The 286592-nt window shown below is 46.9% G+C and overlaps 10 protein-coding genes across 19 annotated transcripts; 7 read left to right on the top strand and 3 right to left on the bottom strand.

The window, feature by feature from the left end:
* The first annotated feature begins 50873 nt into the window (after positions 1-50873).
* On the top strand, positions 50874-78142 carry LOC8035045 (STAM-binding protein). Its single transcript, XM_029992638.3, has 10 exons — positions 50874-51431; positions 52285-52494; positions 54900-54975; positions 55062-55154; positions 57215-57537; positions 65063-65261; positions 66615-66752; positions 67814-67926; positions 72530-72632; positions 77400-78142. The coding sequence occupies exons 2-10, from the start codon at positions 52286-52288 to the stop codon at positions 77460-77462; spliced, it is 1317 nt and encodes a 438-aa protein (XP_029848498.2). The 5' UTR covers positions 50874-51431; position 52285; the 3' UTR covers positions 77463-78142.
* A 74132-nt stretch (positions 78143-152274) lies between these two features.
* LOC121837100 (protein SpAN-like) lies at positions 152275-158167 on the top strand. Its single transcript, XM_042292549.1, has 3 exons — positions 152275-152685; positions 155548-155578; positions 157911-158167. The coding sequence occupies exons 1-3, from the start codon at positions 152554-152556 to the stop codon at positions 158165-158167; spliced, it is 420 nt and encodes a 139-aa protein (XP_042148483.1). The 5' UTR covers positions 152275-152553.
* Positions 158168-158891: 724 nt separating this feature from the next.
* On the top strand, positions 158892-171826 carry LOC8031972. Its single transcript, XM_042292548.1, has 5 exons — positions 158892-159003; positions 159497-159763; positions 167282-167515; positions 168252-168377; positions 171672-171826. Exons 1-5 carry the CDS (start codon positions 158892-158894, stop codon positions 171824-171826), a joined length of 894 nt encoding a protein of 297 aa, XP_042148482.1.
* A 2233-nt stretch (positions 171827-174059) lies between these two features.
* On the top strand, positions 174060-182513 carry LOC121832914 (cubilin-like). Its single transcript, XM_042292547.1, has 4 exons — positions 174060-174381; positions 177859-177996; positions 179711-179947; positions 182077-182513. The coding sequence occupies exons 1-4, from the start codon at positions 174060-174062 to the stop codon at positions 182178-182180; spliced, it is 801 nt and encodes a 266-aa protein (XP_042148481.1). The 3' UTR covers positions 182181-182513.
* Positions 182336-197845, bottom strand: LOC8031971 (lysine-specific demethylase 8). The gene is made up of 9 exons (XM_042292294.1): positions 197586-197845; positions 196781-196953; positions 196583-196711; positions 192395-192564; positions 191546-191681; positions 189263-189313; positions 188296-188442; positions 182919-183011; positions 182336-182764 (listed from the first exon to the last, which is right to left on the bottom strand). Exons 1-9 carry the CDS (start codon positions 197710-197712, stop codon positions 182600-182602), a joined length of 1191 nt encoding a protein of 396 aa, XP_042148228.1. The 5' UTR covers positions 197713-197845; the 3' UTR covers positions 182336-182599.
* Positions 197846-198031: 186 nt separating this feature from the next.
* On the top strand, positions 198032-201388 carry LOC115330720 (E3 ubiquitin-protein ligase RNF181). 2 transcript variants are annotated; one of them, XM_029992651.4, is made up of 6 exons: positions 198035-198254; positions 198334-198384; positions 198470-198552; positions 198657-198766; positions 200019-200093; positions 201271-201388. In XM_029992651.4, the coding sequence occupies exons 1-6, from the start codon at positions 198175-198177 to the stop codon at positions 201328-201330; spliced, it is 459 nt and encodes a 152-aa protein (XP_029848511.2). In that variant the 5' UTR covers positions 198035-198174; the 3' UTR covers positions 201331-201388. The 2 variants fall into 2 exon arrangements, with proteins under 2 accessions (XP_029848510.2, XP_029848511.2); XM_029992650.4 differs by having other exon boundaries at positions 198032-198254; positions 200019-201388.
* Positions 201322-207158, bottom strand: LOC8031970 (RNA-binding protein squid). Of its 7 annotated transcripts, none has more exons than XM_040502315.1 (8): positions 204911-205019; positions 204766-204856; positions 203604-203662; positions 203404-203531; positions 203178-203330; positions 202834-203095; positions 201979-202179; positions 201322-201668 (listed from the first exon to the last, which is right to left on the bottom strand). In XM_040502315.1, exons 1-8 carry the CDS (start codon positions 204945-204947, stop codon positions 201580-201582), a joined length of 1020 nt encoding a protein of 339 aa, XP_040358249.1. In that variant the 5' UTR covers positions 204948-205019; the 3' UTR covers positions 201322-201579. The 7 variants fall into 7 exon arrangements, with proteins under 7 accessions (XP_040358249.1, XP_029848506.1, XP_029848509.1 ...); XM_029992646.2 differs by having other exon boundaries at positions 203604-203644; XM_029992649.2 differs by having other exon boundaries at positions 202924-203095; positions 203604-203644.
* A 1138-nt stretch (positions 207159-208296) lies between these two features.
* Positions 208297-251551, bottom strand: LOC8031974 (protein lin-54 homolog). Of its 3 annotated transcripts, none has more exons than XM_029992640.4 (14): positions 251462-251551; positions 247218-247831; positions 245515-245910; positions 241902-242165; positions 236663-236852; positions 233283-233431; positions 230358-230555; positions 229325-229575; positions 226784-226852; positions 225809-225954; positions 224357-224451; positions 219134-219327; positions 216587-216762; positions 208297-208529 (listed from the first exon to the last, which is right to left on the bottom strand). In XM_029992640.4, the coding sequence occupies exons 1-14, from the start codon at positions 251478-251480 to the stop codon at positions 208441-208443; spliced, it is 2850 nt and encodes a 949-aa protein (XP_029848500.2). In that variant the 5' UTR covers positions 251481-251551; the 3' UTR covers positions 208297-208440. The 3 variants fall into 3 exon arrangements, with proteins under 3 accessions (XP_029848500.2, XP_029848501.2, XP_029848499.2); XM_029992641.4 differs by lacking the exon at positions 208297-208529 and adding an exon at positions 213395-216138; XM_029992639.4 differs by lacking the exon at positions 208297-208529 and having other exon boundaries at positions 213395-216762.
* Positions 251552-251721: 170 nt separating this feature from the next.
* On the top strand, positions 251722-273036 carry LOC115330718 (COP9 signalosome complex subunit 4). The gene is made up of 11 exons (XM_029992642.4): positions 251722-252111; positions 252520-252599; positions 253815-253966; positions 258260-258363; positions 261647-261800; positions 262767-262917; positions 264975-265059; positions 268273-268358; positions 270986-271101; positions 271687-271771; positions 272843-273036. The coding sequence occupies exons 1-11, from the start codon at positions 252035-252037 to the stop codon at positions 272974-272976; spliced, it is 1224 nt and encodes a 407-aa protein (XP_029848502.2). The 5' UTR covers positions 251722-252034; the 3' UTR covers positions 272977-273036.
* Positions 273037-284416: 11380 nt separating this feature from the next.
* On the top strand, positions 284417-286211 carry LOC121837376. The gene is made up of 3 exons (XM_042292988.1): positions 284417-285833; positions 285897-286003; positions 286127-286211. Exons 1-2 carry the CDS (start codon positions 285052-285054, stop codon positions 285994-285996), a joined length of 882 nt encoding a protein of 293 aa, XP_042148922.1. The 5' UTR covers positions 284417-285051; the 3' UTR covers positions 285997-286003; positions 286127-286211.
* Positions 286212-286592: the final 381 nt, after the last annotated feature.

The raw sequence follows: 286592 nt of genomic DNA, 5'->3' as shown, positions 1-286592 counted from the left end.
TAAAACAAGATGACCGCTGTGCTACTCATTCGGGGAGCGGACCGAGGCGAGCTACACCACGCAGGCCTGTAATCTGCCGTCTTCGCCGACAACAGTGTAAGAGGACAGCGACTGACAAAGCTGGGGCAATAAACAGCCCGAGAACATATCTTATCTCTTGAGCTGCCACAGATCGTCCCCGCCCCTTGAACGGAAGGGAGCAGTTCATCTGGCCATGAGTCATGAATATTTTGCACTGCAGTGCAAACCCAGAATGGTGTTCAGTTGACATCAACGTGTAGATGTCAGAGATCCGCTACAGTACGCCCGAGATCTCGGGCGTTCTGAAAGCAGACACACGGAACATATTAGATAGTTTTATAATTCGCAACTTACACGACCTGTAGGGGGCGCACTGGCGCCTATCAAAATGGCTGTCATCTGGATGATCGTCGTAGAACAGCAGTACGAGACTGGGTCATGCGACGCCCAAGTAATTCTAGTTTTGCTATATACGAGCAGTATTAGGGCCTTACTTTATTGTTTAACCCCAGGAAGGTGTAGGCAAGCATCTTTATTGTGAATCCCATCATCCAGGAGCTAGGGAGCGCGATTTCCAAACCGCGGTACCACCATCGCTGAAAGTTGCGAATAGGGGCACTTTGGGTCTCCCCCAGAAGCAAGGCAGCTAGTGAGCACTGGCTGGTAGTTCAATTCTGCTTTTCTTGTCTATGTGCATGTGTGTGTTTGTGTGTGTGTGTGGGTGTGGGGGGGGGGGGGGGGGGGAGGGGGGAGGGGGGGGGGGAGGACGGTATGCCACTGTCAGCTCGAACCTTCGTGATATCTCTATCGGAAAACGTTTTGTCTTCCTCAGTGTAAGGGGTATATATATACACCAACTCAACTCTCCTACGTCACGCCGCGGTGGTGGCGCGTCGGTCGCACTTCCGGTCTGGGTGGTGGGCAGAAGTCGCGGTGCGAGACATGTATTCCCGCGTTCTTTAGGGATAAACCAGACAAAAAACCTACCTTCTCGTCAAAATGCTGCGACGGGGGCTGTACCAAGAATGTCTGGAAAGGTTAGAAGATCAGTTTTCATGTGTTTCTGCCCGCTCCGTTCGTCCGAGAACGTGGATAGTAGCCGTGACAAGGGCAAACCAGACGCTGTCGAACTACAATTGCAATGCTTGTGCGGAAAACACTTTGTGGTCGCCAGATGTATTTGTTTTGTTCCAACATGAGCGAGACAAAACCGCCAAGGTGTCCGGACAACCCGCGGGTTCAGGGCGTTTTCAAATTCACACGGCCGCCTGATCGTCTGCTCTTTCGAACTTGTCTGCTTTTTGTCGTCTGCTCGTCCAAACAAAAGCGGCCCGTAGACCAAACTTTGACCCGGTGATTGCAATAAGCTGTAATGGCAGGCCTCAAAAGACTTAAGTTGGCTCGGTGTAAACAGTAGATACAAGATATTGATCATTGGTACCAATGGCCATCACCGACTTGTTAGGCTTGGTCTGTCCCCGCTTCCGATTTTCAGTATCGACGTCGATCATCGCCGCTATCTTCTACACTTTTGCAGCACGAGCGACGTTGCGACCGAAAATAGCTAGAAGAATCTCATCATGGCTTTGGCGTCCATTCTGCGGCGTTCATGCGAATGAATCGCCGCACCTCAAATTATTTACGCAATGTTTAGCGGCGTAACGAACCTTGATAATTTCGCTCAGGCGATTAAAGTGGTAAGACATTGCTATGAGGACGTAAAATCGACACTTCCAACCGGAAAAAAGAGTATGCAGACTCACACAGATGCCGACAGCGTGACATTCCAATGGTTTGTTGACGCGGGACGCGGTGCTTCTTGCCCGCACTGCGCACCCGTTTGAATTGTCGTCTGCTCTTTCAAACTTGTCTGCTTTTTGTCGTCAACTCTTTCAAACGACAGCGGCCCGTAAACCAGACGTTGACCCGGTAATTGCGATAAGAAGGAAGTGCAGGCCTCAAAACACTTTTGAAGGTTGGTTGGGGTAAGTAGGCTAAGTGTAAACAGTAGATACAAGATGTTGATCATTGTTACCAGTGGCAGTGGCCGTCACCGACTTGTAATGCCCGATTCTACTTGCGGTTTTCAGTATCGACGTCCACCATCTCAGCTACGGTCCACGCTTTTGCAGCCCGAGCGACTTCGCGACTGAAAATAGCGAGATAAATCTCATCGTGGGAGTCAGGCTTTAGCGCCCATTCTGCGGCATCCACGTGAAATGAATCGCCGCACGTCACATTATTCACGCAAAGTTTCGCGGTGTAACGAGCCTCGTTAATTTTGCTGAAGCCGCTCAAGTAGTTAAACATTGTTAAGAGGATGTAGAATCAACAATTCGAACGCGAAAAAGTGCACGGGGACTCACACCGACGCCGACAACAACGCAATTCAATGGTTTGTTTATGGGCGACGGCGAACTTCTTGCCCACCGTCCACCGCGCATGCGCGGCGCCCGTGGCGTCCGCTAGGGGCGCTCCGGTTTGTTTGTAAACATGAGTTGGTGTATAAGAGGTATATTGCCGCGCGCAGGGCCGAGCAAGCCCTTTTCTAGGTAGTGCAGTGGAGAGGAGGAGAGCCCGTGCACAGCTTTATTCAGCGCTCGAAATGGGAGAGGGAACGCGTGCCTGTACCCTCCGCTAAATTGCCAAGAAAAGTTGTCGCCGAGTATAGGAGATTCGCGTTTATCCTTACTCGGGACGTAACTCTCACCATTTTGTCCTGCTTACTTGCTCTCGAAAGTGCCTGGTCATTCTCACCCCAAAACGCTCGACGGTCGAACCTTCTGGGCAGAATTTTCAAAATGCTGACGCAGACTAGATAAGGAGCTGCGCGGAACCTGGTCGAGTCAGTCTCGCTCTCGCTTGCTGTTACGCCGCCAAATCGCCAACCACTTTTCTCTGCCTCGACGCTCGTTTTTTATTTTGTTTGGCACAAGTTCGCCCATTAAACTTGCAGTTTCGACGCTTCTGCTCCTGTCTTTCGCGACAATATTATGAGATTCCTTTTTCCCGGAGAGTCCACCATGCCTCGTGTAGGACTGATGAAGATTTTCAAATGTCGTCGACTCTTGCGACAGTTTGGTGCGCCATCGGGGCATTATGTGCACTGAACATTCATTATACCTCAATTTCAAGAAAATGACGGCTTGTCGTTCTTTCATATCGTCGCCACAATTATGTGTAATAAGGCATAAGTAGACACGCCTTACGTTTCTTGAACTCTCAGGGACTCAATATTGGCGACGTGCGCGGCCAAAAGTGTCCCTTCACGCCAAACGCCCATCCTTGACAAGATCAAGCCTACTTCTGTAAATAAAAGGGATGTCAGACCCTCGGCTTTGGCGGTTTAAGACGCGAAGAACAAAAGCTTCCACCGTGCTTTTCACATGCCTCGTAGAAATTGTCGCTGGCGATCAGTAATCCTGGTCGTGACGTCACAAGTACATAAAACATAAAGCCGGGGTCCCGCTGCTATCATACAAACGACAGTCTGCAAACACAAGTCACCGCAATATACGCGGTTCGAATGCCGCGTACCCAAGTTTTCTCCTTGAACTCATTGCCATGTAGCATTCGAAGCACGGATCTCGCGGTGACGCACGTTCGAACCTTTATGCAGATTCGAACCTTTGTATGATGTGTAAGCAGTGTGACTCCATATTAAGAGGGAGCCATCGAAACATATCGTCGCCAAAAGGGTACCGAGTTGGTGCACTGGGGCAGGGTTGTAAAGTACCTAGGTACAAGTAACTGTAAATCGGTATCTAGGTACTTTTGTTGTACCTGAGGTACAAACCTAGGTACTTTAATTTCTCAGTATCTGTATCTGTATCTTAGGTACATTTTCCAGTAACTTGTAACTAAGTGAAGTTACTTTTTACAGGTACTTTCTATTCACTTCGTCAAAATCGTAGAAAATACAATATAACATATAACTGAAAATAAATTATAATTACAGTCGTAAAACACGAGGTGTTTCCACTCAATAAATCAAACTCAAATTTTACACTTCACAAAACTGAAAATGTTTGTGAAGAAAAAAAACTGGGTGTACGATTAACCTTCGCCTTTAAGAGTTGAAGGCGATAGGGTTATCGGGCCCCGTTCGCATGGCCTTCTCAATCGCTTCTCATGCTCTTGAGTCACACAACGACCTAGTTTTTATGATACAACACTCCCGGCGCCATTGAGGAGCTTTTGCCAGTGCTTTGGATGCCATTTTACCCCGCAAGGTTTATTTATGTGTTTGCTCGGCACGCGCTAACAACACTCGATGCGATAATGCCTTTACCCTGACACAAACAGACATCGAGGCACTCTAATGACGGCAGGATCGCAGTGCCATTCCCAAGCCCTCCGTTGCCTAGTCGGTATCATGTCTGGCTCGCAGCCGAAGAGTCGTGGGTGCAATCCTGCGTAAATTCTTCAAATTTTTTTTAAGGCAAAAGAATCAGTTTATTAAGTGGGATCATTTGAAACATGCTGCGACCATTAATTCGTATGTCTTTAACCACCTTCATTCCACGCGTGACGTCACGCTTCACATGAGCGTTGTGGGTTGTTTGAAATTCCCGCGCGAAGTCATGTGGCTGTGACGTCACGACCCTATCGACCATTCAGGAATTTTCCGTCACGCCACCGACACCACCGACATCCGACGGATTTTCTGTGACACGAGCTCCTAAACGCGCTCGCGTTACAATATTCTCTTCCTTCCTAAAAACGAAAGAAAAAACGTGAAAGCTTGAAGACTTTCGCGCGTCGTTGCGTTGCGAAGGTTGGGTGCGTGTGCACTCGACTCTTCGTTTCTCCACGCGGCCGTCGTCTTCAGGGCTCGCCGATGGCTTCGATGCCAGTGCTGGCGCTGAAGGGCAAGCCACGTCAACAAGTGAGTTTGAGCGGGACGTCGTAAACAGTGGAAGCTGTGTCCTCGGTGAGCCAATTGGATCGTGAGAGTAAGGCACGTGAGGACTCCACTCCGATCTGGACATCTGTGCAGCGCCGTCACGTGCCTCGCTCCAGTGACCTTATTGGCCCCCCGGGCCCTTCTGTTTTGCCATGTGCCAACTTCTACCGAGTTGGAGGCTCCTCCGGTGGCTGTTTCTCGCCGACTGTACAGTACACCAAACTTGCTCCGACAAGAAGTCTGGACTGTTTCAAGCACATGCCGCTGCTGAAAAGCGTCTTCTTAAAATTCAACACAGGGCTTCCAGCGGCGGTGAAGCGCGTTTTTAGCATAGGAGGAACAATTGCTACCAAACTGCGATCGAAGATGTAGGATGACCATTTCGAAGAGTCCTGATTCTGAGGTCAAATCGAGCACTCAAGTGAAAAAGGCAAAGTCTTCGAAGGCTCTGGTGAGCGTTTTGCGTTACTTCTCCCATTGACACCAATAAAGCACGTTTATCAAACTTGTTTTTGTTTACATCCCAGTATACAAAGGATTTATTCCAATAATAATGTGACAAATTTGAGAAAAATACTTTACGTGAAAATAAAAAAAGTACCTTTGAAGTAACTCTACCTGTACCTAGGTACATTTTTAAGCAAGCTAGATACGCACCTAGGTACATTTTCGTATGAGTAACTGTAACTGTATCTTAGGTACATTTTTGAAGTAACTTTTACAACCCTGCACTGGGGTTGGCATTCGTCTCTTCCTTCTCGAGTGGTTGATACATGTTCGAGGCGGCGAGGCCACAGCGTGCCATAGACTTTCGTTCGCGAGGTCTATCTTTGCGGAGCAGAACCGTTCACGACCTCATTACAAATATTGTCTTCCCGTCAGGCACGTAGCCAGGATTTCGGTTCGGGAGAGAGGGGGGGGGGGGGGGGGGGGGGACGCTGATGGAGAATTGGTGTATGAGGAGAAATTCATAAAACTCCTGTAGCCCGAAAAAGACCAAGTCGGAAAAATTTTGGTGTTCTTTTAAAGGCGTCTCTCATCAACAAAAGCGATTCGTGCCGTCCGTCTGGTGGCCGTAGGATGTCAACGAAGGAGTGGGAGGATACGAACCGGAAAACGCTCACATCTACGCAAGCGCAGCACTGTTCCTGGTATCGTTATGGCGCGTCGAAGGAAGGCGCAAGCGGAAGAAACAGATGATGACGGGCGGTCTACAGACGCCCCATTTCACCTTAGAATGAGCCTTAGCGGACGCTGGAAGACATCTCGGCCAGCAAATCCAGCACACGGAACATATATTACGTGATTTCGCACCTCGCGCGGCTTTTGAAAAGTTTCGTTGCCTCATCTTCTACTGTCTGTCCCATCAGAAACCGAGCACATCTCCCAACACATGTTCGAAAGAACCCTTCAAAAAGACTGCTCCATGGCATGACATACCGCGTGCGATTGTACGTATGTCTTGTCCATAAACCGCGGAGCGCGCTCTACGAGCCATCTACTGTCGAGACCGGTTCTAACGAAGTCAACGAGAATCGGAAATCACTTCGCTATATCCGCTATTTCGTTATAACCGACTTCGGTTAAAACGAAGTGCAAAAGGGAATGGGAAATCGCGATCGCTTCGCTGTAGCCGCTATATCGTTATAATTGACTTCGTTATAAACGGTCCTGACAGTAGAGCCAATTCGATGCTGTGCGTGTGTCTCGTGACCTTCTGAAAAGCTATATACAGCGACGAACGCGCGGGCCGCGCATATACGTTCAGAGCGTAGGACAGACTTGGGAGGGCTCAACCGTTGCGGTCTCCGGTTATCTGGGTGCAGCTGGAGCGGCGAGGAATGCGGCGGTGCTTCTGCAAGGGAGGAACCCTTCCGCGGCGTGCCGTGCTGCCGGGCCACGCACAGCCGGTCCGTCCGACGCGTCTGGCGCAATCGCGGACGGCTACATCTCGCTCGGACGGCAGGCAGCGTGCGGGTTCGACGAACTCGGCCTCACGCACTTTCTTCTTTGTCTCTGCTCCCCTCTTTTTCTTTTTTTCTGCCGTGGTCACGCCAGGCACAGACGGCGAAAACGTGAGGACCGCCTACTCCGTGTCAGCTCCAATTTGTCTGGCATGCGGTCGAACGGCGTAACGCTCGACGACGCAACTCTAAGACTCGGCGCTCCTCCCGTAACCTAGTTTACGTGCACATTCGTCTATTTTTTATTTTTTTTTTTTATTTTTCATGCAGGATGTATATAACGGGTATGATAGCTGGACGTTGCGTGACAGCCGGGAGACAAAGTTGAGGACATACATATGGGCATAAAGGAGCAGGAAGGTAGAACCCGAGTTTCTACTCCTTACTGGGTGTGAACCTTCTTTTATGCATGTCTGCTAAAGCGGTTCAACGGAATATTGTGAACGTGTAAAGATGTCGGAATGATCCCTTCTGGGTCTTTAGAAGGTCAGATATTTTTATTGCTTTGATCTTTCCAAAGCGCCTTCTCGACTCTTCCATTGGCACTAAGACATTTGAAAGTAACGGATTTTCTTAAAGCTCCGAAGTGAGGACGCTCTAACTTGGGCACGGATGCGAGCAAGCACGCACTGTGGCAATGCATCATCAGCGAGTGAGTATAGTTGCATATCCTATGACATAATAAAAGTGAATGACTCGCCATGATTCCTTGGTGGACCTGCCAGTTTTTGAAGAAGCATGCTCCAGCCAAGGTCTGGAGAGCGAGGTTAGGATCTCAGTCTGTGAACCTCGCAAAAATTGAGAGAAAACGCAGCCAGCTCACGGACTTCTGCGGACCGCAGGCGTCGCAGAAGGTCAGATCAAATATGCTACTTGCAGTATTCGAGCGAAGGAGTGTGCGTATGTGTGTAAGGATTTTCACTTTGCTTCGATCTTAAGTACTCATGTCCCTCCTCCCTGGTCTTGTGCAGTGCCGGACTTGGACGCATGCGGTGTTCAATTCCATCTTCATTACTGCTCTACTATTTTTTTTCGTCTGTCGGCTGAAGTTAACGCACTGCGCGTCTATCGGCCCGACAGCCCGGTTGGCACGATGTCAGCTCTTCCATGGCGTGCCGAAACGGCGTCAACAAAGGCCCAGTATTCGAGGTCCTCGAGGACGCCTCCTCGTGCCATGCGCGATCGATCGTGCCGATCCGCGCATATTCGGAGACCGGATCGGACCGGTTCCCTGCGCCTGCCCTCCACCACCGCTATATCGCAACCGGAGTAATCGACCAACAAAAGTGAACGAGTCGAGCAAGAGATGGAGACGCCGGTTTTTATTCGTTGCCGTCGGGCTAATCTGCCTAAAAATGTGTTGGCAACGAGCGGAAGAAGGGCCGCGCGCTTATCGACGTCGAGGAATCTCGTTGCCCCTCGGCGTGGCGTTTTTGTGCTTCTGGTGTGTTACTTGGCTGCTGCCTAGCTGTCGACGAGTTCATAAATTCACCTTCCCTCTTTCAAGATCATCGTAGTCGTCGTAGATCCGGAATAAAGAAATGTTCACATTCCTGTGGTCCCCATGTGTACTTGTAAATTTCTTCCGCTACTCGTGCGGCGACCGCGTTCAGAATTGGTTCTTCTTTCGCCTCCGCGTGTGCGTTCTTGATGCCTAAGTTAAGCAAGCACAAGCTAGCAAACCTAACCGTCTAAAAAAACAAACAAATTTAGGATGTTGATTACAAGTTATGCCATCTTCGGGCGACAATAAACATCAATCAACGCCACCGTTCCCCCAAAATCCGCAGGATGAGGAACATATGTCCCCCTTATATCCAAACCAAATTTGACTTCTGTGTTTATACAGCTTTTAAGGTCGGTCTGCCCTTGAGAAGCGGCGACACTGGCTTACCCTGTAGGTGCGAAATGTAGCAAGTGCAATGCTCATCCAGATCGAAACGGGCATAGATGGAGATTGAACCCGAGATCCACAGGTTCTGCAGAGGGAGCTTTCGTTCCACGTGCTCCGAGCTGGTGAGCCCACTCGGCCACCGTAAATGAAGCCCCTCGATGTGTTTGCGTTTTATCGAGTGAATTTTTATCGTGAATTTTTATAGCGAGTTTTATCGAGGGACTTTAGGCAACCGACCCCCTGTATCATCTGTCCGGAACCCCGTCCTCGCAATATCTTTTACTTCAGATTATAATAACGCTATTCCAGCGTCTTTAGCTTAGAATACACCCAGCAATAAACCTGGGCCGCGCTCTGAGACGCGCTCCAAACAAACGACCAGAAGCGTGATCGGATAGCGGTGATCCAAGGAAACGCCGCCAGAACCAAGTTCCTTCATCCCGCATCTGCATTTCCATTCGCGAGGAGAAGCGCGGAGAAAGGAGGTTTAAACGGATCGTGCGGCGCCACGTGCATTCCGAGGATCGCGCTGCCAACTTGGCATGGGCTCTCGAGTCTCGCCCGATGTCTCTGGAAGATTAGCCCAAAATACCGCATGCAGCGGCTTCTCAAGCCGCGCCTCGTGTACATAATACGTCCCGGAAGTTGTTGTCACGGCGCTCTCGTCGCCTTTACCCTAGGGTGCCTGCATGTCTGTCTGTCTCAGGGTGAAGACATCCATTGTTGCACTGAATGTGCCAGCGCGTGACGCTCTCGCGCACTCGCTGCATGACTTGGGCGGTAAAATGGCGTCTATGCATTAGCCAAAGCTACGCGCTCGAGCTGAGTGACACCGGATTGCGCGCACTTCAAAAGGCATGAAAAACAATTGAGCGGAAAAATGGCTGAGATGTCACCACTCAAGCAAAGGCGCGCGTGTGTATGAAGGCACTCTACTTTACCCGAGGTAAACCTCGGTTTCCCGAGGTTCAAACACTAGTGGCCGGACGGTGGTTTTTTCATTCCAACTTGCTTAGGAAGGGTCTGAGGCTACTCATTATAGGAAGTATTCACTGGCGGCCATATCCGTGTGCGCTGCTGCTGAGCGCGTGCTGACGGCGAGCTTCCGCAGTCCTTTTGGAGCGTGCATTTAACACCATCAAGGTTGCCGGTCTTAGCAGGCTATTAATGTGAGCTCGTTCTGAGCATGCGCTCTAAACATCGCCCTCAAATACGGCGTCCAGTGAATACCTCCTATACCACCGGTTTGTTCAGCGACGATCAAAGACGACTCCGAACGTTCATCACGCCGCTCGATTGCCCACACCAGGTTTGTGCATTGCGCGTGCGCGGAAGCCAGATTTGCGTGACGTGAAGAATCTGCGCATGCGCTGTGCCGACAGCAGCGCCTCCGCCGTGGCGTGACGTCACCGAGTTGAGTTTGTGTACATAAGGCCTTAGGTGTACACCGAGTGAGTTTGGCGAATGGGCGGGGCTTAGCGGAGAGAGAAAAAATGCCCTCCCCCTCTCACCCCATGCGTCGTCTGCTCCGCTGAGTGGGCTGTACCTAACATCCGGCTGACGTTCAAACTCGGTTTAATATCGCGTCATTTTGGAAATTTCAAGCGCAGATCGATGCGCGGATTTTGATATGCAAGTATCGTGTAATGCTATAATAATACTAATAATATACTTTATTTTCTAGTAGTGTTCAAAAACGGCCACGAAGGCCTACTTATTGGTACACTATAAACAAAATAACCATCACATTAAATATGCATCTGTCTGTTGAGGCACAGGTTGAGGCACAGGTTAATCAATACTAGCCACAAAACTAACAAACGCAATACACACATATATCAAGACGCTACAGATAACACAAAGCGATAAAATCAAAAGAAAGCACAATGCTATACTCGAGGTCAACTTTCTGTGGCAATGCAGCCAAAGCTATAGGCGATAATACCCTCGCCCACTTTGAGCGCTATCGAAGCTGTGAACGCGCTCTCTTCCCTTCTTCTCTTATGCCACAGAAAATTGACCGCGACTATAGAAACAAACAAAATTTCACACTCTATAAATGCTTCGCCATTTTTAAAAACGTATCTGCGTACATGTCAAGACCAGGAAAAGAAAGCTGGTTATAAAGGTGGTGAATCCTAGACATTGGCGAGGCATGGTATTGCCGCGCGCAAGGCTGAGAAAGCAACGCTCGGTCACGGTCCTCCAGAAAGTTCCCGTTTATTCATGTACCGCACGTAACTTCTATCATTTATCCCTGCTTTTGTTTAAAAAAAAAAAAAAAAAAAAAAAAAAAAAGGAGTAATGCCGCGCGCAAGGCTGAGAAAGCAACGCTCGGTCACGGTCCTCCAGAAAGTTCCCGTTTATTCATGTACCGCACGTAACTTCTATCATTTATCCCTGCTTTTGTTTTCTAGAAAGTGCGTGTTCATTCTCGCCCCGATCACGCGACGCTCGAACCGCTTTCGCCGAATCTTCGAGATAGCGGAGGTCATCTCAACACACCGCCGGAGGTCATCTCATCACACCAGTCGGGAGATGCACTGCTCGCGTCGAGATCCACGGTGAAACGTGCCCTGTCAAGTTCGTCGTTCTGCAAGACTGTTCGAGGGACGTTATCCTCGGAATGGACTTTCTCTGCGAGTATGGCGCCGTCATCGACCTCGGAACAAACCGGCTGACGCTACGAAAACCTGCTCCACCAGCGGAGGAACCCGAAGCGACGTCACCCACGGTCCGAGTCCTCGCAAACCACGTAAACCTACCACCGCGGTCGAGTGTTTTCGTACTTGTCGGGATCGATGAAGCTTCCTGTGGCGAAGTTCTTCTCGAGGGAAGCCTCCAATTGCTCCTGGGAAGAGGCATAGGCGTCGCAAGGGGAGTAGCTGAACTTCAGGATGGGCGGACTGTGGCCCTCGTGACGAACTTCCGAAACGAAACGCAACACCTCACGAAAGGTGCAGCCGTGGGCCACGTCGAGAAACTCCGAAACCCCGCCGAAATCACTGCGATCACTGACGAATCCTCGCCGCCCCAGCAAGACAGTACGTCGCCAGCGCAGCTCGACATTGACCCTAAGCTTCCGGACCCTGAACGGCGTCAGCTGGTTAACCTCCTCGCCGAATACCGCGACTGCTTTGCGACGTCGTCGAAGGTGCGCCAGACCGCGGTTGCCAAGCACCGCATTGTTACTGAGGACGACGCGCGCCCTGTGCATCGATCGCCGTACAGAGTCTCCGCTAAGGAAAGGGAGGTGATCCATCAGCAAGTTCAAGAGATGCTGAATGACGACATAATCCAACCTTCAAGCAGTCCATGGGCCTCTCCAGTCGTGTTGGTTAAGAAGAAGGACGGAACTCTTCGGTTCTGCGTGGACTACCGGCAGCTAAACACGGTTACGAAGAAAGACGTCTACCCACTTCCCCGCATCGACGACACTCTAGACCGGCTGCGCCACTCTCGATACTTTTCATCGATGGACCTGAAGAGCGGCTACTGGCAAATCGAGGTCGACGAACGGGACCGAGAGAAGACAGCCTTCGTCACGCCGGATGGACTGTACGAGTTCAAGGTGATGCCCTTCGGACTATGCACAGCGCCAGCAACTTTCCAGCGTGTCATGGACACCGTACTGGCAGGGCTGAAGTGGCAGAGTTGTCTCGTCTACCTTGACGACGTCGTAGTATTTTCAGCTGACTTCGACGAGCACTTGAGACGACTCCGAGCTGTTCTTCAAGCCATTCAGACCGCCGGACTCACACTCAAGCCGTCAAAGTGCCGGTTCGCCTATGACGAACTGAAGTTCCTTGGCCACGTGGTTAGTAACGAAGGCGTCCGCCCAGACCCCGAGAAGACTCGCGCCGTCGCGGCATTTCCAGCGCCGACAGATAAGAAGGCCGTGCGAAGATTCCTTGGACTTTGTGCCTATTATCGACGCTTCGTTCGGGATTTCGCAAGGATTTCCGCACCACTTACGAATCTCACGAAGGACGCCAAGAAGTTCGAATGGGCCGAGGAGCAACAGCAGGCGTTCGACGAACTGAAACGACGACTCCAGACTCCTCCTGTGCTTGGACATTTCGACCAGGATGCGGAAACAGAAATTCACACGGACGCAAGTAACGCGGGACTGGGCGCAGTACTAGTCCAAGTGCAAGAAGGCATCGAGCGAGTCATCGCCTACGCAAGTCGGACATTGTCCAAGGCGGAGAAAAATTACTCCACAACTGAGAAAGAATGCCTTGCGGTCGTCTGGGCAATAACGAAGTTTCGTCCGTACTTGTACGGCAGCCCGTTCCGTGTAGTCACGGACCACCACTCGCTCTGCTGGCTTGCGAAGCTGAAGGACCCGTCAGGACGCCTCGCTCGATGGAGTCTTCGACTACAAGAGTTCAACATGACTGTGGTTTATAAGTCAGGCCGCAAGCACAGCGACGCCGACTGCCTGTCCAGAGCCCCCGTCGAAACCCCTTCCGGCTGCAGCGACGACAATGACGACGAGTGCTTTCTAGGAGCAGTGAACACCGACGATATGGCACGACGTCAACGGGACGATCCTGAGCTGCGCGCATTAATCGAGCACCTGGAAGGGGGCAGGAGTACCGTGCCACGTGTCTTCTCACGAGTACTGCCGACCTTCGCCATCCGACAAGGTGTACTCTACAAAGAGAACTTCGGCAACAACAACACACCTTGGTTGCTGGTAATCCCGAGTGACCTTCGAGAGGAGATCTTCCAAGCCTGCCACGACGACCCGACATCCGGACACCTTGGTTACAGCCGGACACTGGCCCGTATTCGTGAAAAGTATTACTGGCCGAAGCTCCCCAAGACCGTCCACCTATACACACGATCATGCCACGAGTGCCAGCGACGCAAGAAACCGCCGACGAGGCCGGCCGGACTTCTGCAGCCCATTTCTCCTCCAACTACACCCTTCCAGCAGATCGGAATGGATCTACTTGGTCCTTTTCCGCCTTCGACGTCGGGGAACCGCTGGATCATCGTCGCCACAGATTATCTCACGCGGTACGCCGAAACGAAAGCTCTTCCTTCAGGGACTGCTGTGGAAGTCGCCAAGTTTTTCATCGAGTCCATCGTCCTCCGGCACGGCGCTCCCGAGGTTCTGATTACAGATCGCGGATCTTCGTTCATGGCCCAGCTGACGCAAGAGATCCTTCGTCTCAGTGGCACCGGCCATCGTCGAACCACTGCATACCACCCGCAGACCAACGGACTGACCGAGCGACTCAACAAGACAATCGCCGATATGATCTCTATGTACGTCGACGTAGAGCACAAGACGTGGGACGAGGTGCTGCCCTACGTCACGTTCGCCTACAATACGGCGGTTCAAGAGACCACTGGATTCACCCCTTTCCAGCTGGTACATGGTCGGAAGGTAACGACCATGCTGGACGCCATGCTGCCCCATGAGCCATCTGACAACGAGAGCGACGACGCCCAGGCGGTTGCTCAACGCGCCGAAGAAGTTCGCCAGCTCGCCCGACTCCTAATTCAAGACCAGCAACGCGTCGACGCCGGCCGCTACAACCTTCGTCGCAGGGACGTCCACTTCCAGCCCGGAGATAGGGTGTGGGTATGGACGCCCATCCGTCGCCGCGGCCTCAGTGAGAAATTGCTGAAACGATACTTTGGACCCTACAAAGTGCTTCGTCGACTCGGGGATCTGAACTACGAGGTGATGCCCGACGGAACACGAACATCGTCACGCCGCCCACCACGACCTGAGGTCGTCCACGTCGTGCGCCTGAAGCCGTACTACGCTCGATAGGACTGTGGACCTTTTGTGCTCCAAAAGACTCTTTAGTTTATCGTTCTTTTTTATTTTGATTTGTTTTACACTGCATCGGGGCGATGCACTTTTAAAGGGGGGAGTAATGCCGCGCGCAAGGCTGAGAAAGCAACGCTCGGTCACGGTCCTCCAGAAAGTTCCCGTTTATTCATGTACCGCACGTAACTTCTATCATTTATCCCTGCTTTTGTTTTCTAGAAAGTGCGTGTTCATTCTCGCCCCGATCACGCGACGCTCGAACCGCTTTCGCCGAATCTTCGAGATAGCGGAGCACTCTAGATAAGAGGCCGCCCGCGACCTTGTCGGGTCAGTCTCGCCCCAGCGCTCGATTCTGCTGACACGCCGACTTCGACGCCCGCGACGCTCTGCTTTCTTCTGTTTCCTTCTTTATTTTTTTGGCACAAGTTCGCCACATTAAACGTTTATTTCTTTCTGTTTATTTCCTGTTTTTTGTTTGGTCACCACCCGTGACAGTATGGTGTGTTTCGGTAAAATTGCAAAAGAAATCTACGAGTACGAAAAGGTACATGAAAGTTCACAGGTGATAAGAGTGAAATACTATCAATTCTGCCACAGACAACTTTATGCAAAGACGACAAATCACGAATGGGACGCCATTTACTTAGCTCTCGTAAGTTAAGATATTTAAGTAATGATTCGTAACTATAACAACAACGACGATTAAAGTATCTATCGTATGAAATTCGGACCAGACGCTCCTGAACTCTTTCAATTTCTTTGCAGTGATTCACAGAAAAGGAGTTCCACACTACGGAACTGAATTCAAGTCTTGGTCGAACCAAGGAACAAAACAAATGCTCGATAAAAAGACTAACCGAGTCTAATTGCGATGTTACCTGCGTGTGAATAAAAAACAATTATGGAAAAACTGTGTCGAAGTGGCCGGTCCCTCCGGCAAAAAGTAAATCCGGTTGCTGTAGCTATTTTACTATACGAAGTTTGTACTGGTGTAGGCCTTTAGCGACAATGAGTGGAAGTCATGAATAATAAATAAAAACATGATTTCCTAGCGCAATAGACGCAGTGGTTAAGTTGCCGGCTGACTCCACTGCTATTGCTGAAGTAACGGAACAAAGATACGCTGGTTGACCATTTCTTGAAATAAAACAACAGAGCGCTAAAGGCTGATTTTGGAGTAGCCATAACTATTCTAAGAACGCGAACCACTTCATAACGGCCGCCACGAGCGAGAGTTCGGTGTTCGGTAGAGCCCGCCGGTACAGCCCAAAGATGGAGAAAGGCAACCTCCCGGTTTGTCGTCTGCTAGCAGAGTCGGGCGCGTGCGCACTCTCTCGTTTTAGCCCACCGAACCCGCTGAACTTCCCGGATGTGGGGAGAGGGCGCTGCGGTCGAACAAAATGGCGCCGCCCGAGAACGCTAAATGGGCAGAAACGCTTCTTACTGCAGAACAGTCTGCAGACAGTGTCTGATGCGTGTTTCTTCCTTGCATGACAATCACGTTGGCCATACAAAAACACACACACACACACACAAAAAAAAAACGGTTTCTTCCGAGCATATATACATTTTATGCATATAAAGAAAACATGCTCGAAGCGGGTTCGTAGATAATTCTTTCAACGTGTCTGTAGAGAAACTCCGTGTCTCTTGTACGCCGTATGTGAGCAGTGAGATTGCGACCTAAAGCTATGAGGGTACACGTCACTTTGTGATACAGCGATGGCGTTAGTGTATATCACTACTCTGAGCTAGGCGCGCACGCGCTAACAGCTATACAGCACTGGCAAAATGTCTGATCTACAGCGAAACCAGCGTCGTCGTACTAGTTCAAAGGCAGACGAACGCTATACACCAACTCATGTTTGGATGGATGGATGGATGAATACGGCTGAGCCCTTTGGATCGGGCGGTAGCTTACGCCACCTAGCCATTTTGTTTTACCATTTAAGCTTAGAATATTTAAATGTGAAATCTATATTCACTCCGCAGTGCAAAGAAAGTGAGGCTATGAAACCCCCTTGCCATCAGTGGATAAGAAAATACCTAGTTTTCTCTCGATTTCTGCCACCATTCACTTAATCTTTGCTTGGTAATCTCTACAGTCTTGAAATCCACTCTCCCTTCGCTGTCTCTAAAACCCAGTGACTTTACTAAATCTATGTTGTCTTCGGTAGGCATAGGGTGAAGCCCTTTACAGTAGAGTATCAAGTGTTCAGCCGTCTCGTCCTCCTCTCCACAAGCAGTGCACACTGTATCAATTTCCTGGTACTTCACTCTGTATGTTCTGGTTCGCAGAACACCCGTTCTTGCCTCAAACAGCAATGAGCTTCCCCTAGAATTGTCATAAATGCTTTCTTTGGCAATAACTCTTTTGTTTAATCTATAAATCTATCCATTTACAAACAAACCGGAGCGCCCCTAGCGGACGCCACCGGCGCCGCGCATGCGCGGTGGATGGTGGGCAAAAAGCCCGCCGTCGCCCATAAACAAACCATTGAATTGCGTTGTTGTCGGCGTTGGTGGGAGTCCCCGTGCTCTTTTTCGCGTTGGAATTGTTGATGCTACGTCCTCCTAACAATGTCTGACTATTTGAGCGGCTTCAGCAAAACTTTGCGTGAATAATGTGACGTGCGCCGATTCATTTCACGTGGACGCCGCAGAATGGGCGCTAAAGCCTGACTCCCACGATGAGATTCTGCTCGCTGTTTTCAGACGCGACGTTGCTCGGACTGCAAAAGCGTGGACCGTAGCTGAGATGGTGGACGTCGATACTGAAAACCGCAAGTAGAACCGGGCATTACAAGTCGGTGATGGCCACTGGTAACAATAGTGATAAGCATCTTCTTGTATCTGTTTACACTTAGCCTACTTACCCCAACCAACCTTCAAAAGTGTTTTGAGGCCTGCACTTAGTTCTTATCGCAATTACCGGGTCAACGTTTGGTTTCCGGGCCGCTGTCGTTTGAACGAGCTGACGACAAAAAGCAGCCAAGTTTGAAAGAGCAGACGACAGTTCGAACGCATGCGTAATGGGGTGCGGGCAAGAAGCACCGCGTCCCGCGTCAACAAACCACTCGAATGTCACGTTGTCGGCGTCTGTGTGAGTCTGCCTACTCTTTTTCGCGTTGGAATTGTCGATTCTACGTCCTCATCACAATGTCTTACCACTTTAATCGCTTAAGCGAAATTATCAAGGCTCGTTACGCCGCTAAACTTTCCGTAAATAATTTGACGTGCGGCGATTCATTCGCATGAACGCCGCAGAATGGACGTCAAAACCATGATGAGATTCTTGCAGCTATTTTCGGTAGCGACGTCGCTCATGTTGCAAAAGTATAGAAGGTAGCGGCGATGATCGACGTCGGTACTGAAAATCGGAAGCGGGAACAGACCAAGCGTAACAAGTCGGTGATGACCACCGGTACCAATGATCAACATCTTGTATCTACTTTTTACACCGAGCCTACTTAAGTCTTTTGAGGTCTGCAATTACTTCTTATTGCAATCACCGGGTCAAAGTTTGATCTACGGGCCGCTCTTGTTTGAACGAGCAGACGACAAAAAGCAGACGTTTGAAAGAGCAGACGAAAGTTCGAACGATCAGGCGGCCGTGTGAATTTGAAGACGCACTGAACCCGTGGGTGGTTCGGACAACTTGGCGGTTTTCTCTCGTTTATGTTGGAACAAAGCAAATACATCTGGCGACCACAAAGTGTTGCCCGCGCACGCAATCGTAGTTCGACAGCGTCTGGTTTGCCCTTTTCACGGCTGCTATCCACGTTCTCGGACGAACGGAGGGGGCAAAAACACATGAAACCTGATCTTCAAACCTTTCCAGACTCTCTTGGTACAACCCCCGTCGCAGCATTTTGACGAGAAAGCAGGTTTTTTGTGTCGTTTCTTCCAAGGCAACACAGGAATGCATGTCTGGCACGGCGACTTCTGCCCACCACCACAGACCGGAAGTGCGTCCGGCGCGCCACCACCGCGGCGTGACGTAGGAGAGTTGAGTTGGTGTATACGCTGTCTAAACACAAACGTTATTTTTTTTATTTTTATTCTTTTGGTTTAGCGACCGTCTAAGAGGTTCTCCAGACGTTCGTACATGCGCAGCATAGCCATTTATACGGCTCTGTTCGTGCATGATTGACCAATAAGTGCAACGCCCGCCGCGTTACCGTGCAGGTCCGTAGAATATTAGTTTTCGCTGCACCAATTGTCCCGGTTCCAAGTGACCGGGCTTGACGTGAGCTCGGCAGGAATGACGCGCGTGCACACGTGTATCAACCTGCCTTTACGTCTCCTACTGACAATGGGTTCGGTTAGGCGTTTCGTGACTAGGAACATAACACCGTTAAGTATACAAGAGCAGCGAGGGATTGCGACATCGTGGAATATGGTCACCGATAAATATATATATATATATATATATATATATATTGACAAGGCAATGCGACCTGGGGCTCTACCAGCTTTAAACGAGATGGACAAAATATAAAAGAATACAAAATGTTATCCTAACTACATGCAGAATACTTGGAGACTGTGTTCTGTTCGGGTCGGTATATATGAAGCTAAAAAGAAGAAAAAACAAAACAACACAACAACGTATAAGGTTGCGAAAAATAAATTCAATGACTCCATTTGGAGGGGGGGGGGGGGGGGGGGGGTGTAGTTACCCGAAGTTTAGAGTCGACCAGCCGAAAATTCGGGTGTATCGCGGTGTGCCGAATACCCGGAGGCATGGGCATCATCGCAACGAACCGTTCTTTGATCGAACGTTTGTCCCGTGCGTGCAACATCCGGTCAAAGCGAAGCGCGGCCGCCCCGCTCCATGGAGTCATGGACTGGGCTGCTGACAATGGTTCGGGTACAATCGGCGAGTCGTCGCTTGAGTCAGGGACGTAACCCGAACCTCTCGGCGTCTCATCTCTCTGCCGCCGGAGAACGGATACGCATGCCAGTCGGCGGGCCGATTGAAACGGGATGCGCCAAACAGACTGGAAACGGGTTCTCGGAACACGCGCACCCGACTCCCAAGACAGGGCCCTGTTGTGCAGAGCGGCAGGCATACGTACTGCTCATACCAGGCACGTAGCCGAGATTTTGTTTCGGGGAGGGGGGGGGGGGGGGGGACGCTCATGACAAAATGCTGTATCAGGGGGAGGGGGAGAGGGTCCCAGCAAAATGGAAAATTTGGAGGGGGGGAAGGGGGGCGGGCGGGCCCCATGCCCCCCCCCCCCCCCCCCCCTGGTTACGTGCCTGTTCGCAACAGAAATGATAAGAATTATGCGCGGACATGCCTCAAGTACCCTCAAAGCATGCTTGTTCCGACCACTTCTAAAGACAATCGTAAGCCCCGAACATTTCTAAAGACAGTTTTAAAGCAGGAAATGCCTTTTTAACGCCGCCCCCCAAATCCCAAAATGTTGTCCGGCTGTCCGTGCATTTTCCGCGAAATTTAGCGGGGATGTCACGTGACCTATACACGAATTCACTTTCCCCGCTAAATTTAGCGGAAAATTTGATGTCACGTGACCTCACGTCACTGGACTTGCAGATCAATTCGGTTTCCCCGCTAACCTTAGCGGAAAATTTTACGTCAAATGACCTATACACACCAATTCAGTTTCCCGGCTAAATTTGGCGGGAATATTGGTGTCACGTGACCTCACGTCACGTGACCTATACACCAACTCAATTTCCCCCTCTAAATTTAGCGGGAAAATTGACGACACGTGATCCGACGTCACCCGGCGTTTACTTCAGACATATTATATATATAATCGAAAATGAGCGAATGAATGAACCGTACGTGATCGAACGAATCAGTTTTACGAAACCGCCGAAAATCAAAATGAACGGCGGAGCGCTCTGGACCTCCCAGTCCTCGGGGAGGGCATGCTAACCACTTTATCTTTCCCTTCAAAGTTCCATAATGCATGATATGCAGTATCTAAGAAGTGATCATTTTAATTTGTTTAAAAGACGATATACATTGTATATAGTCTTCTAAAAAAATAAAATGGTCACTTCGTAAATACTACATTTCACGCATTACAGAAATTTTAATATAAAAGTTACTGCAAATGTTGTTGTTGTTGTTGTTTTTTCTTTTTACTAAAGTGGCAGGACAGTCTTACAAGGAAGAAACACTGCTGGGACAGTTTCTGCTGACTGTTTTTTAGACGACGTATTAGCAGTGTGACGGCGGCTCAATGGTCGCCACGACAGTAAAGCTATCCACGTTCTTCCTAAAAAAACTAAAAAATTTGTTTCCAACATTCAACATCCCGAACAAATGCGAGCAGTCGTCCAAAAATATTTCCCTTATGTCTTATGCATTTTTTTTTTTTTGTTCCATTAGTTTTGAACCCAGAGCTCGAAGGATCGAACCCCAACGAGGCCTCTTGCTAGATTTTCAACGACGCCAAGCGGAGGCCAGCGAAGGGCGCTGATTGGGCACGAGCGCTGCGTCAGCGCTCAGCTGGGTCTCGCGTCCAATCAGCGACAACGGGAGGCCCACCCGAACGCTGCCGCACCAGTCGTGTCCAATCAGGGTTCGATCGAGGTAGGGAACGTAAGGAATCCAGTGCGGCGAGGTAAATACCGAGCTGTGTGGAAAACAGCTTGGACAAAGAGTTCCATAAATAGTTCGATTCCCCCCCTTCCAGGTATCGCTGCTCAATCGTAGAGAGTAAAGCCCTCCTCACACCACGGAGGGCGTTTGCAATTTAATGGCGGACGCCTTCCTGCGCAGGTTGGTAAGAATAATAGCGTTTATTTACCATATAAATATGGTGGGAGCTGAGGAAAAAAGCTGTCTAAGCCGACTGACTGGTCCTCAGCCCCCTCAGAGGTACACAGCGGTTGCAAAAGCATACACAAGAAAGTATATAAAGCAACAAAAAAATAACAATAAAGGCAAACAGCAAACAAAAAACATCTACGAGGGAATCAATGTAATAATTACTTTTGTAGAAAAAAAATTTCCTAATATCAAAGCAAAAAAAAAAAAAAAAACACCTACGAGGGAATTAGTGGAATCACATAATTACTTTGATAGAAAATATCTCCTGATATCACACATGCTACAAGATTTTATATCGAAATTAGACCGGATCATTTTGTTCAGAAGCGAATTGACAGTGTTTTTTTTAATAATCTGTAAACCATAGTCAGTACCAAAGTCATCTACTACCCAGAAATCAGAATGGCGAGTGCAATATTGTCACGAATTAAGGCGACGAGAAGGCGAACAGTTAACTGAAAATAAAGGTTTAATGGGCGAACTTGTGCCAACCAAAAATAAGTAACGAAAGAGCCTCGAGGCAGCAGAATAGCAGGCGGCGATTCGGCGGCGAAACAAAGAGCGCGGGCGAGACTGACTCGACAAGGTCGCGGGCAGCTGCTTATCTACCGTGCGTCACTATCTCGAAAGTTCGGCAAAGAAGGTTCGAGCGTCGCGCGCTTGGGGCGAGGATGAACTGGCACTTTCGAGAATAACAAGGCAGAGGTAAAGCAACGAGGTAGAGGGGCTTAGAGCGATAAACCGGGGTTCCGGTCTGCACTCGAAAGTGACCCCCATAAGGAGGCTGCCATTGTACGCAAATTTGACCACACGTCACATGACCAAACCAAATACGTGACGTCACAGGAAAGATGGCAGCGCCCATGCAGCGGCTGGCCCCAGCTGGGCCGGAGCTTGTCGGATGCTTTGTTGGTTGTCGTTCGTCTCGGCGAGTTGATTTCAGACGCGGAAGCCATCATATGAGGCCGGTCGAAAGCGAGTTCAGAGTTCAGCGTGGTGTTTGACGTAGGTATAACGTGAAAATACGGAGAAACTGTGTGCATTTCGCTGGTGACCGACCGGGATATTGCCACGGAAGAGACAATCTGACCTACGTTGCTCGGACCTCGGATTGATTCGGATACCGCTAGGATAAAATTTAAGGCGACGTTTCTGTGCTCTCGTTGACCATCGGAATCTTCGAGGTTTGCAGTGAAGCGTGTGCAATATATTTGGATACACAGTTTAGCGACGGAAATTGCGTGAGTCGTGCTTGGCGGTGTGCAATCGTGGTGCAGCTTCGATCAAATGACCGAGGGCTCACTTCGGTTGTGCGGCGCACCGGAAGGCTGCCTTGAAGCTGGTAGTTCCCGTGCCGTGCTGAATGATGCTGTGCTGCTTACAAATTGTTCCGGCGTAGAAGTGCACTTTCACGGAGCACAGGTGTGCGGCGCACCGAAGAGCTGCCTTCAAGCTGGTAGTTCCTGTGCCATGCTTTAGGTGATACTGTGCTGCTTCCGAAATTGTTCCGGCGTAGACGTGCACTTTCACGGAGCACAGGTGTTGCAGTTGGTATTGATCCCGCTGGTCAGTCGCACGTTCCGTCAACACTAACGTTTCATCCACACTCGTTACGCGAATTGCAAGCTGTCCGGACATTTCACCGAGCGTGTTACGTACCCAGCTCACGCCGCTTTGTAGCAACAGTCTGCAGTGGCTCATTACCAGAAAAGTGGTCCCACATCCATTTCAGTTCAGTTCGTCCACGGCAGTCGCCAAACCCGAAGGAGAGGATTTATTCGGACAGAATGCCACTAAAGCAATGCAGCTTCTTCAATGGTCAGGATAGATTCTCTTCTGCTAGTTTTGTTATACTGTCACGGATCCTTGTTCCACTCCTATCTTCTATCAATATTCACTATTCTGGGACACTGCAGGTCATGCTCAACTGTAATCGTATGTTCAGGTGGAGGTGCTGGGCACTTTACCCGTAGCTCTTCCCTCTGTGTGAACCCGGCGGCTCTTCAGCTGAGTTACCCGATAATGGGACACGGCTGGCGGACAATTCTGCGTCTTATACCCCTGTCGAGCCGTAGGCAAAGTCCTGACCCGAGCCTGGCAGAACAACCGCAAGACGACCGAGTACCACAAGGAGTAACCTCAAAAATACACCACGAAGCACCTGAAATCCGAGCCAGTTGCTGCTACCAGGAAAATCCACCGGAATTCAGTCTCCTGTCAGCAAATCCGAACCTGACTAAGCCAACAACGTCGCAAATCACACTCCGACGCTTTTTCACGCAAGCTGTATGAAGACGTCAAGGACTGGATTGAACAATATGACAGTGTCGCCCGCCACATTGGGTGGACAGACAACCAGCTCCTGCAGAACCTATACTTCTCATGGAAGCAACTGCCGGCGCTGGTCTGAGAACCATGGATCCTCCTTAACGTCATGGGAAGTTTGCAAGATCAAGCTGAAGCGCGCATCCGTCAGCCAACATCAACGAAAGAGAGCCGCATTCTTGATTTTGCCCAGGACACTGCCCCAATGAGAGCGCCACCGAACTCATGGAGGATGTTTTGCGCTTGATCGAGCGCCCACACCCACGCCCACGCCGACCTTGATGCTACAGAAGACAAGAACCTAAGAATCCCATGCGCCTCACGTGAGGGACAACACCTTCGGCAGCCTTGTCCGCAACCCCCCAACAACAGTCGAAGTGTTCATATCACTGAGGCTTCCAACATGGAATGTGCACTGCATGCCCGAGCCTGCCACTATGAACAACTTCCCGGCGTCTCGACACTCGAGTTGTCCAGCTACTACTTCGACGCCAGCCTCCCAGGCATCCACGACATCACCCACGACGTTGTCTGGGAGGAGATCAGGAAGCTACTTCCTGCCATCAGTTGCCCGGCTTTTATTTTGATTGCCGAGATTGTTTCGGAACAAGTTTGACAGGTATTTCAACCGAGACTTCTGCGAGCGAAGCGGCATCTGACAAACCAAGGGCAACTTACGCCACAATGGCACGACGACCGCCACCGGCTGCCCCTTAGTATTCAATGCCAATTCAATGAGACACTCTAACGCCGAAGCATTCCCGACATCGTGTGTAGGACTGTGCTCAACAAAGTACACCGAGGAAAACGTAGGTGATGCGAATGTGCGACCGAAAACCACTTTGCTACCACTGCATGAAGCCGACCATATCTACCAAAGCAGCCCGTACCAATGAATTGGTCGGCGAGGGTTCGTGCCAAACGACCTTCGATTACGTCTCGAGGAGCGACCACGGGAGATTAAGGATTACCTTCGGCGACCATTGTCCCTGATGCCGAAGGTGCTGAATCGAAGATTCTGAATTCCTGATTACCCCAAAGCTCCTCATGTCCATCACCTCAACAAGAGGTAAGCACGACAAAGCAGGTGAGCGGCGATGCAGTGACAGTGGATTTGGTGTCTGTTGTCGTCCAAGGACAATACCTAAAAATTTGCTGACACCAATTTTCTGTGTCCACTCCACGAAGCACACAATTTCCAACTTTGAGGGAGAATGCCCCTGAGTGACTTGAAGGAATAGAATGGTTGGTTGCTCTCAAAAGTGAACTGCAAGCATCACCAGACTTGGATAGAAAACAAAAATTGTTGCCAGCTTTCAAGTCAACGGTGCAGCAAAAGGCACAGTCACGTAAGCAATACATGCCCGAGCTTGCGACATTGATGCCGAAAACTACCAGGAAAATTTTCGGATTAGAAGCAAGCCCTGCAGCTTCAGTGCACATGACGTATGATTACAAGACAGCATCAGTCGGTCAAAGTTGCCACTTGACCAAACTGAACACCGACGTGCCAGGAGCGTCATCCGACAACAAGGTTCACAGGTACTACGACTGAATGCCTGACACGAGACTGTCGCAGAAAGAACTCGTTATGGAACTATTTACTAAGAATCAATAATTATGTAATCAAGTGGAAATAAAGATATTTGATATACTAACCAGATAAACATATTTCCGCTTGCCTTCGTGCCTTGAGAGTCTACACACCGAGAATTGTGTCCATTGCACGCTCTGGACCTTACGAGGACACTCTCTTCTCTGACCCTTCAATATTAATTAAGGGGTCATACCAGACTGGCAGACTTCTTGCAAGGGGCTGCACTCGTTCAACCTTTCCTGAACATGTGGTGCATCCGAAAACCAACTTCAGTGATGTGAAAATGTTATTTATTAATTTATACCTTCCAGGGGCCTTCGTAGGCATTGCAGAGAGGATACTTAAAGGTACACACATGATAATAGCATTAAAGCACACTGCTGTAACTTGTTAATTGGAAAAACAAACACACTTCTGAGCATATAGTTTAATAGTATGTGTTGATGCATTGTTATATAGCATGACACTTCCTATATGTATGACACAATAGACCCTTTGCAGAACCTTATCAAGCAACACAACCGTCACCATTTTTTTCGGCGCTAAGCACACGAATGGGCCCCAGTTCACGTCGAACGCCAATGCAGCATTCGAGTCCAATAGGTGCTGAGCCGAATTCGCAGGGATGGCGGACATAACATTCTTGTCGAACAAATACCCAAAGTATGAAAGCCTGGGGTAATTACAGTAGTAGCTACTGTAATTTGTTTCATCAGAATTTGGCAGACGGCAAAGGCTACGGTCTCGGTGAGTCAATACACACATTGGAGTGAGGCACATGACAGCATATCACCAGAGTGCTCGTCTGCACAAATTTGTCACACACCTTCGCTCCGTCTCTCTGATTGGCTCGAGGGGGCTGTGGCGGTTGGCCTTTTCCAAGTTACGGTGATGCGAAGTATAGACAGCCCACACTTTTAAAAAGAGTCTATTGAAGAGACCGAAAGGAATGGTAGTCAACATTTTTCAACAAGACTGCTGTCCAGGCAAGGGATGAACACAAATATGAATCATCTTATCCAGGTAATTAGAACAATTAAATAATTGACCGACTAATACAACGCACTCTTGATGGAAAAGAGTATAGCTGCAATAAATCCTACAAAACAGAAAAAAATGCGCAGTTAACCTATGCGTGCACCAAAACAGTTGTTCTTATAGCAAGTCGAATAGCTTTGAAGCAGGTGCCTGCAACGATTTATTCTTCCCCATACTCAATAAAACGCCAACCACGTAGCTGAAAATAAGGGTGCACTTCGCACTCACACACACACACACACAAAAAAAGGAAGAAAAGCGATCGAATGTAGAATCGTGGATTAGCACAAAAGGTTAAAATCGCAGGAGCTTCCTCGCTAAAAGTTGCTATGGTTCTTAGGTGACGGAGGGCTGAAACAACTTCCCTTAGGCCCTAACGCGACGTATACATTTCGCGTAGATTCTCAGATATTTCAACGTTCAAACAAAGCTAAGAGAATGCGAAAATTTCATGTTAAAAGCACTCAAAGTTCTATCGATCCTCGGACACATCCCGGAATCCAAGCACCGGTACGGCGATGCAGAGCTGATGCTGTCTCACAGGCGTTAATATCCAGATGATCCAGAGCGATCTTGCGCAAAAACGGTATAAAGTCTCATTCCTTCATATTTTCACATTATACCTGCGTCGGCGAGCACGAAGAAGCCCGAAGTCGTCGGAAAGCAGCTGCACATCACGGCTACCGCGCACCGAACAAACTCGCATCCGCCAGCTCTGGGCGCTGCCATCTTACCTGTGACGTCACGGCTCTTGGGAGGTCACGTGACGAGTGGTCACATTTGCGTAAAATATGGCGGCAACCGGGGGGGTGCCACTTCCGAACTTCCGGTTTATCACTCTAAGCCCCTCTACCTCGTTGAGGTAAAGTTACGCCTGCTGCGAGAATGACCGGGAATCTTCTAGAAGACCGTGACCAAGCGTTGCCTTCTCGGCTCTGCGGGCGGCATTATCCCCCTTTTAAAAGTGGGTCGCCCCGATGCAAAACGAAAGGAAAACGGAAATGGCTAAAACAATTACGGCGAAACAAAACAAACATGCAGCGTCACAATCCTAACGCGCGTAGAACGGCTTGAGTCGAACTACGTGGACGACTTCGAAAGTTACGTCTGCTGCGAGAATGACCGGGAATCTTCTAGAAGACCGTGAACAAGCGTTGCCTTCTTGGCTCTGCGGGCGGCAATATGTTATAGGTTTGTTTCTGAGGGATGCTAAGCGTATCAAGAAGCTGTTTATATCTCTATATTACCGTTTATATTTTACGCACAGTCTAAAACCATGGTATTGAAATACATTCAGGACACCCAGCCCAACAAAAATTTCGTTAGTATGAAAATTATATGGCACGTTGCATAAGATCCTTAGCACTCTTTTCTGCAGTAAAAATAGTTTTTGCAGATTAGTTTTTGTGGTGGTACTCCATACTAGATGGCAGCAGTTCAGGTGAGATAACAAGTGCGCGTGCGTTGCGTTGGCGCGGGGTGAAAAGGAATGCGGGCAGGTAGGCGAAAACGCTCGCAGTCAATCAACGCTTTTGATTCCTGCCCATAAACCACCTGACCCCGATCGAAGACTTGCCAAACATTGTGCCACCAGACAAACTATCCAGCTCCTCGCTTCTCTCACTCACGTCTCCTCCGCTGGGTGGCGCTGGTCCTTTGGATTCGGCAGAAAGCGAGAGAAAACTAGGTATTTTCTTATTAACTAATGGCAAGGGGGTTTTATAGCCTCACTTTTTTTTAAGTGGGGAGTGAATATAGTTCTCACATTTAAATATTATAAGCTTAAATGCTAAAACAAAATGGCTAGGTGGCGTAAGCTAACGCCCGATCGAAAGGGCTCAGCCGGATTCATCCATCCATTCATCCATCGCGAGTACCGTTTAAAAAAAGTAAACTGTAGAGATGAAGAGAACACATTACTCGAGCCCGAGACTGCGGCACAACGCAAGGAACGACGACAAACACGAAAATGCAGCTTCTCAATGGACCCGTCCCACACGTATGTGACGCCGCCATGACTTAGTCCAGGCTGCACGAACGGCAGGCGGCGGCGTCCGAGGGAGATTGCGTCGGCCCGTGCTCTGTTCGCTCAGACCCACAGTGGGGTCGTCACTTGCGCAGAAAGCCCGCAGTTTCCACGATGCATGCCGCCAGCGGAGGCGTGACGAAACTGGCTAGCGAGATTGAACTGTCAGTTGAGCCTTGAGGGGGTTATGATTTTCTTTTTCTTTCGCTGGCCCTTTTACTTGGACCATATAGACATAGTACGTAGGTGGGGCACAGTTCTTTCTAGAACACCACGGCCTCTCGTGGGCACATGCAGAGGCATAACGAAAGACAGCGAGGGCCAGTCGAAGGTGAAGCCTCTACTTGCCTCTACTGAGTCATCCTGTAGGTTAAAGGCCCGTTCACACACTTGAGCTTGACTAGGACCGACTGAGACAAGACCGGTTTTTAAGCCTCTCGTGACGGCTTACGAGTTACAACCGGCTGCGCAGCCGGTTCTCCGCCGTCGCAAGAGGCTTAAAAACCGGCATTGTCTGAAGGCCCGTTCACACACTTGCGACCCAGCAGGACATACCGAGACCGGTCTTTAAGCCTTTTGCGACGGCGTAGGACCGGATGCGCTGCCGCGGAGCAGGTGCTAAGCCGTCGCAAGAGGCTTAAAACCCGGTCTTCTCTCGGCCGGTCCTGCTCGGTTGCGAGTGTGTGAACGGCCTCCAGTCGGTCGCGGTCAAGCGCAAGTGTGTAAACGGACTTTAAAGGGACACTGACAGGGTATTTAATTATGCTCCCCAAAGTTTTCATTTCTACATTACATACCCAACTGCGCAGAAAACAATTCGCGACTCGAAATTTGCTTTCTTTCCGACCGAAAACAGCCGATGGAGAACTGGCCGGTTTGAGTCGCGCTCACTCTCTTTTCCGTAACCACGTGCCGTTTTTTTTTTTTTTTTTTTTTTTTTTTTTTTTTTTTTTTTTTTATGGTGTAGACTCAACCACCAAATATAGTCAAGTCGTAGGTCATCGAGGGCTCGCACATATTATTAGAAATACAAAAGAAATATGATACCCATTTTTTGTGGCCTCTAAAAAGGTACAAATGCGTTGTTTGGGGGGGGGGGGGGGGGGGGGGGGGAGTATTACAATCACTTGACTTCCGCCACCTCTCTCCTCCTCTGCATTTCTTATTCCTCCCCGGTCCAGTTTCGGTCTCGGTTTCGAGCAGTTGCGTTTTTTGACTTTATTAGAACTATACGTGAATCTGTGGCAAAATATTGATAGGTCGTCTTCTAACACCATAATAAATCGCCTGGTAAAAAATAATTATAAAAAAGGGGGGGGGGGGGGGTGTCAGTGTTTTTTTGAAGTTTAAAGGGATGCTACAACGAAATTTCGGCGCTTATCTTTTGGTCTGTACGTGTTAAAGGGATACTCAATGAAATTTCGGCGCTTTTTTCTCGGACAGTATTCGACGCTTTCTGTCGTTATTCGTGCACCCTATGACCGACCAATGGTATCCGGATGACCGGGGCACTGTCGCCATCGAAGCCCGTGGCTCTAAGTAAGTTTGCGAGTTTAAAACAGAAAAGAAAACGGGAACGAAGTTCGGGCACTGCAAACACCCAACACGGGCGAAGCCTTTCACTCTTTCCACCGGCCCAGCGAGGGGTAAGGCAACGGTAGCCCTTTCCCCTTTTCTCTCTCGCCCTTTTTAACCTGACGTCATCCCGACAGCTCTACAGCCATCACAAGGGAAGAGGGGAAAGAGGAACTCTCCACTCAACGGGACTCTGTTTTGTGCGTCCCAGACGTCGCTACTGTCCCTCTACAAGATTATAGAAGGTTGAACCGTCACTCAAAATTCACACAGAAGCAGCTTTGCGGTTAGTTGCAATGTCCCGATCGATAAGAGTGCTTCGACCGCTTCGGTAGCTGCAACGGCTAGGGCATCCTGACGACGTCAGCACCGCCGCAGCTTTGCCTCATCCCGAGACAGACTACGTCACGATTGCGCCGGATGTGACGTACTCTGGGCTGGCAGCACCCCGAGCGCTTGCTAGAGTGGAATATTTATAACGAGAAATACAGCCATGGAGGCTCAAAATACAAACGTGCGATTGTCATTTACGTATTTTGTGGATCATATTCAGCCTATTTCTGAACACGACGGGTATATTTAAAATTTCGTTGAAGTATCCCTTTAAGGTGGCAGTAAGTCAACAATGCCTCAGTTGAGCGAACAGCCGCGTAAGCCTGCCACGATCGACGTTGTGTATTTTCAAGAATAAACGCATGTTACGACATTCAATTTACCGGCCACGGTAGTAGACGGCGCCACTTATGCTGCAGTTGTTATCTCGCTAATTCCTCTCGGGGCAGGAACGAAAGCTATGGGAGCGAGGTCGCAGCTTCAAAGCCTCGGAAGGTGCTGATGCTGCGCGTTAGTCCGTGCGCGGTGCAAATCAGCGATAGCCTTATCGAACCATATCAGTAGTGTGGACACCTCTCCTCCACCTGCTGTGTGGATACGATAGAATTGATACTTGGCCCACCGGAAACAATGGGCAAAAAAAGAGATCAAATTCCAGCATTATTCATTGTGTCACTCGAGACCAAAAGGGCGCGTGACCGATCAGAATGGAGAGCTGTTTGGACGAGTCGGGCGGGGCTCAAGTTCGTCTGCTTTATGCACAGGGGTTGCTATGATGTCAGAATGCCAAGCTTTTATTGGCTGATTGAAAAAAAAAAAAAAAATAGTGAGTAGACCTAAGGCATCTAGCATTGAGGTCTACTCACTATCCTTCCAATCAAGGCCAATCAGAACTTGGCGTTGTCCTGACATCACTGCAACCCCTGGGCAAGAAGCAGACGACTCGATGTGCGCATAGTCAGTCAGACGCTGCCCCATTTGGGCTATTTCTCGTCTTTCTTTCTGCTTTATCTACCGAATCATGGCAGTATCTCCCCTTGCGATATGCTATATTATAACAAAAAAAAAAAAAAAAAAACTATACTGACCGCTTGGCCATTCTATTATTATATTGACGCTTCTTGGTTCGTGATCTCGTAATTCATTCTTCGGTGTTCTTATCGGCTAAGGTTATAATGTTATTGCCTGCGGAGCGATAAGATGTCCGGCAATCGACATGTCCTCTGCTTCCTAAGAGTTGCTGTTATTACCGAGGGTTTTGATCTTTCAGGTTTATTACATTCATGGTGGACTCTTTTTTTTTCGCTTTTATAATGTGAATTTTTTTTAATAGAAAATGATAATGACGTGTTTTCCCCGATCTTTGTGCAGTGTTCTGTTTATTTTAAGAAAGCGTGGCGTTGTGCACCTATACTTCGTTTCAGCTTCGGTCCGAGCGCGGCCGATGTTATGAGCCGAAGGGCCAATAAACAGCGAAAGAGGCACAACGTCATGCCGTGCTCTCTGCAGTTGATAGGACCAGCCGGTATTCGCCGCCTCCCTGTGCGTGCCCCTCCGCCGGCTAGTCTTATCACGCGCAGAGAGCACGCCATGACGCTGCGCTTTTTGCGGTGTTTGATTGACCCTTCGGCTCATAACATCGGCCGCGCTCGGATAGAAGCTGAAATGAAGTATAGTATGGGTACAATGGTACCACACTTTTGTATTATATTTTTATTTTTTTTTTATTTTTCTAGGCCTTTCAACGGTGGTTTTCCTACCTTGGCTCCCCCTTGGCGGCCGGTAGTATGTGTGAATATTAACTAAGGAGGACCGAGAGCCGCGATTACGAGCGTCGGCGGTGAGGTTAGTTTATCTTCACAGATGCGTCACGCGAGGTGACACACACTTCTCCCACAGATTGATGAGCTGACGGATACCCTGGTCCTCAGTTTGAGTCCGAATATCTGTCCCACGTCGCCAATCACCCGGCCATCGTCAAAAAAAAAAAAAAAAAAAAAAAAAAGCTTTAGCGTGTAAGTACAAGCAAGAGATTTTTTAGATTGTCTGAGGTGCGCTGACTCTTGTTTTCCTTCCGTCCTTCCTTCCAAACACTATATCAACAATAGAGTTCTCCCTCTGCGTTTTCATGCGTAGACGGTGTCGGACATTCGTCAGTACCAAACAAAACAAAAGAATCAAGAAAAAAACTAGGCTGTTGTCTTTACATATAAAGCGAATATATTTAAATAATAACAGTAATAATAATAAGAAGAAGAAATATGTATTGCATCTTTCACATTGTATGTACATATACCGGCACGCTAAAGCATGGATGAGCATGCTTGTCTGCGAGACCTGCACGCTGAATAAAACATTTAGATGTTCGGGATTCACGCCTATGTCCTTGAATTTGATGTACCGTATTTACTCGAGCAATAGCCGCACTATTTATGAACAAGGCCCTTGCGCCTACTTTCCCGCCTCTATTTTTTTACTAGTTACAGGTTGAAACGTTTTACTTTTTTTTCGTCGCCCATACTGGAAGTGACGACAATTCAAGATGGCGGCGCCCTTGTGGAAAAGGTCTATACAGCCAATCCTTGTGTTGCGCACAAATAACATAGCGAATAACCAGATCGAGATAACGAATCTTCATACAAATTCAATCGTCACAGATGGTATATTGGCACGAAGACGTTCTCTGTCCTGTAAACAGCTGGAATCATGCTGTCGATCGCGGTGATTGACAATCTGCGTGCTCCGCAAAAAAGGGAACCCTCGGTTTTTTGTTTTTATTAACAGTGCAGCTATTACTCGAGTAAATACGATATATTAATATATATTTCATGTTTGCATTTTGCAGAGTTTTTTTTTTTACGTTACTTGACCACTTTTTCCGATTTCTCTGAGGAAAAATATATATGTCGTCGACAACCTAAAAAACACAAGACGTGGTCTTTATGGTCGTGCTATCTTGTTTGGCGATTTGTCCGTCGGCGTTCTAATCGGCTATTTTTAACCTCCTTTCATTGACTAGAGCCGGAACATCCTTGGGCAGCGATAATAAGATGCGTCACGTGACAAATAGTTCCCGAGAAGGGGGTGACGTCATCCCCAAGTGTCGCCCCAAAGGAAAGGGGGCGCTGCGAACAATGAACCACCGCGACCCGGGCCCCCGTAGCACCAGGACGCGACCGAATGAACGGTTACTCAGAGCTTGTTTTGTGCGATGTGATTTGAGTCGGAGGCGATCGGTTTGGAATGTGGGGAAACTTGCTATCCGTCCATCAAGTTGGCCTGGAGCCCGCCGTGTGCAAGTGAAGATTACGTCGAGAGGTCGTGCGGCACTAAACATTACGAGTGTGACGCGGGTGCACCTGCGCTTCCGCGTCACCAGAAATATACACTCGGAAGGGCGCGATAACGTAGAAGCAGTCCTCGAGTGAGCGAGTCGTTATCACGAGGCCCATATATCGCTCGCGCACTCCGGTCTGTCTTATCTTCTCCCCTTGTTTCTCCGGGGTAAGCAGTGGCATCCACTTGACCCGGTCCGTAGTCCGCCGACCGACAGAGGGTCATGATGAGTGCGTCGACGCGAACACGTGGGCCAGTCAAATGAATACTTAATCGCCGCCTCGCTCATGTGTTTGCTTCAGTGTTCGTTCGCACAGAACACCTGCCAAGAGCCGCGAAACTTTGTAGACCTCCCCAGATTGGTGCTCCCTTATAAGCCCAACAGTTTGACCCTACACCCTTTGTAACTCTTCATTTATTGAAAGGGTGTAAAAGGGTTGCGACCTATACAGCAACTCAACTCTGTGACGTCACTGCGCAGTGGTGGCGCGTCGGGCACAATTCCGGTCTGGGGCTGTGGGCAGAAGTCCAAATGCCAGACGTTTATTCCTGCGTTGTTTTGAAAGGAACCAGACAAAAACCTGCCTTCTTGTCAAAACGCCGCGACTGGGGCCGTACCAAAAGAGTCGAGAAAGGTTTGAAGGTCAGTTTTAACGTGCTCGGTTCGTCCGAGAATCTGGATATGTGCTGTGAAAAGGGAAAATCAGACGCCGTCGAACAACGATTGGTTGTGGGCGGGAAGCACTTTGGTTTGAATTCACGGATACTTGTGGTCATCAGATTTATTTGTTTTGTTCCAACACAAACACCAGAAAACCATCAAGTTGTGCGGACCATGCCTACGGACTGCGTTCAGTGCGTCTTCAAGTTCAAACGGCCGCCTGATCGTTCGAACTGTCGTCTGCACTTTCAAACGTTTCTGCTTGTCCTCTGCTCTTTTAGACGACGCCGGCCCGTAGACCAAACGTTGGCCCGGTATTTGCGATAAGAAGTAAGTGCAGACGTCAAAAGACTTAAGTTTGAAGGTTGGTAAGAAGGCTCGATGTAAACAGTAGATACAGGGAGATGTTGATCATTGTTACCAGTGACCATCACGGACTTGCTATGCCTAGTTGACTTGGTCTGATTCTGCTTGCGATTTTCAGTATCGACGTCGACCATCTCAGCTACGGTTCACGCTTTTGCAGCCCGAGCGGCGTCGCGACTGAAAATTGCGAGCGAAATCTCATCATGCGGATCAGGCTTTATAGTACATACTGCGGCGTCCACGTGGAATGAATAGCCACACATTAGACAGTTTTAGTATAGCGTTGCTGGCTCTTACGTACGCAATACGCAATAGTATAGCGTACGCTAAAAATGACCTGCTCGGACCGAATTTAGTTGTGTGTTACGTTTTCGAGTGAACACCGCGCATGTTCTTGGTTAGATTTGCTAGAGCTGCAGAATTCCGCGTGTTTATAGCGCAACCTTGATCCTGGAAAGAAATATTGAAAATGAAAACGTGTCCAATGATTTTATTTCAAATTAAACCAAGCCGCAGCTGCCTCGTCAAGCGCGCTTTTCGGCGAGGTACAGAGGCTACGAGCAAAGGCTGGTTCAGACACCTGCGTTTGAGTGCGTTTGACTGCGTTGCGTCGAGAACCGAAAGCGAGTCACCGGCACATCTGTGCTTCGTATAAAGCGTGCAAAACCCAATTCAAAGAATCATCTTAGCACGCGATATAAGTAGCAGGGATGTCCATGGTTTCTGGCTGCCGCAACGCAGTCAAACGCAACTGTCTCAACCAAGCTTAAGAGTGCGTAGCCAAATTCGATCACGGAGCCTCCGTCAATCGTCCCGTTGAAACGGCACCTTTTATCAATGCTATCGCGGAGTGAAATTCATGACCTACTGATGTCCAGTGCGTAGCGAGAACTCCGGCGATTTCTTTTAGAGTCGCTCGTCCGTCGGCGATGAACTGTGCGAATAGGCTTAGCGTTGAGCAGATCGCAGCGTTGACGCACATTCCGAGCGGCGAACATTTCCACTGTGCACTCCTTCAGCTTCACGACGATATGATTTGACCGCGGTAGGTCTCAGAAAGAATTGCCGAGCTCAACACCACGCAATTTCACGTAACACAGAACTTCGAAAACACCACATCGCCCTTGCTGCGCCAGTCGAGGTAACCGCCATCTTGAAACTGGCGCTCTCGTTGGGTCCGAGATCTCTCGACAGCGTCCCGCAAAGCCCGCTAGCCCGCCTCGCAAAATCCCCAGCGTTGCGTGCGTACGCAATACGCTAGCCCTTCTATTGCGTTCTGCGCAAGCGCACTCACGACCCGCAATTTCCTTGCGTACGCAAAGCTATAGCGTACGGTCCACTAAAACTGTCTATTATTCACGCGAAGTTTCGCGGGGTGACGAGCCTCGGTAATTTCGCTGACGCCGCTCAAGTAGTCAGACATCGCCAGGAAGACGAAGAATCAACAATTCGAGCGCGAAAAAGAGCAGGGGGACTCACACCGACGCCAAAAACCTCGCGTTCCAATGGTTTGTTTATGGGCGACGGCGAGCTTCTTGCCCACACCCCCATCGCTCCGGTGGCGTCCGCTAGGGGCGCTCCGGTTTGTTTGTAAACATGACCCGAACCCGACTGGAACCGCTTTGGCAGAGGTGGTTTTTGCGACGGCGTCGGATAAATATCGCCTGTACCAAGACTGTTTCCTGGCATATTATAAGCTTCGAGAAATAACGCTTTATGTAAAATATCGGCGATGAAAAAGAAAAAAAAAAAAAGGGGGAAGGTATTCGTTACCTGGATGAAATGTCAGCTGTCAAGTGTATACTATGCGGAGGAGGAGTCAACAAGGTCGTGACTCTAATGCCATCTATATTAATGTGTTCTCTCGTGGTTGCATGCCGCATGTTAACTGCATATGCATGTGTACCTGAGGAGCGCAGCCGGAGGGAGTCGTAACATGACTGTAGAATATCGTTCGGTGTAGCAGGATTCTTAGAGTTAACACCCTAACTGTGCTACTGAAACACCCTATGGTGTTAGCAACTACAGGGCTCACCTAAACGTGCTAAGGGTGTTAGCATCCACCAACGTTACTATTCGCGACTCCAGCGACCTATAGGGGGCGCCACCACCAAACAAACATGGCGGCTGAGTCCAGGTCGCGTCGGCTCGGCCGGGCCGCCTGAACAGGTGGCGCGTTCCATTTAACAGATTTTCTTTTGTTTAATGCCCAATTTTATAGGTGTTTGAAGTGAGACGGTTAAGTGCAGCCGGTGCAGATAAACTTGCAAAGCATAGTTTTGTTTTTGCCGATGTTTTTTGTTCTTTTTATGTCAAACTTTCGTTTCGGAGATTTCGTTCAAAACCGAAACTATGGGCTCCGGAGAGGCGGTAATATACTAATCGGTTTTGATCATCTAAGGAAAGTGGCAATGACTACAGAATTGTTCCACAGAAAGTAACTTTTCAGCTAACTCGCATGCCTCGACCATGCGACTTATCTGTCCGCAAAATCGAGCTTTTGTGCGTATCAGCTCCAGTCGTCTGCTCGGTCAAGAACACAAGCTGCAGGAAAATTACGAAAATTAAGCAAGCGCTTCTTGAGTCAAGGACTATGTTAACCCGCTGGCGCCCCACTAAGCAGCTGATACTCGTATTTCAATTCAGGTTTTAGTAGCAATCGAGAAGTCATTTTGACGAGCGGGTTATGTATTACATTGCGTAGTATGTCCCACTAAGGTAATATTAGTATATCTTCGGGTTGAAATATGAGCTTAGTTGACTAGCTATTAGGTGAGCTGCTGAATAAAAGTATATTTGAGAGACAGAGAGATACTACTTAAACTTAGCCAAATGGTTCTATAGCCGGCAGCACGGAGACAAACTGAAGAGAGTCTTTATCGAACATTCACGCAGAACCTCTCTGCATTGAACTTTGCTTCGAATCCTGAACGGAAAAAATTAATATTTTTTTTGTGGCCGGTCAACCTAACCAATGTAGACGTATATTGCTACTGGCTTCGACGTCCTCGTAATATAAATATTGGAGGCGCGATAGGTCAAAATGCCGTGACAGCATCTTACGTCGCGAGACTCGTCCCCCACCTTTTGAAAGCAGATAATTTCCCTCATTCATCATTTGCAGCAAGCAGGTTTTCCTGAATCAAGTAATTTCGAAATCAGCCAAACTCCTTTAGTATGATCCAAAGGCTTTTTCGGCGAAAAGCAGCCAAGATGAATAGCCAACGCAGCGACCGGCGTGGGTGGCTCAATCTTGAAGCTAACCGAACACAACCAAACTCAAGAAAAGCAGCTATCGAACCTTTCCATTCACTTGACTGCAACATTGATGTGTCGTCCTGTGAAATGCCTCGTCTGTCGTCCTCAGTCCACTGTTCTACATCCTTATAAAGAAACCACTTATCAGTTACCAAGTAGTCGTCACTTTGAATGTGAATCGAGACAGACAAGAAATCAAAACGTTTTTCCGTGATTCCTCCCCATCCAAGAAATCGAAAGCACGCGACTGTGTGTTGTGGAGTAAACGGGCTTTCAAACACGTGATGGAAGGAAACAATCTACTGAGGCCTCACCACACTAATGATCACTCAGGCAAAGTTAAGAAATATTCAGGCTTTCGTCAAATTACATTAATTGTTCGCCACCGCGCCGACTACACGTCTCCGCGAAAGCCACCAGAGACGCGGAGGGGCGCGGAGCGACCTGGACCGGCTGGTTCCCGGTTTTCCCGCTTGGTGGCGTCCGTTTTGCTGGAGTCGCGAATACCACTCAGTTGGGAAACTGCCATAGAGCCTGCTCAGAAAAAGTGACCCCGATCTGCCCTCGAAAACCGAGCTAATGGCGATCACGACGCCCCCATTTCTCCCACAGCGGCCACTCGAGGAACTGCACGTGACTTGTATTTTGGCTTTCATCGATAACTTTCACGGCGAAACAGATACAGTGGAAGAGGTTACAGGAGTGCCAACCCCGCCTCCCCAGTGGACGCGCCGCGACTTACTACCGAAACTAAGATGCGCCTAGGTCGGCACGCGCAACCTGAAATCACCGCTGAGGCATGGTTGTAAAAAACAATATTAATTCTACTGCAAAACCTTGCAAACTTAAGATTTTAGAAAACATCACGCGCCCTCAATTAGTACTAAACTCCAATAAAAGTTACTACAAAAAGAGCTTTCTCCCGTTGGTTTTTAAGCAAAAACATGCGTCTGAAAGTTCAAGTTTACCCAGTAAAGACAAATGGACAAAGAGTGGCGCTGTTGTCGTATTTAGCTCGGTCTCGGTGGACGCCAGCGGCCCAAGATTCAACGGTCAGTTTCCCAACTGGGGGTTTTAGTAACGTTGGCATCCACCTAAGGGCTCACACCCTTAAGCCTAAATCCAGGGTCACGCTGCTTATACGTCATACAAAAGACAGTCTGCAACCAGTTTTGAACTTGAGTTCCCGCGACATCCGCGCTTCGAATGCCGCACGGCAATGCGTTCGAAGAGAAACTTGGGCACGCGGCATTCGAACCACGGATATGGCGGTGACTCGTGTTTGCAGAGTGTCTTTTGTATGATTTATGAGTAGTACATGACCCCGGCTTAATACATCATACAAAAGTTCGCTGCATACATGATTACATGATTATTTGTTGACACTTCCCAATCATGCTTGAAGCATGTTGGCTTCATACACACGATTGAAACATGCCTAAAGACGGTTTTTGTATGACCAATGTGACCGCCATACGAGGAAAAAACACGCCTCAGACGACTGTCCTTTGTGAAATGTATTAGCAGCGTGTGCCCTTGGCTTAAAGGGGTACTCCGCCGATTTCTTCATGGTCCCCGATTTGCTTGAAATTTTGCTAAACTCGCCAAACAACATTGCCAAAATAGAATCCCAAATATTTGGTCAAAATAAGTTTTTTTCACGAAGTTATTGAATTTACAATATTGGCCCTCAGCGTGTTTTTCAAAGTCTCTACTGGCAACAACGAAAAAGTGACGTAAGTGGAAGTGCAGGGGTTCACTCTTTGGACTGTAGAATTTGTTCCCAACTGATTCGAAGCAGTTTCATGGTGTCAAATGAATGCTTTGGAAGCTCGCTCCAGTCCCCGCGCTCCAGCACGGAACAAATGATTCGCATATTCTATTTTTTATACTGCTCGCCCGACTGGCAAGCTTGCCTTCCACTGACGTCACGGCACAGAAAAGGGCGGGTATATTTGAATGTTGGTTTTTGCATCATTTTCATTTGCCGATTTCGCAATAACTATTATGAATTTCACGATACTAAATAGCGTACCAGAAAGGGTAAAGGCCGGGGAGTCAGAAAATATAGTTAGTTGAGGTAGCTCAAAAATCGCCGGAGTACCCCTTTAAGGGTGCTCGGAACACCTTAGGGTGGGTGCTACACAACACCCCGGGCTGACACCCTGTTCGCCCGGGGTGAAACTGAACTCTCCCCTAGGTGTGCAAAGATCTTTAGTGTGGATTCCCGGCTCTGCTGAATACATTAGCCTAGCGATATGCTCATTGTTCTCGACGCATGTTGCATTACTTCTACCAGACATGCCGCAGCTTTTCTTCTTCTTTTTTTCAAAAGTTTTGTAAACAGTCAGTTGATCCTGTTCCACCATATCGCAGAAATAAAGTGTCTAGTATGTGAGAGCTATTATATTTCCTACAGCGTTCCTTGTCACAAAAAAAAAAAAAAAAATTGCGCATTGCAAAGTTTTTTGTTCTTTCTTGTCGCGTGAAAGTTCAGGTGACTGTTTGGACCACAAACAGAACAGATGCCTCGCCTCGTGAGAATGAAGGACAACAATTATTATGGGTGCTCTTTGACACTCGCCGTGTTCACAACCACACGGTTAGCTATGGCGGATAACGCGGGGCTAATGTCGAGCGTCGGAGCCGAACTTTCCGTTTAGTTTTCTGGTCATGTTTAAAGAAAGAACGCACGAAAAAGTTTTCACCATTTGCGAAACAAATGACGTAGGCCCACTTCTTAGCAAGGAGAAATCACCCATTATCTTTAAAGTTTTGGAATTGACTGGAGTTGCTCTTTAAAGCGGAAATTCCGTCGGTTTTTCGAGCTAGCTGAACTAAACGCTTTTTCCGAATTTCCGGTGTTTACACTTCCCGGCATGCTAGTTATTAGGGACCTTTAGCGAACAGTTGCCGTGCTCCGAGTACGCACTACCGGAGCGTCCGGGTGGTACCTTGACGGCGGGGCGCGCGCTTAAAAGCATGCTTGAAAGACTCCGGTATAGTGCGGTACGCGGATCACGGCGACGGTTTGCTAGAGGTTCCTTTTATCTCTAGATTCAAAATAGCTATTGAGAAAACGGCAAATGAACGTTACGCCAAAACCAACATTTAACTTTAATTGTCCTCTCTAGTGGGGAAACGTCGCAGGTTATTGTGTCCCTACATTACATCTGGGCCGGCTTGCTAAAATCAGCATCTTAGCTTAGACTATAGGGCCATTAAATAAGCTACGCTTCAGAGTAACGACCATTACCCATCTTGGGGCTTAAACTCGTGGTTGACAGCTATCTGAAATCACGGGGAACGCTTTTCCGTGCTCTCACAAATGTTCAAACAATTCCCGACGAAGCAAAGACACTATATAGCTTCCAAACACCGAATCTTGCTGAGGAAGTCGCACTTTTGAATCGTGACGATCGGCAGTTGCGTCTGCTTCGTACAAAGCACCAAGATGGCGGCTCCCACAACAATATCGGGGAGCAGAGTGCCGTCACTCGAAGCATAGCTCTATGAAAAAGCTTAGACTGTGTGAAAAAAAAAAAAGAAGAACGCCAAGCCTGCTGGCGCGCGCGCGCTTGAAGACTCGACTTCACGTGTCACTCTGTAATAATAAAAAAAGAAAACAAATTCTTCGATTCAACGCCTTGGCCAAGCGGAACACAACGGCGTGACGCGTTGTGGCCTTGCCTCCAGCCGCGTTTCCGGAATCCACGGTAATCACCGAGGGGCGGTCTCGGATTGTACAGACCGGAAGGCGCGCCGACATGACAACAACAATGCGGGCGTGTCGCGTCTGTCAAATCAACGTTAACACACAAAAAAAAATATTTACGTTTTTACTGTATCAAATACTCATTTGAGGAGCATTACGGTATAACTCCGCTATTATATACGCTACGCGTAATTGGAGTATATATATATATATATATATATATATATATATATATATATATATATATATATATATATATATATATATATATATATATATATATATATATATATATACAATAAGAAGGAAACAGGTACGTCGGTAAAGTCACTTCAGTTGATAACTATACTCTGTTTCACCTTGTGTTGTAGCGCAGGAAAGGCTACAAGCGCGAGCTCCTTGCACTAGGGCACATCTCGGCGGCACAAGCTCTCGTGCACCAAGGGCAGCTACCAACGCTATGAGCTCGCGCTTCTAGCCTTCGCTGCGGCACAACATAAGGTGAAACGGAGTCTAGTCTATAGACGCTTTACACACGCGCCAGATTGAGCCGCCATAGCCGCCCTTCTCTTGTCTTACCGAGATGCCGAGCCACTGAAGCGGGCGTTGACGGGTCTTCACAAGGGCCTATGCTGGGCACAAGAACACAGTAGCATCTAAAATGGCAATAACCTATCCTGCTGTAGTAATGATGAAGTGAAGCGAACGGAATAAGAGGGAACAAAAACTGAAGGTCATTTATGGCGGCGCCCATGCACAGCTGCTGCAAAGCGTCTATAGTCCCAGAGCACAAAAGAGAGATACTCGATACACTGTCTTGGGCGTCTTTCTTCCTCGCTATGATGGTCACATCGGTCAGACAAAAACTGGCTGCATGCACGCATCTTTGAAGCCTATACATATTGTAGCGGAGCTGCCGAGGCGCGTGCTAGAACCCACCGAGGACGACGACGAAGCGCGTGCAGACTGCGCGTGACACACTTCTAGTCTGGTCTAATTTGGCTAGGGACGTCCTCTTGTAAATTTTAAAAACGTAAAAATATGTCTGAAGCAAACGTGCTTTGAACATTCTCGAAACCATGGCAGAAAATTTTGTTAATAAAGTTGTTTCTTTCTCGTCGTGTGTACAGCGATCTCGGTGTCCTTTGCATGATGTATGCGTAGTGTGTCTGCGGCTTTTAAGCTTTTTTAGCGACTAGACTCTGGGCGTGCACAATATCTTCGCAGCGATTCGTTCTTCGTTCACAACCCTTAATGTCCCTCCGCCACAGTGTTCCGCCACTCCGAGTGACTGAGACGCGCGCCGAGTTGCTACAACGTCAAGAGCGTGGAGGAACAGCACGTGAACGCCGCACCGAGGGCTCTGAGACGGGCCCAGCGAAGAATCAGATTGTAGAAACTCTCTCGTTTCCTTCTGCGCCGACGGCGGATGTACGTGGGATCAAAATCGAAAGCGACCGCTTGCTTTTGTGGAGAGGAGATGGCCGGTCCGGAGCCGTTGAAACTATTCGTTCTCTCAAAATACCACCGAGACAGCGGGCAGCTGCGCTTACCATTCAGATTTCGTGCAGATGGTTTTAGTTGCTATGGGCTTCAATTGCGTCGATAAATTATTGCTCTTAATCCGCTGCTATCGCGTACCAGTTGCCCCAAGATGTACACTCGGCGAGAAAGTCGGCGAGATCACTGACCTTCTCGCCGGCTGTCGAACTCGAAGCCCATGGTTGGTGCTCGCTTCGCTAGCTAATAATAAGCTCATTGAACCGAGCGTTTTTTTTTTTGTTTTTTTTTTCTGTTTTAGTACAATTCATGCGGAAAGGTGGCGGCGGAGTATTGAATATCGTCATCCGAGTTATCGGGACGATCTACTAAAATTCTTCCATCGGAGTAATTTGTCAAACGTTCGAGTGAGGCCCCGACAATCGCAACCAGAATTCACCATTCATGCTCCGTCGCTCATGTACGGAGTTGTTATTGACACTTTTTGACCGAAGACAGCGTGAAACACTAGAACCCGCTCCTTTAAACACACACACACACACACACACGCGCACACACACATAGAAAAAAACAAAATAAAACCATTTAAGTCTTGCTACGACGCAACCCGTCAGATAAAGCACTCGTTGATTAGGACGGAAGGCCGCGTCGAATGATGTAATAAAAAGAAAAATACACACAGAGAACAGACAAACCCGAAATGGAGAGCAAGAGCAGCAAGCGCCCGGGGAAACACCTCCTCTCCCCGCCCGGGCTCCGACTGCTCCCCGATGCTGCTCGATCAACAGCGTGGCCTTGACATTGAAATGTCCCGGAGGGGACACGTGATCAGCAGACCCGAAGGAGAGGAGGCGAAGCCTCGGGCCTTTCTGCACCCCCCAGAGAGCCACAGCTGCTGCCAGGCTGCGTCTGCACCGGCGAATGGAACGAAGAGGAGCACCGACACAGCGACGCCGAAGGCGCTTTCACGCGGGCCGCCAAATTGGAGCTTCATGAAAACTAATGGAACCGGTGCGACTTGCACGGATCAAGCCCCGCCGCCACTCTGACAATCCCTTTGGCGCGACTGTTGCTGCCGCTGCTCGGGGAAACCGCCGCAGCACATTGCACTGGTGACGAAGTCATCTGGGACACATCTCTGCGCTTTGTCCCATTCTACTCGCGGAGTTCATCTACACGTTCAAACAATGGGCAAAAACAAACAAACAAAAAAAAAAACAGCAAGTTTTTGCGTTCATACCCACTGATCAATATTATCATTATTATTACTCCACTCTCCTCCTCTCCCCCAGTTTCTCACCGTATAGTCACTGACGGATTTCGAAATACGGGGTGTGTGGCGAGTGCCGGCCGTCTTATTATCGCGCCACAACTAACGAGTTTGCGTCACTAGCAGATCAGAACCCCGGAGGAAGAACAACGAAGCGAAAACACAATAAGCGATGCCCTGCGTTTGGTAAGCTGAGGGAGAGGAGGAAAAGAGAAAGGGCGTTAGAACCCGGAGCTCTGATTGGAATGATTATAGTGGGCAGTGTTGGGAAGTGCTTTAAGTCCACTGTAATTAAAGTACTACTTCAAGTAGGTTCAGATAACTTTTACTTTACTTGAAGTAGTACATTTTCTGAGATGTAGTTAAAAAAAAATTTTTTTTCTAGTACTCTCCGGGGAAAATACAACTCCCGACTTCGAAGTGCATTTTCCCAATTTGGTCTTGTTAAATTTGTGTCACAAAAAGATGCTTTGTCAGCTCTGAAGAAATACTGGGAGGGATTCTACACTCGCCAGAAATGCGAGCTTACGACGCATCGCTTTGTTTGTTCTGGGGGCGGCTTCCCCGGTAGCTTAATTTGCGAGCTTTCGCTATCTCTTGCTCGGTCAGCGCAAGCGAGGTGGCTAAAATCTCAGGAAGGGACAATTAATCATAATATAACTTCTGAGACTGTGGCGGAGAAATGAAGAAACTTTAAACGACATCTTGTAAACCCTGAGATGGGGAACGATACAAAAACGGACGAACACAACAAAATCTCTTGAGATTTCTTGAGATTTTGTTGTGTTCGTCCGTTTTTTTATCGTTCCCCATCACAGGGTTTACAAGATGTCGATTAATTACCAGCTCGCCTGCACTCTCTCACTGCTCACAAAACTTTAATGTCGAAGAAAAAGATGACAGCGCAGAATGTCTCAATGTTTTAAAATATTCCCCTTTTTTGTCTTTTCCTTCGACCTGAGTTTCTTTACTTCTCCGCACCACAGTTTCAGAAGTTACATTATGATTAGTTATCACCAGCTTGCCTGTACAGTCATTGTTCTTTTTTTCGTTAAGCAGAGGACATTATTTTTACGACAGGATTGCTTACGGAAGCTACAACGAGGTCTGACGTTGTGCTCCCCCTAGAATGTTTAAGGTATAGACGCTTTCAGCGAGTCAGTTACTCGAGCTGCCACCAGTCGGCGCGCCCTTCGCGTGCTTTCCGGGCCGCCATAGCCGACCTTCAGTTCCTCGCCGTTGCTCCGCGTTGTGTGCTGCACAGGCCACTACCGGAGCCTCGTTTTCGTGTTTTTTACGTTCCGCGTTGAAATCTTGTATTTTCTATAGGTCTTTTCTATACTAAGGACTTGCATTTAATCACTTTATATTTATATTTCGACATAGCTCTTGTATTTTCTTAGTTATGGAGTGGAATCGGACAGCGAATGGGTCGACGATACAAGATTATGAGGCTTCAATGACCATGTAAGTTCATCTCATTCTTACGTTTTTGTCGCTAATGAAGGGAAGTCAACACTATTGCGACATATGTAAATTGCAACTGACGCAGTGAGGCTATCGCAGTCGTGCTTCTCGCTGCATGCGCACGCTCGTTTCTGTAAAGCCGACCCGCATATAGCGATCTAGCGTGCGACGAGACGAGCAGCGGAGATTTTTCACTGTCGCCCGTCGCATTGCTCGGTTTTGAGATTTCTAGAAAACGTAGCTCACCGTCTTGGTCGCTTGCTCCGTCGCTTCCATGCGGTTTGCCTCGTCGCGCGACTGACTGAGCGACAGCGAAGCGGGTAGCCGTCGCTTATCTGGTCGCTCGCCAATTCGCTTACATGCGGTTTATATTATATTAATTCCCATTCACACAGCACTTAAGCATTGGCGCTTCGATATTAAGTATAAACCGCATGCAAGCGATTCGGCGAGCAACGAGACACGCGACGGTGACCCGCTTCGCTGTCGCTCTGGCAGTCGCGCGACGAGGAACACCGCATGGAAGCGACGGGAGCAAGCGACCAAGACGGTGAGCGACGTTTTCTAGAAACCCAAAAAATCGAGCGATGCAACAGGCGACAGTGAGAAATCTTCGTCGCTGACTCTCGTCGTTGTCGCCGTCGCTCGTTTCGTCGCACGCTAAATCGCTTACATGCGGGTCGGCTTTGCAGAAACGAGCGTGCGCATGCAGCGAGAAGCACGACTGCGATAGCCTCACTGCGTCAATTGAAATTTACATATGTCGCAATGGTGTTGACTGCCCTTTATTAGCGACGAAAACGTTAGAGTGGGATGAACTTGCATAGTCTCTAAAGCCATAATCTTGTATCGTCGATCCATTCGCTGTCGGATTCCATTTCATAAATAAAACAATACAAGAGCTAATGTTGACATATAGATACCAAATGATTAAATGAAAGCCCGAAATATCGAAAATACCTAAAGAAAACACACGATTTCAACGCGGGACGTAAAAAAACGCGAAAACAAAGCTCCGGTAGTGGCCGGTGCAGCACACAACGCGGAGGAACGGCGAGAAACCGAAGGGCGGCTATGGCGGCAGGGTCACGTGACGCCAAGATGGCGGCGCCCATGAAATGTTGCCTGAAAGGGTCTATAGGCGGCGCCAAATTCAGAAGATTTCTGATTTTACCACCATTTCTGAAAATAAATACTATGTGGCTGGATGTGTGGTAATGGCTATACCCTTTGTAATCGGTGGCAGCTTGCGCCACCTATAGCCTAACATTTCGTCATCCTTTATTTTTCTTTTCTTTTTTTAATTTGTCACTTGACACTTGACCGCTTGACTTTATCCAATGTTCGCCGCCATTTTGGAAAGTAAGGGAAGCACCCCCGATTTCCCCTGAAACGCCGTACAGGGGAACGAAAGGGCATCATGAAAGATTGTGTTAAAATGTACTTGTATACTTAACTTCGAAAGTACAGTCTCCGGCGATATGAAAGACCCACTGGGAGCGCGTGGCCGAGGCAGTGGCTGGCGGGGGCGCTACGAGCGCTCCGGGCAATTCCAATCTGCTTCGAGGGGAGGACGCTCACTCGGGGCTCAGCACAAACTGATAAGCGCGCGCTTTAGCTGAGCCCCGAGAGAGTGTCCTCCCCTCGAAGCAGAACGGAACTGCCCGGAGCGCTCGCAGCGCCCCCGCCAGCCACCGCCTCGGCCACGCGCTCCCAGTGGGTCTTTCATATCGCCGGAGACTGTACATTCTATTTCGTTCTGACGCTCCCGCACGCTGTCTTCTCCATCTTTGCCTCAGTTCTGCCCGCCAATTTTATTCTTACTCGAGGGCCCGTAAGGGAGTTAAATTATCGAAAGTTACTTTATATCCTGAAATATTATATATGTTGCATGATATTAGGTTATATTATAATATGTTATATTAACTTATATTTTATTATGTTATATTATAATATATTATATTGTCTTATATTTTATTATATTATAGTATATCATATCATATGCCAGACGTAACATTTTACAGCATAACTCCGTGCCGGCCGCGCATAGTGCATTTGATTACACCGGTATTTTTTTTTTATTACTTCCTCTGAGCTTTAAGAGTAAATCAAGAAAGAGACGGAGGTAAATCGGGTTTTCCTGTGCTATTTGCCGACCTATACGAGGACTATTTTGCAACGATACTCATTTTCAGCGAAGATGCACCTCAGATGCCGTTGGCAGTCTTAAATTTTAAATAATATAAAAACACATTTTTTAAAAGTTGTTGCGTTATGTCTATTACTTCGGATGCTTGCTTGCGCACCTAATTCTTTGAGAAGCGATTTTTTTTACTGATTTCGTCAGAAAAGATTAGATGCGATCACTACGCGAGGAGGCACGGTGCTATCTGCGCTGGGTTGGCAAAAACATTCGTGTGTTAACTCAAGTGATTATTTTGATAAGTAAAAATAAGAAAAAAAGTTGAAGAAAGGCAGATGACCACATTCTTTGGAAAAAGTGATCGCCTGCCCGTCGTCCTATCCTTGATTACTTTTTTTTTTTTGAAGCGATATTACAGCGATAGTTGTGAGTGGGACACTTCGCGATTTCGCGCCGTCTAGCGCGTTCCATATCAACGCGGGCCATTTTCGCCCCTCCGCCAAAACATTCCACGGGCCGGGCCGCTGATAACAGGATAACAAACAAGCAAGATCAAATGCATGCTTATGCATGGTAGCAAGATAACATGCACGGTCAGTCAAACAGTTTCCACCGGGCAATCTGGCATTGCATTGGGATAGGCGCCCACGTGACCCAGAATTAGGACCAACAACACCTCTCGGGAGATACGCAGATAAAACTGTCTTAGAACTTTAACGATACATTCTGCATCAAAAAGCGAGAGGAAAGCCAGTGTATTAGTGCTCCGCCAATTCGCCTGACATAGACAGAGTTTAATGTCCCAAACAAATAGCCAGAACGATGGTAGTGTGCGCTTGTTTCAACAAACCTTCATTTGAGAGTGCACTTCGCCTTGTCTACTTCCTCGTCCCTGTTTATTCGGCTCTTTTCGTTTGGCATGCGTGACTATTTGTACCGAAGTGACATCCAAAAACACGCTCCCTCCTTACGCAGGTAGCTGAAATGCTGGTTTCAAAACGCTATGGAATTTTCGTTCGGTTTGTTATTCGGATGAATACGAAACGGTCTACTCCATGGTACGCGCTCGCACCTTTACCGTTCATTCAGTCCGTCTGCTACGAAATGGCACCAGCAACTCCGACGTCACACCTCAGCTATCGCTGTGTTCCCCCTACGGGTTGCGCAAGTGTTTAAAAATGTTTAGTTTAACATCATTCTTCTCTTCCCCCCCCCCCTCTCCCTCAAAAAAAAAAAAAAAAAGTTTTGTTTTTATTTTTTATTTACCCACTGCATCTTGTGATACGCTACTCGAGGCTGGCATCAGCACTTCCAAATAAGGCTGTCCAGCGACTAAAATATTTTAGTCGATTGATAGGTGACCTTTCTTTCGATTAATTAATCGGTCGAGCAGGCTAATCTGGAGGCTGATCTAATTCTCAAAATATTGCGAATATATATACATATTCGTAATCGGTTGGACAGTTCCCCTTGACGTCATCGCTGCTGCGTACGGAGTAATAGAACAAACCCGTTGCAGAAATTTACGAGCTATGCATTATATCACGTCAGCTCGCGAACATGAATTTTAAGTTTTTTTTTTTTCGCAAATCTTATTGGTTGAATACTGTAAGAAAACAGTAACGAAGGGCTGATTTTGTCACGTGACACCAAACGTCATCGTGAGTTCATGGCGCCACGTGACTTTCCAGTCCTTCGTATTACGTTGCAGTCATGCGACGACGAGACGTCATGAGGCTACGTGACTCTGTGACGTCAACGTGCACGTGACACCGTGACGTCACGTGACGTCACACAGACACACAACATCTGTCCAGCTGATTCACGACGGATTCTGCGTTCCTCGATCCTTGTCAGCACGATAGAGCCAGTGTAATTTTTTTTATCCACTGGCACCTACAGTTTGTTCCTTAGAGTTTGTTATCTTTTCGGCAGTAAAAAGAAACAAAAGGCTCCACGTGGCCGACGTGTGTCACCTGATAAAGAGAAACATCGCTTCCTCAGTGTTCTTCTTGTAAAGGGAATTTATGAAGATCAAGGTGAGTTGTGATTCATCGGACCATAAAATATGCAAGTTATCGGGCGTAGCTGGCACCATGTGATTACGTGCGTAGAACCTAGTTCGTACCGATGCAGATCTAAAGTTCGCGTTTCTTGGTGTGTCCGAGGAGAGGAGGAGAGCTCGCGCACAGCTTTGTTCAGCCCGTTCAAAGTGGGAGAGGGCTCGCGTGCCCGTGCCTTTGACTGCATTGCCACGAAAGGTGGTCATCGGTTGGGTTATAAGTTAAAGAGCGTGATATTTCCGCATTTATATGTACGGCGTGACTGCGACGCAGTGACCGTGGCAGTAGTGAGTGATGACACATAGGACGTCAGCGGTGTTGGTGAGGCAGAAAACGCAACAGCAGAGTGTGTGATCATATTCGGTTAAATCCTGCTACGCCATTTTTTCTTTGTCTTTCTATTTGCGACTTTATTGCGATTTTATTGGAGCTTTATTAAGGGTGAATAGGGGATTCCCCATGGTAGCTTTCCAGCTGGGCTGAAGGGAGCAAACATTGTTTATGTGCAGGACGTAAGGACACAAGTGGGCTGGTGTATATCAGACATTTTAGCACTTTCAACAGTTGTTCTAAATTGATGGTTTATTCCAACTGTTGGAGTGATTGAAGAAACTCCGTGCCCCCATAGTGGCTAGCAATACAAACTAATCAACTTTTTTTTAAACGTAATTTTATATATTCAAATTTCGCGCCTCAAAACAAGACGGCAACGTGCACTGACCAAGCCACTTCAGTGGCCCCACCTATGAGCATTTTGAAACACACTCACGCTGCTGACACACTTGCCGCCATCTACAAGTTGGTCTTAAAACTAAATAAATCTCGACTTCCACAACAGCCTAGTTGAATTATTAGTGATAAATAATTTCACACTTATCTATCAAATAAACAAAGTAGAGTTTTCACGCTATGTAATCATTCGGTTGCGGCGATCCACTGCGGCGGTCGATGCTACGATTTCCAGGACGATAGGAAGGGGCGAACACAGTGGGGGCGAACGTCAACACTAGATGACTCACCCGTCTCATCATAAGGTCGCGAAATCGGCGAAATTGCGTAAATCGTGAAGCACTACAACGTCCCTAGTAGTAGTTGTGGTGTGCGTAATCAGCAGTATATTTCTAATTACAGTGTTATTGATGGGAGTTCCCAAGGTGCAGTTTCCGCCGAATGTCCCGTTGGTGTCGCATCATTTGCCTCCTGCCCACTGGAAATTTTAAGGCCACCTCCAGCGCCCGTGCATCTCTGCCGGAAAACTGCCCGAGTCCAAGCACGACCTCGATGTGAACGAGCACGACTCTGGGACAGCTGCAGCCACTTATCTTCCCTCGAATCTTCCTTCCGCCTCACCACAGAATTTACGAGGTAAGTATGCTTCGTGCGCGTACGATTCAGTTGCTTGGTGAGCATTCTTGGCAAGCGGTTGTGTGACAGTTGTGCCGTCGAGGGCTTTTTGCATGTGTGGATGGCTTCCGAACGTCAACGGGAACTTGGCCCAGGCTTGCGTTTTCTATTATCTTTGGATATGGCGTACCAAGTCTACTTCGAGGGAGATTTGGTACGCCATATTCAAAGAAAATCGAAAACGCAAGCCTAGTCCAAGCGCCCTTGGACGTTCGGAAGCCACATCTTCCTCGAAGCAGGCTTGGTACACATCAAGGCTATCAAGATCTAATAATGCTTAATCGTTTCCTGTATTCCTTCTCCTCAACGCAAAAAAAACAAAAAACAAACGCACGAGTATACCTGGCTCGCCTGTCAGAACGTTAACCTTGATCCACTTGCACTAGAAGTCTGCGTTTTCTGTTTGTCTTGTTACACCCTTTCCGTGTATTCTTATGCAGGGCTTCAAGACGCAGGTGAGCTTTCGGAAGTCGTGCGTTGTGATAGGCGAGCTAATGAGTTTCGAGGAAACTGAATTCCTTATATTGCTTGCGTTTTTCGTTTATCCAGGTACAAGTTGTTACAACTGAATCAGTGTTTGTGCATCCTGCATTTTAGGATGTCTTTCGTTGTGCCTCTTACACTTCAGAATGCCTTCGGTTGTGCATCATGCATTTCAGCATACTTTCGGTTGTACATATTGCATTTCAAAACGCCTTCGGTTGTGAATCTTGCATTTCAGAATGCGTTTGGTTGTGCATCTAGCGTTTCAGAATGCCTTTGGTTGTGCATCTTGTATTTCACAATGCCTTCAGTTGTGCGTCTCGCATTTCAGGATGCCTTCGGCCAGCAGGGGCTTGGAAAAGTATGACCCCCATGTCAAGATCCGTAACTTGGGGAAAGCCGGGAGTGCCCTAGAAATCGACGAGAGTGTCCCGCTGAAGCGATACTTTGGGTCCGGCAATACTATGCTCAGGATGGCAGAGTCTTACCAGAAGCAAGGGGACCTGGAAAGCGCCTTCATATTGTACACAAAGTACATTACGTGAGTCGCCCTGTCATTTTTTCTTAACAGTTTTCTTCCGTTTTCTGCAAAATGGTGAGATGTCTTAAATGCTGTATGTATTGCAAAAAAAAGAAGAATGCTGTGAGAACACAAAGTAGAATTGTGTGCTGGCCAACAAATAGTCGCTTACAAGTGTGACAATCTCAGTGATTTTGGCATTTGGTTACAATCGTTTGCCAGAGTAATTCAGAATGGGACAGTTAAAGGGAAGCTCGAGAGGTCCTTGAATTTGAACAAACAATAAAAGTTGTAATGTAGACACCATAAAAATTGTGTCTTAAGTTTTTTTTTTTTTTTTTTTTCAATCTTGTTAGTAGGAGCGTTGTAATAGCCAATTAAAATTGCGACATAGACCCGCCCATTGCAGTGTGCTGGGGCAGGAAAGTGCGAGATTGGAGAGAAAAGCTAGCAAAAGTAACTTCATCAGTACGGACCCTTGCTTGCCATTAAGATGGCTCGGGGATGCTGCCAATGATATCACAACGCTCTAGACAGATAACAGGTGGCAGAGAGGATCGCTGCATGCTCGGCGGCGATCGCTGCACATATTTTTCAAAATAAATGCGGTCTACGTTTACTTCTTCCCGCGATAAGTGCGATAACTGAATTCACGGGACAAAAAGCTATAGAAGTCCACTCTTAACTCAGATTCCTTGAAAAGTGCTTCAGCTTCCCTTTAAGGGAAAGTGAAGGGCAGTCTTCAATGGAGCTTTCCTAGATAAGCAAGAAAATGTACCAGATGTAGGAGTGCCAAACGAATTGTTGCATGTGTTTAAAGATAAGGCAATTGAGGAATGAACCTGTTACGAAGGTGTTCTTAGGTGGTGCTCTTCATATTATAAGATTTGATGAGTTGTTAGGTACCATGGAACGATTCTCTTGCTTTTGGACTAATGTGCAATGGAATGCATGTAAGCTCTTTTTTCAATGTGTCGGGGGATAAATAACATAGAACACCGAAGTTGGCTTTTGGGCCAGATATTAGCATTGTTTTTTTGGGCAGACATTGTTCTGTAATTCTAAACACACCTTGAAGTTAATTCTCAGCAAACCCCCGTCCTCAGAGGGAAAACAAAAATGGTTTTGCTGACAAATTTGCATTTTTCATATATAAGCACTCCTCTTTCCTCTAACAGTGCCAGTTTGAGAGAGAGAGAGAGAGAAAGAAATGGGTGCTTTAGATTATGTATTTATGGCATTTACATGCATATCTAGATGTAGAACCAGTGATTTGTTAAGTTTGGTTGTCTTGCAGCAAAGGTGTTGAAAGCTTTGTTCAATGTTTGTTAGAGAGAAAGCATACCACCGTCCTCTGCAGCAGCGGGTCAGTGAGTTTGGCTCTCCTGGGTTCCCGCACCAAACATGTTTGTGGTTGCAGTTGAAAATGAACATTAGCCCTTTTATAACTTTTGTTTACAACTCATATTATGTTGGAATTAGAGAAGGGTATTTTCCCATCTTCTGCCCTTTGGGTGTCTTGTGATGGAATCTGGTCTGCCTTGCTAGTGGCTCCTGTTGTCGGGCCTATTCCCCTCTCCAATTCCCATGTGGAGCCTTCCAGGTGTCCCCGCTGTTTGAGGTCGGAGTCTGATTGTCTGGTTCCCAGGCACCATCCCTGGGAGGCTAGGGCAGCTCAAGTTTCTGAATAGGAAGTCAAACTTTACAACAGCAGAAAATACAAGGGATGGTTATAACTGGACTTTAGGAGTGGCTTATTCTTGTTTGAGAGCTATGTCTAAATGTAGCAAAGGAACAGAAGTTGGTCACATTAACCTGTAGTGAATCCCTACAGCCAAAAAGAGGAGGATGTTTGAGGGGACACAGTCATGGTCCAGGTCTTCGAGGTCGGCTCTCTAGCGGTCGGAATAAAAGCAGTAATTTTAACTTCAAGTCTAACGACTCCCACAAATGTTTGTGAACAAGGCATTGAGTAGGACCAATACATATTTATGTTTTGCACTGGAGTGTAACTGAACACATAATGATGACACTTTATGAGTAGGGGTAATAACAGTGTGCTAACAGTATGTTGTTATGTACATGCATATAGCTGTAGCTATATAACTGTAACCTAAATAACCCTGGTATTGCTTTAATTATGTAGGTTAGTTTGATGTTAGAGCTTTATTTTCGTACCATAAATAGGGCATTTATGTTGCATATCATCCGTAGAGTCAATAGGTTATAAAGCGGTAGCAGACTGTGTTAATTATTGTGGGTGACTCTTTCACATGATACATTTTTCTCTTCACAAACAACATTGTTTTTGGTCAGCAAAGTTTGTGAAGTTTAAGTCGGCACAAAACATGTATGTTGACATTAACTATTCAAGCCTAGTATGACATCTTCTATTACTAACAAAAACTATAAAAACTTTTCTACAGCCTCTTCGTCGAAAAAATTTCCAAACATCCTGAAATGAGCAGTGCTTCTTTGACCGAGTGGAACATAACTAAGAAGGTAACCACGAAATTTCGTATCATTCTATTCTCTGCCAAATGTTACTATACTCATCAACTTAGAAAATATCTTCTTTCAATTTTCAGAGAGTTAAAGAGGTCTTTCCCATAGCAGAGAAACTGAAATCCAAGCTCCTTGAAAAGTACACCAAAGAATATGAGATTCTTTTGAAGAATAAGGTAAGGTTTTTATTTTTATCCCGCTTTAGCCCGAAGCACACTTTTTAATCCTGCGAGTGTGGTGCTGGCAAAAAGATTCTATAAAAAATTAGTGGAGTGGACACGGTGCTCTTTAAGGAACTAGCAGCTTCTGGCAAAATGGCAGCGTGCTGGTCACGTGAATGCGACATGCCGCCAGCTTGCCAGATGCAGAAGGCTTGTCAGATGCCAGATTGTACGCTCGGGTGTAGAGAATTGTCTACCTAGGTAGACAAACGGCACGTAACATGAATACATCAAGCATGGTTGGCTCCTGCATTGCGTACGGATGAATGTACACTGTGCAACACTGTTAACAGGGACGAGCGATCGCCAGTTTGTTTTTCATTCTTCTTTGAGAATCAAAGGGCAGTCGTCACAGCTGCTTGCTGTTGTGGTGACGAGTGCTGAGTCAGGACTCTAAGTTAGCTTTTTATAACCGCCATTCCTTTTTAAAGTAAAATGCAAAAAACTGCCAATGTTCTGTTTGCACTAACAGTTCCATGGAGTGTGCAAAAAGGATCCCATTCAGGCTTCACCTCCCCCCCTTCTCTAGTAAATCTTAGCCCCTTGTCTGGTAATTCTTAAATTTACATCGGTGTTTCCCAAACTGTGGGTTGCAAAGCCAAGGGGTTCGTGGAAGATTCAGCGGGGGTCGTGAAGCGGCTTGGAGGCTCAAACAAATGCGAACCTGGCTTCTCTTTGGTGGCCTCAAAGAAAACAAATTATGGGGGTCCTAGACCCACCAAACAGAAAGTCGGGTCCTAAGTTTAGGGAGCTCACTAATTGAAACCTTGCGACAATCACGCTGCACTTTTATCGCCAAAGTCCAGTTGGTGCGCACTGCAAACTCCCGGCTCTAACTTTGTATTTGACAAGTCTAAAGACCCCAGTTTCAGCTCGAAATTGAACCAGAACCGAGAGTTTCGGTGTCCAAACTTCACCCTCGTTTTGAGAAACTACCGTAAAATCCCGTAAGGACGCCCATCCAAAATGAAGAGATAAATGGTGAAAAACGTGGGGTGGGCTATCTTTCGGGATGCCACAGCAAACCTTTATCAAAAATTAATGATAAGCACCGGGGCACCCGCTACAAACCACGTGACGCGGGAACTGATACCGCAGATCGCGGACACGGCGAATTCGCGTTTCACGATGCGATAAACACGCGGGAATTCGCTACAAACTCGATCCTGTGTCACAGGAAAGGATACCGCAAGTGGCCCACGCAGCAGATTCGCGTTTCACGGTGCGAAGGACTCGCGGAATCCCGCATCTCACGGGAACGGATATCGCAGATCGCGGACGCAGCACATTCAAGTTTCATGGCGCAATAAAGACGCGGGAACCCGCTACAATCTTGCTTGTCACGGAAACCGATATCGCGCGCGCAGATCGTAGACAAAAACACGGGAACACGCTACAAACTCGTATGTCACAGACACAAATACCGCAGATTGCGGACGCAACAGAATCAGGTTTCACGATGCAATATACACGTGGGAACAACTAGCCTGTTACGCGAGCCGATATCACGCGGAGATCGCAGACAGAAAAGCGGGAACCCGCTATGAACTCGCTTCTCGGACAAAACGGTACCCGCCGATCGCGCCGTTGATGCGCGATTCCCGTCGGACATCGCTTGACGTCCAACGGGAATTGGGGGGGTGGGCGATGTGTCGGAATTTTTATGGTACAGATATTTAGCCAGAAAAACGGGATGGGCGATCTCTCGGGAACAAGCAAGCTCACTTTAGTCATTTTTAACAAACATTCCTGCTTGCATGCCTTTTTTTTTTTCTTTTTTTGCAGTAATCAAGTTTTTGTTATTAGTTGGATGTGCTACTTACTATTCATCTATTCATGCACTGAGATTACGGAGCTTGTGGCATCAGAAAAATCCGTGGGGGGTGGTGGAGAGGAAGAAAGGTTGCAATGAGGTGACGCAATATTTTGATATTCCCGGGGATTGTATAAACCTTGAGCTCGCGAAAACGCGGAAAGAAATTACGCGAGCGCTAGACATGGCGTGTCCCCTCCAGGAGCGGCAAGAGGTCGAGGAGGCCGAGGAAGAGCGCCGCAGGCAGGAGCAGCTGGAGCGGCTCATGTACGACCAGCAGAAGCTGTTTGCGCTCCAGTCCGGGCGGTCCCGGCGCACGAGGGAGCCCAGCCCCGAGCGGCCGGCCACGCCCACCCCCGGCGCCGTGTCCCCGTCGGATGTGTACCCGACGCTGCTCGACCTCGAGAACGGGTTTCTGGACCGGCTGCCGCGACCCAGGACGCCTCCGTTCCCTGTGGCAGACGACTTTCAGACGCCCGGCATTCCCTCCCGAGCCACAAAGCCGAGCGCCCCGGCGCCTCTTGAGTGAGTCTGGACTCTTGTTGTCCAACTATACGTGGCTGTCAGTTCAAAGGCTGGCCCACACGCTCGTATTTTCTTTACGACCGTGGTTTTGCTATCTTTACGGCTAGAGAACACACTGGCACCGTCTACGAGGTGACCGTAAACCTGCATTTCACTAGAGCGAAGGTTTTGCAGTAGTTGCAAGATCAAATGTATGTACCATCTATAAGAAATGGTCGTGTATAACATTGATGGAAGTTTTTCGAGCCAAAAAAGAAAGAACGATGCGCAGAAAGGTATGGGAAATAAACAGGAATGGCAAGTGTTTCATGGCTGCCCAATAAATGGTGCCAGTATGTTCTCTCGTCAAAAATAACTCTGTTGTAAGCGGTCACACATGCATGAACCGCCCTTGAAGGGACACTGACGGGGCATTTATGCTCACCAGGGTTTTTATTCGCACATGACACGTGAGAGCCCAACTACCCAGAACGCAATTTGCGGCTCGAAATTCGTTTTCTTTCCGTGCGAAAGCTGCCGATCGAGGACTGGCCAATTTGAATCGCGCTCATTCTCTTCTTCATTGCCACGTGCTGTTTCCAACGGTTAGGCGCAGCCACGAAAGATAATCAAAGTCGTGGGTCATTGAAGGCACACACTCATTACTAAAAATGGACAAAAAATATGCCCGCTTCTTGTAGCCTCTAAAAAACTGCAAATGTTGATTGAAAAAAAAAAAAAAAAAAGTTGCACAGCCACGTGATTTTTGGGAACTTTCTCCTCCTCTATATTTCTTCATCCTCTCTAGTCCAGTTTCGGTTTCGAGCAGCTGCTTTTTTTTTATTTTATTAAAAATATATGTGACGCTGTCGCAAAATATTTATAGGTTAGTCTTCTGACACCGTAATAGGTCACCTGGCAAAACATAAACAAAATGTTTTGGGGGCTGTCAGTGTCCCTTTAAGAAACGCAGCTCAGGAAACGTGTATGTGCAAACGAAGATGAACACTTAGAAGGGGCTCGCCATGCCCCGAGTTTTCTGTCGCTGACCATAAGTTGTCCAGAGCGTGTCTTCAGGAAAACTTTGATACTTAGCAATATAGGGCGCTAAGCATGCCGTTCGGAGAAGCGTTCTAATGCCATAGTCTGACCTAGGTGTTGTCAACTGCAGCAACACATTGCTCGTAATTTTCGTGCATCTCGACCATGATGCTGTTGGTTGCGAGTGACAGCGTAGCAAAAGTGCTTTTCTTGCCGATGCTTTCCCAGACTAATCCTGGTGGACTGCGAGGTTTTAGAACTTGGTAAATACGTAAAGACGTCGGGAATTTCACCCGGCAGTTTGACTGTGGCGAACAACTGGTGCGGTTGTTGCGGATGCAGCACTACCACCAGGCCTTACTGCATAAGTGGAATTTGGTTGCGGGAGAAGATCTGTGTTGCAGTGATCTGGAAGCAATGAAAGGAGGAAGACAGAAAAAGAGGCTGTTTCACAGGTGGAATGCCAAAAGCATGCCACTGTCAGTACACACATGGAAAGTGGGAAGGAGGAGCAAGATTTGCTTCTAGTATTCTATGATGCTAAGCACTTACTTCCTTGGATTGTGAGAATGAAAAAAAAAAAAAAAAAGTGTTACACGAAAGGTAGCATTTTTCTACACCGAGCTCTGCTTGGAATGATTAGTGGGTAGATCTAAAGCTAGCAGCCTTTGTCTCCACTGCACTCGTTGAACCCGTTCAAATGCCAGATGTTGGCGTTTTGCATTCTAACGCGTTTGACGAGTGCAGCGGGGACAAAGGCAGCTAACTTTAGGTCTACCCACTAATTATTCGAGCCGTAATTCGGCATTTTGACGTCCCCATGCGCTCTCGTCTCCTCCTCTCTTTCATTTTCTCGGAACAGTGCAGAGAAACACAGCGTTGTTTTCAAGTCTCGTTGCCGGGAATTTGCTATATTTTTTGCGTGCCTACTTAATTTTGGAGGAGTTGAAGAGTTAGTTCCAGGGAAAAGTCAGAGTCAATGTAAACGGCACCTGCTTTGCAGGAAGTGGCAGAGGCTTTTTTGTACCCAAGACCACGTCCAGTGTGCAGCACTCGACAGGCGACCGCTAAACTTTGTATAGGAGAAGTGGAGTTGTCGTGTGTGATGGAACATATGGTGAGACATCTCGGTGCGAATCGTAGACCTCCCGTGTTGTTTCGAGCTCACACTTTTAAAATGTTCCGTCTAGATCACCGTTTTTGAACATAGTTGGCAGCAGCTTTAGTCTACTTCATGCTAATCGGTCTGTTACTCAGTAGACCCTTTTGATTTTTACAGATATAACTGTTATGGCCTCTTTCCGCCACTGGAAGTGGCGTCTGTTGTTGGTGGTGGTGGTGTTGTGGTCGGCATAGTGAGTGTGGGTGTCCATCGTTAATGTTGAGAAGCTCTTGAAAACGAGTGCCTGCCACCTGCGGCAATAGAACCTGGGTCAAATGCGTGCGAAGCGGAGGCATTGCCACCGAGCTATGCCACAGCGCTAAAAATTCACAGGGTCTCTTATGTTTTCCCTAAGAGGACTTGAAGGCAAAAGCCCAAGCGCCGATGCATTAAAGACAGACACATGATTTACTTAATTCACTTTCATTCCTCTTAATTCACTTTGTCATCCATCTTAATTTCATTGCCTCTCATTCACCCGAGTGGTCACGTAAACGTGATAGCGAGCTTCCGAAGACAGTGCGCTCTCTGACAACGGACTTTTGGCGCCGTTTCATTAGCTCACTCGGATCGTGGCACCGGCTGTGGTCCAGGTGCAGTGTTGCGGAGTTGCCACTCCGGAGTTGGAATGATTCCGGAATCATTCCGCATTTTCGCGACCCCAGAATGGAATGGGAATGGGAATGGAATGGCGGCAACGTTCAGGGGAATGGAATGGGAATGGAATTATATGCCTTTTGCCCGGAATGGAATGGGAATGGAATTAGATGTCTTTTGCCCGGAATGGAATGGGAATGGAATGGGCCACGTTCTTTAAATTTTATTTATTTATTTATTTTTTTACGTTCAGCTATACCGAGCCAGTCAGGGAGTCGGTTGTTCAGAAATAAAATGAGCGGGAAACTGTGAACCCGCGTAAGGCCCTAGCAGACTTATGCGCAAAAGAAAAAAAATGCAATACAAAAACAAGCGTCAAAGCAAAGAACAGAGGGGGGATGGGAGGGGGGGGGGGGGGGGGGGCGGTGGCGCCTTTCATCAGTTAAGTTCAACACATATCCGAATGTGTCTGCGCCTGTAATATTGCACGGCTGGTACGTCATCAGCCGACGTGAACGTGACCTGCTGCTGTGGTGATCCAATACCCAGGAAGGAGGCCAGACGTGGCCTCCCTGTGCGGACCCAGACTTCGTACACTTTCGAGTCGTCTCTAGCGCGCTGTTTCTCGAAGAGCTCGCACCTGTGCCGGCCATCTCAGATCGCAATCCACGAGGTCTCTGTTTGAATGATGCTAGTGAAACTTGAAGACTGCCATTTATGCGTTGTAGGCGGAGAGTCGGCAGGAAGGACCGTCACAACAGGGATGCCACCGTATCGTTCTTTGAACCGTAACAGAAGATGATACATGTGCTTCAGGATGCTTCACGTGGTCCACTTTTTCTTGAAAATTCCAAATGCAACTGCCTGCATGGTCTTCAACGAGGTCAGCTACAACGAAAGTATATATTGTCCTTTCATACAGCAGCGTGGGTAAAGTTTCATGTTCAAGGCAACACCTACAGATTCAAGAATACTAGTTCATCCCACCGTGACGTTATGTGATCAGTGCTGACAGGGGCGCCCTTATTTGACAGGGAAGTGGTGATGTTTCGATGGAATTTACTTTAGAGGTTGAAGTCTTTTCGCATCACTGGTCAGTCAGACAGGATGCTAGGGAAGGGACCGCGGTCAATCCTTGATGGAACGTTTCTTAAACCCATTGAGGACTCTTCGTCCGGAACCACTACCTTCAAGGCGAAGTGCCAAGCCTGCGGAAACGTAATTTCGGGACCAAAAAAAAAAAAGAAACTTCCATTTCAAACTTAAAGCCTCATCTCAGTTGGCGCCTCAAAGAAATTTGAGAAATGTATTGTATTATCAATATTTATATTTCTGCCCTCCCAAAAAGGTGTTCTTGTATTTCTATTTCCAAAGACTTTTTGCCTCTTTTTAAAATGTATTTCCGATACGTATCACGATACATTTTTATAGATATATTTGAGACTTCAGTATCAGTATCTTAGTAACTATTTTCATCTATCCTAGTATTTGTATTTCCAAATACATTTCTGAACATTTGTGCCGAACCCTGCAACGTATAGCAGCTGTCAAGTGACCCTTTCAACGTTTAGGAATTGGAGGAATGGAATGAAGCGACTCAGCCATTCCAGGAGTGGGAATGGGCCCAATGTCCCGATTCCTAGGAGTTGAAAGGAATGGAATTATCGAAAACTCGAATTCCCCGGAATGGAATTGGAATGGAATGGGGGTGCCCATTCCGCAACACTGTCCAGGTGATAGCGAAGCTCCGAAGACGGCGCTCTCTCTGACGACTCACTTTGGGCACCATTTCATTGGCTCACGAGGGGTCGTGGCGTCGGCTGTGGTCTTGGTGATAGCGAACTTTCGAAGACAGCGCTCTCTAATGACATACTTTGGCGTCGTTTCATTGGCTCACGAGGGGTCGTGGCGTCGGCTGTGGTCTTGGTGATAGCGAACTTTCGAAGACAGCGCTCTCTAATGACATACTTTTGGCGTCGTTTCATTGGCTCACGAGGGGTCGTGGCGTCGGCTGTGGTCTTGGTGATAGCGAACTTTCGAAGACAGTGCTCTCTAATGACATACTTTTGGCGTCGTTTCATTGGCTCACGAGGGGTCGTGGCGTCGGCTGTGGTCTTGGTGATAGCGAACTTTCGAAGACAGCGCTCTCTAATGACATACTTTTGGCGTCGTTTCATTGGCTCACGAGGGGTCGTGGCGTCGGCTGTGGTCTTGGTGATAGCGAACTTTCGAAGACAGCGCTCTCTAATGACATACTTTTGGCGTCGTTTCATTGGCTCACGAGGGGTCGTGGCGTCGGCTGTGGTCTTGGTGATAGCGAACTTTCGAAGACAGCGCTCTCTAATGACATACTTTGGCGTCGTTTCATTGGCTCACGAGGGGTCGTGGCGTCGGCTGTGGTCTTGGTGATAGCAAACTTTCGAAGACAGCGCTCTCTAATGACATACTTTTGGCGTCGTTTCATTGGCTCACGAGGGGTCGTGGCGTCGGCTGTGGTCTTGGTGATAGCGAACTTTCGAAGACAGTGCTCTCTAATGACATACTTTTGGCGTCGTTTCATTGGCTCACGAGGGGTCGTGGCGTCGGCTGTGGTCTTGGTGATAGCGAACTTTCGAAGACAGCGCTCTCTAATGACATACTTTTGGCGTCGTTTCATTGGCTCACGAGGGGTCGTGGCGTCGGCTGTGGTCTTGGTGATAGCGAACTTTCGAAGACAGCGCTCTCTAATGACATACTTTTGGCGTCGTTTCATTGGCTCACGAGGGGTCGTGGCGTCGGCTGTGGTCTTGGTGATAGCGAACTTTCGAAGACAGCGCTCTCTAATGACATACTTTTGGCGTCGTTTCATTGGCTCACGAGGGGTCGTGGCGTCGGCTGTGGTCTTGGTGATAGCGAACTTTCGAAGACAGCGCTCTCTAATGACATACGTTTGGCGTCGTTTCATTGGCTCACGAGGGGTTGTGGCGTCGGCTGTGGTCTTGGTGATAGCGAACTTTCGAAGACAGCGCTCTCTAATGACATACTTTTGGCGTCGTTTCATGGGCTCACGAGGGGTCGTGGCGTCGGCTGTGGTCTTGGTGATAGCAAACTTTCGAAGACAGCGCACTCTCTGATGACATACTTTTGGCATGATTGTAAACCTGAGATTGGGACAGGAAGAGAACACAACAGAAGGTAGTAAAAGAGGAGGCAACGTCTCAAACTCCTTACTTTTGGCGTCGTTTCATTGGCTCACTCGGATTGTGGCGTCAGCTGTGGTCCAGGTGATAGCAAATATCTGAAGACAGCACATTCTCTGACGACGCAATTTTGGCGCCGTTTCCTTGGTATCTTTCGTGTCGCCGACGTGTTTTCTGAAGGTCGACTGAACGAAGAGGCATATAAGGCTTTCGCTTTCAAACCTGTCTTATATACGAGGTTTTTGTAGTATGCAATGCCCACTGTATGGCTCTGGAAAAATGCAAAGAAATAGCCAATTACAAAATGCCACCGTAGCATTGTCAATGCCAAGAGCTCGTGCCAAGGACACGCTTTCACGCACTCCAAAAAAAAAAAGAAAAGGAGAAACTACAGCGTTCTGAACAAAATGGTCAGATCAGATGTCCATTTTGTTCCGAATGCTTTTGTTCATGCACCCCACGGCAACATTCTTGGATCTATGAGTTGACAAGCTCCACGAAATAACAGCGTTCGAAATCGGTAGTTTGAAATCGGCGGTGCGGGTGGATGGCGTTCTTAGCACCACTGGCGTCAACTCTTCTATGTACAACTTAACCCCGATAGAATTCTATTCCACCGCAGGTAATCTGCATTCAAGGTTTCACCAATTCCGCAGCTTCCGTCATTGAATGGGCCAATAGTGTAGCGTGTGCCACAGAGCGCACGCGCCACGAAAAGACGGCAGGCGTTCTAGGAAGCTTGTCACCCGACTTTGATCTACAGGGTGAAAGGCTCTTTAAATCGACCAGAAAATTCGGTTTCTTAACCTATCGCACTACGACTTTGTGCAGCGTTGCCCACAGATGGTGCATTTTTTTTTGTAAAAAAGAAAAAAAAGGAAAAAGGCTTAGCTCCTATGGAAACGCAACGACGCCACCGGTCTGCAAACAACACGGCGCCGTTTGCACGGGAGACAAGAGATGGCGCAAGCGGTCGCGACGCCAACTGCCGCCAACGAACGAGCAGACGACGCCGAGAGCCGGCCCTTTTGCAGACAAGGAACTGCAGTTCCTTGCTGTTACCGCGCCCGTCTTTTTTGTTTCTGCGACTGTCGCTGCCTGCGGAACGCGCGCCGCTTTTGAGTCGAAAAGATTGTCTGCTAAAAAGGCCTGCTCTCGGCGCCGTATGCTCGTTCGTTGGCGGCGTTTGTTGCGCCATCTCTTGTCTCCCGTGCGAAACGGCGCCGTGTTGTTTGTAGACCGGTGGCGTCGCTGCGTTTCCATAGGAGCTAAGCCTTTTTGTTTCTTCACTTTTTTCTCAGGTAAGTTCGCTCTTTGCAAATTTTACAAAAAAAGTGCGCCATCTGTGGGCAACGCTGCACAAAGTCGTAGCGCGATAGCTTAAGAAACCGAATTTTCCGGTCGATTTAAAGAGCCTGGCGTCTCCTCGTTTCACCCTGTAGTAATGTTGCCCTGTGGTGCGCAAATGCGGTGCCGATGCCCACGCTGCGACGCGTCGCAGTTGTCGCTGTGATTGTACTGCGGGTTAACATGGGACTGCTCATTTTGGCTCTGGTTCTGGTTTTAGTGTGGTGAGGCGAGCGATCCCTCCGGTGGATCGCAGCACCAAGCCCTCACCGCTGCTGAGCCCGGAGCCATTCTTCCTCGGCACCCAGGGACTGAGGAGCGTCGTCGTCCCCGGCGGCCTCTTTGCAAAGTTCCTGTACCTCTCGAAGCAAAACACCGAGAAGAACGTGGAGACCTGTGCCATCTTGGCCGGGAAATTTGTGAGTCGTGCGTCTTCCCTCTTCAGCTTGTGTTCTACGGGCCAGACTCCTCGAGGCCCTTGGTACTTCCAAACTAAACGAATCAAAATGCGGAAGGAAAATGACTATGCTTTTTTTGTTTGCAGTCACTGACAGGATGACAATGGCAGGGAGGTCTTTCAGTTTCCTGCGCTTCCAGCACGAGCCGCCTACCTTCAACGACGTTTCAGCGTCTTGTGACCCTCGAGGAGGGAATTGAGGCACGGCGGAAGGCAGCACGTGCATGCTGGAGGCCGGACAATTGAAAGAGACACGCCGTCATTGTGATCCTATCTGTGACTATAGTAACGTTTAACGAATTCCGCCAACCATTTTTGTTTGATAGGGAAGGGGAACCTCTCTCTTATTGAGATATTTCCCCTTCCCATGTCGTTGCTCTTCGACTTCAGAATCTTTAAAATCTTTCTTAATAAAATCTTTGGTAGTTTCTCGACATGCTCTTAAAGGGACGCTGGCAGGGTATTTATGGTCACCAAGTTTTGTTTATTTGTACATGACATATGAGAACCAAACTACCCAGAACACAATTTTCGGTTCGGAATTCATTTTCTTTCCGCCCGAAACCCGCCGATCGAGAACTGGCCGGTTTGAGTTGCGCTCACTCTCTTCTCCGGGGTCATGTGCCATTTTCTATGGTTTAGACACAGCCACCAAGGATAATCGAACTCGTGTGCCATTGAACGCACACGCTCGATACTAGGAATAGACAAAAATATGATACCCATTCTTAGCTGCTTCTAAAAAACTGCAAAGAGTTGATTTCAAAAAAAAAAAAGTGTTCAGCCACATGACTTATGGTAACTTTCTCTCCTCTATATTTCTTCTTCCTCCCCAGTCCAGTTTCGGTTTTGGCTTCGAGCAGTTGCGTTTTTTTTACATTATTAACAATATATGTGACGCTTTAGCAAAATATTGATTGGTAGTCTGCTGACACAACAATGAATCGCCTGGCAAAAATTGAGAAGATTTTTTTGGGGGGCTGTCAGTGTCCTTTAATGGTGCATCAGTGGTACATATGGGTACCATTGGTTGTCACTCGTTTATTTGCACCTCTTTTGAACTTTTTGTGGTGCCATCGGTGTTATCGATCGGCTCTTGCGAACTTTAGTAGTCCCACATCTTCCACTATATGGCGAGCCATATTACACTTTGTTGCAACCATTTTACTAGCCTTGTCAGATCCTGATATAAAGCCAGCATATTGTATGACAGTACTAGAAGAGAGACCGGAATTCTGGATAAGTCGACTTATGGAAGTCACTTTGACTGGTTATGAGCATGCTGTGGTGCATAAATATCCTCTTTTGAATGCAGTCTGGGAACCAGCTGAGTATCAGCCACCTTTTGGTGCCCAAGCAGTCGGGGACAGCTGATTCCTGCTCCACAGAGAACGAAGAAGAAGTTCTTGAATACCAGGACCAGAAGGGATTGGACACTGTTGGCTGGATCCACGTATGTAACACCCATCCACCTTTTCATAGCTTGAGCCCAGTCGTCAACACCTGGTCACCTTCAGTTTGTAGCATTCTTCTTATTTAATTTTGGCCTTCGACCGAACTAGTTTATTTATTTTAGGTATTTACATTCACTATCTTGTAATTAGGGCTTAGGGTTTTCAGAAAAATATAGTGAAATGAAGAAAACATTTTTTTTCAATAACAAATTTTAATTTATATCTGGAAAGCTCCGTTTTTTTATGTCCTCGCTGTCAGGAGGCAAGCAAGACTCTAAAATTGGACGTTGCTTCTGAGTAGAAGCTACAATGTCGTCGTACAATGGGATCAGTAATATTATTTTTCGAAGCATGCTTCAGTGCACTACAACAGGATTTTTGGCTTTGTATTATACTGTTTAAGTCTGATGGTCTGCAGCGGTACGTAGCAAATAAAATATATGAGATGCTGTTACTTTTGTCTTTTTTGGTGTTAAATAGTTCTATATCCTTTCTTCTTTTACTTCCTGGGAGAGAAATAATTTTGAAAAACCTGTAGGCCTACTTGTAAGGAATGTGTTAGCAAAGTTACATTATTATATCTCAATTAGAAACAAAGTGGAGGTTGTTTGCATTGTGACAGGGGTAAAAAACGTTAGCCTAAGGCTAACGTTTCGATGCGTATGAGGAAGAAAATAAAATGCGACAGTTCATGTCGTTCAGTCTCCTTGCACATTGTAATGCCTGTTCTTTTTTTTGTCTAACACCCTTAGTATCATAGACATGCCTGGTTCCTTGAGGAACATATGCAACTTCCTTGCACTTTTCTAAGGCTGGTTCCGACACTTGCACTCGAGCTAGACAGGCTGCGTAACGGCGCCTTTCGTTCCACCACGACGCGTTGCGCGGAACTCGGCTGCCATAGCACCCCACTCGTCGTAAGCAGTCAGTCACACCCAAATGCAAGTGTCTGAACCAGCCTCGAAAGCATGGGCTTGCAGCTTTTGTTTGCACAAGTTGTTTCACGTTATTCACGGTGTGGCAGGGTGCTGACAGCTCCTTTCTGTTGCTCTGGCGCTAGACCCATCCGACACAGACGGCCTTCATGTCAAGTGTAGACCTGCACACGCACTGCAGCTACCAGCTGATGCTTCCAGAAGCCGTTGCGATTGTGTGCTCCCCCAAATATGAAGAGTAAGTCTAACCACAAGGCTCCCCGACTATTCTTTGGGGTACTTTCGGCCTTTGGTTTTTGCACTGTAAGATTTCTAGTGGCTTTGCCACCCAAGTGCACATTTTGCTCCCGCGTAATGATTGCACGTTCAAAGTGTCCCTCAGTGCCAAACATATGGAATGGGGTTTTATCGAGTGCCGTTTGGTTGAAAATGTGGAGATTTTATTCAATGCGGTTTCACTGAAGGACAGTCTATCGAATTGCTAGATGGCGTCTTATTGGGTTGGACTGTGAACTTCACAACTCTGAAGGAATTTGAGCAGCTGCTTCTAAAGCTAGTTTGATGCTGCATCATATTGTCAGAAGAAGAACAAAAAAAAAGAGGATTACTATGCCGGTAGCATTTTTACTTGTGTGGAAACTTCTGGTTTCTGACATATCTAGGAAGGAATTCAGAGTTCTGATTGTGTGTACTCTACCTCCTGAAAAGCTGTTGTCCTGGAATTGTCTTATTGTTCGGGCAACATAATTCAGATGAACCGGTAAAGAACTATATTTTGAATTATCAAAAATGTTTTTGAATTAATCTTTGTGGCAATGTGGTCGGATTAAACACAATTTTGTTTATATACCAACTTCATTGAAATGAAAGCCGTGCAAACGGCCTGCCAACCAAACAGGTTGGCAACCATTTGGTTGGGTACAAGTGTGGTGTGCGATGCTCTTATTATGCTAGGTGGTCTATTTATGGAAAAGAGAGGAGAATTGACGAGAAGCATAAAAGTTTGCTTACAATAAATTCTAAAAAAGATTGACCTTTGGGACTTTTCACGCTACATCCTCACATTTTCTTTCATATCTATGCTAGCACAAGTAGACACTCGCATGCATTACCTTACCTTATGTGAAAGCAAAGTGTGAGGTTGTGCAAGTTATGGCAAAATCCAGTGCACTTCCAGCACAAAAGAGCAAAAAAAAGAAAACAGCAATAATAATTTAAAAAAAGCCTACTGGACCCTGGGCGTCGGCGGGATTTTGTCTTGGGGGGGGGGGGGGGGGGGGCAAACTGACAGCCCTTTTTGGGCGTGCGCGCTCGAGGGTAAGGGGGGGGGGGGTCCCACAGTAAAATACGAAAGAGCTGAGGACAGCTTGCAAGGTACTCATATTTTTTATGAAACAATTATTTTAAAAAGTACAATGCATCAGTAATTTCAATGTGCAAGAAAAAAAAACATTTTTATAAATATATACAAGCACAATATTTTTTGTTCTATGTTGTTGCAAAACAACAAAACGGCCCACTTAGTTTATACTTCTCTCAGAAATAAAAGAGCACAAAGATTTTATAGACAAGTATTGGCATCATAAATTTACCATTCACAATAAAATAGCAAGACAGTGCACGAAAGTCACACGCACTGTCTTGCGTGTGACTTGCAAGTCACAGCAGTGAACAATACCTTTTTATTTCTATATTGAACAATATTTGACGTTTATACAAGTTTTAAAAGCTACCCCAAGTTGGCCTGTCTAATTCTAATTTTCTGCACAAATTGTCTTTGCTCATAATATTAATTTGAAGCATTTCCCGGGTTGTGGTCCGTGGAAGACGTCTGAAAGCTGCGTTGGCTGTGTTGGAAAGCTAGCACGGTGGGGCTACCACCGAAGGGTTAGTTACCATTGTAACTTTCCGTATTTCCTCGACGCAAATTCCCTTATAGCTTGCCATGCTCGCTCTGTCTCATTTCGGAACTGGAGTAAAATTTTAGCCCTCTGGTTCTTTTCTTTATATTGGTTGTTATACATCTGATCAAGCTCGGCTCTCCATGAACACTTTCACAGTTAAAGACTAGTTTGACATACCTGTGAGAGTCGAGTTGAGGGCAAAGCCAATGTCCAGCTGACTCTTTAAAACCGGAGGATGCTCAGGAGTGACGGAGACAGCAGGTGCATTGATAGATTCCCGGGTCATGACGCGGCTCTGAGGTCACATGCTTCTCCGTTGCACAAGATGGATTGTCATTAACACTGTCAGCTTTTCGTTCAAAAAAAGCTTCTGATGTCCATTTTTGCTCCTGACCCCCATATCAGCCCACAGTTATATAAAAAAGTGGGATTGGGTGCGGAATGTGACTTTTTCAAGCAACTGGGCGAGGAAGAGAGAAGCAGCAACTGCAAAGTGTGCCCTGTCACAGATATTCAAGTGTCACACGTGTGAACACGGTGGTGTCAACAAGGACGGTCTGACACTCCTCTCCCGCGTGAGTTATGGCCCGGGGGAGTATCGTTGTTGACATGGTGCGAACAGAGTTTCGCAGAACTGCATTGTTCAGAAAAGGACGCCTGGCCCGATTTTGGCCCCCCTTTTCTCCTTTCCCATGACCGCAACATGCTACGGGCAAAGGAGAAGAAAAACCCAAAGGCACATATACAAAACAGAGCACTGGCGTGAGCAGTGGCGTAGGCGGGGTTGGTTTGGGGGGTCGAAACCACCCCAAAATGCCGAAGGTACCCCCCTCCTCCCCCCACGGCCCGCTCGCTCCACTCCTTACGCAGAGGGAGCGAAGGGGAAGCGTGGACTATCTTCAACTCGTAGCTGCGCCAATTTGTTCTGTTGGGCTTCTTGGAAGAATCCCGCTGTGTGAAGATGCTTTGTTTTTGGGGCATTTTACTGACTTTTACCCGAATGCCTGTGATTCCTCACAGCACAGGACTGCGGTGTTCTCGGAAGTGTTCCTCCCTATGTTTTTTTCGTTTGTTTTTTTGCCAGCTGGGCGCGTCTGATTGCAACTGACCGAGGCGAGACCTTATTCTTTTTTTGTGTTTATTGCTGAAGGATCCAAAGGAAACAAAAGTGCGTGGGTTTTATTTTTAGTATAGCTTTTGGTTTCTCCGTTTGCTAGAAAAGCTATTTTGCGACGCCATTCGATCCCCCGTACCCGAGAGAGCTGGGGAAGGGAATGGCGAGGGGCGGGGGGGTGGGCACTTTAACTTGGGGGGGGGCAAGTGCCCCTTTTGTACCCTCCTGCCGACGCCCATGTACTGGAGCCTGCTGCTGTTTGATGAGGCTGTGGTCGATGAAAGAGAATTTGATGAGGTCTTCAAACATCTTACTTCTCAGGATAGTTGTCAATGGCTGGATTAACGGTTTTTGAATTTGTTTAAAGGGACACTGTGCGCCCAGAGTGCATCTTTTAACGCAGAATCGGGCTTCGAAGTCTAGAGCACCACAAAAGGTAACGAAAACGCGATGACACGGTCAGTCGTCTTTACAAAAGACTGCCTCACCGCAGGAATCTAACCACTCGCCTCTGGCTCGGCGACCCGACGTTGTCTTTTTCTTCGCTGTCCACCTAGTTTTTAGACTGCCTGAATAGGCTATATTTGTCCTGAAATCTATTTTCTTCGAAAAGGAAAATTGATAATACAGTATTTGTCTTGAAACACACTTTAGATGTAGAGAAAAATTGGTTTATTAGAAAGACGAAGAGGTTGAGCGAGCCGTGTTGGTTTATTAGAAAGACGAAGAGGTTGAGCGAGCCGTGCATGGAGCATATGGGTCGATCCTCCTCTTTTCCGCCTTTTTGCAGTGTGTAGAGGTTTTGCAGAGGCAACATCACAAGTACGCGGAGGAGAGGCGCACAGAGAACATACCTATCTTCCATGTTGCTTCCAGCCTATAAGAAGCTGACAAAGTTGCTATTTTGAGGTCACCATAACTTGATCTCGAGATAGGAGCTACATCCTTTCAAACCAGCACGCAGAAGCGGAAGGAATTAGTCAGAGCTCGAAGTGTGACTCACAACTTAAATATTGTATTTTTTTTTTATTTCTTGAGAGGGTGGATAAAGTGCATTTTTTGTGACATGTGTGACCCATCCAGGCAGCTTCTAAAAAGCTTTTGATGCTGCAATGCCCTTTTAAGCCTTTCTCACTGTGACCCATGAAATGGTAAGGGGTTTGTCTGAATGGCTGGAATAGGGTTGAAATGCCTGAAATTAACAGTCAAGGGTGGGGGAAAGGACAGGTTTTAGATGTCAGACACAGCCTGTTGCCTCAGGTGTAGGGTGACTCTTGCTTTGGCCGGGACAATCCCGTTTTAGAGGTGCATTTCTGCCTTTCCGTCATTTTGTCTCGATGAAACCTCGCGCCCTGTTTTTGTGGGAATGTGCGTGCATAGTGGTGAAATCACTGCTAAGCGATTGGAAGAAATCTAAAAGAAAACATAGCACATTTTATAAAAATAAGCATACTATAAAAATCTTATCTCCCATAGAGGGTAAATTTAAAACATTCTGTGGTTCCATCTGTCAATATAATCTGTTTACGCAGACGCGTGTTCGGGGCTTTTTTCTATATTGCTATATTTGGCATACTTGGGATTTGTTTAAAATTGAAGAAGAAAGGTGTTTGTGTACTCAACTAAACAAAGAACTTCATAAAAATGTCAATTTGTACAGTGAACTAAATAGCTTCCCACCGATGTCTTGTTTTCTACGCTGTAGTTTGATTGAGATACAGTTTGGATTGTTGCCTGTGTTTTGAAAAGACTATTTACGTTTATAGCAATCCCCATCTGTTTTTCTCAAGTGCCTTTTGTCAACATTGCTCTTTCCCTCTCAGGAACAAGATCTTCAGCTTAACAGTTGAGCATGGACTGCCATTCATCTCCGGTTGCCATGCCACTGGGTTCCATCCTCACCCCAAGGATCCACCACTTTACGAGGTTGGTTGACATGGAAATGACCAATGAAATGACAACAATCATGTATTCCATTCTGATTATGCTAATTTGACTCTAAATATTGTGCCATGTTTGCATTCCCAATTCTTTCAGTCACGTAGCCTACAAGGGGGTGGATGATAAAGCATAGCTGGCAGAGGTACTGGGAGGTTCAAGTGTCCACATACATTTATAATAGAAGCAAGGGTCATGGGTGACACTTGGTATTTCAGCGCCATACCGACAGGGACAAAGTCTGGTATGACAGGTAACGCCATCTTGTGCAGAATTCTTGCAATTCAGAGATGTCCTTTGGCCATAATTATTGGACCCGATCGAACTTTCCTTCGGGTCCACTCGAGCTTCTGAGTGCCCCGCCGAACTCTCACGCAGCCCTCGTTGTTCAATCGTTCGGCGGCATGGCCTATCAAAAGTTGGCCTTCTTCGCCACCAGCCATGCTGACTACCGTATATTGCCGATTATAAGTCGACTCCGAATATAAGTCGACTCCCGAATATAAGTCGATTTGTTCAGACTACGACACGAAAAAAAAATTTTCTCATACGAGTTAGGGAAATTAGAAAAATTTGTTTATTGGCATGGAAGCATATTTACACGCAGAAGTAAACGGTGGTTTACTCATCATCGCTCGACACTACGACGCAGTCACTGTCGCTAGAGTCCGGGTCAGCGCGCTCGGTCGGCTGAAGCGGCGTCGATATTGAGCATTTCGAAAAGGCCTCGCAAACCATGTCATCCGGTAATCCGTACCAGGCATCGTTGACCCAGGTCGCCACGGTGCTTAAAGACGCGCGCTTCACTCGGCCTGTCGGAGTCGTCGGGTTGTCCTCCCGGCTCAGCCACTCGTTGTAAAATGCTCCAACACGATCTTTAAATGGTTTGTTTAAAACCACGTCGAGGGGCTGGAGAGCCGACGTCATCCCGCCTGGAATGATTGCCAGGTCGCAACCCGCATTCGCCACCGCCTTCTTCACGCGATCCGTAATGTGGGCGCGGAACGAGTCTAACACGAGCATGCTCCGGGGTTTCAGGAGCGCACCCGGGCGCCTGCACCAAACGAGGCGAAACCACTCGAGTACGGTCTCTTCATTAAAAAAGCCCTTCTCATTCACTCGAACAATAACTTTCGGCGGAAACACTTCTTTAGTTGGCAATGTCTTCCGCTTGAAGACGATGAAGGGAGGCAGCTTGTGGCCGTCTGCTGTGCAGCACAACATGACCGTGAAACGATTGTGCTCGTTCCCAGTCGTCAGGAGGGGAACTTGGCGCTCTCCCTTGCCGGTGACAGTCGTCCTACTCGGCATGTCGAACCAGACCGGCGTCTGGTCAGCGTTGCCGATCTGGCCGAGCATGAGGGAGTGCTTCGTTCTTACTTCTGTTACGTATCGATGAAATGCCCGCGATTTCTCTTCGTAGGCGTCGGGCAGCCGCTGGCAAACTGTTGTTTTTCTTCTTTTCTGCCTTTGTTGTCTCCATCCCCGCACGCACTTCTCTGAGACACCGAAGTGAGGCTCCGCCGCGACGTTGTTCGCCGCCTCAGCGAACAAAATAACCTTCCTCTTGAACGCCGCGCTGTACTGACGCCTAGCTTGAGGCGGCATTTTCTTCCACTTCGTGAAGGCTACTGAACAGACATGTGACAAACAAGGGTCTGACATGGCCGCGGTCGCGTGCTTTTGCTTGTGTACCTAGGTACAAGTCCCTACGTTTCCTCCACGGAGTCCCTAGATAAGTTTATGATTCAACCGCAAACGCTTTCCTGATACAACTTTAATAGTTTCATGCGACTAAAGGTGTTATAAAGTAAAATTAAGATTTAAAAATATTATAATTTTGTTTTTAGAACAAGTTTATGCAGGTAACGGCTTAGCTGGCTCTCGAGCACCACGAAACTAGTTCCTTGTGAGGAAAAAAAGTCCCTAGGATCTGTCGTTCGTCTAGACGCATTTTTAGGCCCCGCGTATAGGTCGACTCCGCGTATAAGTCGACCCCCCTAATTTGAGATACCCATTTCCTGAAAAAAAGGTCGACTTATATGCGGCAATATACGGTAACAACTGACCGGGGCATCTTGCGTTCACTGCCCTGGGGCTACCATTTGTTTTATGCCATGTGTGCTTTTATAGCTGAGCTGACATATTGTGTGGAGCCAAGAGAATGGGGGCACTGCCCAGCATAATGAGCTTAAACATGATATCGCAAATATATGGTTGTGCCACTCGAAAAAAGAATGTGGACAAGAAGGTATATGGGACGTTTCGGGCGGACGCCCTTCTTCAACGGATAGATGCGAAAAACGGCAAGGAACAAGCAAGGGTCGTACACATCACAAATATAGATGTAGGTGCATTGGCCGAGAGGGAGGGGAAGGCGAAACCGTTAGCAAAGCATGTGCCTTCAGCACCCGGCTTCTTCGAAGTCCCTGGTTTTCAAATTATTCGAGTGAAATACGCCCCATGGCAGTGTTTCATGCGCTGCTTGGATATTGCAAAGCATAGGTGCTGACAACATAAAGCAGCACAAGATATGGATACTGCCATAAAATTCCAAACAAATGTCCCTTTTTGGTGAAGAGATAAATGGTGAGAAATATCGGGCGAGTGATCTTATGAGATACATGGAAAAATTTTATAAAAAGTGAGCGATAAACGTGCGGGTACCTGCTACGAACTCGTCTGACACGGGAACCGATGCCGCTAATTGCAGACACGGCAAACCTGCATTCCACAGTGCTGTTTTCTCAACTTTAATACTCACAAGTATTTGGAATAGCTTTTAAGCTGAAGGCCTTTGTAGCGTTGATTGAACTAGCACATACTAAGTGGCATGAGCACGCTTTAAACAAATTCATTGTCACGAAATTTGTGACTCGAATAATATTGCGAAAAATAGATATGCATTATATTACCCCACGGTAACTGACACATAACATAGCACTTCCAATCGCGAAATTTTGTGCTTACGAAATATTCTTGGAAACCCACACTTCACAAAATTTGCAATATATCGAGCCCGCAAAAATGAGGTTGTTTACAGTATAGTACAGTTTGCAGGATCTCGAGCTGATTTGCTGCTCGAGCAGAGGTCTTCGTCATAAATGTCACAGGAACTGTGTGTAAGGCAAGGGTACAAGAGTGGTATCACAATTCTTATGTGGTGTCTCTGGGAGCCGGAGTCAATGAATTTTCTTTGTTGAGACTATGCTAGCCGGAATTGCATCCAGGTACAAAATACCAGTGGTTGGTAGTCTTCCTTGTGGTGCTTCTCATTGCTACATTTCAAGTGTCTATGGTTGCCCGCACGTGGTCCGGACCTCCCACATCTTGCATGGCAGCACCATTCGCCACCGTAGAGATGGAGTCCGATAGAGGGTTTGCTTCCTCTAACACTGGGATAGCTTGCTTGGCACACCTTCCAGTTCTAATCCATCATAAATGCATTGCCACTGGATTCAGGGGCACGAACATGCGAATTCGGCGCCATTGTTCAAGCCTGTTTGTAAAAGACAAGGAGGGCGAGGTGTGCCCGTCTTCCACGGATAGGCAAAATACATGCAAATATGTATCGAAATACAAATACAAAATACTTCGCCAAAAATGTTTTTAATTACAAATCTAATTACATTTCCAAAAAAGCATTTAAGTGCAAGATACAAATACAACCAAATGTATTTGGTCTCCTCCAAATACTTTTCGAAATACATTCCTCAAAATTTGCTTCAGCGACTTCAGGGCACCTGCAACGGGTTTCTGGGTATCTTATTTTAATTTTGCATCGCACACTCGGGAGTTAGTGTGCGAGGCTCTAGTAACGTAATAGAAATGTAATCACAAAAAAATGTAATCAGCTTGGCCGTAGTAGGTGAAAAAGTACAGAGCTTCAAGCAGCTTTTTTTGTCGATTACATTTTGGTATAGACCAACAAAGAACCGAGACGACCAAGACGCGCAGCACTAGCTAGAGAATTTTTTATTGTTGCTACTCGCACCAGTTACGAAAATCTGGATGACCCGCGCATTCAGAATGTTCCAGGCAAAAGTATAGTTGGAAATCAGGCTGGAAAGAATCACAAGTTGTCACAGCCACTTATTTAGCCAGTCTGCCTGTGAACGTAGATTTCGTCACTATTCTTGCCCTGGACCAGCACCGTAATCACGAAGTCATTAAACGCTTGTGCTTGATTGAGAGATACTGCAATCGGTGCAGAACATAGTTTTCTTTCTGCTCTGGACACGTCTTAGGATGAGCAAATTGAGCCGTGACAATAAATTTGAGGGATGTATTTTCGCCCACAAAATTGTATTTAATTACAATTGTATTTGAAATACCCACGTTTTAGTGTTTAAATACACACATCAAATGCATTACCCAATTTGTAATTAAATACAAATGCAAAATACAAAAAGTATTTGAAATACGTATTTCAAATACTTGTATTTGAAATACTGCCCATCCCTGCCGTCTTCTAAGAGATATTAAGTTGTCAGTTTCAGCCCATGTTACACCTTCCCAGTCTTTGTGTCATGCCTTTTGTTGCTATTGAGTCACAAATAGAAGCAGTAACTGCACAGAAATGGCTATCAAGTTGCTCGCCACTTCATAGATTCATTCAGTCGTAGCACAATGAAAAACAAACTGGAACCTCTGGTCATGCGTCCGATGTACCACATGTGTTTTGACTGTTTCACCCGACCGAGGTATAGGTTGTGGAGTGTATTTTTGGAGATCTTACAGGTGCCTTTCTTGCAGGAATGTAAGCATGTTCGAATAGACGACAAGGCTCCGGTGACTGTGGTAGATCTTCGAGCATGAGCAAGATCTGCAACCTTCTCTCGTGGGACGTTGGAGAGAATACTGGAGGAATAAGAAAAAAGAGTGAACAGGATGCAACCTCTTTTCAAAATATGACCTGTAAAAATGGATGTACATTTTGTTTTGCTCCATGAAGAGCTCCTCTGTCAAAACCTTCCCGATGTCCTGGAGATTTTTTTTTTTTTTCTGCTAGTCATTGTTAGCTGGTTTTGGAAAGTGTGGCTATGCTGTTAACAGTAGTTGCTAACCTTATCTGGACGAGCGTAATTCAAATCGCAGAGTTGCCTCAGATTTACTCCTGATGGACGGAACGTGCCTCAACGTAAGGTTGTATTTCGACACGAGTGCACTTAAATTATTTAAGCTTGAAAGTTATCTTCACCTGCCCCTGATAAGCTATGTAGCTAGGAAGTGACTGACCAATGTAGAACAAGAAACTAAACAATGGCATTGCAGAAATGGTGATTGACAAGGAATGGTTAATAAACAGGGGTAAGAGTCTATTATTGATGCCGCTGTTGAGCTCAGAGAAGAACATACATTTTTTGTATGTCTAGAGTACAATCAGCAGTTCATCTGTTTGTGTCTACAAAGGGGTATGCTTTCTTTTTGTCAAAAGTGGATGGGTCATCCTATCTGAGGAAATGTGGTTGGAGAGAATAAAAAGAAATGCAAATCAATCAAATGGTGTTTGTTTTAGTGAATAATATTTGAGTGAATGACGGCAGGCTTTCTTGACTGACATTGTTTGTGCTGGTAGCACAGAAGATTCTAAAGGAAATTAAAGTGTGTGAATGCCAGTGCCTGAGGCTCTTTGGTTGAAAGGGATGCCGAAGCGAAATTCGGAACTCGCAGAATAAGGCTGGAGCGATAGGCGGGACGGTGCAAAACCCAAAAAATATCCCTCGTACAGCAATATCTCTAAGAGATGGCTGTATTTTTGGAAAAGTGCGCGATTCAACACGGCCGACGAGACGTGACGTCGCAGTTCTCATTCCCTCTCCTCATCACTGTTCCCTCGAGCAGGTAAACCGAAGCGAGAATGAGAGGCAAGGTCGCTTCCCCTCATTCTCAACTGCTCCTGGAGTATCATGATGTCACATTCCTCACTTGATCGCTCCCTTTTCCAAAAATACGGCCATTTGTTCGATATATTAAAGTACAAGTGATGTTTTGGAGTTTGTAGAGTCCTGTTCAACGTTTCTGCGGCCTTATTTTGCAAAGTCTACATTTCAGTTCAGCATCCCTTGAACGATTTAGGCGGTAAGTTATGGTGCTGAGTTTAAGTTTTGGCGACGCAGTCCTGTGTATGAAATCTATTATTCAAGCAAAGTTAGACGCGGCGTGGGATGCACGGTAAAACACCGAATCGGGCGGCGCAGGGTGATATGGGATGGTCATCATTTGAGGTTAGGGAAGCTAGTAGTAAGGCAGAAGTTGGACATGGAGGAAAAACGATGGGCATGGAGTTTTTCCCTATTTGTGCATGAAGGGCGTCGATGCGAAGTAAAGGAAGCGAACAAGAAAAAACTGGTCGAAATTTTGTGGGCGATAATATGGACGCGCGGATCAAGAAATGACTGTTAAGGCGCATTCCCGCCGGCGATGTAAGCAGTCGCGCGATGCGACTAGATCACATCGCAATAAAAGCTAGATGGTCACACCGGCGTGCGCGATGAGCGAGTCCAACGCCTTCGTTGGCGAGTCGTCTCTCAAAAACTCTGGCTTCGAACGCCGTTGATTGGCTCAGCCGCTCCGCGACTAGATCGCGTCGCAAAAAAGTCGGGTCGAGTAGCGACTGCTCAAATCGCGTCGCCTTTTGCCCGCGATGGTCGCTTTTGCAATGAAAGTTATCGCGCGACTTGATCAAATCGCCGGTGGGAACGCGCCTTTAAGAGAGTTAAAGCAGCAAAGAGGGAAATATGGTAAGGGGGGATGCAGACTACGTCGTATCTGGGGACTAATAGAAAATATAAGATGGAGATTGCTACGGGAAAGTGTCCATGACAATTCTAGGGGAAGCTCGTTGCTTGAGACCAGGACCGGGGTGTTGCGAACTGGGGAATACAGAACGAAAGATCAGGACATAAATACAGTGTGTTAAGCATGTGGGGAGGAAAAGGAGACTGCTCAACACTTAGTACTTCACTGTAAAAGTTGCAATTGTAAGCTAAAGGGCTTCACCCTGCAGTTGCTCAAGGCAGTACCGATTTACTCGAGGCGTCAGCTTCAAAGGCAGCGAAGAAAAAATGGTCGTTGGGAAAGCGGAGACTACAAAAACAGGTTATCGGTCTGGTAGCATAAGTGAGAGAAGAATGAAGTTTTGTCATTCTTTCCCTTCCAATGCGTAGGGCGATAAGTGCGCGCACCAGTTTGCGAAGGGGCAACTCAGTCAAACGGGTTGTTAACTTTCGCCGAGAACAGTAGCTAGATGAATGTTTTTGCTTAGCGGGGATATGCGATTCTTTGCCCTTGTCCATTAAATCAGAATTCAATCAGAGATTAGTACATTGTTGGAATTAGTAGCTTTGGCTAGGTAATGCAAACCGCCACCCGTAGTAAAAAAAAGTTATTGACACAAACAGTATTTATTGTCTAGACTGTCATTTGTCTTATGCACACGTGTCTTACAAACAATAATTTCCATAAGACAACAAGACACCGAGTGATACGACATGGCGAAACAGTTCCCAGTAACAATGTCGTGCATAGAGAGCCAAAGGATAAAAAATATTGCTTACAAAACCGGTGCCATATTTTTTCAACGAATTGTCTTATTTACAGCGGAAAAAAAAAAAAAAACAGTTTCTTTACTTGGGAGGACAAAACCCCCCCGATTGCCGTGTTTATTGTTTCCAGTTAATTAAAATCACAATGCGCTTTTACTATTAGGCATATATTAACGCTTGTCATTTTTAATCATTTACCTTTCTAGAAAATATTTTTGAGCAAAATGGCAATTTGGCTCAACAGAAACATCAACAGGAGAACGTCGTGAGATGGAAGCCTCTCGACGGAACGCATATTCTGTTAAAAGGCTTCAGAAGCATCAGCTTACCACCAACATGCAAATTTCACTTATGAAGTACTATACTAAAAACTCTCTTGAACAGTACATCTTTGGTGTGGTGTTTTTCTTTTTAACTGGTACCACAAAAAGTACTTGTTAGATTACACTTGCCTAACAGAAACTTACGGTAAGGTATGTTTTTCCCATATTCTTTACAGCGTTTGTGACATTGAAGGGGGGGAGGGGCAAATACAAAATCAACCTGACGCCAAGAGCACATTCTTTTTTTAAAGGGCCATGAAACGATTTCTTAATTTCTTGCTTTTTAGCCTTCTTCCAAGTCACAAATTGGAACTCTTTGGTAAGGCTGCGCGCCTTACCAAAGAGTTCCAAGAGAAAAGAAAGAAGGAACTCCCCTCTTGCTCGGACCCTTGTTTATGATACCCGGACAGAAACTGCTTCCTCCCCCGCCCCCCTCTTTGCTTCCGCAGTATTGCGGGCAACTATTAGGGAGTTTTCGTAGACTGCGCTGCCCCTTCCGCTAAGCGTTCCGCAACGAAGAAGTTGCTACTGCGCCTGCGCGCCGATAGCCTTGACTGTGGAGTTCCCGCTATCGTAGCGTGTTGCGGAGGGCCTTGCGGGACGGCGAAAACGATCTACGAAAACTCCCTATTCTCTGTTCACCCCTAAGATGACAGTGCTGTGGGAACTACGAGAACTTTGGACCAGCCACACTTCTATCTTTTGCCACGTGATCACACTCCCTCGTGCATACCTATGCGCAGAGAATAGGGTCAGGTGATGAAAGGGAGGCGCTTGATTGGTTGGGCAAGCGCATAGCTCCCACCGCACTGTCAGCTTAGGGGTGAACAAAGTAGTATAGTGACGCTGTGCTCGTGTCCAATGGGTGAGCTGGGGCCTGCTGACGTGCTTTGGGTCCCACAGATGTATCACAGTAAAAAGGCGAATAGATTTTGAAGGAAAGGAGGTGTAAAATAGTCCGCTATGTTTTAAATTTTCTTATCGAAAAGCAGGCTTATGACTATCTACCTTCTTTCTTTTGGCCCACAAAACGATATGCTATTAGAATAGTTCCAATCTAAATTCATTTATCACAGCCCAAGATTCATTTCATGGTTCCTTTAAACAATCAGAAAACCGGTTCTTTCGTGCACAGAAGGCGCACATCAGATAAAAGAAAACCAATCCCCAAACCAGAGTAAAATATTTTATGCACTTTTTTACATGTAAAGAGAACTGGCAGTTTGTTGAAAGAGCGAGTATTAGCACTTTGACAATGCATCACACTGGGAGTTTACGTCTTTTGAGACTTGCTTTTCTGGTAGCTGATTTCAGTAAAGTATATACCGCGGGAAAACTCATTCATGAGTGCGCTCACCTCACTCAGTGAGTGAGTTCGTAAGCCTCGAAAACTCATGAGTTTGAGATTGAGTGTAGGGAGTGAGTTCAATAAGTTGGTAAGTTCACGAGTTAGGTGAGGGCGTGAGTTCATGAGTTTGGCAATGCATGAGCAGAGATCGCCATTTTCGGTTGAACTCAACCAGTTCAAAATAAAAAAGTGAAAAACTCACTAACCCTCACCCTCATGGCCACACTCACCCTGATGTCCTTACTAGCGAACTCATGGACTCATCGAACTCATAAACTCACGCACCTTACCGAACTCATGAGCTCACAAACTCACGCCCCTCATTGAACTCACTTCTTCGCGCACTTACTGACGTCACTCACTCAGAAGTATAGTTCTCGCAATCACCGTAATTGTGGCGCTGGCGCTCGTGTTGCACGCGGGTTGCGCGGCTTAGCTGCCGTCTTCCGCCGCCCGGCGCCAGCCGTCACGTCGCCAAGCCACAAAAATGTTTGTCTTTTTGTTTGTTTCGCTTCCACTCCGTCCGCGCGGTGGTCGAGTGCTTGACGGAGGCGCGCTTTGTTGGGGCACAAGGGTGCATCATCGCCAACCTCGTGAAGTATTCTTTACTGCGTGCACTGTTCGTTTCAAATATTCCCGACAACTTCGTGCAAGTAGAGAGTAAGCGTCTACAGCGTTTTTTTTTTTTTTTTTTCAGTTGTGAATTATTTTTATTTAAACATGCAAACATACACATTCGGTTGTGTATTTTTGTTTCGGCATAGAACATTGCTGACTTCTCCCCAATGGTAGGACACTTTGTTGTTCAATTCGTTGTCGAGTAAAACTATTTCGGGACGGTCTGTCTTTATATTCATCGTCGTTTGCACGAATTATTTCTCCTAAAATACCTTACTGGCGGATTTCTTTTTTCTGGAAGATTGGACGATTGAAGAGCTTCGGGCGTACCATATCATTTTTATCGCGTCTCTTATTTTTTGTTGCACCGCACATACCAATTTATTTATTTATTTATTTATTGTACCCTCAGGGGCTTGAGGGCATTACAGAGGAGAGTGGGTTACAAAAGGAAAATCACACTTGAATAACAGAATGACACCTTAAGAAACACGAACATAGTAACCGTTAACTTAGAAAATCGGTTAAACAACGCTTAATGATAATGGCATCTGTTACACACAGAGCTGACGATGGAAGGTGGAACGACTCCAGTTTAATAGAGTCACTTGACTCCTTTTTAAAGAGCCTCCACGACTCCCTTCGGGGGATTTCTGCGCGTCACACATTTGACTCCTCCTTGACTCCGGGTTGTAGCGTCACTTGACTCTTGCTTGAAGAGAGTTCTGCAACGCTCATCACACTGGAGTCACTCCAGGTGACGTATACTTCGTTTCAGCTTCGGTCCGAGCGCGGCCTATGTTATGAGCCGAAGCGCCAATCATACAGCGCAGAAAGGGCAGCGTCATGGCGTGTTCTCTGCGCTTTATGGAACTAGCCGGCAGAGGAGCACGCACAGAGGAACGGCGAATAACTGCTAGTCCTATCAACTACAGAAAGCACGCCATGACGTGCGTTTTCGCCGTTTGATTGGCCCTTCGGCTCATAACATCGGCCGCGCTCGGACCGAAGCTGAAACGAAGTATAGTCAACCGCGACTCTTTAATGACTCTTATCTCACGGTGAAAGAGAGTCACATGGACTCCTTCCTGGTAATCCCCGTGACACTGTAACGAGAGTTGTGAGGACCCTCCTTTTATGAAGAGTCCCGTGACTCTTATGGCAAAAGAATCATGGAAGTGTATGAGCGACTCTCTGAGAGATAGTCAGTACTGACTGCCACCCTGTCTTGAGTATAGCAGCCCTAGTCAAGTGTCAGTTTGTTGAACAAAGGGAGTCATTGTAATCGTTAGGAGACCTCCTGGCGCCTGCAAGATTCAACTTCGATTCCACCTAAAAAAAAAGTAGTAACATCAACTGTGTGCAAGTATAAAAGTTGAAATGGAAACTTTGATTCCACATAAAAGGAGCAGTAACATCCACTGTCTGTAAGTGTAAACGTCGAAACGCAGAGCAAATATCTTGCAATTTACTTTCCTGAAACTTGGAACAACGAATAATGATTCTCTGAATGATGTATATGTCGGCTTATGGTTTCAGATCGCCTTTTATAGTAGTGTGGCTGTGTAAGTGCCACCTTACACTGTAAAAGATTTTCGCCCCATTTTACAGCAAAAGTTGCCGGTTCAATATTGCCGGCGCGGTTCCCCGTTATCCAGAAACTGGACCGTCTGTAAAAACAAGGCATATAATTTCGTAAAATGACGGAACGTCTGTAGATTACATTAAGTACAGCTATCCGTTTTCCATTTCGAGCAAAAGTTGACGGTTCAATATTGCCGGTGTGCTTTTCCCTTATTAAGAAACTGCAACGTCTCTAAGAACAAGGCATATATTTTGTAAAATGACGAAACGTCTGTAGCCCACATTACGGACGGCTATCCGTAAGAAATACGAAAGCTGTCCGCACTAAATAACGAAGCACTATACCTTTCCGCCGTACATAAGGCCAAAGCTACGAGCCATCCGTACTCCTGTACCACCCGCACTTGACGTATCAGAGGTGCAGGATTTGTGCGGATGGCTCGTAGCTATAGCTACGAGCCATCCGCACAAATCCTGCACCTCTGATACGTAAATAAGCTTTGGCCTTATGTACGGCGGAAAGGTATGGTGCTTCGTTATTTAGTGCGGACAGCTTCCATGTTCAAGCAAGCCGAAGTCACGTGAAGCTTTGGAGTAGATTGGTATGAAGAGTTAATTCCTCCGTCATTCAATACAGTAACTTGTTTAATTTTTCATCCTTAGTCAAAACATACAAGAGTTAATGTTTTGCAAAAGAAAAAGAGCACACAATCTGTACTATACACATTAACAGGATTTTGTGTGTGTGAGGTCAGCTGTTCCTATATAGATGACAGCTGAACAGACGAACCAATTAAAAAGTTTCGCCACAATATCTTTATTGGAGGAAGGCATGCCTTGCTTTAAGTTTGGAGAAATTTTACATTATAGTTATCCTTGTGCTGGCCGTCTAGATTCCCCTCTGTGATTGTGCTTATAGCTGTCCTTAAGACCTCTTCGGTATATTTATTGTGCATGTAAGTGCATCTTGATATAAAAAGCAGAAGAGGATTCGAAATCAATACACAATCACAACAAATTGTACATGACATACATGGTTAAAGTCACCAACTAGCCCAGCTCACCACCTTTCTACTGTGCATGACGTATAAAACAAACCTCCTATAAATTGAACCAAAGTAAAATTTTGCTTTTAATTGAATACCTAATACAACAAGTGCTTGAGAAATAAAACTACAAAATTAAAATCGCATAACCTTTCAGTTATATTAAGCACATTCAATTGAGCCACATCTCCTTTAGTGTATGCAGTAGGCTCGCCATAATTTATAACCGGATATTTCACACATCTGGTGAATTCAAACAAATTTCAAAACTTGGGTTGTCCCGCTACGTTTTCAATGCATGCATAAGCCGCTTTATTCGAACGAAATGTTTGTGTAAATATTATTATTATTATTTTTTTTTTTTTTTCGCGGTCCTGTTGAGCGCACTACTTTCCGAGCACCGGTGCACTGCGGAGAAGCAACGCCCATGGAGCTCGCTTCCGCGGGTATTGCTTTCCCGCAATGCACTGGTGCTCGGTAAGGAGCGTTCAACGGGGCTAAAGCAGAGCAGGGCTGTATATAGAGAGAGTTTGGTCAATGAGAGGAGCGGGCAGAGCTACGGCGTGCATCAGACGTGGATAGAGGGCTCGGCATACCCCCTTGGCCAACCAGAAGCCGAAGATAATCCCCTAGTCATGGTAGCGAGAAACAGTTTTAATAAGTGCGTAAGAGTTAAATGTAGTAACTCTTCATGGATGAAAATATGGTGCGCGGGATGTTTCGATAATGCTTATGTAAAAAGATGCAAGAAACGAATGTGCCGCCTGAATTTTGTTTTCTTAAAACGGAGTTTGACCGCTTTGACGGCAGGTTCTCGGCGTTCGGATTACGTTAATCGTTCTGCTGGTCGCGAATGCTTCTTATATCTTTTATATCTTTATATATCTTCTCCGTGATTTTGCATGACCGTGATCGAAACATCACGTGCACCATATTTCCAGTAACCGAAAGCTACTCCGACGCACTTATTAATTTTGTTTCTCGCAAACACCGCCAGGATATTATGCGCGGCTTCTGGTTGGAAACATTTGAATTAGTGAAAACGCTCTGGAGCACGCCCAGCCCACTTTTGGCCAATGGTGCCTCGTCATTTGCCTTCTACACATCCTGATGAATGGTTAAACTCTTTCTATATATGGTTCTCGAGGAGAGGACACATGAGGGACAAAAACGGGCGCCGCGCGGCGGTTTCCATAGCAATTTGCGCGAACGCCGTGATGTGGCGGCATGGCGTAGCTTTACGTCACAGCGTTCACGCAAGTTGCTAGAGAAACTGCAGTGCAACGCCCATTTTCATTATTCATGTGTCCTTACTTACTAGTCCATAAAAGACAACTTATTTGCCGGTTGAACAAACTTAATCTTGTTTTGAGGTGTCATGTACTGTCTAAAATAACAGACCATGATAAACAACATTTTTGAGTGTTGAATAAACTTGTGTCATAGATTTCACCAATGTTTCATGAGTGGCACACCTGCTTATGATTAGTAGTCATGTGTAGAGGAAATCATCAAATATATGTTTTGTATGTGTAGCCATCTATATAGAAAATCATAATTTATCTTGCAACATATTTACATGAACTTCTGATAATTCGAGCTTTTGATAATTCATACAAAATTTGTTGCTTTCTAGAGTTCTAATTGGTGAGAGGGCATTGTACGTCACATTCAAATTAATGGTTTAGCTTCTTGTGCTCACCAGAATCTGAATCTTTCTCCACTGGCAGTGTATATTAAAAGCAAAATAGTACAGCAATGTATTTGCTTTAGTTTCGTGCACTGGCACATGCTTGTGCATCTAAGTCAAACCAGCATTAAAGGGACGCTGAAGAACTTTTTAAAAAATCTGAGTTAGGAGCGGACTTCCATAGCATTTTGTCCCGTGAATTCAATAATCGCACTAAACTTGGGAAAGATTCAACGTAAAGTGCATTTATTTTGAAAAACTTGAGCAGCGACTGCAGCAGGTCACGCAGTGAGCCTCTCTCTTCCACCTGTAATCTGTCCAAAGTGTCGTGACGTCATCGTGGGCATCCCCAAGTGAGCCTATTGGCAAGCAAGAGTTATCGGACCCTGCAGATAATGTCACTTTTGCTAGTTTTTGATATCCGTTCTCACGCTCTGCTTTGCTCGGTGTACCGCAACGAGCAGGGCTACGTCGAAATTTTAAATAACAATTATGATACTCCTACTAACAAGATTAAAAAAAAACTTAAGACACAATTTTTAAGGTGCCTGAATTAAAACTTTCCTTTTTTTTAAATTCAGGAACCTTTCTAGCTTTTCTTTAAACACGGTGCTTTCGAAGTACTTCATTAACTTGAAATACTAGCTCCCTGGAATGAGCGTTACACCTGACATCTCCCCGAAGTTCGAATTATCATCATGCATGACATCAGTGCTTAAAGTCAGGGAGTTTCCGGGGGGTCTCGGATTTTGATCTTAGTGGGTGGTTCGACATCCCCCACGCCATAACCACAGTAAGTACTGAAGTTTGCACCCCGTGATCAGTTTTCTAGCGATTCACGTTTTGTTTAGTAGCCACGTTGAATTAACTTGCGACTGGGATAGAGAGGAAACATCAAAACGTAGAAGAGACAGAAAATAGACAGTACGACGTCTCAAAAGCGTCGTCTTGTCTTTTTTTTTTTTTTTCAGTATTTACTATGGTTATGGCATGGGGAATGTCGAACCACCCACTAAAATCGAAATCCGAGGCCCCCCAAGAACAATGCATGTTGATAATTCAAACTTGGGGGGGGGGAAGGGGAAGGGGGTGTAGATGTAGATGTTGATAAGCAATTTAGCCAGTGCAGTACGTCCAGATCGAAAAGGGCAGGGGTGGAATTGAACCGATTGAACCCAGGTTCCCTCTGCAGGGCGAGTTTTCGCTCCTCTAGGGTGCCTTCATGCGCGCTTTGCTTAGGGTGGAGACATGTGGCCATTTTATCCCACACTTTTATTTTTATTTCTTGTTCAGAAGCGCGTGAAAGAGCGTGTCTCTGCACGCGTTTGTGGCGCTGACTGTGCTATGGTGACATTTTGTTTTCGTCGATTTCTTTGTATTTTCCATGTGAGCGCGTGCTGTCGGCATCGGGTACTACAAAGGGTGGCATCACCCTAAACAGAAGGGCATTGAGGCACCCTACGCTCCTCGTGCTCCGAGCTGGTGTGCGCTAGACCACTCGGCCGCCGATCCCCCAGGCCTCATACTCACGCTTGTAGCTTCAACCACGGTGGAAGAAATACACCGTGCTTCAACCTTGCTTCTCGCTAGCTCGCTCGCTCGCTCGCTAAAAAAAAAAAGAAAAAAAAAAAGAAACACTTTTAGCCGATGTTACAAGCGCGAGCTCCGGGCTTTCAACGCCCCTGCCAAGCACGCGCGCTTGTGCAGTGCAAGCACTGTTCAGGGCCACATGTTCGCGCTTGTATATATCGGCTGCGTCTGGAAACGAAGTATTGGCGACGAGCGCGACCGAAAGCGTCGCTGTGGTCGGCCTTCTACGATTGGCCAAACGCTGACTATGACGTCGGCAAAGGATTTATCATCGACGGAAATAAGAGGAATGAAAGAACTTTAATTTTGACGGTGTTGACAGTGTTCCTTTGAGAGTGCAATGATTTCAAGCTTCCACCATGCTATTTACAAACACCATCGAACTTGTTTGCAAGGTAATGACGTCACAAAGGTGAAGCGTAGGAGGGCGCCACCATAACTTCTCGACTTCCAGGCCTATCCTCCGTACGTGACAGTGTGTGCTGTGATGTGTACTGTAATGTAGAAGAAACGTGCACAAAACGTGGGTCCACTGGATACACGGAAAGGAATTGAGCAGGAAACGGCTTCGATTAGGCCTCGTTTTGTTGGACTTGCAGACGGTAATTTTTCATGACAACTATACGCTACTGTTCAGTTTTATGCAAAGTTTGTGAGTGACAGTATTTCAACGTGCCTTTTATGAATGACTAGACTTTAATTGGTTTTGGGTCTTGTGTTAGAATCCTGCTGAGCACGAGAGCTCACTAAATTAAAGACGACGACGAACCCCTGCGAAACACGTGACGACCTGGACGTTCTAAGCTCTTTGCGCATATTAAATACCTTCTACCTTTGACGGCTGCGTATTCGGATAATTCGACGACGGGCGCGCACAGCGTAGGCGAACAGGTTAGAGCTTGCCCGGCGGCTCGGCACGGTTTAGTCGAGCCGAGTCGAGATGACCAAAGAAGCCGGACACATCGGTAGACGTCACACGATGTGGAGAGGATGTATTGGAGAAGCCTCATACCCCTGTCAGACGGGCTAGTTTAGTGTCACTACAAGCGAGTGCACTTCAACCCGTCGAAACACACTCCAAGTGTATTAATACACTTGGAGTGTGTTTTTTCCTGTGTAGCACCAATTGGTGCTACACAGGAAAACTTAGTGTCACTCCAAAATGATGGCAATAACGATGGGTAAGTAATGGGCACGCAACATATTACAGTGCATACGCATTTTTTCATAAATAACTTCGTCGTCTTATTAGAAACACGTTACCACACATTGTTGCGCTAAGTCACGAGTTTTAATCCAAATTTAAATTCAATTTCATCATTACGATCAGCCATTACAAGCCAGTGATACACGTCCGCACGCCGGTACGATACTCTGTTTCACCTTATGATGTACCGCAGAAAAGGCTATAAGCGCGAGCTCTTTGCTCTAGGGCATATCAAGGCGGCACAAGCTCTCGTGCGTTAAGAGTAGCTCCCAACGCTATGAGCTCGCGCATCTAGCCTGTCCGCGGTACAACATAAGGTGAAACGGAGTACAGATCGAAACGAGCAGAAGTAGGGATTGAACTTAGGATCCCTGGGTTCTGCAGCGCGAGCCTTCGCTCCGCGTGCTCCGAGCTGGTGTGCGCGAGCCCACTCGGCCACTCGCCACTCGCCGCAATGAAACATCATGGAGTGTGTGGAGGACGAGCCGGAGGGCGATATCCGCGATGTTGGACAGTGGAAACGCATGTTTGGGGCACTTTTCTCTGTGAGAGCTCAACGCCTTTCAGGTAAGAGGCAGCTGGACCTGGATGCCGACGCACAGGCAAGAATTTCAAGTAACATCGATCAGCAGCTGCAGGCTTTATATAGCCAGGCTTTATTATAGCCACTCTGCAGGCTTTATTATAGCCACAGCTGCAGGCTTTATTATAGCCACTCTCATGACCGACAACCTACCCGTGATCAGTCGACAACGGTGGACTTTCCAGAGGAATGAACGGTGGTTCGAAGACACCTTGCCCCATTTGGGCGAGTTCTACTTCAAGAAAGCCTTTCGCGTCTCTCCTGCCACCTTCAGATTCCTGGTGGAGTCATGCAGGTGCCTCCTGGCCTTCGTCGGGCGTCGCGCAGGGGCCAAGGCTGGAAACTAGATTAGCCGCTTGTTTTTCTACAATCCACTACTTTCCTGCCAACAGAAAACAAGTGCGCATCTAACATTAGTCCTATCAAAATAATACTAATTTTACGCAGCGTTAATTTCTTCTGTTATTTTAACTCATTGAACACTGCTATCGAGATTACACACTTGGTCTACCGGAGCGAGCGTAGTGTGCTCCCCGAACTCACTTCATTGGAAGTGTGTTCTTCGGGCAGGGCTGGGGATTGAGCTCAGAATCACTGGGTTCTCCTTCTCCAGCGCGAGCTTCCTCTCTACGTACTCCGATCAGGTGGGCGCCAGCCCACTCGGCTTCGATACCCCTTAATAAAGACACTTTAAAAAAAATTGACGTTTACAATTCTCTGAAATGCCGAATTGGAGTGAAGCTCTTGAGGAGGAGGGAGGAAGGGTACGGAGGGTATGCCAGCTGCTCCCCCTCCGTACCCTCCCATCCTCCTCTCCTGTTCCCATCCCACTTAGCGTAAAAGTTTACCTAAATTTCCAGCTAAATTTAGTCGTGAAATTTTTCCGCTGAATTGACGTGTGACATCACATGACACGTCATCTGAAATTTTAAGTGTGACGTCATGTGACGACACACGGGTGAAATTTTTCCTCTAAATTTAGTGGAAACATTTTCAGCCAAACTTCGCAAAAACATTTACGGCAAAACTTAGCGGGAAAATTTTAGATGACATGACATCTGAAATTTTAATTGTGACGTCACGTGACGTCACACGGGTAAAATTTTCCGTCTAAATTTAGCGGAAAAAATTTCCGCCAAACTTAGCAAAAACTTTTACCGCAAATTTTAGCGGGAAAATTTTACCCTCGTGACGTCACACGTGGCGACACGCGTGACGTCATGTGTGACGTCATTTTGGGAAACAGCCCTTAATGCAACGCGCGGTTACGCCGACACCGCTCAACCCTGAAACAGGCGCCTAGGAGCTGTGCTCTAAAACAACGTTACATTAATGAACGATTTTTATGCAAATTGGATGATTCTGATCGATCATCGCAAGCCAAGATAAAGAACGAAGCATATCCAACTTTGGCGTTCCGCTTCGTTCAACGGAAGTCTACGAGGAGGCCCTGACACTGCCTAATCAGATCATAATTATCGTGTTGTCTCGAATAGTTACATGCTGAAACAAAAGTAGGCTCTATCATTCGCTGCAAACCAAGATAGCCATGAATGACTGACTTTGTCGTCGTCTTTCATCAATTCAGCGCTCCGTTAGTCTTGATTCAGATCAGCCTAAACTCCAAGTCCACCCCACTATTTTGTTTTCGCAATGCCATTCTTTTACATGTCGTCGCTTTCACGAATTTCTTTTTCTTTATAAAATAAAACTGACGCCACGATTTTGGTTTCTGTCTTTATGTTTTACTGTTGAAACACTCCTACTGATTCCACGCGCTCGATCGAGCGAAGTGAGTTCGTCAAACTCACTCCAAGCGAAGTGTGTTCCTCAGGAAGGAGCCGTGTGGCACACTACAGAAATGACACTAAGGGCGAAGTGCACTCGCTTATAGTGACACTAAACTAGCCCGTCTGACAGGGGTATCAGTCACCCTAGGTGGCTTTGCTAAATACTTTGGGCATATAGGGCACTCTCCTCATTTGCATTAGACAGAACGACGGCCGCGCCGGATCATCCTTTGGTGGAGTGGTTTATTTGGCGACGCCTGTCCCCCAACCGAATCATCCCCTTCTCGCTAGAGTGTACTAGAAGGACCGAGTGGGGCGACTGGAGTGCTTTTTAGGTACCTCCGCATGTGGAAAAAACTGGCTAATCCAAGCCACTTACAGACATGTAGGCACCCTAAAGCCACTTCGCTCGTAGCGCCCTCTCGGGCACTACGAGCGAAGCGGTTCGGATTAGCCGGTTTTTATGAAAAACGCGTTGCGTTCCAACGCCAAGATCGTTCCACAAGCGGCGGCGCCGAAAAAAACGCTTCGGTCGTCTCACTCAGTCCTTTCTAGTACACTCTACGAAGGTGGCGCTGCGATCGAAGTGGCTTTAACGTCCCTGAGGGACTTTAAGTGGCTTGGGTAGCTTGGGTCCACCTGATCGCTTTCCACATTTTGAGGTGCAACTGAAAGCATGAGCGGAGCCTGTAGCTCGTCCCTCTCGGTCCTTCTAGTACACTCTATCTCTCGCCGCCAGAGCACGTGACCAGGCGTCGCCTCGGAATGCGGTGCGGTTGACGGGGTCGCGGATGCCGACGTCAAGCATGTTTCCGCGGATCTTCGTTGTCTTTTTTTCTTTCGATGTATTCTCATGGAGCGTCATGTATTCCCCTATTTGGTTTGCTATGGGACATTGTAAGCTCTATTGTCACCGGCATCACACACCAGCGTAGTAGCGTGCGTGGTAGCGTGCATGGTGCGGTGTCGCTATGATGGGCTAGCCCACCATACCGGCGTTCTCGACCACCAGAAACGCCGGCCAGAACGATGCCGGTGATAAAGGAAAGCGACGCGTCAAAATCGTGCGGCTGCAACCCAAAGGTTCAGGCAGAAGCAGCGGATAAGACCAAAGGCCAAAACCCGCGGCCTGACGACAGCATTCTCATTCGGTTGTACCCTTCACCCGGGCAGGACCTCGGCAGCCTCCGCAAGACACCGCCGCACCAGAAGGCTTCTCGAAAGTCACCAATGGCGCAACCAACTCCCAAACCACCCGAACTTACAATCCGGAAGTCGTGCGCGGGCGTGCACATCTCACAAACCACACCGTTCAGCCCTCCTCCGCTGTGGCTACCCTCGTTTCCTTGTCCAGGTGTGCATGGTCAGCAGCAGTTGTCATTCCCATGCACATTACCACCCCCTCCCTACCCTGCGTCCACTATAACCGGCCCGCCATTCCAACCTACGACGTCGGTGACGGCTGTTGCGAACGCGGTAAATTCCAACGAAGAAGGCTCCAGAAGACACTGCTGTCGGAGTTCGCAGGGACACACCGCCAGCCAGGCAGCGTTCACGATCCCGCCGTACGCGATGTCTTTTCTCGGAGATCTCTGTAAGGGGACGACCACTGGAAGTCCGCAGCATGCCGCCCCTACTGGGAACAACATCCGTATTACGACCAATTTCCCAACCGACGCTGAAAAGCGTTCGAAACACAAGCGCCACAAGAAACGAAAGCACGGCAAAGGTTCCTCAAACTCTTCGACGTCTTCAAGCACCACGGAGTTGCGGAAAAAGAAGCGTAGCGAGTTCCCACCCGGACTTGCGCCCCCAACGATGGTAGACAAGGCCGTCGGATATCCCCATGTCGCCAGCGAGCCCATAACTCAGGGACTCGAGAGCCCGGTGCTCGAACCTCCGACGCCCGAGAGCCCGGCAGACGAAACCCAGACAAAGGAGGACGGGGACAGCCACGGCATAGGAAGCATCTCATGCATCATTGTAATTGTGGTGGTTGGACTCTGCCTCGTAATAGTGGTCCTCACCATTTCCTTCCCGTCATGGTTAGACTCAGTTTTTAGAGGGGGCTCCTCCAGTTCACTGTGGCAGAAGCAGAATATCCGAGAGCGCATGAGGACCTTCCTCAACGTGGTGAGAGAGCTGGTCCACGAGCGCCAGAGGGTTAGACGGATGACAGAGATGTTGCCGGAAGATAGTGCCACGTCGATGGACATAGACGCCGACCTGATGATCTACAGAATGTGGAAAACGTAGTCCCGGTCTGGGCGCTCCACTTTGTGTGGACACTGGTCGTGTGTTTTTGTATGTATGTGGGGTCGCCGAAGAAATCGCGGCCTCTCGATTAGTTGGTTAAACTGACCCTAATAAATGCTTCAGATTCTGGCGGGGATCAAGAAACATCGTCTTTTTAAGTGTTGTCAAAGTAACTAACATATCCGCACCATAAACGTGGGCGACTCTCATCCTTTATATTGAAAGTCCTAATGCAAGCCCAATTCGCTTTTGCATGCATCGTTCTCTGGAAAAATACGTGAAATATTATGCAGCACTTGGAGCTTTATTCCCCGTTTATCCTCCCACACTGCAGGATCTCCGTAAAACTATCCTCGGTGACATTATTTAGAGTTCCTCCATATGCTCCCCCGAAGGGGGAGCAGAGTTGCGCATTTGTTTTCCCAGCGCCGCCACACTGCTATTCGCCGAGATAGATCACGTGAGGAGCAAAGCATCCAGCTCCGTGCAGGAAAGCCACCGCTACGGCCGTTCCGCCGACGTTGCACGCGCACCGGCGTATGTTCCCCTGCTTTCGCTTCCTCCTCCTCCTTTTCCGTTTCCCATGCGCGGCGGCGAGCGCGGCGCCGCTATTCGCCAAATTCAGTCACGTGACGAACAAAGCACCCAGGACCGTAGGCTGGATCGCGGACAGCGGCCGCGGCAACTGGGGCCGAGTGTCGCCACCGGCGGCCATTGATTGACACCACCAAATGCACGGGACTCTATGGGAAAAACGAGAAAAAGTGCCGTTTCCCCGTTTCTTAGCTGTTGTCGGCACTGAAACCTTTTGACTGCTTTTCGGGAAGCCTGTCAAATAGCTTTTTTTTTTTTAAACATAAAAACTGACAGCTTTTACAGTTCTTATAACAAACTGTGCATGAATAATCACTGATAGCTTGTATTGAGTGATTGATAGCTTTATTGACCTATCATGTTGTGCAATATAGACCTGGGTCTCAATTTTTGCTAACTTAAACATCGCTCAGTAATAAAAAAAAAACATTTACTAAATAAACTACCCTTTTATAATGTGAATAAAGCTACATAGTACCCGTTACGAGTAAAGAAACTACGCTGATTTCTATTATTGCCTGGAGAAGAAAAAAATATCACGTACGTTTTCTCATAGGGATACACAGGAAGAGGGGAAAAGTAGACTGGTTACTGTCTGCTTCAATTTGCAACCGGAAGTCCCGTAGGCACTAGCGCCAGCTGAGCCTCTAGCGTTTATTGTAATAACTTTATGGATTACACTTTGTACGCTCTAAAAAAAATGGTGTCATGAGGTACACCCATAGGGGGTGTAAGTGCTTGTCACATATACCCTTTGGGGGATACTGGTACACCCCAAAAATGGGAGTATGTGGTCCACATATATACCTTTTTCTACAGAGATCTCACTCGAAGGGAACACAGGTGCACCTCAATCAATGGTGTACGGCTACACCTATTTCTACACCCAGTGAAATGAAAGGGAACACAGATGCACCCCATTCGAAGGTATACCACTGCACCGCTTCATAAATCCGCCTCACTCAAAGGGAACACAGATGCACCCCGCTTAAAGGGGCACTGACACATCAAAATCATATTTTTTTTTTATTATCCGAAACGATTGAAAACGATGCCGGGACATTACCCTCAAAATTTGAAATTTGGGAATTCAGTATTTGTGAAGTAAAAAAACAATTTCCAAATGCCGAATTCGAAGTTCCCGCGCGATCGGCGCCGGTGCCTTGACGTCAAAAATCGCGGAGACCTGAGAGTCGACTTTCTTTCACCACTCCCTGCTGTTGCCATGGCGACCCAAAGCGAGGAGGAAAGGAGTGAGCGGCGGCGTTACGGCGGACCGGTTTTGAGCGGTGTCGCCTGTTTTCCGTTGGAGGATACAAATCCAGGAGACGGCACCACAACAACCTCCCGATTTTTGGTATTTCAAAAAGAAGGGCCGTAGTGCGTTCGCAATTGCGTTAAAAAACATGTTTTAAGATTGCCGTTATTAAATGTTATAGAGATGTCGCCTACAAAGCTTCTAAATTTCCTGATTTTTGACGTCACCGATCAAAAGAAGCGAGGAGGCGAGAGGCGGGAAAATCAAACGCCAAAAATAAAAAGGCGCGCGCGCGCGCGGGAAAATTTTTTTCGCGATGCGGTTTTTTTCGCGTGTCTATGACTGCAACTTGCATCGTTTTAGACAATAAAAATAAATACGACCTTTGGGGTGTCAGTGCCCCTTTAATAGTGTACCATTACTCCCCTTTCTACACCTACTGCTCTCAAAGGGAACACATGAGCACCCCGTTCAATAGTGTACTGTTACACCTCTTTCTACACCCACTGAATTCGAAGAGAACACGCGCCCAGACAGCGGAGTCGAGGGGTAAAAAAGCCTGCGGTTCACAGGTCCGGTGAATGCGCACCCTCTTCCGCGCTTTCAGCTTCGGGAGAGAAAGAAAAAGAGTGGAATAGGAAAATAGCAGCTCCTTCAAGGCCAAAAGGGGGCGCCCTCGTAAAAGCTTATTTTCAGGGGCAACCCAACAATGAACACAACGAGAGGATTTGTCACTTATATCCTCTTGAAAGTTCGACCCAAAGTTAATAGTGCAGTGGATTCTATCCGTGGCCTTGTCCTTCAGGCAGAAAAAATTGGCTTGCTCTTTATGTTTATACAGCGTTGATGGAGATGCGCCTCAACGGGTAATCGGTCTCTTAGCTGTAGATGAGAAATTTAGCCAGTGCGGTACAACCGCTAACCTGGGGTTTTTAACGTGCATCACGCAGTAGTGATCACACGAACGCGTGCCGGTACGAAACTCTTCCAGATCGAAACGGGCGGGGGCGGCGGGGATCGAACCCAGGAGGTTCCCAGCGCAAGCTTTCGCCCCACGCTCCGAGCTGAGACGCGTTAGCCCACTCGGCCACTTCCTCCCTTCCTTCAGGCAGGTGCCGTGGTCTGCCTTATATCTAGCTTGGAGATTGTATTCACGTGATCCTACCCGGAGACCCGATTGGCCTAAAACAAGCATAGCGTCCACCCTACTGTCAATACCGAGTGAACAGGGGCCCTATGTTGCGCTTTTTGGACTCCCACGGCGACTAGGGAGAAGGAAGTGACGTCAACAACGCAGCAAACGCGGATTGGACGTTGTTTGGTGAGAGTCGCTGATGACGAATTTCCGCAGAAGAAAACAAAGCTAACTTTTTCTTTGTTTTCGTCTGCGGAAATTTGTCATCAGCGACCCTCGTCAATCAACATCCAATCTGCGTTTGCTGCGTTGTTGACGCCACTTCCTTCTAGCGGTCGTACGGGCACAAATTCTGAGCGAGAGGAGCGCGTGCCCCACTCGCAGTGGCGCGTGCTCGGCTCGTGCTGGGATCGCTTTGGAACAGTTGACCCAGGGATTTTGATTAAATAAGTCGACAATCACCGATGTCCTTCCTCGCCTTCAGCGGTGCCCGCGAGGACGCGGGCCCCCGCTATTACTGGGCCTTGCCTTTAATGCACTTCAAATCCAACCGTGACCACGGTCGGGTTTGCAGCAGCCGCTGCTTTCTCCCTACAGCGACAAGGCATCGCCACCACCAGCGTTCAAGGCCACCCACGTAGCCCTGCGCCTGTAACCGACAGCACCTCACGGACTACCACTTCACTACCAACATCGGCCACCACTAAAATACAAAATACTTATGGATGGAAATTGTTGGGCAAGTATCTGTGTATGCTGCTAAGGCGAGGACGTCTGCTTCCTCGTTTCCCAGTACTCCTACGTGTGATGGTATCCACTGGAAGTAAATTGTGATCACCGCATTGCTGGCTTTTAGCGTTAGTTGGGCAATAGATTTCGCAAGAGGACAAGCTTTGTTGAGGTTAGCCAATTGGAAATTAGTGCGCCGGATCAGTGAAAACTGCGAGGTTCAGTGAGTTTATATATTGTGGCACTTGTTTGATGACAAGTCATATAGCTATGAGCTCTGCTGTTGTTGAACTAGTGACGTTGGTCAGTCGATTTCTAAAATTAAGGTGACTGAATCAATTTCACACTAGCCATCTGTGTACGCGTGGATCATACCTGCGCAGGTGCTGATTGTCTCGTTGCCATTATAACGAGCCACCATCTTTGCTACTTTTTTCCGTCGAGGAAGGTCGGCTATTTCTGTCGCTGCTTTGAGTTGGGTGTCGGGCGGTACGTTCTCGTGGTAGTCAACACCGCCTAGAAGACAAGGCCGCAGTGCTGACATTTTCGCGCCACCGGCGAAGGTCAACGCTGGATACAGATTGGAAACGAGTGCTGCGACAGCCCTCGGCTTCTAGTAAAGTTTGAGCCGAACGTTGACGCAATCGTCGTGTCCAATCTGTGACCAGCGTTGGCCTTCTCTGATGACAACATCGCTATCAGCACTACGGCTTTGTTTCTAGGAGGTGTTGGGGTAGCTGATGATGTCCAGGAAGGTCTGCGCTATCTTGCCGAAATGTAAGGAACACCTCGTAATAACTGCTCTTAGCAGGTCGTTTGCGGTATTTGTGCCGAGAAGCCTAGATATCTGGCGCATTGCCTTCTCTCTTGCCTGTAGTTGAAGTGGAAAATCGCCCGCCTCAATCAATGTGAAAAAGTTCTTTGTTGAAGCCGGTAGCCCAAGGCATATCTGGATCGCTTTCCAGGTGAAATGTCTCCATCATCGTCCACTCCATTGTCATTGTTGGATGTTTACGAGAGGCAGGGCATACATGAATCTGTTAACTCTAAGACCCCGGTAAGTGTCATTATTGCCTGCTGGCTGGGGCCCAGCAGTTTTGACCGGCGATTCGGCACAGCGCTCCAAGTAACTTGCGCGTTTCTTCTAGCATTTTTTTTCACCGCTGGTCGCCAGTTTATTTATTTATTTATTTATTTATAAATACTGTTAACCCTTGCCAGGGTCATTACAGAGAGGGAAAAACAACAAAACACATTACCTAACATCTTTCACAACAATAGTACACGTCAAGTAGGCTCTCGAATTCACGAACATTTTCCCTGTCAACAATATAACTAGGCAATGTATTCCAGGATTCAATCACAGCAGGAAAAAATGAGTATCGAAAAACATCAACACGGGCATTGAACGGCTCAATGGCTAGGTAGTGATTTAATCGGTCACTTCGTTTACATGGTAGTTTTACATAGCTGTCCTTATTAATCTTAATTTGTCCATGGATGAGTTGAAAAAACAATATCAGTCGATGTTTTTGTCTCCTTGTCTCCAGTAGCTCTAAGTCGCATGAGTCTAACATTGATGTAACCGAATGTGTCCATTTATATTTAGCACAAACAAAGCGGACAGCTAATCTTTGAACTCTTTCTAATTTGGACTTCAAGACTTTCTGATGTGGACTCCAGACAGCCGATGCATATTCTAGAACTGACCTCACGAATGTTTTGTAGGCAATTAACTTAACGTTCTTTGTTGCGTTGTGCAATTTTTTCCGTAAGAAGTACAATTTCTTTGAAGCCTTAGAGCACACGTTTTCCACATGTTTTCGCCAGTTTAGATCATGGGTTATGGTCACTCCTAAATATTTAAAACTATTTACATTGTTCAAGAAGTTATTTCCAATGTTATACCTAAAACAAAGTGCACTCTTTTTTTTAGTTATATGAGTAAATGTGGATTTAGTATAGTTAATTTCCATGTCCCACTTTTCACACCACATGTTCAAAGCCTGAAGGCTACGATTGATTTTAATTTGCTCATTCACATTTGTGACTACCGAATAAAGTAAACAATCGTCGGCAAAAAGCTTCATTTCTACGCCTGGCTCTACAATGCTAGCAATATCGTTGATGTACAACAAAAATAATAAGGGTCCCAACACAGATCCTTGTGGGACACCAGAAAACACCTCCAACGAACAAGACATACAATCGTCAACACGCACCACCTAGTTGACTTGATCATCGATGATGACTCCGAAGTAGCAGACCTGTGGTTCTCTTCTGATCCGGTTGCCATCAATCTGCAGAGTAGAATATTTCCCCATCAAACGACCTCGTGATCGATATGTGAGAGCATATTTTTTTGCTGTTGATAAGGCAAAACCCGAATAATAAAAAAAAAAAAGAAAAAAACAACAACACCAACAACAAGGTAGCAGCATTCAAGGTTTGTTGTAGTTTGGCTTGTACGGTCGGGGAGATCAGCGTGGGGCCTGTGCACAACAAGGCCACGTCGTCTGCGTAAATGGCACAATTGACAGGAATGGCTTCGAATTTTGGGAGAACTGGAGGAAGTCCTGCCATCACTATGTTGAATAGTAACAGACTGAGCCCACTCCCTTGTGGTACACCTTAGGTAACAGTGGGTGGCGTGCTCGTGTGTCCACCCATTCGTACTTGAAATGTTCCACTACGTTGAAAGGATCGAACAAATTGTGGGGATTGTCCTCCGACCCCGAAAAGCTCAAAGCGCTCAAGGATGACACTATGTGGAAGTGCATCAAAGGCGCAGTGCATGTCGAGGAAGACTACCGTGAACAACCTTCCCTCCTTACTTTTCTTGTTCTAAAGATGTTGCAAGGTCGCTTTTGAGTCTGCTGCTGATCGACCTTGGCGAAATCCCGAGAGTTCTGATCTGATGGGAGAACTCGCGTGCGCTCCAATTGCCAGCTAATTCGTCGGTGAAGCATTTTTTTTCCAGTACCTTGCACATGCATTCAGCATAGTATATCATAAATAGGGTTCTGCGTTTTCGGTTTTTATTTTTTCAAAATTCGGCGTACTTTTTTTGGTGTTTATTTTAAGAATCAATTTTCGCTTTTTTCGGTGTACATTTATGCCCACAAAAATTTACATTTTTTTTTTCGGTGAATTTGAAAGAAGCACCATCGGACACTGGATCAGATGATCCTTGTAACTCTGATATTTGTCATCCATCAAAGAATAACGGCACAGATACATTGAAAGAAAAAAAATAAAAACATCGACACTTTATTTGGCAAATGTGTCGAACTGTAAGAAGAAAAAAAATACACGCACACACACAAAACTACAAACAAGTCAGTGCCCAAAAAACATGGAGCTTCACCTTCCGTACATCACGCGATCTTATTATAGTAAACACACACGTACTTTCCCAGGTTCTCCTCGTTGATCCACTCTCCTTCTTTCCTGTTAATGACCCTGGGCTTCAAGAATGCCCTCTCAACGTTAACACTGGACACTGGCAGGCTGAGGAGATGAAGCGCTGCCTGATCCAAAATCGACCAATCAACCAAATGTGACTACCAAAAAAGACTCGGTGCGACGTTTTGAAGCACACCATATTTCGTGTACTTACTAAACTCTGGCTGCAGATCTTGCATGAAGCTAAAAAACCTTATACTAGCCCACACCGGAACATTTTTTTTAGGACCATGGAACTTGACACACTAAGCCCGATCACAGGAAGGACAGCCCAAGTCCTCTTTTGTTGCATGTTGAACCTTGGAAGAGGGCCAATTACGAAGAGGTCACACAATGTCGAACCTTGCAACGCCCTCTCTCTCCTACCCCTCCCCCACCCTCCCCCCGCCCATCTCGACGCGTCCCTAAAAACTGACCATTTTCGGTTAAAACAGAATTTTAGAGAACGTATTTGGCTTACTTTTATCTTTTTTTTTTTTTTTTTTTTTGAACCGAAAACGCCGAGGCTAAAAACTGACCTTTCTCGGTTAAAACCGAATTTCCGAAAATGGATTCGGCGTACTTTTATCGGTTTTTATCGGTTTAAACCGAAAACTCCGAACCCTAATCATAAGTCTGTATTAAGTTAAGTCCTTTGAAGGCTTGCCGGGCTTTGGAATGGCTATTACAATTGAGTGTAGCCATTCAGCTGGACGTTCACCTGAGCGCCGAATTTCGTTTAGGCACTCCAGTAGTCTTGACCTGAAGCTTATGTCAATGTTTCTAATGACCCGGTAAGTGATGCCGTCAGGCCCAGGTGCATCGCGAAGGCGATGCCATGAAAGCGAATAGTCTGACTCTGTCATTGTGAAGTCGTCATCAATCATAACTTGGCTGAAGTATATGGTGGGTGGTGGTTTTGGTTCCGCTGGGTTTCCTTTAGGTGGCTCAATTGTTTGGGAAAACATATCCGTAAATCTCTCCACAACTTCTGCAATCGAGATGTTACGTTTCTTGGCTATTGCCGGAAATAGTGACGTCGGACTCAAGGGACTGTGGAGAGTTTTGACGTTCGTGCAGGGCTGCCCTGATCTTGCCTCGGTGCTGAGAGATTCACTCCTAACGGTTGCCACTGCTGCCGTCCAAAGCGTACCGTGTGACGGCGGGGTAGTGCTTCGAATTTTCGCGATGCAGTCCAGTATTTTGGGGCATCTGTTCGTCGGGCGATTCTTTGGACATGCCGTGCCAGTGCTCTTAATTCAAGCCACGTCATGTCTGGACCCAGTTTGTAAATAGGAAGGCAGACAAGTGTCGTCACCTCCTTCATTGATATCTCTATGGCCTTCTCGAGGGATGGAGTGTAAGGACTCGCGAAGGTGTTCGCAAGAATAATTCGGTATTTGTCCCAGTTTATAACGCTATGAACTCGTTTTTTCGGAGGAATGCTCGCTTACGGTGTAAGCCGGATGGGGAGGTGATCTGAGCCCATGGGGCCCTATGTTGCGCTTTTTGGACTCCCAGGGCCACGGCCTACTGTAATTACGGTAGGCCGTGGCCAGGGGGGCTATGTTGCGCTTTCTGCACTCCCAGGAGACTTGGAAGAGGGAAGTGACGTCAACAACGCAGCAAATGCAGATTGGATGTTGATTTTGTTTTCTCTGTCAACATCCAATCTGCGTTTGCTGTATCGTTGACGTCACTTCCCTCTTCCAAGTCTGGGAGTGCAAAAAGCGCAACATAGCCCTCCAGGGCGACCAGGGAGTGGGAAGTGACGCCAACAACGCTCTTTGGATGTTGATTGGTGGAGTTGCTGATGACAAATTTCTGCAGAAGAAAAAAAAAAGTGAACGGAAATCTGTAAGCCGAAAGATGCGTGGTGTTACTATGATACGTTCATTCATTTCACACATACGTCACTTCCTTCTCCCTAGTCGCAAAAGGAGTGCAAAAAGCGCAACATAGGGCCCCAGGGGCCCTATGTTGCGCTTTTTGGACTCTTACGGCAACCAGGGAGAAGGAAGCGACGTCCACAACGCAGCAAACGCGGATTGAATGTTGATTGGTAAGAGTCGCTGATGACAAATTTCCGCAGCAGAAAACAATTTTTTTTTTTTTATTGAGGTAGAAAAAAGGAAGCCAGAGAAATTAGCCTGGAGATTTTCTCCTGACTGGCTACTCTGGTGGGGATGGGGTAGGGGTATGACAGATATAGAAGAAGAAGAAGAAGAAAAAAAAAAAAAGAGAGAGAGAATAAAAAAAATTACTCTTGTAGATTAAACATACACATAAAATAGACGCATGATAGAGTTAGTGCCACATGTTAGAGTCTCTTGTCGAGGTCTGTTGCTCTAAGGAAGCGTAGGAGGGCGTTCGTAGTTGTCATGGCACAGGCTTCATTATCCCAGGGGCCCAGGAGAAGCTGAATCGTAAGGACTGTTCCTGGTGGCTGCTTAATGTCCTTTAATAATTTCTGCCGGTGCTCTTCATACTTTGGACATATAATTAGAATGTGTGTAATGTCTTCAATGGTTTCACACTCGGAGCAGTTCGGTGTTCCTAGCTTTCCGATAAGATAAAGGTAATAGTTTGTATAAGATACTTTTAGCCGTATTCGATGGAGTACGGCTTCACGTCGTCTCTTCAGACCGCGGGGGGCTCGAAACATCAAGTATGGATCGATATGTTTTAAAGATGAGCTGTCGTTGATGACCTTCTTCCGAAGGTGCTCTGCTTCAGATTTCCCTAAAATTGATGATCTTGTACGAATATCAGATTTGGAGAATGGAGCCAGCACTTGTTGAGGAGATATGTGAGCATGTGTAGCCATCGAATCAGCCATTTCACTGCCTGTTATACCACAGTGACTAGGTACCCATTGAAATGATATGGAATGTCCAAGTGAGACAGTGTCAAAGTGAGCTTTGTGTATTTCTAAAATTAGTGGCCAGCTTGGACTATTTTTGCGTAGACGTTGTAGTGACTGGAGGGCTGACTTAGAGTCGCTGGTCCACGCACGAGGGGAGGCTTCTAGGATGTATCGGAGTGCCTCACGGATGGCCACCAGTTCGGCAGCATTAGAGCAGATTTTATGAGACAGCTTGTAACCGGCTTTCAGACGAAGCGATGGTGCAACCAATCCAATAGATTATCCATTCTGTGTGGTCGATGCATCAGTATATATATGGCAAGAAGAAGAGTGTTGTGTATATAAATGAGATAAGGAAAGTTGCTGAAGGACGATTGAAGGTAGCGCAGATTTTTTGCTTATACCCTAGATGGTGTTGTAGACTTCAAGGGGGGGCAGTAACCAAGGTGGTGTAGTAAGTAACATTGGATTTTGAAATTTCGCTGGAAGGATCTCATTATGTTCGTTAATAACCTGAGATATGCGGCTATAGAAGCGTGTCTCCGGAATGTTGGTGAGGTGATGAGAGTGATGTCGTATTAGATGGCGCATATGTATCCGTAGAGTTTCTTGGGTACGAATAGCTTCGATAGGAAGGCAATGGGATTCTGCTACCGTGTCTATGGTTGACGTTGATCGCGGAACCCCAAGACACACTCTAAGAGCCTGGGCCTGTAGTAATTTGAGCATTTTCATGTTTGTTGGACTTAAGCCATGCATGACAGGTAAACTGTAGCATAGCACTCCAACGAATAGGCTGTTATATAAACGGAGAAGAGCAGATGTAGACGTTCCCCAAGTAGTACCACTTATTAAGCGTCCTAAATTAATAAACGCGGACAATTTAGTCTCGAGATGTTTCATTTGCGAGTTCCAAGTTAATCCTTTGTCAATAGAGACTCCAAGAAAGATGTGATTTGCAGCATATGGGATTTTGTCTCCATTGATGGATAGAGGAAAGCGGTCCATCTTCATTCTTGTAAAAGCCAGAGCGGCTGACTTTGCTGGCGCAATCTCAAGCCCGCGAATAATAAGGTACTGATTGATTCTGGAAAGTGCGTCTTGTAAGCGCGCATGTATGAGTTTTAGTGAGCTTGCTGACGTCCAGAGGCACACATCGTCTGCATAGAGTGTAAGGCGTGCAGCGCTTGGGAGAATTTCTGGCAGACCAATGAGGGCAATGTTAAAAAGGACTGGACTTAGAACGCCCCCTTGAGGCACGCCTCTTGTCACAGTGTGACGAGAAGTTTCACCTTCCTTTGTGTTCATATATATTGTTCGATTGTGAAGGTAATCAGCAATCCATGCATAAAGCCGACCGCTAAGACCGACAGCTTTGAGCCCTTGTAAAACCGCTGAATGTTTGATGTTATCAAAAGCTCCTCTAACATCAAGGAAGACCGCTGTTGTAAACTTTCCGCGAAATTTCTGGTCATCAACGTGAGTTATAAGGTCCATGACATTGTCAATTGAGCTGCGGCCTTGTCTGAATCCCGTCATGGTTTCTGGATACATTGATTGAGATTCTAAAAACCATTCAAGGCGTGAGAGAATTAACCGCTCCATGCATTTGCCAACACAACTTGTTGAAGCAATGGGTCGGTAAGATCTCGTGTCCAGTGGGGACTTGCCGGGTTTAAGAATGGGTATAACGCAGGCCGTTTTCCAGTCATGAGGAACACAGCCGCTTGTCCGCGAAGTATTGAATACGTCTAGTAAGAGTTGGCGAGCCTCTGGACCTAGATGTGCAAGTGTGCCATAGGTTACCTTATCTGGACCTGGCGATGAAGAATGACCGAGAGAAGCCAGAACCTGATCTAATTCTGGGGCACTGAATACAGTATCCATAGTAGTTGAAAAGGGTGTGTCAGTTAAAGTTTCAGGGCTTAAAGGTGGACCACAATCCTTCGTTGCTGACAGAACATGTGATGAACAAAATTCTTCAGCAATACTTAGTGACGACTGCTTTAAAAAAAGTGATAACGCATGAAAAGGCATTTTTTGTTGTGGTGACGATATACCATATTTTTGTGAGCGGATCACGTGGGTCGAATGAGGCGCACTTTTTCTCCATTTTTTTCTAGCGAGTTTATCTAAGTGACGGCGAATATGTTTTTGAGTTCGCCTGTCTTCACGAACGTCAGCTGGCAATTTGGTTCTCCTGGCTCGACGTTCTGCTCGTCGACGAATAGCTCGAAGTTTTTCGTGCTCTGCGTCTACAACAGATCGTGAGGACGTGAGTCGGACACTCCTAGTAGCATCTGCAGCTGATTTATGTACGACAGAAACAAACCTATGGTAAGTATTCGCAGTGTGTATGCGCAGTTCTACATTTTCTCGAAAACATGTCCAGTCGATATACGAAGTCATATTATGTCTGGCACTGCTGGCTTTGAAGCCACGAACTGTAATGTATGTTGGGAAGTGGTCACTGTCATGGCTTTCTATCTCCACAAACCAGGAGTTCTGAGATACGAGTTCTCGTGACATGAATGCAACGTCTAAGCAGCTGCTACAGCGACTGCCCCGAAAGAATGTGGGCGAACCGTCATTCAAAATACATAAGTCATAAGAATCCATCAGTTCGAGTAGTTCTCTTCCGCGACGTGTAGTTCTTTCACTACCCCAAGCGATATTATGGGCATTGAAGTCGCCAACGACAAGAACTGGTGTTTTGCATTCTCGGATGATATTATCCAGCCGTGTGGTATCAAAACCGAAAGCAGGTGGTATATAGGCTGCTATTACAGTGAACGTGAGCTTGCCTTTCTGTACAGTAACGCAGACGTACTCATTGTTCGGATGAGGTGAGACACTATGCGAAATATAGGTTAAGTCCTTTCGTAATGCGAGAAGGACTCGGCTGACGTCAGAATTGCGAGCTGATTGGAATACTTCATAACCAGACAAACGAAAATCTGGCGCTACACGCGATTCGCTAATCGCCAAAATCGGAAAATGGTGTTTGAAATTGAATTGTCGAAAGTTTGAAAGTCTAGTACGAAGCCCTCTCACGTTCCATTGAAAAACAGTCGCATTTTTAACTCTATCCGCGTAAGAAGGGGCATCAGTCATTACCCTGATGTGACTCTCCTGACACCGTTAGCACAATAGTTTCAAATATCAAGATCCCCTGCAAGATGTCTTTCAAGGCGCATGATGGCAGCTGGGCAGTGAGACCTCGTATGACAGAGAAAATAAGGCTTACGACATCACTGATTGTCATCGAGCCAAAGATGGAAGGCCCCATCTGCCGGGGAGGCGTGGTACCACTGGAGGCGTTGCCGTGCGTGCGCTTGTTACCTACTCCTGGAGTTCAACCTGACGTGTCGGAACCCGCTGAAGAGGGAATCTGTTCGTAAGTGGAATTATATTCGGCTGTCTTTGTACTTGCCGCGGCAGCATATGTCTTCTTTTTCTTTTGTCGAGGTACTTCTCGAGTCTTCGGGGCTTGAGATGCCGATTCTTCTTTTTGTTGAAGGTCAGGAATGGTGCTTGTATCAGCAGGCAAAGGGTCTTCATCAGCCTTGTTTTCAGTCGATGGTGGCGTGCGCTTTGGGCCGTGGACAAATTTCTTTGTTTTCGCAAGAGCCGTTAGGCGAAGTTTTCAATTGACGTAGCTTGCAGGGTGGTTTCCACCGCAGTTTGCGCACTTGGCTGGTGAATCTCCCTTGCAGTCTTTGGTGAGTTGTGGTTGCGAACATTTCTTGCATTTAGTTTCCCCTTTACAATATTTGGCGACATGGCCAAGTGCTTGACATTTGAAGCATCTGGTCGGTGCTTCAATAAATTCCGTCACTTCATGTTTGGTGAATCCAAGATTTACTCTTGATGGACGATCAGAGTTTGGGCGAAATGTGAGGACAACCCGGTCTGTTGGTTGCGCAGCTTCATCGTGCTTTCCTCGACGTCGGTATAGACGGCGGGCTGCAATTACTCCGTCTTGATGTAGAAACGATGCCAAATCGGCATCGGTGTGCCACAGGGGCACCCCTTTGATCATTCCGCCATTTTGAAGATAGGTCCTGGGTACGGTAGCTTGGATTGGAACCCCACCGAGAGAGCGAAGTTTGAAGAGTCGGTCAACTGTGGCGGCTTCAGCAACTTCTACCAGAAGGCCACTTTTGTTGGTGAATCGATGTCGTAAAATGGCCGCTGCTGCTACCTGATTTACTTCGGTGCTTAGGCTTAGTGGGTTTTGTTTCTGCAACCGTTGTTCCTCATTCACGGGCGCAAGAAGCACAGGAATACCTGTCGTTCTTTGCCGACGGTGTTCGACGAGAACGAAGCCTTCCAGGTCGCCTTCTGTAAAATCTTGTTCCATTTCGTCGTTCTGGGGCGCTTGTAGTTTCGCCGGTGTCGACGATGTTTCGGGAGAATTGTTGTCCCCGTCGCTGTGTCGCTTCCCTAGATTGAGGCGTCCAGGCTGGGTTTCTTCGTTGGCATGATATGAGTGGTCCTTGTCAGCAGGAGTCTGCTGGGAGCACGAAGGTCCGGTCTCTTGTGCCAGTACGGGTGTACTGGGTTGCGAGGTCACGCCGTGTTTTTGGTTACTTGAAGTAACCCGTACCGCGATGAGCTGCAGTCGGTTGTTCGTGGTCACGACTGATTGCTCAGTTTTGTCTTACTTACAAATAGAGACTGGGGTGAAATCAACAAAAAAGTCAGGATCAGAGAAAAGGAACGGCTCACCCAGCTGGCTTTCTCTTCTTCTCTCCTCCTCCAGAAGAAAACAAAGCCTTTTTTTTTTTTTTCGTTTTCTTTTTCGGAAATTTGTCATCAGTGATTCTCACCAATCAACAGCGAAACTGCGTTTGCTGCGTTGTTGACGTCACTTCCTTCTCCCTAGTCGCCGTGGTAGTCCAAAAAGCGCAACATAGGGCCCAGGTGTCCGGGTCTGTATCCCAGGCCATCCTAATTTCAGGTGAAACAAATGTCAAATCTCGGACGCTGACTTTGCTGAGGTGAGTTCTGACGTACGTCGAACTGCCGGAGTTGAGACATCGAAGTCCAAGTTCCTGGGTCATACCAGGGAGTGCGGTCCCCCGAGGGGTGCAGTCGTCGCTTCCCCATGCAAGATGGTTGGCATTAAAGTCTCCACATCCATAGTCTCCTCTACACTCACAAAGCCTGGCAGTTAGATGACGGAGCCATAGAGTGACCTGTCGCAGATTTGGAGAGCGAGGATCTAGTAGCACAAAGCATTTCTCGGGGAGCCTGTAGCCAGCGCACAGCTTTTGCAGCGGCAATCGAGGACTCGAAACATGGTTTTCAAACCCGATGAGAAAAGAAGCGGTAGCCCGAGGAACGCGAGAAGCACGAGCGGACATTCCATCACTCGGGTCAAGTGTATTTCGGTGTCTCGCCGCAGCGGCGAGACACCCTTTAGATGCCTCTTGGAGTGTGTATGAAGGCACTCTATAGTCTCTTGTCTGCCGCTCTATCTTTTCACTTTCGGCGGCCACGTCTCGTGGCGATCTGCCAGGCTTTGTTAGTATAGAGGAGGCTATGTCACACTGTTGTGTTTGTGCCGACAACAGCTACACCACCGAATAATAACTGGTTTTATTCGGTGACGGCCATCAGCGACCGCTTGTCCTGCTGCCCACAACTCGAAAGTCCCTGCACGCGCTCTCTGCTCGTGCACGCACGTCGTGCTCGTCGTCGTCGTCGGTGCACTAGTTCAATCGCTATCGATTATGACACTTCTCCCCCCTTTAGAGACAGTCACCATATCGTTCAGGGAACCTTCTCAGGCGCACCGGTCTGGATGATGCTTTGTCGGGAAGTGTGCTAGAGACTGGTACTGGAGTATTTTGCTCGACGTTTTCTTTAGGTGGTTCACCGTTGATTGGAATAGTCCACTGGGGCGCTGGGCCTTGAGCTGACTTTCTACTCGTGTCCTCTAGAGACGCTTCCGCTACCGACTGGTTTGTTTGTTGGTTAGCTCGGTTGCTGATGTGGTCCTCATGGCGCCGAACAGCCCTTCGCTTTGTAGCGACTAGCCAGGATCGAGATCCCATCCTCTTTGTGACAGTGCCCGGCATCCAGTGTCCCGGCTGGGAGAAATCTTTCACAAACACGTTTCGGCCGATAGAAATGTTCCTGGGGGAACAAGATTGCTTAGTATTTTCCGCGGTTTTCCTCCCTTGGTCGGTTTGGATACGACTCAGCCGAGTGATTGCAGTTGACAATTGTCGTCCATACATCAGCATGGCTGGCGTCTCCCCTGTTGTCGCACTTGTAGTTGTATGTTGCTTAAAGAGAAACCGAGCAAGTCTGCAGGCAACACCACCTGTGTTATCTTTGGCCAGTGCTTGTTTGGTTTCTTGCACCATTCGTTCGGCTTGTCCGTTTGTGGCCGAATGGTACGGAGCACTGGTGATGTTGATTCCGTTGTTCTTAACGAACGCTTCCGTTTCTTGTGACACGAACGATGTTCCGTTATCCGTAACTACCTTTTCTGGTAGTTCAAATGTTGAAAACAAGCTCCTAAACTCCTCGATGACTGAACTGGATTGAATATTTTTCATTTGTCGCACCTCCAGCCACTTGCTGTAAGCATCCACAACAATCAGAAACATTTTTCCTTCCAGTGGACCAGCCAAATCGGCATGAATTGTTTCCCATGGTTGCGATGCTCGGTGCCAATCTGGAGCGGTTACTTGTGGTGGAGAGCGCTGGTGCTCCTGACATGTAAGGCACGATCTTGCCTTTCGCTCAATGTCCCTATCTATGCCGGGCCACCACACATATCCACGCGCGGCGCTCTTCATGGTCACCACGCCTCTGTGACCAGCGTGCAGCAGATCCAATACTTGGGCTCTGCATGCTGTAGGAGCTATAATTCTTGAACCGCGAGTGAGAGAGCGGTTGACGGTCGACAGCTCATTCGCGATACTCTTGTATGGACGATAATCTTCGCCCTTCAAACTTTGTAGGCGTCCTTCTTGAACAGCCTTGTACACGTGGGTCAAAATCTTGTCTTGTCCTGTCATTTCTGCAATCTTCTCAGGTGAAAGTTGAGGAATTGGAGAAAGTGCCAACATTAGCACGTCTCCCGGCAGGCAGGGTTCGTCTACATTGCCTGGTAGAGGCAGTCTGCTAAGTGCATCCGCGTTCTGGTGACACGAACCTCGCCTGTATACCAGAGTGTAATCGTAGGCACTCAGTTTGACGCACCATCTGGTCATGCGTGGAGATAGTACCTGTGGAATGGGTTTTGTCGACCCGAGAATTCCCAGAAGCGGTTGGTGATCTGTATAAATTGTGACGTGCCGCCCAGCAATGTACTCGTGAAAGTGTTGCACGGCGTACACAATGGCCAACCCTTCTTTGTCGAGCTGGGAATAATTCTTTTCTGCAGCACCCATTGTTCTTGACGCGAAGGCAACTGGGGCTTCACGTTTCAAGTCATCTTCCTGTGCAAGTACTGCTCCCACACCATACGGCGATGCGTCACACGAGAGCAGCAACGGCTTGTTTTCATCGTAGTGCGCCAAAACTGTGGACTCCTTGACCAGCCGCTTTAGTTTCCGGAAAGCCTCCTGGTGCTTGCCTTTCCATTCCCAAGAAACATTTTTCTGTAGAAGTTCATAAAGATCAGCTGCAGTTGTGGCTCTATTCTTAAGGAAACGATCGTAGAAAGCCAGCAAGCCCAGAAACGCTTGCAGTTCCGTTTTTCCAGTCGGCTCTGGTGCGTCCAAGATGGCCTGCACTTTTTCATCCGTAGTATGTACTCCCGCGGCGTCAATCTTGTGCCCAAGGAACTTGGCTTCGCTCACAGCGAGGTGACATTTTTCTCTCTTGAGCCGCAGACCTGCGTTTTCCGGTTGCGACAGTACTTGGTCTAGACGTGCTGCATGTTCTTCGCTGTTCTGTCCACTCACGATAATATCGTCCAGGTAGACGCTTATTCCTGGTATGCCAGCTAACGTTGTTTCCATTGTACGCTGGAAGATAGCTGGCGCTGCTGATATTCCAAAAGGCAAGCGTTTTACTTTGTACAAGCCTTTTATGGTATTGATGGTCAGAACCGCCGCGGCGGCTTCGGACACTTTCAACTGCTGGTAGGCTTGGCACATGTCCAACGTCGAGAATACGGTCCCTCCTCTTAGGTTCGCTAGGACTTCTCCTGTAGTTGGTAGCGGGTAGGATGCCTTTTTTGAAGCGGCATTGACTGTACTTCTATAATCGCCACAGAGTCTGATTTCACCACTCTTTTTACGGACAAGGACAAGAGGAGTTGCCCAGTCTGAATGCTCTACTGGTTCGATTATTCCTTGTCCTTCCAGTCGGGAGAGCTCCTGGGTGACTGCTGGTCGCAGTGCAAGAGGCACTGGGCGAGCCTTGCAGAACTTGGGGGTCGCTCTTTCCTCCAATTCCAACTGCACCAGGGGTCCAGCGTATCCCGAAATGTCCTCCTGGAATACCGCGGAATGGCGTTGCAAAACCGCCTGTACTTAAGGTGGCGTGTTCCGCTGTTGTAATTGGTTTATTCCCCGTACTCTGATTTGGAGAGCTTGGAACCAATCGCGCCCCAAGAGGTTGCAGCCGGATCCCTTCATTACCAGAAGTGGTAGCACAAAGTCCTTAGACTTGAATCTGACGGCAGCTTGGAAACGTCCAAGGAGTTTTAGTCCTTCTCCGCTCCAAGTGTGCAATTCTGTGTCGTCGTGCGTAAGCTTCGGCGGATTCCGGGGCCATGTGTTGCGGAAGGTTTCCTCGCTGATCAATGAGCAGGCAGCACCCGAATCCACTTCGAATACGAGCGACTTGCCATCGATTCGAAGTGTAACCTGGAACTTGGGGACGTCTGCAGTCGTCGCCAGCTTGTTAAGCTCATAAAATGAGCATCCGGGGCTGGTTGCTGCCCCGCTCGTTTCCTCTGACGCTGCCATCATGTGGTTGGCTTTCTTGCGTGTCTTGCTTCCTTGTTGCTTTTTCTTAGCGATGCAAGCCTTTTCAATATGTCCGCGCTTGTTGCAGTACCTGCAGTCCGTGTTTTTGAAACGACACTCCTGCGGATCATGTTGTCCTGTACAGCGGTAGCAACGGCGTCCCTGCTGTGTCGAGGAATCCTTGTTTTTCTTTTCTGTTTTGTTGACTTGTGGCTCAACTTTGCTTTTGATTTCTTTCTGTTGCTTAGACGCGCTCTCAGCTCTTACTGCAATGTCCAAAGCTGCAGAGAATGTCAGATCTTGTTCTGCGAACAGGCATTGCTGCAGTAGCTCGTCGCGTATGCCGCAGACAAATCTGTCGCGCAGCATGATGTCCAAGGCCAGTCTGGTGTTCTGCCGTGGCGTTGCTGGTGTCCCAGTAGTAGCCTCGGCAGCATAGGTCAGAGCTGCCGGTGGATGCTGCGATGACGTCGTTGCGACAGCTGTTGTTGATGTAGTCGGTAGACTGAAGTTGCAATCTACTGCCAATTGCTTCAGGGCCGCGACATAGTCATTTATCGACTCGTCGGCTAGCTGGTCCCTGCGCTGGAACTTGAACCGGCTGTAGAGCTCCGAGGCCTGAGGGTCAAAATGTGCTCCAAGGATGGACACAAGTTCCTCGAAGCTGACAGTGGCAGGTGTTCTAGGAGCTACCAAAGCTCGGACGATGTCGTAAGTCTCCGGGCCACAAGGCGTAAGCAGCAGTGCTCTCTTCTTTTCTACGTTGGTGATTGAATTTGCCACGAAGTAGAAACCTAAGCGCTCGATCCATGACGACCAGGACTTGCCTGTGAAAGCTTCAATGGTTCCTTGCGTCGGCATGGCTTGCGGTGGCTGTCCCAGGCTTCGTTGGCTCGTAGTCCCTCGTCGCCAGTGTTGTGTTTGTGCCGACAACAGCTACACCACCGAATAATAACTGGTTTTATTCGGCGACGGCCATCAGCGACCGCTTGTCCTGCTGCCACTCGCCCTGCACGCGCTCTCTGCTCGTGCACGCACGTCGTTCTCGTCGTCGTCGTCGGTGCACTAGTTCAATCGCTATCGATTATGACACACACCATATGAGTGGCACTGGACAGCGTGCACGAATGTGTCGCATCGTGACTGTATCCCATGACTATATATAGTTTGGTCGGATGTAGCTTGAAATTACGGTGACATTTTTCCCGCTATGCGAATTCCAGCCGCAACGTGCTCGTCGCACTCCGTGTTGAAGTCCCCGAGTTGAATTTCATTTTGGTGGATACGTTTCTTTACTAGTGGCGATGCTCCCGATTTGCAGTCTGGATGAGGACTATGACTGTTGTATTGAACGTATGGTGAAATGCGCTGTGCGCGTAATGTTACGTTCGTTTCTTGCAAAGCAGGCACGTCTATCTGGGTTTGCAGTAATCGGCGCCGAAGGCCTGGAAGGCGAGCGCGAAGATGGTAGACGCTCTATTGTATAATGGTTGGCAGTGTTTTGAACAGCTTACCTACAGGCATGTAGACCAAGTGGGTTGTTCCATAGCCAGTGTCGCCCCAACTTCCGGGTACCACAGTCAAGTAGCGAGTTTGTGGGTGCCCTTAGTGCGTCAACAAAAAAAAAAAAAAATAAACATCGGAGGAGTCATTTTACCAAGCTACCGGTCTCACGCCGACCGGTACATTCTCGAAGAATTCGATCCTGGACGCGTTCCGAGCCCAACCCTTCCAGGAAAGCCGCACACAACCGTTCATCTAGGTTGTCCCCGAAAGCAGAAAACGAGCCCTGCCGGCGCAGCTGGGCGAGGAACTCGCTAACCGTCTCTCCGGGACGCTGAACCATCTCTCGAAACTTCCTGCGTTCTAGCGAAACACAGCCGGAAATTCGAAGTGATTACCCACGGCCTCTAGAAATGCTTGGAATGCGTCGGTTCCTTCAGCGACGGGCGTCTCATCGAGTTGAAAGGCATCCACGATGCGCTGCCCTTCTGTACCCAATAAAGAAAAGAGCATGGCTTTCTTAAGACGAGGTTCGACGGCGTGTAACCTAGACGCGTCAAGGAACGAGAGGAAGGAACGCTTCCAGGCAGGCCAAGACACGGCTGACGAACCGGGTACAGCTAAGAACACGGCCGGCGGAGGGAAAAACAAACAAATTAGTCGTTAGTTGTTTATACAGCAGGAGTTTAGTCTGCCAGAACATGGCGACATTGTTACCCACTGTAGATGAGCAATTTAGCCAGTGCGGTGCAACCGCTAGCCTGGGGTCTTTAACGTGCACCACGCAGTAGTGATACACAACCGCACGCCGGTACGATGCTCATCCAGATCGAAACGGGCAGGGGTGGGGCTCAAACCCAGGATCCCTGGGTTCTGCAGCGCGAGCTTTCGCTCCACGCGCGTCGAGCTGGGTGTGCGCTTTAGCCCACTCGGCCACCGATCTCCCCCCGGCGGAGGGAACACTGTCGGCCCGACCGACGCAACTGACGACGTTGCAGTGGAAGAAGGAGATGAAGTCTTTTTTAGAGTGCAGCTATTAGGGGCCCGTTCCCAACTTGAGCGGCGTCGGCGTCGCCGTCGGCGTAACCAAGGTCATCCCAAGGTCACCCCAAGGTCACGTGACCCCCAGAGGTCACGTGACTCCCCCCAGGGTCACGTGACCCCCAAGGTCACGTGACACCCAAAGTCACGTGACCCCCCTCCCCCGAGGTCACGTGACTCCCCCCCCCCCCGAAGTCACGTGACACCCCCAGGTCACGTGACCCCCGCCGAGGTCACGTGACCTCCCCGATGACGTCATCGTCACTGATGACGTCATCGGCATCCGCATCGTCATCATCACTGATGACGCCATCAGTGACGTCACTGATGACGTCACAAGTGATGATGACGATGCGGATGCCGGTGAGGTCATCAGTGACGTCACTGATGACGTCATCAGTGATGATGACGATGCGGATGCCGGTGACGTCATCAGTGACGTCACTGATGACGTCATCAGTGATGATGACGATGACGATGCGGGTCCGGTGAGGTCATCAGTGACGTTGACGTCATCGGGGAGGTCACGTGACCCTGAGGGTGGTCACGTGACCTGGGGGTGTCACGTGACTTCAGGGGGGGGCATCCGCATCGTCATCATCACAGATGACGTCATCTGTAACGTCACTGATGACGTCACCGACATCCGCATCGTCATCGTCATCATCGTTGATGACGTCATCGGAGTCCGCATCGTCATCGTCACTGATGACGTCATCAGCGACGTCACTGATGACATTATCGGCATCGTCACGTGACCCCCCAAGGTCACTTCACCCCCCGAGTACCCTTCCCTCCTCCTCCTCAAGAGCTGCGCTCTAATTCGGTGTTACAGGGAGTTGTAAACGGCTTTCACTTTTTTTTTCTAAGTGTTATGTGAAACGCGAAAGTGGAAGTACTGGGCGAGGTTGCATGCACACAGACATGCACCCTCAACCCCTAAAGACAAGGAGAACTATACTAAACCTATACAAGAGCATGGTGAAGCGCCGATACGAAGACCTCGGAGAAAAAAGGAAACTGCATACTGGAACGCTTGCCGGGGCCTACTCCGGCAAAGGAAGCAACCGTGAAAACTAAAGAGCGGTTACGCGCCGGTATTCCAACCACCGAACCGGGACGGGGAGAGCCGCCGACCCCTACACCTGGCTCAGGTGGACACCGTGCAAAAACCCCTAAAAATGTAATCCCATCCTCGTCGCCCTTGTAATATTTTAAGTTGAAAAGGGGACCAAAATTACAGAAAAGAAAAGATGGTTACCGTCCGGTGACCGAAGCAAGCGCCCGGAGGCGTAAAGAAGCAGTCCAGCCAAGTCAACGGCCAGCCGAGCATCTCTTTTAATTCAAAGAATACAACACCAAGGTCACTGGATTGTTTCTGGCGAATTCTACGGGAAGCTGGAGAGGTTGACGAGTTTTCTCCATCACTGGGGAATCAGTACTTCGCATGTTGCGTGCCAACCTAATCCTGAATTATAACAAACATGGACGTCTTGCAAAATCATGGTCGTATCTTGTCATAAGTCCCCTCTAAGTAGTCAAATCTAATCAAACGCAACTATGTGAATGGTCCTCAGGATAATCAGAGGTGTAAAACTTTCGAGAATTGTTTGTATGCGTCCCGCACTTCCTACCAAAGAGCCACATCGCCATGGTGCGAGAACGCGCTCCGCGAGCGTTCGGGCCGTTTGCAAGGCCCGCCTCGGCTCGGTCCACAAACAGCGTTTACCACTAATCACCCGCGATGTGAAGGGCTGCGCCATATTCCAAATTTACGCCACAGAACGAACGCCATGGAATACAACAGGGCCGAGGACATGCAAGCTATGCTCGTCGACCTGCGACCGGCACCAGAAAACATGGTAGATAACTCCCGGTGGACGTTAGCACCTCAATATCAACGACCCGGCCTTCGCCGGACATCGGCGCCAGCGCTAGGCCAAGAGCTGGGGAACCCAGCGAACGAGCCACCTTCGTACACGGCCAATGCCCTGGTGGGACGCTACACGGGCGAGCCCATCATGCGTCCCATGTTGGCTAGGCTGATGATCCCTCAGACGACTCTCGACGGAAGACCTATGGCCCTGATGGCGAACCAGGGCGCCGCGCAGGGCTCGTCGATTCAAATCCAGCCCACGGGCGGCAACGTGGTACGCCTCTCGCTTTCCAACAAGGTCTTCATCAAGGACAGGCACAAGGTAAAGAAGAGGAAGACTGTGGTTGAGAAAGAGGTCCCGATGCAGCCCATGATGCGGACGCCCCAGGTTCAGCAGTTGTCGGATCCGTCACTGAAACCGTCACCGTCACCGCCGCCAAAAGCGCTTACACCGCCGGAACCAGTGGTCCAGGACGCCAGCGGGGATGCGCCCTACTCTCTTCCGCGAGAGGAGATGCAGGATGTGAGTGAGCCGGAGGAGGTAGAACCAACGTCCATCCTCGTCTGGATTGTTCTGTTCATTGCAGCAGCGGCCATCATTGCAATGGTCGTGATTTTCATCGCCAAGCCCGAAATCTTTGACAGCTTCCTGCCAGAGAATCGGAACACGGTGCCTGGCTTTCTGGGTGCGAGAGAAGTGCACCAGAATTGAGACGAGGATGTCACCAATTCTATGGTATAACGACGGAAGGAATCAGTTGTAAATAAATAATTAACCGAGGACGTAGTATAACACACTGTGTGTGTGTGTGTGTGTGTGTTTTTTTTTTTTTTTTCCTTTTTGTACAACCTTTGTTTGTTTTACGGAGATTTGCTTGACACAAGGTCGTATTTGCTGAAGCGGTTTTGTGTTCGAGGAAACAAATCAAATAAAATCAAATCAGTTTATTTTCACCTTGTACAAAGATGAAGGAGCTGTGGAAAAAAGCTGCAGCATTGCAGCTTGACGAGTCCACAGACCCTTAGTATTGGCAGCTAAGCAGCATCCTGCTAAAGTACTTACAAAAGAGAGAGAAAAAAAGAAAAACAAAAGAAAAAGGCGGGAAGAAAAGTAATCTTAACAATACATTGCAACAACACACTCACCAAAGAACAAAACAAAACAAAAAACACATTGTGATCATAAATGTTTAGGGCGCACACAATTAAACAAAAAACAAACCGTAAAAAATCATACTCTGTCAGTTTCATACATTCTACGGAGTTCACTGTACTTACAGGTAAATAAATCAAAATGCACAAGATGATAATCATTTAATAAAGACGGCAGTATGAAACTTGGGCAATCTTTTCCATAGTTCGACGAGGTGTATGCACTACCCAATTTTCTCTATGTCTTGTTGAGTAACTAATTATGTTCTTTATTTGAAGATGAGCCAGATCACGTAAGTTAGTAATATTGTTTTGTGTTTCTAATTTATACCTGCTACTTAATCGATATCTATACAAGTTAAATGCACTAATCACATGGGAGCGGTGGAACAAGTTAGTACTTGGCGCTCCATAAGGCTCATTGTAAATATGACGAAGACATTTTTTTTGTAATATATGAACACGTTGAAACACGCTTCAATCGTCTTCATTTGACCCCCAAAATCTCGAATCTCGAAATTATCTTTTTTTTTTTTTAATTTAGTGCATGGAGGCTGCAGAAAATTCGGCACATTGATACTTTAGACCCATGTTGTTGTAAAAAAAACTATCTCCAAACACCGGTCTAAAAACATGCTTTTCGTGCAAGGCTCGTCAAATTATGAGGCGCTGGAGAAATGCAGCCTTCTGCGTTAAGTCCTTATTTCGAACTCTTTTTGTTCGCCTTCCGCCCATTGAAAAGCATGCGGGAAGGGCCTTAGAACGCACCTGGTATCGCTACGCCGCAGCGTTCTTCCGCATCAAAAAGTTCGTCTGCTTTCCTCGCCGTCACCATGGCAACGAACGCCGAATGAATAGAAGCACGCACGGTACCGCCGCGTGAAGCCAGCAACAGCTGACGCCATTTTACGAACGCCGTCTGCTAGCCACATCCGAACGCGGTGTGTCAGATCAACCGCCTCCGCCGGTGCGCCGCTAGCAAAGACGACGAAGCTGAGGCACGCCGACGGCGAATGGGCGAGCAACCGCACCGCGGGACGACTGCAACGGCGGCATTTATGGGGATCAAAGGCGCGAAATAAGCAAGAACAATTTTTATTTGAATCATAACACCCGATATCCAAGTTGGGGACCACATACCTTTGCTGGGTCTCTTCTGTGAACTTTTTACAGAGACAGGGGGTGCCGCATTCAAAACACAGCTCCGTTTGCAAAATATGGGGGCCCTGAAAAGGACCGTTGAGACCGCTACCAGAACCTATAACCAAATTTGCTATAACTGACGTAACGAGCACTTGACGAGCGGTTGGCGCATAAGTCGTCTTTATGCATTTTTTTTATTTTTTTATACGTGGTGCAAAGTAATCCCGCCCCATATTTTTATGGCGTCAGGAACGAAGCAGCATAAAAAGAGTACCCTTCAAACGACAATAATAATAATAATTAAAAACTGCCGGATCTCCGCTGGAGACTCCGAGGCACAGTGGAGTAGTCGTCACGATAAAAAATCTAAAGAAACAAAATAAATAGCCTAACGGTCGTCGGCTGCGTCATAAGGCCTCGCCAAGTGCGGAGTATAACGGTCTTGGCATACGGTATGTATTGTGCATTCGTTATTTTCTTTTCTTTTCTACCACGTCAAATTCTGACGCCAAGACTCTCTACCTCCTCCGTTCCAACGCGTTGTTTGTTATTATTTTAACAAATCAGCTTCAAATAAGGGTCGTGGCACCCAGTAGAGTAAGCAAAAGAATAAAAAAGGAACATTCCGAGCAGCCAGAGCAGCACGGCTGCTCTGGCCGCTCTGGACAGAGCAGCTCCTCTCATCAAAGAAGACGCCGTCCGAAACTCCAACGACTCCCTTCTTATTTTTTTTATTTTTATTTTTATTCACTTTGTTACTTCATTTTGTTGTTGGGTTCGACTGCTCCCTTCTCTGTGACGATGCCGTCCGTGGACCGGTGGCAATCAGTTCGTCGAACGACGTTTCATGGACAAATCGTTTCGTCGACACTGCGATGTTTCATCGACAGATCGTTTCGTGGAAACGAGCACCCGCTCGTTTCATCGACAGATGTTGCGACTAGAGCACTATATAGCTCCTTCGGAGCAGAGTAGCGCAATCTAGAACGCCGTCTCTCGGCGACTAGCGGCGAACGCCCGGAGGTTCCAACTGCGATCAGAAATGCATGGAGAACGTGAGAAAATCGTTGTTTCTTCAGTTGTGTGGGGATGTGCGGAATGGAAATCATTTTTGACATAATAATGAAACATTTTAGAATAATATGCGATAAGTTTTGTGCCATACAAGGACGTAACTTTTTTTTAAAAATTGCCTGAGCGGCATCATGCAGCAGACGACACGGCGACGTCACACCATTCACGTGACCCGCTCCGGCCAACCCGAAAAGCCCATCTCCGCTGCGAGCAAAAATCGTCTGCTTCAAACGCCATTGCCTTGGAAATTGCCTTCTCAAAATTTGCACACGCATCCGATATTATTAAAACTTTGATAAAGTGTTTAGTGCTTTACTAACTTCACGACAGACTAGTTTTGAAAAGTGTGAACTCGCCGTTCATTTTTTAATCAGCCGTGTTGTATCGATCTCCATGTATTCTCCCATAGGGCGGGCCGCCTCTTGGAACCCTGAGTACCACGTGACTCGCGCCGAGCCGCTCTGTCGGCCATGTTGTCGGCAAAACACGGGGTTCAAAGGATTGCGCTACTCTGCTCCGTAGGAGCTATATAGTGCTCTAGTTGCGACGTTTCGTAGACAGCTCGCTCTCCCAGCTCCTGGCTCCGCTAGAGCACTATATAGCTCCTTCGGAGCAGAGTAGCGCAATCTAGAACGCCGTCTCTCGGCGACTAGCGGCGAACGCCCGGAGGTTCCAACTGCGATCAGAAATGCATGGAGAACGTGAGAAAATCGTTGTTTCTTCAGTTGTGTGGGGATGTGCGGAATGGAAATCATTTTTGACATAATAATGAAACATTTTAGAATAATATGCGATAAGTTTTGTGCCATACAAGGACGTAACTTTTTTTTAAAAATTGCCTGAGCGGCATCATGCAGCAGACGACACGGCGACGTCACACCATTCACGTGACCCGCTCCGGCCAACCCGAAAAGCCCATCTCCGCTGCGAGCAAAAATCGTCTGCTTCAAACGCCATTGCCTTGGAAATTGCCTTCTCAAAATTTGCACACGCATCCGATATTATTAAAACTTTGATAAAGTGTTTAGTGCTTTACTAACTTCACGACAGACTAGTTTTGAAAAGTGTGAACTCGCCGTTCATTTTTTAATCAGCCGTGTTGTATCGATCTCCATGTATTCTCCCATAGGGCGGGCCGCCTCTTGGAACCCTGAGTACCACGTGACTCGCGCCGAGCCGCTCTGTCGGCCATGTTGTCGGCAAAACACGGGGTTCAAAGGATTGCGCTACTCTGCTCCGTAGGAGCTATATAGTGCTCTAGGCTCCGCCAGCTGCACCTCCTCGCGACCTCTGCGCCTGCGCGGCGCGCGGCCTTGTGTTGGATGGATGGATGGATGGATGAAAGATGGCCGACGGGGCCAAGTATGGCGAACCAGTGCGCAGCCATCTTGCCTCACCGACTTAAACTATCGCAATTTTTTTTTCTGTTTTTTTTTTTTTCTTTTTTTGGGGGGGGGGGGGGGGGGGGGGGGAGGGGGGCGCCGATCGCACTGATTTCGGAACTTAGGATTTATATGGTTTCGCTCGTATCTTTGCCCGAACCTTTGGGGAAGCGTTGTCAAAGCCGGGAAGTTTTGTTCTCGACCACTCTCCTTTCTCAAATTAAATTCTTAAAACATTCAACATTATGCGCTGCTCTTGAGGGCTACGCTTTCGGCAGCATACGTGATCGAGGTGTCTGCACGTCATCGAATGCAACCCTTTGCGGGCTGGCCGCCGGCACTCCGACTGTTTTGAAAAAAAGTGGCAGGGTCGTTTCCAGAGCAAGTATATCTTTCCGCGCGTCGCGTATTTTGGTAGAATCCTCAAGAGCCACCTGAACAAAGCATAGATAGTCCACACGTCAAAACAATGAAGCTCTTAAAAAAAATTGCATGAAAAAACGAGGCCTGTTTGCGGTGCACACAGCCTTTCTACCGTTGAAAATTGCATAAAATCGGTTTTTAAGCTAATTGGCATCTGGTCTTAGCCGCAAGCAATAAACTTTGAAAGAAAATAAGCCTTCGGCTACGTGTAGTTTGCTTTACGGTGATAAAACACGGTTGTTTTCTTTTCAAAACACCGGGTATTCAACGTACTGTACTTAGCAGACCGCATACGATTTTTAGACTTTAGCATATTTAGCTTCTGGATATTAAATAACACTATAGTTCTGCATATATTATGTCTGTACTAAAATTTTGCATGCACATAAATCAATATGTGACCAAAAAGCATGAGATTTGGAAGCCGCTTTTTTATGCAAAGAGCTGGGTCACGAACTTGCCCCAGGTATCTGTCTGCTGGCATCGATAAAAGAACAATTGAATGTTGCGTGTGAGGACCAGTCGGCTGCTGCCGACAGATCTCGTCTAGTGGTACTACTGCCTCCAAGGCCTTGCATGTGGCGGCTGCTCGAGAGAAGCTATATAATGCATTAAGTTGCACATTTGATATCAACTATGGTTTACTTTGTGTAATAAGACTAAACTTGATGTAATGTTTTATATGTATGTTACCAATTCTCGTGTTTTTCTGTTTTTGCATTGCAATGTAGCTTTTTTTAGGTTTACTCGCGGGCAGCGTGCTCGCGGTAGTGCGAGTGTTATTGGCTTTCGTGCTTTTGTTATTTATTTTTATCTGGCATTGTTTACAGCCCCCTTATGTAATGTCCTTTTTAAACGGCCCTTAAGGATAAATGACGATGAAACGAGTGCGACTAAACAGTTTTTTCGCGTATAAGTCGCAGTAGCTAGTAAAACACTGCATCACTTTTTCTTTTGAATAATTGAGGGTAATGAGCATACTTAATTTTAAGTGAAATATTAGGGTTGTAATGTTTCAATAAAATACTGCAAGCTGTCTTTGTTTCAAAATAACCAAATCAGTGTTTACGCCTTTTTCCGCAACCCACCATTGGATCGAAGTTTCGTTTTGCGCCTACGCATATTTTTCTCCACCACTTTTCTTCTTGCAGTAACTCTCGGTTCCATAAACGGGCATCGGAACTTGCAAATATCCGAATAGGCCGCGCGCGAAGTCCTGCGCACTCTTGCTTATTCCATGTGACACGGATGAGAGCGAGAGGATAGCGCAGTTGCTCACCTTGGAGAGCTACTGCGTTAGGCATCGTCTTTGTCATCTCTTACAAGCGCTTGTACCTTAAGTTTCCGGCATTCCTTTCGGAACAGAAAAAAAAAAAAAGTTTGTCGACGAAACGTTTTACGGTGGTGCTGTCGACGAAACGATTGTCGACGAAACGTCACAGTGTCGACGAAACGTGTGTCCATGAAACGTGTGTCCACGAAAAGTTGTCCACGAAACGTAATTCCACGAAACGAGTTTCGACGAAATGATAGGGTCCCTCCGTGGACATACGTTTGGCGTTTCTTTTTTTCTTTTTTTTTTTTTTTTATGTCACGCGATGGTGTGGTCCGACAGATCAACCAATGAGTTTGTTAGAATTGTGTCACGAGGTATAAAATGGCGGATGAAATAAATATAATAAATGCAAAGAAGCGCGCAGTTCCCCTTCGGCGCTTTATTCTTCAAGAGGCGAGCATCGCAGTGCCATGGCGTTCAACTTGTGCCGTCTTCTTGGCGCCATGAAAGACCCTCTTGAAGCAATTAATTTGCTTCAGCGCGTTGGCCTGCTCCTGGCTCCTGGGTTTTCGTGCGTGTCCAAAGTGCGAAGCTGCGATGACAAGCTGCAAGTCCGCGCTAGATCTGCGGATGGCTACACGGGGGGGGGGGGGGGGGGGGGGGGGGGGGGGGTTGCGGTGTGTGGATGACTCGTGAGGTGCCCAAGAGGAAGCCGGTCAAAGTTCAGTGCCGGGGCGAGGTCTCGGTACGGAGCGGTTCCTTTTTCGAAGGATCGCACGCACCTCACGTTTCTCCAACTCATGAAAATCATCCTCCGGATGCCAGAACCTACCGTGCGCCGTCATTCAGCGGGAGGCTGATATCGCAAGTAAGACAATAACTGATTGGGCGAGCCTTTGTCGGGAGGTTGTGGTAAATGCCGTCTGTTAGCATTCAGACATGATTGGTGGCGAAGGCGTGACTGTAGAACTAGACGAGAGTATGATCGGTCGGCACAAGTACCATCGCAGGTATTTAAGGCCTGGCCAGTGGGTTTTCGGTGGTGTGGCGCGTTGCAGCGGGTGCTGCTTTTTTGTTCCCGTGGAGACCCGTGACGCTAAAACCCTGCAAGGGCTAATAGCCAAGTGGGTCCGCCCTGGAACAAGAATAATCTCAGATTGTTGGGCTGGCTATCGCAAGCTTGCAGATGACGCTCGCTTCACGCACCTCACCGTTAACCACAAGCTGCACTTTGTCGACCCGAACACTGGTGCGCACACCAATACGGTGGAGGGCACCTGGGCCCACGTCAAAAACTCTCTTCCACGTGGACGGCGCAAGAGCCACCATTTCACTGGTCACCTTGCAAAGTTCATGTTTTGGAGGAGAGAGAAGGCGCGGAAACACTGATAGATTCCAGTCGTTCGTCGCCGCGGCCGCCAAAATCTAGAGCCCCGACGCAGACAGGGCGAGGATTCTGACGGCCCCGGTGACTTCGAGGGATCCGCTGCGCTGAGCCCGTCACCCGCCTGCATGCGTAAAGACGACTTATGCGCCAACCGCTCGTCAAGTGCTCGTTACGTCAGTTATAGGTTCTGGTAGCGGTCTCAACGGTCCTCTTCAGGGCCCCCATATTTTGCAAACGGAGCTGTGTTTTGAATGCGGCACCCCGTGTCTCTGTAAAAAGTTCACAGGAAAGACCCAGCAAAGGTATGTGGTCCCCAACTTGGATATCGGGTGTTATGATTCAAATAAAAATTGTTCTTGCTTATTTCGCGCCTTTGATTCCAATAAATGCCGCCGTTGCAGTCGTCCCGCGGTGCTGTTGCTCGCCCATTCGCCCTCGGCGTGCCTCAGCTTCGTTGTCTTTGCTAGCGGCGCACCGGCGAAGGCGGCCTTTGATCCGAATAAATGCCGCCGCTGCAGCCGTCCCGCGGTGTTGTTGCTTGCTCGATCGCCGTCGGCGTGTCTCAGCTTCGTCGTCTTTGCTAGCGGCGCACCGGCGGAGGCGGTTGATCTGACACACCGCGTTCGGCTTTGGCTAGCAGACGGCATTCGTAAAAATGGCGTCAGCTGTTGCTAGCTTCACGCGGCGGTACCGTGCGTGCTTCTATTCATTCGGCGTTCGTTGCCATGGTGACGGCGAGGAAAGCAGACGAACTTTTTGATGCGGAAGAACGCTGCGGCGCAGCGATACCAGGCGCGTTCTAAGGCCCTTGCCGCATGCTTTTCAATGGGCGGAAGGCGAACAAAAAGAGTTCGAAATAAGGACTTAACGCAGAAGGCTGCATTTCTCCAGCGCCTCATAATTTGACGAGCCTTGCACGAAAAGCAGGTTTTTTTGGCCATCCCGCGTCCTGTTTTTTTTATCCGGAACATGGGTCTAAAGTATCAAACTGCCGAAAATTCATTTTCAAAGTACCGCTGAAGGCCGTCTTTCCCGGAGCGTGACGTCACAAAAGCAGTTTTCGGAATCTCCGCTCTCGCGCACCCTCAGCGCCTATCAAAGCTCAATGCACGCGCACTCTTGCTATCTTTCAAAAGGGCAGTAAAAGGCGTCACGATTGGTGCCAGTGCGGGAGAATATCCGTAGCAAGCGTGCAATTGCACGCGCGGCCCTCGAGCGACACCCGCCTGGCGGCCTGAAGACTTCTTATGTCCTAACGACTGGCAGGAGGTTTTCCGTGTTTTTCGCGTGTAATAGACCGATCTCGCCAGCTAGTTTGGGTATGCCACCGCTGCCGCCATGCATCCTGGGAGCTGTAGCCTTTCTGCACGTGCCACAACCCCGCTGGAGGTCTGCGCGAGCAAAGCACGAGGCGGCATGAGCTGTCTCGTGAACTGGCGTCTGCCTCCTACGAACTTATGTTATGGCGGTGTCACGCATACGTGGAACGCTTGGTGAGATCGGTCTATTACATTTTCGGGGAAAACGAACGTGATATTCAGAACCACGGGATAAAACTACGCTAGAATCAACCCCTATCTCATCCTTTGAAAGAATTGTTCTAGCTTCCTTTAAATTAAGCTGAATTCACGATCTGAAAATCTTTTTTTTTTTTTTTTTTTTTTTTTTGTATTGTTCGATGACGTGGCGCGTGAGCGCCAGTTAGTGCGGAGCTGACAACGCCTAGCAAAACCGCTGGTAGAACGAGTCGGTCTCAAAGGATGTTTGCACGACCACAAAAGGTCCCCGTTTCATTCTCCAACATCCCTCGCCTAAAAAGCGTCAAAACCAATCGCAAAAAAAAAAAAAAAAAAAAAAAAAAAGTCTTTTTTAGTTACTATGTACTGCTTTATTACATTCCCTAGATATCTCGAGAGACACCAAGAGCCGCTACATAAAACGAAATCTAAAGTACGAGCAGACGTACGGCGAGAGGCACAGGAGATATACAAGTAAATAGACCTAAATTGTAATATGTCTCAGTCATACGGCATACACATCTAATATACATGTATACATATACAGTAATTTCGAGTCAGTTCAAAGTCGGGCGGTGATGTTTATCCTAAACAAATATGATTGTTCAATTAAAGTATCCGGCTTCAAGAACCAACAGACCATTTCTCATTCTAGAGTGTAGGAGGAAGATTCAGTCTTGAGGCTGTAACATAGCTTAAAATCTGATTGGGCGGGTTAGTCAGCTCTGTTGAGTCTGCATCTCACCAGACACCGGTGCACTGCGTAAAGAGACATTCGCGGAGCGAGTCCCGCTTTGGTCGCTTCGGCGCAGCTCGGCGGCGTGCTTAGGGGAAAATAAACCTTCAGAGCGGGATGGTGGACAGGCGTGCTTTATGTATTCGGGGAAAAAGAAGAAGCCTGGTGAATAATCTTTATGTAACAACTCAAAATCGCTGTAATCTTTTTTTTTTCCCTTTAATATAACGGCACACTATTATGGAAAAACATAGCCTGACATACGATATCTTCCCAACTGAATCATCGTGTCTCAAGGAATGACGATTCAATAAAAACAAATAACAATGCGTTGCCAGACGTATCGAACAATTTTAAACGAATGTCCGAGAGAAAAGCTGGAAAAATGTGGATTGTCGTTCGAGAGTTTCACACATACCGGAACAGTCGAGAAGAAATAAAATAGTGCAAAAGGGACACAAGGACAATTGAAGGACACATACACAGCGCCGTTTTATTCTTTTTGTTTACAATACAATACAATACGTCTGTGTCTTTGTTGCATTGTTTTACTTATTCGATTTATAAACCTTTTTGCCCTACTACACCCCTTACCAGAACAGTCTCCGTAAGGCACACTCCACAGAGCTCTGCGAACTTGCAATTTAATCCGTCAAAACAGTTTAACCAAAAACAAAAGCAGTCTTGCCTCGGGCAACTGCGGCCTTGCACATCTAAAGCGTCTCACATGCCCGTCAAATGTACGAACTGCGGAGAGCGCATTCACCCCTCGTATATGCTGCAAACGGGATCCGCGCCCCTTCCCCTTCACCGGTCTAACATTGCAGATACCAGCGAATAATTCGTGGGCATGCAGGACTCTACAAACGGTACACTGGTCATCATATCTGGATATACAAAAAATTGGCTGCATGTTGTCTTCCTACCAAACGCGTTTGAATGCGGTAGCTTTATAGGTTGGGTGGTGCTCTTAGTTCAGGTGGTGCTATAGGGCAGGTTTTCGTATGGGAACAAGTTACGTCACACCAGTGTCTTTGTGACGCTGCTCCCGCTTCCCTTCAGCACCACCCGGATACAAAGCCTTTGCGCCGAATTTTCTGGGTCACCAAGAGAGGCGAAACTTGCTTTCCTGCCCTTTCGCCCCCTCGGTTTGCGCGCTCTTTCTACACCACCTGTTTCTGCTCCTCTATTTCTTCCCGTCTCCACCCCTCCCCGCTCCGCGCTCTTTCTCACACCGTCTGCGGTGCTGGGTTCGTAACTCAGTGAGCAGTGCAATCTGCTTCCACCCGGTGCACCTGGGTTCTTTCCCTGGCACCGGTTGCCGTTCTTTGTTTTTGTTTTCAAGATCGCCTAGCGGACGCTGCTCTCGGCACGGCGCAGGCGCTTTACCTCACGCAAATCTGGTCTCTGCATACAACGCTCACTGTTCACATCTGGCGTGGGCAGGTTTGTTTGTAAACAGCGCGTGGGCAAACAACCGAGACAAAAACAAAAAGAAGCGATTCGAATGTGCCACGAAACGTGGCAAAATGATTTCTGCAACAACGCGCGGTGATCGAATTTCGTCGAATACCCAGCATTATCCGAAGAACTGACGGTTCGAGTACTTCTGGTTTGAGCTGACAGATGCACGCTCCGTACACCTTAGACCAGAAGCTCTTCACGTATACCATTCCATGTGGGTGTATATACGCCATTCGAATGTTTACAAATCCTCAGCCCAGCATGCGCACTTCCGTCGCTTCGGAAAGCGATCGAACGGGGTGTGCGCGGGAAATGATCCCGGCCAGAAGCCCTTTTGATCGGCGTGCCCCTCCTTGCAATCCGACGTTGCGTCAGAGACGCCTTTTGGAGAAATGCGTTTTTTGCTCACTCGTGAGAGGGAAATGGTTTCTCTAAAGTTGCAGTCATACTTATCATACAACATACGAAAGACAGTGCGTCCGACGCAGGCATGATGACAGTTATTTGCGGACAGGCCTCATGGACGTTCGAAGCGACGTTCCAAGCTTGTTTCTTTCATACATATACGTTTACGTTTTGAACGCGTGACGGTTTTGTATATAACTAATACGACAGGGCCGTCGCACACGGAAGAAACACGTGACCAGACATTGTACTGTCTCTTGGTACTAGCAGTGTGGTCGCGGCTGAAAGCCACGCGCTGCGCAGATCCCGTCGAATGCCAGGATAAGGCGCCCTTTGGGCGAAAGCCGTTGACGGAGTGTCGCTCGCCCGGATGCCCGGCGGCACGACCAATTGACCGGTGTCCGGCGTGACAATTAGCAGCGCGGTCTCGGCTGGCCGCTCACGAAGGCTGTCGCCTGCGGCTCGGGCGGAAAGAAGTCGCCTCCTCCGGCTTGCGGCAAGGCTACGCCGCCACAGCCAAGTGTGTTGAACTCCGTCGGTGTATGATGGCAGACAACGGCAACGTTGTCGCGTAGCGGAGCATCGTCTTTATGTTTTGTCTCCACAGAGGTATACTATTGGAAGCTCGCGGCGCCAGCACCCTCGTTGCAGACATACTGTATGAGGCAGTAAAGGGGCTGCGAAAACTAAGTTAGGGGGGTGTAGTCAGACTTGCCTCGTTGTCGGCTATTTTATGTCTCCACTAAACTTGTATCGCGCTATAACACGGAAAATTCTGCCGACCCAGGTAGGCATGATACGTGCTAAGATTCAACCAAATGTATTATGAAAACCATTTTATGTGCTTCACGGATTTCTGAAAGCCATAAAGCTCGTATAAAAGTATGAAGAAAATGCCAAATTAGACGTTAGAGGTTTGGACTGAGTGAGCTCGGTTTGACTTAATATGATCGCATGGTTCATGCTGTACATGCAAAATTACTTATGCAACTGACAGCCTGGTGACGTGTATCATGCAGGCAGAAGTGATCACACGACTGGACGCCGGTACGATACTCAATTAGATCGGAACGGGCAGGGGTGTGGATGGAACCCTGGATCCCTGGTTCTGCCGTGCCAGCTTTCGCTCCACGTACTCCGAGCTGCGGTGCGCTCAAAGCACGTAGAAAAACACGCCTGAAACTCACGTTACAAGATTGCAAGGGAAGGGCTATACACATTTCAAATGTTTACAAATCGAGAGCCCAGCGTGCGACCTCTACAGAACAGTAAGCGGGTGTTCGTAGCTTCGGAAGGCGAGCAAAGCACGCGCCATTCGTACAAACTCTGAGGACGGCGCCTGCCAGTTCTTCTAAAGCGGTAGCTTATTCCTCATGAGACACGAAAGCGCGAAATGTGAAGGTCCGTCAATCCGTAACCGTATAACAATTAAAAAAAAAAATGAAAACGAAGGAAAAAAAAAAAGGCAACCAAATCAAACACAAAAAAAAAAGAAAAAAAAAACGGCAATCAGTATTAGGGATTAAAAACCCTGGGGCCCTCCGTTTGTAGCAAGAGGCATGGAATAAAGAAGAACGAAGCGCCGGCGACACACGCACTTCATGTCTAAAGCCCAGCGGACATGGCCTCGTCTCGTCCTTTCTAGATATTGCTACATGGTGTCAGAAGTGGCTGGGTGGTAGAACAGAGTTTCACCATAAACACGCCAAGCAGTTCACAAGAGTCTTCCGCTGGGACGAGCCAGGGGGAAGAGGCGGCAGCGGCATCTCGGACAACGATGTACGCTCACACCATCACCCCACCGTCAACGTTCGATTTCCACAACCCAGGCGACTGGCCAAGGTGGTTCAACAGATTCAACCGCTATCGAAAGGTCTCCAAGCTCGTCAACGCCGATGAGGGTGAACAGGTAGATGCTCTTGTATATTTCCTTGGAGATGACGCCGAAGACGTTCTCGAGGCATCGTCCCTCTCGGACGACGACAAACAAAACTTCGAGAAAGTGTCGGACTTGTTTCATAATCACTTGGTGGGAAAGCGAAACGTCATCTACGAACGAGCGAAATTTCATCAAAGAAAGCAAGAGACTGGAGAGTCGGTGGAATCGTTTATAACCAGCCTACATCACCTGGTAAAACATTGTGACTGCGGCGTTTTGAAAGACGAACTGGTTCGAGATCGCTTCGTAGTCGGACTGTCAGATGACTCCCTTTCTGAAAGCCTGCAGAGAGACCCCAACCTCACACTAGAAGCTGCAGCCACACGAGCTCGACAGAAAGAAGCCGTGCACAAGCAACAAGCAGTGGTCCGAGCGCACAGGCAAACAGAAAAAGAGGAGATGGTCGGCGATGTCCTTGGTAAAAGACAAGAAAAATGGAAGGCTCCGCGCAATTCAGAGTCAAGAAATGACACGAAAGCTCCTACCTGCGGAAAATGTGGCAAGTTGGCGCACACAAACTCCGAGTGTCCTGCAATCAGTTCCAAGTGCCTAAACTGTGGCAGACGAGGACATTGGACAAAGGTATGCAGGAGAAAGTCTTTACAGGAAGTAAACCTGGAGACAGATCAAGAAGAATGGCTGCTCGGAAGTGTCAAATCTTCTGCTGGTCTGGCTTAGAAAGTCCCGCTCAAGGTCAATGACAAGGTCGTCCAGTTCAAGATTGATACAGGCGCCGACGTCAGTGCCATACCGGAGGATGCGGCATCGAGCTTCAAAAACCTCCAGCCTACTGCGGCCAAACTTTTCGGACCCGGAAGGCAGATGTTAACAGTCATTGGGAAGTTCCGGGCCACGATTCAACATGGTGAACAGCTGATACATGAGGACATCTATGTTGTCACGAACCTTGACGAACCGCTTCTTGGACGTGAAGCTAGCACAGAACTTGGACTTGTCAAATTCATGCATTCAGTCACCGACCCCACTACTGCCGGTTATCACCAGAAATATCCGGAACTTTTCAGTGGTATTGGAATAATGAAGGGGGAATACAAGACCAAGCTAATTGATAATGCCACACCAATTTCAGTAAACACGTCCCGTCGTGTACCCTTGGCTCTGATATCAAAAGTTGAGGAGCACTTGAGAAAAATGTTGAAGGACGGGATCATAATGCGAGTAGAAGAACCCACCGCGTGGTGCTCTGGAATGGTGGTGGTTCCGAAGTCAAATGGAGATGTCAGAATATGTGTAGATCTGACACAGCTCAACAAGAACATTGAGCGCGAGAAACTGGTCTTGCCATCAGTGGAAGAAACCTTGGGCTGTCTTTCAAATACATCTTTGTATTCAAAACTGGACGCCAAGGCAGGCTTCTGGCAAATCAAGCTGGCGGCGGAGTCACAGCTCTTGACAACTTTCATCACCCCATTTGGTCGGTTTTGCTTTCAAAGGCTTCCATTTGGGATTTCATCTGCACCTGAGCACTTCCAAAGGAAGATGAACCAAATCTTGGAGGGCCTTCCGGGGGTTCTGTGTCATATGGACGACATCCTGGTGACGGGGTCAAACGAGAAGGAACATGACTCCAGGCTCGAAGAAGTTCTTCAAAGGCTGAAAACAGCAGGTGTCACACTAAACGAGAAGTGTGAATTTAAGAAGACCTCTGTCAAGTTCCTTGGCCACATAATCAGCAGCCAAGGACTTCTGCCGGATCCAGAACGGGTTGATGCAATCACTAAAATGCGTCCACCCACCACAGTTCATGAGATAAGGCAATTCATCGGGATGGCCAACCAATTCGGTAGATTCATCCCACACATGTCGGAAAAACTAAAACCCCTACGAGACCTGCTGAAAAGAGACATAGTGTGGGCCTGGGATGTTCAGCAGCAGCGTGCTTGGGAAGCAATAAAGAAAGACATCCAAGACGCCGCAACCCTGACTTTGTATGATCCAGGACAACTCATCGTTTCGGCAGACGCTTCGTCGTATGGCCTCGGAGCTGTACTGCTACAACGGGATAAACAAGGACACGTGCGACCCGTAGCATTCGCGTCCAAAGGATTGAATGACACAGAGGTCGCACAAATATAAAAGGAGGCGTACGCCGTAACATGGGCGTGCGAGCGTTTTGAGAAGTTTCTCTTGGGAACTACGTTCCATGTCCAGACGGATCACCGTCCGCTGGTACCTCTGTTTGGATCAAAAAAGCTGAACCTTATTCCGGCGCGAATACAGCGGTTTAAACTTCGCCTCATGAGGTTTTCCTTCACGATCTCTCACGTTCCTGGTAAAGAGCTGTGTACGGCCGATGCTCTGTCCAGATCGCCGGTAGACTTGCCGGGAAGAACTATGGGAGAGGAACTAGAAGCGTACGTACAAGCCATCAGCGGTTCCTTGCCAGCTTCAACTGAGTACTTAGACAAGATTCGGACACTGCAACGGGAAGACCCGGTCGGAAGAAAACTGAGGGAGTATACCACCACTGGATGGCCCACAAAGGCCAAGGTTGCTCCTGAAGTGGTACAGTTTTATTCCGAAAGAAACAACCTCACCATACAAGACGGGCTTTTAGTGAGGACGAACCGCCTTTTCATCCCCCAGCCGCTTCGCAAGGAGGTGTTAGACAAACTTCGTGAGGGACACTTGGGCATTAGCAAATGTCGCGAACGTTCGAAGATGTCCGTCTGGTGGCCAGGACTCAGCACACACCTGGAACAGCTAGTCACGAACTGTTCCAGATGTATTCGGGAACGTGTCCCAAGGGTACAGCCCATGATACCATCGAAACTTCCAGACCGCCCGTGGCAGCGCGTTGCGACAGATCTCTTCGAACTGAACAAACAACACTACCTCCTAGTAGTCGATTACTACTCGCGGTATGTAGAAGTATGCAAGTTGAGGCAGACAACATCAGAAGCGGTAATTGGCCACCTCAAAGCAATATTTTCCCGTCATGGTATACCTGAAGTACTCCGATCGGACAACGGTCCTCAATATTCGGGAAAATTATTCCAAGACTTTGTTGCGAAGTACCAGATAACCCATGTCACAAGCAGCCCGTATTACCCGCAGGGTAATGGAGAGGCTGAGGGGATGGTAAAGGTGGTCAAAGACATTCTCAAAAAGTCTGATGACCCCAACCTTGGCCTTCTATCTTACCGGACAACGCCGGGAAGCTGTGGCTACAGTCCTGCAGAGCTGCTAATGGGCCGCCAATTAAGGACAACGCTACCAACTCTTCCCTCAACGTTAATTCCGAAACTTCCCAATCACGAGGAATTTAGAAAAAAAGACAAGGAAGAAAAACAGAAACAAGTGAGAAACTATAATAGCCGACATGCAGTGTGTGAACGCTTGAACGAACCTCTTGGTAGCACGGTCTGGGTGAGAAATGCGGCGACAACTGGTAAAGTCGTCGGAGAGAGGACAGAACCAAGGTCGTACGTTGTAGAGATCCCGAAAGGACTTCTGGTGAGAAACAAATGTCATCTCGCTCCGCTGCCGAAAGACATAAGTGAGCAGACACCTCACTCACTGGTCTCGGAGTCAAGAACTACGCTGCCAGACCCGGCTTCCAAGGGCGCCGAAGTACGAACAAGGTCCGGTCGGATTATCAAAAAGCCAAAGAGGTTCACAGAGTGACTCCTTTTAGTGCTTAAGTGTATATATATGTATATATGTGTGTCTTCGCTAGTATGCCCCTTGTATCCGCAATTTGCTGGTTGTAGCCTCTATAGGGGGAGGAGAGATGTAGCAAGAGGCATGGAATAAAGAAGAACGAAGCGCCGGCGACACACGCGCTTCATGTCTAGAGCCCAGCGGACATGGCCTCGTCTCGTCCTTTCTAGATATTGCTACACGTTGAGCTTTCTGGACTCCCACGGCGACTAGGGAGAAGGAAGTGACGTCAACAACGCAGCAAGCGCAGATTGGATGTTGATTGGTGAGAGTCGCTGATGACAAATTTCCGCAGAAGAAAAAAAAAAAAAAGTGAGCTTTGTTTTCTTCTGCGGTAATTCATCATCAGCGACTCTCACCAAACAACATCCAATCTGCGCTTGCTGCGTTGTTGACGTCACTTCCTCCTCCCTAGTCGCCGTGGGAGTCCAAAAAGCGCAATATAGGGGCCCTGGTCAACGGCGTGGAAGCCGAATGCGCTGCTGACTGAGCTACGAACCTGGCACGCAGGAACGGGAGGAACAGAAGCAGGTGGTGTGAGAAAGCACACGGAGCGGAGAGGGTTGGAAAGAACATTAAAGAGAGGAGCAGAAATAGGTGGCGTAGAAAGAGCGTGCAGAACGAGGAGAAATGGGCAGGAGGCGCTCATTTACGTATTTCAAGTAACGTGTAACGTAGTTACGTTACTTCTTCCAAATACTTAACAAAAATTACACTTCAATCCTTTCCGTGTTTTAGGCGCCAAGCCGTGTAAATTTTTAAGTTTTCGTGCTTTTCTTTGCGTTTTTTTCTCGTGAGTATTTAGGTCGGGGGTGGCCAGGTTGACCCGGCCTGACAGCCGCAAACAAAACCACGGAACTTCCGAGAGCCGCGGGGGGGGGGGGGGGGGGGGGGGGGGGGGGAAGAGCAAACTTAAGTCTGGAGCAATAAACGAAACTCAAACTACTTTCAATCTATCCGATTCAAAAGCAGTCCAACTGTACGTAAGGTAGCAGTAGCACAAGCCTATTAACCCGCAACATGTCTCTCGATTTAAAACGCGTTCCCTTTCTCTTTTTGGGGAAGTGCTCGTGTGTCCGGGAGGGAGGCGGGGAAAGGGGGAGGGGGGAGGAGGTTTAAGGGAGGGAGCCGCGAGCCGCAGTTTAACACGCGAAGAGCCGCATGCGGCTCGCGAGCCGAAGCTGGCCACCCCTGATTTAGGTGAAACCATAAAAAAGATAAAGTAACTATGTCCAGTTTCTGCATGAACACAATGTTTCTTGAAATATGGCGCTTATGCATACATGTACCGTCAAAACAGTAAACCGCGTGCTAATTCATAATTTAAAAAAGTAACGCAAAAGTTACCTTTTATTGGTAACGGTAACGCGTTTCTTTTCTTTTGAGCTAACGTAGGTCGGTAACGCCTTACTTTTATTCCCAAGTAACGAGTGACGTATTCCGTTACTTTTTTTTTCAGCAACGCCTACAACACTGCGGGGGGAATTCAGCGCAAAGACTTTGTATCCGGGTGGTGCTAAAGGAAAGCGCGCCCAGCGTCACAAAGAGACAATGGTGTGACGGAACCTGTTTCCATACCAAAGCTTGCCCTAGGTACCGCCTGAACTAAGAGCGTCACCCACCCCAGGCACTGAAAGACTAAGGATCTTCCTGCCGTATGCACCACCCGAACTAGGAGAATCGCCCATCATATAAAGCTACCTTATTGAGACGCGTTTGACAGAATCACCAAACATGCATCCATTTTTTTTTAATGTCTTAGGCACACCGCGATAGAAATGAGATGAAATATTTGGACGTTTATCTTCCTGATCAGAAAACACATATATCCCCTTAAAAAGACAGTCAAAATATTTTTAATGCCCCTTTAAGAAACTGGAAATTGACGTTGCCGTTTTTTCAAATTTATCATCATTTGAACTCCCGAAACAAACTCCAGTTAATAACGCCGTGTGACCTTGCATATAAGTAACACTGAATTGATTTTTTTTTTTTTTCATATATAGACGTAGTATTGGAAATATTTAGCCGTGGAAGATATTTATACAAGGTGGGTGCTGAAATGTATCAAACGTCGTTTTATGTTCATAAATATGTGTTCACTTTACACTTATAGTTATGATTACTATTTTTTTTTTCTTGTTCGTTGAGGGATTATTTGCTCCGCAGTGAAGGATAACAGTCCGCAGGCCCCGCAAAGGTATACAAACGTGGGCTGAGAAACACGAGGGCGCAATACGTAGCTTATAAAAAATACCATGTTAAAAAAAAGAGGCAAAAATTTCCGTGGCCCCTTCCTTAAAGTGTCACTCAGGAAAGTCACTTCATTAGAGGAATGTGTGTTTGCGTAATCGCTAAAAAAGATTTTTGCCTCGGAACAATTCAGATAGCAGCAAACACCACCAGTGCCGGAAGTCGAAGTGGTCCGGTTGCTTTCCTCTGTGACAACTGATTCGGGGCCGACTTACAAGGCAGCCGTAATTATCACGTTTGCTTTTTGTTTTTGTTTTTCTCGTGCGCATAGCCTTCACATTGACAATGTTTTGCTGTGTTGCAGAGGCCATCGAATCAGTCGTGACGTCTGAGGCAGGTCGACGTAGGTCTCAGTGCGCGTGGTAATTCGATCAGAAGCACGCACATGATTGGCGCACTGCACACACCGCAGCACAGATACGAGGGCGACGGAGGTGGTCGTCCTTTGCGTTGGCGGGAACGGCGTCGTGGCGGAAACAAAGCATCACAATACTCCCAGCGATTGTGCCCAACTAACGCCACACCGCACAGCGCGCTCTTGCGTGCTCAGAAGCCATGCCACGATAGAAATTTTGTTATGCGTTTCGTGTCTGTTTATTCATTTCAGTAAGAATGAAGGAATAATGGAATGAGACATGGCGAGGGATCCGTCACGTATACCCACTGCCTACGGGAAATTTTTGGTATAAGAAACAGGTTGAAGGCCGACCTACAGAATCTTCTTCTGCCGGGCAGCGAGCCGGTTCCCAGCTTCCTTCTCTACATTCTCTCTTGCACTCTTCTCTCCTCCTCTCCCCACAGGAGCGAGTCTCTGAGGTACACCCCGCAGAAAGAAGGAGAGTCTCCCTCTTTCTCGAATGGAAAGGAGGAATCCAGAAAGAGTTTCATCCTTTCCGCTTGTTGGTCAATCTTTAAAAAACCTCTGACGCGCCAAAAAATGTTTTTTTTTTATATTCTAGGCGTTAAAATGGTGTATCAGGACATCATCAAAAAAGTTTACCACTTTAAAGTTGCGTAGTTTATATATATATATATATAAAATAGAAATACGAAGCCCAATTCAAAGTGCCCGCCAGTGCCCTGTGACGTAACAATGTACCGCAAGGTGTCGGGACGGTCAGAAGGGAGGGAAGGGAGGCATCGACCTACTTCACTAAAAGTGGGTTCGCCGGAAGTCACGTGAGTTTCACTCCTCGTGCTCTCCGCAACCGTGCCTAAGACTTTTTTTTTTTTTTTCTGGACTTTTCGAGCCTTCGTAGAAAACGAAGTTTCAGTTCCACTAGCTTTTTATCGTTGCACCGTTGGTTAGTTTGCGTGCTGTAAATTGAGGACGAAGAGTCAGTGGATCGACGTGATGGAGGTCAATGATGAAAGCGTTGCGAGTACAGGCCAGTGTACAAGTGCATGTCATCAGTCCGATGGTACAGAGCTATACTGGGCACAAAACAAACTATCAAGTTTTGAAAAAGAAAAAAAGTTTAGAACGCTCGCAGAAATTAGAATTGCTAGCATACGACACGCCCGATCGCGCTGCTGGAGGTTCAGACACTGAGGCCGTCGACTCATCGGATACTCTCCAGGCTGAAGATGCCTTCCGTCTAGAGAATACGAACTGGTGAGTGTACCAAGTACCAGTAAACGTCGAACATAACGTACGTGTTTTGTCTAGAACATGAGTAGAACTTGTGTACTAGGTCACTGACTCCTCTTCTACCTTTACAGCAACATTAAAGGGACCATGAAGGCAGTTTCGAAGTTTTATTCGACGATTGAAATGGATGTCAGTCACGTCTCAGGTACTGTTGACCAAGTTCTAGCCCGAACAGAAGTTTGGGTGCCGCACCAATCGAGCAAACAGGCGCGGTAATAATAGCGCGGGGAACGATGCCTGAGACCCCACCGAGGCGGCGGCAGAAAGGTGAACTAAAGTGCGCCGATGCGTGACGACAACGGGCTCCTCGTTTGGCGATTGGTTCCAATGATAGGCGCGCTCTTGGTTTCGATTTCGGTGGTGAGATGTGATGAAAAAAGTTTATTTGAACGTTGGATAATATTTTGAAGTTGTAGTTGGGAATTAATAGGTTTCATACCGTGTATAAAAGCGTAATCTGAAGCGATCCCTCCGTTTGTCACTGGTTGAACGCATCCCGCACTGCTAACTCGAGCGCGTAACAAGCATCGAGCGACCATGGACAAAAAAAAAAAAAGAAAAAGAGGTTCGAGCGCCGGGGGCGGCGGACTTTTGGCTTTGGTTTCGTGCGTCGTCTCGTGTTCGCTTGGCGAACTGGTGTCTCACCAATCATGCCGCGTTTATGTGCAACAGTAGGTTGCGCGAAAGGTTGGCTAAAGACGTGCGGTCGATCGGGCGACGTTAGTTTGCGTAAACTGCCGACCGACGCAGCAATGCGCAGCATTGCTGCATCGGTCGCCAATCCAGAGTTCTGCGTCCTTAGCAGCATCTCCCGTTCAGTCGGCGTGAGGTCGCTGAACGGGAGATCAAACTCGTTTGCGAGCGCGGCGTTGTCGTCCATTTCTTTCAGCTTTTCTTCACAGACCTCCGTGCACTAGAGCGAACCACTGGAACCACACTGAGTGTGCACTAAATCCTACCGATGCCGACAGTGCTCCCTGACGTCACTTCTCTTTTTAGGCGAAAAAGGGAAGAAATCTGAATGTTTGTTTCGGTTTCGCAAATTTATTTGCAGGTACAGAAATAAGAGTCACATTCTTCTAGGAAAAATTGTGTGACATGCCAAGACCCCAATGCTTGCGGAAACACCTTTTTTGAAAAAAAAATTAAATTGCCTTCATGGTCCCTTTAAGCGATGTCCGCTCCGATCGCCCACGGAGGTGCGGAGAATAAAAAAATATATATACAGATATTACACGCGGTCGTGGTAAGGACGAGGACTGATACAACTCACGTGACTTCCGGCGATGCCTCTCTTCTGACCGCCCCGACATCTTGCAGTACATGGTTACGTCACAGGGCACTCGCGGGACACTCCACTGGCGGGCACTTTGAATTGGGCTTCGTGTTTAAATTTTTATAGAAAAAAAACTACGTAACTCTGAAGTGAAACAATTTTTATGGTGATGTCCTGATACACCAATTTGACGCCTAGCATGACAATTTTGTTTTTGGCGCGTCAGGAGTTTTTTAATGCTGTGGTCGCACGACGGCCACCTCAAGAAAGCTTAAAATGTGACCCCTAGATAGCGACACCGATACGCGTGACCGAGAAACTGCGGTATGGCTCGTGGCACCGATGTTCCGGCTGCTCCCTTGTGCACGTTGCACGTTCACCGCGTGCTCTTGTCTGCGTCACGCGGTGCCAGCGCTGCCTATTAGCGATGTGCGCGACCAAAAGCGTCGCTGCGGTCAGCTTTCCACGATTGGACAAACCATGGGCATATGAGCATTGTCAGATTGTCAACTTTGACGGGGTTAGTTTCGGATTGCGATGGCTCCTAGCTTCCACTGTGCTTTCCAAACACACCACCGAACTCGTCGTCGCACCTGATGATAAGTAGCCAGGATAACAACATGGTGACGTCACGGCGACGTTACCAGTTGTTATTCTATCGGAGGATACTAAGCTGGGTGACATTTATTCTCTCATATGGGCTTCCGATCCGTGGTGGACTAATTGCTACGCGCTTTTCTGCAAGACATCACGAAGTGAGAAAAGTGTCTTTCAGCTTAACTCGTTAATTTTTCGTGAATAAAAAAAAAAATTGCTCGGCATGAACATTTAGCATGCCTTCTCTTTCAAGACACAGGTTGACAAGGACGTCTGCTAGCATGGTAGCGACGCTTGGCGATTGACTTCTCTGAGCAATACGATAACAGTTACGAAACGACTGGATGTTACAGAATACTGCTTCAATGAACAAAAAGTTAGGGTTCAAACTAGCTGGGGATGGTTGAACATAGTTTAGGACCCCAAGACTGATAAAACGAACAGAAAACGAAGGACTTTGTCTGCTGTGTCGTTCTTCATTCTTTCTTCTTTTTTCCCCCCTGTCTCAAGGTTTTGTCTAAAAATTCTGTTTAGCAGGAAGGCGCTGCCTATTGATTACGTTAAAGTGCCTACGGACATTTGTACTTCTTGAGGTGCAGACTAAGTTAAATAGTTTGAGTAGATCGTTCCTATATCTCCGATTACTTTAATCGATAGTTCGCCATGACTTTGTGCATTCATACAATTTTGGTATGAAAGTGTGAAACGTATGTGGGTGTTTCTCTCTTAATTCAAACTTCATTTGCGGTCAATATTTTAATTTTTACGAAAATATATAATTTTTGAGGTTATTCTTGAAATAAAACAAAACGCAAACGGCAAACTTGTTTTTTTTTTTTTTTTTTTTTTTTTTCGTGTTATTTATTTTTGAAGCGGCCGAGGCCAGAACTAACGTTTATCCAACCTGTCGGGGATCGCAAGTTTGAACGCTCGCTTTTTATGTCACTTCTCAAGCAATGCACTAAGACACTTCTGTGACACTTCGAAAATAGATTTCGTAATGGGAAATCGAATAAAAATAAGATCTTGTATTTTAAAGTAATAAAATAAAATGTCTAACAATCTCCCGATGGTGACTTTCCGCAATTTTAATTAGGTTGAAATCACCAGAAAGCTCGAATGAAGCTATTTTTATTTAATATAATTTCAATATCATTTGTACAAGTGGAAATGTACATTGGCTTCATTTACCAAGGTATTATCGCGATTTGCCATGAAATCTAAAAAAAAAAAAAAAATTGTATTTTGCGTGTATTGAAATGTGCGTTGGAAAACGGCCAACTTTATTGCGGATTAGGATAACTTTTATTTTTAATTGAACACAATTTCATGTATTTTTAGGTATACCTCTTACGCATTTGTTAAGATGCAACAACCTATGCGAAAACGCTGTTGCAACGCACTAGTCACAAGTTTCAAGTTTCAATTGGAGTCATACAAACGAAATACAATATTTTCTATTTATATTTTCTGATAAAACGCAACCATACGTTGTGACTAGTAAAATACGAAGCAAATAAGAAAGGCGCTTTTTAAGAAAATAAGCTACAAATCTGCTAGCTTTTTAAAACGTTCGCTCATTCAAATATAGAGCGTGTACTCCTCCAATATTTACTTATTTTCACAGCAAAAAATGAAGTACGCATCGCCGAACGTTTATTCTCCGTCCAAATGTAGCGCTAGAGGTCCGAAACCAGATGCCATGATTTTTTGAAAATTTAATTGAGAAAATAGAGCCCATTTTTGCGAGCTTTCGGTATCTCACGTTATAGGATGTATTCGTATTTTCCCATTAAGAATTTAAGAAAATACAGAACTGTCGAATAAAGTAACGGTTAGTGCTGAAACCTTGGCATCTCGTTCGGGCCTCTAGCGCTACATCTGAGCGAAAATTAGCATTCGGCAATGCAAAAATTAATTTTGCAATAAAAAAATCTGCATTTTTTAGGGGACAGTTGGTATATATCAGATTTTATTTTGTACATATATTATTGAATTTATAAGCACTAAAATAGCTAGGTTTGATCTTTTTGGTGATATCAAGGGTTCCATGCAAGAACTTTCCAAACTTTGCCAAAATTCATCAAAGGGAGAAAGTGTGGGTTTTCTTTTTTTCAAATTTATTCTAAAATACTAGCTTCTTAACCTGATTTTAATGCTGATTATTTGTAATGCTGAGTCAGGTTCCAAAAGCCTCTGCTGACTTTCACCTGACTCGATAATCAACTTCGAGTTCGGTGCATTTTTAAATAAATTATTATTATTATTATTATTATTACGCGTCATAAAATATATTTCGAAAGTGTCACAAAATGATTCTAGTTAAGCAGTGTGAGAAGCGGAAGCACAGGAGCGGTCAAAGATGCGATCTCCGACAGGTAGAAGAAACGTCAGTTTTCGCCTTGGCAGCTTAAATAGACAATACCTTCGAAACAAAATAACATTCTCCAAGCTTGCTGTTTGCGCTGTCGTTCATTTAAAAATTCCCCTAGAACATTTTTTTTATATACATATAAATTAAAACTTTAACTTTAAACCCAGGCACGGATTTCGAGTTCAAGTTTTAATTTATAATAAATAAATAAATAAACAAATACACTATTTCAGGGGGATTTTCCAAATGAACGACAGTCCAAGCAGCAAGCTTGGCGAATATTGAGATTCGCCAAGCTTGCATTGAGATAAAAAAAACAACAACAAAGATCATCTTCTGAAATTGTTCCATGAAGATATAAATCTTATAAATACTCTCCTCTGAAAGTCTTATGTAGGATAGGCAGGTCACTTGGGGCAAACAAGTTATTATCGATGCGCAGAAAAGCCTAGCTCCGAATTTCGCGCCTTTTCAACATACAACAAGCGCTCGACCATCACGAGTCGGGAGATCCAGACAGCTGTGAGGCTCCTGCTGCCGGGTGAACTGGCAAAGCATGCGGTGTCCGAGGGCAATTAGGCTGTCACCAAGTACACCAGTTCCAAGTAACACCCAGGAGCTGCACCTTCTCCACGCACACTAAGCCTAATGGCTTGTTTCAGAATTCTTGACTTAGTTTCATCTTTTGTAAATAAAAACTTGCATATGCCCTAGGAAAGCACAGTGCTCCCTTAATTTAACGTCGGCACGAGATGGTTCATTTTTGGCACTTTTTGTGCTATTCCTGGGCCTACTGGTCGAATGGCGTGGTGTGGTCTTGACTCCCCGATCACTACCCAGACTGTCAAGTTACCTACCTAACGTCCCCGAACGAAAGCCAACTTTTTTCTGAACAACGTTGACGTGTAAACAGAGTAGGTTTGGGGCAATGTCACGCTAAATCTTCGCAGGATCGACGTTAGTTTAACGCAGCACTGCATGCGAGAACTGGCTTTCCCATGCCACCATGCACGTATCGCTCATGGTGAACCTTCTAATGGTGTGTTCACACGACGCAGATTTTTTCCACAGGAGAAGCAAACTTTACTGTGCTTCGAGGTCACGTGCGCCACATCACGGGTGCTTGCTCATCCCCGTACTCCGCCGAGAGGCGAGCATTTCCCCATCGTTCCGCCAAGAAAAGAAGATGGCGTCGAACGATAAGTTCGATGGCGTGTGCAAAAAGCATGCGAGAAGCTTGAAGCCGTCGCATTCTTACGCCAACAGTGTCAAAGTTGACAGTGTCATATTGGTATTGTGGTCTACTAACACGATGTAGATATTCTTCAGGTAAAGGAATATACGTCACCGTGTTTTTAGGTCACGTGGCTCACGTCACCGACGGTATCCCCGTACTCTGCAGAGAGCCGAAGACAAATAGTTCATTCCTACAGACTGTGCCATTGCTCCGGCGACAAAGGAAGATGGCGTCGAACGATAAGTTCGATTAGTTTGTTGGTGTTTGTGAAAGGCATGGTGGATGCTTGGAGTCGCTGCATTCTGAATAAACGTCAAAGTTGACAGTCCGACGGTGCTCCTATTTACGTCGATGAAAGAAAAATTAATCCCAATATCAGACTGTCAACCTTATCGCTGTTGGTGCAAGAAAGCGGCGACTTCAGATTTCCACCATTTGTTTTTACACACAACATCGAATTTTCGTTCGACGCCATATTATTTTCTCGCCGAAACGGTGGGACAATCTCCAGCTCTTGGCGAAGTGGAGTAGTACGGGGATTAGCAAGCATTCGTGACCTGGCTTACGTGACTTCGAAACGGGATAACATCTGCTCATTTTTGTGTAGAAAACCTTCGTAAAAATACACCGTAAGTAATTTGTTGTTGGATGTTCAGGCAGTGGAAAGTTAAACTACCCTAAGAGGCGCCTGGTGTCTCCGACGTGGGTGAGAAATTTAGCACGCCGGAACGATGCTCATCCAGATCGAAACGGGCGGAAGCGTGGTTAGAGTCTATGATTTCTGGGTTCTGCAGCCCAAGTTTTCCCTCCGCGTTATTCTCCTGACGTGTCTAGGTTTGAATCCAAATGTGATAATAAACATACGCTTGCCCTGTTCAGCAGCTGGAAGAACAATGCCCGGGCTACAGTGAACAGGCGCGATCTCTTACGGCTTTTTCACGGGGAGTAGTTGCTCTCTGTGGCGGCAGCTTAAAGGGGGCGCTGTAACCCTACCGCTGCTAGGGAGCCTTCATAACCGCTCCTACTGACTGGGCTGCAGACCTGCTGGCAGAAACGCCTACACCAGCTCAAAAGCAAGTACGGTTTTTTTGCCGACCCCGTCCAAGCGTCGTCGGCCACTGAATGGGAGAGAGAGGTTCGGAAAAGGTTCGCGACCAGGAAACACAGCAGTGGCTCAAAGATACCCAATCGAAGACTACGCTCAATGTGTATGTTGCAAACAAGAGGACCATCGGCTCGGAGGAGGCTTAACGATAATAGCCTGGGTAGTCGCCTGCTATTTGAGGCACGAGCCGGGGCACTAAGGACCTGTCTTACAGACAACACTTCGATTCTACCGTGACCACAAACGTGTGCCGGGTGTGCACACCCCACGACGAAACAGTAGCACACATTGTACTGGAATGTTCAGGACTCCGGCCATCCCGGTCACGAGACAACGACCGAGACCTTCAAAGCCTTCTGGAGCTTGCCGAAGTATTGGGCTTCACTGTTACTAGAGATGGACACCAGACTATTGAGGTAAGGCCAGCCGCATCAGCAGACAGGCATGCCTCGAACGAGACTACGGCCTCCAGCAACCCCCGTAGGCCGTCTGCCGAGGCAACAAAGAGACGATTAGAGGACTGGTGGAAAAAGATCTACCTTATTGGGCAATAACACGCAAATTCCCCAGGCTTGGGCATCAATATTGTTCGAGCCCGCCCGATGTAAAGGGAACAGCCGCATCATCATCATCCTACAACGCTTTAATTCCTTCCGAAAGGTACCTCTTCCTCACCGTGTTATCCTCTGTGCTCCGGGGTTGATACGGAGAAGTTTCTAGAGTGATTAAACCTACAGGTCATGAGGCTAGCTGCCAGCAGGGATTTATGCGGAACACCTCTTTTTCTTCGTCTCCTCAAGAAACGAGTTTTTATTGACAATCATTTAATTATAGTAAGCCAAAACTGATTTCAATCGGCTCACTACAGTTATTTCAAACAAGTATAATGGCACACATTTTCAATCGCAGTGGTCGGGGAACAGTTGTTCAGGATGGCTTAGGCGGTGTTGGGCATGGTAGTGTGGTCGCACCCCACGGGGCTAAGGAGGTCCCATTGCTCCTAAACAAGAGTATAGGAAAAAAAAAAAAAAAAAAGCTTTTTAGTTTGGTTAGAGAAGAACGTAGCAGGGGAGCACAAAGCATCTCGCTTGATTTTATTTCGCAACACTGACTGCGGAGACTTCAAAGAAGGACAAAAGAAGCGCGAAGAAACTTCACGAGTTGCAGATGAAACTGGGTCAAAGAAAGCAGTGCAAAGGGTGGGCACGCGAGCGCCTTGAGACGCGGCTTGAGTCTTGCTCAGCTCGTGCGCTGGCTCTCTTTCTTCTGTCTCAGCTGAGACTCTGTTTCTAGCAAGTCGGCCCTGGCTGCTTATCATTAGTAGCAAAGGGCAAGAGTCATGGTTGGTGTAAAGCGCAAAGTGGAAGCTTGGAGTCGTTGCATTATTAAACCAACACCCCGAAAGTTGATCGTCTGACATTAATCTCATTTTAATAAATGAAATAAAAATTAACCTAAAAAAAAGACAACCTGCACACTAAAAAAAAAAAAAAAAAACGTTTACTTTCCCGCACAACTCTAGCCGCTCATTCACACTGGAAGCGGATCCGCGTTCGCAAAGCGGTTGCGAACGCGATTGTATAAAGATCCAGTGCAATTGCACGCGCACTCGATGACATCAAGTGCGCGTGCAATTGTACTGGACCTTTATACAACCGCGTTCGCAACCGCTTTGCGAACGCGGATCCGCTTCCAGTGTGAATGAGCGGTAGGAGAGCCAATCATCGCAACTTACGGAGGCAGCTCAGCGAATGACGATGCCGAAACAAATGTTTAGACCAAAAAACGCAGTCTGAGTTGTGACACTAAGCAATGCAAGCGTGACGCTATGCATTGCTTAATGTCACAACTCAGACTGCGTTTTTTGGTCTAAACATTTGTGTCGGCATCGTCATTCGCTGAGCTGCCTCCGTAAGTTGCAGTGATTGGCTCTCCTAGAGTTGTGCGGGAAAGTAGGCGCACGGGCTTTTTTTTAGAGTGTACGGAGGGGTTTGCTCATGTGCAACGCTTTTGATACAGCGCACTTCACGTGAAAGGGGTTTTTTGACTCTTTTCTTGAGCCTCAGGCTTGAGTCACGATGACTGACTGTTTGTTGACTTACCAGGAGCCCCACTCACTGCGTTTTGGACATAAATTTTCCATAAGTTGTCTCAGAGTAGAGTAAAAAAAAAAAAAAGCTGAAAATATTAAATCCCTGCACGATGGCAGACAAAACAGAACCGGCGCGGTTAAAAAGTTGGAACATTAAAAAAAAAAAAAGTATGTTTGTTTATCTTGGAGTGTAGGGAAAGGAATTCCCCTTCGTCGTTGCTATCATGTGTAGTTCCATATTTGCACCTTTCGTGGTGTCGGAACATGGCGGGAAGCACTGAATAGCTTATTTATAGGCACTAGGTGTTCTCGAGAACTTGCTCATGACCCTTGTGACGCGCTTCTCACTTTTTTTTTTTTTTTCTCCGCGAGATTAACGGGAGCTTACTGCAAGAGCGATGAAGAAGCGCGAGGAAATATTCGGGACAAGAATCCTCCGCTTCAAGGACACAGTCAGCGCCACTTTTCCTGTATTTCTCAACATAGAGTTATTACAATAAACGTTTATCGTGATAACTCTACGCTTCTCAAACTCAAATTTCAGCCGCCTTTCAAAAGATGGTGGAAGCGCGCTTTGTCTGCTACAACATAGCTCCTTTTTAATATTTAGGACAATTAGTATCCTTCAAAAAATTACAATAATGGAAAATGGTCTTAATTAGAACGATAATAACTCTAATTAACGAATCGTTGTTAAAATAGCTGTCCTCTTATCTGAAACCGGTTTATTTTTGCATGTAGAGTTGAGCTTCAAAATAATCCCATAATTTAAATTTATATAAAAATATGAATATGAATACAACCAGACCAGCCTTACATAGCCAGCCCAGTTCCTCTAGCATACAATTGAAAAAAAAGGAAAAAGAAAGAAAGAGAGATCAGATGCCAGAACGCTATCTGAGAAAACCAAGAACGCGTGAAGGGAATTCTTCGAAGTTTTATCACAATGAATTGGTGTTTACAAAAAAAACAACTGCTGGCGTTGCACTTCTAGTATTTTTATGCCAAGTTCCTACGTTTACCAGAAGCATGGCCTTAAATGTCGTTGCTGCGTTATGTGAAACTGCATTACGACACTTCAAAATCACATAAAAAGGCACTTTTAAATAAATATAAAAAATGTGAGTGTACTAATTAAGAAAGAAACGTAAGTACAGAACCGCACGAGTTCTTCATCTATTTATTAAAAAAAATAAGAACGCGAATTGAATGCCGAACAAGTCTAGAAACTTAGAATGCGCCGAAATGTGTCTTTAAAAATATCAAAACGCACTTTTTGTATTCTTATTGTACGTTACGTTTTGAAAAATGCATGTCATATTCTACACAAGGACAGTGATGATGCATTGGCCATTTATTTTCAAAAAGAACGAAATCTGTGGCACGCGCACAGACGCGACATTTGCTCCGCAAAACAGGAGCGTTAGTACAGCTGCCACTGGTATTCTAGCTGGGGCCGTGGGACCCAAATATTAGGTTCTCTGACACTTACTACGAGAAATTTCATCTGGGAAGTGGGCGTATTTGTAATTTTATCAGAAGTTTGTTTGTTTCTTGGGAAAGCTATTTCGCACTGTCACTATCAAAATGGTAGAATGTGCACGTTGCTCATAACGGTGGTCTTTGCGATAGCATCTAAGCTCAGAGCCTACGTTTGGAGCTGACGCGTAACCATATAAAAGGCGGCTTTTATGCAACGGAGAAGGGTTGCCTAAAGTAACTGGTCGCCTTTTTGGTCCATGAAATGAGCAATTTCTCCTTGACCTCTCCATTCTTGGTGAGCTGGTGAAGGATAGGTTTATAGAGACGTTTCTTGTCTACCGAGATTTCGCTGTCCACACACTGGTGGAACAAGCGTACATCTTCGTACCCCCTCTCCCTCCCCCCCCCCCTCCCTCCCTCCCTCCCTCCCTCCCTCCCTCCCTCCCTCCTCCTCCCCCCCCCCATGCGGTGTCAGTGCTTGAAGGGATTGAAAACAAAAATCTCTTTAGAAGAACGCAAAAACAACAATATAGTCGTAGAGATGGGCATGATTGATAAGTTGATTGCATACATAGTGCCAAATACGCTTATATTAACGAGGAACGCCTTCAGTACAATGATGCTCCATGAAGATCTTGGTGCGACTGGTTCACAACGACCATCTCGAAGCTTCGAAGGGACCGAAATGGCGATTGCCGTGGCAAAGTAGACCGATTTGTCAATCGCCTTGCGAGGTTTGGGTCGTCTGCATGTTAATTTTTTTGTTTGTTTTTTTCGGCTAAGAGGCAGGGAAGTCAATGGCGCTACTTTTCCGGGATGCAGTTAGGTACGTTAGAGTTGCATAGGGAAAGGTAATTCTCAAATATGAAGACTGTGTATAATCACTGTGCTTACCGTGCAGCATCGAGTCTGAACAGTTTTTTTTTTTTTTGTATATATGCTACGTGTGCATACATATCCATAACATCATGCTTTATAATCTGCACCTAAGGCCGGCACAATATACCGCTAGCTCTCTCACTCCCCCAAAAGACATACTTCATAATGTTATTATAAACATATATCATCAAGCCTGTCAATGTACAGAAGTATATCATCAAGCCTGTCAATGTACAAAAGTATATCATCAAGCCTGTCAATGTACAGAAGTCAGTGGTGCTCAGCTCGAGTACATGCTTGTGGTACTTCAGAAAAGTGACAACCATTCGTGTCACTTCTCGCTACATACATTTACTAGCTCATAAACGTACGATATTTTTGAAGTTGCTCTTTAGATTCAGCTACTAAGTTAATATGATCTTTGATTTCAACTTGGACGTGGCGGTTTTATTGAAAAATATAATTAAGTACTGACAAACACGATGCGAGAAAGACGAGCCGTGCCTTTGTAAAACCCTTCGGGGGTAGGAGGATAATTGCAATAGACGACAGCAGAAGCGTTACGGCGGCGAATACACGAGCAGCAGCCTCATCAGCGAAACGGAGCTGATGCAATGTTTGCTCGACACCACATTGATGACTCCCCTCCCGGAGGGACACGCGAATGACACGGATGACGGAGCGCGCAAATTACCTACCCGATCCGCCGTAAAACCCACTAACGAAACCTGGGCACGAATTGCGCTTTCGAAACTGTAACTGGGAAATCCCCAGTGACAACTCTAACTTTATTTTTGTCTTACTCCTTTGTAGGCTTGGAGAGGTTGCGGACCTGAACCTTGTTTACCCAGTAGCCTCGTAACCTTGACTCTTCTATAAAAAACGAAGAAAAGAAAAACAAATTTTAAAACGAAAACGAACTTCCTAAAAACCAACAACCAAAAAAAAAAAAAGAATAAAATGTTGGTTCTGATGTTACATGGGATAGTGTGACTATAGAAAAGCTATAGAGCGTGAAGAACGAAACAAGAAGTGTTGATATGTATGCGCAGAATGTTGTTTGCTTTGCGTACTGGAACTTGCCAAGAGATTTCGCTAACGAAGGCATAATGAATTTGAATGATTCTCAGTCAGCTGTCAGCGGCTCAGCAATGCACGTTTCTTTTTTCATCCTGAGTAACAGAAGATTGTTACGTGGGCGCAGGACCGCGGCTCCCATCCGCAGTCATAGTCTATACAGATGGGCTAGAGGCGCTGCTCGTTCATATTTTACAGAACTTACCAAAAATACATCTCTGCAATCTATGCACATTCATTTTTTGTTTCTTTTAGGTTGGCACGTGTTACGTTTTTGCCGCATATACTAGATAAAAAGGCGGAATTATTAAATAAAAAGGTTTGTGTGCATGCAATTAAGCTGTTTTACTTCTCTTTCGTAGTATTTCAAATGTCAATATTAATTTTGCCACGCTACGCCTGCGGTCTCAAGTGAATGTATGCTTTGAAAAAGTATCAGCTTTTTAACAGCCCATTCGAAAGTAAAAAAGGTATGCACATATATATACGGCTTGAAAGGAACCGAAATACTGTGATTACAGGGAACTGCACATGTGCGGCTGCACTCTTTGAAGCCTGCTCAAAAAGCAGAGTCGTCATTAATCGGGGAGCCAGACTAATTATAACTTGCCAGCCACGCACAATTTCATCCCCACCTACATTCATTGACACCGGACGCCGACAAATGATGACGGAGCGAACAAGAAAAGGTTGAGCAAGCGAAGGCGTCGGATGATATAATCCTCACCTCGCCATGTTTTGAACGAAGTACGAAGCCCAATGATCATCGTTCCCGCGCTTAACCTTGGACGGCTGCATTCGTCAACGGTCCTGACCGCCACCACCTCCGAGATCCACAAGACAGAACAAGGGGAACACGCACAAAACAGACATAGGATAAAAAAGAAAAAAAGACGAACAACGAAAACGGTGTCCCCAGCGGCGGACAAGCGTCCATCGCGCGGACCGAGCGTTAACACGGCCCTCGACGTCAGACAACCGCCTCGTAAACAAAGGCCCGAGGCCAAGTGCAGCTTACGCGGAGGTACCCTCTCCGCGGCACCTCCCCGAACCCGGCTAAGACAAAGGAGGAACCAGTTGCCGGCGACGGCGGACCAACGCCAAGAGCCGACCATACGGAATCCTCCTCTCCGCCGCCGTCCTCCCAACTCTGCGCAATCCGCAGATGAATAGGCCCTGCTCAGAAGACCGCCACGAGCGTGCTCTTGTAGGCTGCGCTCCTGCACCGGCGACTGGACACCACTGGGGCATTCATGAGACAGCGACCGATCGTCTCGAGGTTACGGTCAACGGATCTTTCCAGCGGAGTCGGCGGCTGACACTCGGCAAGAGCGGACATGGAGCGGACGTCTTCGTTTGTGGCAGTGCCGATGGTCTTCCTGACCTGGCTCCTGGCCAGCAGCGTACCAGGAGCTCTGGCTCAGAACCGGTCATCTGCGGACCAAGTGTTGTCTGCTCCGGTGTATACGGTGAGTCAATCTTGTTGAGGCAACTCTTTTGCTCACCTAGCAAAGAAATCAGACTCTCCCAGAGGCAGACGAACTAGCCACTGTCTCAATATCCCACGCGATACATTTTTCTTCCGTTAGATGTGTCCAGTTAGAGGCGCCCACGAAGTTAGAACGGCGATCAGATCACCTGTAGCGAGTTCTATGAGCTTTCACTATAATCACCTTGTAAGGCTATGCTAGGTGCGTGAGGTAGGGACACTGTTCCGTCAATATTGCTTGTAGATTTCCCAGCGTCAAAGAATGAAGTTACCCTGACACAAAGTACGCTACGCACATGGATTCGGCTAAATGAAACTGAGATCAAATTGTTTACACACAGACCACTGGTGGATAGAATTAAACTGATTCGGGTGCTATAGTCACGCTTTTATTCATAACAGAGTGTACGCCATATCGTTCTTAAGTTTTAATTACTATTATATGATTAAAAAGTGTCAATGGGATGGATTTCACATTAAACATCACCAGGACTAACTAGCACGACTACTAGAAGGACATGTTCCGAATGTAGGCGTTGAATTCATTATATTCCGTGCTAAAAGGTGAAACGTGCAACAGCGCTTGGTGTATAAATTTAATATTACTATTTATAAGACAGGATCACATGAATTGAAATAAATGTATATTCCTCGTCTAATCCAAGCCACAGGGGAACACTTCATCTAAAAAGAAAAAGAAAAAAAAAAAGTCAAGGAAAGCGTTTAAATATTTTGATCGTTTTAATAAACTTGTGTTGTTGAGGTAAAACCATTCCTTAATCAATATGCTCGTGTCGCTTTCTCATTACCAGTGTATCTGTTTTCTTGTAGAAATGTCGCGAAGTAATGCGCTATCAAACCTTTGCTCTCATGTTAGTTTCCTTATGTTGTGAAGGTGCAATATACAACTCGTGCTGTCAAGGGCTCTTCCTCTCACATGCAACTTTGTGCACAATGCCGCCGCTATTATTGTTAATGATACATAACCCCTAGAGCACGTCTAAAAATAATTTATACCGGCGGAATTGTCCTTAATTTAGAAGCCCTTCTCGTTTAAACGCGGCAATCTTGTCCATAAACGTTCCACGTGAGTCGCTTTGTTGACGGTGAACCAATAAAAGTTGCTTAAGTGCGCAAATTTTAGTATTCAAACTGAAATCTGACACGGCGTTTAAACAAACAACTTATCCGTAAGCTTTTCCCCCCTCTCATTGTCTAACCTTTCCACTCTATGATGTTTTGTATTTAATAATGTTGTTTCCCGTCAAGGTGTCTTGGGCGCGCGTCAGGACCTCGTCAAGCTGCAACAGCAGCTTTTTAGTTCTAACGTCTTCCTTTTTTGTGTGTGTGTAAAAAGGAAACAAAACAAGCTTTATAATTATTTAAAAAAAACGACTTTATTAAGCAAAGATGCTGCATTGTAGCACACCGAAATTGATTTTTCTGGGCGAACTCAAAATTTCTGCACCATTGTTAACGGCACAGCGTCGCGTGCTAAGCAGAGTGCAAGTTCGTCTGCTCCTTTTGCGAGGATTGTGGTGACGTCAGAACGACGCCGAACTTTGATTGGCTCCGACTGAAGGATAGTGGGTAGACCTTACAGCAAGCCGCCTAGCGGTCTTCCCACTATCCTTCCAACGGGAGCCAATCAGAGCTCGGCGTTCTAACGTCACAACAACCTCTGCAAAAGAAGCAGACGAACTTGCCCTCCGCATAGTCACAGAGAGTGTAAAAAACGCACGGCGTGGCGACTCCTGGACATCTAATTATCGCTCCGCAGCCAATCAAACTGCGGCAAGAGAGAACACCGAAGGACCAATCACGAAGCGGGAACATAATAAACCACGTCCTGCGTTTCTTAAGTTGTCGGGGACTACGGTAGCGCTCCTTGTAGATTATTACCGACGTCACGTGATGTCGTGTGAGAGGAAGAGCCCTTGGGTTTTAATGGGGGTATTCGTTCACATTCATCGATGGAAAATCCGTTTATTGATGCACGACTGGTGCATGCGACCGTGATTTCCCCCAGCTTGCCGCCAATCCAACAGCGAGATTTCGTGTGCTTCATTCTGCCACCAGCAATCCTTGCTGTTAACAAGCGATGAGCCGTTGTGCCATCGGGCGCGCTCCGAGCAAAACGATGTCATGAATGTCTATACTTGTCCCGATCGTAACGGGTTGCGCCGATAAATCCACGCGTCAGAACTGGCAATCATTTCAGACGCACGCACGCACGTTCATATCGGCAAAACGCGCCTTCATCCACCGTCCAGTAACATACAATCTCGCAGTGAGCCCCCGGATAACAACATGAAACTACCATGCGTACACCGTGGGTGAAGCATGCTCGACGTAATAGACAGTTCTGTAATCAGTGAGAAAGGCGGCGTCGGTTTCTTCTTCCACGTAACGACTGGATGGAGGCGCACACGTTGTCGTGGCAGCAGCTGGACCACCGGGGGCTTCCGAAACTTCACTTTCCGACTACACAAGCCGACGGAGACAACACGAACCGTAGACACTCGGACGAGACAACGCACAGCCGCAGAAGAACTCTTGCGGAGCGGCCTTGGGACATTGAAACTGTCGACGTCTTCTCGAGCGTGTCCTGAAGTGGCAGCACGCGTGTGCTGCCACAAACGCAACAATTTCGCGTATAGTTCCTGCTGGAACGTGGAGAAAGTATACATTCTTTTGTTGATTTCTTTCGGTGGATACGCGACGTTCCAGCGGCGAGAAACACACACGCAGCGAGGTTCGCTCGTGGGCATCCAGACGTTCATCGGAAGACTATGGCCACTTGCCGAGCCTGCTTTTGAGGACCTGACTCTTTCTCTTGCAGGGGACTGGAGACCTTGAAAGCTTCAGGACAGGTGAGATCTCTTCGAAGCTTTCGCTGAATGTACCCTTTACGGAAAGGAGAAACGAGGCGCTGAGGCGGAGAGGGATGATTAGCAGGCCAGATGCGTCACGCTAGAGAACTAAGGACATCGATACGGTGAGAAACTAAGAGATAGGAAAAGACGAGAGCGCGCAGTGGACGCCTCCGCGTGCTTTCATTTCCTCTCCCTTAGCTTCTCACTAATGCTATGTCGGGCTCACAGTTAAGTCGAATTTTACGCGCAAATACACTGGGAAATTTGGTTAAAATCCGCAAAGCTGCACGAGAAAAATAAGAATAAAATAAAACTCCTTTGCCAGAAAAACAAAACAAAAACAACAACAACAACATAAAAGTAAGATATGATTGGTGTCTGTTATTTCTCTGTACTTCGGTTTCGAGTTTTTTTGCCATGACCGTTACCCAGTTCGCATGACCGATTTTGTTTTTGGTTCCGCGCAGTAAAACCCCTGCGCACCATGAAATTAGCAGCTACGGTTCCCACTTTGGAATCTTCCTTAATCCAGTCAGTATTATTACGACACCCTCAACGCACTCGGCAGTAGCTCGGAGCACGTGGAGCGAAAGCTCTCGCTGCAGAACCCAGGCATTCTAGGTTCAATCCACACCCCTGCCCGTTTCGATCTGGATGAGCATCGTACCGGCGTGCGGTCGTGTGTCACTGCTGCGTGATGCACGTTAAAGACTTCAGGCTAGCGGCTGTAGTGCGTCACTGGCTAAATTTCTCATCTACAGTGGGTAACAATGGCGCCATGTTCAGGCAGACTAACTTCCCGCTGTATAAACAACTAACGACTAATTACTTTTTTTATTATTACACTCGGCAGTCGGTCGTTTTAATGGCGATAGTGACACAAAACTTGTTCTTCTCATCGTTTCAGTGATCCAAAACCTCAAGTACACTTATCACTGATCCGTAGATGTCACTGACTGGTTTCACTAAAAGTTAAAAACCGGTAATTCCCTGAGAGTCAATTTTCTACAGATAGTATTTCCGAAGATCAGCAAATTCATTCCGATGGTCATCGTCACTCATTTTGTTTTGTATATTGCCAAATATTGTAAAAGGAATACTGCACCCGTAGCTATATATTCCCTTCACTCAAGATGCCAGTAAAAGTAACTATTTGTAAATGTAATATTTCTCACCCAACATGGTGAGAAAAAAAAATAAACAAGCAAACTATATAGCTGCTTTATATATATCAACGAATGGGGCAGTTGATTTCTGCTAAGTATAACAAAAGGTTCGCTCTGTAGTACTTAGTCGAGCTATGGATCAATCTCGACACGTCAAAGAACGAACTTCAGATCCGCGATGGCACTTGTGTGAAGGTTTTGATGGCTACATTCAGTGGTCTTCGGCGGGACATTTAGAACCACGTTATTTAGCAGGACAAATGGGATCAGTGGCTTTTCAGTTTTCTAAAACCATTTCTTTCGCATAATGGAAAGGTAAAATATCATAGGATAGTTTACCCGCCTTTCTTTTTCTTGGCAGGAAGAAAAAAACAACACGAACAAACAAAAACTGAGACGGAGCGAGAAAAAGAGAATAGAGAGAAACAAAGGAGAGGCTTTTTTTTTTTCACATAGCAACCGATTTAAACAGTTAGTTTGTAACTTAAAGTTGTCTGGTTTCATTTTTCTCTGTAAGTACACAAATGTCTCCTTGTAAGTACACGTTAACACAAAATATATATATTTTCAAGCTACTCCATATCAATTAACTACAAATTACGCCCCCCCCCCCAAAAAAAAAAAAAAAAAGAAAAGCTACGTTTGCTTATTACGATTGCTACGGGTGGAAGTTGGAGGAAGTCTACTGTATGGAAAGACCATTTACTCAGAAGTATGCATTTTAGTCCGTAAAATCACTTACACAAACTTGTCTCACAAAAGCAAGAAATACATGTCCGTGGGACCAAGCCGACCTAAAAACAATTAAAAAAAAAAACAATAAAAAATACGTAGCGTCAAACAGCCTATTGCACGCCATGGAAACAAAACAGTTTACAGACCGATACGCTGCTTACAAACAAGTCAGCGTTTGGCCACACTGGGCACATGCGCGTGCGCAGAAACCAGATCCACGCGACGTGAGCTTCTGCGCATGCGCCGTGCCGACAATAACACCACCGCAGCGGCGTGACGTCAGGGCCGTGCGTTGGTGCGTAAAAAAATAAAAACTAACAGATTCCACAAAACGAAATGGCTGGGAGACACAAACGCGAGAGAAAACACGTCGTTAACGAGTAGCCAACACCCCGCTCATTTTATCGTCGCTCTGCGCCAATTCGCAGTGAGCCACTGCGACGCCACCGTGGACACGCCCGAGGGCTGGATCTTCAGCCCCAACTACCCGGGCGACTACGACAACTTCCGCACGTGCACCTTCACGGTGCCCAAGCGGACCAGCGACGTGTGCACGCTGCGGCTCACCTTCAACGACTTCGAGCTGGAGGACAGTCCGGACTGTTTCAACGACTACCTCCTGCTGCCGGACGGACAAAAAATCTGCGGCACGCTTCCACCGGACACCACCAGTGAGTCTCCCTAGCGCCTGTATCCTAAAGCTGCTAGATCGCGCCGCTAATAGTCTGCAGAGACTGTCAAGGGGCGTGTTTCTTCCCTGTACAACGACGCTCCTGTCACGTCGGTAGGACAGAAACTGTCTGCAAACGTGTTTGCAGCGAACACTGTGTCTTTTGAACAATGTATGGACACACGCGTGAGACCACGTGAACCCACGGGGGTGTTTAAAGGGCAGCCCAAGTTGGGCCTGCCCACGGTTTTCCTTCCGTGGAGCCCCCATGTATACGCTAACCGATGGCCGACATGGGACCCAAGTTGGGCATGCCCACGCGTGGCCGGGATGGGACCCACGGGGATTGTGCAGGGGCAGTCCAAGTGGGGCATGCCTTCGCGTAGCCGAGGTGGGAACCACCGCGGGGCATTGGGTGGGTGCCCCACGTTTGTCATGCCCACGCTGCGCAGACTGCCCACGTGGGTCCCGCCTCGTGGGCTACCTGGGCTCCCTCAACAGCAATTACCTTTCTTGTGATCAAAAGTAGCTGACGGTTGTGTAGTATGCTGATCTCAATGTGTTCTGGCAAACAAAACGAGCCTACGAGCTTGGGAGGCGTTAAAATTGTATTTTGCCACCGGGGTAATTTTTTTTTATCGTTATGCAACCGCAGCACGACTCGGAATGAAGAAAAAGTTCCTGTTGTCCACGTTCTCCAAGATAAAAAAAATAATAACTTGGTAGTTTGCTACTAAAAATGAAAAGTTACCAGTTACAAGTAACAGAGTTACTTGACAGTGCTGCGTACAAGTCTGGCCTTCAGCACAGGGCAGACACGCGAATTCTCAACCTCGAAATGTTCGCCCCAGGTAGCTCTAGAGAACGACAAGCCGCTATACATAATTGAATTCTGGCCAACTTAATTCCAAGAAGCACAGAAAACACGCTAAGGTCCGCTAATGGCCCCAAGTACGGCACAAAGGGTGGCACGCACGGCGACCTGCAAGGCATCGACAACTTGTTGATGTCATCACGCCCGTCCTTGTAAGACACGGTTCACTAAATGGTGCCGGAGTCACGCGACCGACGTAGCTATTTGTAGATTAATAAATGAAGTCACCGAGAGTCTAGAAAAATGTACTGGGTGGCTTTCCATGATCTTTTCGACGACAGAAGTCTCGTTTGCTGCCGAATGATAATAAGATGATCCAGAAACGCCGTGCCTCGCGTTTCCAGAGATCAGTCGCCAGTGACTATAATTCATTGCTCTTCGTTTTATTTTGTGTGACGTTTTTTCTAATAGTCGTCTAAAGGCAAGCAACTGCTCGTGCCGACCCTAACTTCAGCACGGTGTCCGCGCAGAGACTGTGAGCATCTCCCGTCGCCACAGCAGCTTCACCTTCCTCTTCTCGAGCAACGAGGCCAAGACCGGCAAGGGCTTCATGGTGAAGATCGTCCAGGAGCCGTACACCTGCTCGGACGACCTGCCGGACAGTTCCCTGTTCCCGACCGACTCGCTGCCGGAGGACTTCGGCCCTCCCGCCGCGCGGCCGCAGGACTTCGACCCTCCGGTGGCCCGGCCGCAGGAGTTCAACCCCGTGACTCGACCACAGGCCCAGACTGGCAGCAGTGAGTTTTATGAATGCGCTAGCATTAGTACCCACATGACAGGAAAAAGCTGACGGCGTCCGTCTGTGAACAAAACAGTGGAAAGGGAAGCGCGACGCGTAGAGAGGAGGAGAGTAGTGAAGGACAAGGACGAGAGGGAGGTGACATCATGGGGCGGAAGCCGATGCACGCGCGGATGCTGGGCCCAGGGCGAGTCTGAACTTGACGGTGTGCGGGGCGCGTATGCCTTGGTTTGTGCTACAAAATGGAGTGTGAACCAAGTATACGCTGGTCCAAGTAGTCGGCAAAATATTAAAGGAAGATCCATTGGTGGATCCTTAGGGAATGCGCTAGCATGACACTTGGGAAACGCCACGCACGTCCCTCTTTGGGAAACGCTAACACTGACCCCGTAACAAAGCCAAAAAGAGGCAGCAAAAAAAAAATACACATATATATAGAGAGGAAGCAGAAGAGCAAGTTTAAAGAGAAAACCCAAAGAGAAAAAATTAAGGGGTCAGCGTTAGTGTTTCCCAAAGGGGGTTCGTGTGTGGTTGTTTCCCAAGGGTCATGCTCACGCACTTCCTAAGGATCCACCAATGGATCTTCCTTTAATTTTAGTTAGATGCACGCTGCCACAGGGCCATGGGATGACGGTCTCCAGCACTCCTGACACAGCATACAAGAACGCCGTCGTGTCTAGTCTGTTAGGCATTTGTCCTTGTCAACATGCTGCCATCATTTAAATCAAACTAAAAATTTCAGGAGTGCGCGAATTCTGGTTCACATCGAATAACACTGCGCCATTCGTAACCTTTAGAATGACAGGGGAAGCCCCGGCAACCGGTTTTCTTAACTGTGTTAAAGCGAGACTGCGCTATTTGAGTCGAGCCGATAATTCGCACATCTCTGGAAAATTTGTAACGACACGTTCTATTTATGTACTTTTTAACAAAAATAGGGCGGGGGGAGGGGGAAGGGGGGGACGAGGTGGTACGACGGTTCTTATCCCATACTTGCCACTGTGAGCTATCTACACACTTCAAGATAAAATAAAATTGTTTTATTTGTAACATACAAATTTATGCAGAGTACATCATCGAGCCGGCTAAAGCGACAAGGGCCTGTCGAGAACATAAGATCATAAGAAAGCATATAGTATAAAAAGAGATAAGAAAACACGTGTCCGTACTCCGGCGAACGAAGGGCCCTAGACGTCTTCAGAGAAATTTACGTGATGTGATTTAATTATACACCTTTGAATGACGGCCATCATCATGAAGGATCGACATATTTTACCCGGTCAAAGAACATTAAATAGTTGTCACACAGTATGCACTGACAACTGTGGCCGAACTGTTTGACAGCCTGCAAGCCATTCAGCATTTTTTGCAACAACAGTGAGCGAATAGTGAATAGTAATTCTAAATATATAAGATATGTGAACAGGGCGGAATGTCTTTAGATAATACATGTACACATGAATATGGAGTTAACAGGCTGAAATCGCCCTCTGGTCAGTGCCTGATTCCAGGAACGCAGTTACAGATACAGCCCCGTGCAAATTCTATCATATCGAGACGAGGCGGCACTCAACGAATTTCACAAACCCTGATACAAGACGCAGCCCACAGTCACAGTACAACCAAAAGATATAGGTTGAAATATTGCATAACGTACTAGCCACTATGGACTGCTAGAGGAATACCTGTAGTTCTTTCGGCACATTTACAAAAAAGCGCGGACTGTACATCGTTCCCTTTATTCCACTGGATCGACCTCAGCCTTAACAAAGAAGCCATTGCGTGAGTCGTGCCGATTCTAGCACCAATTCTAGTATCACTTCTTTTTGCTAAACTCACAGTTCAGTCGAGATAGATGATTGTCTGTATAGGACCATCAGTGGCCGGTTGACAACACATATTTATCAGCGTAATCTCGTTGTATATGTTGATTGTATTGAGCGGCACCAAGCCAGGAGCTTGCGCCTTCTGTTCGCAAGCCGTGCATGGGCGTTATCTTGGGGGTCATAAACAAAGGCAAAACAAACCCGGTCCGGCGGGGTCGCCAGGTCGCTGCGACCAGGAGGTCCTGGGCTACTCGCACGTGCTGTCGTCCCCGGGCTACCCTGTCGGCTATCCGCCCAACCAGCGCTGTTCCTACCGGGTCTGGCGCGCCGACCGCAGCGTCTGCGTCGTCGAGCTGGACGTGCAGGACTTCTCGCTGAACGACCGGCGCCAATACTGCTCCAGAGACTACCTGGACCTGCCCGACGGAACCCGGTTCTGCGGAAAAGTGACGGGAACCAGTGAGAGAGTCGGAGCTTCATCGGCACACCGCTTGCTTCCACGCACGTCGAAAGACAACTACACTAACCTTTCACTTCGCGGCGCTGAGGAGCTGGCAGGAAGACGCACACTAACGGCCCGAAGAAAGCTTGAAAACTGCTCGCTCATTTTTACGTAGCGCATATTTGTTCTTATTTTTGTTGCTCCAAGATAAAAAAAATAAAAAAAGGATACGTACAAGAGTAAATAAACGTCGTGAGGATTAGGTGTTTACATTTTTAGTCAAGTGCCTAATCGAGAGTGCATTTTATATTCTATAAAACATTCGCAACGCAAGAAAAATGGGTTAGACGTCTTATATGAATGTTACAGAAAGCCACGAGATAGTACAGCGCCTTTCTTTTTAAATGTACTACGTCATTCCTCGCCACAGCAGGGTATGTTGCGCTTAAAGGAGTGTACTTCTCAATTTCTTTTTACTCGCCAGTCATTCTCAACCCAACTTAATTCTCGACGGAAGGTGCGCTGTGTTATGAACTTTACGTAGCTGTGCCTGATGGCTATAGTCCGTCTTTTTAACCCGGAAGGCTAGTATACTCCGTTTCACCTTCAAGGGCAACTGAATATATGTCCGTATTAGGTGATAAAGTTCGCACAATTTAAAACGCCTTACCCAACTTCGAAACGAAAACAGTGAAATGTTTCACTTTGAAAGCACGGATGCACACACAGAATTTTCACGAGTTTCCTTTCGTCAGCAACCATATTTCAAAACGTCAGTGGTCCTCAATCAGTGACGCTGTCAGCGTTTTTCCTCCTTCATCCCTACAGGGAAGGAAGGCACCGTTGCAGGCCTGCTAGCGCGCAAAAGCACGCAGGCACCTATGACGTCACCGAGAGTGACGTCAGAAGTTGTAGCACGTTAGTGCAGCCGACGATAAGTTCTTAACGGCAATGAGCTTACGCGCGCAGCCTTGGCTCTTATCTAAATGTCATCGGAAGAGAAATTTTATGCGACTTTTCCGCAAGTAATCGAGGTAAAATTTCGCGGAAGACCGCAAGGTCTTACTGCAGTGTCTCGAACCAATTCTCGAGGCAAATAAGAATGCTAATTTCTCATTAGAGTTGCCCTTTAAGTGAAACGTAGTGTGAGCGACGCAGGTTCAGGAGCCGTATATACCGTATTTACCCGAGTAATAGCCGCACTGCTTATGAAAAAAACCTCAGGGTTCGCTTTTCCGCGGAGCACGCAGATTGCCAATCACCGTGATCAACACTACGATTTCAGCTGTTTATAGGACAGAAATAAGGCCTTTGTGCGAAGATACCATCTATAAAGATTGCATTTTTATGAAGAATCGCGTTCGCGGTCTGGTTATTCGCTATGTTATTAGGGAGTTTTCGTAGACCGCGCTGACCCCTCCGCTAAGCGTTCCGCAACGAAGAAGTTGCTACTGCGCCTGCGCGCCGATAGCCTTGACTGTGGAGTTCCCGCTATCGTAGCGGGTTGCGGAGGGCCTTGCGGGATGGCGAAGACGATCTACGAAAACTCCCTATTTATGCGCAACGAGATGATTGGCTGTATATCCGTTCTGTGGGAAAGTAGACGCGAGGGCCTTGTGCATAAATAGTGCGGCTATTACTCGAGTAAATACGGTATATATATACTATACACCTCAGTCGAGCGTAAGTGCGCGGCGCATGTCATCGATGTCGGAGAAGCATCAATCGCGACGCCGTCACGCATCCCGAGGCATCGGCACTGCATGAATGAAGTGGCGGGATGCCCGCCAACCATTGTCTTCGCTCCAGAGCTGCTGGAATTCACTCCCGGGTCGGAGTCGTTCACGATGACCTTCGTCAGCGACTTCTTCGGCTCCGGACGGGGCTTCAACGTTTACGTGAGACAGCGGCCCCACTCCTGCGGACGCAGTCCCTTCGGCACGCGTGAGAACGCTCTCCATTTCGCAGCGGCGCCCTTCGCCCGCTTTCTCGTGTGCCCGCCCCGCAATCGAGCGGCGACAGCTGGCGGTGGGAAAAACGAAAAGGCGCGCGATCTGTGTCGCAGATAGGGACGCGGCCCTGATGTTGAAAGCAGCGGACAAGTCAAAGTGTGCGCGGCGGTCACCAGTCGGTTCCGCAGGCCCCGACAACACCGCCTCGAATCTTCAAAGCCTGAGAGACATTCGATTATTAATTGTTGCGCTTGTTAACGTGACTGACAGCTATTGCCTTTTCGCAAATTCTTTAAATTTGTTTAGCCTCTATTAGAAATTGTCGTTAATACTGCGATTGTAGCATGACCCATAAAGCTATTAATTAAAAAAATATATTTAACATAATTTGGTTAATTGTCCAACTTACCGTGAATCATTCCACTAGAGGCTTCAGTATTCCAGATCCCGCCACATAATATTTATTACCGTCTATATCAGACCCGCGGCACCGCTGAAAGGCAGGTGCCCCAAACCACGAATCCGCTACGGGACTTCACCACATTTTGAACACTCGGTGTTGATTGCTTGGACGGATCCGCGGCACGACTGTGGCCAAGGTGGATCTCGCAACTCGTGATTGTCTCTGTGTAATTCCTCGTACCTTCGCTGATGTCTTCGTGTACTTTGTTGCACGGACCCTAATGCCCCCTCCAATTTGCACGTGCTACGGGTGTATGAGAAAAATTGGCATCGAACCTTTATCTTCAAAGTCCCATACAGTGCGTGGAAGGAGCGACCGTTTACATTTTTTTTAGGAGACATTAAGCTTCACGTGCCGTTATTGTGTCAAGTCGGGGTGTCGCATGACGTCACGCAATGTCACGTCACGTGATTGAGTGCCACGAGGTACACGCGGACGCACGGACAAGCAAAGTTTTGGGAGGGCGTAATTATCACCGATTATTAGAGTGCCGCAGCCCCGCACTGATCCGAGAGCACGCGGTTTTGTGAATACTCCCCTATAGGGAGGATTCACTGTCAGGCATAGCTGTGTGCGCGACTGCCAAGGGCGTACTGATGGCAAGCTTCCACTGTTCTTTTGCAACGTGCATTCCACACCACCAAGATTGCCGGTCACTAACGTGAGCTCGTTCTGAGCATGCGCTTTAAACAGCGTCCTCAAATACGGCGTCCAGCGAATAACCCTCATAGAGTCAAACGGCCTTCATCAAACTAGTGTGGCGGAAGTACTTTTTTTGGGGGGGCACTCGCGTAAGCGATAAAATTTGACGCCCGCCAATGACCCTTTCAAAAGTAAACTTCGAAAAAGCGCAAATCGTGCGTTCTCGCTAACAGTGGCGTTCGGTGTACGTACAACATCTAGGGTTATTTACAACGTATAATACGTGAAGTCCACCTCTCTTTGTCGATGACGCAGTTGGAATACCGGAATAAAGACGCGAAACGGAAAAGGTCCATGAGGAGTGTTACTCGTTATTGTTAAAAATAGCCCGGAATTGCGATCCTCTTTTGAAGATGTGGACGACCCGGAGGTTCATTGCCGCTCCAGAAAAAGATCTGGGCGATAACCCCGTACTCAAAAGCATCAGAAGGCTCACTGAACCGTTTCCGGTTCAGTGATGCATTCGAAATAACGGTTCGGTTACCGGTTCCACCAAGCGGGAACCGGTTCAAGCCGGTTCTTAAAAAGATAAGTCCACAGCTCACACTTCTTAAAAATAAAAAAAGGTGCTAAATAAAAACACGGCATTTTCCGCGTTAAAAAAAAAAAAAAAATCACCAGAAGCCGTGCTGCGGAAACGAGGAGAGCAAAACAAGTATATGTTTAATTTCGTTTTGTGATCTTTACTTTTTCTAGCAAACACTGCTCTGTGCAAATTGCGGGGTTATATAGGTGCTCGGAAACAGTACTCACGTATGAAGTCAATCAACCAGCACCTCACAATGACACCGTGACAGTAACATGCACAGTACCCCCAAAGTAACATGCACAGTACCCCCAAACTACCCACCCCGCACGCTTGAACGCCTTGCTCAAACAATTGACTTGAGGAGATACAGCAAAAAGCGGTATATAATTAAAGCAAAAAACGAGCCACATGTTGTTTATGAAAAACCAAAAAAAAAAAATCTTCAAGCAGCGTTTAGGGGTTGCTCTGGGCGTTCGGCGTCCAGCGCAGCGATGTCCTGCTCGTCATGGCTTCGCCAGCTTCGCCTCTTGGCGTCACCAGATTTTACCACCGTAGACAAAAAAAAAAAAAAAAAGGCCAACAGTTTTTTTGTTTTTTTTTTTGCTTTTGTTTTCCTTGAGAAATATTGCTCAGCGGAAAGAAAAAAAATACACACGCACAGAAAAGAATAGCTCTTTAGCCACTTGGCATAGTCAGGTATACCCCGTTTCATATTCGATGCACCGCGATGAACGGTCCAAGCTACCCGAGTCAATGTATAGCTCATAGCTTGTCACGTGACGCTCCTCGCGTCACTTCGTCCAACCGGAGGACGCGTGTACGCTCTCCGAGCTATGGATTGGCTCCGGTAACTCGCAGAGTGTTTTTTTTTTGTTTTGTTTTGTTTTGCGCTTTATCGTAAGGTGAAACAGTGTATAGAAGTGTACGCCGACTCGCTGATGTCAAGCAGTGCTGCACAAACGCGTCGCTGTTTAGTGAAAGCTTTGCCGCGTACTCTACTGTCGCGAATATGAATTTGACTTCGCGCCGCCACCCGCAAGAGGGCGCGGCTTAAATTTTACTATAGCCCGAACCGTTTTCCAATGAAACGGTAACCGCCGCCACGTGAAATTCCAGTTTCGTTCCGGTTCGGGTTCAATACGAGATGTCCGATTTCGTCAGATGCGGATTTTTGTTTCGGTTCGGTCAAAAATAACGGCTTTCGGTTCACGTTCGGGTTCGACAGCCTGCATAATGTGGGCTGCGATTTTTGTAAACATTGGAATGGTGTATAATCACCGACAGGATACGAACGGCAGGGAAGACTTTCAGTTGTCCCTCCTCCAGCGCGAGCTTGCAACCTTTGATAACACTTCGGCGTCTCTTGAGCCTGAGGCCTACACGCGCAGTCAAAGCACGACGGAGGGCAGCGAGCGCGCGCTGGAGGCATCCGAGACCTGTCAGTGAGCATAGGAACGAAACGTTCTTACACGCGATAATGGTGGGCTATTTTGATACGACCTACGAAAAGTTCCTGTTGAGCGTATTCATGCGCTGAGCCGTGCGCCTCCGAGTCAACTGAGATCACACGGAGCACACGATGACAACAAGGGGTCTCTGCAGGAGGCTGCGACCAGAGGCTGTTGGGTCCCTCTGGCCTGATCCGGTCCCCGGGCTACCCGCGCATCTACGGCCCCAACATGCGGTGCCGCTACACGCTGCTCCGCCTCAACAGCGGCGTCTGCCGAGTCCAGATCAGCTTCAAACGCTTCAACCTGGAGAACAGCTATGGTTGCCGCAAGGACTACCTAGAACTGCCGGACAGGAGCAGGCTCTGCGGGCGCTACACGGGCACCAGTGAGCCCCTTACTTGTAACATCCGATGGAGACAGACTTCTTGTAGATATCTTAGGGAATAGTGAGTGACCGAGCGTACTTTCTTGCCGAAGAACACGACGAGCCGACTGCGATCTACCGGAGGCGAATGACGAAGATCCAAGAACGGTTGGACCGAGGAGTCAGAAATTCAATATGCGCGCCAACATTGTGCGTGTCATTTTACCGGTTCAATGCCACAGCATAGATGGCCAAACGGTTCTCCCCTTTTCCGGTGTCATGATCTGCCGAGCTGCTGCTTGTGAAAAGCGTTATGTCTTACTTGTCTCCTTTGGCGAAGGTCAGCGCTCAAGCGGACTGAAGTCAGTGGTGCTGGCACCAGATTGGGGCGCTCGGCTTTAGTTGGAGAGGAGTCGAGGCCGGAAACAAAATGCGTCTCCCAGGCACGTAGCCAGGATTTTGGTTCGGGGGGGGGGGGGGGGGGGAGGGGGGGGGGGCGCACCCATGACAAAATGCTGTATGAGGGGGAGGGGGGAGAGGAGGTCCCAGCAAAATAGAAGATTTTTCTGGGGGGGGGGGGGGGGCCGGGCCCCATGGGCCTCCCCCCTGGCTACGTGCCTGGCGTCTCCCAATGATGCTAGATACAATATGAAGTAACTTAAACGCCGTATGAGCAAACAATTAATTCAAACTAGTTTCTAAAAATGCCACACTACATAAAAATTCGTGTCATTCTTTTTTTCTTTTTTTTTTCCAGGGACGTACGATTTTAAGCAGGACTTTCTGAACCTCTACTTCATCTCTGACCGATTCAGGGCGGACTCCGGTTTCGAAATCGAAGTGAGACAGCTGCAGAACTCTTGCCTCAATCCGTCGGCCCAGAGTAAGTAAATACCTACACCCTCTATACGTATAACCACATCCGAACAACGAGTATACACTCAAGAGCATTGTTTGACTAACTTTCGATGTCTAAAGTGCAGCGATTTTGCGAGGCTGCTTCTTGAATTGGCGAATATTGTCTATGTGCCCCTTAATTTATCTGCAGCAGTGAAACAATTTATAAACCATCTGTTTGCGAACGTGGAGCGAAGGACAGGGAATATCTCTCATCTTGCGTGTATATGACCACACCCTCCACAGACCCTGTGCACACACGTACATTTTAGAGGACGGTGACAACTGTCATACTACTATACAGTTTCGAAAAGTGAACGTGCCCTGACGTCTTTCTGCACGGGCACACATTTTGGGGCAGCCTTTGCTACCAACTTTGTACGGAGAGAAAATGCAAGAGGGGAGAAGATGAGAGCGCGCCGTGGACGCCAGAGCGCCCAACTCGGAGTGGAAGGATAGCGGGTACAAAAACACAAAGGCGAGCTGCCTTTGTATTCACCCGCTGTCTTCCTCCAATCATGGCGAACGTCGTCTGCTCTTCGCGCAGGATCTAGCGTTCGAACGCCAAACGCCAGCCGCTGAGCAGACGACTCTCTTGTCTGCTGTGATTGGAGGGAGACAAGAGACAAAGGCAGTTAGCCTTTCCGTCTACTCACTATTCTTCCAATCAGGGCTGGGCACTCCGACGTCACCGCGCGCTCTCAGCTCCTCCTGTCCCTCGGTTTCTCTCCGTATTCGACTCGCGTCGGCGGCACTCGACGCAGCCAAGAATGGAAAGAGCTAGGCATCGCGGTGAGCCCTACAGACAAAAGCATTAATCATAGCTGCTTAACGAGGAGTTCCAACATTTAAGCGCTAGGCGCCTCCTGATAAAAGTGTTCTGGTACTGTTGCCATTTTTACAAATGACTTACAGACGAGGCGATTTATGTGGTCGCTCAGTGCACCTTGTCACTGCGCGAGACCTGACCCTATTAATGCCATACATTTATCATGTGGCAACGGTTGTCTAGGTTCTTTTATAGATGGTCCGCAGGACACTGAATATAATTGCTCTTTGGACCGAGGACATCGACGCAGCACGCATTCCTTCTGAAGGTCACGTGTTCCCAGAGACAGACATGGTGGAGCAGCCAGCCCCGAGAAGGATGAAAATAAACGTGTAGGCTCGGTCTGTTCGAGGCCCAGCATAATTCAGTATGTTTGGTACGTCGGTCGATGAAGGACGCAGTTTCAAAAAGAAAGATCTCGATGAAGTAATCGCGATATCGGTTTGCACAATGAGAAGTGAACGTAAATAAGCAGTTTTAACGCAGCGTTACCTTAGACAACCGCCTTGAGCAGCATTGCCCAGAGGCTCGCGCTGTGACTTTGTGACTTCGAAGCATACCCTTCAGCGCCCGCCAGAAGCCGTGCCGTGGTCGCGGTAGCCCACATTTAACCGTATGCTAAAACACCTTAACTAAGTTCCGTTGTGAGTGTGCCTGTACCACTGAGACAAGAGATCGCCGTGCCCGTGATGCCGCAGGGGGCTGCGACCGCACGGTCTCGAGGGACATCGAGATCATCCGGTCCCCCGAGTACCCGAGCGACTACCCGCCGGGCTCGTACTGCGTGTACACCGTGCGCCGCTCCAGGCCGGGCATCTGCCAGGTGCGGCTGGACATGATCGACTTCGACGTCGAGGACGGCCTCGACTGCACAGCAGACTCCCTGACCTTCGAGAACAACGGCGAGCGTCTCTGTGGTTTCCGCAGCGGCTCTTCCAAAGGTCAGGGCGGTATACATACCACGCGGGCACCTTCCAGCCAACTCATGATTTTTTCCCCTGTGTTTTGGTGGGCTAAAAGAAAAGGTGTGACGATCGCGCGGTCCAAAGCGGTCCCGCCGTTCCTACAGAGTGCAGCCTAATATGTATGCGGAGAGCAGCTACCTCGCAATCCAGAGCTAGAAGGTGGGAACACAAACGGGTGGATTGGACATTTTCTTACAATAGCATGTAGAGGTATTGCTCTGCCGTAAATGGGAACACGGCCCCTTCTCTTATATATATTTCCCGTTCCGTTTTATAATAAGAATCCAATTTTCCAAAAATTCTGCACTTTGACGCTGCGGTGTTGCTGCCAACCTCCAGATGGTACCGATTAACGTGGCGCTGATGCACGAAGCGAGGGACCTCTTTACGCTGCTGAGAGAAGCGAGCGATGATCACATCCCACCTTCTAGGCCATCATGCCCCTTATCCTATGTTTCGCTATAAGTGCGAGCGAAGCCGATGCTGTGAGCACGAGCATGTTGTCTTGACTATTGCCTTCACGTCACCAGCACGCGTACGCACAGCAGGACCACGGAAAGCGTTGTGCTCTTTTGAATACCTTCTCATTCGCTCGCACTTACGACGTTGTTAAACTTGTAGTCGTTGAAAGAGTTGCCAACATGTTCCTTTACAACGCCTACACACACACAACATGTTCCGGACTTCAGTTTCCCCATGCCACGTACTGCCGTCCATCATAGTTCATTTTGTTCAGTGGATTTTTAACTCGGTCAAGCGATCAGAGCTTTCAGCCTCAGTCTCCCCCCCTCCCAGAAGAAACTCCTGACTATGCAATGGGCTTGTTTTATGACACGGTCCCATACAGTTGTCGCATTTGCAGAAATCCTATCCAGGCGAAAGAATTAAGTTTCACAAGGACGCACACAATGGTGTAGCTCGGAGATCATTATAACTTGCGTCACTGGATGATTCAAAATAGTGAGGAGACTTGAGTGAAAACAGTACAAATTACTATCGGCACGAATTGCACGCAGCTCAAACGAATATGAAGGCGCTAGAGCGTACACCCAGCCGACATTGCGTCTTCGGAGAATGATATGAATTCAAAATTAATTCAAATTTTTTCTGTTCTTTCTGTGTAATTCGTTTCATTCACTGTCGCATGCTGTCAAAATCCTGTACCAAAACTTCATGCCGAAATTTAAAAAAAAAAAATCATTTTTTTCTTGTAGTCTGTACTAGAGTAACTAGTTCGTACAATCCTTAAACTAGGCTAAATAGATGGCTGCAACTTAAAAAAAAAAAGTAAAACAAAAAAATACTGCGTTTATATTTGCTGTAGGACGCTAGGATATTCATTCCAGTCGGATACTGTCCGAAATCATTACAATCCGAATACCACGTAAAATATAAAGTAATGCTAGCATCAACATGAGCACACCGCGCTGCGTAGATAAAATTAACTCCTGAAGTGTATTGTCTTTTGTTTCTTCTCTCTCTTCAGTGCTGCCCTTCCCGAGGGAAGCGGACGAGCTGAGGATGGTGTTCACGTCGGACATCACGACCAACCGGAAAGGCTTCGAGATCAAGGTCACCCAGGAGGCCGGGGGCTGCTTCCGGGCCCCTCTTAGTAAGTGGCCATTCCCACCTATGGACTGAGAAAACGGGAGCAGGATTCAACTGGTGTTATAAGCGACTACCTCCCTCGACAGTAACGCCCACAGAAGCAGAAATGTCGATGTGCGAGGTCGCACGTCATAATATCGCGCTCCGTTTATGCTCAAATCCCATAGATTGGGCCGCAAAATTTTGCTGTCATAATTTTCCTCGCTTGACGGTATAAATCGCCATGCACTGTTTGTCGGTAGAATCGCTTTTTGGTGGCAGCTCTTTTGTTCCAGTGTTAGGCTGTTTCTCTGCTGCTCTGGGGAATACAGACGCTTGTCAGGCAACACAAAGTTTGAATTTGAAAGTAAGGAAACGTCTTCCGAAGTTGTCAATTTAGCAGACACCGTGCGACGAGTAATTTTGGTCTTTGATCGTGGTTCACGGAAAACCTAGGGATATACGCCGACGATGATTATCGCGATGCCTTTGGCGGCGATTTAATGTTGTTTTCCGGGTATACCTCGGTAACCGAAAAACGCATATATCTATGGCTTTCAATGTTCCTTAATTAAACCATCTTGCATATCACACGGTCCTTTGACGAACGGAAAAAAAAACCGCCGGTATCAACTGTGCATAAACGCAAAATACGCAAAATGCCCCCCCCCCTTTTTTTTGTCAAAAAAAAAGAAAAAAGAAAAGCGCGAAGAAACGGCAAAGGCAAGTGTAATAATATACAAGAAATGCACTCCGGCACGATATATTTGGTTGTTTCCTTCGGTAGTATAAAAGTGAACGTTACTCTCAGAAGACCCCGTGTGAATTCTGTAATGCCCTTCAAACGACACGCTGGAGGCAGACTAACGAAACACCGAGTAATTATCGGTGCCTATACATTTTTCCACCGATACGTCCAAATAATATCCGAGGCTCAATTAACGTCCTTTATTTACCTTATTATTAGTATCACCTCAGTTGGTAAGCGGTGACTGCTTAGCTGCTGCTATTAAAGCAGAAAGTGTGAACTTTATTTTTTCACAGTCCCTTCATTAGTGTGCTTTAGGATTGTGCGAATATAGGAATTTTCGAAAAGTAGTTTCGAGCAATACGGTATTCAATATTCGTTTCGAGATGAACTGTGTTATTCGCATTTTTCAACCAGCGTTTTTTCTTACCGAGCACCGGTGCACTGCCGAGAAGCAATACCCGCGGATTTTGCTTTCGCGAGTGTTGTTTTTCCGCAGTGCACCGGTGTTCGGTAAGAGGCGCGCTGAATTGGGGTAACCCACCACGATCAACACTTCAAGAAGTACGAATATTGCAGCCGCGCGCTCAGGAGAAAAACACGCACCTTCAGATCGCGCGCCTGGTGTATTTAAAAGGAAACAAAAACTTTGTGAATGTCGGTATCTACATTGCAGTGAAATTTTCAAAATTAAACTATGAATATAATACAGAGTGTTTTTTAGGCAGCCGCATATGTCTCGGCAACCTGCGTTCATCACTATAGATTTTCTTTCTTTTTTTTTTAATTTCGAGATTAAAGAAAAATATTTCCATATAGCAAAAAAAAAATCATTACATTACGTTTAGCTGCGCATCTCTAAGGATTAATGGTATGTCAAATGCATCGTTTGCTTGCCATCCCAATGTAGGCATTGGACTTTCTGAGGTCACAGTCAATATAGTTATACTTCGTCTCACCCTACGATGGACTAAAGGCAGAAGCTACGGACCGCCAGATCCGATCACGAGCCACTTACAAGTTGCGTGGTATTTCGCTTCGATGCGCGTATATATCGGCACCCGCGTCTCGAATCACTAAGGGGGAGGGGCGGACGGTAGTTTGGATTGAATAGCACTGAGTGACTCAGCAATTTTACATTGCAAAAAAAAAGCTATGCCATACAGGCTCTTTGCAGTGTCGAGGCTATAAAAATGATGCAGCGCTTTTGGACTCGGAGGATCATTCGTCCACTCCTAACCAATGCTAAGCGTATCATAGTTTAGCTTGCAACGTGATTGGACCTTACGGCCCGTGGCTTTGGCCTTTAGTCCATCGTAGGATGAGACGAAGTATAGATCAAAATTAACTTGGATTAGAAATGGACTAGTGAAAGCTTGAGACCAATCTTCACGAATTCAGCGGGATTTTTCTCGGCGCATAGCTTGGAGAAGTTATTCGATTCGAAAATATTGGGCGAAAACCACTATTCACTTCGAACCGAAAATCCCCTCTTCGCGCGTCCCCAGCATTTTTGCATACAAATGAGCCGACTCCACGATGGTTCCCAACTGCAATGCAGCAGTCCTTGAACCTCGCCCAGGTCCCGGGAGCGTGCCGTCCTCGTCGTCCCAGCCGACCCAGGGCACGTGCGGGCGCCTGCACTACAGTTCGGGCGTGCTGGAGAGCCCCCGGCACCCGTTCGCGTACCCGCCGAACCTGGACTGCCACTACTGGATCCACAGGGCCAGTCCGAGCGTGTGCAGGGCCCAGCTGCGCTTCTCCCGCTTCGACGTGGGCTCCCCGCTGGGCGGCGTCTGCACCTCGGACTACCTGGACATCCAGGGCACGCGCTACTGCGGACGCAGGGACGGACAGACTCGTGAGTGCCTTTCTTCGGCAAGATTTTTCTTTGTAAACGTCACTTCTGACGAGATCCTTACGAACTTAGGCGTCTGTCACTCGGTGTGTAAACAATGAAGCAGGCTGCACGCTTTCCAACAAATGTTCCCGATTCCCGACCGGAAATGGGGAGACCCGAAGTTTGAATCCCGGCGCCGTCAAAGATTTCGTCTTTCGGCGGCTTCGTAACCTTCGTTTTCTTCGGTCAATACGGCTCAATTATCTGGCTATTTTCGATTATATTTCCGTTTTGGAGACCGCGCAAGATGGTGAAAAAGTGTTATGTTTATATCGATATAGTAAGAAACATTTTATATTCCAGAAATGCTACAACAAAAGTCGATGGTTGGGCGTGGGAGGCCGGAAGTAGACGGTTAAATCAGCAAATTGTGCGAACTGGCTTTATGCGTGATAAGGGACTTTGTGGACAGCGACGAAAAAGATATTCCTCGATTTTCCGCAGCAGTTCCTTAGCAGTTTACGAAACAAACGTTGACGCAGCACAAAACGGTGCGAAATGCTACCGTATTTCAACGACCATCTGCGCAGCAATCTACGAAACCGTATTCTCGGTTACGAAAAGGAGGAAGCCTTCCTTCTTTCCGATTGGATAAATTCAAGCACAGTAACACCTAAAAAAAATTATCCAGTAGCCGATTTTCCAATTAATTATCTGAGTCAGCCATTGCTCGATCACCTGCTCCGAGCATGTACGAGGCCCGAGGGCTGCGTCGGTGTCCCCTCCTGAAGGAGCGCTTTTCCTCTATGCACGCGGCCGCAGCTGTCGTGCGGCCAAGCCACATGCACAAAATTGCGCAAGTTTTGTATTAACAAAAAAACAAAAGTTTTAGGTGCAACAGGAGTTGCCCAGGTCGCGTCCGGCTCGCGAAACGGACGAGCAACTCGGACAGCTCGACGGAGACGTTTGAAGCGGCAGCAGCCAATCAGGGACGCGATATTTTCACGCGACACGCCATGTGGCGGTGATGATGAGAACGACTATTGGTCCTGGTTTGAAATGGATCACTTTTGGGAATAATCCGTTTCAGAAAGATGAGTTAGTATTCTCAACACTATTTAATGATGATGACAGCAAATCGTAGCGATTCGGTTGCTGCGTGTGAACGCGGGCGGTTCGTGTTGCTGGGAGAAATTGCCCCGTCTGAAGCGGGCATTAGCCATGCGCGAATCTCACGAAACAAGCTTTTCTTTGTGCCAGGCGTATTTGATCCTATTATACTTGGGGACAACTTTTCTTGGCAACGAAACCAAAGCTATGGGCACCGATCACAGCTGTGCTCGTGCGGTCTTCACTTCGAAAATGCCAGAAAAAGTTGTCCACGAGTACAGTGCAAGTTTTGTTCCAACAATACGGCGGGAGGGGACGACTGTTATGGCAATTCAGTGCTTTCGGAGTAGTATTCCCGGCTAGAGAAGCATAACAGCGTGATTCGTTGTCACGCTGCGTAAAGTTTACACGAAGCGCGTTACACGGAAGTTGCGCGGACCGCGCGAATCGCGTCACACGATGTGTCGACCCCGCGAATGTCGCTTCTCCTCGGTGCTCCAGTGCCCAAGGAGAAGAGCACCTAACGAACCTGGAAGAAATGATGAAAAACTTTTGAGCGCTGTGACAAGCTTGAAACACATTGAGTGTGAGAAAATAGCGTCGCGTTGCGCAGCCGAGCGGCATAACCGTAGCAGCCGTTGCTGACGCTGTGACGTGGGGTGCCGTGTTCGGCGCGGCAGTAGCGCTGCTCGGCAACGTGACGCATTTTTGTTCATGTTTTTCACGCTTCAGTATTCAGACGCAAAAGTTGAATAGTACGTTATTAGAATCGATAATCGAAAGTTTCGGAAATAGGCACGTAGCGACCTAGCATTGAGGAGTTTTAATAAATGCTTCATATGAATCCGATAACGACAGTTGTAGTATAGCGTTGCTGAGTCTTACGCAATACGCAATAGTACGGCGTACGCTAAAAACTAACTGCTCGGACCGATTTTAGTTGCGCGTTCCTTAAACGTTGCAGAATGAACATCTCGCATGATTTTGTTGATTCAATTTGCCAGAGCCGTAGAATTCCGCGTGCTTACAGCACCTCCACGCTCCTCGAAAGAAATATTTAATATGAAAACGTTTCCAAACATTTTATTTTAAATTAAGCCAAGCCGCAGCCGCGCGCTTTTCTGCGGGGTACAGAGTCTACAAGTACGAGTGCGTAGCCGAATTCAATCGCCCCGTGGAAACCGCACCTTTTATCAGTGCTGTCGCGGGAAGAGACCCAGACCTACTGATGTCCAGTGCACGGCGACACCTTGGGCGATATTTTGAAGAGTCGTTCGTCCGTTGAGCAGATCGTAATGTTCACGCACGTTGCGAGCGGTGAACATTTTCACTATGTACTCCTTCAGCTGCACGGCGATCAGACCAGACTGCGGTAGGGTCCCGAAAAAAAAAAAAAATTGCCGATCTTAACACCACGTAATTGCAGATAACACTGAACTTCGCGAACACTACGTCGCCCATGCTGCGCCCGGTCCAGGTAACCGCCATCTGAAAACAGGTGCTCTCGCTGGGCTCCGAGATTTCTCGAGAGCTTCCCGCTAAGCCCGCGGCGCAAAATCCCCAGCGCAGAAGGGCTAGCGTATTGCGTATACGCAATACGCTAGCCCTTGTATTGCGTTCTGACCATGCGCATTCCCGACCCGCAAAGCTTTAGCGTACGATCCACTAAAACCGCGAGTCTTCGTAGATCGTTTTCGCCGTCCTGCATCGCTCTCCGCAACCTGCTACGATACGCGGTTTACGAAAACTGCCCTTTGTTGCAAACGGCAGAAAACAAATCACCCAAACTCGAGCTACTCCATAAACTACGCTTCAGGATAACGATACTTCAGCCATCTTGGTGCTCAAGATCGCGGTTGCAAGATATCTGAAGCCTTCTCTCCAATCGCAGGAAAAGCTCTTTCGTCACCGACAAGTAGTAAAACAGTTCGCGATCGGGCAAAGCGATATCGGAGTTTTAAGAAACAATTTTTGCACATCCGAAACAGTGCGTTAGGCCCTTCGGTATTAACTGCGCATATGAGTGTGTTCTGTACAGCGCATGCGTGGTGCGTACCACAGGGCCCATCGTATCGCATGGGACGTGCAACAACGGTTCCCCAAAGCTGTCTATCGTCCAAGCTTCCAGACACCGTATTCCAAGCTTAGAAACTTGCATTCTCAAATTGTAGGTAATGGCGGCGTCCACAAGATAATCGAAAGATGGACAGCCGATACTCAAAGCGCAGCATATCTAGTGGCTCTAGCTCCACCGAGGGTATCTTGCAAGAGCGGTAGTGAAAAACGGGGATCAGAGCTGAAGACTATGGCACCAACAGGGTTATCAACGGGGCCATATTTTGGTTCTGAATCCACGTTCACTGCCGCGATGTATTCGGTTTTTTTCAGTGATCGTGGATTTCCCAGAAGGAAAGAACTCCCTCGAGCTTATTCTTCACTCGGACAGCGTCAGCGAAAAGTCCGGATTCCATCTGGACGTGACGCAACTGAGCAGTGGCTGCATCAGACCTCCACTGCCGGCACAAAGTAAGCCAACGAACGCGCGCCAACTGTCCAAATGCATACGCAAAACCTAGGATGGCGACAAATATCCGTGCTGGAAAGACCTTAACTATATATGCCAAAGGTTAAGCGGTGCTGACCATGCATCAATGAATTCCCACTTGGGTTGAAAGGTCAGTCTCACGAAGTGTCACTTAACTGCCGAATTCCTCTCGAACTATTTTGGCGTGAAAAATAACGCTCCTGTAGCGCAACCCCAAAAAACGTCTATATTATTCGTAGCGTTAACTTTTATACACATTTTGTAGCTTCTCATCAATTAGAACGTGACCATTATTGATAATCGACACGAGCTCTTTAATGTAGCTCCTCACGAATCATGATGCAGAAAAATATAGCTCTGCGGCATGGCAACACGCCGGTCAACATTTTTTTCGGGCCCACAATTGCACGTGGCAAATCGTAGGCAAGCGCACGATAAAGAATAAATGTTATTCGCTTCGTGCCAACCAGTAATTACTCAGACTCTTCTGCACACCTAACAGAGTGAGTAAACGGAAACACCTTTCCAAAGCAAAGGGAACGCATGTTTTCTACAGTTTCTGCGTCAACTTCGAAATGTGGCCCCTTTCCAATGAAAACCCAATAAACCCAAAAATATTCGCTTGTGCGATCTCAAAACAGCAGCAACAAAACCCATAAGTACTTCTGCAAACCTCAAGCAGGGAACGGTAGGTGTTTAAAATACGAAGGTCCAACAGCGTTAATTGCAGCACGCCCGGCACTGTTTTGTGTTTTACGATTAGAAACGCACGATGTCTATGTCCCCTCTTTGAAACCGTCAATACTATCTATCTTTTTCAATAAAGAAGGATGCAGATGCCCGAAGACACGAAACAGTAATGAACATCTGCACTCTCCTGTGGCTTTAAAAATATCTCAATAAATAGCACCAAAGACAAACACACTTTAAAAAAAGAGAATCAGTAGCACTTTTTTCTAAGTTCTATAATGCAAGGAATGCAGTATGTGTTTAGGACATTAAACGGTAGTTTCGGGAAGCGAAGGATCTATTGTTTATTAACTTGCTTGCTAAATTAGGCTAGAAAATTCACGTAGGGTGAAATGTAGTGAAAAAACTGAACTGGTGTATAAGGTCGTGTGGCGTCGAATTCCCCGCTAAATTTATCGGATAAACGGACGGGCAAATTTCTGGGATTAGGGGGTTCAATCGAAGAGATACTGAACCGAAATTGGGATTTTGCAAAACAAGGTCGCAGAAGTGTTGAACGGGACGCTACGAACTCAAAAACATCACTCATACATCGATATCTCAAACGGAGGGCCGTACTTTTGGAAAAGAAGGGCGCGATCCAGCGAGGGCTATGACGTCACGATCCTCCTGGAAAATGTGAGAATGAGGGGAAGCGGCCTCGCTTCTCTCCTCCTCGCTTCGGTTCACCAGCTCGACCAAGCTCGACGGGACGTAGCGAGGAGGAGAGGGGATGAGAGTCGTGATGTGACTTGTCTCGTCGGCCGTGTTCAATCGCGCGCTTCTTTTCCAAAAATACGGCGATCCGTTTGAGATATCGCTGTACGAGTGATGTTTTTGAGGTTTTGCAGCGTCCCGCCTATCCGTCCAGTGTTATTTTGTAAGTCCGAAATTTCCGTTCAGTATCCGTTTAAAGAGCCTTCCATGCTTCAACGAGCGTGTTCTGAATGCCCCTCCGCGCAACAGGCTGCGACCAGACAGTGAGGAGGGAAAGCTTCCAGCTGATGAGCCCCGGGTTCCGACAGGGAGGCTACCCTCCCAGCACCCACTGCGTGTACACGGTCAAGAAGCACGACTTCAGGGTGTGCGCCCTCGAAGTCAAGATGGAGGCCTTCGACTTGGAGCAGGACTCCGGCTGCTCCAAGGACTACCTCCAGTTCAACAACCTCAGGTTCTGCGGGAAGCAGGCCTACGGCACCACTCGTGAGTCCTTGTCGTACTGTGGGCGACTTGGGCCATTGCAGCAAACTTGAATAGCCCACGGTTGCCATTCTTGGCGTCACGATTGGTGTGGGTGCTATAAATGGAAGCTGGCGTAGTCTTACACACTGATCTCGTACTCGAAACAATGCCAGCCAGCTAGAAACCATTTGAGGCGACTTGGAGGTAACAGCACGTAATCTCACGCGCTGACCCTGAAGGAAAGGGGAGAATCTGACCATCTCTTGCGACTGCAGTAACGGCTCATAAATGGTCGAAGCACTGAGGGGGCTATACAGTAAGATCTTATATACGAGCATATGAAATTAATTTTATGATAATATTTGGAATAGCTTAGCAGTCCTGTTATGACAATAAAATATTTTGAAAAAATGAGCAATGAGATTACAATACGAGTTAGGCAGTTGGCATATTCATAGAGTCAATCGGAATATTATTTCGAAAGTGCCTAATGAAACTTCATAAACTTTGTTGGATTTTGATGCAAATTGATTGAAAGTTCCTTTGTTAAGAATGCATAGTTATTTTTTTTTATAAATTTCTTTTCACTCCATTGATGCTAAAGAAAGGTTGAGAGTCAAGCAGTTTGAAGGAGTTTTTCTCCGTTCCACATTTTGGCATAAATTTCACTTAATAAAATTATTGTTTCACAGTGAAACTATCGAGACTTAATTTTTCCGGCTCATATATCAAAATTTTATGAAGACGGTTACTATGCACTTAGATTTTGCATTTTCCTGTTCCCTTATTATAAAAAATATTAATTTGCAAAACTTCGTAAATGTGAAAAATAAGGCATATTTTCTGCATTCCACCAGAAAATATGTGGTTATCACAACATCTCTCAGCGACAGAGCAGATTCCATACTTCGTTCTTGGGGTATAGTACCTCATAAAATTGGTTCACTGAAACTTTGCATGCGCTCCTTAGACCTACTACATTGCTACGAACACCACCTGCAAATATCACACTGATTGAGTGAGCAGTTCAATGGTTGACATTCCCAGGTAGTGTCCTCCCCCTTAAAAGGCCCACGAAACGAATTTTGGGCTGGAATAAGTCAATTTAAATTGGGATTTTACTAATAGCACATCGTTCAGTGGGCCAAAAGAAAAAAAGGTAGAAAGTCAAAAGCCTGACTTTCAGTACGAAAATTTGAAGAAAAAAAAAAAAAGCGGACTATTTCGTACCTCCTTCTCTTCGTAAGCTCTCTGCCTTTTCACTGCGATACATCCGCGGACCCCGCAGCGCGTCACCGGGCCCAAACGAACGTCACACGGCACCGGACCTCACTTAATCCCTTCATCCTAAAGCTGACATTGTGGTGGGAGCAACACGCTTGTCGGACCAATCATCACCTAACCTCATTCTCTCCGTGTGGGTGTGTGCGAAAAAGCGTGATCACGTGACAAAAGTTTGGCTCTCCCAACAAGCACGTAGCTTCCACAGCACTGTCAGCTTTGGGGGAACACGGTGGGGAAAGCAACTTTTGTCTGAATTTTGAGCGACGGGCTAATCTTTTAGGGGGAAAATGGCTGTGCCCGGGTACACAAACGAGATCAAGAGCAAGAGGCGACTCCCCCCTTTCCATCTTCTTGAGCTGTTTAGTAGAATGCGTGATTTTTGAGTTGAGCAGGAAAGCTAAATAGGAAAAAGTTGGAGAAGTGTTTCATGACTCCTTTAATTAATCATTCTTCATTATAATAAACATTGGGCTCATAGAGCAGCCAATGCATTTGGGAGTACTAATTTAATTGTATCACCTCCTCAATGAGTTGTAAATTTTACAATTAAAATGTTTGAGGGAAAGAACAAAAAACCGACAGACAGTAGAATCACAAGTGGTTTCAAGGTTTGGCTTATGATCTTTAAATAAATCCCGTAGGCCACCCCAAAATATCAAAAAATGCTGAAAAGAAAGTACAATGCTAAGCCAGAAATGAAGCATTGGGCTCTGAATATTTAGCACTGGCTTTTGGTTTGGACATATCTCTTCAGCATTTGTTTGTGTTGCAGGCTTCATACATTGTAAAAGGCGCAAGCACTATTGCTATTCAGATACAACACGAGTCAAAATTTTCCCATTACTCAAATTAACTTTCTTTTGCAGGCACCATTGAATTCCTGGATGATGAAATGAAGGTCCAGTTTCATGCCAACCCTACAGTCAGTGGAGCCGGATTTCTTTTGTCTGGAAAGCAAGTGATCTGCTGAGCGCCAAAAACAAATCCGTTTTTTTTTTTTTTTACTTAGGTTATTTACAAGTGCCTGAGCTAAGATACTTGGGGTGGGCGCAGATCTGGTCCAGTCAACGCTGGTCGATTACCACACTGCAGCAATAGTCGCCGTGACTGAGAATGAAGGCAGGGTTTTCATCAAACCTGTTTGTCAGAGATCCTTTAACAAGATGTACAGCCATTTCTTCAAGAATAGACTGGAAGTCATTGGAAGAACAAGCAGCCACGCTTCAATACTCTCTTGGGAACCATTGTTCATGGACACACCCAGTGATAACCAATAAAATGCTATACAGCTTTATGTATTGAACAAATGCTGGTGTTGCCATGCACTGCCAGCATCAAAACATTGCAAACATCTATGGGTACACTTAAACACACAGCAGCAGCTTGCTGCTACTCCCACCAGAAGCTGATGGACAAACTGGGTGACAAGGAGCGAACGAAGTGCCAGCACTTCGGAGGGATGAAGAGCATTTCGCCTGGTTTGAGGATGCACTCGGAGTACCTTGCATTGGCAAATGAAGGAAACTTTTCAAAGTCGGGATTTTCCACATTCACCTGAAAATAAATGTAAACACGCAATGATTTTGTGAAACCAGATTTTTCCTTCATAATCGAGCGATTCCTACACTTCAAAAAGGCTTAACAGCAACTTGCACAAGAAAAGGTTTACTGTGAGGGCTCTCCTTATGTTCAACAAACAATATATTACCTGGCTAGTGTTTTCCAGAAGACGATCTTCGTGGGGATAGAGAAATGGAGTTTCTTGCTTTTTATACAGTCGTACATACTTGTGGCCAAACACCTATAAAGCACAACACAACCAATGTCAATTACAAATTCTCTCGTAAACCTTCCAAATGAAAACTGACTTCAGCAAACACCTAACAGTTACGTACTATATCCTCCAGACTGTAGACTCTAGACAACCATAACTGGCAAGCATATTTATTCCTCGTAAAACAGGTCTGAGGAATGCACTCTTCTGCTTACTTTCTTTAGAGGTGTAACCAAATTTGTTATTTCTCAGCAACTGGGGTTATCATTGTAGGTGCCACCAACACAAATCAACAATGCATGCAAGACTGTGTGGGCTACCTCTTTTACACTGTCTTTCATGATGTTAATTTCTAGGGTTAAGCATATTCAAACTTTCGAATAGTAGTTTCTAATAATGCACTATTCGATACTCGCTTCGAGATGAACTGCGATGTTCATGCTTTTTAAGTGTTGATCGCAGCGGGTTGGCTCCGTGAAGTGCGCTTCTCACCGAGCACTTGTGAACTGAGGGGAAGAAACACCCGCGCCGCTTGCGGGTATTGCTCCTCCGCAGTGCACAGGTGCTCGGTGAGAAGTGCACTCAACGGGGCTAACCGGCCGAGATTATGCATGAGTATATGGCTAGGCAACGACGTCTTGACAACCCGTGTTTATCGTTTGTGTTAATTTTTTTTTTTTTTTGTCAAGTTTGAAATTGAAAAAAATATTTCCGGATAGCACATAGATTTAGAAATCCCTTCGATTAGGATAGCTGCGACAAATTTGTTGTTTACATGCCACAGTTTATAAATATGGTTGTATGAAAATTAACCGAGCTTAGAAGTGAACGAGTGGAAGCTCAGGAACAACCTTTACATGTTCAGCTCGTATTTCGTTTAAGAATGGTGCGGTAGTGCAGGCTCGGAGAAACTATTCGATATTCGATTTGAAAATATTCGGCCAAAACCACTATTCACTTTGAACTCAAAATCCACTATTCGCACGTGACTTAATTTCAGAAGGAAAAACCAGAAGCAGATTGGCACACAACATCTTCCCGTGTTTAAGCAAACTCGCATTTGGCAAAGTATCTTTTTGTTTCCTCACTAGCATCTTCATCGAGCACGACACAAAGATCCTGCAAGCATGTTTGTGGCATGTTCAGGCATAGCTTGGCCATCACACTATACACCAACGCATTGTTTACAGACAACCTCGTGTTGGCCCACACCAGGTGTGGGCACAACGTTTGCGTAGAAACCAGATTCCCGCGCTGGCATTGCACCGACAGCAACGCCATCACGTCGGCGTGACGTCTGAGTTGAGGTGGTGTATACTCCGTTTCACCTTACGATGGACTATGGCAGACGCTGCGAGTCGTCCCAGACAATCCGGTGCTGTGAACGTACCATGCGACTATGCGCCTCGTGCATCACGGGACCTCTATCGAAGGTCGCGTGGCACAGAAACTTTGGTGGCTCAGAACACCCTCTGCGGTTTATCGCAAGATAAAACAAAGCGTAGGCTTCTCGTAAATATCGCGAAACAGGACTTTCAGATAGTGACCTGCACTGTTCGTTCCATCGCATGAAACTTCAGTTCTTGAAGTTGTTACTTGGACTTACAAGACATGCACCCTGCCTCAGTGCACTTTGTGGCTGATACGATAGTAATGTCCTGAGCAAAGAGATATGATTGTGATAAATAACAAGCCCTCCAATAACACAAAATGAAACAAAAGTCATGATAAGGTAACTGGGTATACCACAGACAAGCTCTTTTCATTGGCTCCCAAGAAAGGATTCTAGCTCATAAAGATCGACAAAAATACGCTTCAGTCCTTGGTGGAATATCAGTTACAGACCAAGTTACTTTAGACTGCTACAACTGACATACTTCTCAACATTCCAGGTGCGACTTAAAAACAACCTTGGTGTCACTTCTGACCCCTACTTTCTCATCATGGCGATTCATCCATTTTATAATTTTAGTCCATCCTTTTACACTGTGGAAGCATGAGGTGTGGTGCTGCTAGTGAAAATGCTTGAACACTGGTTTTTCACATTTTGCTAATGCAGCATAAAACCAAAAGCTGAACCTACCAGTGTGCTAAAATGTATGCAGAGGCAGCAAAGCTTGTAGAATTCTTGGATAAAATGTTTTATCAATATAGTAGTGCTGATCCACGAAGCAAAAGTGTGCAGGCGAGCTGGTTAGGAAGCCATAATAATCTATACCCCGAGACACGAAGGAAATAAAATAATGAGCAAGACGACACAAAATCTAAAACGCATCTGGGCTTATTTGCGAGCGAACAGCTATACATAGCTGTCCCCACAGAAAGCAAAGAGGGAAGACAAAAAAACATGCCACCAACAAAGAGTTGATGGAACTTAGCCGGACAGAATGACCTTCAACCTAGACACTCCATCAACATGAGAAGCCTGCCGCCAGGCGACCCACCCGACTTGATAATCTCCGTTAAGGCTAGTGAACCAAGCGAAAGACACCAATGTTCCAATCCACCTCCTGTGGACTGCCCACCCCTCAACACCACCAACAACACAAAACTCGCAACAAAAAGAATTTTTTCACGCATTCGTTTAAAACTATAGAAAATTTCTATAGTTTTGAACCATAGGTTTAGGCATACAAAATTTCCGTGGTCCCTTATACTTAAAGGGACACCAACATTCAAAAGGTTGTATTTTTATCTGTCGTCTAAAATGATGCAAGTTGTAGTCATAGACAGGCAAAATAATATCACAATGCAAAAAAATGTTTCCCCCGTGACTTTTTATCTTTGGCGATCGTCTCTTCCCCTTCTCACCTCCTTACTTCTTTTCATTTGTGACGTAACTGACTATAAAATTTGTAAGCTTTGTAAGTGAGATTTCTATAATATTTAATAACGGCACACTACAGCCCTTCTTTTTGAAATACCGAAAATCTGAGTCCGGACCAATGTCGCTTCCTGGCTTTTTATTCTCTCCCGGAAAATATGGCAGTGCTTGGAACATGCACTGAGGATGACTGGCGAGTCAAGGAATCGGACGAAGTTCTCTTTTTTAGGTGCTTGACGACCTCTCGGGCTTCGAAAAGGAAATCGCCAAACGGTCAAAACGACTGGGTTTGATGTCTGTGTATTGTAGTTCCAGTTGCGACTCCGCCGGGGCAGCTTTTCACGCAGAACCGGTGCGACATGGCCCCTACTTCACTCACAAAAGTCCAGTGCACATTCTCTTCCACCTCAAACTGTTTCAAAGAATTTGAGATAGCTGAAAGGGTCCTAAAAGAGCTTCAAACTCAAGTGAAGTGTCGTCTGCTCACAGCGACAGGCAGCATTCACAGAGGAAAGCGGTTGATCATGGGACGTGGGCGAACACGACACTTCGGGTCAGGACAGTTCGGAGGCGTGAGAGAAACTTGAGTTGCAGGACGACTCAAACTTTGCTGTCACTGCACTGGTGCGGACCATGCGGGAACTTCAACTTTGACTTTGGGATATTGTTTTTTTGTTTTTTTTTTTTTACTTCACAAATACTGAGTTCCCAACTATAAACAGCTGGCTTAAGCCAGCTGTCTATAGTTTTGAACAAACAAATGAAAAAGTTTCTTTTGTTGTAATTTTTGGGCTTTTGCTTTGTGTTGCTGGTGGTGTCAAGGGGTGGGGGGGGAGATTGCTGTCTTTTGCAGTCTTGACGGGAATTTATGTAGGGTCACTTGGCGGCGGGTGTCTGCTGAATGTGTGGTGTCTATACTCCGTCTCACCTTATGTCCAAATGCAGCGGATGCTACGAGCTAACCTAGTCAATCCTGCTCTGTGGACATAGCCCGTGATACACTTTCTGCACATCGCTGTGCCCCCTCTCTAAGATCATGTGACACTCACACGGCCTTGGATTTCCTCCGACGGCTCGTACCATCCACTGCGCTCGGGTGTAAGGCGAAACGGAGCATAGGTTGGAGGGCAGTAAATAAATTATTATTTAAAAATTACCTACATTGCCCTATGGACATTATTGTAGGGGGATTTAGAGTTCACTATGATAAATGAGAAAAGGATAAGTCATTATCGTCAATTGACACAAACTTTTCAAATCTTTGAGGTGGCATGTCTTTTGTCTTCCCCCTTTCCTCTCCATGGGAATGGCTATATAATTGCTATTCCCTCGCAAATAAACCTAGCTGCATTTGATATTTTGTGTCGTCTTGTTCGTTATGTTATTCCCTTTGTGCCTCGTCAGGGTTTCAATTATTGTGCTGATCCCTCGCTTACACTAATGCTATTATGGTGCATACTTTAGGAATGCATGCATGAAAAAAGAGTTAACTTGATGCAAAGCAACTAGCAGTTCACTGCATCAACATAAGAAACTTCTAAAACTAAAGTGCAATTCACCTACGAAATGCAGCAAAAGAATTTCAGCTCTCTGATTAGCCACCGTATATTATGCTGGTATATGAAATAAAGGTTAGTGATACAGTTATGAAACAACACATACCAGGAATTATCACAATGCTGCCAGATATATTCAAGGTCACGAAAAGAAAGGCCAGCGTAATCCTAACTAGAGCAGACTGATAAATTGCGATGTCTTGACAAAATCAAAATCACAATAAAGTCACGGTCCTTCACATCTAATTAATTATTCGAATTTCTGTCACCAACGTGTTCAATGGTACTGAGTTTTTATTGTTATATTGCCACATGCATGACCGAAAAGATACGCTCCTCGGTTCATCTAGAAGATTCGCGTACACTCTTACCATGAGCATAAAGGGTTCATCTAGAAGATTCGAGTAGAGCATAAACGATAAGGAGGCCAGAATGACCTTGTCTAGTCAGTCTCACCCTAGCCCTTTCCCGAACGTTCTAGGTTGAATATTCGAGACCACGGGCATAGTAGATGAAGAGCCAGCCCCGTATTGCCAATTCATTCACTGATTCTCTCACGCGATAGCCAGCTGTTACGCTGACGCCCTGTCGCTTGCTGCTGCTGCCGTCAACGTCAACGCTCGCTGGTGCTTTCTTGACATGCGTTCTTTTCTTTTTCGTTTCTGGTACAAGTTCACCCCATTAAATCTTTCGTTCTTTTTGTTTTCTGCTGACTCATCGTCTGTCATTCGTGACAATATCGCGGTGGCCCCAGTTCACCCCAGCACTGCTGCAGAAGAGAAACAGACAAAACAAGCCTTCGAGACCCCCGAGTAATTCACGCTTTGTCCTTTGCTTATGCCTAGGATATTCTCTAACCATGATCAAGGTACTGGTCATGTCCGAAAAAGTGTTTTCCCCGGTAAAACATTATAAAAAGAACACGTCTTACCTGTGCAAGCAGATTGTTCTTTGGGTCATGGTGCAAGGGGGAAACCGTGCCCTCTGGTCCAAACCAGAGGTTCATATCTGGTTCCTCGTCTTTCTCACCGAGACAACAATATGTTGGAATACAGATGTCGTCTCTCAGTTCCGGTATCTGAGTGCACAAAAACAAACTCTTGAAGTCACTGTTCCGAATGGCCCAATGTGCATGTCAAGCACAACACTGCCCTGTTAGAAGAGATCATAGTGTACAATGGGAACGCTTGTGCGGCTAGTCAATACTTAGAAATGCACCCTTGCAAGATCACAGTGTACAATGGGAACGCTTGTGCGGCTAGTCAATACTTAGAAATGCACCCTTGCACTGAAGATTGTGCAATACAACATCAAACAGTCGAATTTTAACCTGCCAGAGACCCCATTGCACATGTGGCCAGCTTTAAGGCTGCACTTCAAGCACAGCTTGCGAAGCGTTTGGGTCATTTACTTGAGGACAGCTCAGTGTGCTGTGCATCAACAAAAACTATTGACATACATCTACAGTAAAACTTCGTTATAACAAAGTTGAAGGAGCGGTCGTAATTCTTTCGTTATAACCATTAGTTTGTTATAGCCAATGTCCATTTCTTCCCACCATTAGCAAGCAAGGGCAATTATGATTGCTTTGTTATATCCATTAGTTTGTTATATCCCATTTTGTTATAACGAGGTTTTACTGTAGTAAGTGTTGAACATGGTATGGCAATAAAGTGGAAAGGTTAATATTTAAAATTACCCTAATGAGGATGCCTTCCCACAAGAACATGGCTTCTCAAGACCCCACCTCAAAAAGAAAGTAAGAAAAATACATGGTACGGGTGCTATGCAGGTTTACTCTCTCAATGTTCTTTCCCTGAACTGCTAACAAAATAGACTTCATAAACCTTTTCCAAAAGAATTCAGAACATGATATGACAGAACTGGCTTCTCAATACCTGATCAAATATCTGATGCTGAGCCAAATAGCCAATCGGCGTGTCTTGACTCTGAAATGTCATACAAATTTATTATTAGAGGGGTGCAAAAACAACTAGTATATCAGGTTATCATTAGGCCAAGTTTGAAAGTGGCTAAAGCAGCAAACACAACAAGCAAATGAATTGGCACAACTCAAAAATCCTTGTTGACCACTTGGGACAAATGCAAAATGATACATTTTTATGGCCTCACAACAATTATTGTATTAATACAAAACCTCACCAAATGCCACAGCTTGACTGCATGAAAACATGTCACAATGCTTTGATTGATGACCATCCTCAACCCTGCCTACCCTACCAGTATCACATTGGTAAGTTGTTTTAGAGGGAACGTCTGGCCCTTTGTTTTGTGAGTCCACTTGTTTTGGGTGAGAACGACAAAAATGCCAACCCACAACTGACCACCCTAACAGCGCGGTTAGGACACAAGTTCTACTCGGAATTTCGTCTGAAATACCAGTGGTCTCTGTCTGCGTCCCAAGTACAGTGATGTGATTGGCCTAAGCCATTTTGGAGCACCTTTTGGAGCAGCCAAAAGAGTGTTTCAGAGCAGCAAAAGTGGCTTTTGAAGCAGATATTCTTAGAAAAATTAAAAAAAATTTGTTTTAAGTGCTGTACAAACAAAGCGCTCTTTGCATTGTGCTGTGCTCTGATATGACTTGTTGTGACGGAACTCGCTGCTTGTGGTTTTACTGCTGAGACATCCCACAAGTGTACAGCGCATTACTATAGCCATTGTCGAGCAATTCCAAAAAACCGCTCGCCACCGTCTTACTGGTTCCCAACGTGCCAGATTTTTGTCAAAAGTAAGCAAATGTAATACAATGAATCGCAAGCGTCCCGCTGGTGCCTCTGTCGTGCAATGATGTTTGCATGCACGTGTGGGCAACTTCGGCAGGCTTGCAGTTGCGCGTGCTTCGTCACGCGAGCAAAGACAACAGCTGCTCGATCGAAACCGAAACCGTGCCATTCCGCTCCGTCGTCAACTGACTCCCAAAATTTTATGCAAAATGTAACTGTCGAGAATACGACAAAAACGCCCAGCGGCGCGTGCTTGCTAGGCCGACAAACAAGGTACAAAAAAAAAAAAAAAAAAAAAAGAACCTGAGCGCATTGATGCAAGACATTGCGAGCCAGGGTCAAAAAGTTCTTGGAGCGCTTTGTGCAACGAAACAAGCATGCTGTGCGGGTTCAAGTCAAGAAAGAAGGCAATGTATATACATTGCCTTCTTTGTTTTAGCTCACTTCTCTTCACCAACTTTCTTTTGCGGCAGATTTTTCACGTACCGGGGTCCCTCTCGAAAGGAAGGCCAACGAGAGAAACCTATGTAATCAATACTTCGACACAGCAGTCTTTGTGTTAAAGAAAGATTTTTATAGTAACGTACCACTTAAACAAGAACAGGAATGTTGATGGACACACGGCGGTACTTAGTTTAATTTTAAAAAGCGTCATATCTACAGCGACGTGGGGACGGCAAAACCCGACATTGTGTGACCACGGTCTCTGGAAGGCAGGGACCAAATATAGTTTCCCATGGCCGTTGCTTTCAGGAGCGAGTGCTTCAGCTCACAAAGAAATTCTCATCGCGCAAAAACGCGATTTCGTTTCACAGCATGACGGCATGGCTAGTACCCGGCACGCTAGCGTCGGAGCGTCCGGGTACACCCGTGTCTACCGTTGAAAATATAAAAGAAAGAAATTTAAAAAAAGAAGCGAGACAAGACCCACGAGACGACGAGAGCGCGAAACGTGAGACGGCAAGAGAACCATGCAAGAACATAACACAGGCTTGCTCAATTACGGCACTCAGTTTAGTTTAGGTTTCGAAAGGCAACTGAAATTGGTGTTTTGGTGCATGCTTGGTGCAGATTACCCATATTTTGGCAAAATGTAGCAGGATGTATCAGGGTTAGCCACTTGGCGCAGTTTGGCGCAATTGGCGCAGCAGTCACATCACTGCATGTATCTTGCATGCACTAAAAACCGGAGTTTTCAAACTTGGCCAGGCAGCCCCTATCCGACTTGGAATTGTTTTTACGCTAGGTGGTGCAAGCTACCACCCGTTATAAAGGATACACCCATTAGCATCCATCCATCCATCCATTTGCTACTAATGAAACATTAAAATGAAAAATGACAAATGTTTTTGCAACCTGAGGTTAAAAAATTGAAACTCTTGGGAAGCAAGACACGCAAAAGGCATTGTGCACATAGGAAACAGCTTTCTGCGCTACCTGTTCCTTGAGTATGTATGTGTCAACGAAAGCAGAGACTGTCATCAGCTTCTGAGACCAGGCTTCGTCAGTGTACTTCGATCCTAGCTCGATGGGCACTGTGCGGCCCCCCACTTTTTCCAACAGGTAACGGATGCTGAAAGGAGTTTATAGAGATCTCATGAACTACACAAACGATGAGGTCTCAAATGAATAAAAAGAGCCTGAATGCCACAAACACCACAAGGTAATTGCTAAAGACACAAAGAACTCAATACAAAATATAAAAGCTTCCATCACAAAGTGTATTTCAGAATTGAAGATTAGGCTATTGGGAGGGAGAACTTCGGCAACCTGTTTAAATTCTTGCTCCATCTTCATGAAAGTTACCAAACACAATGTTGAATAAGCAAAAAAAAAGTTTTCTTTTTTTTTTACGTGGAAGGCAGATTTATTCCGGCCCGTATTACAGGCTACACAAAACCTATGCTGCCTCAGCGGCTCCGAAGCGCCGGCCTACGGCTCTCAAGTGGCTGGTTTGAGTCCTGGCCGAGATGCCCGCAATATGACAGAGGCTTATTACAGAAAAGGCGCTGTGTAATCGAGATTTCGGTTGCATGTCAAAAGATCTCCAGGTAATCTAAATTAATCCCAGGTCTTCCGCAGCCCCTTCGTTAGTTTGGCACGTAAAACCCCACATTTGAAATTTGTCTTGAAAAAAACTTTATCGTCCAAGAAGTGAGAGTAGAAAAAAAAACAAAAAACACTAGAGTTTTTAGATAGCTTACAGTCAAGTCTATAATATGCCCTGTGGTCATTTTCACGGTTGTCCCTCACATAGTTCACATCATTAAAGGAAGACATCATTACCTCCATGGTCTTGTAGAGAGTGCTGGCCAGTAGTCCATGCCTTTAGTTATGATCACCGGTTCTTCTTTATTGAGATACTCCTTTGCAAAATGCTCCAATGATGGACACGCTAAGTTCTTGATTGGAAACTCAAGCGGCACAGGCGGGAGACAGGAGTCCTGGATTTCGAGCTGACCAAACAAAAGCAAAACAGGATGACACTGTGTGAACCAGGCACACATTTCCAATAAGTATAAAATTATCATGATGGTATCAGCATAGTTGCACGGCTTACAATACTCTCCCATGTGCAAGGAAGGTGTGCCATCTCGCAAGTTAAAGGGCAACTCCGGTTCATACTTTTGATTTTGGGATTATGACTGTTTTTAGTGCAGTCAGCGTCCCTGAATTGCAAGGTGTAATTTTTTTCTCGTTATTGTGCGTAGTTTTAAAGACATTGACGCCTCAAAGTTTTGTTTAGGGCGCAACCAGCGAAACCGAAACAAGCCGATCGAGGCCCTGGCAACACTAGAAATCAACCGCTACGTGAACGTGACGTCAGGATCGTTCTCGCTCAACGAGTACGCAGGCCGAGCAGCACCTACCTCTGTTGCGCTAGCCGTCTAAAGATAGGAGGTAAGCTGATTTTGTTTTCATTCTGTATACGTGGTAGTTATCCAGCATATGTAGCAAGAGTTAGTGCGTATACCCAAAAGCTAGCGACTGGAAAACCCGTGAACTTGTATGGTGCCGTACTCGGCGGCTGCCGCCGTGTGTGCGCTATGCCGTACTCGTCGCTTGTATGCCCAAAAGCTAGCGACTGGAAAACGAGTGAACTCGTTCGGTGCCGTACTCGGCGGCTGTCGCCGTGCGTGCGGTCTTCCATACTTGTCGCTAGGCCTAAATTGTCATCGGGGCTCCGTGGATTGCGTTGCTCTACGCCACGCTGCCAGTGACGTGACGTACCGTACTAGGGGCCCTCTCGCTTTCGCGCTGCGGGTCAGTCCCAGACACGAAGCTTTGGGGCACTCTGGCGTGGGCCGCGGCTCCCGAACATACGTGTGCTGGGCTGTACACGTCCGTTTTTTCGTTCCTTTTTTTCTCGGGCGCGTAGAAGCCTAAGTCCAAAGTCCACTCGTCGAACAGCGTTCACCCACACCTTCTCCGATTTCCGGTCCGTTGGAAACTTATGAAAAAGCACCTCTGTGTTACGCAGCGCGTTGTTTGAGCAGCCCAATGCGCTAAAAGTTGTACTCGAAATCTTTCGAGGAACAACTGGGCAGTCTTGGGCGCACCGAGTTGCTAGCTAAAACGAGTCTTGGAATCCTCAAAAGCAAATAAACAAAAGGCTATTCCGAAGCTACACGGGCTATAGATAAAAGCAACGGCTAAACACGCCAATCACAAGCCGAAGTAGCGGTGGTAGCGGCTCAAAGAGGCGCACTCCGCGCAACGTCAGGACCTGAGGAAAAAAAGAGAAGGACACTGACGTCACGGCCCAATGTTGCTTTAGCGATCGGCAACCCGATGTCCGCCCGCTAAGGAGCAGCGGCTCGCGGCGGGTCGCATTTTAATATTGGCATTAGTCGAGAATGCGGCGCCCCGCGGACGTAATATTTTGGCTGGGGTCGTATTTTGTGTCACTACAGCGGTACCAGTAATTTATTTCATTTTTAGTTTTGGCCGGAGTTGCCCTTTAATATGGAAGGTCCTTGCAGTATCTACAAAGGCACAACCAGTCAAAAAAGGAACCCTTCCACCTAGTATGGTGGTCAAACTTGTTAGAGTTCATTTCTCCTCAAGCACATTTCTGGCATCGACTTCTCTCAGCTTATAAACAGCCCTGCATACCTGCAAGTTATCCACGAGTATTACCAGGTGCTGGTGCGGCTGATATGATGCGGTGGTATGGTATCAAACTTTTTATACAATGTTGTTAATGTTACAGAGACGATATACGGTGCACTGTATGTACTGCATCAAAAGCACAATGTGCACTGTATAACAAAAATGTTGGTTTTACACGCAACATAAAAAAAAAACCTGAAAGTCACATGCATCTACATGTATGAATAGATTTTGATACAGTACATACATTTCCACATCAGAACGTGGAAAAATGTGGACAACAAACTTCCTATTCACACACAACTCTCGCGAAATGTCCCATAGCCCTTGCATTGCATCAAGGCCTAGAAGACGTCTCGCCATTGACACTTGGCAATTGCCAGGTGACGGCAACATCAAGTGGAGGTGCACAATCCTCAACAAGGTTAGCTGGATGTGTGCTAAAGTATAAATGACCGAAGCTCAAAAGGGTATTTAAACTCCATGCTGAAGGATCCTTGTACTACAAAACAAAAACTGGCAAAAAGATACATGCCGCCGCAGGCCACCGGTAAGCGACTACGGCATTTGCCATTCGGGATTTCCTGTACTATCATGATCAATATGAGTGCAAACACCGCTCCGTGTGGCCCGCGTAAAGCCCCTTCATGTTTCAAAAGTAGCGCAAGGTGTGTCGATGCACGAGACACGTGCAGCCCTTGGGAAGATCATGGCGGCACAGCAGAGCACTGAGCTAGATTTCAGACGCCATGCTCTTCCCAGAAGTGGCGTGCGGCGCGTGTCTCAAGCATTTCCACAACAATACATGGCACCACTTTTCCTAGGACAGAGGGGCTTTAGGCCCGCGTTACTATCAATGCCCCCTGCCGTTTGCTCTTTGAAGTATAAGTGCACCTTGCGGTCGAGACATATTGTCTCTATCGATCGCCGCGCCACTCTGCAGTTCTGGGTCGTGTACTAGCGAAAAACGGTCGGCGAAACCGTTCACCAATGACGAAGCACACTTTTTCGCTAGCAATGTGCGTCAGCAGAAATAACTTCCATAAATATTTTTAGGGTCATCTTTTTGATTAGGAGGTTTTAGTACATTATTCCCATGACTCTGATAACAATACCCAATACTTCGCCGACGCTTTTAAGCATGCGATAACAGTATTATGCATGCTTAAAAGTGCCGACGAAGTATCGGGTGTTGTTATCAGAGTCAAGGCCCATTCACACAGTTGCAACCTCTTAGAACCTGGTTGGTGCCTTGGAACCTCTTAATATCTCTTACAACGAAAGGATACACTGGCGCCATCTATTGGGTAGCAGGTCAACTTGGCGGTCCAGCAACTTTTCTAATTTTTTCGCACATTATCCTTTCTCTCTTGGCTCGAAAAACTTTTGTCAACGTTATAAACAAGCCTTTCTCATAGGCATTACGCACATTTGACCTCAGGAATCCCGCAAAACCTTCGCTCTTGTGAAATGCAGTTCCAGGGTCACCGCATAGATGGCGCCAGAGTGCCAGTGTGTTCTCTCGTCCTAAAAAGTTTTAAGAGGTTTCAACAGGTCTCGTCTCTTTTGGTCGTACTCGGTTGCAAGAGTGTGAACGGGCCTTCATGGGAATAATCTACTAAAACTTCTCAATCAAAAAGATGACCCTAAAAATATTTATACAAGTTATTTCTGCTGGTGCACATTGCTAGCGAAAAATGTGCCTCGTCATTGGTGAACAGCTTCGCGGTTTCGCCGACCGTTTTTCGCTAGCACACGGCCCGGAAGTGCAGCATGGTGCGGCGATCGCTAGAAACAATATGTCTCGACCGCAAGGCGCACTTATACTTCATAAAGCAACCGCCAAGGAGCACTGATAGTACCGTGGGCCACACGGAGCAGTGTTCACACTCGTATTGATCTTGATAGTACCTGTATGGTACTAGCAATCCTAAGCAATGCTTCGAGGCCATCAGATTTCTTTGGATGGCTCATTTTTGAATGACCATGCAAGTAGTACTGTTACGTGGACACTGTGCAGTGTGCACGGGCAGGAACCCATGAGCTTCCTCAATATATAATACTGCACAAGCACAGGACGTAATCTTTATTCACATATTCACGAAGCTATTGGGTTGTATTAATGCATCCAACCAGCAATAAGTGCTTCAGTGGGCAAACTAAAGTTATTTAAGTGAGACTGAGTAAAAACCTGTCCAGTGCCTGAAATCATTCACCCGTTCTCGGGAACTAAAACAGCTGGCGCGGAGGCTGGGGTGTTACAAACGCCTATCTGACAACTAAAACCAGTGTGTGTAAATTTCAAGCACCTTTCTGCAATCGTAAAGGATAACGCTAAAAAAAAAAAGCAACCAAAAATACCTTTTCTAGATGGTCTGCAGATGTTACGGGTGGTAACCGCGAATGAAGTTTGCTTGCTATCCTGGACAGGATATTGTCGAGGATTGGGGCACCCAACAGGAGTCCCATGTCGCAACTGCGCAAGACGTCCTGAAGGAACAACCGCGGGCGTCACAACGCCGCTGACAGACAGAGGCAACTTTCAAATTATATACGCACATGAGTGGATCTTCCTAGCTTGACTTCCAAGAGAGCCTTGAAGAGACTGCCGTAGCTGTACAAGTGTCGCCAGACAATTTGAACATCCTTCCAGTAGCCAGTGTTCAGTTTCTCCCACGCAACATCGCATATCGCTTGCGCGGTGAGCAATTTTTCGGTTAGAAGTGTCACATCTGTCAAAATATATTGAGTATGAGGTTTCTACGCTCTAACATGAAGTCTTCACTGCAAAATTCGCGTTTCGAAAGCGTGTCACTAATAAAGCAAAATTATTCTATCTGTCTGTCTAATGGAAACTCGACGTAACATTTCTGTAAAACTTGGTTCTTGCATCTGGAACACCTGAACAAGGAATCACGTAATTTTAACACAGAGTTTTAAGCGCATCTCTGGGACATCATTGTCATTCAATAATTCTTCCCTGCCCATCAAGCTCTGGAATGATCTTCCCGATGCCGTTGTTTCAGTTTTCCGACCCAGCACTTTTTCGTTCAGAGTTAACCACATATATTTTAGCTAATTAAAAATGTGTAACGATATTATTTCCTTGTGAACTGGGCACTGTATCTATATTTTTTTATTACTCGAAATGTTACCAGATGTGTGTATTATTATTTTTTTTTTTATGTCATTATGTGCTTTATGTCACCCAGCTGTGCAAATGTTTGGTTTATTTTGATGCGCGCAGGTGTGTATTGTTGTTTGTATGGAATTGGCGTGCTCACTGCCATTCCTTATTCGTGTGTAATGCCGACAGGCCTTTGAGGTACTTTGAATAAATAAATAAATAAAAATGCCCACGCACCTGACGTAGTCTCGGAGCTGCCGAGAAAGTCTGCGCATTCGTGCACGAGGCTTTGCATGGGTTTGGAAATATGACTGAGCCCAATGTCTTTCAGCGTAAGTGGCTCCTCCATCAGTGCATCAACCATGTGTATCACCACGCAGAAAAGTTATCACCACTGATGGTTATCACTGGTTATCACCACGTGGTTATCACTTTATCGCCGGACCGCGTCCTTCTCTTCTTTTCCACCCACGACCGGCTTTCACGCTTGGTACTAACAGCCTCCTGGTGGAATTCACGATCGGACGCTGTTTATTTAAAAAACAAAAGAGCCCTTTGGAACAAGCATACGGCCACATAGACATTTTCTAAAATTTATAACTTAAACACACGCATAAATACTTTTTTCTTTTTGCGAAAGAAATAATTAACCGGAAGTATAACACATAGCTCATTAATAAAAACTAAACCAAAACTACGGCGCTGCTGTCTGCTAAACTAGCGCGCGCATGTCAGCGCAGTAACCAGCGGGTAGGACAGCGATTCTGGAAGATCGTTTTGTGCATCAAAGATCAGCGGTGGCTACCATCGATTTTTTGTACTTGCAATGGCATCTTACTTCGACGAACACGGCTGCTCACCTTTGGCTCCAGGCGAGCAGCCCGATCATATGCTGCATTTGGCGAGGTAAGCGCTGGATAAACATCCGACACGATGACTTGCCCTTTCACGAGGAAATTGTTTACGGCATCCGATTTTGCTTCAGACTGCTGATCGATGGTGGGTACGGAGCTCATTTCGACATGGAATACCACAGGTAAAGTAACAAAAGTTCATCTGTTGTGCTTGCTCCATTACTACGAAATGACGGGATTTGTTCGTGTGCCCGTGAATGTTTCCAGGATTTTCCCGGACGAGCCCCATAAACCGCCAGCGTCGAAAGCGGCAATCGACTCGTTAAAGACTGCGCCAGTTGAAGAGGAAGGTAATTAACGACTACACATCTTTGGTGGAGCGAGAACAGTTTTCCATACCAGTCATAAGAGTCACTTCGTATGTTAGAGAAAAAACTCCACATATCGATTTCAGGCAAGAAATGTCCAGTTTGCTTGAAAGACTACTCACCCGGCGAAACGGTGACAGAGATTGCCTGCTCTCACGCATTCCACAAGGACTGCATCATTCCATGGCTGACCAGAGTAAGTTGTTATGGTGTATGTAGTTCGGTTCATTTTCTAGCTAGTAAAACGCTCACACTATGCAACTCGAAGCTTTACTAGAAATAAATCGGACTCGAAAATTACGTAGTATAAAATCTCTGTTGCTTGAAGGCTGTAGGATGGCAAATCTACTCGACACTGCAAGCAGAAAAACAACGGCGGTGGTTTCTTGCACGTTACTAGACAGTAGGCTGTAGCGTTCAATGTATTGAACCATGGTTAAAAGCGCTAAAAAGACGTACACAAGATAGAAGACAAACACGGGCGCTAGCATTGTATAATACTGAGGTTCGTTTTCCCGATATATGTAGACGGGTTTATGTTCTTGTATCTCGCGCATGTGTAGCCTGGGTGACAAGTCTGTAAGATATATACGTGTATATATATACTTCCATCTTCCTCCCCAATACAGTTGTGAGTAGCGCCCGTGTTTGTCTTCTATCTTGTGTAAGTCTTTTTAGCGCTTTTAGTCATGGTTCAATACAGTCAACAACTAGCCCAACTTCTTTTTGTAGCGTTCAAGCACGTCGTTACCTCAGCAGCCTTCTTTGAGCTGTTTCTCCCCATCATGCAGCACCAGAACGAGACATGATTGTCTCGAATAAAATTGCACAAGCTACTCAAGGTACTGGTTGTTAGATGTTTTTCTCAGAGCAAAAAATAAAATCCGCATCTTTTAATCCCACTCTTAGTCTTCGCCCAAACGTGGCATTAGCGGTTGGAACCAGGCGTCAGAATTATTCGCTACCTGCATTAAAAAATAAAGTTCCCAATGTTGGGACAGTTTTGACCAGAAAATGACGCTGAATGCGCCCGCGCGCATAAGGGGAAACGAATATCGTCTGCTAAAAACAAACTCGTTTAAAAAATAAAGTGGTCAACATTTTTTGGGCACCTCGTCCCCAACCGCTACGTTTGAACGGCTCTGTTCGGTGACGCATTTATATAAAAAACGAAAACCTTTTTTTATTTACCAAAGCACTTGGGATCATGGTACACCGCAGGGCAGTAGCTTGTAGAAGCAGCGTTGAATCGTACGTGTCGGCATCCATCGCGGGTCTGAAGCGCGCTCTTTTTTTCCCTCGAGTTAATTTGCTGCGTCCTCATGTCAGTGAAATCATACTCGCTTCACGAGTTTGTTTGCTCTGGTGACATTTGAAACAAACTCGTGAAGCGGGTTCTTGGCCATCTGCGGCGCGGTGTTGAGACTGTACTTGTCTGTCTTGCCTAGATCAACACCTGTCCAGTCTGCAGGTACGAGTTGCCCACGGATGATCCGGATTACGAGGCATTCAAAGCCCAAAAGGCAAGTGTAGCTTTTCGGGGGAACTGCAGTACCCTCGCTGCGCTCCAGACTGTGCAGCAACGTCAAAAGTATGCCTCAAACAAATTCAGTTGCTATTTTAACATACATGCTTAGCTTTCCTGATCTCAGGATGTTGATGAAGAAGCACAAGGTCAACCAGCAGTACAAACACCGCTTTGTGCCAATCACACCTGGGTGATGGGCACATGGTCGACAACTGCAGCTCATTACGTAAAGGGCCCGTCGCACAGTTGCGTTTAAAGCGAGTCACGGGCACATGTGTAGTAAGAAGCGGGAAATCGAATTCAAGGACTAGCTTGGCATGCTAATAAGCAGGGATGCCACAATTTCTCGGAATTTTCTAGGTTTGCCGAGGACGCGTCAACCACGCGCACTTGTAGAGTAACTCTGAAGATTCCTTGCGAAGGAAAAGCAACTACCCGCATAAAGCTCAATAAAAGCTCTCCATTCTTTAGAAAGGCTGCATATACAAGAGTTGAAGCTGCCATAAGTGCCAAGCGCGCAATATTTTAAACTTGTGTTTGCGGCGTCAAGTTAGCACAATTCTTCAAATCGATCACTGTAGCGACTAGCTTGTGTGTTATGCTTTCTCGCATTTGAACTATCAGTGTAAATGGCAGTAGTAGCAAGCCACAGGCTTTTGTGGACGTACAAACCTAACATGGCAAGATAAAAATCGTAATGCAACACCCGAGACTGGTGCAGAAAAAATTAAAACCTCCAAATCCAAGGAAAACTGCAGAAAGCAGTCTCCGGTGCTCCACAAAGATTTACCACCAGCTCGTCGCAGCATTTCCACAACATTCGTCCGTGTAACCATGGGGTACGTGCCTACATTCTAGAGAAAACTGCAGCACACACATGCGTTACCACACTAGTGTAGCTAGGAGTGCCAGTGCAGTAGACGGTATCCGACATGCCTTGTAGCAACGGGAGCCCCCACGCTGCCTACTTGCAACGAAAAAATAAAACAAGTGTCAGACAATTCTGTGCGGCCACAAGGGGCCAAACAGAACACAAAACAATTGTGGTCTAGTCAGCTAGGGGGAAGGGCAAACCGCCCAAAGGGGAGCTCATGTGAAACAAGGCACATCGTATACTCGCACCAGCAGCAGGTCTCCTGCGCTACCCTCTTAACTCTTCTCTCCTCCCCCAGGCCAGGGTCAAGCAACGCGACGAGGCCCTCCAAGAACTGCACAACTCCATGTTTGGATGACTAAATCGTTTTTACTGCCACAGTAAAAAAAAAAAGAAAAACTGCTATGTACAGATCAGTTGGTGTTTTGTTGCTCGTTCTTCGATGAAGGGGGGACACACTGAACATGAGACAAGAGGAAGTAATGATGCTAACCACGGCTGCTTAAAAACAAATCAAACAGGTCATTTTTATGCTCGAAAGACACGTAGTAATGTGGGTATGAGAAACAGCAAGAGGTGCACAATGGGAGTCCGTTAGCTTCCCCCATTAACGACTGTAGGGGTGGTAGCCGCCGCCACCACCACTTGCGCCACCGCCCCCACCGCGGCGCGCCTTGTAGTTACTCTGTTGTTGGCCTGCAAGCAACAGAAAGTTCCAATTACAATATCGCGGGGGGTGACATGGGCCACCACCAAAAGACCCCCGACTGCACTGGGAAAACAACTGCTGATGCGTATGCTAACTCTAGGGAAGCACACAGTTAGGCTGACAAGAGGCAGACTGACTACACCACAAGTTGCCTGTGCAAAGTCTAGCAGAAAGCACCCAGTAGGGAGGAAAACAACAGGGCTCGCTACATTTATTGATCTACACAGCAAACAAGCAACAATAGCAAATGTACAGTCGGTTACGGACAACCTCCCCACCCCCCCGGCAGCTACCTACCGTATCCACCACTTCCGTAACCCCCCTGGCCGCCGCCATAGTTCCACCCGGAGTAGTCGTAGCCTCCGCCATAGCCACTGCCACCATAGTCGTAGTTACCATAGCCACCGTAGCCACCCTGGCCATAGCCACCTTGGCCATAGCCGCCACCATAGCCACCGCCGCCATAGCCACCCTGGTTGCCCCAGCCTTGCTGATAACCTGCAAACACGGAAGGGGACCAGAACACCAGACATGAGTACTGCGCGTCATTGCGCCAACACGTGGACACTTGCATGCAGCAGCCAGCGATCCGCAGGTTAGCGAGTCCATGGACATCGGGACCGTGGGGGTTGCGGCAGCAAGAGGTCGACATCTACAATTACCCGTGGCCATGCTGAAGTGAAAAGCTCCCCTAGCCTTAACCCCCAGTCCCCCTTACAGCCAAGCTCACTCACTGACCCACGCATCTAGTTGCTTCCCATCAAGACCAACACAAACACCCAGACACGGGCAAACATTAGGTGTGAGATTTACAGAAGACCCTGCAGAAGTCACCAAAAACTGCACCAAACAGTCTGCCCACAATCGGGGAAAAGACGTGTCACAAGGCTTGCTGCCAAACACAAGGCCGTTAGACAAACGGGAGGTAATAGACAATCGCCCCCTAGACTCCAGCTGACTGGCATGAAGACTGCACGGCCACTAGTCCAAATCCAGTGTGGTGCTAAAGCCAATCTGTGCAGTCTCCACCCATCTGCCAGCTTGAGATGTCTGAACACTTGGTGCCTCCTGCAGGGCCCTCAGGAAAAGCAGCGTTGGGCAAGCACGAGTGCGACAAATGGAGCGCATAACATGGGGGTAGCAGCCACTTGCCTCCTCCGCGCCCTCGTCCTCCGCGTCCCCCGCGCCCGCCGCGTGCCCCGGAGAAGCCACCGCCGCCGCCGCCCCAGCCCCCGCGCATGCCTCTGGCGTCGGGCTTGGGCGTCGCCTTCTTGATGTCACACTCCTTGTTGCCGATCTTCTGCTTGGGCTCACGGCACACCAGCTCCACCGAGTCTTCTCGCTCAAACGTCACGAACGCAAACTGGCGCCTCTGATTCTTTGCCTTGTCAAAGGGCAGCTCCACGTTCTCAACCTGCACAGACAATGCTACGATGTCACAATCATTCCCCAGAGTAAAAAAAGTTGAGCTATGAGCTGCAGGAGTGAATGCTTACGGGTCCAAACTTCTCGAAGTAGGCCTTGATATCAGCTTCCGGCATGTCTGACTCGAGGCCTCCAACGAAGATCTTCTTGATGCCAGGGCGGGCCTTGGCAGGTTTGGGGTCGATCTGCTTGCCCTTCACTGTGTGTGGTGTGGCCTTCAGTACCTGCAGAAAACGACAACTAGTAAGGGCCCATCCCATCAAAGAGACCGAGAAATCTAGAAAGAATCAAACTCACAGCCTCGATTGCTTCCTTAGCAGTGAATGTGACAAAGCCGAAGCCCCTGGACTTTCCGGTTGTGGGATCTGTCTTGATGTTGACGTCCACTACGACGCCAAATTTCGAGAAGTACTCCCGAAGGTCCTCTGCAGAATCGAAGTGGAGAAAGTCTAGCATCGCGCCACCAGACAGACAGAAACGAGAGCAACGGTACTTACTGTTGTCCGTGTCCCAGCTAATGCCGCCCACAAAGAGTTTCCTAGAAAAGGGAGAATCACTGGGCTTCAACATGATTGCCAGCTCCTAAGAGCAGCACCTTTGACAACATTGAGGAAAAGGTTCTACTTACGTTACCTTTACATTACACTTCACACAGTCATACATACACAGTTTAAGGACTCCAGACTTAACACCAACAAATGTGTAGTAGCTTTTCTTTAAGGGCAGCAACTGCAAATTGAAACTTTGAGAGATGACACTCAGTTAGTCGCAGCAACTGTGTGTGAAGCTTTACTCGATCCTTAGGGCAAAGATGCTACTTCGGCTATCCTCCATGGGGGGAAAAAGGGGAAAAGAGAAACGAACGCGCCCAAAATTGGCGCTAGAGGTGAAGTTGGTTGTAGCACCGATTACATTGCTTAGTTCGGAGAAACTCAGCAAATGTACCATTGTGCCACCAGCGCTGTGCATCAAGTTCCTGGCAAGATGAGCTGGGCGCACCTGTCGGAAATGAAAGAGCGTTAACAGCCATCGACAGGGGCGAAACCGCGAGCCCTACACCGAAGCCAGGGGCCCCGCGCTCCGGCCGATTAGGAGCGTTACGTTAAGACTACTCGGGGACACCTCCAGATAGCCGGACCGTTTATCTGCAAAGAATCATTAAGTTTAACACTAAATGTCATCATCCAGAGACAGTACAATGGAGACAAGAGAGGCAGCAGAGAAAAAGGAAGCCAGCAAAGGCGTATACATGCACGGAGAAAAAATCCAAGGGGCAGGAACGCTAGTCCGGAACGACGATCGATAACGCCGACACTGCTAAAAAAAAGGGCCAAAAAGTACCTTAATCGAAGAACTACGCAAAATGACTCCGTACATCGTGAAGATTGATCCAACTGCTGCCGCCGAGTTACACACCTAGGCGCCGATGGCATCGTGAGCTAGAGGATTATTCAGGATTGAAACAAAATGGCGGTAAACGCCGGGGGAACAAAGGGCCGCCGCCGGACGCCATGAATGACAAGTGCACACTACGGAACACATTTCACGGGCAAAACTCCGGCTTGCACACTTTGAAATTTCAAATCAGCTCCGCTTCACGAAATACACAGAAATAAATAGAGAGAGAAAAAGTTCAAGGCGCCAAAGCGCTATATTTACCTCTCGTCTTCGTTCGTCTTGGAGTCGGAGCCATTTTGAGCGACTTCATTTGTCTGGCCGTTCCCGTCGCCTTCCTGTTGATACTGGCCGTCTGTAAACTGACCGTCGTTATAGTCACCGTACTGTCCATCAGCAGAAAAATCACCTTCACCGTAGTTTCCCTGCTGGTCTCCGTCAGCCATGGTAACTCAATTCAAGTACACGCACGACCACAACGACGCCCGTCCGGTAGAGAAAAAATTTCTGACCACGCCGCTCTTTATATAGGGGGCAGGCACGTGACACCGGAACGATCGCTCATTGGCTAAAAATTTTGGCGTCCTACCGGCATTTTTGCTTTTTTTGTGCAATATCAAGAGTCGGTTTAAAAATCAACGACTAAAGTTATTCGTAGTCACTGCAGAGTGTTATAAATATTGTTTTATGAATAAATCTAAAGAATATTTTCAGAGAACGCGTGCTAAAAAACACGCTTAGTTGCCAGACCTTGGGTGAATACACTTTTGTTGCACGATTCTTGGTGAGGAAGGCGTAGCTTTTGTTGGACCGGTTGGTCGGTTTCGAGCTGTCATTGCCGCCTTAAAACACAAACAGATCAAAATAAAACAGATACAGTAACCCTCTTTATACCGCATGGTTTCGCAAAAAAAGCGGTAAAGCGTCGGATCAGGTATATTCTGCGCTACGCGAATCCCTGCACATGTACCGCTCCTGTCATTGAAAGCCATATTCCATTTCGAATGAATCGCCTTGCTCGGACATCTGTCATCCGCCGAACTCTTTGACGCCTCTCAGCACTACTGCTGTGTTGTCCGCTGTCAGGAACAACACGTTTTTGTGCTCCTTCGTTTCCTTTTACCGAGCAGGCAGCGATGTAAATCTATTGCGCATTTGCTGCTCGATCGCCTTGTCGCGTAGGCGGACGCTACCACTTTTATTTTAGAATACAACGTTCAAACAATCCCCAAGTGTACTCCCAGTTCAGTCACGTTGAGAACGTAGTATAGGCTAGACAATGCCTTGTTGAAAAAATGACGCAGCAAACGTGCTAAACTCTCGGAGTTGCGTAATAACCAGAGCATGTCCGGCGCCGGAGAAATGGCTAGAAAATGACCCCACACCGAGAATATCTTCACAATAAAAGTGTGCGTTCGTGTGTGTCGAGTTGAACAATTTTGAAAAGTCGATATATCCAGTCTAACTTTAAAAAAAACCTCCGAAGCTTTAGCTGTAAACTTGTATTACTACTGGCCGGCGGAATGAGGCGAGGCTTTAAACGAACTTGCGCCGCGGGATAAGTGATATTTTTGGCGGAACTAAGTTCGGTACCGCAATCGCGATGTCCGAGAAGATACCCTGTTGATATAATTCATGCTGTGCCCATGGGCTAAAATGAACCCGCCCTGCAGTAGCCGGTACCAACGACAAAGAAATGACTCAGAGCACCCATTACTGGCCTCACCACCGCCCGCGTACATATTCGTGGCCGACACCCAGCTAAAGTCTGTTTTCCGAGAACCCGGTGAAAACTGGCGAATTACCGCTCCGAAAAGGGGAGTAGGTGTCAAAGATTATATCCGTTCTCGTCCGCAAAAACAACGACACGTTTTTCCCGCCATTTGCGATCGCATAAAATCTCCAACCGGTTGCGCGGCAGACTTCCCGGGTGTCATTAGCCGCTCTTCTCATAATCATGGCGATGAAGATTCCCACTAGTCAGGACACCTGCAAGCTTTTGATTGTTATTACTTACTTCCCCTATATTGCTGCTTTAAAATGACAGCCTGGTACAATGCTATTATATTCACGAAATATCAATGACATTCTTTAATGCAGAGATATTGTCTCAAAGGGGTTGCTGAAAAGTTTTTGAAGGGGCAGGGAGGAATAAGAAATGATGTAGGTCACTTCCCCCACGCATCCCACCATCCGGGAAGTTGCAACTGCAATCAGTAGTCAGATATTTCTAAATACATACCATTCCAAGTGTCATTAAACTATTACTAACATCGTCTCGCATTTAATTTTTGCGACAAATTCCCGTACACCCAGGAGCCCTAAGAATACTCCCACGTATATTATTTACCGCCAAGATTTCCGACTAATCACAAGCTGCAATGTGAAGGGTAACCACAATTAGTAAACACTTTCAAACTGTTGTTAATTCCCATGGAAAATGTGAGAAAAAAAAAAAACTGACTTTTTGATCTTGCTAAGGAATGCACAACACAGCTAGCAGGAGTACATTGTACTTTGAACTTTCTTTTACAGTCTGGGCACTTTCTCCTAATTTACTAATGGAAGTTAATGTAAAACACCAACATTCAAACTGCTACCTTACAGTTGGTGCCATCCAGAAGATCATTCCAAAACAGTGGTACTTTGATAACAAACTAGCCCCCCCCCCCCCCCCCCTTTCCACAAAAAAAAAGAAAAAAAAATTACACTTAGGCGGATAATTTGATGCGTGGACTAACTGTGTCATGTTCTCTAGGTGGAGATTCACGACCGGGACCTTTATTGACGGACAGCTTGACTTTTGCACCCACTGCCATAGCAGTGGAGTCCTTGGCTACTGACAGCCCATCTTCCATTATATTAAAACTTGTCATTGGGCACTAATGTGCCAACCTGGCAGTTAAATCGCTTAATTTGCATTTTAATGTGCATAGCCTGGCAGTTAGAGTAGTTGAAGTGCGAAGCAGTGGAGCTGAGGTTGTAATGCACAGGGTTGGATCTGCAAATAGTTCCATTTTTAAGCCCCATCTGACTAAAGAAAACTTTAAAGCAACACAAGCGATACAGATGCTGGAATGACTTAGGAAATATTTAGTACATCTTTGGAGCAGGCTCCCCGCGTGGGGTTTCCAGACTGCGGCATTAGCTGGAGAACAAAAACTATGTGGTATATCATGTTGGCAGATCGTTGGAGAGAATTGGGCAATAAAAATCTGATGGACAGTCCAACATTTATCCGACTTTATTCTCGATAAACAGACAATATGTGCTGCAGGTACCGATACTTTCTTGCAGTTTTTATTTGTTACTGTTTCAACATTCTTTCCTTCTTTAATGATTTCACAAACAGGTTCCTGTGTCAACGAATCACTGAACACCAAGTTCTAAATGGAACAAACGACAACTTAAATTTCAACTTCGATTGCTACCTTTTTATTTAGGCATGACGAGGACTAGGTCAGAAAGCTAATGAAAACAGGCTCTTCCCCTTACCCTCTCTCATGGCAACAGAGTATGTGTGCTGAAGGAAAAACAAATACTAAGCATGAACAGATAGTTGATGTGACAATAAAATGTAGCAGAGCAGCTGCAACGGAGTTACGACGACACGGCATACATATTGTGTATAGCCAGTGACAGGTTAAGAGTCAGGTGAAACCTCCTCCCACCTCTTTCCACTTTAGCAGAGAGAACTCTGGAAAAGAGGTCGCCTCCTCTCCAGCGTTCGCTCTGCCAAAGGGGAGAGAGGAGGGAGAAAGTTCCACTTAACTCTTAACCTGTAACCGACTATAGTTTGTACACATTAAAATTCTGAGTATTGTTGCCCTGAATCCTAAAAGGAGTACCAAAAACAAAGCATTCATGAGGCAACGCGAAGACACAGGTAGGCTTAAAATGGAAAGGCATGGAAACCTATTTATTGAGTTTTATTTCTTTCTAGTGGCAGATAACCGATTTTAGCTTTGGACTGTGTAGATACTTTGAAGGGACATCGCAACGCTGACGAAAAGCTTGTTCTTGAGTTCCTACACATTGAAATTGAAAAGGTATGTAGGGGTAACATTTGTTGCAGACACATTGGATCAGAAATCCTTCCTTCCTGGTTGGCTTGAACCCCAAACAAAAGTTTGGCTAAGCGCATGAATACATGCCACCCGATTCAGATGCAGGATTACGCTTGTAATGTTTCAAAAGGGTTAGTTGCAGTCCTTCATAACCTTGCTTCTTTAAAGCATAAAAAATCTAGAGAAAAAAACAACAACATTCGGGTAGGATAAAGCAAGGTTCCACTCATATTATTGTATAGTAATTAAAAATCAAGTTTCACACGGCTGACAACAATTAGTGCAGAGCCTCTCATTCCTAGGGCAAGCACATGGCCTTTTGCAGAGCAGCAATGATACCAGTTATACTAGCCAGACAACTGCATGCCATTGCAGCAACATGTTTCACTATAAGCAGATAAAAAGAAAAAAGAAAAAAAAGATAAGAATGCGGCAAAAAGTTCTCGGAGCACATTAAAGCACAGGGGAAAGAGACAGAATTTCCAACACGTAGTGACCACCCAGGAGGGGAGAAAAGTAAAGGAGGAAGAGGCACGGGAATGTATTAGGCGGACAATCAAAGAGGCTTTCTCCCAGCTTGAGCAGAGGGGGACAGTGGATAGCACTGACAGCAGCAGTGTAGTGGAGGAGCAGAACTGTGTAACAATGGAGATGACCACAAGAAAATGGGATAAGGCAGAAAGTAAGGTCCCAGCGGGTACAGCGACAGGCCCAGACAACATACCCATGGAACTCATTAAGACACTAGGAAAAACAAGCAAATTGAAGTTACGGCATCAGATTAATCAAATAATTATGGGAGAAGAGGTGCCCAATGATTGGAAACTAAGTAAAATGAGACTAATATATAAAGGCAGAGGAAACAAAAACAACATTAAGTCATATCACCCAATAAAGGCAACTTCTGTTCTATACAGGTTAGCTATGCACATAGTAAAGCGGAGACTGGAGGAGTAAATATCGTAAGGGTGCAGGCGAGCTGGTGAACATTAACCATGTTAAATTAACCCGAGACTGGAGTAGAGAGGAAACATCAAAATGTAGAAGATAACCTGAGATGTCGGTTTGTCTATTATCTGTCTCTTCTAAGTTTTGATGTTTCCTCTCTACCCCAGTCTCAGGTTAATTCAACATGGTTAATGGAGGAGTGGGCAGAAGGCATGCAAGTACTGGGCGAGCTCCAAAACAAATTCCGAAGAGATAGAAGACTGGAAGATAACTCATTCGTCACCACACAATGAATAGAAATAGCAAAGAAGAACCAAACTCCTTTATGGTTAGCTTATTTGGACATCAAGGGAGTGTACGATAATGTGAGTCAGGAGAAAATCTGGGGTCACCTGAAGGAGCATAACTTAGATGCAAATTTTGTTAGGTTTCTTCAGCAGGTGTACACAGACAATAAGGTAGTTATAACATGGGAAGCTGAAACTACAGAACCCGCAGCAAAAAAAGAAAGACGGTTCAGGCAGGGCTGTCCGCTGCCGCCTCTACTCTTCATGATATATCTCAGTGATATACGGAAAAGAAATTAGAGCAGAGCAACTTAGGTTATGATGCAAGTCATATGGAAGGAGGGAGAAATGTAGTACAGGTAATACCAGGACTGATATATGCGGATGACATAGTACATATGGTAGGTAACCAGGACACGCTACAGGAACTAGCTGGAATATGTGGAGAGGAAGGGAACACTTTGGGCAAGAATTTTAGTAGTGACAAGTCTGAAGTAATGGTGTTTAACGACGAAAAGAGAGAACCCCTCAGGATACAAGACATTGTAATAGGCCATGTAGGAAAATATAAATATCTGGGAGTCTGGCTCAATGAGGGAAGGAAATATCTAGAGGAACACAAGGAGAATGTAATTAGAAATGGGGAAAGAAATTCATCATTTATGATGCTCAAGGCACTATGGAACTATAATTGATATGAAGTGGTCAGAGGTATAGACGCTTTACACACGCGCCAAATTACAGCCGCCATTGCAGACCTTCTCTATCTTTCCCAGATGCCGAGCCACTAAAGCGAGCGTTGACAAGCCTCCAGAAAAGCCAATGCTGTGGAGAAGGAGACAGTAGAAACTAAAATGGCAATAACCGGCCCCGCTATGGTAACGATGAAGTGAAGTAAATGTAACAAGAGGAAACAAGAACTGAAGGTCGGTTATGGCGACGCCCATGCACAGCTGCTGAAAAGCGTCTATGTGGAAAGGAGTGATGGTACCGGGACTGTCTTTTGGCAATGGGGTACTGTACATGAAATCAGAGGTTCAATCAGGATTAGAAATTTGACAAAGAAGCCTAGGCAGATTGGCACGAAAGACATCAAATAAAGGTGTGCAGGGGGACATGGGCTGGTCGTTTTTTGAGAGCAGGGAGGCAATTAATAAGTTGAAATTTGAGCAATGGATGACCAAATGGATGATACGCGGTGGACACAAAAGGTGTTCAAGTATTGATACATGAAAAGTGTAAACACAAAATGGGCAAACCAAACCTGAAAGCTTACATTTAAATACCTACACACTGGAGATGGCACTGAGCAGACTACTTCAGTTGAAAAGGGGTGAAAGAGCCAGAAAGAGATATATGGGAGGTAAGAATGCAGGAAAAATCATCTCTAACAATGTATCTGTTAGACAATTCACTGGGAAGTTCTTTACTTTTTAAGGCGAGAACGGGAGTTTTGAGGATGAGGAAGTACAGGGCTAAATTTCAGGAGACTGACACATTATGTACTGCCTGCCATGATGAGAGTGAGACACTAGAGAAGTGGCGTCACTAGGGTTAGCAGCACCCGGGGCGGTAGCCTGCCGCGACACCCCACCTCCCCGCTCTGCCGTGGCCTGCCACGATATCCCCCTCGAGCGCTGCAGCTGGGGCAGTCCGCCCCCCCCCTTGCGACGTTGCTACACTAGAGCACTTGGTTTCGAAGTACGGGACTTCGCCTTACCCTCCTTGAAGGGGTAACGGATTTGGCCAGGGCCCTAGGTTTTGCTGGCGAGTCATGACAATGGAAGGACGGAAGAGAAAAAGACGACAGTCAGAAAGAGGCGATTAGAAGATTGGTGGAAATTATCTAGGGAAAGTTGAGTGATGCACAACTAACTAGCACAGCTAGGGACAGGCGGGACAGAGGAAAATTGGGACTCCCTCCCTTGTGGCTCCGACCGAAAATCTCAACCCTGTCCCCCAGTGGGTCCGGTGTTGGGGTAGCACCAACAAGGTTTGACCAGCGGAAAATTGGCGACTCCCTTGCCGGGGGGAAGCGGCGGGGGGTGATGTTTTTAGTTTTTTTTTTTTGCCCGATCCCCCAAAGGTCATCCTGGCGATATCCCACACCTGGTGATAGTTAGGGGGAGAAAACTGGCTTAGAAGGGTGAGAGGAATCATATGGTTGTCTTTTTAGACATTGGCTAGGTGGTGCAAGCTACCGCCCATTACTAAGGGTATAGCCATTATATCCATCCATTCAGCCATCTATCAGCAGGAAAACATACCCGTCACTCATTAGTCTTCAAAACAGATCCTGGAACTTTTTAATACCCTCACCAATGACTCTGAGTTTTACATTTTTCAAGAAAACCTGGGTTTGGGCTAACTGGTCCATATTAATTCAAAGGTTTAAGAAGTTGGAACAAAACGAGGACAAAGACGATATGAAGACGATAGGATGGCACCTGTCCTGTTGTCTTTGTGCGTTCTTTGTCCTCGTTTTGTTTGCACTTTTTAAACCCTTTACTTACATTTTGATTTTGCACTTGCAGTTTCCACTGAGGATGTCTAATTTCACAATATAAGTGATGTCACATGTTCCTTCTGCATCTCAGCACAAGTTTGCTGAAGAAGTCAAATTATCAATAGCAGCTTCAAGTATTCATTTTTTTGTTCCTCGTGTATTCAACTTTCTTTCTGGCGAGGATCAATGTTTAATGAAATTCAAGAATTTCCAAAGTTTTCAAGGACCCTTGCAATTCATGCAAACTCAAGTTATAAATTTCAAGCCTACTTTATCAGGGGACCAGCTTTGTGTGAGAAAAGTCAGTAGTTACCACTGTCCTCCTCCCAAAGTGATGAAAAACGGTTCTCCACCAGCAAGTTCCTTAGTCATTTATTACAATACTCTCTCACACAAAGCAGTAACCTAAAAGAAAAAATATGAAACTATGCACGACTTCTCCAGTTCACTAGAGAAATTTCTCTTTAAACCGCTAGCTAACGAACACCGCATGACACTGTCAGTGCAAACACACTTCTTTCTGTTTTGCTACTCCAACATACTTCAGTATGCAGTCCAGTTGTTATTCTACAACATTTGACAAAAAAAAAAAAGATTGTTTGTTTATGCAATTAGCGTCGTGCTGTTCACTGTCCTACACTTTACTGCTCAACCTAGAAGTTTACTATTTGTGACCCAAAGATAAGTGGTGCATAGAAGTGGAACACTTGGAAAATATTTTCAAAGAACACTTTACTATAAACGGCCTTCCATGCAAAACTTGCAGCACTTAAGCACAACGCCGCACTTATAAACTTGCCTTTTTTTTATGAGGAAAAAAAGTATGTTAGTCCTGGGGCTTTAGACTCTTCAAACACGAAGTTGGAGCAGAAAGTTTGCAGAGTGCGGCGACTAAACTTCGGCGACAAAAGCGAAGCGTCACGGTCGCGAGAGTCCAATTGGCGCGCTTTGTAAAAGTTTGGCCCCAACTTTGTATTTGACGAGTTTATGGCCCCAGGTTGCACGTCCCGGTAATTGAAGCTGTTAGCGCTATTGAGCTATGTATGGAGCAAAGACCAAAGAAAACAAAGCTCCATCAAGAATTCTAGGAGGATGCAAATTTTCTTGTAATCTTTATTTTAGTAGATTGTACAGAGCAATAAATAAAGGGATGAATATACACAATTCTTCAAAATAAAACAGCTCATTTCTTTCAAGAAAAAATAATACAACAATTTCATCCACTAATTATACAAAATGCATTGATCTACGTACAAATGTGATGGCAATTCCAAATTACATTGCGAGAGGGAAGAGGAAACAAATATAAATCTTTACAGAGCAGGGCCTTCAGCCTTGAACGAGGATTTCAAGACAGCACGGTGCGGGTCTACAAAAATCGTTGTTCCGGTAAAATTAGAGGGATGATTCAAACTTCACTCATTACCCGATGAATATTGAAATTCAAAGATTTGTCGTGGCCAAAGGGCCTGTTTGGCCGTTTGAGAAGTCAAAATGACATCAGCCCAATATGTTTGCAGTACAGGCAGACCTATCCAAACGGCATCAACCCTCAAAATAATGCCATTTCAATTGCCATTGCAGGCGGGGAAACAATGTACAGCACAAAGCGCCCAAAGGCGACAGTGAAACAGAATTTGCAGGTGATGCTGGCAGCTGGATATTGAAAGAATATTAATGTTTATTGCAACTATGACACAAGAGTGAGAAAGGTAAGGCAATGGAAAGAGTTCATAAAAGCTAATGCATTCACCCATGGTGCCGTTCCCAACAAAACTTCTGGGAACAGGCGTAATGGGGGAGGGAACACCAAGTTCTAAATCAAAGGGACGGTGAAACAATATTCGAGCACTTCTTGAAAAGTTGCTGCTTCGAAAACTGCTCACGTCTAGACCTCCAAACTCGACTACTTTCCGGTTCTTTGGTCTAGGGTCTGCGAAATATGATTTTTCCATGAGCTAAAGCTTCTGTGGCAAATGACAAGAAATAAGTGAAATTTCGCAATGTCCCTCAACAGATGTTCTACCCTAAAGACGCTGCTGCCACCGAGATTTTACGGTAACAAAAAACCAATCTTATATAATAATCACAAAGTTTAACTTTGCATTATAAAAAGAACTATCGTTACAGAACATTACAGTACTAGTTGGCCGGGCAGCCAAGACTTAAAAGCTTGCAATTGTTTTGATGGCCAGGATAAAACCAATCGAGATAAGCACCGTGAATTCAGGATTTAATTTTCCCTTAGCCAATTCACCGTCAGGACAAATCCAGCTTCATTCCATTTGGGTCAGCATTTTTTTAACACAGTATAAGTTGTCAACGCTGGAAGATGGTATCACTGCACACTGTACTACAAGATCATGTCGGCCGTTTTCGGTGAAGCAAAGAAAGAATGTAGATCTGTAAGCAAGCTACACTAGTCCAAGGCATAAAGTTAAGTCAGCATATAAATACAACTTTATTTGACATGAAAAAAAAAATCTTTACCATTTCTTTAAGCAAGTTGAAACAAAGTCTGCAATTCAGGCCCAGCTTTGTATTTCCACTGCAAAACGTCCGGACAAAAGGTTAGGGTTTCCACAGGTGAAATGTTTGGGAAGTTTGAATGATGGATTCTTATTGGGTAGTCCAGTACAGATTCTTGACATCGCAGGTTTCCTCGACTAATGAAGCTTCAAGGTGAGTCATTATAAAAGTAACGACGTGCGAGAAGAAGTTCTCGAACTATAAATGATGTGACAAACAAAGCTGAATTCGCACCCTGGCATACACGAGCTAGAAAACAAAAAGATTGGAAACTAATGCACAAACGATTTCCCCCTTCCGCTGTCTGACAAACGAAAGTTAGGCATGATATGTTGTTCACCGCAAAACATAAAGAAGGCTTATTTTGTTTTGCACCACGCCGAGATTAGCCCTCTATTTATATTCTGCATCGCTGTACACATTGGCCTGAACCAGCGCGACCTCAGGTAGCACTTCGGACGACGCAACGTGAGCTTCCACGTCTGCCATCTCGTCTGGCCTGTTCAGCAAGCTCTACACAAATCGGAATCCAGCTCCACTCGTCCCAAAGAACGAGCTCGGATTGGCTATGGTTACGTCTTCGAGCACCCTCTCCGGGTGCGCGAGTCATGTCGACACAATTAATCTATAAAATCTTCCAATGCTCCAAATAACAGGAAAAAAAAAAAAAAAATGTGAGGAAAGAGAAATGATGCCCATGCAATGAAACGTCGCCAACTCTTCAAAGCTGCTCTACACGCGTCCTCAAGTACACAATGCTCGATTTGTGACTCGGCGTGTCGCAAACACCCCGAGCAAAGTATGGCGCAGTATATTACATATCTACACACACGCCGAGGACATGCTACATTTATTTACAAACTGTACAAGGTTTCCGAGGCTCTCTTAGAACAGACGCCCCATTTTATTACAAGCGCACGACGCGCTCCGTCGTGGAAGGGTGCTTCCTTTCGAAGCCGTTCACACGACGCAACATCAGCTCCAAGAGAGATGTGCCGCATAGACAAATACACTGGCAGCACACTAAAACAAGCGCAACATTAAAAAGCCCGTCAATCGATAAGAAAGTAAAAGTGAAGCCCCCAGTGGACGTCGACCCCTCGAGAACACAAGCAGAAACAAACCAGACGACAACGGGGGGCCGGAGAGAAGGCAGGGAGGAGCGAGCTCTGACTAGCAAAATAACTTAAACCGAGATGGCGGCGCTGCATCTTTACGGGGCCGATACTGCCACTAAGAAGACATTAAAAAAAGGCGTATGTACACGGCCCACCCGGTCAATCGAGGCGCCTTCTTGAACCTGTAAGAGGTTAAAACACAACGATCGTGAACTCTGGCAACATGAAACCGGCAGACGCGCCGTCCTCGCGGCCACACCACACAAGCCCAATTGCGAGTTAGTGGCACACGCTTTGGGTCACCAGAAGCGACGCATTCTCCCGTCCTCCCAATTCCGACGCACGCACAGGACTGCGAGGGGGCACCGCCAGGCAAAAGCTTGCTTCTCTCTTTTGTTTTTTCCTTCCCGGCGAACACGGAGTAGCGTAAGGACGACGGGTGAGGGTGGAGAGAGGGAACACACACACAAACACACAGAGAGAGAGACAGAGAGAGCTATAGATCGAGCATCCGTCTTGCAGTCTTGGTCCTGCGCACCGCGGAGCGGTCTTGCGGAAAGGAGGCGGCGGGAGGGGGTGGCGGTGGCGGCGTCTGCTCAGGCTCCCGGTCGGGGCAGTCGGGCGGCCTACCTTTGGTCTTGTTGGCGCTGTCGATGATGGTGAGCAGGCAGCGGCCAAACTCCTCCAGCACCGAGCGCTCCAGGTCGGGGAGGGCCAGCTTGAGACGGTCCCCTTCCTCCGCCCGGGCCAGCAGGCACTGGCAGGTCGCCTCCACAACCTCTTGCGTGATGAAGGCGAAGGGCAGCCTGCACAAGCCCGCACTTGAGTTCACGCTGCGTACTATGTAGCTCCGCCAGCCTCCCAACCTTTCACCAAAACTCGGCGACAGACAGTGCGGAATTGTGTCCGAAGACGTCAATAGTAACGGAAATGCTGTCTCGCTTTTTGCGTCATGATCTCGTGGCAATTCCTAACCATAGCTGGGTGGATCCCATTGGCTCCCCAAGGTGACGAAGCAATGTTCAAACTTGGTGCCCTTCACTCTGGAGTGACGTAGAGTTTTGAAGCACACTCCTCGCGCCCCAAAGTAAATCTGGATTGAAGTTCGTAGCATTTGTTGACACCGCAAGGTCGCAATGTGTTCAGAGAGCAGAAACTAGGAGCTTCGCACACATGTAACAAGAAGTAGTGTGAAAGTTTCAAGTTTTCTAAAATTCTTTGAAGCCTAGTTACCCTCCACCTCATTCATGTTGGCACATAACCCTACAATCAACTCATTCCCTTTTAGTTTATGTAATAGAGGTGTTTACCGTGTGCCTCTGTCATCGTGAAACTTCCACAATAAATGACAACTCGTGACTGCTTTACATAGCTAAAGCCAAAGTTTAAGTTAGTCATCATTGCTACTGCTGGGGGAAAAACTGCAGCCCGAGTTCATTGCCTCGGATGAGAGGGGGCAAAAAGTGAGAGAGTAACACCTGCAGTTGTGCTTTTACAACATGACAACATAAAAACAAAGACAATCTAAACCAGTGGTCTCAAACTCATTTGAGCCTGGGGGCCAGATATCCCACCCTGGAAAGGTCGAGGGCCAACGGAAGGCACGGGAGGGGGGGGAAGGGGGGGGAGAGAACTTGCAAACCTGTCAATGACATCTTTAGATTTGATTTGCTTATATGACTACTTTGGGCCCTGACCTGGTGTGATAACAAGAATTAAAATGATGCCGCCCCGCCGACGTGCTGGCATTTTTAAAAGAACAAGAGAGCAAGTATATGGTCGTTCCGGTTGCTCAATTCACTCAAAAATTAACCAAGCCCAACATCTCTCTAAAAAAACATCTGTTAATTTGACAGTTCTTGCTTTCCTGACGATTTTTATTGCAACACTCGAAGAAATACTTGTATTTTAATGGTGATATTTATTGAAGGCGAGAATCCCGAGCTCGTAACTTTATTTCTGCCAGTTGCTCCTGCTGATCGAGAGCACGCGCAACCGATATGCATCCTTCAACGAATAGCTCGTGCTTGCAGCCTAGTAGCGGAATTGTGGTACATTACGAAAAGCTGGGAAGCGAAAGATAAAGCGGAGCAAAGAGCAAATGAACACAGCTAAGTATAAACTATGTGAATATGCTAAAAGAGCAGAGCTACTTCCCGAGCGAAAATGAACCAGCGACATGAGATCACTATGGCGCATGCCTTTTTAAGCGCTCGAGACATGAGAACCGGGACTCGCAGCCGCAACTCGCTGGGACGTGGCCTGCGGGCCACGTCCCAGCGAGTTGCGGGCCGCATGCGGCCCGCGGGCTGCGTGTTTGAGATCCCTGATCTAAACCAAAGTGTGCAAATTTACGTGCCTTCAGACATGAAAACTGCAATAGTATATGTGCGAGTAGTTTGAAGGTACAAATAATTCCACATGCATATATTTTTATTGCTTACCACTACCAACTGACTTTAATAAAGCGCACACTGTGGTAAGGATTACTATCAGGTTCTTATGCCGAGGACTCTACGTTCCTGATTACACATAGACGAAGAATGCAGCAAAATAAATGTGTCGCATCCACTCTACCATACTTCCAATCTTGCAATGTGTTAGGTGGATGTAGAAGGGCCTAGACAAGGCACGAATTCCAAAACAAATGTAATTATAACATTGATGCGACGTGGTCGAGCAATCTCGGAGCAGCAAAAAACACTTTGGGTGGGAGCAATCTCTCCACTATCATCATCCGTTCCAACGCAAATTCAATGTTCAAAATCGCGTGTTGACCCATGTTGGGCTACGGGCTTAGTTTATACTTCATATACAACCGCGTAAAATGCAATGCCGGAACGTAACGCCGCAACACGACATTCTTTCGATAGAATTCGGCCGATAAAACCAACACCACCCGGAAGACGAGGTCCGCGCACGGCGTTAGTAGATGCCCGAACCGCCCCGAGTGGCAAACACGACAAGGTCCGACGGGAGGTGCCGCAAGGCGGCAGACGCGTCCGTCTTGGCATCGCCGGGTGTTAGTGTCATTGCAACACACCGCAAGACCTGCGTGGACCCACTAGCGATAACATTTGGGGAGAAAAGGTGCAGCCCTTGTTTCCCAGGTGGTACTGATGAAACACATTCCGCGTTAACAGACGACTACCAAACGAGAAGAGGAGAACGACGGACCTTTCGCCCGTGTCCGAGACGGCGGGGGGCCGCATGGGCAGGTCGCAGGCCGACATCTTGGTGCGGGCCGCCGCCTGCTGCTGCACCCGCACCTCCGCGGCGTCGGCCAGCTGCATGAGCGTCTTGCGCTCGGAGCTGTCCTCGAAGTTCTTGCAGCCGATGCACTTGCACATGCTGCTGCACAGGATCTTTGCCTGGGATGCCGGGCGGAAGGTAAGGGAAGGACCAGGCCGGCGCGAGGCAGCCGTCCCAGTAAGGCTTCGTTCGCATGCTCACGTTCGGTAGTGGCCAAGCGTGCCGCGCTTTTATGCGATCACTCACGACGAAAGCAGAGCTATATATTGGGTGTATCATCCGTATCCGTATCATCTTCTGTCTAGTTTATACGCAGGTCAGAAACGTTTCGGGGCTACTCAAAGGACGACGACAGTGTTCTCTCGTCACCAGCGGTCGCAGCAGCCGCAACACAGTTAATCACATAAACGCAAACGTGCACACCAATTTTAACAAGAGGTAAGCCGTGTTTTCTGCGCTATGTTGTAAACTATGGCGCGGTAACTAACGCTTTTAAGGCACTTTAGACAGCCCAGAAAAATCAGTTTCTCGACGTGTTGCATCATGATTTTTCACGAAGGTGCAAGCAGGAGGGGGAAGTTTATAGTAAAAAAGAAGTGAAAGCCATTTACAACTCCCTGTAACGCCGAATTAGAGCACAACTCTCGAGGAAGAGAAGGGAAGGCTACTGAGGGAAGGGAGGGGGGGGGGGGGGGGGGGATGTCACGTGACTCCCCCGCCCCTCTCATTGAGGTCACCGAAGGTATTCGAAGTCCTCCCGATGTCCTTGGGGGGGGGGGGGCTTGCAGTTACGCCGACGCCGCTCAAGCTGGAAACAAGCGCCTAAGAGCTGTGCTCTAAAAAAAACAAATAAACTTGCCTCGTTCAAAAATAAAGAAAAAGAACTGTTTTGGGCAATTTACGCTGCCACTTCGTGGACGATGCACGCAGGGTGAGAAGTGCTGCCAACGTACACCGCGTTAAGAGAAAGCCGACCAATTCAGGTTATAATAGCGGATGATCCCGCAAAAGAACCGGAATCGGCCAGCGCTCCCTCGACGCGGCATATGCCCTCTGTCGGCAGCACCTCTCCCTACGTCTGCATCGTCTGCAAGGTGGCGGCGTAAATTGCCCAGGACAGTTTCTTTTTTTTTTTTTCTTCTTTAGAACGAGGTAAGTTTTTATTCTTTGATTTTTTCACTGTGAACTTCTACCACCTGCTTGCAGCTTTGTAATAATCGCAGATCGATACGTGGAGAAATCCACTTTTGAGGGACGTCTGAAGTGCCTTAAAGGGATACTACAACGAAATTTTGGCGCTCATTTTTTGGTCTATATGTGTTCAAAAGAGCAGTATCACATGGAACATACCAATATCTTGTTAAAAAAGTCTCGAAAAGGAATTTTAAAACAAATTAAACGATTAGCAAAGAGCACCTGGTGGATGTCGCTAACGCCTCGTTTGTAATGCTCGTCTAGGAACCTTGACAGCTAGTGACGGAGGTTGTCTTGTGTCCGGCCACGACGAGAAAAGGGGGAAGGAGGAACTCCCCTCTTCTCGAGAATCCCTTTTGTGTGTCGCAGAAGTCGCCATTGTCCCCCTAGAAGATTATAGAAGATTAACCCGTCACTCAAAATTCGTACAAAAGCAGCCGCTTCGGCGGCTGGAACGACTAGGCCATCCTCTCGACGTCAGCCTCGCCATAGCTTTGCTCGTCTTGAGACGACCTACGTCACGACTGCGTTGGATGTCACGTGCTCTAAGCTGGGCCTTCTCCGAGCGCTTGCCAGAGTGGGCCGTTTATAACGAAAAATACAGCCACCAGGCGCTCAAAATACAAACGTGCGATTGTCATTTACGGATATTGTGGATCATATTCAACCTATTTTTGAACACGACGGGAATATTTCAAATTTCGTTGAAGTATCCCTTTAAAAGCATTAGTTTACATGCTCTAGGTCAGTGGTTATCAAGCATGGATGTGTCGGGGACCCCAAAGTGATGGGCGACCCCATGCCGCTAGGGGAAGGGGAAGGGAGGGGAGTTTAAAATAAAACAATTAAAGCTTGAATAGAGCATTCTGTACTGTTATAGGCACGAGAAGTGAGAAGCAACAAGTAAAAGGATGAATGGATGGATAAATGGTAACAGCTGTACCCTTTATAGTGGGCGATAGCTTGCGCCACCTAGCCAGGGTCAACAAAAAAACTGTCTCTATTTCAAGAAAAAAAAAAGGGGGGGGGGGGGGGGGGGGTTGAGGGAAGTGTTTTGCGGGCCCCAAAAAATGGCTTTGCAGACCCACTGTCTGTGGAACCCCATTTGAGAACCACTGCTGTAGGTCATGAAGGTAAATTAGTTGGTGGCTCTTTCAGCCCTATTTGTTGCCCTCCTTTGTCAAGTTGTAGAATATGACCAGCATAACACTGAGAAGTCAAACCTAGGTTGAACTTATAAAATAATAAATATCCAATCAAAATTATCTTATTTATACATGAAAAAAAAAAAAGGCTCCCGCTCAATGTACTGTAGCAGCTTTGAGAATTCAGTTCTAAAAAAAACCAGGAGCGAGGGCGTAATTTATTTTTTTTCCTCAGTGCCCGAGATGACGTGCGCATTTACTTACCGTAGACACCAGACTCTAATGTTCTATCACTTTTTTTTTTTTTATAAAAGCTATGCCTAAAAGCTGCCTGCACACTAAAATACTTATAAAAACCAGAAACTGGGGCATGTTAGGACCATTATTCTTAGGTATAACACCTGGGTATGTATTAGATCAGGGAGTGCATTTTTGAATGCAAAAGCATTAACTGTCTCATGAAGCGAAAAAACCAAATGGCTGTTTTACAATGCTTCAATCCCCTTGGCTAGCACGCGTCCACAGCCAACGGCACTTTTTACATCGCTGTGATCCCATTGGCTAGCCTGCGACGACCAAGCACCCATTTCGCCAAACACGCAGCACCGTGAGGTAGCCGGTCGTTGAAACTAACGCTGCGCGTCAGTTTCAACGACCGGCCACCTCATGGCGCTGCGTATCCATCAGCGCCAGTCAGCACGCCACAGCGAAAGTCAAAAGCCTCTCTTGTCTGTGTTCAATGTCCCGCTTTCCCTATCGTAAATTAGAAACCAACACGCTCAACCCCCTACAGCAAGATTGATGTACATGCTTTTGCATTCAAAACTCATAAGAAGTGCTTAGGTGTACCTCAATCTTTTTTTTCTCCATTTCCATCAGAAAAGCAATTTCTGAATCGTTTCAAGGTAATTACGCCGATGATTGTAGGATTCTGCTCGTACGCATGTGGCAAATGTTTCTAATTCCTTCTCGCGCGGCTCATTGGCAAGCGTTGACGCCGGTGGCCAGCCTCTAGAAAATGTCTCGCCAATAGCTCAAAAGATATTTACAGTTAATTCAGCGCAATGTGCCTTATACCCTATATCGCCATGCTCTGTTTCACCTTGCGATGGAACGCAAGCATGCCACGAGCCACCAAAGCCAATTCATAGCTCGGGGGGTGTCACACGTCCTTCCGGTTGGGTGCAGAGACTTGGGGAGTCCAAAGTCCCGAGACAAGCTACAGACTACGGATTGGCTCGTGTAGCTCGTAGCGTCCGTCGCGGTACATTGTAAGGTGAAACCGAGCAGTTTGACTCAGCGCTGCAAAGTCGTGGGCTAGAGAGAGGAAAGCCACTTTTGAACGAATTTCAAAGCTCCTCCTCTCCAATAGACCGATCTCGCAGCTAGTTTGAGTACGCCACCGCTGCCGACATGCATCGTGGGAGCTGGAGTCTTTCTGCACGCGCAACAGCCCTGCTGGAGGTCTGCGCGAGCAGATCAGGAGGCGGCACGAGCTGACTCGTGAACTGGCGTCTGCCTCCTACGAACTAGTTATGGCGGCGTCACGCATGCGTGGAACGCTTGGTGAGATCGGTCTATTGCTTAGGCTACGCTCTCGCCCCTGCACCTTTAACACTGTGCTCAACTAGCGAGACAGAGTATAGTCTCCTAATCCCGAATCAAAACATGTACCGTATTTACTCACATAATGAACGCACTCCCCACAACAGGTACCAATTTTTGAACTTTTTTTTTTTTTCCTCCCGTGTAATGAACGCACCTCCAAATTTTTGGTTCCGCAAGTCTCGTATTGCATCCAACTAAGCTAGCCACTAAGCCCACCAATAATAATTGGGGTTGTGTGGATATTTATACAGCGTGTAGTTGGTCACCCATTTCAAAGTTGCGACGAGTCACTCGCTGTAGATGACCAATTTATCCGGGGCAGTGCAACCGCTAGCCTGGGGTCTTGAACTTGCACCACGCAGTAGTGATACGTGACCGCACGCCGGTACGATACTCATCCAGATCGAAATGGGTAGGGATGAAGATTGAACCCAGGATCCCTGGGTTCTGCAGAGCGAGCTTTTGCTCCACATGACTCGAGATGGTGTGCACGAGCCCACTCGCCCACCGGTCCCCCTACGCTCACCAAGCCAATTTTCTTTTTCCGCCAAGCGGTCAGGCCAAGTCAAGCCAAGCCAAGCCTCTCTCCTATTGGCTGCAAGTGCGCAGTTGCGGAAGTGATCAACTATGAAACCGAATGGCGCGCACACTTGATGATGCTTGGGTCGAAGAACTGCCCAGCCCTGCACATTCTTCGCCTATCGGATGCATTGATGTTAACAAACATACTGTCGTCTGTGGTCCGCTTTCGGACAGTGACATCGTGAAAGGTGTTAGGCCTAAGGATGGTCGCGTTTCTCTCAGTACCGAGCGAGCTTCGTAAAGCGCTTCTCCTTCGGCACAAGGCACGCCGAAAGCGCCCTGAAAAGGTGTGCAATTTATAAAGCATGGTTACTGTGACGCGCCCCCAACTAGCCGCGGGTGCGCCCCCATCAGTGGAGACATGCCACAGCACCTTGGCGTGTCATATCGCACCCAATATGACATTTGAACAAAAAACGTTTTACCCCGCATAATAAATGCACCCCCCCAAACATATGCAAATTTTTCAGGGAGAAAAGTGTGTTCGTTAGGCGAGTAAATATGGTAACCATTCTAATAACTGCCTCATCTCATCTTGACGAACTTGGCAGTCCCTCAACAATGTCGGAGCGCTTTGGGAGCACGAAGGGCGTGGGTCGAAGGGCAAAGGGGTGGGCACCTCGTAACACTCGCAGTAGTTCTTCAGGCAGCCAGAGCGCTTGCAGTTGCAGCCCTTGGTGTGTCGACGTTCGTGGTCTCCTTCCTTGCCCTTGCCTGGGGGACAACGGGAGGAACATCCTTAAATAAAAGCATCCGAGATCGAGTCACGGCTTTCTTTGCGAGCCGTACTTTACACCGGCGGTTCTCAAACTGTGGTCAGGGGAGACCGCAAGGTTCCTAAACTAATGTAAAAGGAAAGGATCTACCGGCGTCCCGTGCATTTCGGTCACATCGAAACGGCAGAGTGTAGACGCGGATATCGGTGTTCCCGTCAGGCCCTTATTGCCGGCGACGCTCAAATATACGCGGAGGAGGCAACACATTGAACCCAAGATCTGTCCCTACTGTAAGCACCCGCACCTCAATAGCGTAACATTCATAAATTACGCGAAGGACACATTTTCGCATATTGCTGACCTAAAGAGGAGCCCATCCTCCAGTTTTACATCACTGTCTGTAAATTTCCAGCGGGCGCTTGCTCAGGATTTTACTGTAGTTGCTCTCTTGCTTTATTTTTCGCAAAAACACCGACGTCGAGCATTGTACAAAAATAAATGATGTTGACAAGCACTTGCAAAACTCATTACAGCGAAACGAACATACCAAACTTTTCGTCCGCTTTCTTTCTCCCCTTTTCGATCACTCTCTTTCTCGTTCTATCTTCCGGGGTCACCTATGTCAGTGCTTACGACTTCCCTATATTTGCTCCCGTTTCTAGCTCCCTGGTGGCGACATAGGCAGAGGGTCCGCACTGATTTGAGGATCGCTCCACCAGAGACAGGCAAGGCAATGAGAGGCGTCGAACTCGTCGGGCTGAACATCTTCGCAGCTGCGATAGAGCTCTCATGAGTCACACTGCAGTCTTGCTGGTTTGTAGTTGTCACTGCATTTTTACTAAGGCCTTCGTTTGAGAAAGCACTCAAATATGTGTTGCTGTTCTCTCTTTCCACAGCAAGACCACTTTGTCAGGGCCCATCCACAAAATGGCAGAGACAACAACCGGGATTCACGATCAGCCCAAACGACGACTTCCAACTTCGTCCAATTTACGGTGGCGCAAGTTTCTCTATGCCTGCAACACGTTGTCATATAAACATATTCAACGGGGGTCCACAAATCATCCTCAAGGTTGCTGGGGCCCCTTAGAGATTCCAAGTTTAAGAAACACCACTCTAAACAAACCGAGACTGGCCTTAAAGGCCAACGTACACTTCGCGCTTTCCACTTTTGCCCGCCACCTCCTTTCTTAAATCCTCTCCCTGTTTTACCTTGCCCCAACCTGGCTTCCCCTTGCAGCTTAGGAGAGGGGAGCGCTAAGAGGATTATCTTCCCTGCAGAAAACCAAGGTTGTACGTCAGCCTTTAAACAAACACGTCCAAATGCACCTCCACTTCAGGGCACTGAGACTTGCCTATCTTTGGTCGGAATGCGTTGGGGTTCCTCTCCAAGCACGCCGAGATAGCCTTCTGCCTCTCCTCTTCATGTTCCAGGTTGTTAAAGCAGTTGTTGCAGTTGCAGCTGTGGCAGAACTCGCCATTTGCAAAGCAGTCGCAGTACCTGAACAAGGGAAGGGAAATGAACCCCTTAAGAAGCAACAGCTGGGTAAAACCATCCCCGTTCTGATTAGCTCAGATTTAGAGCAGCCTTCCCGCAGAGAGCTCATCTCAGTTGCATTTTTCCCAGTCGCAGAATAAGTCCAGCTGCTAAACATTCTCAGACTTTAAAAAGTTTCTGGCTTCTATCTTGACAACGCGGGAACATGCCGAAAATCCTTGCTTGCAGACGTGCGCTTCCAAGGCCACCAAACGGTCGATGAAGGCTGACCACTCAATGCAGCTTTTGGTTGCATCAATCTCGGATAGAGTGCAAACATATGCCGACATAAGGTGCACAGTCTAACGCGGCTTTGCTCAAGCTCACATTCTTCTCTTTCTATTCCCTTCCAACATTCTTTGTCTCTGTTATGACATCTCTGCTGATCTCCTTACCTAGAACAATTGGAAGACAACTAGCTAAGAGAGCTCATTTCTCTTTTGCAATTTAAAAAGGGGAGGTTTCCTTTAACGTATCCCTGAGATGTCACTCGAATTGGATAAGAAAAACAACCAATCAACATAAAAAAAAAACTAAATTTCTAGCATTTAAAGAAAAAAAAAAAGCTGGTGCATACGAAAAATTTTTACAATACAAATTTTGCTTTATGAATCCAGTGGACGTATTGTGAACCTCCATTTGCATATTTTTTCTGGGCAGTACTTGCAAATCGGGTCCCAAAACAGCTTGTTTCTGCCCCGTCCAACAGTATGTGGGCGAAGGCCACAAAGCTCGAGTCTCGATTCTAAAGCAGACAACGGAAGTGGGAAGCGGCAGTGGCAGCAGCACTCACAACTTGAGGCACTGAGATTTGGTGCAGTTGCAGGGCTTCCGCGGCCTGGAGTTGTCCTCGCTAGACGTCCTGCAGAGAAGCGGAAAGGCAAGGGTCGTCTCTTGAGGTGCTTTAAAAGGGGCACTAAACTGTTTTCTGGTGTCGTCTAATTATGGCCATAACTCAATCTGCAGGCCCTAAGCATTCTAAAAAAAAAAGACCAGGGTTAAATTGAAACACTCTCGATTTTCCTATTTAATACAAGATCAAAGATAGCGACACGTCCATCTTTCTGCAATTCGGCGTTGTTCAGTCCCCTTTGCCACACGGGAAGCGATTGCTCGGGATTAACCGCCGTAAATCCCACAACACCCTCTGGTTTCTGCGCCGAATCGCAGAAAAAAGGACTCGTCGCAATCTCTGATCCCATTTTTAATAGAGAATTCGGACGCGTATCAATCTAATCTCGGGTTTTCTAGAATGTGTGGAGCCTACAAACTGAATTACGGCCGTAAATAGACAATTTCAGAAACCACCTAAGTGCCCTTTTAATGCGCATGTGTTTGATTCGTCGTCCCGCGAGGCGTCTGTGTTTCCATTTATCGTAGAAATAATGAAGCGTTTTAGTTGGCACGAGTTTGCACAGGGCTACAAAAGAACTCGGGCAAAACTAATACCTTTGGGGCAGTAATCTATGCCTTATTGTTGAAACTGTGCATGATGCGACACCACAAGGGCAGAGATCCGCCGAAGAAAAACCTTGTTTTAGGGCACCCGGTGCTGTGACGACGCATTAGGAAAGGAGCGCTAACTATACATTCCCCAGTCCTATTTGCCACTTTGTGGTACTCTACTTTGTGGTAGACTGGATACCGCGCAGGCCGATGCACAGGATCTGGCTGGGTTGGTAGGAATTTTACTTAAAAAAATTATAGTATCCGGCCATCGATGCAATCTTCAAATCGGTAACGTCCCAGACCGTTGCCACTCCCAAGTCCCGAAGAACAGCGCCCCCTTTGACAAACTAATAATTTCTCTCCAAGTTCGGGAAATCTGAAACAAAGAAAAATCCCAACGAGCAGGTTTTCAAGTTGCGTCCCCTTTGAACATGCGCCGCTGCACGTACGCTCGCACATAAATTTCAAGACAAATTATACAGTCGCCGACAGATTTTTCAAACACCAGTAATTCAGACTTACTAGAAATTTCGGACTTAAAGGAGGAATTGTGACCCACCCGACAGAAATAGTGCATATCCACGACTGATGTTTCGGACGGCTTGAAGTTTGAAAGCTAAATTTTTCGGAAAAAATCGTCGCGAGCGATCAGCTGGAAACACCAACGAGAAGCGGCCATTTTGGATTCTTCGTTGGCTTGGTTTGGCAGCACTACTTGAGTACTGCTAAGTCCTCTTGCTAGGTACCGCTGTACAGCATTTCTTTTTTCTTTAGCTGCACGTCATTTTCATCATTTTGCTTTGTTCATTTACCATTTTTCTTTGTTCATTTGCCATTGTAGTCGTGGACTTGCGCCTCTCATCTCGATCTCGTCTCGGTGAATCCTGTTTTCGGACTGCGCTGGCTTGTACGTCACTGTCCCATCTGTTCTTCTGCCGCCGCAATGTGTCGGTAAGCAGCGCAGAAAGTACTTGACCATAACGCTAGAAAAGACGGCAGCAATCCTCAAGCTAATGGAAAGTTACAATGCAATTAATGTAAAGGTGCACGCGAGTTGGACAAGAAGGATGAAAATAATCCTTGGAGAAGGGGAACAAGGGGGACAAAGGACAAACCAGGCGGTTTCTTTCGGTTGCGCACCATTCACATAGCTGTGTTCGGAGATTTGTGTTTGTCCTTTGTTCCCCTTGTTCCTCTTTTCCAGGGATAATTTTTGCAAACGGAGGCGTAACACCGAAACAAGGCACGCAGGCATAACCTGAAGCAAGGCACTATTTATGGCTTTCTTAAGCCCGCATACAAAAGTAATAAATTCAAATTTTTTTGATCTGCCAATTTTTCGGATTGCTCTATTATTTTAATATTTTTTTTGGTTCTTGCGAAGTACAAAAAATCGATCAGCGACTGTAATAGGGACATACCGGTGACGCTCGAGTGAGCCTCGAGGAGCCATTCAAAGGGCGCCGAAACTACGGCGCCTGCAGCGCCATCTTTGGCTGGTGCGTTTACCGCATCTCAAATGGTGGTCCCTCAATTTTCGCCTGGTGACGTCATGAAAGTGTCATGCGGTTGCCGGTTGCGATCCTGGTTGTGTCCCAGCAGCGGTTGTGCATGTGGCAGAAGCCCATTCCACAGCAGGTCGCTCTCCAGTGTGGCGGTCCACGGAAGCTACAGCAGCCGACGACGGCGACACTCCCGTTCGCTCGTGCTTTTTGCCGGAACTTTCACGACCAACCTCCAGGATCACGAGCTCCTACAGCGCGACACTCCGGCTTTTCCGACGTAATTTGTTGCCGCTTTGGGACAACCTTCAATGAACCGGCGGTACGGGGCGCTAATCGCACCACTTGCAGAAACTCTCCGGGCGCCGTACCGTAGCACATACCCGTTGACTTGTGCCTTGTGGACGTGCAGGGAGTCCGGCGGCTTCTGGTCGGGGCCGGCCTGGGCCGACACGCTGGCCGTGGTGGGGGCGGCGGCCGCGATGGGCACGAACCCGCCTTGGGACCCCACCGCGGAGGAACCCAGCAGGCCGGGAGAGGACTGCAACAGCACCCGCGAGGACCCCGGCCCCGCCCCGGCCGCCGACACACTCGACACCCCGCTCGTCATTCCCGACTGGGACGTCTGCTGGAACTGGGGGGCAGAGTGGTGGCGATCACCAACCCGCTGCTGCAAACTCTTTGGTGCGAAGATTCGCGGGAAAATAATGCGAGTGGCTAGATGCAGCGCCCCAGTTGAGATCCCCCGAAGCAAAGGGGTTAGCCCTAAATCCAAATCCAAATGGTGTGGAGTTTTGCGGCACGGAACTTCGCTTTGCCCGAAGAGTTGACGACCTTATAGACGCGTTTGCGCATTCGTACCGCGCTAGCGTTTGCCGCGTTGGTGGTATGAAAACATTTTACGGGGACCAATTGCCGTAACTGTGCTTGTGACATGCGGGTCTTCCGCTTTATGGTGGATGGCAGAATAATGTCAATCACTCAATTTAAGAAAAGGTGGACCATTCTTTTTTTTTTGGCACACCTCAAAACAAGATTAAAAAGACACGTTGGAAAAACCATGCACACATCCTCGAGAAAGAGGATAGACCAACAACGAAGGTCCTAAGACGATGCGTGGGTCGCCACGCAACAGTTGGCGTAGGCACAAACCAACTTGGAAAAGCACAGGCTTGCTTTTCCCTGTTTGCGAGTCGCAACAAATTCCATTAAACGTAGTGGAGAGATGCCACCCGCCAAATCTAGAGAAGCACTGCTGCTGCAATTTTGTCTGTCACGCCTCTTCGATACATTTTACGACGAAGCCCTAGCCCCTGAACGCGTTCCACGTAAATAAATACGACGGCCCCCGCCCGAGTCTGACGAACACGGCCGGGACGCGACCTCCCGACGGCGCCGCTCCCGAGGGTAGCTCACCTGCGCCACGTACTGGGCGGGCACCACCACGAAGGCATTCTGCACGGAGGTGCCCCCCGTGGAGAGGAGGGTGCCGGCAGGCAGGGTGCCCAGCTGGGCCGAGCTCAGGGAGGCTCCCGGCCGCACGGACCCCACCGAGGCCACCGTCGAGGCCGGGATCAGCACCCGCTGGGTCGAAGGGCCCGACCCGGAGGCGGCCTGCACGTTCGTGCAGGGCCCACACGGAGTGAGGTCCGTGTCGCGGCACGAGACGCTAGACACGCCGCTCAAGGACACATCCTGGCCGCGGCAGCGTAACTCGGCAAACGGCGAGAGCCACGACCTCGGGAGATGTTGTGAGCGTCGAAGAGAGGCTCGTGAAGACGCGCCGTCGGAGTGCGCGCCTCTTGCGAAGAGCTGTCGTGTGCTTTGCTCCGTCACTCCAACTCGCTCGCGGGATATGTGGCGCTCGCCCTTCGTCAAGCAATGCTCAACACCACCGCGAGAATTGAAATGAAAGAATGTTCGGCCCCTCAAAAAGTGTGACTACGGTAGACTCGCGATAATTTAAACTCTGATATTTTATACTCCGGTTAATTCAAATGAATTAAAAAGTTTTGGTTGTCCCGCTATGTGTTCAATGCATTTACAAGCTGCTTAATTTAAGCAGCGTTTTCACTTCTTACTATTTGTTCATGGGGGTGGGTTAACCCCATTGAGCACGCTTCTCACCGAGCACCTGTGAACTGCGGGAAAGCATTTCAGAAGTGCTATGAAGCTCGCAGTCATTGCTTTTCTGCAGTATGCGGGTACTCAGTGAGAAGTGCGCTCAATGGGACTAACCCACCACGCTTATGCAAGCCGAGCTGCCCTGACAATCTGCTTTCATTATTTGTGCTGTTTTTTTATTTTTTTGAGAGGGTTAAATTTGAGATTACAGAAAGAATATTTGCGCATAGTGAACAGATTTATAAATACCCTTGATTAGAATAGCTGAGCGTCTCTTTAGATATAATTTTATCTGTCATTTCCATGCCACCCGAACGTAGGCATTGGCCTTTTTGAGGCCACAGCTCATAGGTATGGTTATATTAAGACTAACCGAGCTCAGAAGTAAACAAGTTGAAGGTTAGGGACAACATTCACGAGTTCAGAATTTTCGTTTAAGCAAAGTACAACGGTAGAAAAAGGCTTGGCAAAACTAGTCAATATTTTACTAGAAAATATTTGGCTAAAACCACTATTTACTTCAAACTTCAGCAATGCTTTATGTTTGCGCCAGCTTATGAATACCGTATTTACACGATTCTAAGCACACCCCCCAGTTATCCACTCAGAAAGGTAAAACAAAAGTTTCCACGCGAATGTAAGCACCCCTTTTCTGAGCGCAATGCAAAATCCAAGCGCGGCGCACCGCTGTTCCTCAGTGGAAGAAGAGACCGCGATCGCCGAGCTGTTGCAGACGTTGATCGCTGGAAATAAGTTTCAACGTCACTGGAAAGATAGCAATGGCATGAACCGCGCGCTCGCAAGCCGTGCAAGTAGGCGAGCTTGCTTGTTCTTTCTCCTTTTGTTCGCGAGGGGCGTTGGCTGCGTGGGCACGGCATCAGGAAGCCATCTTTGTTTCGTTTCGGTGGCTTCTGACCAGTCTTTGATCAGTCTCGCCTCAGCGTAAGTGCTAAGAGAACTTCCTATATGTTCAAGTTCAAAAGAACAATGATACAGTTTGCGGAGGAGAATGGAACTCACAGTGCTGCCGAGAATTTCGGTGTGGACGGGTCCTGCGTGATTCGATCGAGAAAGAAGCCGGAGCCTATTTTGAAGAGTGCGTCGTGGTCAAGTCCTTTAAGAAAAGTGTTGTATAACAAACAGTCTTGACGATCTGAGGACGACCTCTTTTGGGACACGGAGAGCAACCAAAGGAGCAGCAGCTCGGACGGATGCACCGAGGACCCGTTGTCGAGTGAAAGTGATTGAGTGAAGCGTGCTGCATGGTGTGTTGTGAGCTGTGACGGCAAATAGAGTGACAATCTCACCCCTTGTAGTATCTTCCGTGTTTTATTTTACCTTTTATTTTAGTTAATAAAAGATATATTTCTTTGCTGAAAGTTTGTAACATTAAGTGTCCTTCGAAAAAAAAGGGATGCTCAGTATTGAGTAAATATGGTAGTTTTGTGTAGAGGAAAGTGTAAAAAATGTGCTTGGTATACGTAGCCATTCATATTGCAAATTGCTACTTTGCCGCACATCATATTCAGATGAAAACCTGATATTCAAACTTCTGATATTTCAAACTAAAGTCTGTGGCTTCTTGGAGTTTGATTTGATGAGAGCTGACTGTACTTTTCACCCCTTGTGCGGCGAGTTCAAACTGCTCGCACATTGCATATTTAATACTAGTATTGGTCGCTCACTATTTTACCAAAACAAGCACATTTCAAATGTGAAAAGCATAGTGTTTTTTTTCTTTAGATAATTAAACCTTGTAAGAACTACTACTTAATGCAGCATATGAAGTATGCACAAAACTTGTTTTTTTCTTTTCTAGAAGTGCAGACGAGTCTAGTCTACAACACTGCTAAGTTGACTCGGGCACCGGCAGAGCGGCCGTTAGGTTAAAGCGAGTAGGCAGGCAAGCTGGTTAAGGATAGACATGGTAACCCTGCAGCGATGGGACAAAAAGGGACAAACAAACACGTTCGTTCCTTTTTGTCCTCTCCCTCCAGGGTTACCGTGGCTGTCACAAGGTTTCTTTTCCACGGCATTTTTCGGTTAAAATAGGGGGATGCGACTCCCACACCATGTCTATGATACAATGGTGCACTGAAAAATTTGAGCCTCGTTAAACAGATCCAGAATTCTAGAACATAGAAGAAAAAAATTAAAACATCTACTTGCAATCTTTGGTCTAGGCTAAAAACTGTGCGGGCACGGATTGTCCCTCACCTGCGTCTGCGAGGGAGTGGCCGGTGCGATGGGAACCGCCAGCCTCAGGTTTGCATTGAGGGCTCCCGTCGCGGAGCTGGTAACTGGTCCGGGGGCAACGAAGGGCCTTGTGGAGGTCAGCGGGATGAGCGTGGGCACTTTGGTGGTCCCTGTCACAAGAATAGCAACGTGCACGTGTCACAATTGGCACTCTGGTACATGTACAAAAGGTTCCCCACTTCCTCTTAAATGTGCAGAATCACAATTCAATGAAAGCCAACTCGTATCTCGTGACCTTTTGAAGCTGAAGCGGGGGAGTAGAATTGGCCACCCACAACACTCGTGTCGTCGACCAACCGTGCGTGTTTGGACATGTTGCGTGTCACCCGACACGACCCTTCCCTCGCCTCAGTTTGTGCCTTTTCCATGTCTTCGCGAGAAAGTAGAGGTAGGAGGGGACGACGGGGCGATGCTTCAGAAAGGAGACAAGGCTGCATTTCTCATAAATGCTGTAGACTCATCTCATCAGCCAGTCTAGCTAGGCCATCCCAGTGGCCACACGTCGTGGGAACTTTACTCTTTTTCGATGGTGGAAGTGACATTTGAGCATTTGTAGCAGTTTTTGTAGAGTGCAAAATGCTGGTTTGGAGCAGCCACTGATGCTTTTGGAGCAGACGCCAACATCCGTAACCACATCATTTGAAGAAGAAAAACAACATCACTGAATGAGTATCTTTCCTCAAAATTGAGGGTTCCTCTTTGATACTAAAGCATATTACTTACGACTCTCATTAATTCAAACTTGCGGATAACTCAAACTAACATGCAGGTCCCATCCTATGCATCTCTATGAGAGGAAACTTTAAGTAATTCAAACTTTGCTTTATTGAAACAAATTTTTGGCCCCCCTCGAGTTTGAATTAACAAGATTCGACTGTACCTCATTTAATTAAAATGTATAAAACGCAGAAGAAACGCGAAACATTCTGTTTAGAAATACGTCTGAGATCAGAGCAGGTTTTTGTTTTTATTAATAAGTATTAAAAAATGACTGAACATTAATCACAGCACAACACTTCGGTTTACCTACCATCTAAGTATAATTTCCGTAATATGGTGGCAAAAAACAGCACACCCGCTAAAATGTGTCCCCCTAAGCTTTATCTACCTACCAATCAAGATTCTAATATTATTAAATGCTGAAACCACCACCTCCAAATATTATGGAAACCTACAGCTGACACCGCGTATTAGCGGCGTTGGGGTCAGAGTTAAGTGAGAGTTTGCTGCCCTTTCACCTTGTCCACTGTATTTACCCAAATATAGATCCGCATTTTCTTTTTTCCTTTCTCAGCAGTTTTTTTTTTTTTTTTTTTTTAACTAGAGATTAATTTATAATTACGACCAGAGGAGGCCGACTTGTGATAGCACCGAGCATAATTTCTAAACCCATCGCGCTACCCTGGTCACTCCCCCACGTTAGCCGCTCCTCCTAGCACACCGGTGCGAAGCGGTGAAGCTCGACGCACACCCGACAGCACAAAACAATAAAGGCTGACGTGAGGCGCAAGTGCCACTGCACACTCTAGCCACGGCATGTATGTGGCAGACACGATAATCGAGTGATCTCGTGAGGAGTAAAAGACCCTGGTTCTGTCTCATCACAGTACTTGCCATACCAGTATTTTTCTAATTTTTATCGCAACTTTTAAGCTTTTGACACCACCAATATCGTCTGGAACTTCAGACGATGACATGGCCAGCGCGGCTGAAAAGCAATCTCTATACTTTGTTTTACCTTGATTCAAAAAGCCGTAAAATACGTATCTATACAGTATAGACCACTTACAACGTAACCGCTTATAGTGCGGGACCGGGTAAAACGCGGCTTTTTTAAACCACCGGTTCGCCTCCCGTAGAACTCCATGTATTTACATACCGCTTAAAATGCAGGCGCGCGAAGGGAGATACCGGTTATAGTGCGGTTTCTCGAACAGCCCGGCGGCCGTGCCGACTGACCGACGCAGCGAGCACGCTTCCCTGTGCGGCGCTAGATAACGGCGCGAGCCGCAAGCGGCACCCGCGGGGCAAGGAGGATGTTCGAAGAAGCGGGAAGATACGAAGAGAGAGACTTCAGTTGCCATAGCGACGGAGAAACGCACGCACATGTCGTTCACGTGCGTGCGTCTCTCCGCTGCCTCCGCTGCGACGGTTGGAAACAACCGCAACGACAGACCAATCGCAGGTCGAGGAGAAGTGTTCGCGCGCGTTATGGCCGGTCGCGGGCCGGCTGCTTTGTGATCGTCGACGTGGTAGACGGCGTGGTGGAGCTCATCGTTCCACGTAAAAGCGCTATCCTTGACTGTAGATTTTCGTTGTGTGTCGCTATGATAACCCAGCACGTACTAGAAGGGAACATCCACCTACTCGTGCGGCGATGTTGTGGCGGCACTCTCGAGACGGCAGAAACGCCCGTGTCGTCGTGTTTGTTTACCTCGACTACAGTGGTGCTTTCTAAGCATTTGTGTTTTCGAATATCGCCCGGATTTCTTATTTGGAGCATTTCATGCGTGTGCTCAAGTTTAAGGTATTACTGGCGCGTACCGTATAAAGGATACGAATTTTCACGCGTTTTCATCGCCGGAGAAAAGTGATTAGGGTTAGCAATCCTGAACGCTCGCAACGTCCGTCCGCAACCCGCGACGCCGCTAAAAGGCTCCGCCAGGCAAAAGTCGCTCATTTCTTTCAAAATGTGTGACACACTTGAGAGAGAAGTGTACTAGTCTGGTGAAATAAAGACTTTCCTCAAACTAAGCTTTATTTTTCATCTAACATAAAATAAATTCTTTTTTCAAAGGTAAGTTGTCTCATGGCATGTATTTTGGCCTGAAAAATTGATGTTTTGGTTATAGCGCGGTACCGCTTATAGTGCGGATTTTCGCGACTCCCGCGACATACGTTATATGCGGTCTACACTGTACCATTTTCCTTCCCTTCACCTCTGAATATTAGGGTCGACCAATATTGACATATATATTTCTTTGTTCACTGCACAATTTGGTGCAAATGACGCAGCACTTCCATCACTGCTTTTTGCCCGCACAATAATCCTGCTACGGGTCTATGCGAGCAGAGCACGAGACGGCATGAGCTATCTCGTGCACTGGCGACCGCCTACCGTGGACTACGGTTATGGTGACATCACGCATGCGTGGAACGCATAGTGAAACCAGTCTACTCTGCAAGCGACGGTCCAATTGACAGATCAAAATACGGACGCAAATCTTTTTTGTTCCGCAATAATCCCTGATACCACGTAGCTTCCCTCCCTAATCTCAGCTTAGAGCAATCGCTTCGTTGCCAAACGACTCTCCCCTCCTTCTTCGGGCGTCACGTCTCACCGGAAGAAGTGGTGCTCGAGCCGGAGGGTGCGCTGACGAGGCGCACGTAGTGGAACTTGCTCCCGGGCACCTGCACCACGGTGCCCGAGCTCCTCGTCACCGTCACCATGGTGGCCGCACCCGTCACCGTGGGCGTCGCGCCGCCGGAGCTCTGCACCACAGTTGCGGTGGTGCCCAACTTGGAGGCGGTCTGGAACGAAGAAAAAAAAATGCAAATATGGATGGCAGAAAATCGCAACCCGAAGAAACCTTTAATGTCCAACCGAGCCCCAATCGGGAACCTAATGTTCTGAGGCCTGCTCTGCCTCTTCTTCAAGGGTGACTGTTGCGATGGCCGTTGAGGAGGAGCATCTTCGTTTTCGTCTCCTTTATGCGTCGGTTTTTTGAGTTGAAGTCAAATTTGGGGGTTTTACGTGCCAAACCCCGGCAAAGAACCACGGGTTAATAACGACCACCTGAGGACCTTTTGATTAGCAACCGAAATCTCGGTTACGCGTCGCCTTCTCCGCAATAAGCCTCTGTCAAATAGCGGGCATGTTGGCCGGGATTTGAACACACCCACAGAGATCCGTAGGCTGGCGCTTTACCTCGGAGCCACCAAGGCGACCTTCTTTCTCGAGCTTGCAATGTTGTTAGGTCATAGATTTTCCAGTGTTCATTTATAAAAAGAGATCGGAAAATGTTTTTCTGTTTGTTCAAACATCGGCGTATTTCGGCGATCCGTTTAAAGGGCAACTCCGGTCCATACTTTCGATTTTGGGATTATGGCTGTTTTTAGTGCAGTTAGCGCCCCTGAATTGCAAGGCGCAATTTTTTTCTCGTTATTGTGCGTAGTTTTAAAGATATCGACGTCTCAAAGTTTCGTTTGGGGCGCGGCCGACAAAACCGAAACTAGCCGCTCGAGGTTCCGGCAACACTGGAAATCAGCCGTTATGTGGACGTGACGCCAAGATCGTTCTCGTTCAGCGAGTACGCAGTCCAAGTGGCACCTACCTCTGTTGCGCTAGCCGTCTAAAGATAGAAGGTAAGCTGATTTTGTTTTAATTCTGTATACGTGGTAGTTATCCAGCATATGTAGCAAGAGTTAGTGCGTATACCCAAAAGCTAGCGACTGGAAAACCCGTCAACTCGTTCAATGGCGTACTCGGCGGCCGCCGCCGCGCGTGCGCTATGCCGTGCCGTACTCGTTGCTTGTATACCCAAAAGCTAGCGACTGGAAAACGAGTGAACTCGTTCGGTGCCGTACTCGGCAGCTGTCGGCGTGCGTGCGGTCTCCCGCACTCGTCGCTAGGCCTAAATTGTCATCGGAGCTCCGTGGATGGAGCGGTGTTGCTCTACGCCGCGCTGCCAGTGACGTACAGTGCTGGCGCTTTCGCGCGGCGGGTCAGTCCCAGACACGAAGCTTTGAGGCTCTCCGGCGCGTTCCGCGACAACCGAACAGACGTGTGTCAAGATGTAGACGTCCGTTTTTTCGTTATTTTTTCCTCGGGCGCGTAAAAGCCGAATTTGTAAGCTACGACACTAATTCACCACATAAGTTCGTCCAGGTAATGAATCTTTGTACAAATAAAAAAAAACTTGCTGCACTAAAAAAAAAAAAAAGTTCTTTGGGCGGTCATTTTCTTCTCAAAGCTAGCAAAAGTTTTTGTGGGTGATAAAGGAAAACAGAGAATGTTAGCAAGGTGAGAACACTTTCTTTCCCTTCCGCATTCCCACCCCCACCCACAACAATTTTGTTTTATTAGAATACATAGGATTTTAAGTTTTCCTTCGTAACTTTTGACTAAAGCAAGTGTTTTTTTTGTTTTTTTTGCATTTTTAAATATTATATTTACCTCCAGCCGAACTCGGGCAAATTAGAGAGTTGTAACTTACAAATCCAAACTTTCGCGATTTCTTTAAAGTCCCTTGTGGTATTCACAAGCGCAATGTTAATTAATACTGCTGCGTAACGGGTTCGAACGATTGGGAGGCGAATGTTTATATCGCATGAGCTTCACGCGCCGGCTGTTCGCTAGTAGTCGCTACGGACCTGAATACTATGCACGAGATTGCGTAGTAAACAAGCAGTGACGCAAAGCAGAACATTGTTTTCGTTTTCATTACAAACTTCAGTGTTTGGAGCTAGTTAGTGGTTGTACTCTACATGCCCACCATTCCCCATTCAACAGACATTCAATGGAGCGTGAATGCTCAATCTTCAACACTGCACTTGACAATGACTGTTTTATTTATTGATCAGGATACTTTCATCATGTTTACCTTTTCTGTACATGTACGATGGGCAAAGAGCGACGGCACGGCATCCTTTTTAAGCCTCGACCCCTTCGCTGACAAGCCACAAGCAACCAACACCTGCAGGTTTCGTTCGTAACTCTCCGGCGAAAAATGATCGGAGCAGAGCTTCGATCTGGGGGTCGACGTCCAAGGCTTTTCAAAGTCCACTCATCGAACAGCGTTCACCCACACCTTCTCCAATTTCCGATCCGTTGGAAACTTGTGAAAAAGCACCTCCGGGTTGCGCAGCGGCTTGTTTGAGCAGCCCACAGCGCTTTAAGTTGTACTCGGCATCTTTCGAGGAACAGTTGGGCAGTCTTGGGTGCACCGAGTTTCTCGCTAAAACGAGTCTAGGAGTCCTCACAAGCAAATAAACAAAAGGCTATACCGAAGCTACACGGGCTACAGGTAAAAGCAACGGCTTAACACGCAATTACAAGCCGAAGTAGCGGTGGTAGCGGCACAGAGAAGCGCGCGCGACGGCTGCGCCGTGCGCCCGACCGGAAGAGAGGAAAAAAAGAGAACGATGTTGACATCACGGCCCAATGTTGCTTTAGCGATCGGCAATCCGCTGGCCGCCCGCTAAGGAGCAGCGGCTCGCGGCAGGTCGCGTTTTTATTATCGGTATTAGTTGAGAATGTGGCGTCCCACGGACAGGAAATTTTGGCTGGGGTCGTATTTTGTGTCACTAAAGCGATACCAGTAATTTAATTCATTTTGAGTTTTGGCCGGAGTTGCCCTTTAAAAGAGACGCCATAAACAATGACTGTCGGCAAAAAAAAGAAGAAAAAAAAAAGGAAGGCGTCTACAATTCTCTGTAATGCCGAATTAGAGCGCAGCTCTTGAGGAGGGGGAGAAGAGGGGACGGTATACTTGTGTGATTTCAGGAAGGTGACTTCACTTGTGACCCTTGTGACCCTCGTGACGCCGCTCGTGACCCTCGTGGTATCACACATGACCCTCGTAACGTCACGAATCACTGGTGAGCCTTGTGACGTCAGTCATGGCCCTCGTGGCCCCACTGGTGACGTCACTGGTAACCCTCAAGACGTCACAAGGGTCACGAATGACGTCACTATTAACCCTTGTGACGTCACTCGTCACCCTCGTGACGTCACTGGTGGCCCTCGTGACATCACTGGTGGCTCTCGTGACGTCACCGGAGGCCCTCGTGACGTCACTGGTGACCCTCGTAGCCCTCGTCACCCTTGTAACGTCACGTTTGACGTCACTCGAGGCCCCCGTGACGTGACGTCACGCAGTTACGCTGACTGCGACGCCGCTCAACCCAGAAACGGGCACCCAAGAGCTGCGCTCTAAAATAGTCTAACTAAAAACTAGAAGTCTAAGAGGAGAGGGTTTCGACAAAAACAGTCCTAGCTGGGCAAGATTCCCAAAATCACCGGCCTTTATGGTTTTCGACCAATTTTGTATATTTTACGTTAACAGATGTTAATCGGTTCTCTTCGGTTTCAACTGATGAAGCGCTTTTCACGCTGACAATGTTTGTTTGCCTTTTCCGGTTAAAACCAGAGTTTATGGCCTACCTACAATGGCCGACAAGATGAGAACCGTGGGACGTCTCTTTCAAACACCAAACCTCCAGCACATGCATGCTCGAGGCTTACGAGGCGTTGAAGCGTCATCGAAGATGGGAAGCTCCCACTGGACGCGGGACAACCGCAGCTCCTCCCTGCCAACGAGGCACGAGCAAGGCCCACAGAATTTACTTTTCTCGTAAAAAAAAAAATTGATTTTCGGCGAGTACTTACGCCGCAAAACATTTCGCAAATGTTCTTGCATGCAGGGCACTAGATGTAGCAAAACTTCGACGTGAAGCCGTAAACGGCAGGTTTGACCGACTTAGCTATGGCGAGGTTTAACCGTATTTTGGTCTACTTCTACCATTCAAACAATGTTAGAGAGGCATTCTCGAATTCAGAAAGATGCTCAAGGGCAGCTCGGTAACATCCAAGTTGTGGTTTTTGTTAATGGCGGATGGCGAACCGCTACGCATCGTTTTTGGAATGAACGGAACTTAGTGGGGTCGTCTCTTAGCTCATCAATTATTGTACTTCGGTTTTCTGACAAAAATCGGATTCTTCCGCGATTTACTTTGCAAAGCTGGTGCTCCGCTCGGAGACACCTGTTGACGAACAAAGAGAGTGGCGACACACGATCTTCGACGACCGTATACTCGACGTCGACACTATCGTGCCACGTCGTCGAGGTTAGCCCAAGTTTCCACGGTGCCGCACTGCCGCGCAAGCACGCAACTTCGTCTCGAGTCTCATTCACGTGTGCTTTCTTTTTTGCGCGAAGGAGACACCAAAAAAAGCCACGTGCTTCTACGAGTAGCTCCGACGACGTTGGAGCGCGGCCGAAAGTACCTATGCCATGGTTCGTTGCAGGTAGAGACAACCGGAATCCTCTCCCACAAAGCTCTCTTCTTGCCCACGACTGCCATTTCCTTCCCCTCCTCTCCGGCATTCGCTCGGCTAACGTGGGAAGAGCGACGGGATTTTTGGAGGGAGCTTGCCATGCTTTTCTCGAAGTACATTCGCTCGCTCGCGTTTTCTTACGACCAAGTTCTTGCAAACTCTTACGACGAGGAAACACGCTGGCCCTATCTACAATGCGACCCTGGAACTGCATTCCACTAGGCCGAAGGCTTTGTAGTATTTGTGACATCAAAAGCACGCACTTTATATAAAAATGGTAATTTATAACATTTAAAGAATGTTTTGAGCCAGAAAAAAAAAAAAAAGGAAATATTTCATGACTACCCAACAGATGGCGCCGCGCATTTTCTCGTCGCAAGAGATCCCAAGAAGTTTTAAGGCGCCCTGTTGCAAGCAGTCGCAAACAACCGAACTCCTGCGCCTTAACGAAGGGGAACTAAACGGTCGATGCCTCGTAGCTTCCGCGAGTGTGCGGTCGAACAGACTGCGGCCATTCTCACCATGGGGCGCACCAGCATCTTGGCGGGGACCACGGAGGAGAGCGGAACGGTGGCACGGGTGGTGGCGGTGGCCGTGGCGGTGGTCGCCGTAGCCCCACTGGCGGTGGCAAACACCAGCCTGGCCGTGGGGCCCAGGGTGGCCCCACTGGGGATCAGGGCGCTTACCGAGGGCGCCGGGGCAATGCGCTGGGGGGACTTGCCCACCGAGATGGGGATCATGGCCACCTTGCCACCCAGCTTCATGGGGGACACCACATACATCCCCTGCGGAAGGAAGAAATCGACGACGGCTCGATCGTGCCGCCAAAAGACGAGGGAGCGCGGAATGCGTTGTGCATAAGCGGGGAACATGCTACGTATGACATTGTAAGACCACGTGGCTGCGACGTCGCAATCCTTCGCAACGGATTTTTGTGATCGTCTTCTCATAGTGATGTTGCGCGCCAAAGTGATGTCGCGTCGCGGTCCTTCGCGACGGTCTTCTCATGGAGTTTGGCCGATGAAACACATTCCACGTTAAAAAGAAGGGGGAGTGCAAAACAACTAGGCACCGAAGACAACAGGTCAAGATTGGCCGACACCACCTATCTGCGGTGAATGCCACGCACTGCTCCGCATGTCAGGCTGCTGGTTCATGGTGATGCATTATCTTAGAAACAAGCGCTCCATTTATTGTTTCATATTCAGGGTGTCTAGCAAATTATTATATTGAAATTCCCTGACTTTTTCAGGTTTTCCCCGACAATTTCAGGTGAAATTCCATGACCACTGTAGAGGCGGTTAAATATATAAGACCGTTACAACACAAGGCATCGAGCACTGTGAGGATCATTTTGCACGGGCTTAATCCAACTTGCATATTCCGAAATATTCTGGTTCATCGAGTCCGGATTAAACGAGCACCTTCTTGCCGCCGACATCGTCAGTGAAGAGGCCACTTCTGGAAACACGATGAAAACACGACGCTCAACCACACACGTCAATAACCAAATGGCAGCATAATCGCGAGATGCACACTTTCGGATACTTTCGGCTTCAGGCTTAAATTGGATTGGGGTCTGCGGCTTTTCCATTTGTTACTAAATATAGTAGCTCTAACTGGACCTAGCCTAGTGTAGCACCCTCAATCCAGTTCAATTCAAGGCTTGGACTGGATTTCTCGACTCTTCCCTTTCCATCAGGTAGTACACTCTACATCGGGTGAGCAGAGCCCGCACACCACTCTAAGCAGAATTTATTGCCTATTTTTGCGCCACCCAACTCCTCAAGTCTTCGCTCAGGGCACTCGATGGTGTTTCCGGCTCATTTTTCCTGACTGGGCTCGCTTTTTGACAATATCCCTGACAATTCCCCGATTTTTCCCGGTAATTAAAGTTTCCCTGACAATTCCCGGTTTTCCCAGTCACTAAACACCCTTAAATTGTTCAGTTTCAAAAAAAAAAAAAAATTTTTTTATTGACAAACATTTTGTGTATTGCTCAAAATCATACAAGTAAAAAAAAAAAAAAAAAAAAAAGAAAACATTAAAGGGTTTTTAAGAACTTTTAAGGACTTGTAAAGGTGTTTTCAAGGACCCCTTCCACTACTCTATCTAGCAAGTTTATAATCTAACAAGTTGAAATGCGCCGCAAAAATTCTTTGTTGCACGATATCTAGGAAAGGGCACATTTGCCAAAGAGGTGCTAGAAAAGGGTTCAGTAGAGCTGCAACAGCTTTTCCTTGATTTCCTAGTTGGTGTTTAGAAGTTCTTTCATCTTTGTTTTCACCGTTTTTTAAAGCCGGGGTCACACTACTCCGATATCATAAAAAAGACAGTCTGCAAACACAAGTAACCGCAATATCTGCGGTTTGAATGCTGCGTGCCAAGTTGTTTTCATTGAACTCATTGCCATGCGGCATTCGAAGCATGGATTTTGCGGCGACTCACATTCGAATTTGTATGCAGGCTGCCTTTTCTATGACGTATTAGCAGTGTGACCCCGGCTTCAGGCAGTTTGACTTGACAATATAGGTGAGGTCAACTGTTACCTCTGCTTTCTTGGTGTCTGTCGTCGTCCTGACCCAGCCACGACTGCTGAAAGTTGCACTTTCCGGACATCGCACACTACTTAAACTATATCCACAGTGAGTAGCGTAAAACAGACGCAGAACAAGCGAATCAGGAGTAGCTAGCAAACAGTATGCGACAGAACAGGGTGAACGAGGGGCAAGATTGCAAGATGGTGGATGTGCGACACCGGATCCGGAACCACCGGGATGCTAAAAAATGTGCCATAGAAGGAACCTTCCTCGTTGAAATTCATGTTAACATACACAAAAAAAATGTAATTACTGTAAAACCCTTTATTTTTGCGGCCCCTATTTTTCGCGAGTCGGTCACTGATTACATAATAGCGACCACTAAATTTCGCGAATTCCAGACGCCTGCATTGAAAATCTTCAGGACCGAAATTTTCGCGCGCCTTTAAATTTCGCGGATTCTTCAATTCGTGAAATTCGCGAAAATTGAGGGCTCGCGAACATTAAGGGTTTTACAGTATTACAAAAAAAAAAAAAAGAAAGAAAAAAAGCCTGCCTATTATTGGGAATATAGCGATTTTCAAGTAACGCTAGAAATTCCGGGCCTTTCAAGGTCTAGAAACTAGAGTTTTCGAATTCAAAAATTTTGAAGGTTTTCAAAAACCCGTGCAAACACTGCCTTTAGTGTTCAATTTTTTCTTTTCTTTTTGCCGAGTGCAAGGTAGAACTATGAGCCATCTGCACCAATCCCATGCATCTATATTAAGCAAATGGTGTGAGGTTTACTGCAGGTGGGCGGCTTATCAATACTACCAACCTACCACCATGCAAAAAACTGCGATAACTCATTCAAACCTTGCTCTCAAAAGCTTACCGGGACCATGCAGGATATTTAGCGCACTGGCTGACGTTCCGCTACTCTAGCTCATATTGCCACCCATGTACACTGTGCTCCTACACAAGTATAATTTCTTGCTGCAAAAGACCGCTTAATCCAAACCGATCTCCCTATGGATGAGGACAAGACTTGGGGATGGAAAACAAGCCAATTTCTTAACACCGAAACAATAAAAAGCAACGTGATTTTGTGGCAAAAGTTGAGCCCTGAAAACATGTCCCCTTAGTCTCTAAAGGATTGTTGACACTTGCGTCGGTCACTTCCACAGCAACCCAAACAGCAATGACTATGATACCAGGACAACCATGACTCAGAGTTTCTTCCCAAAACTCTTCCCTGGATTGCTTGCCATGCTGAGCGTGGGAAATGGTTGTCCTGGTAAATTTGTAGTGGCAGTCGATCTGAATACAACCAGTGTGAATGTCTGGACTAGGCTTTAGAAAAAGAACTCAAGAAACTAAGCACATACAGGTATTTGTGTTACTCACTGAGCATCAGATGCATCACTGCACATCAGACGCACTGTTCATCAGACTACTGTTCCTTAGCCTTACCATATCACTCAATCTGTATCCCACTCATTGTGCATCAGATTCACTGTGCATCAGACTCATTGTACATCAGTTAACAAGCAAGAAAAAACCAAGCAAATGATTTAAAAAGGTCCACCAAATGTCAGAAACCAAGACGACGCACCTTGGCGGCCGAGCCGATGCTGCCGGGGGCAGCCACCCTGACCAGCTGCTGGCCTGCCCGCATGAGGGCGCCACCCGAGCCGCGGGTGGGACTGGACAGCAACAGGGTGGTGGGCTGTGCCCCGGCCACGGCCCCCTGCCCCACGGCCGTGCCCACCAGCTGGAGGGTGGCCCCCACGGGCCCCACGATCTGGGGGTGCCCGCCCCCGGCCGGGTTGATCACCACCTTGGTCAGCCCGCCGGGGCCGGCCGCCACCCCGGAGGCCAGGCTGGTGGGCGTCAGCTGCAGCTGGCGCCGAACCGGCAACCCCGGAGGATGGATGACCCGAATGTCCGCCCGCTTGGGGGATCCCAGGTTATTGGGGGACGCCGGCAGGGGCTTCTGGACCACCAGCACCTGCACGTCCCACAAACGTGGCGGTTCGTCTCGTTTGCAACCGACCCTCATTTCAAGGAGCCTCGCCGCTCTTCATCTCGTGTGCTGCCTGGAACGTGTCTTCGACTGGCGTGTTCGGCATCCTATAACACGCATGCGTCGAACGTGGTCCCCTAGTGGCAGAAAACGACGTCGCAGGAGCCGGCACGTCACGTCCCGATCTTGGTGGTTGGTCGCGAGAGTGCCGGCAATAAAGGAAAGCGAATGCCAGTGTCGCCGTCGTCGTGGTTTACGACTCCTGGCTGCCGAAGCTACTGTGGACAGTCGAGCTGGAAAGCGACCCAGAGCAGAATGAGCGTCTGTCTCATTCACCTCCGCCGGTATGCCACCACCAGATTGCGAAAGGCAGCAGCATGATGCTTCTACATCATCGGGTGAAAATCGAGGGATCACATTTGAGGACGCCATAAACACACCAGTCGGAGACATGTTCCAGGCATGACAGTTCATACGAACGGCATGCACCAATCCCCACGACGTGCAAGAGCACCGTTTTGTCTTCCGTGAACCAGTTGTAGCAAGAACTCTTATGTAGAGAGTATGGAAGGGCAACCATTTGTATCCCATGCTATGCGACTTGTAATGTAATGCAATGCAGTTTGCCTCAGGCACCTCTCCAAACTGGCAAGCATGAACTAAAAAGAGTATGCGTTAAAATGGAGCGACGATTCAAGGACATGCACGAGATTCCCGTTGGCTTTCGCAGTGCGACATACCAGCTGTCACAAACCACACCGTTCCCATTTCTGCATCAAAGCAGGTTCGACGAACCTGCTGCCCCGGTTGAAGTGCCCTAAGCAGGATCCTTACTTTAGCCGGACGAAGAGGCAACGTCATTTAGGCCCCCCGGAAGAGCGGGTTAAACCAGTTTCCTCATAAGCGGTCACTCGCTATGCTGCGACATCCGAGGTGAGTGAAAAATGCCCAGCACGGACCTTTCTTTTAAACAACCAGGGAACGTAGAAATACCACCTGAATACACAAGGCCATGTGCTCTACATGAACACAGTTAAAATAATAACCTCCGTGCCTCCGACCTTCTCTATAACTCAAACCATAGAGCTGGTTTACAGATGTAATTGCCACTCGCCTGCAAGACAAAGATAATACCGCTCCAAGCACTTTTTTTTTGTACAAGAGGGCACAAGGTGAACTTTTTTCCAAGCCACAAGCTCACAATCATGGATGAACTAAATAAAAACCAAACGGGACCTTCTATGGTACCCAAATGATCTAAACATGCCGCAGACCCACAAACACCTCCTTGCCTGTGGCTGCACTTTGGCAGTAGCTCCCGCCGTCGTCTGCACAGTAGCCGAGGACGAGGCCGCCACTGTTGAGGCCGCCACAGTCACGGTCGCCACCTTCGAGGCTGCCACAGTCACGGTCGCCACCTTCGAGGCTGCCACAGTCACAGCCGCCACTGTCGAGGCTGCCACAGTCACTGCCGCCGCTGTCACGGCCGTTACCGTCACGACCTTGTTGGGATTAGTCAGCTCTGCCTTGATGACGATGGGGCTGCCGGGGGCTCGCGGGGAGGCACCCCCTGCCTTGCGCACATTCAGTTCGTCCTGGATCTTGCGCAGATTCTCCAGGTCACGGTTGTTGAAGCGCACGATGCGCGTGTCACAGTTGTCCGGCAGGTTGGCAGACGTCACCGCGGCCACCACGGTCGGCGCACTGGTCGCCGCCGTGGTGGCCGGGGCAGTGGTGGCGACGACAGTGACGGTGGCTTGCACGGGCGGCGTGTCGACGGTCGGTTGCTTCTCGGACTCGAGGGCGGTCGGTGTAGCCGGGGCTTCTGCCGTGGTGGCGGAAGGCGTGCCGACCGGGCACTCGGCCTCCGCAGGGTTTGCGCCAAGGGTTGCGGCGTGTTCGGTGCCTGAAGGACGAGGTCATCGTTAATTTACGAAACAAAGTCAGAAAAGAACCGCATACTGCACACACATCACGTTAGATATGAAAATCAGTTTGGCACAACCAAAAGCGATAGCACTATGCTTCGTTTCATCTTAAGGCTGGTTCACATATTTGCGTAGGAGTGTGAATGGCGGCGATGGACCCATTGGTGACTGCTTACAATGAGAGGACACACTGCCAGCATCCGTCGGGTAGAACACTTTCCATCTCCATATATATTTAGGCATGTGCAAATAGTGGCACAAATCATATAGCACTGTATCATTCACGTCACTCGAAGGGCAAGAGTAATCGGCGACACGCCAGTTCCCTTTAATTTCTCGACGCCGAGAATGACGCGGCACAATCTGATTCGAACCAGTACCTGCAGACCCCTGCACATATTATGGATGATTCTTTCACTGTGCACTCGAAATACTCCCAAAAATGTCATAAGCAACAGTTTCTCATTGATAGCGCATAGATTTGATCACGCAAATACCGAGAAACCTTGGGTTATTCGCGGGTTGGAAGTGATCTGGGGCTACTCGATAGGTGGCGCCGGCATGAAAGTGCTTTCTCTAAAGAGCCTGGATTGAAGAAAGAGCCCATCGGAGATCACAGAGCGCGCTTGGAATTCAATGGCGAACGCCTCCTGTGGAGACTTGTCACGAGTGCACATCCCGTGTGCTTTCATGCGGCGAGGAGGAAAGCAGGCGGAAACGTTTGCAGACAATCTATGTTTTCGGCTTCTCCTCCCAGCTCGTATTGCAAACGCAGCCCATCAACCGCGTGACCCCGATCGAGCAGTTGGGAACTCTTTGTAATGCAGGCTCGAGCAGTTGGGAACTCTTTGTAATACAGGCTTTTTTTGCCCAATCCCCTGAAGGTCATCCTGACATCCCACACTGCCTGGTGACAGTTAGGGGGAGAAAATTGGTCTTAAAAGGGCGGGAGGAATCATATGTTTGCTTTTTTAGACTTAGCCTAGGTGGTGCAAGCCACCACCCGTTACAAAAGGTATAGCCATTTATATCCATCCATCCATCCATCTCATATACTGAAGACTTTGCAGTCATTGAAGTCATGTTCATGTCATTTCTTTTGGGGCTTTCATATCTGCTAACTATTATCTAGTGCAATATCTGCGAGCCTTCTCTCCAGGACCTTCAAAAAATCAATAACCAATCAACTGCTGTTGCAGAAACAAGCCTAAAAATTTACGGCCAGTGAAACAAATTGTTTTCGTGACATCATGAAGATATCTTGTTGGCAGTCTCGCAAACATTGTTGACAACTGTACCTTGGAACAGTATTTATTCTGCTGCACACAACTTGACAAGGCAAGTTGACGAAGTCCACCGTCCGTGAGCATAAATAGAACACCAGGCAAGCGGCTCTCATAGGTGTTTAAAGAGGACACCTATATGGGGGGCACTTTCAGGTGGCCATAGCTGAGCCTGCAGTTGCCGAGCACGAGCTGACGCCGAGCTTCCACAGTGCTTTTGAATTGTGCCTTCCACACCATTGAGAATGTGAATCTTAGGAGCCTATAGGTTTGAACTGATTCTGGGCATGCACAATGAACAGCCCAATAAAATAGGGTGCCCAGTGAATACCGCCTATCAGATATATCACTGTTCTTCGTTGTGACTTACAGCTTATCTAGAACGACAAATTTGTCGGTGCAAAAACAATACCATAAAAGATTACTGTTACCATGCACTCAGCGCTGCAGGGCAATAGAAGCTACGTCCGACTAAAACTAGGTCAGAACGAAACCTACAGAGACCACCAAGTCAGGCAATCCATGTGAAAGCTACAAAGCCCAGCACTAGTCAAGGGATTAAGCTGACAGCACAGACTCCAGAATTATACAATGCTACAGTCATGTCAAGCAATATTTTTGCACTTCTCCGAGATGCAAACAAGTCCTGGCATACCGCGAGGAACTGTCCTTTGGCAACAACACAGAAACAGCTGCATCAGCAGTCAACAGGTGAAGAAAGCGTCGCATTTATTTACACTTAAAAATTCCAGGCATTTCGAATTCCTGCTTATCAAGAAAGACTCCAACGGGCCTTTTACATCGCGCGAGCTGATTACCCTAAACGAGGCGAGAGGAAAATTATTTCGGTTATAAGTCGGCTTTCTGGAGGGAGGGAGGAAACAATTATCAACATTCGCGTTTCTTCGAATACGCGGCCACGCAGTAGCTCGTGGAGGCGTCAACCTGCGCGCGGTGGACGCGCAAGACTCCGACGCGAAGCGGTATTTCCAAAAATGGAAGTGTCGTTTCTGCTGTTGTTTTTCTCTTAAGACGAAGAAGGAGCAAACCTCGGAAGAGACCGTAGTGCTGTGCTCGGGGGGAAAAAAATAAAAGCGAGCTTCCGCGACGACGTTTCTGTGGACTAGCCCCGAAGCGTCGCGCTGTCTTCAGCTCACCGGTGAAGCTCGCAAGATGCCGACGGGGAATCGCCTTTCGCATAAACGCGGCACGGAACAGGAGCCTCGTTAAGGATCACACGCCGAGATCGCTATTAAAAATCTGATCGGACTTCGTTTCACGTCGTACGTGCGTACGTACCTTCCTAGTTCGCGGCGATGCATGCAAGTGCAGGACCGCGGAGCAAAACGCGAGACGGACAAACGCTCACGTTTTTCCGGCGTAGATCGATCCAGAAAAAAATAAAGCGGGCAGCTCGCGATACCAGCCGGCAATGTCAAGGTCTATCCCCCAAAAAAGATCGAAGTGTGGCGGTCAATTTAAGAAACGCGGAAGTGCTGTCCCGTAGTAAAGCTTCGGAGAGTTCCAGAGGGCATACGAGCTCCCGTGTAGAGCAACCGAAGAAAACGCAACAGCTCTCGCTAGCCTCGAAAAAAAAATTTTTTTTTTCGCAAAAGAAATTAATAAATATGCGAGTGTATTTTCGGGGCATTCGGTTGGTTGATTTCGGGCAGAAAACCACAGAGTCGCGGCGTTTTCAGCGCAAAATCGGCATCTAGGCCTAATCGTAGAGCGAAGCCGAGGAGATGACCTCGGCACGGATTTTGCTCGATTTCCGAGCATCGCACGGCGAAAAACGCACTAAAACGCGAACCTCGCGAGCATTTGAGATCGCAAAACACGTCACGCACCCGCGACATAAGCGCAAAATACGCCTACGAAGCGCAGAAACGCTGTTTTGCCCTAAGCTCAGCGCGTACGCGGGCGCCTGCCCCAAGTGCCACGAAGACGCAAATCGCCCAGTTTATTCTCAAATGACGCGCCATTTGCCGAATACGAAGACAGGGAAATTTGAAACTACAAAACGTGTGCGGCCACCCCCACGATTGATCTTGGCGTGGGCTTCACCGACAACGTTACGCGAGTGAAACATGCCGCGGATAGGGGTCAATCGAGGATCTGTAACGTGGATATCAGCTAAAAGTTGGCTCGCATTTTACGGGGCTAGCGATGCCAGCCTCCCCTCAATATTGACGCCTTCGCCACGCGTGGACGAAAATGTTCACAACGTTTACGGGCATCCATAACCTCAGTTTGTGCGGAAACGCGCGAGAAATCTTTTCCGTGAAGTAAACCCGTCCAAAGAGTGGAGTGAATGTGGTTTACCTGATTTTTGTGAAAGCATCCTGCAAGCTTCAAAATCACGCGCCCTCCATTACCATCCCATAATGCATCGGGATTTCCTTCAGCTCCGCGAAGAGCAAGTAGGACAAGGTAGGCGGGGTCTTTGAAGTTGAGCCTATTTCCTTTCTTGATCGCTTATATTTCATGCTAATAATCCACCGAACGACACCGAAATAAAAAAATCTCTCGCTTATAGACAGAGCCTTTCAAGGAAATCAAAAGAAAAACGCTTTTACAACTGCGTTTTCCCCGTCACAAGCGGAATTAGTCATCCAGTAAATAAAGCTAAAAAAAAGTGTAAACACGCGGTACGCTTATACCTTATACCTCGATTGTGACGCATGGCCAGTTATAAAGAAAAAAAAAGTAAAATAATTTAACTTATCTCCACAATCTTTCAGGTTTCACTTATTTTTAACTAGATTACAGTCATATAGAATGCCTTGGGTCTAAAACTGACTGAAATCGGGTACATTTTTATTGTATTTACGACCGCTTCGGATCGAGGTATTCGGTAGCCGCACGCACGACGCTTTGGAGGCTTTGGTGGGAGAAATGGCTGCAGCAGGATTTCGACAGCAGCTCGCAAATTTGGCGATCACCGGAGGATCGCCGAAAGACCAGGCAGAAAGGTGAACGGGAACGGAAGAAAGTCGCACTCAAAGCACGATCACAAGTTGTAGTCTAGCGCAAGTGCTGAATGTCAGTCCTTTAGCAATGCCGCAGCTTTGATTACAGTATGAGCAGTGTTGAACATCAACTACGACTGCATTTGAAGCAGTGCAGTTAATAGAAATGACATTTAAAAATTATATATATATAAGTCGAGGAATCTTTAGAATGTGCCCAATATTTCCCCTCGTTAATTTTCAGTCTGAAAACACTATTATATGTGCCGCATGTGCGACTGATGAAGGAAGGCTTGCAGAAATCCAGCTCCGCTGCAGTATCCAGACTGCACGTTGCAGTGCCCGTGTTCACAGCGTCATGTGGTGCGCTGTCGCTACAAGAACAGGTCCCCGCCCTCGTGTCGCTTACAGGTATAGGGCCGTGCTCGAGAGCATTCTGAAAGGTACCTCAGAAGACCTCATCGAAGGCTTGAAGGTGTTCGTCGAAGCAAGTAAGTGGCTGTCGTCGAAGCATTCGTTTTGTGATGTGTCAAGTTTGCATTTTCTCTCTAGGTAGTAAAATATTGTTGCTCCCACATCATAATTCTTGGAGAGTATACTTTCCCCTTCCTGCTATGTGCCTCATATCTGGTTTCTTCACTGCTTCTGTTTGTATGGAACGCCAACAGGAAGGCATCTGTTACTTTTTTCTTCTGTTGTATGTATTTTGTTTTGTCTGTAGCCTTAAATTTCCGTACGTGTGACCTCTGATACAATCTATCAAGAGTTTATTGTAGGTGTCATAGTAGGAAAACCAAGAATATGAGGGGTGAACAGCCAGTCTGGCTAACTTACATACATTCTTCAATGTCCATTGCTTATACTCATGCACACATATCCTCGTTTGACCTATCCAAGCTTCGACGCACTTTAAATTAGAACAGAGCATCGAAATGCTGGGTGTCTACCACCGGGATTTCACTTGGGAAATGGCAGATGGAGTGACACTTGGCACGCCCCGGCACAAGGTTGGGATTAATTTCAATCACCTATTGTCGTCGGTGGTAGGTTAAGAACGAAGTGGAAGCTTCTCTCACCTTTTTCCACTTTAGCAGAGCGAACGCTTTAGAGGAGGTCGCCTCCTCTCCAGCATTCGGTGTGCTAAAGTGGTAAGAGGTGCGAGGAGCTTGCACTTTGTTCTTGACCTGCCACCGACAATAGGGACATTTTACATGGTATTGAATTTGCAGTTAGTTTTTTTGTCTAACCTTTGGTTACTGCAGAGGTAACCCTAACTGTCTTGGGGGTTACATGTGGACCCCCATAGAATACTTTCTTTACAGAACAAAAAGCAGGGCATACAAAAAAAGGAAGCCGAATGCACAAAGACCCAAAAGCATTACATAAGCATATTGTGAGAATGTAATCCAACTAATCGTCGCCACCAAACATTTTGCTTATCAGACTGTAGCCAGAATCATTACACTGGTCTATCAAATGGAAGCGCACGCTCACTAGCGCTGGTACCTGGATAACGGCAGGCCAGGATTAAATCTCTTGCTCTGTACCTGTCTGCTTTGCCTGATCATCCTCACAATATTTTTTTTTTTTTTTTTTCTGGTTCAATTCTAGTTAATTTTATTGTCTTTGACATTGTTACGTTCCTGGGCAAACTGGCGACGGAGTCCATGTTTTGAATGCTCACGTGCACTCCTGGTTTTCGGCAGTTGTGAACGAGAACGTGAGCCTGGTGATCTCCCGTCAACTGCTGACGGATGTGGGGAACCACCTTAACACCCTGCCGGATGACGTCTCCAAGCTGGTGTCCCACTTCACCCTGGACAAGGTGCAGCCCAGGGTGGTCTCCTTCGAAGAGCAGGCAAGTGAACGTAGCCACGGAGTCGTGGTCATCACCACCTTAATTTCGCAGTGTGCCGTCAAACAATGTCTACAAAATGTAGGGAAAAAACAAAACAAAAAAAAACAACATTCCAGTGCAATGTTGATTGTTTAGCCTCCACCGAAACGTAGCACTAGCGGCCGAAACAAGGTGCCAAAGTTTCAGAACTAGCCGTTGTCTCATTAAAGAGTCATGAGTAATTTTCTGGAAATTTCAACGAGAAAATGGTGGTCGGGAGCAGACTTGTACGTAATCCGTTACAAGTAAGGGCCCCTTCACACTCTTGCGACCGAGTGAGACCGAGAGAGACGAGACCGGTTTTCAAGCCTCTTGCGATCTCTTAGGACCAGCTCCGCTACAGCACATCTGGTCCTGAGAAGTTGCAAAAGGCTTAAAAACCGGTCTGGTCTCTCTCGGTCTTAATCGGTCGCAAGAGTGTGAACGGACCGTAACGAAATTACTTGTAATCCCTTACAGTTATCAGTAATTTAGTAGCGGAATAATTAAATATTTTCTAGAGTAATTTTAAAGTAATTCCCTTACATTTTTTACGTAACGGATTCCTTGTAATCTGTTATTTTTTGGGGGGGTCCAAACCCCCCCCCCCTCCCTTTCTATAGGAAGGGTTGTTTTTATTTTGGTAAAGTCGAGCGCAGTGACACTCACGCGCAAATGAAGACTTGGCACCCTTCAGTTCCGCAAAGCCTTTTTTGTTTGCAACACCAAGCCCCTAAATTTATTTTTTTTAGACCCTAACAACAATGTCGAAAAACCCAAATAAACATTTCTACAAAAAGAAAAAAAAAGGGGGGCACGTTATATCCACTTTTTTAGTCCTGTCCTTTTTTTTTTTTTTGTGATCGAAAACGGGGAGAGGAGGACGCGAAGTGATTGCGTACCTCTTCGAGAAACTCTAGACGGTAAGTGCACAGACAAGAATTAAGAATGGCCTTCTCGTTTATGATGACTACGACCATTTTCATTATGTCACAACACCAGACAACGCTCCGTATACCCTACAAACCACTAAAGGAGATGTGATAATATGTGAAGGTGCTATTGCCACAAGCATCCTTGTTCGTTGCTGCACACTTATCATCTTCCCGAAAACAGGATGTATTTTTTTCTGTTTCTTTCACCTTATTTTACCCTGTTTTAAAAGCTACCTATTTTTTTGTAGTCCAACTTCTAGAGTTGGCCCTCATTATTTGTGAATTCCAGCCAGGTTATCTGCACCTTAGTCACCCCTTTTGTGAGTCAGCTTTTTGCGAGCACTTTGAAAATGGTAATAGTCTTCCTTTCTTCTTCCTGTTTTTCCCCCAGCAGGATGCACCTTATCTGAATCAGATATTGTTACAAATAAACATAATGGTGGCTGACGTAGACTTGATATTCTGGGCTCGGGGAGAGTGTGAAATTCGAGAGTGGAGCCGTAGCGCGGCTTACTTAGTACTCTGCCCTTGGCGGCCCGTGGCATCAGCGAACGTCTCTCTGGAGAACACCGGGGTAAACTGCAGTCGATTTGTGCTTCTTGCGTTTTTGAACGGCACCAAGAAAGGTACACACGGCAAACGTGCATTTACATGGAATTGTTTTAACCGACGTTCTAATTAATTGTTGTTATGAGTGTCGTTTGTTTTTTCGATTACTTATATTTATTTATTGGAAACTTTTTTTTTATTCACCAACGTCTCAACCGAGGTTCGACCTGTTCAGAACCAAAGGAAGAAGAATATCGAGCCAAACCTTATTTACTATTTAATTATCACCTTACTGTTACAACTATGTTTTGCTATTGTCTGGCAATATATGCCGGTATAGTAAGATGGACATAAATCAATTCTTATTCTAGTTTTCGCTAGATATATGCAGTCTTGGGTAAGTTACTTTTAAAAAGTAATTCGTTACAGTTACAGTTACTTTCAGAAAAAAGTAGCGAAGTTACCGTTACAGTTACCGAAACAAAAATGTAACTCGTTACAGTTACAGTTACTTCTAAAAAGTAACGACGTTACTTTTCAGTTACTTTTCTATGACATAAAAATTAGGAAAAACTAGAAAACGCTTTTCAACAAGTTTCTTTGCATAAAAAAAGTATGCTTTTGACTTCATATTGTAACTTAGCAGCAGTTGCTTTTCAAAATTAGTGTCTGAAAGTTCCCCTGATTTGATAATGAACACGTCCCTGCCCTTGCTGAACAGGCGCTCGTCTGACACGCTGGGTGGGATTGCTGTGTTGTCTCGCCGAAACAGGTTTTTGATTCTGGGGTAGGCGTTGATGCAACAAAGTGCCGTTTTCTGCGTTCAAGTTGTTAGTAACCACCTCCACCACAACGAAATACACTCTGTTCGCCGGCCATGGTAGTTCTTTGTTCTTATCAACATTCATATCCTTGGTAGCACTAGCATATTGCTGGCTCGTTGACAATCGCGCTGGGTTCATAGAGTCCCTGGGCATATTTAAGTTCGTACCCGGCAAGCCAGAAACAACCCCCGCGCAAAGAGCAGTAAATTTTGTCTCGACTGCTGACACTAACTACACCGGAGTAGTGGCGCAAATCAAAATACGAAACATGCGCAGTGCGGAGTGGTGGCGCTAATCAAGATACGAAACATTCGCAGTGCCCTCCGCGTGTATTGTTGTTTCACGCTTGATTCACAAAAATAAAAGGCGTCTTTGCAGAAAAAAAGGAAAACCGCAAGAGAGGTAGTTCTTCAAGATACTAAGATGCAAGTGTTTAGTCGCAAAGTACAAGCGCGTGCTAAAAACAACTGCTCTTTTTTTAACCAAATCTACCCGTGGCTATATTCAGGTCGTGAATGCCGACAAAGAATGTATTCACAAGTTTGTGCAAAATATAACGTGACACTCGAAATGTCGGAACAGACAATTTGGAAAGCACAAAGAATGGGTAAATTGTTCAGTGATATATTATTCATAAAAAAACTGGAAAGTAACGACGAAAGTAACGTCGTTACTTTCAACGTTACCTCTGAAAAAAGTAATAGAACTACCGTTACAAGTTACAGTTTTAAAAAGTAACTCGTTACAGTTACAAGTTACCAAAAAAGTAACGAAGTTACAGTAACGCGTTACTAGTAACGCGTTACTACCCAAGACTGGATATATGATGACTTCTACAGCTTTGCGATTTCAAGAATGGAGAATTTTAGTCGATCGGTCCGATGACTCCGTTAACGATAGCCGATACTATTCCGCCGAATGTGCGCAAATGGAACAGGTTGCAACAATAAGAACTTGAATAACCCTCTTCCGTTTGTTTCTTAATTTAAGACAATATTGTTGAAAGTAATGCAACGAAAGTAACGGATTACTTTTTGGGGTAACGGTCCCTTACTTTCATGGAAGGGGAATTGTAATTGTAATAAATTATGATTTATCCTTAAGTAATTGTAAATGTAATTCCTTACTATTTTTCAGTAACGTGTACAAGTCTGGTCGGGAGCCCTTGAATGCATGGAGCTGAACGATGCGTGATGCCAGTTACCAAGAACGGACCCCATTTTCCCCATTGAAATTTTTAGAAAATTACTTATAACTTTTGAATAAGAAAACAGTCAGTTCTGAAACTGTGGCATCTGGTGTGGACTGCTAGCACGACATTTGGGCGGAGAATGAATGTTCAGCAATACATGGTTTATTTTTGCAATAAAAAAATATATATTTTTTTTGTTTTTTTTTTTTTTTGTTTTTTTTTGGTTTAAAAACGTTTTTGAAGGTTAGTACTGAAGCTTAGGCTACCTGGGAAAAAATGTTTTCAAATGGTGAGGACAGCACATACAACAGACGAAAAGACAGTGAGTGTGCAGGCAAGCTGGTGGTAGTTGATCACGTTGTGTAAAACTCAGTGCTGTGGGTTTCACGCAATGAAACACAAAATAAAGGAGCACATACAGACAGCACTGGAAGGGACTGAATTGTTAGTGGAAAGACAGCCCTCTGAAAAATGTACACTGCCTAAGGTATGAGCTTGGTTTGTAGTATGTACTGACATGTATCTGGCAATACTGACCATGTTCTTTCTTGGTTTGGCACATAATCCTTGATATTTCATTCTTGAATTTTTTTTTTGGAAGTCTGGGTTTGGGTGGTTGGAACTTGCTTTTGCCTTCTGTTTCTTGTATTGCAGCTTTTCTAAGAGGCTCCAATGGTACTGCAATAGTTGTAGGTTTAAACGATGAAAGAACCCCGCATAGTCTGACTTGGAACCTACCCTTTGAATTTCACAATGACGTGGCCATCTTCCTCAGGTTGCCAGCATTCGTCAACATCTAGCCGAGATTTATGTGAAGGAGCAGAGCTGGAGAGAGGCTGCCAGTGTCCTGGTTGGAATTCCCCTGGAAACTGGACAAAAGTGAGTTGGACAAAGCACTGCATAGTACTGGGTTTGTCCTGTACTGGGAAGTGTTTGGAAGTCTTCAGCTCATTGATAAACCATGTGTTGCAGGGCTCCTAAACTTTGCTGGAATGTAGCCCCATCAGGAAAGGCAGTATATAAAGGTTTCAGCTGAATAGGTTGCCTAAATCAAAAGTTTAAAGTGATTTCTTAAAACTTTTGTATGAAACACCGTTCTCTGTCGGTTGCAGGCATACATACATACATATATATTTATTCCTGATCAACATTTTACAGAAAAATAATGCTGGCCCACAAAAACAGCATTCTGCTTGTGTATGGGAACAGGCAACCAACTAAAATGCACATTAGAAAATTTAAAAAGCCATGACGAAAAAGAAACATCTCTTAACAACAAAAAAAGATGCCACCCAAGAACATTGTTGTTAATGCAATAGAACAAAACATAGTTATGGAAACACCTCAGATCAGAAAAGGAAACACTTTATATATAAAAAAAAAAAAAAAAATCAGAAAGGAAACACTTTATATATCAAAAAAAGAAAACATTTTACACAAACAAACAAAATGTGGTTCATACGCCATGAAATAAACAAAGCCTCTAGGTAAAGAAACTGCAATGGCTACGACTCACAGGTCTGGTACCATTTCTTCAGTTTTCTCTCGGCACTCTTTTGCATTTCACATTTATTTGAGTCTCTGGAAGTTCAATAAAAAGAGAAGGAATGTAATGATTTTTTTCATTTTCCATACAGTATGTATATTTTTAGAATTACAAACTTTTCAGTGCATCTCAAGTCTCTTTTCTTAATAACAGCAATTTTAAAGCTAGAACTGTAACAATTACTTTTCATGCAGATATCTAACACATAATTTGTTTTCTTCTTTAGTTTTCAAGGATGAAGTTCTGTATGCTACTATTTTGTTGACCATTTGTCTTAATATTCTATCTATAGTTCTTGTCGTGGAATGCAAAACAGTGTTCATATAGTGTAATGCCATAGCACAATGTAGATTCCGCTAAAGCTTTAAACATAAACAGGGTTATTTTTAAGCTACAGGCCCTTTTTTATTTTATATAAGTACTATGCACAAATAATGCATACCATAGAATACCGCGCATCCGCCCATTTCACATTAAAGTGATGACCGGACAAGTGGCCATCGCCCATGTTTTTTATGATTATCTCCGAAGCTTGAGTGGGTGCTTGCCTGGTATTTTACGGTATTTTTTTTTTTTGTTATAAATTCGACAATTTTACCCTAGCACGTGCTTGTCTACATACATACCTAAATATTTTATTAAACTAACATATGGTAGAGATTCAGAATTGTAACTTCCGCATTGTATCGAATGAAGAAAAAATGTTTGGTGTCAATACAATTAGTTTGTGTGGATTTCTAAATCACATATATGTTGATTCTTGTAACATTTACAGAAATAGAATTAGCTGCGTAAACCATCTCGTTAACATATCAATCTGTCTTTTTGAAAAACGGAGACTGCATCATCGTAGTTTTCATGTGGTAATAATAATACAGTGTCATCTGTGTATTGAAATACTTTAGACTCTAGAGAAAGAAATCCCAATTAATTTAAATGAATATTAAATAAAGCGGACCCCAGAGTAGTTACCACCTTGTGGAACGCCGAAAGGGACTCGAATAGTGCTATTCATGTTGTTCATATTATTAACCATCTGATACCTGTCTGTGAAATAGTCCTAAAAGATTTGATGGTACCGACACCTAAACCCCATTTTGTCTGGTTTTCCTAGCATTGAAGAGTGATCAGTGGTATCGAAGACCTTTGAAAAGTCAATGAAAAGAGCTGCCGCCACTGGCAAAGTTTGTCGTATACAGCCGAGGCACAAGTGCTCCTTGCTGCAGACTAATTTCCTGCTGTCTAATCTTCCACACAACAAACTTAACTGACTTATCAGAATATCAATCACTACAATCACTAAACTACCCACATCAACCCCCGATCGCGCAGCGAAGAGGCATTCACCTACTGTAAATTGGCCTTTTCTAAAGCAGGCAGCGACTTGTGCCGCCCCTTGTCGTTCGGAATTGGCTTTCTAAACAGCTGCGCTGCTCTCATAGGAGTGGGTACGGTAGCACTGGCAGCGCTACCGTAGCCACAATGGAGAGTAGCAGCACGGCAGCATCGGCCACGCACCAGGCACGTGACCATAGTGCGCACACGACAGCTGCAGTGGACGGCGTAGCGAGGAGCAAAAATGGGCAGAAACGCACAATTGTGCCGACTGAGTCCTTTTTACAGATCTGTCCGGCACAAGGAGGGGGGCCCGTTTTTCTGTGCATCTCTACCGATTTCGCTTAGATTTTGGCATCGCATGTAGGGTCACAGATGTCGTTTCCTCGTCCGCATATTCTCGCTCCAAGATGAAACAATTTGGGACTCGGATCGAGCACGATTGGGGATCTCTGACCCTGCCAAAGATTGGCGCATCAGTCAAACAAATGTTTAGGCGGCATAAAATAAAGTTGCGGCTGCCCATGAAAATACTTTTGATATATATATATATATATACACTCGTTCGCAAGGGTCCTTTCAAATATGCTGACGCACGTGCAAAACAAGAAAGCACATGCGCTCAATGTGCACGCAAAGCGTAAAAAAACAAGCAAAAAGAAAATGTTTTTGAGCGGCGTCAGCAAAATGGTGATTAGTCAGTCAACGGCGTGCGCAGAATGGAAGCAAACAAATGTACACACAAGCGTGCACATTCTGTTTTGGCCCGGTTCAAATAATTTGTTAGTGACTATGTTGCTGCGTAGAGGCTTTCTACGCAGCAATGTTGTCACGTAGCGCCATCTAGACACAAGGTTGCACAATAACAGATGATTCTAACCCAAAACCAAGAATTTGCGACAGCGGAGGGGCACTGCAGCGGTGTCAACCATCGCTGCTAACTGTTGCTGCTGCCATAGTATTTCTGTCCTTTATGCTTGTCACTTGAGAGCGATAATTTTGTGTAAAAATCTATTACTTTTGACCTAGAAAATTTGTAATACCGGTCATTTCCGCATTGTGTTGCCGCACAATGGCTTCGTTAAACAGAAATATTTGTTAAGCAGGAATTGGTTGTAGTAGTAGGAAAGACACATTGAATACATAGCAGATTGGCCGGGACTTTATTTTTGCTTCTTTAAACGAGCGTTTTTGTAGTAGAGGCGTTCGTTATAAAGGAGCTTGACTGCTTATGCCGTCCTAGTAATAAAACAAATTGAATTGACTCGATCCCGGTTGCAGGCAGTACTCTGTGGACTACAAGCTGGAGACGTACCTGAAGATAGCACGCCTCTACCTGGAGGACGAGGATCCCGTCCAGGCGGAAGCCTACATCAACAGGGCCTCCCTGCTCCAGGCAGAGACCAAGAACGACCAGCTGCACATTTACTACAAGGTGCCGCACTTCTGGCATTCTTTTGGAAGCCACAGTTTGCAGTGGTTGGTGCTGACTCCTCAAGCCAACCACTGCACTCTAAAGCGAGGTAGCTCGCTTTAGAGTGCAGGCTCTCAAAATTCCCGAACTGAGACACTCCCTCTGGCACATACACTGCGTGAAACAGTTGGCACGCAGAGTCACCAGTTGTGCCACGCCATGACAGAAAAAACTGCCAATCGTAGTGATGGGGCGAAACTCCGGAGGATTTACAGTGACGCGCAGTTTTGTAATTTTAGAGACCTTTCAGCTATGAAACCAAGTCAAGAAAAGCTGGAAGTTTTGTCGTGCTGCCCTCTTTACATCCATTTACCCTGCAAAGAAGCTAACAAATTTATATTAATTGCACTGGTTCAAAAATTTTAGTATGCTTAGTTAGTCTGATTAAGTAGAAGGTTGGAGTTGTTTTGGGCTCAAATTAGTTGATCAGGCTGTTGCTGAGTCTCACTTAAATTGTGTCTTAGCTGTAGGAGGATGGTGTGTTCCTTAGGTACTCAAATCAAGTTTATGCGGGAAGGGGCACTGAGGCGAATATGCGGGACCAAGAATGTCCTAGAAGGGCATCCCGCCGAGTTCTGGGAAATTCATTTGGGGAGCCTGGGCTCTAATGTTTAAAGAATGCCCACACATATACTTTCTTGCAGAGTGCTCGGAACTTCCAATGATGACAAACAACCGTATGAGCATAGCAACGTCAGCACCGGTGCTTTTTGTGTCATCTTTTTTCTAACATTCAATAGCCCTTTGGCAGCTTGCTAACTGGATGACAGGTTCTTTGTTTTCAGCTATAGAACTCCTTACCCTGTTCTTTTTCTGGGATGAACAACTATGTTTTCAGCAGGGGCGCAATTCGTCTTTATATTGCAGTCAATTAAAACATTGATTGATTGATTGATTTCTCGCTGCATTACCGCTGTGTCCTGGCAGGTGTGCTATGCCCGGGTGCTCGACTACAGGCGTAAGTTTATCGAGGCAGCCCAGCGCTACAACGAGCTCTCCTACAAGTCCATCATTCACGAGGACGAGCGCATGACGGCACTGAGGAACGCCCTCATCTGCACCATCCTTGCCTCTGCTGGTGGGTGTCCGTCCCCAAATGTTGCAGAAACCTCTATGCAACCAGGATCGCTCATAAAGTGGACCTTTGGGCAATAATGAAATGTGTGCATACATAAAGATACACATACACAGAGGCAACCATTTACGAGGTGCTCTCGTTAAGGATTATTTATTTTTCGAATCAAATAAATTTTTATTCAGACAACTGACAAGTAGTACAGTTGTCTGGGGGGGTCATCACAAAAGGCAGTGAAAAACCTGTCGAGGTTACTGTCCCCCGTCCCCATTCGGTCACGTCATTCAGCAAGCCTGGAAAACAAATGTCGAACAGAGAAAGAGAACTCGCAGGACCGTCGTAAAACAAACATCAAACAGGCAAATCGGCAATAGGAAAACATGGCATAAAAAGATTAAAACAAGGAAAGGAAAACCAGGCAGTCACCCATGAAGCAACCCACTTCCATCTCTCTAAACATGCACGAGTGGGACACAGAAAGTGGCACCAGACTATAAAATATAGCACGAAAAAATTGCACCAGCACACTACAAGTCAACCAGTCACCCGAACAGCAAAGACTTAAAAGAATTTGTTCAAAGTACCTCTAAGACCTGAAAGTATAACGTGAGGGGGGATTGCATGGTTTAATTGGACACATGAATATAAACAGAGATGGCACCAGCGAAAGTGCACAAAAATAGGTAGTGTACCTGGAAAGCGCAATCTTTCCATGTGGCAGTATTGTTTGACTCTGTCTTCTTCTGTCCTTCTATGGTTCCCTGATGATCTCTCTCAATCTTCCTTGCTCCCATGTTCCCGGTGGTCCTGAGGTCCAAGCTTGTTGCTGTCAAGTTCCTTTTTATTTTATTTTTTGTGAGCTGTCTAGAAAATAGTGGAAAAGCCGAAACAGCAGAATACCAGCCCATTTTGCATATATTCCTTTCAAAGGTGCTGCATTTTTACAATCTGTACCCACTTATGGATTTGTGATTTCTAACGTTATGCACCTCGCACCCTAGCATCAAGCTAAAAAAAAGAAGGGCAAATTTGTTTTATGTTATATGTAAAGTTCCATGTTTTCGGATAAATTCGAAAAAAAGAAAAAGTCTGAAAGACACTTGCTGGTAAATTTTTTGTAAATTGGGATTTATCCAGAAAAATCCAAACTTTGAGTCACAACGACAAAATAAAAAGCAAAAAAGACGATGTTTTACGAATGAACTTCATAAGAACACAACGTCAGTGATCTCAACGAGATGCAACTTCAGTTTCCTTTGAAATCTTGAACTACTGACAAAAGGGGCTAAAGGATAAAGAGCTAGAAGGCAAAGGGGAATGTTTTTTAACACGTCCTCAAAGAAAAGCCAAGTTCACAGTTTTTTATGCGTAGCATTAAGGAGCTCGTGTAGCAGAAAAGCCGGCACTGGTGGCGTGACGGGAAATTCCTGATTGGTTGATAGAGTCATGACGTCACTGCCACATGACCTCTTGTCGGAATTTCAAACGACCCACAACGCTCAAGTGAAACGTGACGTCACGCAAAGAATGAAAGTGATTAAAAAACATGACATGTAATGTGCATTAAAGGTTGCTGCATGTCTCAAATGATTTCACTTAATAAAGTAATTCAGTTGCCCTAAAGAAAATTTTGAAGAATTTTAGGCGGGATTCAAACCCACGACCCTTCAGTTGTGAGCCAGACACGCTACTGACAAAGCCATGTCCGTTGCACTTCCTGCTCACTGGCAGAAAGAGCATGAGACGCGAATGAGAAGGCGATGCGAACGGGGCCCGATAACGCTATCACATTCCACTCTTAAAGGCGAAGCTTAAGCGTCCTTTTAAGTTTTCAAGTTCCCATGCCACTTCGTGACCTCCCGCTGAATATGTCGCAACACCCTTTGGGACTGCGACCCACATTTTGAGAAAAATTGGACTCCACAGTCGCTCACTGGTGAGATGAATCGAGCCGAGTCTGTCTCTCATTGAAAACAAGCCATAGTGGCAGACAACTGGATATCTGATGTTTGTTTGTGTGCAGTGCAGTTTCGGACCTTATTTGATCTCTTGCTATGCAGGCCAACAGCGCTCACGGATGCTAGCTACTTTGTTCAAGGATGAGAGGTGTCAACAGCTGCCTGCCTATAACATTCTGGAAAAAATGTGAGTAGTAGTTCTTACATCATCGGAACGGAGGTGTTTCATGCCGAGCACAAATTCGTCTGCTTTTTTTGCAGGGATTGTGGTGACGTGCAGAACGCCGAGGTCTGATTGGCTCTGATTGGAGAATAGTGGCTAGACGTGAAAACAAGCTGCCTTGAGGTCTATTCACTATCCTTCAATCACAGCTCGGCGTTCTGACGTCATTGCAAGCCCTGCAAAAGAAGCAGATGAACTTGTTCTCCGTATGCATTATAAGCGGGCTTCGACAAATCTTTTCTTTTATAATGCGTTCATTTCAGTGTTTCCTCTAACTATTACATACTTGCTTGCGATTTGAAGGAGCTGAAAGTGTGAACAAAACAGGGATGAATGAAGGCACACATACAGAGACTAATGTTAATTTGTAACTGCGATCCCTTTTTTGTGCTTGTTTTCAAAGCATATATTTTTCTCGGTGATGATTGCTAGATATGCAAGAAAGGTGTGCCTACATGAACCTGTTCGGCTTTGCAAGTTTGCACTCGTTTTTTTATTGTAAGTGTGCCTTCATTCATTTGTGTTTTGTTCACATTTTTTAGTTTTTTTGGATCATAACAATGAACTACTTACCTACTATTTTCAACTCATGTTTGCATTGCAGTTTACACACAGTCGAAGAATGAGTGCCAGAAGTTAACAGAAAGAATTAGTTCATTTACAAAAAAAAAAAGAAGTAACTTAGCATGCTCTTCAAAGTATGATCAGAGTCCTCCAATACGCTACTGCTCACAAAACTTCTCCGCGACGCCAGAGTTCTTTAATACCCTTCTGGTCATGAAACATTGGCAAAAGTTTGGTGCAAGGTCAAAAGCTGCTGCTAGGGGTGCTACTGTGTCCGAGGGGGCATTTTCGTTTGGCCGCCCCACTCTCGGGGCGTCACCCCGAATTTGTGATTACAAGTAGTTTTGAAAAAATATTTCCTGTACATCGAAATTTTGTTACGCCTTTGTTTGATCACTGTATGCAAGCACCGATTAATTTTTATTGATCTCTAACAAGAAAACTTACAAATAAGCTTTTCTCAGTTGTTTTAAGGGGACACACTCCCTAGGAGGGTCAACTTTTGAACCCTTGGCTTAAAATTAATGAAATTTACAGGGTAGGCTGGTGGTCATACTAGAGGATGCATAACAAAATTTCAGGTCTTTCAGTTGAGTGGGAAGGAAATTAGGGCAGCTTTTATCAGCAACACACCTACATTGTTTAGTTAATCTGTCGTCGGAAAACTATCACAATATTCAAGATTTTTATTTGCTAGATATGTAGCAGAATGCCTAGGAGGTGCAGCTATAGAAAGCTTTTTGTAAAAAGTCATTTATTTCTATCAATTTTCTCTTCTGCAAAATTGGTAAACTTTTTGGTCTTCTGTGTCTTCGACAAAATGTCAACATTTTTTTATAAAAGGCATCCTTAAAGTGACAAAAAAATTCCATAGCCGCATTCCTTATTAAATTTCAGTCAGAAAAAGTCAAGAACGAGCCTTTCCTGTATTGCCATTATCAAACGATAGGTTGACTAAAGTGGAATTTATACCAAAAAGTAGAACGGAGAAAAATGAGTTCAAAGTGCTCCAAACCCTACCTTTTCTTTAGCTTCGGTGGACAGAAAATAATTTATAAAAAAATAACTATGCAGTGTAAACCAGTGAAAATTTCTGGGAATACTCTCGAGACATTGGTGGATGTAAATATGTAATTTTTCAAAATCAGAGTTCTTTGCAGAAATTTTTTTTTCTGGGTAGTGTCCCCCCTTAAAAAAGATCAATGCATTTTCAAGCAAAGAAAAGCTAAGCAATTGAGCATACTGGTTTTCAGTGCCTCTACTGGATGGCGCTGGTTGCAGCGCTGAATTTTTATGGTGAGGAACATAATGAAAGTTCATTTCGAAAAAAAAAAAAAGGAATAAAAATGTTATTAGTTTGGAGATGGTTACAAATATATAAGATTTAGCAGCTGATTGAGTGTACAGAGCCGAAGACACTTGCGTTAACGAGAAACGCTGTCGGTGCGACGACCGATTGTCTCGATTTATGGATGGCTTGTTCAGAGTAAGACCGAAATTTGGACACATGTGCGAGTTGCCAGACTACCAGCAGTGCAGGCTAGATTGGCGGCTCATAGTCCCCTCGTCGAGGCTATACTTAGTTTCAGCTGAAGTCCAGATGCAGTTGATGCTACAAGCGCGAGCTCCGGGCTTTCAGCGTCTCTGTTCAGGGCCACATGTTTGCGTTTTCAGCATCGACTACGTCTGGACTTGAGCTGAAACGAGGTATAGCACCGCGCGTGGTCGTGTGCCAAGTTCTTTCATAACAGCACGGAGAAGCTTCGTGACCAGGAGCATATTATAGGACTCCGCTAATGCCATGGAAGAGCTTGGTACGCTACGACGGATGGTGCTAGCGTCGACAAGAGTGCTAAGAGCCATCAATCTATTCAGCACCGCTGAGAGTCTAGCAACTGGAAAGTGGTATCGAAATTTCAAACACACGGGTCATCGCACTGACAGTTTTTCTTGTTAATATAAGCGTCTTCAGCTCTGGACAATCAGTCAACTGATCAAACTTCCTTTTCTGGAACGCTCTCCAAAATAATATCATTCTTCATTCCTCTTGCCTCAAAATGAATACTTTATACCGCTGTCGCCGTCAAACTTCAGTTTCGCGATTAGCGCCATCAAGTAGGGGCAATGCAAATCCGTACGCCTGATTGGCTGGTTCTTTTTCGCTTGCAAATACACCGTCTATTTGAAAACAAACTAAACAAGCTTATTTTAATGTCTTGTTGTTAGAAATCAATAAAGAATGACCAGTGGTTGCATACAGGATTCAATTAAAGGCATAAAGATGTTGATGTAATGAGACATTGTTTTTTGTAAGTTACTTGTAATTGCAAATTTGAGGTGGCTTGCTGAGAGTGGGGTGGTCAAACGGAGCTCCTAGTGGCAGTTTTGGACTCTATACCAAAGTTTGGTTGAAGTTTTGTGATCAGTAGCGTATTGAAAGACTCTCGTATGACTGTGCAGTTGTTATGGATGTTCAGTTTGCAAAGAGATGCATATTACTTTTAGTGGAAGCGCAAAATAATTTGCTCAATATTTATGTACCCAGAAGGGCTGTCCTCGCTGTAAAACTAACTGGAAACATTCTCATGTTTGTTTCTTTTTTTTTTTCTTCAGGTATTTGGACCGCATCATTAGGAAGAGTGAACTTGATGATTTTTCAGCATTACTGCAGTCCCATCAGAAAGCAACCATTGCTGATGGTAAGACATACTGTAACAACATTCTCCATTAATGCCTCTTGGGACCAAAGTCGTTACAAGTAGCTGACACTAACGACGTTTGGTTTACATTCACACTTGTGGTTGACATAAGGAGTGAGTTATTTGCTTGTCTAGTTGTTTTGCTTCTAGCCCCTTCATGCTAAGAACTTATTTTTCCTGTTCTCTCAATATTGTTATAAGTGGATCGCATCATATACATAGGCTGTGGAAGCTTGAGCGCAATAAAGTCGTGGCAAAATAGAAAATAATGAAATGGCGTTCTGAGAATGATATACGGTGCAATCCACTTACCGTAATGTCCCGAGTGATTTCCCACACCCCTGCCGCCTGAAATTCATTAAAAAAAAGTGGGGTGGGTCGTGTCTCAGTGGGTCAGAACAAAAAGTTTTAAGAAGGCTAAAAAAAACGCCCATTTTTCTGTACACACCTAGCACAGCTGCACTCGAATTAGTTTCATTGTTTTTTGCAAGAAATGCTCATGACAGAATGTTTTACTGTCAGAAGTTTGTTACTTGCGTACTTGCAATGAACGCCGTCGATCGGCATACAATCTGAACGTTCGTTCCATGAAGGCATGTTTCTAACACCGCCATGTTCTCTTCAACAGTAAAGAGAAAGGTCGACAAGAAAATAGAAAAACCAACCAGGTGCAACGAGAGAGCGAGCAGTCGAAAGAAGCAATGCTGGGGAAGCGGGAAAGCAGACGATCACATTGGCAAATACTTTGGCGTTGGACCTAGTTGGGTGCCTTGTCATTCACAAGAAGCGGGCTCTTGCACAGCTCTCTTTTTTGGTGCATACATGCATGTATCCGTGTGTGGTGTGCTATCAACACTGGTTGAGGCGGCATTGCTGTGTGGCGTGGACAGCAGCACGAACAGGGAGCTCGAAAAGGGATGCTTTAAAAGCACCTGTGTGCGGCTTTCCAGCAAATTTTTATTTACCCGTCAGCTTTGTCTCGAACATTGCACAGCCTTACCAAACACGGTTGCAACGTTCCGGGAAAACGAGCGGGTTCGTGGGGATTTCATTCCGGTGGAGGTGGACTTTGACCTTACCCTTTCGCGGTTACATTCCAGGATATGGAGCATTCGCTCACCTTGCGATTCCTGAATGGGTTACTGCTTGTGTTATCTTTTCGGCTTCTAGCTTGTCCAAACAAACTTCTTTGTAAGCAAAACAAAGTTTCATTTTGTTATCTCCATCGTTTTCCTTTCGGGGTCGCAGAAATCGGAGATGAAATGCGCAAACAAAGTGAGGTGCTTTTCCCTCCTTCGCTTTACTTCGTCACAAACGTCCTCTAACCATAAGGTCCGCGGCCGCATTATTCCGGTAGGATGATTGTTCGCGGTTCGGGGAGTTTGCGTCGGGGTATTTGTAGGGGGGGGCGATGACCCGGGATATTTTTTTGGAAATCGATATTCGCAAAAAAAGTGGGCGAATATCAATTTCCACTATATCGACTCGGGAATGGGCGATGACTCGAGATATTACGGCATTATGATAATGATAAAACCCAAAAATATAATCATTATAACCGATTATTGTTGTATCTGAACTGGCCTCGAAAAGTGCACAAAATAATACCCCAGGCTGCAGGATGGAGAAAGTTACTGAGCAATGCAACATACTCATCACATCATACAATATCAGCTTTAAAATAAACATTTTCTTTATTGAGTAGTTTAAATGAACAAGTGTTTGATAAATCGTGCATAAAAGGCAGGAAATTGATGCCTCGCACGCAATTCTGATGCGCTACATATCCAGTTGCTATGCGTGTGCTGCCCACAGTCTTGTCGCATGTATAAAATCGACCAGTAACTGAATCGCGAGGAGAACACCTTGAACGTAAATTGGAGGCAGACGATCATCGATGATGGCACAGATAATGTCGTTGACATCGTCGTAAATTTCCTCGTCAACGGCGGCAGCGGTGATAAGATTATGGAGCCATGACGTTGCCATGGCGGCCAAGGTGGCACACGGGAAGAGCTCATTGATTTGGACGAGGCTCCAGGCTTCTTTAAACCTTGACACCAATGTTTCAGTATGCTTTGTTTCATCTCCACCAAAACTGTTGATATTTGCATTTTCGCTGCGTGCATCTCGCTGGCGCCATCTTTAAAATGTGACGACGGATGACGATGATGATATCGGTCGGCTTCAGGTTTGACACAGCGACAACTCGCGGTGAATTTCGATACACGTCAATATGGCATACGCATGTCGCGAGTGGGGTGTCGTTCATTTGGTGGGTCTTTTTATTGTTAGTTCCATTTCTTGCCTGACTCTTTTATATTTTCCAATTAGCGCATTTATGATCGTTGTAGCCATTGCTATGTGTGGTTTATTTTTACATATACCCAATGCAAGAAATGCATGGTTCTCTGGAAACATTGCTATAAGCAGTACATCATTATATTTGGTATCGTTTTAAGTGGATTGCACTGTATTGATTTTTTGGCAAATTTTAATGAGCCATTAATTATCGGGCAAAACTGTTGGAGTTATTGCTGTCTTCAACTAACGCCTAGGGGCTTGCACTGCTAGGGACAGATCCGATTGCACCATGTGTTGTGTTCCACATTTTGTTGTTTGCTCAGGGTCCACCATCTTGGACAGGGCCGTGGTGGAACACAACCTGCTCTCGGCCAGCAAGCTCTACAACAACATCACCTTTGAGGAGCTTGGGGCACTCTTGGAGATCCCACCTGCAAAGGTCTGTCCACATCAAGTCTGATAGGCTGCTTCAGCTGTTGTTGACCATGTCTGAAACTTGAAGATGATACTTTCACGGAAAGAAAGGTTCAGTAGATCATTGCTGATGTTTTTGAAAAAAGAAAGTAATAATGTGCGAAAATATGTTAAAACTGATGACGCTCCTGGAGGGTATTTTTCTTACTCAGCATTGATGTGTAGCATTGGCAAAATGTGGTTGCAGACAGATGCACCGGTGTTGTGCCAAGGCTCGTGAATTGGACGCAAGCTGATATTCATGCGGGCACACTCGGGGAATAAAATGGTTTATGTTTGTCTAGCGAACAACTTGGTCCTACTTTCGAACCCTCTGCAACGTATGCACCGCTTGCAAAAACTTATAAGAGCGTTTATCACCCAATAATCAAGGTTAGTTGGAAGGCCCATAGCTTGCCAATGCTTGGCGAGAATGAAAATTTTAGAGTCCTACTCTGTTCCCTTTCACAAACATACAAAAATTATGTTCAGTGTTTTGTTGTTGTTGTTTGTCTCGAGTTTTGCAGTTTTCAAGGTGGGGTCTGTAGGAATCCTTGTGTGTAATTTCCAGGCAGAGAAAATTGCTTCCCAGATGATCACCGAAGGCAGGATGAATGGCTACATTGATCAGATTGACTCCATCGTCCACTTCGAAAGTGAGTGTCATTAATGCATGCACCCCTCCCCTACTTTGTTTCTTGCTTTATTGGGACGAGTATCCTATAGTCAGATATGTGGTAATTGACTTGCTTGAAAACTTGAATATAACATCATGTTTGGCCTTGATCAAAATTTCTCTCATTTTTTTTTCTTTTTTTTTTGCACTTTCCCCTCAACCTTGTTTTCTGCCACGGATCTAGGAGCTAATCCTCCCAAGAAAGTAAAGACTTCTTCCTTTCTGGTTTTATGCCAAATGTCAGAGGGGTCATCCCAACTTATTCGTGACAAGTTGAATGACCATGTTGTTATATCTTGGTAGGCTTTCGTATTCTTTTATCCAAATGCTACAGCTAGCGGGGTCTTTGTCTCTTTTAAATTATATTGTCTGCACGGACAGATACCTGACACCACCTCAGAGGAAGAATGCCATTATCGCTAGTGCTTGCACTGTCGCAGGAATGTTAAGCTTTCCACAAGCGGTTGAAGAACAGCAGAGCATTAGCCTGGGTGTTACCTCGATGCCTTTAGTTCTTTGCATCTTATTGGCAGGCCTAGACACGGATTAGTAATTCTGCAGCCGCCTATGGTCTCAGCTCGCTCAACTTACCTCGAGATTGTCTGTGATCTGCTAGTTTGATTAAGGGCTTATTGCAGTATAAGCGTATTAATGTAAGTGACGTTTTGGTGTTCTCCCATCAGAAGAGCGTCCAATTTGTAAAACACCGCAATAAACCGATCTCACCAGCCAGTTTGACTACGCCACCGCTGCCGCAATGCATCAAGGAAACTTCGGTCTTTTTGCTTGAGCGACACCCTCGCTGGAGCTCCTCGCGTGTAGAGCACGAGAAGGCACGAGCCCTCGCGCGCACGGCTGTCTGCCTCCTGTGAACTAAAGTTATGGCGGCGTCACGCATGCGCCTAACGCTTAGTGAGATCGGTCTATTGTGTTTGTGAAATGTGAAACTTGATGCCCATGTCATAATGCAAGGTTTCAGATCAAGAACAGTCCAACCTATCAATTTAATGACCCCTTTAACCCTCTTCTGCATTTCTTTTTGTTCTCTCAGGCCGAGAGATCCTTCCATCGTGGAACCAGCAGATTCAGAGCCTTTGCTTTCAAGTAAACAACATCATTGAAAAGATTAGTGCCAATGCCCCGGAGTGGATGAGCCAAGCTCTGGAGGATCAGATGGTCTCCTGAACTGTAAATAACATGAGTGTGAGAAATAAATGTACTGGGAATTTCTGTTCATAAGGCAAATAATGCGAAGGGAGTTATTCATTTTGCTGGCATTCGAGACTTGTTGTGTGTTTGTCCACTTTTTTGTGTGTTCCTCTGTCTCAGGTTTGTGCAATTATGACAGAAATGGGTGAGAATCTGACCAAGACCTCAGTAATGTAGATACCTGACTAAATCGGAGGACATAATATAATTTTCGCTCGAGACACGTTTGAATTATTAGTAGGAAAGTTGACCAGCTTGTGAGCTTGCATGCAAGATCAGTTCCAGGTGGTGGCTTTAACTCAACATAACAGTCTAGAAACTAAGAATGCATTAATGCGATTGCCACACCATTTGAGCAAAACTGTGCTGTGGTGAGCTGACCTGCTACGTTTTCCCAAAATGGTGCAATATTTGCGCCAACATGACACCAAAAGTAATGCTCACTTAACTGCAGCTAATAACCCAGGCCCCACTACATTGCCGGAACATTGCAGTAGACCTGTGCAAATTTCCTATACTCTCGATTCACACTTCGAATAACGCAATATTCGATTTTATGTCTTCGTATCAGACATTGACCTTCTCGGAATTTGGCAATTATTTGTCATTACAGATTGAAATACATTTAGGCATTTCTTATGAGCTGTGAATGCGAAAGCATGCAAAGTCGCTCGTCCGCTCCCTTATTTCGTCTGCTGCGTACTTTTCGTCGCCGGTCAGCGCGCGCGCTCTCCTGGGCGCGCTGACCTTGGACGCGCTGACCTTGGACGTGTTTGCGGCACGCTGACAGGCACGCAGCGCCATGGGGTGAGCAGTCGTTGAAACTGAGCCAATGGGGCCGAAGCCGAAATCCATCAGCTTTACTCCGCTCCTTTGGAATCGGGGAATTTTGGTGCCGTTGGCCAGCTTTTCGCGTGGTTTCATAGCTGGGAGTTGGCTTCACTGGGAGAGATGTTTTGAGGTGCCGTTTGGCACCTCAAAACACACGCGGCGCTATATTTCGCGAAAACGTGGGGAGCGAGAGCGGACGAGACGTTCCACCTTTGAATCGCAGGGGTGCTTCGAGAAATTTGATTATCGTTTGTAGCATTTTATTTATTTATTTTTTCTTGAGGTGAACTAATCCGGCATTCGCGACCCCAGCCTGCCTACGCTACCGAAGCGTCGCCTTATTGCCGGCCGAACAATCGCTCCCTTTCCTTTTTTTTTTTTTTTTTTTTTTTTTTTTTTTTACGGTTGACTGTACAACAGGTTTTATCAGGCGACGGGGGAAGCAAAAGTATTTGGGGGAAGCGCGGGAGAGCGGGCGAGGGCAGGCAAGCAACTGCGCGCGCTTCTTCCTCACAATTTTTTTTCTTTCTCTCGCACTCTCTTCGGTGTCACATGGTTGCAAAGCCGGCGGTAGACGCTGAGAGAGCGCGATGCGGTTTGGGATTTTTGCAAAATGGTTTACTGGCCGACTCACCTTTTCCCCGAGCCATACATATTTCGCTGTTCTGCTTCAGAAAACATCTGAGCAGAAAAATGTATAGACAACACGTGCATTACACTTTTTATTTTATGGGGGTGGGGGTTCGGGGTCTTTACCCTGTTCCAAATTGTGAACCCCCCTCCGCAAACACATCATCATGGATAATCGGTCTGTCTGTACAGATACGATCGGCGAGAGGTTAAATGGAGTGGTCGCGTGAGTGACCTTTACGAAAGCAGCTGTCGTGACATTCCCACAGGTGCAACAATTCGCTCAGAGGAACCGCCCAACAGGCGCCGTGGTCTCGTTTTTCCCCCACTCCAAAGGACGAAACGTCATCTAACCCCAGACGAGGCCAATCAACACCGCCTAGAAAAATTCCGAGGACACCTAAGCACTTCTTATGAGTTGTGAATGCGAAAGCATGAATGTCGTTCTCAATGGAAGCCTCGTTCCTTAACACTCAGACGCGCGCCAGCCAATGGGAGCCTGTCCATCAGATTTCTGCTGCAGACGACAGGCTTCGCTCCATTGGGACAGGGGAAGGTGCCGTTTGGCGCGGCTTCAAAAGCTGATGACGTTGGTTCGCTCCATGGGACACTGAATGCTTTCGCATTAATAATCGAACTCCGTGCGCTAGCTTTCCGACGTCATCACAGTGACATCGAGAGCAGACAGGAATTGGCCATATGCATGAGGAGTGCTGCGTTCAGCAGGGCTTCTTGAATCCGTCGGAGGATGCTCAACGTCGGGCTGGAGCCCAATTGCTGAGCTACATGGAGGTAGAGGAGAACGGTTCACGTGCTTCGATCATTCTAGCTGGTGTTGGCTCAATTCGCCGCGAAGGTGCCTGTGTTACGTCTGCCGGTGTTACTACATTCTACCTAGCACGCCCCCCAGGTTGGGTCTAATATACCCCTCAAAATTTCCTGCACAAACTATACAGCCTATAGTGTACACCGCCGGGGCCCCTCCCAGGAATTTGGAACATCTATCTGTCATGACAGACCTTTTGCGAAGCGTGCAACGCCGTCCGCAGCGCCGGTAGCGGTCTGTACGGGACTGGCTAGAGCAGACGACGGGGGGCGACCTTCCTTGGAGGCGAAGGAGGATGGTGAGCCGTTAGGCCGTGAAAGCAGGTAAACAAGTGCTGCCCTCTCTCTCTCTCTCTCCTCCTTTTTCAGTGTCACGTGGTAGATGGTGCAGGAGCGAAAAGCGTGCAGGGTACAGGCTGGGTAGGTTAACCTTGCTCAGCAGCCGGAAATTTTTCTCTGTAGCGGGTTGACGGAGAAACGGAGGTTGGGGTGGGGGATCAGCCCACAAACATAACGTGTAAAATAAAACTGTCACATACTCAGTGTGATATATGAAATGATGTTCTTTTGATTCAGGCGCACGTAACGTAAGATTGCTTGAAATCTCACTAAGGTTTTGGGTGTTCAATATTGCTTGCCAAGGTGCGAACATTGAAAAGTGATGTTCGTGGATGTATTCGTGCCGTAGCGAACACTTCGATCAAGGCCACTGCGAGATATCGTAGATTTTGAAAACTTTAATTCAGGGAGGCCAGCGGAAAACTCCGTTCGCTGCAAAGTATGCATTCTTCAGCTTACTGCTTGTTTGGAGATCAGGTGATCAGCGTGCTTTATCTGGCAAATCACTTGAACTTGATCGGAGTTAATACGTCCGATTATACCGGGTTTGCATCCAAACATGCCTCTTGTTCTTTTAGTAGATAATTCCGATACCCGATACCCCCGACAACAACACTCGATAACGGTACGATTAACGCACTAAGGCGGCGGCGGAATATCGGGTGTCGTTATCGGAGTCATCGGAACGGTCTGCTAAACTTCTCTATTGCCTCGCAGGCCACCGGTTGCCGATCCCTGCTCTAATTCGTTGTGCGCTCCGCGCGCGGCATTTTTTTTTTTTTTTTTTTTTTTTCCAAAGGGTTAAGTGCATTGTTTGCTGTAAACACCGCAAAGAAGGATATGTGGTGGGGAAGTCGCCTTCGTTGAATCTTCACAGTCATATTGTCACGAGTTTTGATCCCCGTTTCTGGACTACTTTAGCTGCTGTGAAATGCATTTCCTTATAGTATATTTTCTCTTTCAACTGTGATACGTCGTGTGTGTTTGTAAGAGCGTTTCTGTGCGCTTTTTGATTCAGAAGAAACACTCGACAGCGCCCGATAAGCTTGACGGCCGAAAGAAAAACACTACTAAAAAACGTATCTTAAATGATGACATGGGAGTTTCCAGGCCTTCCAAAATAAAAGTCAATTCGCGAGTCTTTTTCTCTTTCTGTCATTATAGCGTAGTTAAAAAAAATCCGAATGTAACATAAAGCGACTAAGCTACTTGATCGAATTAACTGTAAATGTAACAAGTTCTTTTTATTTATGGGAAACTGTGACTGTAATTTAGCAACGTTATTACCAGACTAACTTAACTTTAGCTAATAACTTTAAAGATGTAACTTAGCCAGGACTACGCTGAAGCGCATCTCGCGTGACAAGTTCCCATCTGTCATCCCACCCACCTCTGTCTGTACGCGACAAGTGACTAGGATAGCACGCTGTGGCTCATATCTGTTGAGTAAAGCGTGGCCTTGACTTCGATGCCATAATCGAACACTTCAACATCGTTTCTCTAAAGAACGAACCTAAGACGGATCACAAGAAGGGAACATCAGAAACGAGAGTTCTTTGGCACTTCTAAAATACCAATCAATGGTTCCGCCGAAAAAGCAAAGGCATCCATGAAGCAGGCAAGGCACACAAGTCTATAAAATCTTAATCAACTATCGCCAAAAAAAAAAAAATCAGTTTTTTTTTTTTTATTTTGGTGAAGAAGGAAGACCAGCGGAGCTGTACAATGGAAAGTAATGGCCGGCCGCAAGTCGGCAAGCCAGAGTGGAAAGGCTGCCGCCATCTATGAGTGATGGCGCCAACCAGATACGTAGCTTGCCGCCGTCGCTCATCACATTTAAGTGTCTTCGTGTTGTTTTTTTTTGTTGTTTTTTTTTTTTTTTTTGCGGGGGACACGATTTTGGGGAAAACTAGCCCTTAACAGCTCCGTTGTAAAAACATTTCTAAAGCCACACGCCAGCACTCCGACTCCGAGTTCGAGTAACTGACAAGGCATATCAGCCGGTAAGCCAGCTTGTCCACTGTGCTGCCGAACTCTGCAGAAAAGTGGATTTGACGAACCGAACTCCCTCCTGACACTGAAGCGCAATCAAAAGAATAGCAGAGTTTAGATTCCATTTGAGAGAGACTCCCCTCGGACCAGAAGGCGCGAAGCTTACCCTCTCCCTCCAGACGTTGACTGCTCCTCCGAAGGGGCTATTAGAAACGGCCAGGTTAGCACGTGCGCAGCGTAGCGATGCGAGCCTTTCCGGAAATATTGAGCGCCGTTTTACGAATGTAATGGCTAGTTTCGCGTAATCTGTAATACTGGGCGGAACGGAAATGACCGGGCAGCATTGCGCTGTCATTGCTTGTGTAAATAACAAAGAGAAACGTAAATTATACGCCGAAACACTGTGCGCATGGCTGTCAAACGAAAAAAAATGTGGACGCGGCATGTTTATGCTGTAGCAGTGCCATGTCGATCCCGACCTGCAGCGCCGGTAAAGCAACTAACTGTTCAATTTAGAACTAAAATACTTTTCACCGTTGAGGAAGAGTTCCGTCTGCTCTCGCCTTCATCCTATTTTTTATTTTATTTTTTTTCTTGGACGAACGGCGAATTCTTATAACTCTCGTGCCGCTTATTGCCGGCTAAGGCAGGGATGTGAGCGGAGTGCAGCGTTGATCCTGAATAGAACAGTTGCGTGGTGGCTCGATCAATGGCGTACTGACTATATATTTTTTTTTATCTGGTAGTAATTAGCAGGTGACGCTTGGTAGGAAACAAAACTCTGCTACCAATTTTGAAGCGTCAGACATGAACCATTGGATAATTTTTAGAACTTGTCGTTTTTATGCTAGTTTGACAGAACGGAGCACCGCCTGATGATGAAATATTCAAGACGACCTCGAATTCCAAGAGATCACGGTTTTATCCTAGGTCAACAGACAAAACCCTGCAAGAACTTCCACACGATGACATCGCGGGAGCAGGGAAGAAAGAGATGGACACGGGAAGACCGAAAAGGGTGCGAAAAAGAAAAATATAGCAACATAAAATCTCCCACTGCCCCCCCCCCCCCCCCCAAAAAAAAAAAAAAAAAAAAAGAAAGAAAAAGAAACTAAGTCACCGCAAAGCCTGCGCCGGCCTGCTATCAACAGCATCTCAGCTAACACTGGAGGAAAGAAAATACTGCCAAAGCCAGCGCACGAGCTGAGCGGGACTCAAACCGCGTCTCAAAACGCCCGCGCGTCCCAGCCTTTGCAGTGCTTTCTTTCACCCAGTCTCAGCTGAGGCGCTGTTCTAGCAAGTCGGCCCAGCATGCTGACGAAAAAAATCTACCGGTCGTTCGACCAGCCCTCTCTCTGTCTCTTTCTTGCGCGCTTTATGAATTTCGATGGGCACAAAAGAATATCGGCAGTTTTTAACCAAATGTTATCATACTCGGAACCATCTATGTACCCGTTGGTTCACAGTAATGCTGTTGAACCCGCTGGTTCGCTAGATAAGCTGCGCTTCAAAGTAGCGACACGCCAGTCAGCTTGGTACTTGGAATCATGGTTGCCCGTTATCTGAAGCTTTCTCCGAAATCGCAGGTAACGCTCCTCGTTCTCGAGAAATGTTAAAACTGTCCACAACCGAGCAAAAAGGGGATCGTGTATGCATTTTTACACCATGGACCTTGTTCCGGCATTTACTCGATCTTACTCCAGGGTAAGGGTTTTGGACCCTTGGCGTTCTGAAACCTACCCGCGTCCAGCGTTGCTCTATCTGCGTTGTCACGTGACACGACCCGCCGGAGTAACTCGGATCTAAATGGGCGAGATTTGGAACACAGCCCGCGTGTCTAATGCTCGGGAATATCTTTCCGGAAAACCCCACAAGGCCTCCCGTCAACGCCACATTGCACTGCCCAAAGCGGGGAATTGTGGGGCCGTTACGATGTGCGCTATTCGAGCCACATCAGTCGGCAAGCTAGCTTTCCCACGATGCTGCCGAGCTGTGCAGAAAAGTGGATTTGACGAATACGATTGCACGTTCCGTAGATCCGTGATCCTCGATTCCCTCTCTCTTACCACTGCGAGTTCAAAACACAAAGAACAGAGAGCGAAGAAATCGCCAAACCAATAAATACCTTCTTTTTTTTTTTTTGTTTTATTTTTGTTCTGTTTTCTTTGAGTTTTGAAATCGCAAACTGTTAAACGTACGTTAACCGCTCCTTCTACTTATGGGCATAGGCGCCGACTACGGGGAGGCTTAAAAAGCCGAGCCCCCCCGGAATTTCCCGGAAACGGCAGATCCCCATTCTCCCCGATCAGGATTTGCAAACTAATAGTGAAAATAAATATATGGTTCCCATTCAAATTTGCTAAGCATCATCTCAAGTCCAAACCCTTACATCACTCGACTTTAGGACTGCCTGAAGCACCTGGGAAGCGCGGTGGTTCAAGTTACCACCAGTGCAGCAGGCGCACAACGCGGCGAAAGGCCGGAGAGGCGAAAACGCGAACGATAATAAAAGTATCCATATTTTCGCAGTTTTCTTTTTTTTCCTTTTTCTTTCTTGCTGCAAAAATGAATAACTTATCGCCCAACGCCCGTACTCCGCCCAAAATGTAGCGCTGGCGGTGCAAACCGGATTCCAAGGTCTCAAATTAAACAGTCATCTTATTCAAAAGGTCGTAAGTTATTTCTTGAAACTTCTCAACGAGAAAATGGGTCTCGTTTTTGGGAATTTGCGCCATTCAGCCCTAAGGGACTCATGGGATCCGCGTCGGCCACCATTTTCCCACCGAACATTTCATAAAATTGCTTATATAACATATTGCAGTCAGGTAACGATTTGTCCAGAAGCTTTGGCATCTGGTCCGCGCCACCAGTGGTACATTTGGGACGATACTGAGCGTTCGGCAATGGGTAGTCTAGATTTGCAATTAAAACAAACACAAACCGCACACCGGATTGCCGTAGTGCGTCGGAAAGCGATGGGATGCGATCATGCGCAACCTATTTCCGGAATGGTGTATTGCGCCCGCTCCGCACTTGGCACCAAAATGGCGGCGCCCGCGAGAAAATCGGGAAATCGAGTGCCGATACTCTGAGTGTAGCCTATTTAGTGATTCTTGTGAACAAGTTTATACACAAACAGAAGAGAGAGAGAGAGAAAAAAAAGAACAAAAAAATGTTGTCTTTCTGTCTATCTTCTTTTAGTTTGTGAATATACTCGGGGACAACTTCCTTGGCTAATGTATGTAAAAAACGCTGCTGGCGCTCGTCCCTTGGCGCATCCCGTGGGCCGATTTCTTTTCGCTTGTTCAGAAATGCCCAAGAAAGTTCAATTCCAACCTTCAGAAGTCGATTTTCATAATACCAGACTTCCTCTCGCGATGTTGATTGCACGCGTCGAAATGATTTGAACTTGCTTGTTGGTGAGAAATCACGACGTATTTTTACACGTAGATTTGGTAATTCAGTCGACGGTGATACATCGTGTGTGTGTGTGTGTGTTTTCCAAAATTGGGTAAAAGTGAATGCTCAAAAACGTACTCATGAACAGCAGCAAGATCTACTGCGAAACTGTATTTCGAAATAAAAATAAACGTTTAAGGTAAAAGCAGAATTCAAGCAAGAAGAAGAGATCGACCACGCCAAAAGGAGGCGCTGACCACGCGCACAGGGCAGATGAAGATGTAGCGGCGACTTCATAGATGGCGCTAGCTGTCCAGCTTGGAAACTACAGCGCTGGGGGATCGGGCCACCAAAACCCTGCTCAGATCTTTCCTGAATGATTGATTACTCGTAAAAAATAGATTTATTTCGCACGACGTCTTAGCGACGTGAGTTATCCGTGACTATGGCGCAATCTGAAAAGTTTCAGTCCAGGAGCAGATGTGTGGAGTGGGTCAGTGCGACTGCGACGCCCACGATGCGATTCGTTTAGCAGACAAGAGATCCGATAAAAACCGCGGGTGTACGGAAACAAAAACTGAAATATTCAAATTTAGTTCGGAAATGAGTCAAGCATGACGGATAATAACCGTAAATGAGAATCGCACGTTTGTATTTTGAACGATAGGCTGTATTTTTCGTTCCAAACGGTTCACTCGTGCAAACGCTCGAAGAGAAGCGGACAGAGAGCGCGATGCGTCATGGTATCTCCGACGCAAACAAAAACAGAAAGAAAAGATTTCCCGCGTTCGTAACCTAGCAAGTCTAATGTGGTAATGAGCTTCGCCGTTGGTGGCGTTATCATCGTTGTGGTGGTGTCAATAGCGTCAACGCGTTACAACCGAGCCGTTGGAAGTACCAGCGGGGTGTCGAGTGTGTGGCTGGCCCAAGGAGCACGTAGTTTCCACAACACTGCCAGCTTAGGCAGCGCTGAACGGGGTGGGGAAAGCAACTTTTGTCCGAGTTTTGAGCGACTAGCTAATCTTCTAGGGGGAGAATGGCTGTGTCCGGGTGCACAAACAAGGGTCCGAGAAAGAGGGGAGTCCCTCCTTTCCGTCTTCTTGGACTGTTTGGTCGGTTGGTTCAATGCGCGATTTGTGAGTTGAGGAGGGAAGCTAAGAAGAAAAATGTTGAAATTCCAAAGAGCGGTGCTGCTCCGATGGAAATTGCTACGTCATGGCTACTTAGCAAGTTCCCCAACGCTGCTAGATTAGCTCCCAAATAGGCTCAGCATGCATCCACCAGGTGCACTTTCAAAGATCGGTTAAAGGAGGACCAGCAGAGATATTCTTCAGCCTGGCGGAAAGTCCTCCTCGCCCTCTTTTTTTCCCTTTCTCTCCTGTCTTGCAGCACGGCGAGGCGGGGGGAAGGGTCCCTTTTTGCGCCGGCTTCTTCTGAGAGGATAAGCCGAGAAAATCCTCATTCTGACCGACGGGCGATAGGTGTGGCAGCAGCGACTTCGTGACTTACGGGTACCTACAGCTCCTATAGCGTACTCTGACCTATTTTTTTGCGCTCGCCAAGCCTAGCCCCTCGGGGGCAGGTTTCACGGAGCTGCAAGGCTGCACCCTCCCAGTCACCGATTTTCAGCTGTCAAATTTGTTTGGCTGTAGCCCGTGTCAAAATAAACGCATACTTGGGAGCTGCGGTTTATCAACACACCCATTGAAGGTACGTTTCATAGATATTCTTGGTTGATCAAGGAGCTCAGAACACATGCGCGAGATGTGGTGACTTCAATATGTGAGGATAACTTACATATTCACAAAACATTCCATCTTCAAAAAAACCGGCTTATTACGCTCAAACCTGCCGCAAATTGCTATGTACCAGGCGCGGGCATCTTGTAGCGGATCTCTGTTTTCGTACAGCGGGCACAAATTATTGGAGAACTTTAGTATGTTTTCAGGCCACGCTATATTTAGCGGAAACTCGCGCTGCCACTTCGATGCATTCTCTGAAGCGCGCGTCTAAAGTGGTAGTGGGCCTTTGAAAACGATTTACTAGAATCTCCTGTTGTGTGTCTAACTCGCAGAACATGATGGCCTGCAAAATATATGAAATTCATATTTACACATTCTAACAACCATCTGAGGTGAGAGGGCATTTCTGGTGTGGATGTCAATATCAAAGTTTTAGTGGGTCGCTTTTAGCACTTCGATGACCGTACGGCCCGTACCCCACAACGATATGTAAGCTAGACTCGCTGTGAACATCCTTTATCGAGTGCGGCTATGGAGTGGGAAACGCAATATTGGCGAGTCTAGCGTGTCGTATTATGGTTCAACTTTGCTTGTATTGGTACTATAGCACGGGCCGCGCGCCGCTTTGAAGTATATGTTGCGTCTCAAATAAAGACTAAAGCAAAAGCAGACAATTTTTTTTAATGTGGCACAGAATTGTAATTTAACATTATAAAAACATTTTAGGCGCCTTACACCATACAGTTAGCACGAACAAACTATCGCCGGTCTTTCTCCTCCCTCCTATTTTTTTTTTTTTTTTTTTGTTCTTAGAAAGGAATGATGTTTAGAAAGCTGTTAATACGAGTATCCAACCTAAGCGGTAGATTTTAGTGCGAGCCAATACATTGCTGTGGAAAATAGCAAAAAGCGCCGATGTTGTTCGCGCGAACAGTGTCGCGTAATGTACGCGTACCGCTACACAATCAACGGAAACGGAGTAAATCAGCAAAGTTAGGGAAAAAAAAGTGGTGTTATTTTTTTATAGTTGAAAAGTTGTTATTTTTATATAATCAATTCGGTAAGGAGTGCTTCCATTGGGCACCAACCTACGAGGCATCAGTTTGTTCTTGTATACTAAATTCTGCATGGCCCTTGAGTAGAAATGGCAATATTGTGTTCGTGCTTAGCGTGTCACGCACAGTAATAAGACCAGTTCATTGCTTGAACATTTAAACAAGGCCTTTCTTACATCAAATAGACATTTTGCGAGTACGCTCTATTACTGGTGGTTCATGAAATAATCTACGTTGTTTATTTAGAGGAAAGGAAGTGGGGTGGTGAGGGGAGGGGGAATTGAATACAAAAGGCTGCTCAGGGAACCTCAAATTTTGTAAATAGTTCGCTCAACCTATAATCTTCAGTTAATTAAATCACTTTTGCTTTGTTTGTTTCAGAACTTTAAACAGTCGCGCCAAAGGCCAAGATGAGCGAAAAGTCAGATTCCCCTGTTTACTTGATCAAGAAGCGTATGCGAGATGGAACTGAAAAAGTATACGTGTGTAACCCTAGCAATCTCCGACGAAGCCTGAACCTCACTTTTTCTGAAACCTCGGAGATGACTGCTTTTGACGACTTGATAAAGCAAGCCAAAGCCGTTAATAGGTGTGACTCGTTGTCAGCTGTGATAATCAAGGCGCTGCGACGATTTCTTGAAACACGGAATTCAGAAGAACGATCGTCGAATGCTGTGTGCAACACACCGAAGCCGCTGCATCAAGAAGCGGAATCGCGCGCGATCACGCCTGACCCTGTAGGGGATCCATGCCTAGTTGTTTGCGACAAAGCCGCGCTATGGAATGTCATTCAGACTGTAGAGAAGCATAGTTCAGAGTGCAAGGAAAGTCTTATTTTGGAGAAAGTGACCGCCTGGGGTTTCGCATCACGAATACATTGTAAGTGTATTAACCATTCACTGGTGCTCAACACAAGCACGGTTGTCGGTTCCGTCCGGGCTGTAGACTGTTTGCTGACGGTGGCGTATGCCTCCTCTGGAGTTCTGGCGACGCAGTTTGAAAAGTTTTGCAATTTTAGCAAATTGCCATACTCCCCTCGCACTGTGGAGAAATTGCTTGTAGATATCGAAGGTGCTGTAGAGTTGCTCAAGCTTGAAAGCCTGGCAGCCGCGCAAGAGGGCGAATCAAGGGCCACCGAGCAACATGACCCCACTTCGACAGCAATTAGTGTCGAGACTGATGCTCGGCACGCTTGCCGGAAGAACTCCACTCACACAGATGTCGTCGCGCTTGGCCAAATGACCCACAAAGTTGTAGGGATTGTTCACGTAAACAAAAAGGATGAACTATCTTCCCAAAAGCACGAAGCGTTCGGTACCAAAAAGCTGTACGAGTACTTCGATTCTAAAAAGATCTCCGTGCTAGATCACGCACACGACCGCAACACCACAGTCAATAAAATAATCAGAGAAAAAAACGGGCCATCCAACTCCATCGACCGCTGGCACGCTGCGAAGAGCCTCAAGAAAGGATTTCTTGCAATTTCATCTGGACCGAAGAGGAACGAGGGCAAGACATGGCACGTGGAGCTGTCCGACAAGTGCCAAGCGGTCCGTAACCACGCGTACTATGCTATGGCCGCTTGTGAGGGGAATCCAACCAAGCTAAGAGATATTTTCATAAACTGCGTAAACCATTTTGAAGGTAAACACGAGAAATGCAGCGAGGAATCAATTTGCAAAGAAAATGGACATGTCCCGACAACGCTGCTCGTGAAAGACCCGCTAGCGTCGGAACTTCTAACAAAATTTCTGAAATCAACAACCATCTACAAGAACGCGGAAGATTACGTAAAGTCGAAGGATACATTCTATGTAGAGTCATTCAATAATACTATGCTAATTTACCTCCAGAAGAGGATTCATTACCAGGACAGAAGCTACAAACTGAGGCAGAGCTTGGCACTCCTAGACTGGAATGAGCATGTTGGGCGAGGCTACACTTCACGTTACTCTATTGAGGACTGTCGTCATCCAGACCGGCAAGGCGGGAAAAGGAAGTACTTCAGGAAGACATACAGGTAGAATATTTTGAAGTGTACAGTGTTGCCATGGAATACTAATCCTCTATTCTTTTCCTCCAGCTTCGTTCAAAAGATTCGGGAGTTGGTGCTTCGGTCTGCTGCCCTGGGAGATGCCAGCACGGTGAATGACGACTCCCTTGTGAATGACGAGAGTGTATAACTTATAGGTATGCCTAATGTAAATTTAAACTAGTACCATTGACGTATAATAACAAGCAAGCTTATTTCATTAGAACAGTTGGGCAATTGTTGTGTGTACTTCTACATGTTTGTTTGTTTTTATTTCCCAGCTCGGGACATCACTGGACAAGGGACAGAAAAAGCCATTCCGCGGACTCAAAGATGTACCTGTAATTATTATGCAAATATACAATTTTCATGACAATCTTTTGTCATTGCCAAATACAGATGACACACAAGAGAAAGTGAACGCTAACCGGTACATACGATTGCGACAGAGCTTCAACCAGGGTGTGATCTTCCGAAGTACAAATTCCGAATAAACGCCCGTCGAGGGGTTTCGGAGTATATAAAGTGCTCACCCTTTTACACTTAGCGCATAAATAGATCAGAGCTCAGCAGAATGTACATCACCTCTTGGCTGTGCCTCTCGTGAGTCTTGAACGAGATATTAATAATTTCGATAAAAAAATAGATTAGCTGAAGAGAAAAATTAATTTGATTGCAGTCGAGACTCACAAGAAAAGCACAGCCTTTTACGCACAGTATATTGCGAGTATTTTCTGACGCACCGCG

Source organism: Ixodes scapularis, unplaced genomic scaffold, assembly GCF_016920785.2.
Source record: "Ixodes scapularis isolate PalLabHiFi unplaced genomic scaffold, ASM1692078v2 PGA_scaffold3__209_contigs__length_174095766, whole genome shotgun sequence".
NCBI lineage: Eukaryota > Metazoa > Arthropoda > Arachnida > Ixodida > Ixodidae > Ixodes > Ixodes scapularis.
This window is presented reverse-complemented; position numbering and strand designations above follow the sequence as displayed.

Excerpts from the sequence above, each read along its gene's own strand:
- LOC8035045 (XM_029992638.3), top strand. The coding sequence starts at position 52,286 with ATGCCTTCGGCCAGCAGGGGCTTGGAAAAGTATGACCCCCATGTCAAG. Across the intron at positions 57,538-65,062 it reads AGCGCCCCGGCGCCTCTTGA|TGTGGTGAGGCGAGCGATCC; the intron begins GTGAGTCTGGAC and ends TTCTGGTTTTAG. Across the intron at positions 72,633-77,399 it reads AGGATCCACCACTTTACGAG|GAATGTAAGCATGTTCGAAT; the intron begins GTTGGTTGACAT and ends CCTTTCTTGCAG.
- LOC121837100 (XM_042292549.1), top strand. The coding sequence starts at position 152,554 with ATGGAGCGGACGTCTTCGTTTGTGGCAGTGCCGATGGTCTTCCTGACC. Across the intron at positions 152,686-155,547 it reads TGTCTGCTCCGGTGTATACG|GGGACTGGAGACCTTGAAAG; the intron begins GTGAGTCAATCT and ends TTTCTCTTGCAG. Across the intron at positions 155,579-157,910 it reads CCTTGAAAGCTTCAGGACAG|TGAGCCACTGCGACGCCACC; the intron begins GTGAGATCTCTT and ends GCCAATTCGCAG.
- LOC8031972 (XM_042292548.1), top strand. The coding sequence starts at position 158,892 with ATGAAAAGTTACCAGTTACAAGTAACAGAGTTACTTGACAGTGCTGCG. Across the intron at positions 159,764-167,281 it reads ACAGGCCCAGACTGGCAGCA|GAGGCTGCGACCAGAGGCTG; the intron begins GTGAGTTTTATG and ends GGGTCTCTGCAG. Across the intron at positions 168,378-171,671 it reads CCTCAATCCGTCGGCCCAGA|TGCTGCCCTTCCCGAGGGAA; the intron begins GTAAGTAAATAC and ends CTCTCTCTTCAG.
- LOC121832914 (XM_042292547.1), top strand. The coding sequence starts at position 174,060 with ATGGTTCCCAACTGCAATGCAGCAGTCCTTGAACCTCGCCCAGGTCCC. Across the intron at positions 174,382-177,858 it reads ACGCAGGGACGGACAGACTC|TGATCGTGGATTTCCCAGAA; the intron begins GTGAGTGCCTTT and ends GGTTTTTTTCAG. Across the intron at positions 177,997-179,710 it reads ACCTCCACTGCCGGCACAAA|GCTGCGACCAGACAGTGAGG; the intron begins GTAAGCCAACGA and ends TCCGCGCAACAG.
- LOC8031971 (XM_042292294.1), bottom strand. The coding sequence starts at position 197,712 with ATGGTTGATGCACTGATGGAGGAGCCACTTACGCTGAAAGACATTGGG. Across the intron at positions 191,682-192,394 it reads CTCTCTACAAGACCATGGAG|CATCCGTTACCTGTTGGAAA; the intron begins GTAATGATGTCT and ends AACTCCTTTCAG. Across the intron at positions 182,765-182,918 it reads TTCTGGAAAACACTAGCCAG|GTGAATGTGGAAAATCCCGA; the intron begins GTAATATATTGT and ends ATTTATTTTCAG.
- LOC115330720 (XM_029992650.4), top strand. The coding sequence starts at position 198,175 with ATGGCATCTTACTTCGACGAACACGGCTGCTCACCTTTGGCTCCAGGC. Across the intron at positions 198,553-198,656 it reads TGCGCCAGTTGAAGAGGAAG|GCAAGAAATGTCCAGTTTGC; the intron begins GTAATTAACGAC and ends TATCGATTTCAG. Across the intron at positions 198,767-200,018 it reads TCATTCCATGGCTGACCAGA|ATCAACACCTGTCCAGTCTG; the intron begins GTAAGTTGTTAT and ends TGTCTTGCCTAG.
- LOC8031970 (XM_029992644.3), bottom strand. The coding sequence starts at position 204,947 with ATGGCTGACGGAGACCAGCAGGGAAACTACGGTGAAGGTGATTTTTCT. Across the intron at positions 202,180-202,833 it reads AGGACGAGGGCGCGGAGGAG|GTTATCAGCAAGGCTGGGGC; the intron begins GCAAGTGGCTGC and ends CCGTGTTTGCAG. Across the intron at positions 201,669-201,978 it reads TTACGGAAGTGGTGGATACG|GCCAACAACAGAGTAACTAC; the intron begins GTAGGTAGCTGC and ends TGTTGCTTGCAG.
- LOC8031974 (XM_029992639.4), bottom strand. Across the intron at positions 230,556-233,282 it reads CCACTCCCTCGCAGACGCAG|GCCGCCTCCGGGTCGGGCCC; the intron begins GTGAGGGACAAT and ends ACGAACGTGCAG. Across the intron at positions 219,328-224,356 it reads ACTACTGCGAGTGTTACGAG|GCAAAGATCCTGTGCAGCAG; the intron begins GTGCCCACCCCT and ends CCGGCATCCCAG.
- LOC115330718 (XM_029992642.4), top strand. The coding sequence starts at position 252,035 with ATGGCTGCAGCAGGATTTCGACAGCAGCTCGCAAATTTGGCGATCACC. Across the intron at positions 252,112-252,519 it reads CCGAAAGACCAGGCAGAAAG|GTATAGGGCCGTGCTCGAGA; the intron begins GTGAACGGGAAC and ends TGTCGCTTACAG. Across the intron at positions 271,102-271,686 it reads TGGAGATCCCACCTGCAAAG|GCAGAGAAAATTGCTTCCCA; the intron begins GTCTGTCCACAT and ends TGTAATTTCCAG.
- LOC121837376 (XM_042292988.1), top strand. The coding sequence starts at position 285,052 with ATGACCCACAAAGTTGTAGGGATTGTTCACGTAAACAAAAAGGATGAA. Across the intron at positions 285,834-285,896 it reads TACTTCAGGAAGACATACAG|CTTCGTTCAAAAGATTCGGG; the intron begins GTAGAATATTTT and ends CTTTTCCTCCAG.